This window comes from Thermobia domestica, chromosome 9, assembly GCF_964235325.1.
Source record: "Thermobia domestica chromosome 9, izTheDome1.hap1.1, whole genome shotgun sequence".
NCBI lineage: Eukaryota > Metazoa > Arthropoda > Insecta > Zygentoma > Lepismatidae > Thermobia > Thermobia domestica.
In genome coordinates this window covers 179,333,717-179,622,074 of record NC_137462.1, presented here as the reverse complement: position 1 = coordinate 179,622,074, position 288,358 = coordinate 179,333,717, and the positions used below count along the sequence as shown (strand labels likewise).

The 288,358-nt window shown below is 36.4% G+C and overlaps 5 protein-coding genes and 1 pseudogene across 9 annotated transcripts in view; 3 read left to right on the top strand and 3 right to left on the bottom strand.

The window, feature by feature from the left end:
- The window catches only part of d4 (double PHD fingers d4), a 131,870-nt gene extending 98,958 nt beyond the window's left edge, over positions 1-32,912 (bottom strand). For all 4 annotated transcript variants that reach the window (XR_014126811.1, XM_081725544.1, XM_081725545.1 and 1 more), the window contains exon 1: positions 32,618-32,912. Coding sequence is in view for 3 of the 4 variants with exons in the window: in XM_081725544.1 (XP_081581670.1) it covers positions 32,618-32,670 (53 nt within the window). In the remaining variant the exon portion in view is untranslated. The remainder of the gene's footprint in view (positions 1-32,617) is intronic.
- Positions 32,913-55,082: 22,170 nt separating this feature from the next.
- On the top strand, positions 55,083-92,513 carry Rpn12 (regulatory particle non-ATPase 12). The gene is made up of 6 exons (XM_081725543.1): positions 55,083-55,368; positions 62,753-62,825; positions 63,774-63,876; positions 67,262-67,451; positions 70,250-70,435; positions 92,251-92,513. The coding sequence occupies exons 1-6, from the start codon at positions 55,252-55,254 to the stop codon at positions 92,383-92,385; spliced, it is 804 nt and encodes a 267-aa protein (XP_081581669.1). The 5' UTR covers positions 55,083-55,251; the 3' UTR covers positions 92,386-92,513.
- Positions 92,514-97,425: 4,912 nt separating this feature from the next.
- LOC145661099 (uncharacterized) lies at positions 97,426-97,983 on the top strand. The gene has a single exon (XM_081726542.1). The coding sequence runs from the start codon at positions 97,426-97,428 to the stop codon at positions 97,981-97,983; it is 558 nt and encodes a 185-aa protein (XP_081582668.1).
- Positions 97,984-113,622: 15,639 nt separating this feature from the next.
- LOC145660474 (WD repeat-containing protein 43) lies at positions 113,623-181,314 on the bottom strand. The gene is made up of 10 exons (XM_081725542.1): positions 181,098-181,314; positions 174,688-174,932; positions 170,183-170,413; positions 163,512-163,676; positions 162,440-162,590; positions 161,622-161,702; positions 157,567-157,776; positions 153,893-154,044; positions 130,481-130,728; positions 113,623-113,791 (listed from the first exon to the last, which is right to left on the bottom strand). The coding sequence occupies exons 1-10, from the start codon at positions 181,269-181,271 to the stop codon at positions 113,670-113,672; spliced, it is 1,779 nt and encodes a 592-aa protein (XP_081581668.1). The 5' UTR covers positions 181,272-181,314; the 3' UTR covers positions 113,623-113,669.
- Positions 181,315-187,577: 6,263 nt separating this feature from the next.
- On the top strand, positions 187,578-280,518 carry GPHR (Golgi pH regulator). Of its 2 annotated transcripts, XM_081725540.1 has the most exons (9): positions 187,593-187,855; positions 205,281-205,444; positions 210,898-211,004; positions 223,736-223,961; positions 249,702-249,901; positions 252,012-252,193; positions 269,010-269,195; positions 271,729-271,794; positions 280,179-280,518. In XM_081725540.1, the coding sequence occupies exons 1-9, from the start codon at positions 187,814-187,816 to the stop codon at positions 280,386-280,388; spliced, it is 1,383 nt and encodes a 460-aa protein (XP_081581666.1). In that variant the 5' UTR covers positions 187,593-187,813; the 3' UTR covers positions 280,389-280,518. The 2 variants fall into 2 exon arrangements, with proteins under 2 accessions (XP_081581667.1, XP_081581666.1); XM_081725541.1 differs by lacking the exon at positions 223,736-223,961 and having other exon boundaries at positions 187,578-187,855; positions 249,713-249,901.
- Positions 280,519-287,768: 7,250 nt separating this feature from the next.
- Positions 287,769-288,212, bottom strand: LOC145661098 (protein GVQW3 pseudogene; annotated as a pseudogene).
- Between the last annotated feature and the right edge of the window lie 146 nt (positions 288,213-288,358).

Sequence of the window (288,358 nt, the reverse complement as noted above, 5' to 3'; positions counted from 1 at the left end):
ATTTCATTTCATTTCACTAACACTTAATTTGTATTCTCACTAACACTTAATTTGTATTCTTCAATTTCGCTTCAAATATCCAATATCTCATTCGAACTGTAACGTACACTTGTGTCCAAAATTGTTGTCGCATGTCTTTAGAAATTACATAAATAGAAATAACTCTCTTTCTTGTGATAGAAAATGTCACATTTCTTCTTTGAAATAAGCAGAAAAACAAAACACATATTTCCAAAAAATATTTCAATAAAAAATTAAGAAATAAGCAAGTTATAATTAAAAAAAGAAATCTCCGAAACTTTCATCGAAAAATTCTAAGTTCCATTTTCGTAAACGTGGCAAACGCGCAGCGAAATTTACAAAGAGGGAGGGAATTTTATGCTTTGTTAGAAATACAACGTAAATCTGTCATAAGGTTAGTTACTATACATGTGGCACAGCTCTAACAATCATTGCTATTAAGCATTTTACATTTAAACAAACGACTAAATAGAAATAAGCTACAAAATGTGCGAAGCGATCAGGCATTTTGTGTTAGTGGTTTCGGTACATACGTCTACCAAGGTGCCGTCCGTACCGTGCCTTTGTAGAGTAGTCGGTTAAAGCTTCTTCTTTACATACTTTATTTTTCCACGATCATCACTTCGAATCCCATACCCTATAGTAACTTTTTTTTTTTTTTTTTTTTTTTTTTTTTTTAGAAAAGATTGATTCTGTGAATTCCTTAAGGAACAATGTTTTGTTCTAATAATGTTCCTTAGTATTATTCTCTTCATTCTAGTTTATTTGAATATTTCCAAATAATTTAGAATTATGTCTTTAAAAACATTAAAACTCAAGAATTTTATAAAAAGCGGAATCTTCATTTATAATCATTTTCATAACCGAAATGAGAAACTTACAAATAGTGGAATTTTAATTAACATATGGCTAAGCTTTCATAAAACAGTAACTAATAAAAAAAAAAAACATTTACTCCGCATAGTTTCTGCAAGTAATATGCAGATAATAGGCAGAAAAATTAACGTAAACTGTTAGATGTCGATTAAGAATTAGTAGGGATAGTTCTAAAGCCAAGTAGAAAATTATCTCTGCTTCATGAAAATAATGAACATTTTCCAAAAATAATGGTATTTTTGCTATATCGGAAATTTGTTTAGTAAATAAATAAATAAATAAAATACAATTACACAATTCAATCACTCTTACTCGATAGCTTGAAGAGAAACTGTTCGGCCGGGATCCATCGGTTTTCTTCGTAGCACACGATGGGACACGAAGTTGATCCGAACCAAGGGAAAGGGTGTAGAAAGAAATAGTGTCACGCCACAGAACGGCATGATATGTGACAATGGCCACAGCAGTGCCACGGACGGATCATGGCAGGGGAATGACATGGGCATGATACACTATGTGTGAATTGATATTTAACTGAAAACTGGCACATTCAGTACACGAGGGAGTCAAGTTCACTTTTGAAATTTTAGACATGTTTTATCTTTAAGATCTCTACTTGAATCTCCTTTCAGAGCGCATAAGGTTCAAAGATTCATGTTCAGAAATTGTTAAAAATGCAAAGTATATCTGTCATAATGTTAGTTACTATACATATGGAATAACTCTAATAATGATATTAAGCATTTTACACGTAAACAAAGAAATAAATAGAAATAAGCTAGAAAATATGTTAAACGATCATGCATTTTGTGTTAGTGGTTTCCTTATATGCGTCTGCAAGTAGTTCGCTCTTAACTTACCTTTGTAGAGTAGTTACTTAGCACTTGCTCTTTATTCTTTATTTTTCCATAACCATCAGTACAAATCACATACCCGGTTGTTTTTTTTTTTTCTTTTTTTTAAGAAACGCTTGTTCTCTCTATTCGTTATAGTGTTTTTCAACAAGTAGTAGGGTGATTTGTTAAAGCATGATTTAGTGCCCTCTTTTTTTTTCGATGATCATTAGTTCCAGCTCCGTGCCTACAGTATTTTTAAAAGTTTGTTCGCGAGATTTTGTTATACACCTCTCTTCTATTAATAAAAGGTATTTGATATTATTCTTTTTATGTTAGTAATTTAAATATGGGCAAACAATTCAAATTTTTGCTTTTAGACGTGTTAAAATTATCAAGAGTTTTATCAAAAGTAGCAGCTTCATTGTCATAAAGTTTCATTGCGAAAATGAAACTTTAATAAAACTTAACCAACATATCATTAATTTTAATAAAACAATACTTCCGTTTTTATCACGAAGGGGCTAAACCATGGCTATACAAAGGATCGCCAAGAATTTCGCATGTGAGTCATACTCTTTATTGGGACAAGTGTCATCTTACTTTCCAAAAGGAGTTTATAAACAAAATTTAATCTGCCTATTTTAAGAGTTTCGGAAGATACTATATTTTTATCACAAATTTGAAGCCGATTTCTTCCTTAGGATACCGATTCTAATGAAAGCAATATGATAAAAAAAGAAAACTGATTCGACTATCTTCGAAGTTTAATTCCAAATGATTCAGTCATTATCTGTGATGAAAGTGATGAGTACAAACTATTTCTCCCGGGGGAGAATTTAATATACAGGGTTAAAGTAGCATTGCAAAAGTACTGGTTTCTTCGGAAGTTTGGACGGGAGTAGTAAGAATTTCATTGGTCCCAGGAGAAAATGTGCCCCTCTGCTACCCCCTGAAATCATCAGTACGTGGTGATGAGGTAATCAACATCAACTTAATTTTTACAAATTGCCCTTTCTCTTTTTAGAAGCCAAGCTATCCTAAACGCTGGAATAAGTCTTCACTTACTTCATTGACGAATTTATATAAGGAGTTTCAAGTCCCCAATGACGGACTTGCAGGATACACTATTTTATCATGTATTTTGAATCTCCTTCTGCTTTAGGATATATATTTTGGCGACAGTGAGGTGGTGAAATCACGACCCTAGCCAAATGATTTGGCGTGGTAGACCTGGGTTCGATTCCCGGAGGGAGCTCATGTGGTTCGGATTTCACATTAATCAGTAGGTCGCGTCTCATGTAGCCTCGCTGTTGAAAGGGACTTTAAACTCAAAATCAACTCAACTCTAGCCAAGTGATTCTGATTTTCAAAAATTCGTTTTACATAGTTCAGCGTTTACCTGTGATGAGGAGACAGAAAACTTCGATTCATATGTTGAGAAAGTATTATATAAATTACCTTTATACCTTTTCCTGTAGATGCTGAATATTCGAAAACTCGATTACACCGAACCATTTATTTTAGTGAGGAGTTTATATATCAAACTTCATCTATATAACATGAGGGACTTTTGAGATCCTTTATTTATAGGTTAAATTTTAAAATTCCATTTCCCCCTTAGGATGCAAATTTAGCAAAACATTGACAAGACGACAGTGCTAATTATGTTCAGAAAACCATTTAACTAGACTAAAAAATGAAGCAACCACCCCTTCTGTTTACATGTGTTATCAAGATGTATTTAATAAACTAGCAATCGTGGAGCAATCAATTAGTGTGCACTCACTAAATATTCACGTTTGGTGATGATCAGCAGTTCAAATCCTGCATCCTATTTTTTTTTAATTTATTATTATGTTCACATTTTGTTAGTGATATTTTTTAAACAACTCTCTTTTAATCCAGCGTGGGAGGCCCGGGTTCGATTCCCTTTGGGAGCTCATGTAGTTCGGATTTCACGTTAATCAGTAGGTCCACGTCTTATATAGTCTCGCTGCTGAACGGGACGTTAAACTCAACTCAACAATCTCTTTTAATCTAAAAAATATTTCTCAATATTACTAATTTAATGCTATTCAATTTGAATGTGTGCATAAAGTATAATTCAAACTTTTATATTTATCAAATATTACAATTAGCAAGATTTCAATAAAAAGAAGGAACTTAATTGTCACAACTTGAAAATGAAACTTTAATAAAAGTTTAGTCAACATGCCCGCAACTTTAATAAAACATTACTTTCCTATTTATTATGCATCATTTAGTGCTAACTATATTTGTTGTATAATTTTGCAAAACAAATTAATTTAAATATTCTAGAAAAAGTAACTACATTTGTTAATTCCTTTTGTACACAATACTGTGATAAATCGTTACATTACTACATAAACAAGTATGAAAGTATCAAAATTATTCTATCGAAAATTTCTTCTAATTGAATGCAGAATATTTTAAAATCATCATTCAATGTTTTGTTGCATAAAAGTGACCATAATAGGATTGCTTTTTTTGTTTACTCTACATATGCACTGCAAGTTATACGTAAATGTAGTTGTAATAATTAATATAATATAAAAAATATATATATCAATTGGCGATTAAAAAAAGTGTTGGTCAATATGAAGATCTGCAAGTATGATTTTATGCGAAGTTGTCTAATATATATGTGAAATTAAAATTAAATATTTTTTTAAAGACAGCACTCCAAGTTAATTTGTTTGATTGTAACTGTAATATTTTTTTTAAAAAAAGCGCTTAATACTCCTTGATGAGGGTGAAAAGGCGACGTAAATAAGTTTTCGGTTTGATGCTGATCTTGAGTTTGTCGTCTCTTTGATCACTGAGACTATATGAGACGTAGATCTACAGCTTAATGTGGGTTCCGATACACATGCGCTCTCACCTGGAATCCGAACTGGATCGTTTGCGTCGAAAAGGCGTACGTGAACCTTATAATCACGAAGGAACAGTTTTCACTTCAAGGAGAAATCCCAGTCGGAGGTGACTAGAAAGAGTTTATTTCGGAAGAAAGATTAAATATTTGCATGAACTTCAGAATGGTTAACTTTTTCAGGTCTAAAAAACCTATTTAGTTGCGTCTGAACTTTTGGAAATGTAATTTTGAAGGTAGATAGAGTCTTGAGTGTGTGTGTTTTATAATGTATTTTACAGTGACCTTATTGTTTCTCATAGTCATTCTCTGAAATGAAGTTTTTAAAGTGGCAATTTCAGTCGAAATCTTTTATTTTAAGGTATATGTATGAAATTAAGTTAGAAATCCCCCTTCAGTAGTGTTTGAAGGATTGATCTTAAACGCTTCATACTTAACACGTTATCTTTCACCCAGTGCTTCTTCCGGACAAGCTCTGACAGTGCCCCCCGTAATACTGACAAGGAGAAGGCATATGATGTTTAATTCATCGTATGTTTATAATGAATAAAACAATAGAAATTTTCAAATCTATTCCGTAAGTGAACTTCGGAGCCATTTTTTTTGGGGGGGGGGGAGGTTGTAGTGCACATTTAAAGAGTTAATATTACAAACTGAAGAGCGCCATGGCCAAAAATAACGAAGAAAAACCGTCTTAAAGTTTACTACTCGCGAATTGACAGTGTGGCAGAGTGAGTAAAATCTGTACCTCATGTGTAAAGTATCGCGGGTTCGATTCCTGTTCGAATCACACATCTCTTTTTTTTTTCAACCAATAAAGTAGGCATTTGTAACTATAAGTAAAATATTAATTCATCGTATGTTTATAATGAATAAAACAATAGAAATTTTCAAATAACTTGTAAAATCTTTCAATGTTCCATGTTAACTGGCAAACAAAATTTAATCTATTCCGTAAACATGCTGATATCATGAGTTATATTATGGTTACGACCAGTGGTGTATTTGCGATTTTATTTCGGGGGGGGGGGGAGCTTTGCCAACTTTGGTCCTGGAAATGTGAAAATTCTCGAAGATATTTCATTTACTTTAATATAGTAAATAATATTTCGGGGGGGGGGGCTTAAGCCCGGAAGCGCCCCCAATAAATACGCCACTGGTTACGACAGTCGTTGTGTATTAAATGTTGTTGACGCTTCGTGTCTACATCTGTTGACAATGTACGAATTACAAAGGAGTTGAGAGGGAAATCCCCTTTGCTAATACTGGATGTTGCTATAACCAAAGGAGATTTCCTCCTCATTTCCCTTGTAATTTGCACACTGTCTACAGATGTAAACATGAAGCGTCAAGAACATTTTTTACACAACGACTGCGGTAACAATAATATTTACGGAATAGATTCAATTTTGTTTCTACCGTAGTTAAAATGGAACATTGAAAGATTTTACAAGTGATTTGAAAATTTTTATTGTTTTATTCATTATAAACATATAATGAATTAATATTTTACTTATAGTTACAAATGGCTACTTTATTGGTTGAAGCAAAAAAAAAAAGTGTATGACTCGAACAGGAATTGAATCCGGAACCCTTTACGCATGAGTCAAAGATTTTTTTTCACTTTGCCACGCCGACACTTGGTAAATGTGTGTGTCGTACAATTCATGCATCGAGTAAAAAACTTGAAGACGGTTTTTCTCCGTTATTTTTGGCCATTGCGCTTTCCCAGTTTGCAATATTAATTCTTTAAATGTGCACTAACAACTCGCAAAAAGTAGCCCAAGGTTTACTTACCAAAGTCTGCCTTCTCCTTGTGAATGTGCCTTCCCCCCCCCCCCCCCGGAACATTAATTCTGAAAGAAACAGTGCTTTCACCGATTACTGATTTTTGTTTCTAATCTTGTAGACATATCTGCTGAGGTGGTAGTCATAATTTACGTTTTAGCGAAATATTTCTGAATAGAATTTCGTTCAGACAAAGGATGACTTCAAATCTATACTTCCTACACATTATGGATTACAGGGGATACCTAGTACTTTGCCGTACTATGTAAGGTATGCCGAACAAATTGTTCGTAAGGGGAATGCACAAGAAAGTAAAAAAGCAGTGTCATCTTTAGACTTTTATTCAAAACTTTCAATTGAAATATAATTCGTTGAGCATTGAGACAATTTTAAACAAATTCAAAATACTTTGATGGATTCCTAATTGCAATTATTAATTCAGAAATCTGAGGACATCTATATTCTAAGTGACGAAAATACCAAAGTCTCTTGTCTAACGAGTTAATTGGCTTCCTAGAGTAATTCTTTATTTCTTTTCTGTACACGAAAATACCTATGATATTAATCAAAGAAACTTTTTTTCTGACGTAACAAGCAATTATTATAATCACACTTATTTCTAATTTAATATGATGTATAACTCTTGTTATAGATGTTATATCAGCTTGAGAGTTTATACTGTAAAAGTTATAGGAAGAGAGCCCTTAGCTATCTAATGATTAGGCTGCTCTAGAGTGTATTAACTGCTAAGGGATGTGGGATTAAGCATTGTTCTATTCTTAAATTATTATTTATTATTTAACACTATTTTGAAGAGGGAACATAATTAAATTAACTCTCGCAGAAAATAATAAATATTTTACAAAAACAATTGTTTCAAAAACTTTATCACATGAATTGTAACTAATGAATGTAGGTGTGCAGTTAGCACTGGCGCTTCAAAATCAGGAGTCTCCGTGTTTCAATTACATATATGCCTTCTTGGCTAGAGATTCTCCATCCCATTACGCGGAGGCAGGGATACATATTTTTAATATATAGCCATGGCTGAATTGATAAATATTCTGTTCATTTTTGTTAATGTTTCAGTGCACCTGGATCTTTTGGTTTATCAACTTTATCTAAAATCTTTTAAATAAATAAAACACATAACGCAATCACCATAATTTATTCCCACACTGAATACAAGAGTGAAGTCAAAACATACTCTTACAAAACATTATACAGTTCAAAGAAGACAGTAAATATAAATTATTTATTCTAAATGAACGTTTAAAATAAATGTGAATACCATATTGTATGTATACTGATAATCAAATAATTTCCCTAATTTCAGAGATTCAGTTATTCAGGTAAGACTGAATATTAGCAAGTGCAATCCTTCTAGTTAGTGGTTTTATACAGGGTGTTTCAAAGCAACACCGACAAAATATTTGGGATGTGATTAATGACACAAAGATAGGACAAAAAGTATAGACCAGTCTGGGTGCACAAATCCTTCCTTTCGGAGTTATAGTATGCCAAAAATATGAAAAATGAACTTCAAAGGTCCATAGGTCCAAACCTATGGCACTCACCGTGGTCGGGTCAAGGCTTCACTTAGGAACTATATGTGCTCTCTACAAATATCCAACTTTCACAATCCTGCGGTACTTCCGCAACAAGTTTTAGAGAGGTGAGTACTTCAAATCATATGCCTTTAGCCAAACTCCCTCTATAGAAATTGTTGCGTGAGTACCTTAAGATTCTGAAACATGCATTTTTGGTTAACTCACGTATTAGTTTCTAAGTGAAGTCTTGACCCGACTACGGTAGGTCCCATAGTTTTGGACCTATGGACCTTTAAAATTCATTTTTGTTTTTTCATGTTTAAGGCAGCCTATAACTCCGAAAGGAAACATTTGTAAATCCAGGTTGGTCCATATTTTTTGTCTTGTTTTGGTTCAGGAATCACCTCCCAAACGTTATCGATGTTGTTTTGAAACATTCTGTATATTTGATACCAAATAATAGGTATGGTTCAGAAGTATAAAAAAGATAATAATCAAAATTCAGTAAGGTTTATCAAATTTGCTTTGGAAATACGCAAAAATCTAGTTAAGAATTTCAAAAGTACTTTAAGAAATTTATCCTAATTTAGAGATATGAGTCCACTTCATTTTAATGGCGTAGAGACTCGGATTCGATTCCCGGTGGGAGCTCATGTGGTTCGGATTCCACGTGAGTTAGTAGGTCCACGTCTAATATAGCCTCGCTGCTGAACGGGACGTTAAACTTAAAGTCAACTCAACCCAACTTCATTTCAAGTTTGGTTATGAATAATGAAGCCCTACGTTTCAATGCAAGAGACGTCTTCTTAATAATGCCAAACAATGGTAGTAATTAGGTATCTCTCTTGTATATGATTTTTAAGTACGAAGGAATGTTATGTATGAAATTTTGGCGGCTTGGCAGTAATTGTGCAAGGAATTGGTAGGCGTAACAGCTAGTGAGTGGCTAGAGTAGAGGTAGCGTTTCGGCTTTAGGTAGTGAGGGTTGCGAGATCGAATCCCACTCAAAGCACATTTTATTTTTTAAAAATATATTTCGATGATTGCATCACAATTTTTTCTGCATGCTTAATCACATATTCACATAACATTTTATGGATGAAATGTAGCCCTTAAAAGGGCTGTTTGAAACTAAACACGTTCTTAATATGATGTCCAGTGACCACCTGCTTCAACAACCGCTAACATTCGACGAGGCATTCTTTCTATCATTCGACGGACATAGCCCGTGCCATTCGTAGCAAGATCTTCCCAAGCATTAACGATCGAATCCCAGAGCTCATTGGAAGTTCTAGGAACTTCATTAGCCCATTTCTCCCTCAAACATCTCTTTACCTCTGCCCAGACATTTTCTATTGGGTTAAGATCTGCTCCGCGTGGAGGCCAATTGATTACCTCTACATCATTTTGCTCTGCCAGCCACTCTTGGACAACTCGTGACATATGGACAGGTGACCGGTCGTGTTGAAAGTGGATTGCTCCCTCAGGATAACGTTCGCGAACAGATGGCAGCATAATATTCTCCAAGATGAACTTATACTGCGCACCTGTAAGACGCCCATCAATCCTGTGAAGATACCCAAATCCATCTGCAGATATCCAGCCCCAGACAGCCACTGATATGCGTCCGCTGGAACGCTTGAGCCATATGTATCGAGGATCGAACCTGGAACCTCTCTCACGAAAGACGCAGACTGGTCCATCATTTGCAGAAGAAAATATACATTCATCGCTGAAAATGACATTTGTCCAGTTCCGATGCATATTTTCCTCTGCAAATTGACGTCGTCGTCTGATGTGTTCCGCAGAAAGAAATTCCTTAATGGCTGCACGCCGAGCGAATAGATTAGCCTCCCTGAGTCGCCTAATAGCTGTTTGACGTGATCCAGGAAAGTCAGTGGCTTGTCGCAGTTGACGCGAATTTGAATGGGGAGTTTCTTTGGCTTGTTCAACCAGACGACGGTCTTGCTCATTTGTGGTAACTCGGCGTCTCCCATTACCACGACGACGAATTGTTTCCCCGGTAACACGATATCTATGTGCCCACCGCTGACCAGTTCTAGGGTGAATGCCTACATGCTCCGCGGCTTGCTTAGCGCTGTAACCTTCGTCAAGAAGCGTTATGAAACGAATTCTTGCTTCCTCCATGACGTCTACCACTCAAATGTAAGGGAATGTCTATCTAAAAGAAATCCCATGTATTACGTGGCATTTACTAGACACGAACTCCCTTTTATCGAATTTTGATTGGTTGTCATATCAGATATTTGGTAGTGTGAATTGAGTCCTTACTTAATAGCCCTACAGTATCACACGAAACACAGCCAGAGGCGTTTTCTTTCAGCTTTACCTTTGAATGTGCATAATGTAACTTGTATTCTCCAGGCGTTTCAATAACCCAACACACTTAGCTTCAGAACTAGTAACAGTATATATGTATATACCTCAGTTTCATTCAATGTCATCTAGAATACTTCTTCCAGCACCGAGGTTATATAAGACGTAGACTTACAGACTAGCGTTTAATTTGAACAAATGCACATTCACCGATAATCGAATCAGGCCCGTATCCAGGGGGTCTAGGGGGGCCGGCACCCCTAAATTTTAGCTGCCCCCTAAAAGTTTCACGGTAGGCTTGCAAATGAACTATAATATGGTGATGAACTATAATATGGTTGGATCGGGCCTCACCTAACTTCAGCCGGACCCCCTTTACATTTTTGGGCTGGCTACTGGCCTGAATCGAATCCAAAGTGCCCCCATTCCTTTCACAAGAATACACCTTAGCCGCAAGTGAACGCAACATTCCTTTAAATTATATATACCAGAACCACTTTAAATCACATATAGACCGAATTTCATTCATTTTTAATTTTCTTCGTAACAATAAATCCTATTTAATGTATGTATACAATTTACCGGTAAAATAAGTACAACTGAAATAGGAAATAGCGATGGCCAATTCCAGAATTTTTACCTCCCGGAATCCGAAAAGTAAAATCGGAAACATTCTAGATTTCGGAAAATTCCGATTTTGGAAAAAATTCGGAATTCGGAAAAATCCGGATTTCAGTAAAATTCCGATGTCGGAAAAATTTCGTATTTTTTCCGAAGTCCGGAATATTTCTAGATTCCGGAATTGTTCCGATATCGAAATTTTTCCGAAATCTGGAAAGTAAACTTACCGATTCCGGAAAATAAATTTTCTGGATTCCGGATCGCGAAAAATTTTGGCCATCGCTAGGAAATAGTAGGCTGTAATCTATATATCAAGGGTGCATTTCGTGCTTGTGTTTTAACCTGCATCTGATTGCTTCAGAGAAAAACGTAAAATTTCTACATTTATTTCTTTAATAGCAAAGATGTCCGTTCATTGTACGGGAAGAGTAGTTTTATTTGAAAAATATTTTGAAGGTTGTTTGGACCTTCTTTCTCCTCTCAGAATGCGTATTTGAATTGAAGTGAACTGATGAAAACTAAGCTCGACTCAAGTGCTTGCTATGTGCACAAATTCATTTCAAATGGCTGAGTCGTTTTTCGTGGTGAAACAGAAAATATCGATGCAATTTTATACTGTTTATTGAGAAAACATAGATGAATAGTTGCGCTTCATCCTAAAAGCGAAATTTTCGGAAACTTTGGATCTTGTGTCCATCGAGTTTTAATAAGGAGTTTATTTACCGGATTCCATATTCCAAATCAGTCCATATTCGTGATATACTATATATATATATATATTTTGCATAATTTTTAAACCGACTATCCCCCCAGAGCATTTTAATGAAATGGACATGACAAAAGCAATGTAGAGTTAACTGTTTACAACTTCAATTTAAACACTTAAGAAATTTTCCTATCATGATGAGACTGTATTCTATTCGAATGCGAAAAAAGTCATGGTAGAAATTGCTCCTTCCTTACGTGAAAACGGAATTGTTCAAAATACTAGAACGAGTGCCTATATATTTTAAATTAGGAATATATACGGTGACTTTCATATTCTTAACTTAAAGATCTCGTAAGATACTCTATTTTTATGTATACTTTGGATCATGTTTCCCTCCTTAGTATATGTGTTCGTCCTTATTAAAGTAAAATAAATAAATAAATGAATAAAACATTGAAGTGGAAGACAGTGCTAACTATGCCTAGCTGTTATCATGTTACTTTCATTAAAATATGTTTGCTAAAAGATTAGAGATATTCAAAATGTACGCCAAAAATATATCTTGGAAATCACTCAAGTTTAACAGATGAAACTCAGTATATAAGTTCCTTATTAAATCTAAGCTGGTATGAGTCCCAGCGCTTTTTACATTTCGGTTTATAAGTATGAGGATATCAATTTCCATATTATTCTAGTTTCCCATAGTCTGTTCATAAAATAACCAAATTTTAAAAAGGTTACATCGTTTAAAATGAATTTGTGACTTGCGTCTACCTGAGTTTTTATCATCTCACTTTAATTCATAGGGGCGTCCTAAAGGGGGAAGAGTCCCCAAATATACCTTTCAAATATGTTCCATACATGTCATCTTCCCGTGACAAGAACCGGCATTTCAACTAGTATATTGCGTAAATGAAATCAATCTTGACTATCGAAATCGAAACGAAAAAAATAAAAGAAGAATTTTAGGAATGATCCAAAAAATGAATCAAAAGATTGCGATCTTGGCCAATAATTAGTTTCTTAATCAAGGGCACAAAATTTTTGAATGGTCCCTAAATCAAGTGTTCGTATTTTCGACAGAATAAGCATATTACACTGAGTTATGTGATAGTTTGGGTTTGGCTACACTATATGTAGAACTCCAGATAAAGGTGTAGAAGAGAAATTTTGATTGAATGAAATATATTAGATTTTTTTCAGGGGTCACAACATTTATGAGCGGCCCCTAAATCGACTTTCCTTTTTTTTTTTTTTTTTTTTTTTTTTGCGAAATAAGCAAATGATACTGAGTTGAATGATAGTATGAGTTTGGCTACACTATATGTAGTTCTCCAGGTATAAGGCGTACAAGAAAATTTTGCCTAAAATATATTGAATCTTTTGATCCAATAAAACAAAAATGTTAAGATAGGTAATTTTTAACAATGTTCTGTATTTTTTTTACTTTAATTAACGCGCGTATATTAAAGGTGATAAAGGATTAAAAAATTATGCCAATAATAAAATACCTCAGAGCCTCTCAAGTTACGGCCGTGAAACTCGATACAAATGTCTTATTATAAATAAATAGACATATATCCTAACATTTTCAAAAATTCCAACTTTAAGAAGTAGTAGAGGGGATTTCTTCAATTGTTTTATTCATATTATTTTGTTATCTATTGCATCATCACAAAAAACATTACAACCGTTTCAAATTAGTTTTTAAACATAATTATCAACCTTTTCAAACTAAGGCTTTATTATGTTACTTTCGTCTAAAGTCCATAGAGAAAGAGGGTGGAATAATTTATGCTTAAAAAACAGTATCTCACAAGACTAATAAGGGGAAAGCAGACTTTGGTAAATGAATTTCGGGTTCATCCTTCGCGAGGTAGGAGTGCATATTTAAGTGTATATATTACAAACTGGGAGAGCACAATAGCCAGAAATAGTGGAGAAAACGCGTCTTAAAGATTCCGACTCTCGCATATGATACCACGCGTAAAGTTATCAAGTGACGACGTGGCAGAGTTAGGAGCATCTACGACCCCGTGCAAATGGTTCCGGGTTGCATCCTCGCTCGATTCAACCTTTTTGTTTTTTGCTTTAACCAATAAAGTAGCCATAAAATATTAATTCACCATATGCTTATAATGCATAAAACAATAGAAATATTCAAATCAGTTGTAAAATATTTCAATGTTCTGTGTTAACTAGCAATTAATTGTACCCTATTCCGCGTTGTATATTGATATCACGCATTATATTATGGTTAGCACAGTCGTTGTGCAAAAAATGTTCTTGTCGCTTCGTGTCTATATTTGCGAACATTGTGCGAATTACAAGGGTAATGAGGGAGAAATTCCCTTTGGTAATACTGGATGTATGCTGTAATCAGCGGCGTCATTTCAGACTTCAATTGAGGGGGCAAGAGCACCACCGACATAAGGCTTTCACGTTTAGTTCTAGTGTATTAGTAGACAATCGATTAAAGGATATTTATTCCTCAAACTCTTGAGGGGTAATTGCCCCTCCTGCTCTCCCTAAATGACGCCCCTGGCTACAACTGTCATACTTTGCCATGCTATTGTCGTCTGAAGTACAATCCATCCTCCCTTGCAAATGTCCGGTCAATTCGCACACTGTTTACAGATACGACACGAAGCGTCAAGAACATTTTTTACACAACGACTCTGCTAACCATAATATAACTCCGGGCCGCGGTGACTCAATGGTTGAGCGTTCACCTCTGGTGCATGGGGTTTCGGGTTCAAACCCTGCTCCCGCCGAGTGAACTTTGTGCTGGACAAACACCATGTGCGTGGGTTTCGTCGGGGTTCTCCCGTTTCCTACCACTTTCTTCATTCCACCATTTCATTAATTTCTCATCTTCACCGTCTCCTTTAGCCTAGCCGGCATAAACGTGGGACGTAAAACTCAAAAATTTCATGTTTTTTCATAATACAACCCGTCGCATCAATATACTACGCGGAATAGGTTACATTCTATTGCTAGTTAACATAGAATATTCAAAGATTTTACAACTGATTTGAACAATTCTATTGTTTTATGGATTATAAACATATGATGAATTAATATTTTACTTGTAGTTAAAAATGGTTACTTTATTGATTAAAGCAAAAAACAAAAGAAATTCATTCGAGCAGGAATCGAACCCAGGACTCTTTGCACGGGAGCCGTGGATCATCCTAACTCTGCCACACCGTCACTTGAGAAATTTATACGTCGTGTCATACATGCGCTGAGTTAGAATCTTTAGGACGCCTTTCCTCCACTATTTCTGACTATTGCACTCCTCCAGTTTGTTATATTAACATTTTAAATGTGCACTACTGCCTCGCGAAGGATGGCCCCGAAGTTCATTTACCAAACTCTGGTTTTTTCATGTTAGTTAACTCTGGCCGGGCTTTTCTCATGTTACTTTCATACAATACATGTTCTAAGCGAGGAAAGGAAATATTAAAAATATACTCCAAAAAAGACTTTCTGATGAATGTCTCATCATAAGGAGATGAAACTCGGCATTTAAACTCCTCCTTACAAATCTGTGACCACTTGATCCATCGTTTTTGGAAATTCCAACTCTAGGAAAGAAAGTAAGGCAACTGCTACAATATTTTAATTTCCCATTTTGTGTTCATAAACTGGCCAAAGTGAGTAAGCATTTTAGCTGTTTAAATTAAATCTAGAAGATAGCAGTTGGATTCACTTGGATCTTTTTCATTTCACTTCGCTTGATATGCTATTCTATTGGGGAACAGGTTTGAATATTTCGCAAATAATATTTCCATAAACATATTCTTTTCGTTCGATAAATGGTTATTTCACTAGTTGGTACAGCGGGGGACACTTCTAAATGGTACACCTTAGCCGTAAATCTCCATATGTCTGTACCATTTAGAAGTGTCCCCCGCTGTACCTGACCTTTAAAGACTGCTCCAGCCTATATTTTTAAACGAATTGTAAATTCTATTTTTGAGTTTTAGAATACACTAGCATCAATTATCTGCTTCGCTGGGGTAAATCAAGAAAACATAGTTCCGCTAGTCAGTCACTTTTTACTATTACTAAAGCGCTCTTTTATATTGGTCATTTTCGATGGTTTTTATATATCCCCCTTCTCTCCCCATGTTACGGGACACTGGATCGGAAGTAACACCGTTCATCTCACCAACCTGGAAATCTATAGATTCGCCACTAATATCGGTCATTTTATATCGTATTTATATATCTCCCCCTCCTCCTCTCTCAAACTGTGGGGCTGAATTTGGATTTAAACAGCATCGGTAGTGTCACTGTTAATCTCAGATAGCTCAAAAGCTATAGATGACTAATATCGGTCATTTTCGATCATTTTAAATGTCTCCCCTCCTCCTCCCTAAAGTTACACCGTCAAAGTGATATGACAAAAACCATCTCAGGTTAGAACTTCATTTAGGTTGGAAACTTGATCGAGATCGGTCCTGTGGTTCAAGTGTTATTAAGTTCTATTTACTTTAGGTATCCCCTCCCCTCCCTTAAGTTCTACTGTCAAAGTGAAGTGATAAAAAAAATCTCTGACCCTAAGTTCATCTATGTTTAAAAATTCGACCTAGATTGATCGTTTGGTTCAAGAGTTAAGTTTCACTTACTTTTTAACTCCTTCCTTCCCCTCCCCTAATTTTTATCGTCAAACTAAATAGATACCGGTAAATACCATCCCAGGCGCAAATCGCATCTATGTTGAAAATTTGATCGATATTGGTTGGGTGGTTCAAGAGTAATAAAGTCACAAAGACAGTCAGTTTTATTTTTATTTTTTTACATATCTCCCCCTCCCCACCTTGCACCGTCAAAATTAGATTATAAAAATTATCGAAGGACCGAACGTCATATATCTTGAAAATTTGATAGAGATCAGTTGGGTGGTTCAAGAGTTGTTTTATTCATTTTCATACATCTCTCCCCTCCCATCCCCCTAACTCTTTGTTCTACCGTCAAATTGATATGATAAAACTACCCCAGGTCTGAACCTCGTCTATGTTGAAAAATTGATTAAAATCGGTAGGGTGTTTAAGCGTGATGAAGTCACAAAGACAGTCACTTTTATTTTCATTTTTTAACATATATCTACCCCTGCCCATCCCTTACGTTGCATCGTAAACGTGAAATGGCAATAACATCCCAGGCCCGAACCTAATCTATGTTGAAAGTTTGATCGAGATCTCTCGAGTAGTTCAAGAGTTACTAAGTTTTATTCATTTCCATATATTTCCCCTCCTGCTCTCCCCCTTCCCTAAAATCTACCGTCAAAGCAAAATGATAAAAAAAACTGACATGGGTGCAATTCTCAGATATGCTCTCAATCGAGTTTTCAGATATACGCTGATGTCAAGGAGGGTCCAAAGTAGGCAGAATATAAGCCTTAACAATAATGGACATCTATTGCTTCGGAGGGAAGTCGGAAGTGTTAAGAACCGGCAGCTCCATGTTTTTTGTGTTTGCAATAATGTGTGATTCGATGGATTTCCTCACTGTATATTTCACGTTATCTTCACTTATAAGCGTGAAAGAAAACATTACAACATGCGTTTTCCCGATACGAGAAACCGCGTTGCTGACGATCCTTAACACTTTCGACATCGCGCTAAAGGTTTCTGTGTTCACTGCTATCAGGGCTTATCTTTGCCTACGTTGGACAAATCATAAAGTCAGTCAAATCTCAAAATTCGGTTGATTGTATGTCTGGGAATTTTGACCTGTATGGAATACTTTGTACACCCACTGAAAATTAATGAAATATGCATTTCTGGATTGCGTATGTGTGACTTCTTTTACCTGATAAGGACCACCACCCACAATTTCTGGAATTCGAAAGAGGACATATTGAAGTTTTGCTTTTTCGCGATTTTGGACAGCCCTAGCCATGAAACTATGCACTTTTTCCCACAGGTCCATATGAACTTTTTCTCTTATTTTGATGTAAGGAATCACCTCTTAGAGTTTGTCGGTATACTTCATTAACACCCTGTATAAAACTCTAGTACTACAAGTAATGGCTGTTTCTTTGACGAAAAGAAAAAATGTAAATATTACAAGTAATGGCTGTTTCTTCGGCGAGAAAAAACAAAACACACTTGACCACTGGCGTCTCTGGCATGTAAAATTTGGGGGGGACATCAAAGAAAGTGATTTAAATGGTACTACCAAGCCCAACCTGTTTATTATCTTCGATTCCATTTGTTAGCTTTCTGATTACCTTCACGGACCCCTGAGGTATATCAAGTCTGTTATAATCCTTTCATAGCCAGAATATTATATTCCAAATAGTGTAATAATTATTTATATGTTATTCTGTCGTTAGTAAATAAATTAGAATAAAATATTGAATATTTTGTACTTCAAAATATTAAGGTGGACGCGCCCTTCTCAACCCCCCGCCAAAGACGCCCATGCACTTGACGAAGACTCGAACATGGATCAACTGATTGGTAGATTAGAACGTTATCTACTACGCCACATACTCAGTTGCTTTTTTTTTTTTTTTTTTTTTGCTATACACTTTAAATATCCAGTTTGTGATTTTTGTTTCTGTTGTCTTACCATATAACAGTTTCTCTGCTTTCCCTGCTTCTCACACTATTCGTGTTATTTGTTGTGTAAATTGCATCTGCAAACGTAATATATTTTGTTAATTTACCAGCATCCACAGCTTTTAAAAGTTTTAATGGTCAATTACATTAACTGAACCGATTTTCCCGTATTTTCCATCGCGTCAAGAAGCAACAGATACTATCCTACGGAGAACATGCATTTTCTTATGTGACAGGCAATACCTATCCCGCCCTGAGTGCCATTACACTCTTTCCCTTGGTTCGGATCAACTTCGTGTCCCTTCGTGTGATACGAAGAAAACCGAAGGGTCGCGGCCGACAGTTTCTCTTCAAGCTATCGAGTAAGAGTGATTGAATTATATAATTGTATTTTATTTATTAATTTACTAAACACATTTCCGATATAGCAAAAATACCATTATTTTTATAAAATGTTTATTATTTTCATGAAGCAGAGAGAACTTTTTACTTGGCTTTAGAACTATCCCTACTAATTTTTAATCAACATCTATTATTTTACGTTCATTATTTCTGTCTATTACCTGAATATTACTTGCAGAAACTATGTTTTATTTAGTTACTGTTTTATGAAAGTTTAGTCATATGTTAATTAAAATTCCACTATTTGTAAGTTTCTCATTTCGGTTATGAAAATGATTATAAATGAAGCTTCCACTTTTTATAAAATTCTTGACAGTTTTAATGTTTTAAGGACATAATTCTAAATTATTTGGAAATATTCAAATAAACTAGAATGAAGAGAATAATACTAAGGAGCATTATTAGAACAAAACATTGTTCCTTAAGGAATTCACAGAATCAAGCTTTTCTAAAAAAAAAAAAAAAAAAAAAAGTTACTATAGGGTATGGGATTCGAAGTGATGATCGTGGAAAAATAAAGTATGTAAAGAAGAAGCTTTAACCGACTACTCTACAAAGGCACGGTACGGACGGCACCTTGGTAGACGTATGTACCGAAACCACTAACACAAAATGCCTGATCGCTTCGCACATTTTGTAGCTTATTTCTATTTAGTCGTTTGTTTAAATGTAAAATGCTTAATAGCAATGATTGTTAGAGCTGTGCCACATGTATAGTAACTAACCTTATGACAGATTTACGTTGTATTTCTAACAAAGCATAAAATTCCCTCCCTCTTTGTAAATTTCGCTGCGCGTTTGCCACGTTTACGAAAATGGAACTTAGAATTTTTCGATGAAAGTTTCGGAGATTTCTTTTTTTAATTATAACTTGCTTATTTCTTAGTTTTTTATTGAAATATTTTTTGGAAATATGTGTTTTGTTTTTATGCTTATTTCAAAGAAGAAATGTGACATTTTCTATCACAAGAAAGAGAGTTATTTCTATTTATGTAATTTCTAAAGACATGCGACAACAATTTTGGACACAAGTGTACAATGGCGAATATTTGCTGTTTTTCTTGCGGCCTGCTCGATATTACCCCGGATGAATTTAAACCAGTAAACATAGTCCCATAAACCTCCCATTCTCCCTTGATAATTTGCAACAAACCGCATGAAAACCGGACTTTAGTTGGAAATTCTAGAGCCCAATGAATCCGGGAGTATCACTCTGCATATACATATGTAAGATGCAAAAATATATTGATCAAAAAAGTCTTAGTGGAAAGGGCAATATAAAGCAGGATGGTTTTATCATATAATATTTGTACAAATAGTTTAATTCTCCTCCAATCAGACACTTTAGTTTGTTTGCCTTAAGTTAAGGTAAACAAGTACTGCAACCCTATTGACTCCTTATTGACTTCTCCTCCAATCAGGCGTAGATACTTTAGTTGAGGCATTTATTTTTACACCTTTGAGTAACATAAATAAACTATGTCGTTTTTGAAGAATTTAAATTTAAATATTTATTTATAAAATATACATAAAATCGTCAGAACATTTTTGAAAAATCAACAATTTTCAACTTTACCCGTCTAGTAACCTTTTTTTTTTTTTTTTTTTTTTTTTTTTTTTTTTTTTTTTTTTTTTGAAATATAAAATTCTAGGAGACATCCTCCAAAACAGCATAAAAACTTAAGTTTTAAATGAAATGTCGATTGGTATCGATGATCGCTTCGCTAAATCACACAAACGGACATCAATAAACAAATTTCTCGTCATGTAAGGGCCATGAAATGCTAAAATCCGTCGAAATCTAGAATTCAAATTATTTCACGATCACAATTTTTCAAAATTTGGTATAGCAGACAGTAAAAGTACGTTCTACACAAAGTTTGAACTTAAAACTAATACGCTCATTTATGCTCAAAGTTAAGTTTTTAATAAATACTACTGTCTACTACAACGAATCTTTCTTTACACCGAACATTCCCCACACCGAGTTTTCCGTACACCGAATTTTCCTACACCGAGTTTTCTTACACCGAATTTTCCTACACCGAAATTTCCTACACCGAAATTTCCTACACCGAATTTTCCTGCTCCCGAAATAAAGCACTTACAAAAGATGTGCCTGCAGTTCAACTGTGTGTTGTTGCACAATGGGTTACAAGGTACATTTCCAAATGATCAGAAGTAGAATTTTGTCGGCGATCGGATAAAATATTCTTGTATGCAGAGAATGATCTCTCCACATCACATGAGGTAACAGGAGCGTATTTCAACAGAGGGATGTAGTTGGGGGAAATATCTTCATGGGGGGGGGGGGTCTCGTTTCACCACTGAGAATCTCACACACTGCCAATAGGCCTCTCGTAACCCGGGTTTCTTTCCAGCTCTGCATTTAGTTTCTTTCGAACTTTTTCTCTAAATCTCCACACACACCTTGCAGCAGTCTCTTTGCATCCTCTATGATTTCCATGGATTCCCGAAGAGGCCACCCAACAGCCTCTAGCGTTTTAATGCTTGTAGGTAGCAAACCCAAATTGCTGTCTATGTATGCGATATCACACGCTACTTTTGAGTCATTAAACAGTTTCTGAGCAATGCCAACTGACACAGCAGACTCCGATGGAAATAAATGAAACACAGGCTTAATTTTTTGAAAATGTTTATTGTAGAAATGTACTGCCTGTATCCAAGTGCCCCATCGCGTTAGCACAGGCTCCGGAGGAAGTGGCACGTCTGGCAGTTGATCTCTGTAAACTTGAACACGTTGTGGCGCCTTAACAAACATTCTTTTCGTGGAAGAAACTAGCTAATTTACTTCGCAAAAGTTGTCTCTCACCTCTTCAGCAACACGCTGAAGAGCATGGGCCATACAGGTGAAATGAATTAAGTGAGGGTGAAAAACTAAGTGCTCTAGCCGCTTTTAACATGTACGCTACACTGTCTGTATAGAGAACAAGGACTTTTTCTTCCTGAACTCCTCCCGGCCACAACACTTTAAGACCATCGTTTACAAAGCGAGCAATCGTGGAATGATTCGTGCGTTCCAGCAATTTATTCGCAATAAGATAGGATTTAGATGGAGCATCTTCACTTAACTTTCCAATCACTAAATTTGCTACATAACGTCCCAAAACGTCTGTTGTTTCGTCCACAGAAATCCAAATATATGAACTACCTATTTCTGCCCTAATGGTATCTATAGCTTCCCTATAACAAACTTGGAGATAACATTTTCGAAGAGTGGGTTCATCAGGAATTCGACGCCCGCAGCACTTCTCCAGAAAAGCACGGTATTTTGGCACTTGAACTTTGTTCCAAGGAATGTTTGCTGCTATCATTGCTTGGCACAAGTCTTTGAAAAACTTACTGAAGTATCTTCATGCATTTGTGTCTTTTTTTTTTTTTTTTTTTCAGTTCGCAAATGGAGTGCACTTCGTACATGTTGTTCTGAGATTTCATTGAACATCCAATTTTTTTTTTATCACACACTTGGCACAACATCACTTTACCGTCCGCAGTAAACACATCACCGATAGTTACCCACGTCCGCAATTTCGCGGATAAAGTTGAGGCAACCGGAGTCATTTCTAACTTCGACGTTCAATACAGAACACGTGCGTTTTGCAACTGAAATACTAGAGTACTGTCCTCCTGTCATTCAATTGAACAAGCGAAGTTCTTTGAAAGCTTAGCTGCTATGATATTGCCATTTCGCCAGCTTCGTGGAACGAACTCTTGCAGTAAATTCCTGGAAGCACACTAGCATACAGTTTTAACTTGAATTGCAGGATTTGCATTCATTTTTTTTCCCGTCCGACCTCCCATAATAATCAAATAGACTTCATTTTAGGAATTTCCTGACCAGTCCCCTGTCAGGCACGTAATCTGTCTTCCTCCAGATTTGAGAATAAAGGGTGCTTCTAATGTACCCCGGAGGGAGGATTTCAACTTGTTTCTTCTTATATTTCTTTTGTTATCGGCGAAAATTCTGCGAAACATGGTTTGACAAATAAAGAGAGAGAGAGAGAGAGAGATTTCACTTTTGGTAAAGAAACGAAAAGATAGATATGACAAAATTGAATCTATATGCAAGCCTTGCACAGTTGGAGAGTTTATATATATATATATTAAATAAAAATTTCAGTAAATGCAAAATTTTAAGACAGTTTTATGTCAAAACTATGCAGAAACCATAGAAATATGTAATATTGGTCAAAATATGTAATATGAAACTTGAGTTGAAGCACCCTACAGGTGTGAATCACAAACATTTAAAGATTTGACGAACCTACATATGAAGGAAAAAATATGTAATTATATACAAATCCGGACATTAATGATTATAGGGGGGCTATAGCCCCCCTTGACCCTCAGGTATACACTGGATAAAATTGACTTCAATCCTGTTTTACACTGGATAAAGCTGCAAACTATGGTTTAGCCTCTCCCTTGAGCATATTCTGGATCCGCCACTATATATAAATAGGGTGTTAATGAATTACATTGACAAACTGTGATTCCTGACGTCAATGGACCTGCGGGGGAAACTGCACAGTTTCAGAATTTGGGATGTCCAAAACCGTGGAAAAGCTAAATTTCAACAGCTCTATTTCGAATTTGAGAAATCGTGAAGAAGCGGTTTGTATTAGTGTAAAGCAAGTCGTACATACGCAATTCAAAAATGCGTATTTTATAAATGAACAATGGGTGTACAAGGGATTCTCTAAAGAGTATAATTCCCAGGCATCTCTCAATAGAATTTTCAGATATGCTCTGACTTCAAGGTATGTCCTGAGTAGCCAAAAATAAGCCTTAGACAGCGGCGAACACGCAATGTTTCGAAAGGAAGTCGAAAGTATTAGGAACCGCTAGCGCCACGGTCTCTTATATTCGGAATAACGCATACTGCGATGTTTTGTTTCACGCTTATATGCAGAACAAATGAGAAATACACCATGACAAATACATAGCAGCACGTGTTAGTCCGAACACGAGGAACTGTGGTGCTAGCGGTTCCCAAAAATTCTGATTGCCCACCGAAGCATTCCGTATTCACTATTGTCAAATCTTACCTGAAAATTCTATTGAGATCATATCTGAGAATTATACTCTGTAGTTAATCCCCTGCTTGAATTGCGTACATATGACTTTTCTTTTGCACTGATCTAGAACGTCACTCCACGGTTTCTTGAATTCGAAACAGCGCGTGTTGAAATCTAGATTTACCACGACTTCGAACGGGCCTAGCTCTGAAACTATGCTTTTTACTTCACAAGTCCATATGAACTTTTTCGGGTATTTTCGAGTTTTTTCGTGTCATAATATTTTAATGTCTTTGGGGTAAAAGTGTTAAAATGTGATTTATATTTCAAGACTGTCATTGTCACAACTTGCAACAAGTTTCTATTCACTGCTGTTTTGGAAAAATTACCATTTTAAAATTTTACACTGGATCACCGAGAAAATCTACAGCAAATTTAGAATGTCTCGTGCTTCTACTCTCAAAAATTCGACTTAAAAGTCCGAATATTGTACCTTGTAGCGTAGATACCCGCTATTTTGAAATTTTAGTTGGATCGCCGCCAAAATATATACAGCTAATTTAGTGTCTAGTGTTTCTAGTCTGAAAATTTAAACTTAAAAGACCGAAAATTGCGCTTTGTAGCATGGACACCCGCTATACTGAAAAAAGAATGGCCACCATTTTGAAATTTTACGTTGGTATGCCGCCAATGAAAATTTACACTGAAAAGATTAAAAGTTGCAACATGTAGTGTATGGTACAGGCAGACAAACAAACAAATATATAAAGGTAACCAAGAAAGTTCTATCGCTTTTTGAGGACGTTTGTGTTCAATTGGCCCTCATACTGTGAGTTGAATGCGAATGGAGATAAGGCGAAGGTCAGTTGTTTGTGTGGGTATATCCAACATACTACATGGTTGTGGTAGTTCAGTTGCACCGTGAACTTTCGTAAGGACAGAGTAAACACGGGACCTCCACAGTGTTATAATGTGATTTATATTTCAAGACTGTCACTATCACAACTTGCAATAACTTATTATAACTGCGTGTATGCTGTACGAGTTCACACTGGGATCAAACGCCGACGCAGCGGGACGGAAGATACCCCAGGCCTTTGGTGAAGGTGTCGTGACTACACGGAGAGTGCAGCGGTCGTTTAACAAGTTTAAGGACGGTGACGAACACTCGAAGACGTACCACGTGCCGGAAGACCAACGCATGTCCAAAATGAAGATCTTCAGGCACCAACTGAGGGGAACAGTGGCCAGATATGTGAGAAATTGGGACTAAAATTCAGTGTGAGTGGAGAAATCTTTCGGCAGCACCTCCATCAACTTAGGAAGCACTACAAGTTGGATCGATGGGTCCTACATGATTTAACTCCGGGCTAGAAGGCAATGCGAGCAGACACCTGTATTTCTTTGCCGTCTCGTCCGAGGAAGGAGTCATTTCTGAACAGGGTGTTGACATGTGATGAAAAGTGGGTCCTGTACGAAGCTCCAAGGCGCACAGTAGTCGGAAACTGGGAAAAAGCGGTCAAAAATCGATTTTGTCAACTTTGCCGCCTGTAAAATCAGTATTGATATTTGATTATAAATATCTCTCCTGCTTCCAAACCCGAAGTTTCAGGACATAGGGATATTTTCGCTGTCCATAAAATGCATGAAAACATGAACAAATAAAAGTGCTGAAATCAGTAAAAAATGAACCGAACAATATATGTTTTAACCATTTATATCGTTTCTGAGGTCGATGAAAGTTGTTGGATAGTACATTGGACTCAAATAGTGTGTGTATAATGAATAGTTTTATTTGTTATCCATTGTCATATCATTTATATGATATATTTGTTAGTGTTACCGAAAAGTTACATATACGCCGTACAACGATATATTCTTATTATAATGGTATTGTCAATCTGTACCTATTTTATCAATACATGATCAGAGGCGCAATAATCAAACATATATATATGTATAGTTAAAAGAGAAAACATTATTATTGACATGTTGTCATGGTAAACATTATTATCGACAGGATACACGAAATGGATGGATGTTGATCTATAATGTATGTATAAATGGAAGAATAAATCGACATTAGTTGGTACGTATAATGTTATAACTCATTGAGATAGATTTGGTATATCTGCGAATTAGGGCTAGAACGAAAAACACAGTTAAATTAAGTATTTTTCGTTTTATCTGATATTAGTAGCTCTGCAGTCTAAGCTTATCCTTGCTTATCCAGGGTGTCGACTAAAATTCCAAAATGAAATTTCGTGACTTTTCTTTACCAAACCATAAAATTTCGTATCATTTTCGAGAGCGAACTAAGCCGAATTTTCATGCAAGCGATAGAAGAGTGCTTTGCTCGCGATTTAGTGGTATCAAAAGCCGACCATACACATTTTTGGTGGTGAACTTTGATGTTTTATAGAACAAAATTTTCGTCTCTACTTATATTTGTACAGATTAAAAAAAAAAAAAAAAAAAAAAAAAAATCGTGACCCAAAAGCTAAATTTCGTGACTTTTTCTTGACATTCATGACCATTTTCTGATTTCGTGACTTTTTCGTGACCGATAGACACCCTGTTATCTGCAAAATAGGGTTTATTGAGTTGACCATGAATAATACAAAGGTTGATCATTAGAAATAGCTGCAGCCAAGTGCAGCTGAAGGACTCAGCCCTATCTAACTACAAAAGTGTGATGAGTAATGTTGTTGTGATAGCAATCGAGATCCGCTACCTCAGTCTTACAAAGGAAAAGCATATTGTATTGTACATAATTTGGATGGCCCTTCGTCCCTGAATCAAAGTTGTAGTGAAAGTCTCATACATAGTGCAGTGATAAACTATCAGTCATGTGGAGCTGCAGTATATTACTTGTCAGTGCAGTCGCATATAGGAAAATACTAGACTGAATCTTTTAATCTTACCAAAACAACGTTATCCTAAACCAAATTACATTCCAGTAAGTATTAGTGTTTCTTCGAAGATTGTATTAGTGCGAGAGCAAAACTGAGAACTTGCAGAAGTGTTAATTGCATCCAAAGTTCGTAGAGTAAAGGTTTTGGGGTACTATGTTTTATACCAAAGTTTAAATTGTTCGAAAAGTGGGAAGCAGCGTTGGGTTAGAGTTTAAAATAAACAGTACTGCCACAGTTCAGTAAAAAATGGACCAAATGTCATCGTGTAAAATTGAGATCTTTGAAGAACAATCAGTTGACTAAATGATTGCCATTTTGAATGGTCACCTCCACAAGAAGACATCCCTCCTTTTGTGAATGATAAAACAAGTTCAAGACATGCTCGGCCAGAAAAAGAGTTTGTGTCCCTTTCTGAACGTACCAAACGACGAAAAGCTCATTTGCGGCTGCTCTTCAATGGACTGCTTTTCCCCCAACTTGAATTGGTTTAAGAAGCGAAGCAAATGTTGTCCCTACCATGGGCAGCTATTGATGATCATGGAGTAGATGACGATTCAATGTATTTGGACTAATCATGACAAAGGATATGATGACATCAAGATAAGAATGACCACTTTATGTACTTATAATTTTTACTTTTATTGGCATTTATAGTTGCATATCTTTACTTGTTAGGTTACGTTAATATTGGTCATATAACTACTTTGTTGTTTTTTTATTCATTGTGTAAGTAGTACGCAACGCAATTACCATGATCATAACATGCGCTGGTTTATTTTCCCGTTTTACAGATAATACATTGGTTGGGTACATTAATTTTGTATTCTAAGGCCAAACTCACATTTATTTTACACCGTCTTTTTACTAGCTGCACATGCAATTAGATAAAGAGCACATTGAACCGCTTCTTGGATGCACATTAACACCTGTCATAACTTCGTACTCGCTAGCGATATCCAATTCACATAAGATGTCTACATGTTATGTCTTCAATTTACAAACTATATATATGATTCGCGATTGTGGATTTCAAGATGGCTGTTTTCATTTTTCTGTGTCCTCCCCAATTTCTCCTCACCTCTATTTCTTTCCTACATTGTTCCTTTGGTTATATTTTGCAGTATTTGACATTTATGCGATGGTTTCCTCACTTTTGGACTACTCTGTAATATAACTGCGCGTATTGCAGTAGAGTTCATCGAATCACTTTCTCAGTAGTTGAAACGGATTTAGAAAGGACAATTACGTATAGAACAGTAGACAGACGTCCGTTAACTTTCACTGTTTCGGAATAAACTACTTTTGACCGCTTTTTCAAAGTTTCCGACCACTGTGTGGTGCTGTCTTCAATGGTTAACATTCCATGAACCGGTTCCAAAGCAGCCGAAACCAGCACTGCACCAGAAGAAGGTTCTCCTGAGTGTCTGGTGGACGCCTCTAGGCATTGTTCATCGGGAACTGCTACCAGCTGGTCAGAGCATTAATGGAACTGTGTACTGTCAGCAGTTGAGCCGTGTTCAAGAAAAACACAAAACTAAGCCCCACGTTGCTAGGATGACCCGGGACACCATTCTACGGCTTGGATGGAAAACACATCCACCATACTTCCTGAACATTGCACCGTCCGATTATCAACTGTTCCATTCCTTGGACAATCACCTAAGAGGACGCCAGTTCAAATCCCTCGTAGAGGTGATAAATGCACTTGATACCTTCTTCGCTTCACGGCCCACCAAGTTCTGCTGCGATGGAATCCTGGCCTTCGAGAACGTTGGTAGAAGGTCGTCGATGCTGATGGGGACTATTTTTGATCTTCTAGGTACGTCTTAGGTGACATGTCGATGTTCGAAGGTGGCGAGTGAAAAAACGACAGAGCTTTCTTGGTTACCTTTATAGATAGAGTCATCCCAAGACCCTCAGTGATTTTCAACAAATATGAATACCAAATATATTAATTTAAATAAAGATAAAATTCATGTTTTATAAAATAAATGGTTTTATTGTCGAATTTCACTTCCGATACTTGGTGCGTTTAATTACGGGGATTTCCCGAGCACTTGTTGCAAGATGGTTCTTTCCCGATAATTAGTTTAAAACAATTAACAAAGATATAATTCATATTTTATAAAGTAAATGTTTTAAAATGTCTTAAATGAAATTAAAGATCTTCCAGCGTAAAATAAATAGTTTTATTGTTGAAGTATTCACCTCTGATGCTTTCTGTGTTCAATTGCGGGAATTTTCCGAGCATTTCTTTCATGACGGGTTTCTGCCAAAAATGCACCTTTCTTTACTGTACATCAAAATTTCTACTAGCACGGAAATTGGACTTCAGCATTTGAAATAGTAAGTGTTACGCAATCTTCAGAACTCCGATCATTAAGTTTTTTAAATTTTTACGCTATTGCTGGTGTTCATTCTACAGAATGCTTATTTGAATAGTAGCAACAAATGACTGAACTAAACAGTTGTTGTTGTTGGAAAACCAAATTTTGCTGAAGAATACTTGTGTTACTATCACAGCTAAGAAATAATACTACTAGTTTTACTAATGTATATACATCTTTACTGGTAGTTCCGGCACCTGTGGCCTTAAACCCGTCAAACGTGTGAGAGATAACGTCCCTCGGCGGCGTCGAGCACACCATTCACGAAAAGTATTTTCAAAAATATAAAATTGCATATTTTACTTCAAACAGGCTATAAGAGCAAGGTTCTAGATTACTGGTCCCCCTTCCCATTGAGCAGTAATAAAGACAGAAAACGTGCCCTGCGGGTCTCTAACCCGCTTTCACTCGCTAACGCTCATTCGGCAATACTGTATGAGTTAAATGTATAAACTTTAGTACAGAAAGAAACCTACCCAGCTACCCATGGGGGACCAGTAATCTAGAACCTTCCCGGCTATCAGCATAATCCATACATTAATTTGTTCTATAATTATCTCAAGCTAAGTTTCTTTATTCATTCAGTGCATTCAGAACTTTATACAGGTCTAATGTTGAATGTTGTTTTATACCTTAACGTAAAAGCATCTAATTCACCCAAGAAAAGTTCCAAATCTGATAAAACCACTTTCAATGTGATCACCTTAGATGTACCAATAATATGCTAACAAAAGCTGAAAAATCCACGTGGGTTTCAAGGTGAGTTTTTTCAGGAGGGTCCAACCCGGCTTGGGCAAATCCTGTACTTTCATGCTAGGAATCACCTCTTACAGTTGATCGGTATAGATCATTAACACCCTGTATATGTATTTAATATATTTGTAATAAACCTCTTCTTTTCATGGTAAGAACGGGCATTTCAGCAAGTCGTTAAGTTAAAAAGGTTATCCGTCCTAACGCTACGTCCTTTGTAACATTTCCATTCTCTCCATAGGTACATGTTCTACCTTCCTTCGTGTGGGAATTGTATCGTTCATACCTAAGTACAGATTTGCATTCACTTCATATTTAACTTCTGCATCGGCTAGTGCACAAAACTTAATGTGACATTTATCTGATTTGTTTCACATGAACTGAATGAATGAACATCTACATCTGGAGGGAAACAGCTGCTCATCAACGGTCAGATTTTCACTAGGTTACGTAGCAAGTAACACAGTTTCCAATAAACTTATTCTAGATATTAGATACTAAGCAAAAGTTGTGGCCTTGCTTCCTCTGTGCTCTGGTTACTTTGTCATTGAATCTCAGGATTTTCATAATTTATTTGAATCTATTTCTCGACAACGTTTGTCTAGCGAAAGGAGGACCCCCACTGAGTATTACACCACGAAGTCCTAATTCAGCACAAATGTGCAAAACAGAAATGCGTCGAGTTCCTAGAAGGAAACTGACCAAGTCATTTTGAAATACCCCCTTGGTGTCTATCTCTGTACATTTCTTTATATTACGCAGAAATGGCTCATTAGCAGAAGCCTGAGGGCAGTTATAAACGAGTTTTCATAAATACCTCGTTTAGTACACTCGATAGTTCTACTAGCTCACGTAAACTTCTTTGACTGTAAACTTCTGAAACTTGGAATTGTTTGAGTCTCAATATTAATAACCTTACCCATACCGGGCAAAGGAAATTAAATGTTCAACCATTGCGGACTACTACTTATTATTATTATTAATATAAATTGATGTAATAATGGTCTCGTGTAGTGAATAATTACAACCATATATATATATATATATATATATATATATATATATATATATATATATATAAAGTTAAAATGAGAAGTCAAATGACAGTAACCTTTAAAAAAAAAATTAAGAAACTCAAATTACATACAAACATACTACGCCATGAAACGCCAAATCACAGCTAAGAAAACAAAGATAGCAATAATTTGTTAAAATTCTTAAACCGTCAAATGATGGGTACCGGAGAAACCAGTGTCTGTGATCCCCGAAATGCCCTTTAGAGTAAAGCAGATAGATGATGGTAAAATTAAATTGTGCTCTCCCCTGAGAATCGAACCAGGGTCCACTGCATAAAATGCACACGCACTAGCCATTAGACCAATGGATACGGGTTGCGAGTCTAAAAATCCCAATGAGTTTGGTACCAAAAAAGACAGAACTTACGGGACATCGTAAGTTTTGCCCTAAAATGGGACATTTAGGCGTCCCGTTTGAGAATCAGGAAAAGAAAGGGACAAAGGCTACATAATCGATCATACTGCTATTGGTAGGAAGTGTTCTCATATTACTCAAGATTTTGGTTGCGATCCTAGAACTGCGAGGAAGTTGCTGAATCATCATGCGGATACAGAGAATGGTTTAGGTCCAAAGCCTGAAGTGGAAGACGGCAGGAAACATCAGCAGACCAAGATCAGTAGACACATCCCGCGCGGGCCTCAGCTTCGACCTGCCCTGACTCGGATAGATAGCATTCATAGTTTTGACCACCTAGCACAGGTTGGTTTGTATATTTCGCACTAGCTTTTATGCCACACACCCGGATTTATATGCAAATTGTAAAAAGATTGTAAATTTTCAACAAATACTTCTGGTAGCCCCCTTGAATTTTATCTATGCCAAGTGAGATATTTTCATGTCACCCAGGGAAACCTTTTAGGGGACAAGAAATAAATTAGTAAATGAATTATAATTTTTCAACAATTCTTTCTAGCGGTGCTCCAAAAGTAAACCATTAGATTTTTTCCGTTATAATTACATACTCTCGCGTTTTATAAATGTCATAGGTAAGACCAACATATGGTCTAATTTTTTGTAAGTTCTTCTTTTAAAATCAGAATTCATATTTCTTCCATAAATTTTACAGAACTGTGCCCCCATAAAAAGGGATGGGTTAAGTTTAGTTACCCCTCCGCTTTTTATAAAAATCAGGAAAATTTACAAGAGAAATGAGGTAAGAAATGATAATTTGAAGTTTTTATTTGATGTTTAGGAATGTAAGTTCGGCAGGATAGTTATGTTTAATACGAGAAAAGATATGTGGAAGTTAGTACTATTTGCCGGATGCGGAAGGTTTCAGCAGCATGGTGCTTGTAAAATATGGCGAACAGGTGTAACGGATGCGCAAGAATAATGAAGAAAACCTTTTAAATTTTTGTGAAGCCCACGGAGTAATGAAGTCAAGTGAAATGTAAAAAAGTTTAATACTTTGAGCACTGCTTTTTGTATGTTGCAAAGTCCAAGGGCACCTTTAGACTGGAGGGGCAACTCTAAACTTAAGCCAAAGGGATAAAACCTTTATCTTTTTTTTTTTAACGCTATTGCTGTATTTATGTAAAATCTTATACTCCCCAGGAATCTTATACTGTACACTTAGATTCTGCACCCAGGAATACAATTTTTCCCGTGAGACAATTTCTAAAAACAAGTAAATATGACATTGATTTTTGTACGGTTTTGGATTGTTAATTTGCACACAAAAATTTGTTCATATCACACTTAGAGATCTCGTATAGCTTAGATACAATACTTAAAGGATCAAGAATGTGCATTCATTACAATTTATTATTATAATCGTTTAAGTTGTTTTTATTCAGCTTATATCACTGCAAAATCCGTGATATAATTATGTTATTTACCTCTGTATTTTATTCAGAACGTTGACGTTCCCAACAACAACTCCTGACGTCATTTTCAGTTCCTTTATAATGCCGGTGAAAAAAGTCTGTTAACTGGAAAATGATGGAAAAATTACCCTATATGTTCCATATTTATATGTTTTCAGATATGGCGTTCGAAGAAACACAACTTCATTACATTTTCACCAGTTTCTACAAATTGACTAAGGTAGAATATCACTAAATAAATTACAATTGGAAACCGCACCAGAACTATAACATCTCCAATGCACTCACTGATGCCAACTTGCACGTTTCCACATGCCTGCCCAAATTTTCCCTCATTTCTGAAAAAATTCCCACGTTCCGAAAATCGATGAAAATCAGCTATAGCCTTGTACGAAATTTTACTATAAGTTCATTTTTTAAAAAAATACCGCAAGCGCAAATGCTAACTGCATGTCTATTTTAGGTGCGTCATTTAGGGCGGCAGGAGAGGGCAATTGCCCCCCCCAGGGGTTTGAGGAATAAATATACTTTAATCGATTGTCTACTAATACACTAGTACAAAACGCGAAATTCTTATGACGATGGTGCTCTTTCCCTTTCAAGTGAAGTCTGAAATGACGCCCCTGGTCTATTTACAACAATACAAATAACATTTCAACTTTCATTTTATGCGGATAGAGTTTACTAAGGAATAAAACTTCTTTAATAATCTTCAAACAGCTTGATACCGCACGATATGTATAAATCTTGTTTGTTGTAATATATATATATATATATATATATATATATATATATATATATATATATATATATATATATATAGGTGTCGTCCCGTGTTGTACAGTTAGTATTTTCTGCCTGAAATGAGATCTAACACACAGACAACATTTAGTGAGTCATGGCTTATATTTTACTTTGTTTGTATTTTAACGTCATTTCAAGCAGAAAATATTCTTTTAACTTTCGCAGTGGAATATGCAAGGCACAACACCAGTTTAGCGAGGTTTCTAAATTTAGTATTTGAACTTGCCATTGAATACACTAGCGTTAGGAATTGCTGAGTAAGTTATTCATGCAATATAGGCACCATGAATGGTATTGCTCAACCATTAATCTAAAATATTATGTCCTGAAACCACAGTATAGTTTTTTTTTTTTTTTTTCAGAATATTAAAAAAATCCCACGATTCCAGCTTTTTATGTGTATTTTCCCTTTCTCCCACATAATCAAAATTGTGGCCTGATTTTCCCCTCGACAAGTGAGCTTTCCCTAGAGTTGGCATAACTGAATGCATTAGTCGAGGCGTCCAGTTGACTCACGATTCGAGGCTCGAGCCAGGGTTGCCAAATATAGACCTGAATTATGCTGAATTTTTGTAAATTATGCCAGATTTTCAAATTATCTTTCCGCACTAATTTTAAAGACCAGGCCCAACTTATCTTCATTATTTTAATGAAATGATTTAACTGTATTCATGTACAAAAGAACTAATATGACGCTGTCACGTACTTAATGAAATAAATTGGTAAATAGCACACTAAGATATATATATATATATATATATATATATATATATATATATATATATATATATATATATATAGGGTGGTCCTTATTTATATTTTGAATTCTGCGAACAACAACTGCCGTACATGTTTTTCATATAGCTTAACAGGAAGCATAAGGATGGGAGTTACTGATACGTATTTTTATCATCGTTGTAGGAAATCAACATGATGGGGACAGGTGTCAAAATTTCGTACATCGTGGATGCATTTCTCAGTACTGGAAACTCCATTATCACAGCACAACGGCGTTTCAAACAATATTTTAGAAAACGGATAGCATCATCCGATAGATAATACTTCGTGCTGTTGGCAACTCTCGTGAAACCGTAAACGCGTACAAAAAACGGTCCCCTGGGAGACCTCGAAAATCGCGTACTGCAATAAACACTGAACGTTTGTCCAATGTTGTGAACCGAAATCCAAAGAAGTCAACCTGGCAATTCTATCATTAAGAAAATCTTCCACGTAACAGCGTGAGGCAAATCCTTGAAAATGATTTTCAACTATATTCATACAAGCTACAGGTGGTGCATAAATTGTTCGACCAAGAAGAGGTTCAATGAAACCACTTTCTATAATTGGCTAATCAGCAAAGGTGATCACTTTGTATAACACCTTATTACGTCCGACGAAGTTCATTTCCACCACAGTGGTTATGTCAATAAACAAAACTGTCAGAAGAAAAAAAAATCAGAATTGAAGATAAACAAAAAAAACTGTTGATTTTGGGCTAGACAAAATCCGCAACTGTCGTATGAAACTGTGTGGTGTGCACTGAGCATAGGCGGCGCCAAGATTTTGGTAAATGGGTGCAGGGTAGCATGGAACAACATATCCTAACATTGTTGCCATAACGCTCTGCACTATCGAGCCTTAAGGTCTCAAAAATAATCCCTATGTTTTACTTTAAAAAATAGAAAAACACGGTATGATAGCAAGTAACCTATGGGAGACTTAAGAAGTCAGTCAAATATGTCCAAAGATAGGAAACAAGAAATATACAAAATAGAAAGGACTATTGTAGAAAATCTGAAAATCGAAGTTAATGTTGGAGCAGTTGCACCCACTGCGCCCACTGTGGTGCCGCCTATGGCAGTGAATAATGCATGTATCACGCGTCACTATTTTTGAGAATGAACATAATGGGTGATATCAATAAAAATAAGTAACTACTCCTGAGAAGTCCTGCTCGAGAATCGGAGTAACTACACCTGGAGTAATCTCCTCCCTCAATTTCGTATCAATAAAACAAGCCACTACTCAGGTCTAGTCTGCTCCAGATTTATGAACGTTTACTCGCGCTTCCTCTGCACGTAGCACTGAGTCGTATCAATAAAAGAAGTGATTACTAATTTCTCCCATTCATCGCGCAGTCATTTCGTTGTTTTTAACCTATGGCGTGTATCTTAAAAGCCATGAAACGGGCAAGTAGCAACGATAGCTTCAATCAAAGTGCATTTGTGGATATTCTAAAAGAGTTTCCAGTGGTACTTTCAAAGTCACAACTACCAGAAAGTAAACGAAGGAAAGCCGAAAGTTTGAAGGTAATTACACTGAAATGCAACGAAATATCAAATACATCTACGACTGAGACACAAATTCAAAAGAGAATCTTTAATATTTGAGCGAGAATAAAACAAAAATAAAAAAGAAGAAAAAAAACGGGAAAGAAGAAAGTAATATTGAAACTATGCGAATGAACCTATTTGAGCTGACGGATGTTGATTGGAATCCAGCAATATTAAGATTAACACGACAAGCGCATATCACGTGTTGTCCAAGGTCTTTGTAGATTGTTTGGCTTTAAGAACGAAATCAGACACTTGGCTCCTTTGTTTTCTTTTTAATAAAGTCCAGCCACCCACGTCATAAATCACGTCCATCTGATTGCGTTTTCCACACCATACGTGTCCCATTCTCATGTATACACCCTTTCTATCAACGTTGAGTTGAGTTGATTATTAGTTTAACGTCCTTTTCAGTAGCGTGCCTATATGAGACAGAACCCACTGATTAACGTGGAATCCAAACCACATGAGCTCCTGCCGGGAATCGAACGCGGGTCTCCTATGCCAAAGGCATGTACGCTAACCGCTTAGCCACGAAATAGCTCTTCCTATTAACGTATTACTCTCCAAAATACTAGGTTTCTTTAATGCCACTTGTGTATAGTCAAGTGCTCCGGTAGCACCCGGAAATGTATATTGTTCTTGCCACTCTGCCTTTGCTGTTTGTATATTACGCACACTTCCGGAAACAATCCATTTTCAGGTAGTCATAGACAGTACTTTGAGCCACACCAGAATCCCCTGACATTCCGACCTTGAATCCCGGATCACTCACGTAACGCAAGAAAACCGATTTCTCTGTAAATTGGGGGGGGGGGACATTCAGATGTAGAAGGTATATATATCAGGATTTTAAGACAAATTGCACTCTAATTATGCCAAATATTGTATATTCATAAATACAATAGGGGGTCCACATGAGCTTTAGGGGGCCCGGGTCTCCTGGCCCCCACAGGATCGGCACCCTTGAAGAAAACCCGCATCTTTTCATCATTACGTAGTCCACCACCCCGAATTTCGGTTGATTCTCCTTATAAAATGTCGTGCTAATCACTACATTTTCTTTCATAAACTTATAATGCTTTTTGTAATCTCCATTTCCAACATTTCTATGCAGTTTATAAGTTTTTCTACGTAGTAAAACAATCATATACTCTGCCATATTTCGCACGGAGTCACCTATTTAGCTTGCTCCACAAATTTGGAGAAGTTACTAGCATCACAGAGGAGTCTTTGATTTTTATTGATAGCCTATCAAACGCGTAGTAGTTACTCGGCTCGAGAACAGAGGTGTGGTTACTTCAAAAGGGCGGGGCTTCTCCGAGGTCAGCCGAGACGACTAGTGCTCAGCTCTCTTTTTATTGATACCAATGCGATTAACTACTTCAAAATTGGGCGTAATGAGTAACTTCTCCGTTTTATTTATATCACTCAATGACACCGCCCCACTCACCGCTGAGCAGTACAACACAAAATGAGACTCCTTGGTCTAGAGATCTGGTGAACAGGTAAGAAAAATGCACGAACAACACTTCCCTTTTGAAGTCTAATTAAAAAAAAAAAAAAAAAAAAAAACATTATCCCCAGTTTAGCGTTTACGGAGAATATTTTTACAAAATGTTACGTTTGATGGTCAATCAGTGGACTTTTATATGCATTCACATTGTATCCCCTGAGTTGCAAAATGATATACCTCCAAACTCACTTCATTTGTCTACCATCCCCAGATTAATAGAACAGTTTATTATATCAGAATGTGACATTTCTACTTGTATCCATTCTTTTCAAACACGAAGATTATGAAGGAATGGATCTACTGTATGAAATAGAATTTTAAAAATCTCATTCGAATTTCTATCCTCCCGCAGTCCACACCAAGACTGTAGCACAAGAGATGGACTTCTTGTTTTCAAACAAGATAACGATCCTCATTATACTTCTGAGATTATAAATGTAAAAGTTATAAAAATTCAATTTTACAACTTAATATACATTTACTGAATATTGAACTCCCTCGTTGCTATATGAGTTTAGCGTATGCGTCTTCGGTACGGGAAAGCGCGGTTTGATTTTTGGTCAGGGGCGGACTGGCCCACCCTGCTATCCTGCAAATGCAGGGTGGACCCCCCAAACAGGTGGGCCCCCTCCACCAATTTTAAAAAGATGTGCTCAATTAAACCTACCAGCATCAAAAATATGGCAGGGTAACTCCCGCACACTTGTGTTTTGCATAAAAAAGACTTAAACTTTCATGAACAGACCTTATTCTTCTTCACGTTTATCGACTTGAAAAGGTTCCGTCTATGAGACAATCAGGCCCTAAAACATTGCGGGGTTTGTGATACAGCAGCTGTTAAAAACGAGCACGTTAACTAACGTCCGTGAACTTGGCCCCCCACTTTGAGCACTAACGATAAAATTAGTCTCAATCGTTAGTGCATCTTAGTGCACTAACCCCTAACGTTAGTGTTTAATTAGTGTAGGAGCTACAAGTAAAAAACCTTTGGGGGGCAAGTTCACGCTGCCCCCACTTCAAGCACTAACGAAATAACTACTGCCATTCATTAGTGCATCGTTAGTACTTCCTAGTGCACCAACCCGTGACGTTAGTGCTTCATTAGTGTAGGCTCTAGAGGCAAAACAATGGAACACACTGGCCCTTCTATTTCAAGCACTAAGGAAAGGAATAGTGCCGTTCGTTAGTGCATCGTTAGTGCATCGTTAGTGCTTCTATAAAATACTAAAAGTTTCGTTAGTGCTTCACTATTAGGGTGATATAGCCAATTATACGTCACAAACCTCCCATAAGAAATGCATGGGAAATTTTTCATTGCGTCAAATTACCACCAAATTCAAAAGCACTATTGACCTCTTCTAGTGCAATCGTTAGTGCATCGTTAGTGCTTCTTACTGCAAAAACCGCTAACGTTAGTGCCTCATTACTGTAGGAGTTATAAATAAAAAAACATTTGGGGGGCCAAGTTTACGCTGCCCTCCACTTCAAGCATTAACTATAAAATTAGTATCATTCGTTAGTGCATCGTTAGTGCTTCTAGAAAACACTTATAGTTTCGTTAGTGCTTTAATATTAGTGTGATTATGGCTAATTACATGTCACGAAACTCCCATAAGAAATGCATGGGAATTTTTCATTGCGTCGAATTACCACCGAATACAAAAGCACTAATGATCTATTTTAGTGCAATCCTTAGTGCATCGTTAGTGCTTCTTAGTGCACCAATCCTAACGTTAGTGTTTCATTAGTACAGATACTACAAGTAAAAAACTCTTTGGGCCTAGCGTTAACTTGCCCCCCCCCCACTGTGAGCACTAACGAAATGATTAGTACCATTCGTTAGTATATCGTTAGTACTTCTACAAAATACTAATAGTTTCGTTAGTGCTTCACTATTAGTGTAGATATAGCCAATTGTAAGTCACGAAACACCCATAAAAAATGCATGGGGAATTTTTCATTGCGTTAAATTACCGCCAAATTCAAAAGCACTAATGATCTATTTTAGTGCAATCTTTAGTGCATCGTTAGTACTTCTTAGTCCACCAACTCTAACATTAGTGCTTCATTAGTGTAGGAACTACAAGTAAAAAACCCTTTGAGTCTAACGTGAACTTGCCTCCCCCCACTTTGAGCACTAACGAAAAGATTAGTGCCATTCGTTAGTATATCGTTAGTGCTTTCAGAAAATACTAATAGTTTCGTTAGTGCTTCATTATTAGTGTTGATATAGCCAATCGTATGTCACGAAACTCCCATAAGAAATGCAAGGGGAATTATTCGTTACGTTAAATTACCGCCAAATTCAAAAGCACTAATGATCTCTTTTAGTGCAATCGTTAGTGCATCGTTAGTACTTCTTAGTGCACCAATCCTAACGTTAGTGCTTCATTAGTGTAGGAATTACAAGTAAAAAACCCTTTGAGCCTAGCGTGAACTTGGCCCCCTCACTTTGAGCACTAACGAAAAGATTTGTGTCATTCGTTAGTATATCGTTATTGCTTCCAGAAAATGCTTATAGTTTTGTTAGTGCTTCATTATTAGTGTAGATATAGCCAATTGTAAGTCACGAAACTTCCATAACAAATGCATGTGGAATTTTTCATTGCGTTAAATTACCGCGACATTCAAAAGCACTAATGGCTTCTTGTAGTGCAATTGTTAGTGTATCGTTAGTGCTTCTTAGTGCACCAACCCTAACGTTAGTGCTTAGTGTAGGAACTACAAGTAAAAAAAAATTGTGCCTAGCATGAACTTGGCCCCCCAATTTGAGCACTAACGATAAGATTAGTGTCATTCGTTAGTTTATCGTTTAGTGCTTCTAGAAAATACTAATAGTTTCGTTAGTGCTTCAGTATTAGGGAAGATATAGGCAATTATAAGTCACGATACTCCCATAAGAAAAACATGGGGATTTTTTCATTAGGTCAAATTCTCACGAAATTCAAATGCAGTAGTGGTCTTTTCTAATGGCATCGTTACTGTTTCGTTATTGCTTGCTAGTGCACCAAGACCGAACATTAATGCTTCTCATCGTGAATGCTTTTATTGGCTAGCGTGTAGTTAGCTTCCCCTATGTTTTATTTTCTACCGTCCATACTGTTGATGCACTAATGTTTGGAGTTCTGCAATAAGAGCTACTAACACTACACTATACTATAACCATTACACTATATATGGTTACTAGTACTTTTAAATATGTGGGAAGTTTACGAAATGAAAAATGCTGTGTCTAAATTTAGCCCCGCACGATTCTCAAGTGCTAGTAAAACTATTTACATGTTTAGTGCTTAGCAATTGCACATTAGTGCACTAAACACTAACGATAGTACTATCATACTTTAGAAGTTATTACTGAATAACTCGTTCGGGGCTAACTTTAGATTTTTCAACTTTTACACAAATTTTTTAGTAATTGTGTCACAAAAGTGGGACTGACACCAGTGGGTAGTGCATTAATAGAGCTCTATTAAACACTGATTGCTGTCATAGTTAGGGATGCGCACGAGTCGAGACATGTCTCGAATCTCGACTCGACTCGAATTCGAGTCGAGACACACTTTGTAAAATTTGAGACGAGTCGAGACAAACGTATTTCTCGAGTCGAATTTTCGGGTCGAGACTCGAGTCGAGTCGAGACAGCTGGTTAAAATCTCGACTCGACTCGAATGTCTCAAAAATCTTTCTATAATTTTTAATATTTTGAAGAAAGTACTCACTGAGAAACACTCGACACGAGAATTTCGGAAACTACAGGACTTGTCAGGTGTTCCAGGAGTGCTGTAGTGATTGTTTTCAACAAGTGGCGAAACCAAGGTGAAAAGACGTCAAAATGTCGAGGGATTGGGCGCCCCCACCTCACTATAGATGTCAGACGTCGTAGGCTGGGCAGACTAGTACAACAGAACAGGCAGCGAACTCCATCGGAACTAAGATCAGAGTATAATGCTGGGCAAAGTACAAGTGTATCTGAACTATTGTTGTCAAATTTCCGGAAATTTTCGACCTGTATTTTTTAAAAAACGTTTTTCTTTATTTTCCGGAAAACTGAAAAAAATTAAAAATGTTTGTATTAGGTTAATTTTACTAGTAATAATATCTCTTTTTTTTCTAACACGTGAAAAATGTAAGTTCAAAAATTTCAATATTGCAAATATTAAAAAAAATAACACTCGAAAATAAAACTATTCCAATTATTATCTATATATTAAAATAGTAGATTTACGCGTATATGTTTCTCCTCACAGAAAAGTTTACATGTTTGTCTCCAATCCTTTCAACAATGAGATCTCGAACCCACAAGTGCTAGAAACGTGCCGTTTTCATTTGTCGATTCCAAATTTTGTATAATTTGTCCAGTTCTAATTGAATATTTTTTTTAAAAACATGGCCATTAGTTATTTATTACATTTTTAGGGGTACACTAGAAGTACTGTGGGGGCGCGGGGGCTCAGTGGTAGAGCGTTCACCTCCGGTGTTTAGAGTCCCTGGTAGGGATGGCCAGACGGATCCGGATCTCGGATATCCGGATCCTACAAGATCCGGATCCGGATCCTATAAGATCCGGATCTCGGATCCGGATCCGAAATTTCGGATCTTGGATCCGGATCCGAAATTTCGGATCTTGGATCCGGATCCGAAGTTTCGGATCTTGGATCCGGATCCGTAATTTCGGATCTTGGATCCGGATCCGGAATTTCGGATCTTGGATCCGGATCCGGAATTTCGGATCTTGGACCCGGATCCGAAGTTTTGAATATTGGATCCGGATCCGGATATCCGGTTCCTGGATCCACACCCGAAATTTCGAAGTTCAGATTCATACTCCTGTTTTGAATATTTTAGGCTTTAGATTGAGACCCAGAACTAAAATATCCATATGTATAAAATTGACTAGGTGAATTTTATCTAACTCAGTGGGAAGACAATTCAATTTAAATGACAAAAGATTACATCAAAATCTCATTTTCACATTTTTCGGGTTAGACCATTGTTCCGCACACCCCATCATTTAGTCTTTAGTATATCTTTAAACGTACTACAAGTATGCCACTTTCATCTGAAGTCAGTAGTTGTATAGATCTGCTTTTTGTTATATATTAATCGAGTTAGGATTAAAATTCGATTGTTTGTGAGACCTATGATAATATTTTCCGAATGAGTTATAACGTTGAAAAACTGCATAGTAATGCTGCATATTTTCTTTGTGCCACATTGGAATTTAATGTAGTCTATCTTATACAATCGGCTCTTATGATTAATTCAATGATCTGAACTCCTGCAGCATTACGCTATCATGGATGTCTTTGAATTTTCGTCATCATTTCTATTTTTTTTTTTTTTTTTTTTTTTATTACGAGCAAAATAAATATCATAAGCGGTATTTTACATAATACATATAGACGCAGATCAGTCAGTTGATTGCTTAAAGTTTATAGCAAGGCTATTACATTTCTAAGACACTGGCGGCCTTAGGACAAAATCCATGGCTTTCCCATAAAATCTTAAATATCTCTATATAAAAAGGGCAAAGTCCTGAGTGACTGAGTGAGTGAGTGACAGATCACCGTACAGACCAAATCGCTTAAGCTACAAACTTGAAATTTGGACAGTTTATAGGGTTTGTGACGTAGGATACCACTAAGGAAGGACTTTGGGAAATTCGACGAGGAAGGGGGGAAATGGGGTGGAAAATATTGATGATTCTTGACGTTAGATACTTCAAATTTGGTATTTGGGTTTCTCACTGAAATAATTTGATACTTGTTAAAGTGCTTTTTGATATTTAAATTAGAAGGGGCAGGGAAGATGTAGAAAGTAAAAGAACGGGTGGTAATTGCAATTATTGCAATTAGTATAATAATATGCCTATATCTCGGAAACTTAAAGGGTTAGAAACATGGAATTTGGTATTTGGACTTCTCACTTAAAATAATTAGATACGTATTTCAACTTTTTTTTTTATGTGTGGCCCAGAAGGGAAGAAAAGGGTCGAGAAAAAAATTAAGTGGGGATTACAATTATTGTATTAATATGTTATATCCTTTAAGGTTAGAGACTTGAAATTTGGTACTTGCACTTCTCATTGAAAATAATTTGACATGTGTTTCAATGTTTTTTGACGTTTTAGTAAAAAGGAAAAGAAAAGAGATGGAAAGGAAAGAGGGTGGGGATTGTAATTATTATAATAACATGTCGATATCTGGGAACCTCTGAAGGTTAAGAGCATAGAATTTGGTATTTGGACTTTACATTTGAAATAATTAGGTATGTACTTAAGCGTTTTTTTTTTTTTATGTATGTCTTAGAGGGGAAGTAAAGGGGCGGGGAGAAAAGACTTTTATATCTCGGAATCCTGGAATGTTAGAGAAATGAAACTTGTTATTTGAACAAAAATTCGTTATCTTGTGAAATGAAATGCTTGTGTTTTACATCCCACGTTTATGCCGGTTAGGCTAAAGGAGACGGTGATTATGAGAAATAAATGAAATGAAGAAAGTAGGAGGAAACGGGAAACCCCCGAGAAAACCCACGAGCACGGTGTTTGTCCACCACAAAGTCCACACGGTGCAAGCTGGGATCGAAACAGGGACCCCAAGCACCGGAGGTGAACGCTCTACCACTGAGCCACTGCGGCCCCTTAAAAATTCGTTATGTTTGCAGGCGTATGATGTGCGAGGCCGTAGACCGAGCAAATGTGTGGGCTGGGGGGAAAGCCCCCATGTACTCGCACTGAAATTCGGATTGTCTCGGGATACCGGAATGTTATTACATACAATTTGATATTTGAACTGAGATTCGGTATGGTTGTAGGTTTACGAGGTACGAGGTCATAGGCCGATCAAATGAGATATCAGAGGGTCTAAGGACAAATCCCCAGACATTTCTTTTTAAATTGATTATGATTAGAGGCTTTTGTGGTGCGAGGCCCTAGTAACGGGGGTCTAGTGGCGAAGCCCCCAACTAGCCGAGGTCTATTAATTATATAAATGTATTTGCGTAATGACTGGAAATTGCATGTATGCCTGTGGACAAAATTGCATAAATAGCCACGAGAAATGACAATCCTTTAAGATAAAAATTTTAAAAAGCTACCAAAATGTACTCTTGAATGAGTTGTATAAAATTGTTTGCGCAGGGGCGAATCCAGAACGGACTCTTGGAGGGGGCGGATGGATTCTTAGGGGGCGGTTGGGGATATTAGCAGTGAAAAATTACTTAGATGATCTGAAATTGCCACAAATTACTACTAAAGTACACTGTTAATGGTGGCGCTGGGTAGGGACAAACGACTTTTCGCCCTCCCCCTGCATCCGCCTATGTGTTTACATAAATGATATAGCTCCTTATACAACCTATGCAGAGTTAATAGTAGTGGATTACTAATTACAAAGATACGTGTTACTGCTCGAGGCTCCATATGGTATTTTGTATACACATACAGTACATTAATACATTGATTTTGATACATTAATTGCCATTTAGAACTTCATCTCTACTACAATTCTTAATTCTAACTGGAGTGGTACGGTCACAGAGAAACGTATTTTTAAAGAAAGAAAAAAATGCTCATCAAGAGCAAGAAAAGGAAGTTGCTCCTTAATTTGATTTGATCTATATTTTATGGGCTGTTCTATTAGCAATGGCCTAGCCCATCACGACTAGGAAATGGCCTCATTCAGTGACCACAATAACTCAGAAAGAATTAGAAAAGTAAGCAGCCAGAGTCTAATGAAGAAGCTTGGGCTTGAGACTAAGGTTTCATCCCAGCATTTGACTAGTGTTACAGAAAACAAAGGACAAATTTCCACCAGGACGACAGCTTTAAAAAAGATTTACTACCTTTTCGGTCAAGTATTTCCACTAGAATCTAATCTGACAATGAGATTGCTCTCACCTAACTCGACAGTTTTACTCAATCAAATTTGGAGTAATTGTGACATATTAAGGCACGAAAACCAAATATCAACAGAATGAAGGGAACGCTAAGCTGTCACACGATCAGATACCAAAAGTGTCTTAAAATCTTATTTTAAGCATAGGAATGAAAATCACTTTGTCAATAATTTCAAAAATTTTGCTGATTCGGAACACCCGAATTTTCTGACACGGAGTTTCGAATCCGGATCCAAGATCCGGTTTTTCGGATCCGGATCTAAGATCCGAAATTTCGGATCCGGATCCAAGATCCGTTTTTTCGGATCCGGATCCAAGATCCGGATTTTCGGATCCGGATCCAAGATCCGAAATTTCGGATCCGGATCCGAGATCCGGTTTTTCGGATCCGGATCCGAGATCCGGTTTTTCGGATCCGGATCCAAGATCCGGATTTTCGGATCCGGATCCAGTGTCCGGATATCCGGATACCGGATATCCGGACCCAAGTGGATCCGGATATCCGGATCCAAAAATATCCGGATCTGGCCATCCCTAGTCCCTGGTTCGATCGCAGATCGCGCCGTGTGGACTTTGTGGTGGACAAACACCGTGCTCGTGGGTTTTCTCGGGGTTCTTCCGTTTCCTCCCACTTTCTTCATTCCTCCATTTCATTCATTTCTCATCATCACCGTCTCCTTCAGCCTAACCGGCATAATCGTGGGACGTAAAACTAAAGATTTTGATTCACTAGAAGTACTGAAATTTTTGAAAAAGTAAAGCATCATACCTTACGAGTTATATATTCCAACATCACATAGCTGTATATAGGTTTGTATATCAGTCAGGCGTTTGTTTCATGGCCATCTGATAATGAAAACAAAGGATAATCATTTCTCCAGTCTAAGATTAATCTTCATTGTTTGGAGAGTTTTTTTTCAATAAACACCATTTATCACTGACATAATTAATTGTGTGTGTAATATATTTACTTATTAAATAATGCATGCAAATGCATGCATACACGATATGGGCATTCAGTAAATGGATACTTGAAAATTTGAATTCAATTATCTATACGAGCCGGCTACGTGTCTTTTGTTTTGGCCACGGGTGCAGTCCAAACTACTCTTTCCCCATAGCTATTTTACAATTAGGATTGAGCTTCTTAACGGATGTGTAGCCTACCGAAGGACCACACAGATGTTATCAAAACTATAGTGCTATTGTTTCCTTGTATGCTTTGGCAGAAACTTCTGTAGATATCGAAGTCCGCCAGTGAAGCCATATCTAGCATCTTCGTGCTAGATCTAGCATAATTCACTCCCATTTAGCAGCTAGCATCTCGGCAATATCTCATTCTTCCCTCTCGAGAACAGAAAAAGAACGAAAATTTAGGTGGTTCACTGACCGTTGGGAATTATCCCTTTTAGTTGAAGCGATGGTTGGAGTAATAAAACCAGTTAGTATTTCCGCTGTTGTATTGTTGAATTCACAGAAATGTTCAAAAATAAGCAAAACGTGTCTCTGCACAAGATGTTTACTTAGCCATAGTTTTATAATTGTCAACTGAACCCTGAGTGTCTGGAATGTTGCTGTCCCTTCTCACTTTACAACTTGAGAGGGGAGAAGGTATGATCGTCAGGAGACCACCAGTAGTACACCACTAAAAGAAATGCTTCAGTGCTGCGTCGGAAGCGGCATGTTTTGTATATATTTCTTAAAATGTTATTCATTCATAAAGTATAAATTCCCCCTTCCTCCCCTGATTCTCTTTCCAATACAGAGAATCGACGCTTTAAATGAAGAAAGAACCCTGAACCCTCCCGAAAATGTTAAAATGAATGATGTGTACAAATAACAAATCTCTGGATGAATCAAATAATGCAGATACATGAGAAGATCTTGACGAAGATAACGATGCTTGATGCAGCACAGTCCACCACACGTAAATAGATTTGAAGTGTTCATATTTGTGTATGTGTACGTGTGTATGTGCTTGTTTCTGAGTATTTATATGCGCGTGTGTCTTGTAATTGTTATATTAATATCCACTGGATTAAGTGAAAGTATAAAATGGATTTGATGACTGCCAAATTGACGTCACCTTGGTAAGTCATTATTTTCTAATATTTAGTAATATTAAATTAGATTATAGTTTAGCGTCGTTTTCAGGAGCAAAGCTGTACAAGACGTGAACCTACAGTTTGACGTCGGATTTGAAACACATGAACTCGTATCATGAATCAAACCTCGTTCGAAAAAGGCGCATACGCTAAGCACATAGCGACGGGGAGCTCAACATTTAGTAATATGTATATTAAGTTGTAAAATTATATTCGTTTAATTTTCACTAATATAATCTTCACGATGTAAAGCCTTCGCTAGGCACGTTATCTTGTTTAAAAACAAAAAGCCTATCTCTTAGGCTTCCGTCTCGGGGTTGGACTGCGGGATGATAGAAATCCGAAAGAGATGTTTCTATTATATTTTCTACAGTAGATCTGCTCCTTCATAATCTCCGTGTTTGATAACAATGAACCTCCCTGGCTCAGGAAAATGTATACGTAATATAACAAACCATCCACATTAAATGACAGACTAATATATTAAACATTGAAGATACCCCCTTAGAAAATTTTCTTCGGCCGCCCATGTCTGGAGGTACACAATTTCGCAACTCAATGGATATGATGTGGATGTATTCAAAGTCCACTGATTTACCCATCAAATTTAAATTTTATAAAAATATTCTCAGTAATACTAACCTGCGGAGAACTTTTTTTAATTCGATCGCTAAAAGAGGCTTTTTTTTTGTTTACCAGGTCTCGATAATCGTCCGGCACGAAAACTGAAGTTTCTACGAGTTCTCGTACAAATGTTTCCCCAGCAAATTTTTTGAGAAAGGGGTCCTCCAGGAGCGTTATTTAGGGAATGATCTGCGTTTGTTATATACATATATAGATATAGATAGATATAAATATAGATATACTGTATATATATATAAAGATAAATAGGAGCGAGTCTTTAAAATTAGTTCGCAAAGATAATATGAAAATCTGGCATAATTTGCAAGAATCTATATAGTCTAATATAAATAAAATAAATTGTTTGTGTGTTTGTCTGTCTTTATGGGACCAGACGAGTGGAACGAGAGTTACCAAATTTTGGTCAGAGGTACCTTCGCCTAGGCCCCAGATCAAGACGAATGTTTTTTAAATTCGAACCAGGGGGTCTCAGGGGGTGCTTACAGGGACATGTAAAAGTGGTAGAAAATTAGTGTTGCCACGAGACGAGACAGAACCCTTTTTAGACGAAACACGAGACGAGACAGACTACTTGTCCCGTCTCGAAAACGAGACGAGACACGTGACGAGACGGGACGTCTCGTGAAATGTCTCGTCTCATCTCGTGTCTCGAAAACGAAAATGCTGGCGGGAATGGCCAAGATTGAATGATACTACCACCTCCATCTATTCAATTTGAAAACTGAGTAAGGTCTACACTCAGTACAGGCTGTAGTTGAACGTTCTGGCTGAGATGGCGGAAGAGAACAGAACAGACTACACTTGTCTTTATTCTCTTGTGGCGCGGCGGTATTCTTTTTGCTAAATGAACCGAAAACGGCAATTGAAGTATGTCATCTTGCAACTAAAATTTTGTCTTGTCTCTCTCTCTCTCTCTCACTCACACACACACACACACACACACACACATATATATATATATATATATATATATATATATATATATATATATATATATATATATATATAGACATAAAAACACACATTTACCATTTTACCAATCGCTCGCTTATTATACAGCAGTCATGTTGTAAAGTCACCTTTTCGTTTGGAAGGCGGGCGAAGGACAAAGAAAGCAAAGATATTATCGACGAACCCTTCAAATTGTTTGCTTTCAGCAAATTTATGATACTAATAATAACACTTTAGGTGAAGAGGTTTTACTGGGGCACCTTCGTTTGTCACGCGGAAATGTTTGATCTCACCAGAGTGCGAAATTGCCCTCTGCTTCCATATTGAGAGGAGGGGAATACTTCCCTTTTCTAGTGAATAATATTCATTAGGACCTGAATTACCTTCAGAAATGGTTTCTTGCAGAGTGTAAAGAACATTTGGTAGAACATTCATGGAACTCCTTTGAAAGCAGAAAATATGAGAATGATCAATAATCGAACATTGAAGAACATAATTAACAGAAAAGAAATAGGATACCCAGACCATATTTTTAAACCTGCTATAAAATGTATATTCTATATTTTTACTAATTCCTTACTCCCATGAAAGTATCCTGGGGAGGATATTCTCTCCAATTTTTTTCAGACTGATATTCTTTTATCCCGTGCGATTCCCCCCTGACACAATACGAAAAAACAAATGCTGTTAAAATCCATACACATGACCCTTCCGGGACTCAACCCGGGGCCTTCAAGCCGTTGGTCTATCGCCGCAGACCGCTCGGCTTGGTATGAAGATGTACGTTGTATGATTGCGAATAGATCCTCTTCTAGATAGAGCAGGACAAAATAAGAAACTTTAATCCAAAATGGCCACCCAAAAATCAACTTTTTTTTAGACCACTAGCTAATTTGGGTGTACTGTCATGAATTTGTTACACAAACGGGGCAACCACTACATAGTAGACCACACCCCGCGGTTATGGAAACAGATTTGAACCATGGAGGTGAAGACTGGCCCCAAGCATTCTTTCGTCCGATGTGTCGTTCAGCTTCCATTACTATGGCACTTTAAGTAGTGCTTACTGTGCAGTAACGTATAAAATTTCAATCAAATACTTTCCATTACTCAATAATATTATTTGGTTCCGAGCTTTTTTAAAAATAAAAACAATTGCAACCAATCTAAACATGCTAAAATGGAAAGTAGGTTTTGGATTGATATGGGTTAACACTGTGAAACCTAAAGGCTAGAATATATGAAATCAAAGTGTACACACATATGTATCTATCTATATATCTTTCCATCTCTCTCTCTCTCTCTCTCTCTCTCTCTCTATATATATATATATATATATATATATATATATATATATATATATATATATATATATATATATATATATATATATATACACTATAAAGCAAGTGGACTGATAGTATACGATAATGTCGGGGATGGTGACACCTTCACATCGAACTTTGCTTGTCGTGTAAACATTAATTGACATTAGTGTCTTCATTTTCGACGTACCTATGAGCAATTTACTGTATATTCGTGTATTGAAACTGGTGAAACAAATTTCAATGTTTCAGAATGAAAAAAAGCCAGGGTCGAGAAGCCTCAGACAACTAACAGCAGAGATATATTATCTTGAAAACTATTTGTCCTTGCCTTGTGAGCTTATTTGAATTTATTTTTAAGACCTTTAGGCAACTTTGACCGAATGGATTATGATGAGAAAATTAGTGGAATGAAGAAAGTGGTAGGATACTAGAAAACTTCGAGAAAACACACACATTCGAAAAATGAAATGAAATGAAGTCTTTGAGTTTTACGTCCCACGTTTATGCCGGTTAGCCTAAAGGAGACACATGATGAGTCATGAATGAAATGGTGGAATGAAGAAAGCGGGAGGAAACAGGAGAACCCCGAGAAAACCCACGCACACGGTGTTTGTCCACCACAAAGTTCACTTGGCGGGGCTGGGATTGAACCCGAGACCCCAAGCACCAGAGGTGAAAGCTCTACCACTGAGCCACCGCGGTTCCCACACACATTAAATGTTTGTCCACCACAAAGCTCACAAGACACTAACCGAGATCGAACCGACTACCACATACACTAGAGGTGAAGGCTTCACGGTGTAGCTACCGTGACATTTCTTGTCTTGTGTTCTGGGTAATACTTGTAACTTAGTTGTATCTTGGTTAGCATGGTGCTGCCTGCTACATTTTACTTTCGTTCCCATGGTATGCTGCTATATTCTTTACGAGACAAAACGAGACGAGACGAGACGGGACGGGACAGAACCTCTCGAGACGAGACAGGACGAGCGCATTTTTTCGAGAAGAAACACGAGACTAGACATGCTTTGCACGAGACGAGACGAGACAGTCTGAAGTCTCGTCTCGTGGCAACACTAAAGAAATTGGTCAATATTACTGTCGAATTTATAGTTTTCGCGGTCGCCGAAGTCAGTGGTGACAATTCCATTAGTGATGATTTGCAAATTCAGCTACCATTGTATGTGGGCCGAGAATCAGCGGGAGAGGGGGGGATACCGAGAGATGTAAAAGTAATCCAAAATGACCGATATTAGTCTCAGATCCATAGTTTTCGCGGTCGCCGAAATGAGGGTAATACTTCCACAGGCGGGATATTATTCCAACAATTAATAAAAGGAAAAAGTTAGAACATCTAGATCCAAGTCCAGGTGTCATTCACTTTCTAAGTGGGCACGGCCCCTATGAAACTTACCTGTATAGAATAAAGGCCAAAGAGTATACAATCAGTGAATGCGGCGAAATTGGAACACCAGAGCACCACATCTTTTGGTGCCCTCTGACAGAAGATGTAATACCAGAGAGGGAGAATATCAGACGTAAAAATCTAATACAAATAATCGAAAACGAAAATGATTTTAACATCTTAAAGCGAATAGCAAACAGCTATTCTGAAATAAGAAGAAGAACTTATTACAATGAAAACGAATAAGCATTGCATAAATGTAAATAGAATTAGAGTGGATGTGTCTTTGAGTGTTTTTGAATGAATGAAACCTTCCGGACCGAATAAAATCTTCAGGATGGCACTGGTATTCCGTGCTCCCCGGGGGAGAGGAGCGAGTGGATCATCGCATCCCCGGTTTACACCGGATGGATGCGTATTGTCTTGTGTGTGTGCGTCGCATGTTTGCTTTTGTGTTCGTGGTTTCTGGGTTTTCGGTTTTCGGGTTTTTGGGTGTACCTCATTGCGTCATGGGCGATAAGTGAAGAGGAGTGTCTCAGAGATAGTGAACTTAGTGACCGCTTCAGTCGATCTCGGCCGAAATGACGGTCCCAGCCTGGGTGTGTGGGCGGAAGGACACAACGGACCATTATCCACATTAAGTGATCTGAGTTTGTCCTGGACCTCAAGTCAGCACATACAGGACTGTGATATGGCATGGACACGAAACTGAGAACACTCACAGAATACTTCATGAATAACCATTAAATTTAGGTCACATAAGAGTGGAAGTTATTAGTGAAGTGAAATGTTAGTGTAAATGTGTTCCGTGACCACAGGAGAGAACCAATCATACAGTGAAAGACCATAGTGATCTGTTTTGTTGTGAAAAGTGAAGAGGAGTGCAGTTTAATAAATAACCATACAGCATACGGGAGAGGAACCATTCTCATACGGTGAAAACCGAAGAAAGAAGATGAAGCAACACATTATTAAATAAAACTTAACTAAATAATATAACAATTTAAATAATTAATAAAGAAATATAAAATTAGTAATCTAACTAATAAATGATTAATACATGATAATAAATAATATAATAAACCATTAAATAAGAATAGGAAACCATAATTATAATTTAAAAAAAATAAAAAATTAGAAACTAGGTAACTAAAAAACATAAGACTACGATCTTAAAAAAACATCTTAATAATTAAAAAAAGAAATCAATCAGTAGGAATTAAATGGTTAAGAACTACAGGGAAATAAAATATAAAAATAAACAAATAACAGCAAAATAGAAGAGTAGATTAGTTAGATAATATAGATAGATAAGTAGATAAGAACTAATAACAATAGAATGTATTATTTCAGTATTTTATATCGTATTCCATACTATTACAGTTGTTGGATCAGGAATTGAAATACTAAGTAGTATAGTTCAGGATAGGTGCAGATAGATTTAAGCTGACAAGGGGCATCACGCAATTGTCCGGCTCCGATTTCAATGAAATTTTTCTAGCTGATAGAGGACATATATGTATTATTTGTGATGACAGAAATTTTTGCCATGGTGCATGTTTTCAATTTTTTTAATAATTTTTAAGAGTTGTGATGTGGTTATTAGAGATTACTACAGAAGTCCCTTTGTAACCTTTCTAAGAAGAACCTTTGTAAACGGAGCGTTAATGAAAGAACAACCATGTAGATACATATAAGGCCTAGGGGGAAGTTGTATGGCAGGAATGAACTTGACGGCAGCTATCTTGAAATCCGCCACTTTGAATTAAGGTCAAGTTTTTTTTTTAAATAGGAATAGGGTAATATGATTCATAATTGGGCTAGAATTTAACCAGGAAGACAATGGTGAAGCTAGTTTTGAGATACACCCATTTGGGGAAAAGTTACAGGCATTTAATTGTTCACTTATTACGTGCGAAAGTCCCTTACCTTCGCTTCTAACGCGAGTATTAATGATAATAAGTGGATAAAAGCTTCGGTAATACATGTTATGCCTAGAGGGAAGTGATACGCTCAGGGTATCCTTGACGGCAGCCATCTTGAAATCCGCCATTTTGAATTAAAGTAAAGTTTGTAAAATGAAAACCATAGCATGTGACATCTCATTTTAATAGCAAATTTTCCCAAAAAGCCAATGGTATGCTTATTTTTGTTCTATAGTTAACAAGTATAAGTTTAGGACTGCTTCTAATGTGCACCAAACTTCCATTATTCGATCTTTCAAATTGGCAACACTCCTAATTTTCACAGCATGTTTTAAGATTCCAACTGGCACTTTGCAATTGTTACCATGGCTCATGTTTTCTAAATTTATTATATTTTTTAAGACTTGCTATTTGTCTGTTTGTGAATAGTGTTGGGATAAGCATCCAGCAATCTTTCTGAATTTTGAAAACTTGCAATGTAATTATTTCTTTTAAACGAGAATACATGAAATGAAGAACCAGTAAATGAAGTTTTTACACTTTGTTCAATGAGTCCTGTTCAGCACTTTCTGTTCTGCAGAAAGACGCAGTATTGCCGCCACTAACAATGAATAAAATGGAGTAAGTTTCATCATTACATCTCATAATCATTTTACTTGAAGATTCCAGATTCTGAACTTTTATAGTTATAAAATCAAGGAATTCTAAAATGTCAAAATCCGAAGTTATTCGCTTCTGCAATTTTGCGGACCAGGATTCCGACATTCCGATATGCTGCATCAATGTACTATTATTGGGCATTCCGAATTTCAAAGATTCAGAAGTGCTGAACCGAATTTTCATATTCTGGAATTCAGAAATTTCTAGCTGAAGTTCCGAGATTCCGAAGTTTCGAGTTTTCGAAATTCCGAAATTTTTAGTTGAAGGATTCCGGAATTCTGAATTTTAGAAATTCCGAAATATTGGACTGAAGTTCCAGAATTCCGATATTTCGGGGTGAACTTTCGGAATTCCGGAATTCTGAGATTTCGAAATTTCGGAGTCAACTTCCGGGATTCAGAGATTGCGAAATTACGGAATTCAGAGATTTCGGAATTATGGAATAACTAAATTTTTAATTCCGATTCCGAAATTAAGATTTTCATTCCTAAGTATTCCGGAATCCGGAACACTCCTAGAAAATGACATATAGTATATTAATAATTATGCCTTACATCTTATTATACATTACATTTTGCATGATATTATTAAAATCAGAGTAAGTAATTATTACTTCCAGTGCATTTAGAAATCCTTGAACATATATCAAATACTAAAAACAAGTAAAGACATTGGTTTACTGTAGATCATTTAGTTTTTTTTTTTTTTTTTTTCGTTAGCAATTCATGTAACACAAGACATGCAACACATTTGTGATAAATTATTCGGAATCAGGAAATTCGGTTCGTTCGTGCCAATGTTATTTTTTTCTTAATCAATTATTACACAAAACAGTTTTAGTGATTTTTTCGACATTTCTCTCAAGTTCAGATCGTACTTTTTATTGTTTTGAATTTTGAGTCTTGAAGAACGAAGAAAAGAAGAACACCGACAAATGTAGTCTGTGTGTAGCTTAGGTGAATGACAAATATATGGTGGTAAAGTGAACTCGAGAAGGAACCGTTCTGTATATAATTAAATTGCGCATAATTTGATGTATAACAGTTTGTGCTAGAGGATTAGGGAGTTTCCGACTATCAACATGAAAGATATGGGAGCTTTTAAGAACGTCAGAACATTATATGAGGAATTAAATACAGAATGGAAAAAGCGAAATTCAGACGTTTCTAAATGCTGGAAAATTCTATCAGAATTGAAGGTAAAATATAATTCATTCGTGCATGATATACGGTAACTCATTAAAAAAAATATGTTTATAACAATATTTTGTTTCTGTGTTCATGTTATAAATGATCCTTTGGGACATTCTGGACTTTCACCTTTTTGGTACATGCCTAAATAGTTTCGTGTAGATTAATAATATGCATACAAACTGGTGTGCCATTAAGTAGGGGGGACAGGTTCGATTCCCACATTATGTTGTAAATCTACTTCTCGTATAGCCCTGCTGCTGAATGAAACGCTAATCTACAAATCAAATCAAATTAAATGATATGCCATGAAGTGAATTATCAGTATTTGTACCTTAAACAGTACAAGGTTAGTGCAGGTTAAATTTATTCTTACCCAGTTTGCAGAAATCACAGGAAAATTCAGTACTCTGCATTAAGATAAATTTTTCTTTAAGAAAGAGATTGCCATGTAGATTTACAATACACTGTCAAATAAGAATAAAAAAAAAAAGTTTACCTTTTGCACTGTAGATTATTTCCTAAGACATTTCGTGCAGGTTTTCTTTTTGCACACTATTCGAAAAATTCATTGAAAAAATATAATTCTTTCATTAATTTCCTAAAAGATTTGCACTCGGTGACATGAAAATATCTCACTTTGCGTAGATGAACTTCAAAGATGCCACCAGAAGTAATTGTTCAAAAATTACAATTCTTTTAGGATTTGCGTATAAATACGGCTTCCGGATGCGTGGCATAAAAAGTATAGTGAAAAAATACATACTAACCTGTACTAGGTGGCCTCTATAAAGCATGAATGATTTCTAACCGAGTCAGGGTAGAGTTAAGCTGGTGAGCCCGCGCTATTGGGAATACGCACGAAGGAAACAGGCACGTCAGCGATATGAGTATACGCGTAAGCGAGAGTAGTAAAAAATAGATTTTGGCAATGATAAGAGTTTCAATAGCATTTGCCATGGTTTCATTCTAGTAATTTTCCGCATGGAGCCGCGGTGGCTCAGTGGTAAAGCCTTTACCTCTGGTGCATGGGGTCCCTGATTCGATCCCAGCTCGTGCCAAGTGAACTTTGTATGGACAAACCGTGTGTGTGGGTTTCCTTGACGTTCTGTTTCCTCCCACTTTCTTCATTCCACCATTTCATTCATTTCTCATTATCACCGTCTCCTTTAGCCTAGCCGGCATAGTCGTGGTTTCATAGTAATTCTTCGCGTGTAGATATATAATACAGATTCTGTATACTGTGCAGAAATACATCACCGGTGGAAAAAGCATTTAATAGAGTCATCTTTTATATCCATTCACTTATTTTATCCATCGTAAAGCACTTGTAATGATCTTACACTAATAACCAGGCCCATATTTATATATTGTGCACCCCCTATCCTCTAAATAATTTGCCGCCTCCCAAGAATATTAGAGTTAAATTCATAGTTTTTGGGATTGCTGAGATGAATAGCGACAGTTTTACTCCAATTCAAATTCAAGGTCATACTCCACTTCCCGGGGAGGGGGTGAGATTTTAAAAGTAGTCGAAAGCGACAAATATTAGTGTTGAATTCATTTTCGAGGTCACTGAGTTTAACGGTATCACTTTTCATGATGTTCAACTCATCTTCACCCCTTGTGGGAGTGGGAGAGGATGACTCTCTAAAACTGATAAGCTAGTTAATTAGTAATTATTGTATTTAGAGCGGATTAACACATTTTCTCGCGCTTGCGCAGGACTGTGTGTTGCTAGTTGTAAATATTATTTTATTGTAAATCTATAAAAAATCCAAAATTTTGCCGCCCTGTGCTCGAGCACAGAACAGCTCTTACCTAAATACGGGCATGCTAATAACCCTACACTTGTAAACCTAAAATATAGCTGTATTATTTTGTATTTAATTCTATCGCCTGTAGAAACTTGTTCCTTCTAAATATATCTTTTCATGCAAAGTATTGTATTTTACCAGTAAATCTTCCAAAATGTTGTGTTCCCAAACTACATCAGTACCAGACGTTCTTAATCCTTATTTCCTTGGTGTTTGCCCTAGTAATTGCGTACAGATTGATAATATGCGTGCGATCGGATTTGGCCCCTTACGGGAATAATTAAGCGTCCGGACGAATGCCATAAAAACTGTTGTACAAAATACTTGGGGAATGTTTAGTTGAAGAAGTCAGAAGTATTTATAAAATAAAAGATTTACAGAAGAAATTAGTTGAATTAAGGGAAAGATACGGTAATTGATTTGTTTCATTTAAGAATAGAACAAAAGTACATGTTGTAGAAGTGAAAAATGCGAAATGCTGTTGAGACTATATTTATGTACTTACCGGAAGCGCACATAAGGGAATATAAATACAATGATTCAGTAACCAGAATTTCTAATAATAACAGAAATTGACGATTTTTTTTTTTTTTTTTTTTTTGAAAGGCTGGCTTTTTTTTTACTAAACAGGCAAATACATAACCAACCTGTGCTTTATACTGGAAAATAGAGATGCAAAGGCTCGAAAAAAAACGGCTTTTTTGAAAAATAAACTCGATTTTTTGTTTCGGTTTTTTGCTTGGGAAATTTTGGGCTTTTTTGAAAATTTTGCTTATACTGATAAAGCGAACTTTATTTCGCTTCTCTACAACAAAAAAACTCATTTCATTAGTGGTTGATGCAGATAATAATATAAAACCTCGAAAATAAGCCATGAATTTCAATTTTTTTCTTAAATTGTTAACATATTTACATTATGAATTTCAAAGGATTAATCAATATATGTAATAATATTTTAACCTCTTATATACAATAAGTACTTTAAAAAATGATACACAAATAACTAGCAAAATTGTATGTAATATTTTTACTTCAAAATATCTCACACCCTCTTTTTGAAGCAAATTAAAGAAAAACATGAGAGAAATCTGCATATCAAGAGCTTCGTTTCGGGTGGTTCTGTACATTCTTAAAATTTTTCACTTATTAATCACATACATAATAATCTGTTACCACCTATCAGGTGCTTCGGATCTGCAAAATCGGTAAAGCTCCAAATTCTGTAATGCACTGACTGTTCCTTAAGCTTGTTCAGTATTGGGAAAGTATCGAATTTTCTGTTCATGGATCATATACGTAATAGAGGGTTCATCTGAGCGTATAGTTTCCTAGGCTGTGGAATATATAACCACCATCACGGTTTACCCAGTCCTGAAGATTTCTGAATTTTTAACAAGAAAACTCAACGTATTGTTACGATTTTTTTTTAAAAAGAAAAAAAAAAAGAAAACTATGGAATACATTTAAAAAGAGTGGAAGAATCAATCACTGTTCCAATTCACAAGAAAGACGACAAGGTTGATTGTAATAATTATCGAGACATTTCTCTAACATTCTATTAATAAGATTGATCCCATACGCAGAAGAAATTATTGGAGATTATCAGTGTGGATTTAGTCGAAATCGACCAGATATTTACCATTCGACAAATAATCGAAAAGAAATGGGAATATATTACCCAGTACATCAACTCGATTGATTTTAGAAAGGCTTACAACTCGGTTAGGAGGGAAACATTGTACAACATTCTTACAGAATTTGGAATACCGAAAAAGCTAGATTTATTAAGTGTTTAAATGAATCCCAGAATCAAGTCCGAGTAGAAAAATGCGAGCTTCCACGTCGAGATTGGTCTGAAACAAAGGATATGAGTTATCGCCGTTATTATTCAGCTTTGTTACGGAGTACGCTATAAGCAAAATCAAAGATAGGAACCAGGTCCTAGAGTTGAATGGTATTCACCAGGTGATGGTGTATGCTGATGATGTAAATCTGATAGGAGAACAATCGAAAGAAATGCAGAGGCCTTATTAAACGCTTGTAGGGACACGAGTAAATGCAGAGAAATCTAAATACAAGGAAGTTCACAAGGATCGTAATACGGCAAATTATGAATGCGTTAAAATGTTAATTAATACTTTCGACACAGTGGATACTTTCAAATATCTTGGATCAGTATTACCAGACCAAAATCATACCCACAAACAAATTAAATGTCGACTAAAATCAGGAAATTCTTGTTATTATTCAGTTCCAAATATTTTGTCGTCGCGAATTCTGTCAAGGAATTTAAAGCTTAAAATATATAAATTTATAATTATGCCTGTTATGCTTTATGGTTGTGAAACATGGTCGCTTACGCTGAGAGAAGAACGCAGACTGAAATTATTTTAGAATAAAATTCTGAGACAGATATTTGGACCCAAGAGGAACGGGAATGGGGAATGGCGGAAACTTCATAACGAGGAACTACATAATTTATACGGTTTACCAAACATCGTTAGAGTCATAAAGTCTAGGAGGCTCAGGTGGGCAGGTCATGTAGCCAGAATGGAAGAAAGTAGGAACGCTTTCAAAGTTTTAACTGGAAATCCAATCGGGAAACGTCCATTAGGAAAACTAGGGCCAGATCGGAGGACAATATTAAGATGGAATACAGAGTAGAAATAGGAATACAGAGTAGAAACTGGATTGAATTGGATAAGAACAGAAGTCAATGGCCATAGAGAAAGAGAGAATGCTTTTAAGTTAAGCACAACTGCACAATACGTAAAAAAATACGTGTCGATTATTTTTCCATGTTCTACAAATGTGTAAAGTATCATTCAAATCGGTGAGTGACACTTCCGTAAGTCTCCTTGTAAGTTACTTTAGATATGCACCACCTCGTTCATTTCAGTTGCTTTATTACTGTTTTAAAGCCCTCCGAAATTTGGATATTTGTGATAATATAGCACCTTCAGTTGGCAACACTAAATAAAAAGTGTGGTCTTCTAATGACTCGTTTTACATGTAGATTTAAAATATGTAATAACCTGTTGTAGTGCTGTTTGAAAAATGAAACTTTATATTGAAATGGCAACACTGTTAATCTGGTGATATTACCGAATATGGCAAACCTTTTCTCCCTTGTTGTATTTGCTTGGTACAAAATTTCATCTATTTCTGTCAATTAGTTCAGAAGTTACAAGGAGAAATAACTTCCAGTGGTTCAATCTGTATATATACCGGGTTAAGGGCGACTATGGAAATGACTGTCTTGTAGGAGATGTCGAAAGGAGCAAAAAAAGTCTAATGATGATATGGCAAAAATGCGTTCTTCCGAAGTTATAAGCTCCCGAAAATAGCGGAAGATAAATTTTAAAACTCCATAGTTCGAAAACAATGGGAGATACGTGATCGGTTGGGGAAAATGCTTAGGAACTACACTGAGTGCTCACTGAATTGCAACCACCTACCTAATACTTTGTTGGTCCACCTTTTGTCCAGAGGATAGCCTGGATACTGCATTACATGTACTCTGGTAGTTGCTGATATGTTTCCACGGAGACCTAACGCCATATATTTTTCATGGTATCCCGCAATGCGCCCACAGATGTTGGTGCAGGAGTCATGGTGCAAAGAGCTTGTTCCATAACATCCCTTAAATGTTCTATACGATTAAGATTCGAAGTATAACCCTCGTTTGGACTCCCTGCAGTCACCTTCCTGCCAGTTACTCAGTTCGACTTCGGCAGTACGTCTTGCCCATAGAAGCAAAAGTAGGCCTATGTCACTGCTGTTTTCACCCTCCGCTTATTGGTGAAACATTGTGATTTCAGAATGTGCGCTATGGACTGAAAATAGGGGGCGCGGTGGCTCAGTGGTTGAGCGTTCACCTCCGATGCTTGGGGTCTGGTTCGATCCCAGCTCGCGCCGTATAGATTTTGTGGTGGGTAAACACCGTGCTCGTGGGTTTTCTCGGGTTATTCCCGTTTCCTCCCACTTTCTTCATTCCACCGTTTCATTCATTTTTCATAATCACCGTCTCCTTTAGCCTAGCCGGCATAACGTGGAACGTAAAACTCAAAGATTTCATTTATTTTGGATTGAAACAGATTAGTAATCTAAAGGAATAAGGTCAGGACTATATGCCGGGTATGGCATCAGTTCGACGTTATGAAGTTTCTGAATTTTTTGTGGCGTTTTCGATCCAAGTGTGATCTTTCATTATCCTCTTTCAGCTGGGCGCGATTTCGGTTCACCAATGCAGAACGCTTTTGGCATGGTGCAGCATACAGCCACTCTAACTGTTCGGAATGAAGGTCGGCGTTGATGGTGCGACCGTTGGAAAAGAACTCGGAAGTGAATTACTTCCCATAGTTCCACCACACACAGAACCTGGTGTTGTGCTCAAACCGACCTGTTTGACGCCCGATTCTGGTAGTTAGCCCTTGGTCAGCCACTAGTTTTGCACATTCAGATTTCGGAAAGACATCAATTTTTACTCGGATATTATAGTCCGTTTCAGGAAACGCACATCACGCAGCTTTAACAGCAGTTTCGGCACACATCCAATCTCCTCGGGCTCTGAGCTGGGGCCAGCTCGTGTGGCACTACGTTTCTCTCGCTTGGTTCTCCTTTAATTTCTTTAAATTAAACCTCTCCGTTTTTAGATGTTGAATATCTCATATACTCAGCGATAATCTCTCTCTTGTTATCGCTGCAACCAGGTAGTGATCAGTATCACAGTCATCTTCTCTAAACGACCAAACATCAATTCTCAGGGTGTCTATCGGTCACGAATGTAACGAAATTTAGCTTCTGGGTCACGAGTTTTTTTTTTAAATTTATATATATATATATATATATATATATATATATATATATCTGTACACATAAATACTGACTGAAAAACTTGGTTCTATTAAACGTCACAATTCACCGCCAAAAATGTCTATGGTCGGCTTTAAACGCTAGTAAATCGCAAGCAAAGCACGCTTTTATCGCATGCATGAAAATTCGGCCTGATTCGTATCCCAAATTCGCTCTTGAGAGTGTTACGAAATTTTATGGTTTGGTAAAGAAAAGGTGACGAAAAAGTCATGATATTTCATTTTGGAATTTTAGTAGACACCCTGATTATGCTAAACTATCTCCCATCTACTAACACGTGATCAATTTGATTGTTTTTTTTTTTCCCAGCTGGTACATTATTCACATTACACGAACATAATGTAAAATACTACTATTATAACGAGAGTGAATCTATTCTTCCGACACTGTTTTACAATGCGTATGTAGGAAAAACTAGTATGGAAGAGGGCCATGGAATACACTTCCCAGGAACAGCTTAATTTAGCCATCATTTGATGACATTCACTCACCTACAACTTAACAGTAGACCTGTCATTTTAGCTTTATTTACGAGATGACAGTGTTGTTCCTAACTTGGTCTGATAAACTAAACAACTTTCTATAGAATGTTTGTTTGTTTCTTTTTTTTTTTTTTTCCTTTTTTTTTTCGTAAATTTGATCCTATGGTCTTAAAACATGTTGTATTTACTGAGCTTGTAATTTTCTTATTGATTTTCAGGTTGGATTGACAAATCTAATGTTTCTTCCTACATCTAATACTCAAGCGAGTCAAGAACATTTGTTGCTTGCAAGTAAGTAAATAGATCTCATGTATTGTACTATATATTAAATTTTTGTTTCCAGGAATGTTGCTCATTCACATATTGAAATACTTTGCTTCAAAGTCATGTGGAAAAACAACTTGTTCTCTGCGGTTGTAGGTAGGTTCAGGCAAAACTTCAATAATGTCATCGTTGTCTATCTCCTGATCAATAACATCATTTCTAGTAGAAAAGCGGAAGGAAATAAAAAAAAAAAAAAAAAAAAAATGGCCACAGCTTTTCACAGAAAGGAGGACAATGGAAATGTAAAACTAATCCGTCTCTTTAGGAAACTTCTGAAAGCAATGATATTTAGCTCAACCAAGTAAAAATCATTTTTGATTACAGAAACACAGGGACAATTTACAGAAAATAAAAAAAAAAAAAAAAAAAAAGTATAAATTGCTGTGAGAATTTTTAGACCAGTCTATAAATAAGACACAGCACTTATGACCAACCATATTGTTTCTTTCAGGTGCCTACTTTTCATTGGCCTAGAAGAAAACGACGTTATCTGTCATAGTTTTGTGATTATTATACCATATAACACAAAAAATGTCAGTTTTACAAGTAGCCCCAGTTTACGGTGTCTAAATTTAATGGAAAGCTGAGACTAGTTGGTGTCAATTGAAACCATTTCACTTACTGTACAGATCATATTGTATGGAATTTCATAGTGTTCCTTATTTGATTTTTGTAGTTGCATCAGGGTAAACATTTATACTTATTCTTAGGAATAGTAATTAAATAGAACCTCGTAGCAGTTAATTTGGCTGCAATAATTGATAAAATAAATCTTTTAGGCTAATATTGAATGCATGTATTAACATTCTAAATTAGTTGGAAATATCTCTTAATCTTTCGCGTTCTGAACTCATATTTTTGTATGTCGTATTAAACTAAAATGACTATATTAAGCCATCGACTTAATTTTTTCAGGGGATATATTAGAAATTGGTGCTCAGTGCAGTATTGCAAACAGTGATATTCCAGCTTTTGAACGGTATATGGCTCAACTGAAATGTTATTATTTGGATTACAAGTAAGTATGCAATTGACGTTTCTTATTATTTGGAATTTAAATATAAAGATGTCCCAACTTCTCTCACACCTGTCTGATTTTCCTCAAAGTGCACATGTTCATTTAAGTGATATATAGAAGGAATTTGATCAATGTCTAATAAGATAACGTTTCGCTTCAGAAGAAAGTTAGCAGTTAGTATGATTTGCAATAGGATCGAACCCCAACCTGGATTATGAGACTAGTTTATTCCGACGATTTTGGTACATATATATTGCTCTTTATATTTTTGGAGAAATATTTCATATTGTAAAGTTGACACATGTCGACTGGTATGTGTAATTTATTTAGTAGAATTAATCATTTTTTTTTTTTTTTTTTTTTTTTTTTTTCAAAAAGTTTCAGAATATTTAGTGTTTACTTTGGTGCCCAAATTAGGGTTCAGTTCTCAGTAGAGATCCTGTTATTCTTAGGAGATTAAAATGAGATGAAATAAATTAATTTTGTGGGAGGATAATTTATTCGAAGTGATAGTCATTCGGAGAATATAGAAAACCAAAAAAAAGTTACTATTAACCAGAGGGATCGTCGACATACTTACAACCTGTATACAGAACAAACAGTGAAGTTGCACCTGAACCAAGCAGAAACCAACGAAGATTGGGAGAGGAGTCAGACATTGTATGTCACTCCAATCATTCAACGTTTACAGTGAATGCTTAATGAAGGAGGTATTAATGGAAGTTAGAGATATCAAGATTTGGGAACAGATCATTAACAAGATAAAGTATGCTGACGATACAGTTGGTATAGCTAGAATCGAGGAAGTACTGCAGGATTTGATGGATACAAAAGCTGACACAAGGAAAAATATGGAACAGAAATCAACATCAAGAAGTGGAAAGTTATGAGAATATCCCCTGGATATACGCTCTTACACATCAAAGTAGAGCAAAGAGAACTTGAAGAGGGAAATAGTTTTTCAAATATCTGGGAAATATTTTGACGAGAGACGCTTACTGCACCAGAGAGAACAGGTCAAAAATTGCATTAGCAAAAGAGCCATTCAACAAGAAAAGATTACTTTTAACTAGCAGGCTTAACATTGGACTAAGGAAGAAGCTCGTCAAGTCCTATGTATAGGGCATGGGATTGTTCGGAGACTCGGACATTATGGAAGTCAGGGAAGAAATATTTAGAGAGCTTTGAAGTGTGGTGTTGCAGGAAGGCGAAAAAGATAAACTAAACGGATGAAGGTGGTTTAAAATGAGTAGGAGAGAAATGGATAGTCTTAAACATCATCCTTCGTAGGACATATCTTGCCAACTGGATTGGATACATCTTTCGGAAGAAATTGCCTCCTTCATATCGTCGTAGAAGGAAAGATGAAAGGAAGGCGAAGAGTAGGAAGAATAACACAACTTACCAGTGATTCGAAAAATACAAAAAAATATATATTGGGAGTTAAAGAAGGAAGCTAGAGAAACGTGGAAGAAACATTTACAGACAATAATGTAAGCGGGAGGGGGGAAGGATCTCCTGTTAGTTCCAGGATGCCAACAGGCAGAATACTTAATGATACTGTGAAACCTAGACTTACATCCGATTTGTCTGTGTGTTTGTTTATACGGAAATAAGGAAACCATGGCGTTTAAAATGCAGATTCATTGATACTTATGTAACCAACTAAATAACAGCCCACTGGATGACTAGTTCCTGGAATGGAGCTCAGAACATTCAAAGATTAGTGTTAGATCAGTAAAAAGTAGCTATTAATTTAGGAAATAGATGGAGTAAATCTCTCTGTTTCATTCATCAATAGTCATGCGTTACATTGAGGTTTTATTAATAATGCATTATAACCAAAAACCGGTTTCTGCAAAAAGTTAATGTCAGATGACAGAGCGTTAACAAAGTGGTAGAGCAGTTCGAACATTGGACATACTTGTCTGAAAGTCTGACAAGTGTAAAATTGATACAAGGTTATTACTTTTTAACTTGGCCATTTATGCTAATGAGTTTTATGCGGATTCAACTGGATCAACATTCATAAACATACCTACACTACAAGGTAACAAAAAAAAAAAAAAAAAAAAAAAAAATAATAATAATAATAAAATAAAATAAAATAAAACTCTTTTGACGTCCCATTAATCATGCGCTTACTGAAAGGATATGAAATGACACTTGCATGCCAAGCGTTCGAAAATTAGTCTGACCATCAACCATCAGTAATACAGACACGTTGCACACACACACACACACAATCACACACAGAGCAATCATAGGTCGTCCAATGCCGAAGAGAAATTGAGGTATCGAAGCAGCTTATTCGCATGTGTTTGTTATATGACTTTAAAGTGGACCTGTCAGCTGATGCATCAAGTCGCCGCATATGCCAGGCATTTGAGGAAAGTGCCGTGAACGAACCCACCGCCAGATATTGGTTTCAAAAATTCCGTTCGGGAGATGTGGGCCTTTCGGATGAACTTCGTAGTGGACGACCACATGTGTTGACGACGAGGCCATGAAAGCAGCCTTCGAGGACAGTAGTCTAACATGTGATAAACTTGCAGATAAGTTCCTTGTTTCCGCTGAAATAGTTTGCACCTGCATGGTATAGGAAAGTCATAGAAGTTAAGCAAGTGGATACCAGGCATATTGTCGACAACCAACAAGCAATAACGAGTAGCTCACTTGGCTTGGCATTAGTTGTCGCCACATGACCCTGTTCCTCACACTTCAAGACCACTTCTGCATCCACCAAAGGTTATGCTCTTTGTATGGCGGAATTGTCGGCAAGTGGTGCATAATGAGCTCCTTCCGCTTTGTTGCTGGACTCCACTCGAGTAGTTGCAAAGGGTGTATTGTGCATTGAGGCAGAAGGGGTAGGCATTGGTGAATCACAAGGGTGTGCTTCCTGCACGGCAATATCAAGTCACATGTGACAAAGAGGACCTGGGAGATCCTTCAGCAACTTGGCTGGAAGACACTGTGCCATGCACCATATTTACTGGACCTTGCGCCAATGATTACCACCTGTTTCATTCTCTCGATAGTTACCTCCATGGGAGATCCTTCGCAAATGAAGGAGACTTGCAGAACGTATTCACGGACTTCTTTGCAGCCACGACCACAGAGTTTTATCACCAGGGTATTTTGCAGGTGTAGAAACGTTGGCAAATAATGTTGGATGCAGATGGAGATTACTTTGAAACCTAAAGGTACATACTGTTTACTGTTACTGTTTGATTACACTGCTCTAGAACAGTAAAAACTTTTTTGGTTAACTTGTATTTGCTACGTATTGTATTTGTTGTGATTATGTGTGCATGTGAAGATAAATATTCCTACTAGTAACTGACTTAATTAAGAATCGTTGTTTTCGATTTTTATATTCCATCAGGGGTTTACCTGAATCAGCATATATGTACCAACTGTTGGGTCTCAACCTTCTCTTTTTATTATCACAAAACCGAGTGGCAGAATTTCACACAGAGTTGGAACTACTACCATCAGATCAAATTCAGACAAATGTATACATTCGCCATCCTCTATCGTTGGAACAGTACCTGATGGAAGGAAGCTATAATAAGGTTGGTATATTCAAATAATTAAAAGTTCTGATTTTGGAGATATTAATCTGATTGCAGTATGCAGTTGGTCTTTACTCTTAGAATCAGGTAGAAATGTCACAAATGGATTTCTTAAGTTTCACGTATAGTTGTTGTTTCTTATAGAATTCTTCTGAATTAGGAGATTCGAATATTATAGAAGAAAGGAGAACAAATAATATATTGATTACTTCCTAAGAGGTCAATATAGCATGTAGAGCTGAGTTTCCTTATTGCCAGATTTTTTTAAAATTGTTTTTTCAGTATTTCAGGGAAGTTTCGAATGGTGTTTTTGATATAAAACTGTAATATAAATGACTTGTTCAACATTGAGACAAATGCATGAATGGTGGTGGTGCTTATCTGTAGACTCAGCAGTACACTGTCGTGATATACTATATTTGTCCAGTACATATAGTGTAAGTTTCTAAACACCATTTTGTGTTTCAGTTGAACAACGCATGTTTTCTATTTTTTTTTTTTTCTGGACCTAGATGGCAGGAAGTATACCAAATTGTTATTGCACAAAATTTTGGTCCATGCTGCTGATAAACTAGGAAAAAAAAAATATTATTAAAATTTGCTAATTTCCGCTGCTGCCGCGGGCTAATTAATACCTGTACAAAATCACTCCAAACCAAATTGTAGAGTTAAAGCATGTAATATGTATAGAAAATGGTATTGGCTACGTTTCCAAGGTTCAGACCGTGCTAGTCAGTCGTAGCAGCTCTGAAGGACTTTTGAAACTGTTTTCAGAGCTGCTTTGGGAATCAATTTTTCCAATTTTTCTTCTTCCCTCGGAACTGTACACGATAGCTATATCTACTACTGTAGTAAATTTTCGTTCATTTAATTACATATTAACAAAAATCTTAACAATTGAATAATTATAAGCATATTAGTAAATAAATCTTTATAATGGCCAGTTTGTCAGGTAATTCTTCGGATTTGGCTGCATATATAAAATTTATTTTCTACAGTACAGGATTCAGTATTAGGCAATGACACTGAGAACTATCCAAGATTTTTTCGTTACCTTTAGAGGGATGGAAACAGATATCAAAAAGGGGAACATTGTCATAATATTCTAGTTGCGCTACCTCACTCATTGGTCACGAATTATAATTAACTGATCGATAATGAGTACTGAAATATGACAATACAACAAGCAGAGTATCAATTTATGTAAAAGGAAACTTTGCTCACAAATGTAATTGAAGCTGTAGTTTACTGAAATTACATCCGGTTCACCAGAGGGGGATAACGATGGGTCAGTAAGTAGACCTAGCAAACCGTTAATCTTTTGTACGGTGTATCTGGTTCGCTGTAGGCCATGTGAGTTTGTGATAGAAATACAAAAGTTAAAGTTCAGATTAACATGGCGTTGGACCATCTTTTGCCCTCAGAATAGCTCTGATGCAAGGTGAAATTGAGTCGTAGGGGTCGTGAATGGTGCAAATGGATATTACATCATTCCGCCTGGAGTGCATCACTCAGTTTCATAAGAGAGGATGAAGATGAAATCTGCGCCGGATTCGTCTTTCCAAAACGGAGCACATATGTTCAATTATGCTTAGGTCTGGGGATTGGGCGGGCCAGAGGAAAGATCCAGCTCATTTTACCCAAGAGCTCCATCTATGTGAATAGGTGCAATATCATTCTGGAATATGGCGTCACTGCCCAGCAGCATCTGTTCCATAGAATGAACATACCTCTAAAACGGCGACAAAATCACTGACAGTGTCAGGACCGATATGCTCAGCACAGGACCCATTCAAAACGAAAATATTGCAGTTCAAAACATCAAAGAGCGCTATCATGTTTCACGGTTGAGTGGAGACACTGCGGATCATACGCTTCTTTGAGTATTCGCCACAAATAAATACGGCCCGTATCTTGAAATGAGGCAAACGACGACTCATCTGTCCATATCACACGTTTTGAATCATCAGGTCCGTATTGTGTGATCACGGAAGCATTGGCACCGTGTTAAAGCGTTAGGGTCCCTTATGAGTAGTATTGCCCGGACAACCCAACCTCGAATGTTGATGTCATGTTACTCGCGGTGAACTATGGTTGTTGACAGGCTTTTGGACGTACTGCTCGGGTTCTTCATCACTTGCACCGCCAGTTGTAAGACGATTCTGAGTGACATTCCATTTCATTGCTCAAAAGAACCTGTCATTAACTCTTCTTCCAATCATTGTTGTTCTTCACTGATATGGTTCTAACGTGAATTTTGTAGGCTATCGTCATCTTAGGCATTGTCCCTCGCGATATATCCAACACACTTGCCACTTTCATCACGCTCGCATCATATAACCGAACGCCAACAATTAGTCCTCAGAAAATCAGAGAAGTCACCCATTTTACATTGTCACAGTCTGTTCGTTTCGCTGCATACAACGGTTTCTCACGTAGTATGAAGTTTGCCTTAATCACTACCAACAGCCTGACGCTGCGGTCGCCACCTGATTTGCCAATCCAGACGCCTGACGTGCTTCCATTAAATTGATAGTGATGTGTACCTGTCCTTGAGTTTTTGTGAAGTTTTTTCGTTTTCGTCCACCCTCGTCATTTCATTATTTTTATTTATTTATTTATTTATTTATTTATTTATTTATTATCTTTTGTTTATAATTACCAACTGTCTCCTTTAATTTAGAGGCATTTAGTATAGGATGTTAAAGTTCATTTAACAATACAAAAAATCACTATGCAACTCTCTTAAGTATAGATTTTATGCTACTGATTATTACATGCACTGTATTCTCTTTCAGATCTTTCTGGCTAAAGGAAATGTACCAGCACCTAGTTACAATTTCTTCATGGATATTTTACTAGACACCGTAAGAAATGAAATCGCAGCGTGTATGGAGAAAGCATATGAGAAGATATCTGTCAGAGAGGCTCAGCGTATGCTTAATTTACCATCACCACAGAAAATGGCTGAGTTTGGTACAAGAGTAAGTGTGCAATAGTTCAATTTTTTAGACTTTCAAATTATGGTATGCATAAGTTTTCGAAGTCTTACAGAACGGCTTTGTCGATCTGTTGACAGTTATCAGAGCAAAAACTGTAAGGAACATCGAGTCTTTCTTTTTTCAATCGATTCAGCATCCCAATAATAGGTTACATCTCAACCGTTAACCCTTTATTTGAACCGGAAGGGTGAAATTAACTTCTTCTTGTTTCAACGTTTATCGACACAACAAAAATGGTAACAGATAGCAACAAGCAGTTTTTTGCAGTCGATCAAGAGAACATATCATCACTACCCACAACACTACCGAAACTGGAAGTAGGCTAGTTGAAATTTACAACTATTCCGGCTTCAATACTGATTCCAATAGAGCAAAAACGGTAACATATATCGAGAAGCGATTTTTACAGTCCATTCAGCCAGGGCCGACCTTAAGCCGATTGGATCGATTGCTGGTTCCCGCGTATAAGAAGGCCCCGTGCTAGTGCTAGTGCCAGTCTAATCTACTCTCCAGTGCTGTTTTAACAGCATATGTGTATTAGACCCCAGAGGAAACAAGTGTGTTGTGGTCCGTATGACTAAATTTTGCTCCTAATATATGTAATTAATATATGCCACTCTGCTCGCGAGGCCCCCGGCCAAGTGGCTATGGTACTTTTAAGATGGCTTTGCTACTCTCGGTTGTCAAATACAAATATACACAAGAACATATTGCAATATAGGTACATCCATGGGCTCCACAAGAGAGGATATGACCTACAAGTAAAAAGTTGATATTAAATTTCCGAGCATAAGCAAACATTTTCTGAATATAATGCTGCAGTAGTTTTTTTACGTTTACAACTTCTGTTGTAAAAATATATATTATATTCAGGGAGTATTTTGTAAACCCCAACACCCTCAAGTCTTTCCCAAATTTCCTTACACACACCCCTGGGCGTAAAAATATTGTTTTTTTGAGTTTATGTAAAAATATATCATTATTCTGGATGCATGCCCTCTTTTATTGTGAACACCCCACTAACTAAAAGTTCCTGACGTTCTTACTGATTATGTCATGTGATACTACCGTGAATACCGAGGTGGTATCAAATAAATCAACCTACTTAAAGAAATTGAGCTAGATCAGGGCCGGTTCTAGATATTTCTTAAGTGTACGCAAACAATATTTAGACACCTCCACCCAAATGATTGTGTGTAAAAAAAAAAAAAAAAGTTGTAATGGACAAAAATTCTTCAAATAATTGTTACAACTGCAAATTTCTTCAATATCTTTAGTCTCCCTGAGAATGTTAACGAAAAATGGCGAAATTGTAACTAATTGACTGTGGATGAATACTGAATAAAATTTCAATTTTAATATTTAATAGCCTTTTTTATTAAATGAGCATACGTAACTACTAAGATATATACCTAAGATGTATTTTGACAAGTAAAATTGAAACATAAAGTCTAAACAGAATAAAACTATGAGCTTCAAGTCTAACATTAACATAGGTTTGATTTTGACAAAGAGGTATGTTCTTACGCTTCATTAAAAGTATGGTCCCCGCGTATCACATAGTATTTTGATACGATTATGGTAATTAGCTTAATTTCTGTTTTTGTTTTTGTTTTGTTATTGAAAAGTTCGTGATATAAATACACTTTTCTGGCTTTCAATTTAGCAAAATCTCTTATTACAACAACCATATCGTTTGCAATGGCCATGAAAGCTAGTTCATTTAATCGTTCTTAAGATATAGTTGATCTCAAATAATTCTTCATTAATTTTAGCTGAAGTTGTTTAATACACAACAAATGACAAAAGTGTGTCTTAATCGATATTTAATCCGTCTTCGATCCAGTGACGGAACTTCAAAATCAAGTCCCCCCAGTAAAACGTTCTTAACCTTCTGCCGCAAAAATTCTTTTTAGGGCCCCTTAGGTATAAAACAATTAAGTCCTTTCATGTCTCTTTCCATCATAGACATTCGAAATTAGACATAAATAACACAATGTAAACACAAAAAGTGGCGCACCCAAGTTACTATTTTGGGTCCGAAGAGTTTTCAGAGTAGCCTACAAAGTCCAATAATTTTATGTACTTCCACCCCCCATCCCCCCCGGAATTGTGCTAATTTTCTTAAAAAATTAACAGTTCTGCACTGTAAACAATTACAGTCACGTCTACTCAACGATTACCTTCAATTCTGGCTGCCAACCGATTATCCTAAAATTTACGGTATTACTGTAAAAGGTACGGTTATAGGCCATACAAAGGTCTTATTTATGCCCTATTACCATAACTTTAACACTAATACCGTAAATTTTAGGGTGATTGGTTGACATCCAGACTCTCGGACCACCTTCGTCGGTGCATCTCTGAACACAAGTAACTAATCAAAACTCTACTTTGCATTAGGACTATTACCAAATTTTTAAAAATATAGCTCCATCTAAAGTTAATACGACAGAATGGATTGATAATGATTGTTACAATGCAGGGGAACGCGGTGGCTCAGTGGTAGAGCGTTCACCTCCGGTGCTTGGGGTCCCTGGTTCGCGCCGTGTGGACTTTGTGGTGGACAAACACCGTGCTCATGGGTTTTCTCGGGGTTCTCCCGTTTCCTCCCACTTTCTTCATTCCACCGTTTCACTCATCTCTCATCATCATCGTCTCCTTTAGCCTAACCGGCATAACCGTGGGACGTAACACTTAAAGATTTCATTTCATTTTTACTGTTACAATGCAACGAGCATATGTATACGCTGCTGTGATTGTCAGTGAGAGTTCTGAAGAAAAAATATGTTGATCATGATCATAATCCTAATGACTTTCGATTACAGTTTAGATTTCGAATATAGTTACCTTTCGTGTTATATACGCATATACCGCGTGAAAATTAATTGTATTCAAACAAATTTTAAAATACATTAAATTTAACTCAGATCGTAACCGAAGAGGCCGTATCCATTTCACTTTAATTTTTAAAATTAAATTACTGTAATCAAGTAAAATAAACTTAGAGTTTCAAAAGTTTGTCGATTTGGAGATGCTTCGTTAAGAGCAACAGATATTGACAACTCCCCATCTCAACATTTGCATGGCTATCATTTTCGAAATTTTGTTCAGAAGTCAAAAGGCCTTCCCTGAGCGAGATACAAGATGGCCAACTTCAAGATGGTGGCCATGATAAGCATATCCTCAAATAGATGTCTACTTCCTCCCGTTGTCGGTTAATATGTTCTTGTTTTTCATCCCTTTATCCGTTTTACAAATAAAATGAAATATTCGAACTTGAAACACATTGTTGTAGCTTATTCTGATCAATCAGGTTTTTGCCACAGCAGAAGTCTTTATGGACGGAAGCACTTTAAATTTTGCTCGTTTCTTGATATTCCACAATTCTCTGCCAAGTTTGGTCAAGAGACTAGATTTCGACATCGATAGGTTTACTTGTAAGAGAAGAAAACTATTAAATACTGGTACAGAATCTTCTTGAAAATTGCAAGTCACAAGGATGACATATGTGTTTTAAAATTCATTATTGTGTGCATTTCCATTTGAGATATTTCTCTAAAAAATTAGCTGCTATAAGCAATGAACAGGGTGAGCGTTTTCTCCAGAATATTTTCCAGATGGAAAAACGTTATAAAGGAAAGTGGATATAACCACTAGACCAGAAGGGAGGGCGTAAATCTATATGTATATCTATCTCTATTTATTTATCTATATCTATCTATCTATCTATCTATCTATCTATATATATATATATATATATCTATCTATATATATATATATATATATATATATATATATATATATATATATATATATATATATATATATATATAGAGAGAGAGAGAGAGAGAGAGAGAGAGAGAGAGAGAGAGAGAGAGAGAGTCGGATCCAGGATTTTCTGAGGGGAATGCACCAATAACTACCAAAATAATCAATCACACTGAAAGTCTACAAAGTAACATGCGACGATATTGTTTATCCCTGACAACGCTGATACATAGAACAGGGGAGGAGGTAGTATTTTAAAGAGGGTTTCAAGTGATATGCAGGAAAAAATGTTCTTTTCTCCTGGCTTCTGTTTTCTTCCCCTATTTGACAAAAGTTATATTGTTTTGCTTGCTGAATCCTTTTCCTTCAACGTTAAGAAAAGTGACTTAAACTATTGCTTTTGCAAAGCTCTGCTTTCTCTTAAGCTCCAAATGGAAAAATAATGGCAGGAAGTTTGGAGAACTGTTGCTATTTTCAGTCCTAGCTTCTCATTTTAGATAGTGTATATATACACAACGAAGCACCGGTGCAACCCCCTAAATCCAGCCCTATTATATATATATATATATATATATATATATATATATATATATAGAGAGAGAGAGAGAGAGAGAGAGAGAGGGGGGGGGGGGACGTGAAGGGACGCCGTCCCCCACTTCCAGAAAAGACAACACGTAATTTGTTAGTCGAGAAAACTAAAAAGTTAGATTTTTCTTGTCACGTCTAGCCCTAGCCTCAGCACATTCAGCTTTTTATCTCCTTTGTACGTCGTTCTCCATACCAAGAATAATCTATTTTTTACGCTGTTCTACTTCATGGCGTGAAGTCGATTTACTAGAGAAGTTTGACACCGTTTTGAAATGTGGATTGGAATCGTTACTCAACTGTAACCTAATCGTCACTGTGCCTATGATCCTGAGCTGTTCCTTGGCTGTTCTCGATTGTCCTATGTGGATCATGTTCGTTTTCTGGGCTTGGAGTTTGACCGACGACTTACCTGGGCTGTTCACGTTCGAGACCTGAAGTACCTCTGTCTCCGCTCCATGAACTTACTACGTTTGGTGTCCCATCTTTCGTGGGGTGCTGACCGTGTGGTGATGTTGCGTCTATATCGTAGCCTCATCCGCTCCCAATTGGATTATGGCTGTGTTGCATATGGTTCTGCTCGACCTTCCATCCTACGTCATCTGGATTCTGTTCATCATCTCGGCCTTCGTTTGGCGCTTGGAGCTTTCCGAACTAGCCCTATTCCTAGTCTCTATGTCGAGGCTCATGAACCATCTCTTTCCCACCGTCGGGACTGCCTGCTCCTGCGCTATTGCATTCATATCCGTGCCGTACCTGACCATCCTTCGGCCTTTGCCCTTGAGGCTGGTGCTCGCTATGACAGATATTAAGCACGACCTACTGCTACCCGACCTTTTGGCATTCGTGCTATAGACCTTGGGGCTTCTCTTGGACTCGATGTCCCTGCCATCTATCCATTGGGCCTCCTGCCCATTCCTCCATGGACAGTTCTTCCACCAGTTGTCAGCTTTCATCTAACGCAATTTAAGAAGTCTGTTACCAGCAATCAACAATTTTGTCAGGAGTTCTTCTCTTTTCTGGATGCGTACCATACCTACGCTGTCTTCTACACGGATGGTTCGAAGCATGAAGATTCTGTTGGCTGTGCCTTCGTCACGGATGATCATAGCGCTGGCTTGAGGCTCCATCCTACTTCCACTGTGTTCACTGCTGAATTGGTTGCTATTCTGGAGATTCTGCATTATATTCGTCGACGCCATCTCCGACATGTTCTCCTCTGCTCTGACTCCAGCAGCGCTTTACATAGTCTCACGGATGTGTCAACTGTGCACCCTATAGTTCAGCAAATTCTACTCTCTTGCCATTCCTTACGACTTGCAGGTTGCGATGTCCAATTTTGTTGGGTGCCTGGCCATGCTGGTATTCCAGGGAACGAGCGTGCTGACCGTGTTGCCAAAGAAGCTGCCCTTACAGGACCTGAGTATCCGTCACCTCTCCCCAGCTCTGATATTCGCCCTGTAATCAACCGTCTTCTCCTTCAGCGCTGGCAGACAAACTGGGATGAGCACCTTCAGAATAAATTGCATGCTGTCAAGCCGCGACTTGGTGTTTGGGCCACGAGTTCTCGTCCTTCAAGACTGGAAGAACGACGATTGGCACGATTACGTATCGGGCACAGCCATCTGACCCATAGCTACCTGTTACGTCGTCAGAACCCGCCTTCCTGCACCCAGTGTGGTGCATTCCTGACCATCCGCCACCTTCTTGTGGAATGTGTTCCTCTTGCTCCTGAGCGAGCCCGCCTTGGCTTACCAGCTGATCTGTCTACCTTGCTTGGAGACGATGTCCAGATGATCCAGCAAGTTTTCACCTACTTGCAGCTTTTGCACGTCTTGCGTGATCTGTGAGTGCATTTCTCACATTTCTTTTAATTAATTTATTTCTGCTTTTATCTACCGTTTGTGTTTTTCATGGTGGTTTTATGCTTGTCATAGCATTTCCTTGCTTTTATCTTCTTTACTGCACTGTCATATTCATTATAGTCTGGTCTCTTAACAACTAAAATGGCTCGGATCGTGACAGACCGGACACAAGTATCAAACTTGACAGACTGAAAGCACTTCGTTATTCAATTTGTTTTAGGGTCGGGTGCCAAAATTTTCTGGCCACCATTTTGAAATATGCCGCCATATTGGATTTTTATGTAATGTTCTTTTAAAAGACCATTATCTCGGTAACTAATGGTCCGATTTTGATGATTCTTTTTCTAAATTATAAGTTAAGCCCGAATGCAATCGATTATAACAGTAATGAAGAGAAGGTAATATGATAAAAACGAGAAAATTAGAAATATTTAAGATTTTATAAAACATATTTACATATAAATGAATTTTTCTCCAAAATGGTTCATTTTATGAAAGCATGTACCCTATAACATTTCAAAGGGCATATAAAGAGCTTCAATTCGATGTATAATACGTTAAAATGCGATGAAAAATAACCGAAATATAGTTAAATTAAGAAATCAATACAATAGAATACAAGGAGTGTGCAGAGAGTCAACTAGACGAAACTTGGTGTTATGTGATCACAAGCATGCTCGGAACCTGGCAAATTAATATTTTTCTCCACTTTTGTGAATTGTTATTTAAATCAATATTATTTACATTATTACTATTGTTATTAAATGATCATTATACTGTTCATATAAATTATATTATGTAAGATACTAAAAAGTCACATCATAAATACGTTTTTGCATATATGTCAATTTTTAAATTTAACTCTTTCAAACATAATAAATAGCTACTGAAAAACTGAATATTCCAACTGCTAACAAAGTGACAAAAATTGATAACATCCAATCGCCTATTCCACAAAGAAAAAATACTTCTTAATCACATTGCTGTTCATCATAGGAGCTTCCACAGCAGCAAAGATCTGTATACTGAACACCATTCGTTGAACATACGCACTGTTTTGAGCAAAGAGGAAGAGCTTTGCAGCCATAGTTTAGCAATTCTCTTGAACTTTTAGAAACTTTTGGTTTGGTCATCCATAAGGGCTTCCACGATCCACCTTCTTTCACCCAGCCGAAGTTTTCTGGACTTGAAAATATTCAGTAGTTCAGACTTGTTTGAAGACAGTAAAAGTTTCTCGTGATCAATGATGATAGCCAACTACGATTTTCATGAGAAAAAGAGTTGCAGATCACCCTCACGCGGTTTGCATGACATATACAGTCCACTGAACAAACTGTAATCATTTCCCAATTCATCTATCTTCTGTTCAGATGATCTCCTACCCTTCTTTAAGTTTTCTCAAGAAAACAAAAAACTATTCCTTTCTATGGGAGACTAAATTGACTCGCTTTATTTTACTAACACCGAGTCAACAAAATCTTCATATTGGTTTTTACCAATCACTTTTATTACTGCAACATATTTTGAAGGTCCTGTAAGGCATATGCATGTGATGATAGATTCATTACCTGTTACGTATCTCAAATAGAATTTTCTGCAGCAGAAATTGCGTCATGCAATGTTTGACAAAGATTCTTAAAACTTACATCACTTCCAACATAATTTTCGTTATTTCCTCAATGTGTGCAGCATCTTCAAATTCTTTTGTGAGTCTGCATAACTCAGTGGCAGTGAGCATTCACCGTTGAAAAGCACGTGGATTTTTAGTTAACGGCTCCACTGGAGTCTCTAACACTTCTGTTATTTTGGTCGAACGGCATGAAACAAAACTTCTGGTTAGTCTTTGAAAACACCCAGTTCTTCTTAAATTCTGCCTTTCCTTTATTTAAACTCTTCATGTCCCTGAGATGCACAGATAGAGGCAGAAGACGCTCCAACACAGTTGCATATAATAGGAAGTTACTTTGTCGGTGAGCTCTAACAAATATCAACATTAGAAGTTCCAATTCCAGTACAAGATCCCAATACGAAAACATAGATCTTTTCTATATCATTCCTTCCCGCCACTGTTGGAATTCTTGTTTACAGTTTCTGGATTCTTGTTCTGTATGAAACCCTGCCATTTGAAGAAAACCTAGTACTACAGCTGGTTTCTGCTGTGCTCTTCTGGTTCTGGTTAGGTGTGAGCAGTCCAGGAATAAATCAGCTGACTCTGAACCTGCTACTCTGGCCTCAACTAAGAACGATGTCCATCCAGTACCATTTCGTATGTGGTCTAACACTCTTCAAAGGGTCATTTCTATGTGTATTCCACCAAACATAACGATAGAACTTCTCCACAGTATGAATCGGGCCATCTCCACTTTATTTGTTTTGTTATTGCAAAGAGAGGTTGGTCAAGGAAAATAACCTGTATTTTATTAGGATTACATCGATCAGTAATTTTCTTTATGATAGACATATCATGCTTCACCATTGAAAGAGACGCCGCTTTTCAGTAAAAATTGGCAACATGACGTTGGTGCCTTTAGTAGAACGTACACTTCCTTATTGAATCAAATTATACTCTGCCCACAAGCATTTATTTTCACCTAGCAGAGAATTTCTTTCAATCCACCGCCTCTCTGTCTAAACTGCTTCTTCGAGCCCTGACCGTATTGTTTCTTGAACAGTAATAGGAACTTGCAGTTTGTCAAAATCACATGATGATACTTGTAACGTACCCTTTTACCGGTACTTTACATTGTTATTGTTTTACCGGTATTTTACATTGTTATTTGTTGTGCTGTTGTTTTGCTAAATGGTCCCCATTTGGTATAGTCATGCCATTAGCTCGTATACATGTTTTATTTGTTTTCACGTGTTAGCTATTAATGTTAGTTGTTCAAATGTTTCTTTACTGTTAATACAAGTCACCGGATGGTGAGGTTATTCTATGACTGTCCACTATATTTACGTATAACTAATATCAATTACAAATGATTTAATAATATATCGGATTCTTCTAAATTTGCTAGGTAGATTCTATTAACACTGCAATAGTAAAATGCTTATTTACATAACACTCACCCATGACGTAACATAATTAGTCGTGTCGATCATCGGTCCTTTGCATTCAATTGTCTTATGCGTGTAGCATGCTGTGCAGCATGCTGGGAAACAGAGCCAAGATGGCGATAATCGGGTGAGAAGACATGAAAATGCACTGAATGCCGATTGGTGTTCTTCAAGTGAATGGACAGACACGACTAGGTGAGAATTATCAATATTCTGTTCTTAGTTTGATGAATTATGTGTCTCATTAAATATATTATATATATTAATACTTCACTAAGTTCTTAAATTTCAGGGAAGTAATAACATCAAAATATTAAGTTTTACAATATAAAAAAAATATGGTGTAGTTGAGTTATGTAGTCGCCAGGTATTGCATGTTGCTCAGCCATTTTTACTGTGCTACAAAATAGGCGACCCCCTTCGGTCATCCATGATAATTTAAAATTTTAAATACGTAAAACGTACTTTTAGGACTCAACCTCATCAAAATTTGTGTTTTGATCCAACCTAGAGATAATTGGAATAAAAGAATTGGATGCCGAAGGCTAAATTAATCTTTAACAATTTTGGTAAACGGTCGCCTGATGAAACCGCCTATGGATGCTGAAAATAGTAGGTGTCGGGTGGTTTAAAGTTGGATATATAATCGTCATTTCTTCGAAGTGTGCAGTTTCCATTCCGTAACGAAAAGGCAGAATCCGGAGAAGTGAGGAGGATACAACCTACGTGTCATAAGGTAAAAACTTTCCTTACTTATTTATCCTGAACCGGGAACCATTCAGATTGATGACAGCAAGGGTACCAGTGGTGATATAAAACCTAAACTATTTGCAACTTAATGACAGTTTGTGAAATTTTTATTCGGTACATCAATAGTACGACAAACATGTGTAAATAAAATCTCGTGTTGTGCCACGCATTTAACAGAATTATCGTAATACTTCCATTAATATAATTATTAAGACTAATATCATTATTGAATTTTTAGTATGCATGCATTCGGTAAAATAAACTTAGCTTTCGGTACAGATTTCGAACGTGATGTCCTTATGTAGTTTCAAGGTTAGGTTAGTTATGCTCGACTTGTCGTTTTTCTTCCTTTTTCCTTAAATATATTGATCCATAGAATAAAATGTCATGTTTACAGTATAATCAGGAAAGTGCTAAATATTGATGTATTTTTCTTTTCTTCATATTCATTTGTATATATATCATATTCATTTATATTGAAAGTCAATGTAGTTTTTGTTATGTTAGAAAATGTGACCCAATGTCATAGAAACAAATTTAAGATATGCTACGAATATATTTTATGAAATGATTCCTAAGGAGGAATAATAATTGTAATAATAATGTAGTATATAGAAGGGGAGATGACATAAATGGGCACATATGCAGTGCGTGACGGAAGTGCACGGAGCATATTTTTCTTCATAATTCTTTTATTCTTCACACTTTCCTGAGTCTTGAACGGGATCAATGAATAGTTGGAATTAATAGGATTGTTCCATTGAAACGTAATATTCTATGTAAACCTGCCTAAGGAGCTAATCATAATGTATCATCTATATGTTTAGAAGTTTTCTTTCTTCTTTCTTATTTGTACCGGTAAGTTACGAACATGTAAACTACGTACAATTGCAATAATGTTTAACCGAATGTAATACTAAACCAATGTAAAGAATCAAATTTATTTTGAAACAAGATTTCAAAATTTATAACCGTTCTTCTTAAGCTGTACTTAAAATTTTTTTTTATTTCAATAAATGATAACTTGAACTTCAATGTATGATTCCGTACCAGTAATTCATATTAAGTACTTAGATTATAGGATAATAGTAACATAAAGCGCGAGTTGATGTCGAACATGTGCTAGATAGCACAATCGCTAAGATCTCATTGACGGTCTACCACTTGACAAGAACCTGCTATTGCGTTAGAAATTCCGTTGCGTATGTAAATTAGATATCAATCCTCGTTCGTTGCTTTAACAGAAATTAGGTAATTACAAATTCGCTATCCTCATCATTTTTTTTTTTAATCCAATCTAAGATTGTGCTTGGTATCTTCTCATTTATTTTTATGACGTGAAAATTGAACGTTTCATACTAATGGCACAATAACATAAATATCTGGAAATAAGTAATCTTCTACTGATGAAGAAACTTCAATTCGCATTGGGGATAAACCAGGGTTGGAATCGGAAGGCAATTGGAATACGCTAATACTTGTTCCATGGAAAGATCCTGTCGAAGTAGTTGATGATGTGTCGTGGTCTAAATTGTCCAATGCACCAATGGTGTACACATTAGTCATTAATGGAAAGGGGCACACAAGACCCTCTAATTTGTAACGTCTGCATGACACTGCTATTATCTGATCTCCAATTTGGATCACACTATTATATGTTACAAAAATGTCTAAGTTATGTAAATTACTGACTCTTTTTCTAGCAAGTAAGTGTGTGTACTTGTAAACCTACATACAGTGGGAGCGGCGGTTCATGAGGTATGTTGTGCCTTTTTTTCGTGGTGCTAATCTTCTGTTCTTAAAATTAAAATATATTAATTGACTTATTGTTAGAGCAGTTTGAGAATATGTTATAGAAATTTCTTCTATGTTAAATCCATACAGTAGCAATTGAACGAAATTCTTTAGATTTCCTGGAACACTTTCATCTTGACAGTTTTCTGTAAAGTATCCTGAAAATGTTTGGCACTCCCAGTTTATCGTATTTCTTCTTAAAGACTTGAGAAGGCAAAAATCTCCTCTTCATTTGATCGTTTAGACATGAAATCCTCGAGTAATTTCTAGTGTCCTTTCTTTAAATACAAATAACATTTTGCCATCACTGTTTAGTACAATCAGAAATAAAATGAACGAGGATTTTGTTTTTTAGTCTTGTTTTATTCATTGCTTTTGATAAACCTACCGCTCTCAACTTATATAGACTGTGCAGCTCTGACAAATTGAAAATGAAACGAACATTTTCTATTTTACATTTCAAGTAATCTATGAGTTCATCAAATACACAAGACTAAAACATCATCATCTTGACTTTCGGTTTCATTTAAAGATCTGTTGCTCCCTTTCGCAACTTCTGTACCTATTTTTATACATCCATAAGCACTGTATGTGGTATGTAGCCTCCATTGCTACCAAGTCTCCTCCGGAAATCTTAGAAAGCAGAAATATATACTATAATTATAAAGCCATTTCCTTAAGATTTTTGTAAAATGTGACAGTTTCTTCTAACCCCTTTTCCAGAATTACCAAAAATATATGCCGGTGTAATTACGTTTCCTCTACTTTCATTTCTCCTCTTACGCTTTGGTTCATTATTTTCTGTTGATTTCTGTTTACTTTGTTTTCTATTATTTTGCGATTTCTCTTTTTAGTTTTGAGGAAACAAACTTCAATCTGCATTGTTTGCATTGTTTGTGCCACTTCGCTGCATTGTCAATTAGTGTGTTTACTAATTATTCTTTTCCAGTGACAAGTTTCATAGACATCTTCTAAGTTATCGAAATCTTTATAGATCCTCAGGAATTCTGAAAACGAATCGCGTAGAAAACACTTAATAAACACATCATTTCCAATACTGCAAGGAATGATATTTTTCAACTTAAAAGGCACACTACACTTTTAATGTGTTCACAGTTACATTTACAATAACCAATATTATATTTAAAAAAAAAAAGAACTAGCTGTTCTTGTCTACATAGAACTGCTGCAATGAAAACTCCCATAACAATACTAAGTAATGATTAAACGTAGTTATTATTAAGTAATCACTCCAAGAATAAAAACTAGATAATTTAATGATAAAAAATTTCTGCCAAACATCGCTAAATTTCACAAAGTTGACCGGTTACGCAGTCTTCCTATCTGCGCTGGGTTTGTTTTCAAAACTTATATTTCGACTATTTCTCATCGCACTTTAACGTATTATACATCAAATTAAAGCTCTTTTTATGCTCTTTCAAATGTTATAGGGTACATGCTTTCATAAAATGGGCCAATTTGGAGAAAAACTCATTCATATGTAAATATGTTTCAGAAAATCTTAAATATTTCTAATTTTCTCGTTTTTATCATATTTCCTTGTCTTCATTACTGTTATAATCGATTGCATTCGGGCTTAACTTATAATTTAGAAAAAGAATCATCAAAATCGGGCCATTAGTTACCGAGATAATGATCTTTTAAGAGAACATTACATAAAATCCAATATGGCGGCATATTTCAAAATGGTGGCCAGAAAATTTTGGCACCCGACCCTAAAACAAATTGAATACCGAAGTACTTTCAGTCTGCCAAGTTTCATACTTGTGTCCGGTCTGTCACGATCCTATCCTTAACAGACCAGACTATTACTAATTATGGGCTGCCCCACGTGTGTGCACCTATTGCCGAGCTGCCCCGGCAGAGATTAACATGCTGTTGTGTACTAACCCGTCCTTGTGTTTGTGTATCGAGTTTGCACATTTCTTGAATGCTATGACATTTTAATTCATAAATGACCGAACACCTTTTACGTACTCCAGACTTTGCTTTTACTTTATTATATCTGTGATCCTATGCTTTTTTGTTCTTGGGTACTTCATTTTTCCTGTTAGAGAAGGGTGCAAAAGACCTCGATGTCGACGCGCCCATATAAACCCTTTCAATCAATCAATCAATCAACTGTAACCTAAATAGCAACGCATGGATACAGGACTCCCTTCCAGTTGATTCTGGAGGTCTTGGTATTCGTCGGGCTGTCGATTTGGCGTATCCTTCATTTTTAGCATCGTTCTGTGGCTCCCGTCATACCATTGAGATACTCCTCAACCAACTGAATGAGCCTCACATAGAATCTGATGTCCAAGACTGCATATCTGACTGGTCTAACCTACATGTTCGTGCCCGTAGCCATTGAATCGAGCGGCATTTGGGGCCTCAAAGGGCTCAATTTCATCAAAGAAGTAGGCCAACATATTGCACACCTTACTGGTGACAAGCGGGTTACTACTTTTCTGATGCAACGTATCAGCATAGCAGTTCAGCGAGGAAATGTGGCTTCCATTTTAGGTACATTACCTCCTGGAAAATTATTAGAAGAAGTTTTCCTTTTATAACTAACTGTTCAGAATTTGCTGTTTATCTTTGTTTTAAAAAAAATGTTAAATATGTTCCAGTTTATAGATAGTTACTGTCCTTAACTAAACAATGATTTATATTCAAAAATGTATCCAAGTTGAGAAAGCTATTCAAACCATTTATCTGCCATTGTAACCTCGAACTAAGCCTCTGTTGTATTTTAACTAATAAAAGGTTCCAGAAAATATATGTGGCGTCCCCCACTTTCTAAAAAATTACAATGGGAAAAGATAGGCAAGGAGGACGAATTGACGTCATGCGTCCCCCTACGTTTTCATATCCACTTTTATCCCTATATATATATATATATTGGTTCTACAGACTTTGGTGCAAGTTAGTCGTAAACCTGGGGCCCCGCAAAATGTTCCCAATCAGGCCCCGCATCACCTAAGGCCGGCCCTGCATTCAGCGTCCCAAGGAGAGGTTCTATCGTTTCCGTTACCGTCTATTCAAATCAACTATTTTCGGTTTCAACGTTGATTCCATAGAGCAAAAACAGTAAAAGATATCGAGAAACGACTTTTTTGCTGTCGGTTTAGCGTCCCAAGAATCAGGGTTCATATTGTTCGTTAACTCTTCTTCTTATTTTTAAATCAGAAATGATAGAAATCAATCATTTCCGGTTTCAACATCGATCGCCATAGAACAAGAACGGTAATAGGTAGCGACAAGCAGTTTATAAACGATTGATTCAGCGTCTTAACAGAACATAATCATAACCACCTGCAACATACTGTTGAAGGCTAATGTGCTACATAAGGAAGCCTTGTGTTTATTTTAAAATTAAAGAACAGTACTTTAAAAATATTCCAAGAAGTATAAACTAAGTGAGCGGTTTTCAGAGTTCCTACAAACTGGAAAGTCAGGGAAATGAAAGATGGTCAGGGAAACCGATTGAAAATCAGGGAAAATTTGGAGTTTCAGACTATTTCTTTTGATAAATGGACAACACTTGAAGATGTCAGAAATATCTTTAATGTAAAATCATTATCAATCGTTGATGGCACGATAAATCAGTGTAGTATAATATTTGTATCCTATTACATCACTTGTAGTACTTATTGAGTGACTCTCCAGCTTATCGTGGAAAGTTCAGTAAAGTCACAAGTTTCACAAAATTTCCTATGAAGTTGTGCGGCGTTGGAAATTTAGGACTATAGTTAAATTTCTACAACAAGCAAAGCTGCCAAACTTGAGTCCTATAGAAACCCTAAAGAAGGTAGCAAGCAATCTATTTATAAAGTGAAAACTGACTTTCTGCAAGATGATAGCCATTGGATTTTTGCGTAGGTTTGAGACTTTAAGACCAAGATGCTGTAGGGAAACTTTCACAAGATCATATAATTCAATGTGACAGAAGCTGAAAATCTTATAGTGAGCAGAAATATTAACATGGACTTCCTGTTTGACGTGAGCAGAAATATTAACATGGACTTCCTGTCTAGCAATTTCTCTCACAAATACAGACAGAGACTACGGAACAACAGAAACTCGAATTTTTACGACCGCCGGTGGATCTTAACTTCTATGGTTACCAAACTTCAAGAGAGCAGTCCTTTAGAGTGCAGAGTAGTTAAAGATCTGCCTTCATTAGATGCTAAGACAATTCAACATTCACCTCATGTAGGTCAAAAAGATTTTTCCGTCTTCTAAGGTGTGATTCAGCATAAGTGTCGCGAAATTGTAATCAAGATAGAAAGCGCCATACTCACGATAAACTATTTATTCTTTCTTGCACGAACAGAAGCTACAAGACGCTGCAAGAAAATGTTACAACTTGATTGACATGGGTCCATGCCTGTAGGTCTCCACCAGCTTGCTTCGGAACCTCATGAACAGCCTTTTTCCGGACTTTTCTGCCACTCGCTTGGAAATGGTTGCCCACACGCGCTTGAAACCATTCAAATTCTTTGGAGGCGTCTTCCTTTTCTTGTATTCAGCCTTGCATAGCGCCCAATATCTTTCGATAGGTCGATTTTGGGGCTCATTTGGGGGGTTAATGTTTTTGGACGAAGTTGATGTTGTTGTCCTCTAAAAACTTGGTCACTGTACCCGCATAATGTGAAGTTGCCAGGTCTGGCCAAAATACTACATTACCCATGGTCCTCTTCTTCCCCAAAAATGGCAACAGCCGTTTCTTGATGCACTCTTCTCTCTATATATATCCTGGTTCATGGTACCGGCGGTAATGAATGGTTCGGACACCACCGTCTTCAGAAATGGTTTGCTAAACCAAGTATTTAGCTGGAAATTTCGTTTTTTGTTGCACTCGAGCTTCGTATGGGATAGCATGTTCTGGAACTAAGCTATAGTACTCAGTTCCAGCCGTTTCTTTGGGATCCGCGAACACGTATGTTTCGTCAACCATTACAAAAAAATGTTCTCCGCCACTAGGAACACTAATCTTGTAGAGTTTTCTTGTGCCCCTTTTGACTCGCTACACTTGATTTTTCACATACTTCGGTTTATGCTGCTTCTTCCTAGTGACAATTCCAAGTCTCTTTTTTGCTCGATTCACTGTAGATTGCGACGTTCCCACGCACTTTGCCAACTCACGTTCTGAGCATGATGGATTTTGGACCAATAGTCTCTTGAGCCTTGCATCTCGCTTGATGTTTGGTTTCGGTCGGTATGACGGATTTAGATCAGTGCTTCCAGTATCCACGAAACGTTTTATGACTCTCTGGGTTGTCCTATCAGACACACCTTGCTTCCGGAAATGCTCTAAAGTTGCTTTTCGATTGCCGTTTTGGCTCTGGAAAAACTTGCCTATCGCCTTGCTCAGGTATTTTGACTCTTCACATTTCATTCTGCACCCACTCTTACACCACAACAAGCTGGCTAGAAACTGTGATAAACACACTTTACAAGGACCTATAGATGGCGCTTCCCGTGCAATTTGTTCTGTGTTGGCATGACGTTACACCACACGACACTTATGCTGAATCATGGCTTAGACGAACTTCATATGTCCGACACCATAGATGATACGCTTGCTGAAAACTGGGAAAGAATGCGTCTCTTTCTGTACTCTAAACTCAGCAGAACTTCAAGTTGTCTTCCAAAGTTTTGATTTGACGTTACCGCTTACAGCAAGAGTACGTTACCACTAGCACTGAAGAATACAAACATTTATGAAAGATAGTAAAATTTGTACTGTCATTCTCGCATGGAAATGCAACGATCGAAAGAGGGTTTTCCGTCAATAAATCACTCCTAATGAAAATATGCATGACAAGACTATTGTAGCAGAAAGGCATATTCATAACCAGATACAAGACGCAGGATGTACTGAACACGTGCAAATCACCAGAAGATGATACTTTACATAAGACTCCAGAGACGCTACGAAGAGCACTTGCACCAGCAGAAGAGGTAAGTGAGGACAACAAAAAGGAAGCTGAGAAGAAAATGTTGGATACACAAGTGAGAGACTTGGAGGACCAGAGGATACGTTGAAAATAAAGAAAATGAGCTAGCCATTGATATCGAACTGAACGAGATGATGAAGAAAAGGGCTTCCTTGACGTGAAAATCAGTAACTGTCCGTGAAGGACGGTATTTAGGTCACGATTTTGCGCTAACTTTGTTTTTGTTATTCTTAATTCAAGGAAACTGTTTTTCCTTTTTCTGTTTGAAAGTTTTGGTCATATTTGTAGTATATTATATAAAGATACGTACTCTTTTCTGTAGGCAATTGTGGAATCCTTTCAAGAAACTAAAGAAAATAGTGACAGTACATACGAAAATAAAAACAAAACCAGGACCAAAAGAAAAAAAGAGCTGAAGAGAAGTCAAATTGGTGAAAGAGAGTCGGTTGTAGAAGAGGACGGCAACTTATAAGGATTTCATGTAGTAATGGAATTCTTACGAAGCATCATGGAAAGTCAGGGATTTTTAAAAATCGTAACCTGTAAGACACTAGTTTTTTTTTTTTTTTTTTTTCCAAAGAAAGAAAACGACAAAACAGAACTTTGTAGCATTGTTGAATTCTGTGTAATAGATTAAGCTTTGGGATACATAATTAACCATACAGTTTTGCTAGTGTCATCATAAAAAAAACTTGGCAAGTGTATGCTTCAATAACAGTTTCATCTAAAAAGATGGCGCGGATATTATACAGCGCCAATTTTTATGAGGAAAAAATATACGCATGATAATTTACTCTCATCGTTATCATTTTGTTCAGTGAGATATATCAATTCGTATTCTCATCCTTAATGCTCAGTTTAGCTTTAGAGGGTTGGTACACTTCTGACCACAAAAAGCTATACTGCCTTCCAGAGACTGAGTCCAAGCGTACAGGGAAGTTTATTTTCCCTCAGTGCAATCTAATATACAGTGATACGGGATGATTCAAGCCTATAAGGGACAAGATCACGAAGAAAGCTAGATACACAAAGACAGAACTTCCGAAGCCGTGGTTTGGTGGTTACCTTCACGGAACGCCGTATCTGCTAGAGTTGAATCTGCATTTTATTGCAAAGAACATTCATGTTTCATATATAATGTGTGGATGCAGGAACATTATAAATACATCACAGCTATGTAATATAGGAAATTAATCATCCATTTCCGTTAGTCTAAAGGGTATAACCGTGAGGCTAAAAAAAAATTCATTTCTTTTTTCCTTTTTCCCCTCCTCTAATGTATGTTCTTGAACGCAAAGCAATATGGAAACATATTAATCGAGGAAGTATTTATTCAGTATGTCGAACAGTAGTGCAGTATTGCATTATGTAAGAAAATAAATGGTCACTAAATTAGTTAATTTTTAAATATATATTTTAGTTAATTTTTTAAATATATTTTAGTTAATTTTAAAATATAAAACCTGTTATTTACGTTTGCTAATGAAACGTTGGCGTTATTTATTCTTTCTTAAATAATTGTAAAGGAAAAATAGACTTTGACCTAAAGTTCGGCATGGAGTAGTAACTTAGTCAAAACTTTCGCTCCAAATGAGAGAAGGGGGGCATTTATAAAATACTCAAGTCTTCCTTTGTTTAATCGGAAAGTGCCAAACGTGAGAATTTGCTTAAGTTGGAGATCTGAAATTCAGTATATAAACTTTTAATTAAAAATAAGGTAACACGCATTTCAGCGTCTCTGAATATCCATTTCTAAGGTAAAAAATAGGGCAAATTATGACCATATTGAAATTTCCCTTTATTTATTCATAAAGCGTCGAATGTGAGGATTTGCGTAACTTGAAGATGTAAAATTCGGTGTATAAACTCTAAAACAAAAATAAAAAAATACGGTTCCAGCGGTTTCGATAGTTCTGCTTCCAAGGGGGAAAAGTTTGGTTATTTTTATAATGTCCAAATTTTCCTTTCTTTATTGAGAAAGTCCCAATTTGAAGCTTTACTTAAGTTGAAGATGTAAATTCGGTATATAAACTCTAAGTGGAAATAAGAGAATACGTGTTTCAGTCTTTTCGCAAATTTCGCTTCTAAGGGTGATAAATGGCCAATTTTTATAATATTGCAATTTCCTTTATTTATTTAGAAAGTGCCGAATGCGGGTTTTTGCTTAAGTTGTAGATGAGAAATTCGTTTTATAAACTCATATAAAAATAAGGGAACACACATACCAGCGCTTTTCGAAAATACCGCTACTAAGAGGGAAAACTTGGCCCGACTTGATAACATCCAAATTTCCCGTTCTTTATTAAGGAAATGTTCACTGTGAGGGTTGACTTAAATTGAAGATACGAAATTCGATGTATAAACTCATATAAAAATGAGAAAAAGCATTTCAGCGCTTTCGAAAATTCTGTACTTAAGAAGAAAACTGGGGTAAATTCTATTAAGACCAAAATCTCCCTTTCTTTATAGAGAAAGTGTTCAATGTAAAATTAAGTTGAAAGTGTAATATTCAGTTTATAAACTCTTAATTAATAATAGGAGAATATGCTTTCCAGCATTTTTAAATTCCCCTCCTAAGGGGAAAAGAAAGGAATTTCGATCATATTGAAATTTTCCTTTTTTATTCACAAAGTGTCATATGTGGGGATTTGGCTAAATTAAAGAGTTGTGAAATTTGATATAGACTCTTAATAATGACATATGTGTTTCAGCATTTTGGAAAAGTTCCGCTCCTTTGCGGGGAAGAGGTGGTCGTTACTGTAATATCCATATTTCACTTTATTTTTATTGAGAAATTGGCCATTGTGAGGATTTGCTTAAATTGAATATATGGAAATCGGTGTATACATTCGTAAATAAAAATAAAACTTAAAATTCCGCTGTGAAAATTCCGCTCCTGAAAAGGGTGATAAGATTTCCCATTATTTATCAAAAAAATGTCTAATGCAAGAATTCACTTAAGTTGAAGGTAGAATTCGTTATAGAAACTCTTAATTAAAAATAAGGGAAACACGTATTTCAGCTTTTCTGAAAATTCCGCTTTTGGAAGGGGGGCAATACATACGATTATATGGAAGAGTGAAAGCGATTCACTGAAAATTGGGGCCATGTTAATATATGTAGAAACGTGAAACTTGGTCAGAAAGCTCCTTTTATTACGAGAGCAATGGATAAGAAAGGATTTTATTTAAATACGTACACTAAGGGAGGTAGAATTGAGATGGTGATTCAAATGTTTTGCCCAGAAAAGAGTACCCTATAAATAACTCCCAGCGTTTTTAAAAATTCCGTTTTAAGAAGAAAGAGTCATTCTCTCTTATTTTTTCCGCCGTATTGAAAGCAATAATGTCTGTTGTTTGTGTTTGCATTAGGGAGAAATAACTGAAAACTTCTAAACTAATTTTGGAACATACTTAGTATCTACCTCGAGCTAGGTTTCAGTCACCACTTTCATTAAAGGCGTATAGTAAAGAGATATGGGCTTTAGTAAATGAGTGGGGTAAATATAGCATTTCGTGAGTTCCTTCAATTACGAAAATGAAAGTCTAAGCGGACTCATAACAGAGGATTATCCAAAATTCCGGTTTTAAGGGAACAGAGTGACACGAATAGCAAATCGCGTGAGGTAGATGGTTAATCATTGTAGTATGTTTGTAGTTAAGACATTTCCCCTACTTCCATCGCTTATTTAATCGTTATTCATTAAAAATCGAAATAATGTATCAAATTTGCGACTTAGAATTACCGTAATTTTCTGTATTGTAGCTATTTTGCTCGGCTACAAACGAAATTATCATATGCATACTGCAACATTATCGTTCAGTTTCCACCCCTGACTGTGACAAAAATGTAGGGAAAAGAGCCAAACCTAAAGGTAATTTGTAAGGATCTAAGGTCATTTTTTCGAACTTAGTCTCTGGAAGACAGTCTAGCTTTCTGTGACCAGAAGTGTACCTATTATTTATTTATTCCTTATTGCAAATAATTGCATTTCTTCTTTTTTCAGAGAAACTGGGTGGCTAAACCCGACAACTTCTATCATTTTGGAGTAGAAGAGAAGAAACTTGATGACACTTTGCCGTCCAATGAGCTTGCAGAACAGGCTATTGAATATGCTAGGGAATTAGAAATGATAGTTTAAATGTTTTGTTGAAACCCCTATTTGCGCGATTACTAATAAATTGTATTGTGTATTGTGTAACATATTGAGATTGGATATTGAGTGTAATGGCCTGTGAAATTTTACATAATAAAATGGTATATAAGTTATTTGTGTTAATATATCTTTCAATAATATCCAGAGTATCATTTGGGTGATACTGACTTAGCTTCTAGGTAGTGGAATAACAGTATAATAATTTGATTTAAATTCGTAAAGGGGGAGAAAAATCCGACTGAAGAAAATAAATCAGAATACATCGTGGAAGCAAAAGTAAGTATATAATTTCATAGAGATTGAATTATGACATTTTATTTTTATTTACGAGTCGTGTATAAAAAAGGCCGATCTTTTTTCAAAAATAAATAAATAAATAAAAAACAGGAAAATGATAGAAGAAGTTGACTGTTACTGATATACAAGTATACATATCTCGGATATTTTTCGACGTACTCACCATGAACTTCCAGGCATTGCTGGTAGCATGACACAAGCTTTTGTATACCCTTTGTTTAAAGATTGGAAGTTCATATGTTGAGTTCTGAGTGCAGCCAGTCCAGAACTGATGTCTTGAGCACTTCACTATCGTTGAAACTCTTCAATGCAAGCCATTTTCTCAGGTGAAGAAAAAGAAAGAAATCGCTGGGGGCAAGGTCGGGGTTTTAAGAGAGATGATTGAAGTTCTCATCAAAATGTTTGAATTCTCTTCACACTACGAGCACTTCTGTGTGAGTGGGTGGGTGGTGTTAGGATCAGAATAATTCCAGAGCGTAGCATTCTTGTCTGCGGATTTTGGATGGCACGTCGCAGATTATTCAGTATTTGGCAATACATATCTGTGATTGTTCGTCCTGGTTCCAAGAATTCCACAAGAATCATACTACTTTGGTCCTATACCACGGTAGCCGTGATTCTGTGAACTGATGGTGTCCATATTTTTTCGTTTTAACGAGAACCAGAGTTTCACCATTGCATTGACCGCTGCTTCGACTCCCCAGTGGCGTACGATATCAAGGTTTCATAATTCATCACTGTGTGTTCAGACGAGGTCCTTCCCACCTTAGCGAGAGAAAAAAAAAAAAAAAAAAACGCAGCTATCATCCTTTGCTCTTTGTAAGCGCCTGTCTGTATTTTCCCACCCACCTCGCACACAGTTTGTGATAACCCAGCGTGTCAGTCACAATTCGATGCACTTGTTTTGCAGACAGTTGTAAAAACTCTTTCGCGAAATCAGTTATTGTGAACCTCGATTGGATCGCACTTTCTCGTTAACGTGTTACGGATCTCCGTCTGAACACTAGGCCTTCCGCTAAGCTCGTCATCATGAACATTTGAACGCCCCTTCTGACACTGTCTGCACCGTTGTCTGATAATCCCATCACTGGTTACTGTCAGTCTGTAAATGACACACAATTCCCCATGGATGTCAGATGCAATCGTATGACATCTCACTTAATATCTGGCGGGATTTTGTATTACGGCAATCATTTTACCTTAGTCCACGTACAGAAGGAACTCCACTCGGACGATTTTATCGCAGTAGTAAGCACAGAATACCAGGGCATCCCCCTGCGCATGAGTATTGCCAACCCTGCCTCCCCTTTTTTTTTTTTATGGCTTCGTATTTATTTTCCCCATATATTGATTTTAATTCCATTTTCTGTACACATACTGGTAATGACGTCAGAGAATTTATCAAGAACCAAGTACATATTAAAATAATTCTGGGAAACTGAAAATGCGGAAAATAAACAGAAAAAACATTTGGCGCACATCCACCAGCACGTCTTACTTATTTTTAATGTCCCAGGATTATGCACCGAGGTTGGACGGTGATAAGATGGATGATAATGGTGGAATGAAGAAAGTGGGAGAAACGAGAAAACCCCGAAAAAATAAGCACACAGTGTTTGTCTACCCCTAAAGTTACTTAGTGGGAGCCAGGATCAAACCAGATACCCCATGCTGCAGAAGTGAACGCTGTACCACTGATCCATAGCCTAAGCCTTTTAAATTGAAAGCAGTAAATTTATTTGGCCCCCTCGTCACAATTGTTTTTATTGTCATCACATTCTTGTTCCTTTTTAAAAATAATAATAATTAAGAAAAAACGAATAACTCTTGAACTTCATCATCAACACCACCATAGATATTTTGCCATTATTGGCAGGTTACTTACTGCAATTAGAATCTTCCATGCACCAAGGTCTTCGCAAAATCTTGTTTTTACATATGATTTTTCTGTTTAACCCTTCCGCTGACTGTGGCCTCTATCCAGTGAGCTAATAGGTGGCTAAGCGGTTAACGTACATGCCTTTGGCGTGAGATACCTGGGTTCGATTTCCGGCAGTAGTTCATGTAGTTCAGACCTCACGTCTCATATAGCCTCGCTGCTGAAAGGGATTCTAAACTAAATCAAACCCTTCCTCTAGCACGTCCCTCATGATACAATTCCTTCTCAGTCAGTATCTCAATCAGTTTCTCTTCCTCATGTTACCTATATCTAAAATTGTTCTTTTCTCCACCATTTTCAATTCCTCTTCGTTTTCCGTCCGATCCAGCTAATTCTCCATTCTTCTACACACCCACATTTTGAAAGCTTCCAGTCTTTTTTCACTGCTTTTGCATAATATCTATGTTCTTTCCTCATAGAGTGCAATACTCCACACGATACATTTGTCCTTTTCGTATCCTTGCTTTTATATCACGTTCGCATTTCATGTCACCTGTTCTTTTTTCTTCCTTCCTATACTAAAATTCAAGTTAGGATCAGAACGGAAATGACGTCAGCAGGGTTGCCAGTACGTCAGGTAGAAAATGTTGTTTATTCTAGTGTGTGAGCATGTTCAAATCTTTACAGCAGGAAGAACAAGCAAGGCGTATGCAGAAATAAAATGTGGCGGATGGCAAAGATATCCTATTCATATTTTTTTGTTTGTACAGTAGTATGATTTTACATTAGTTCCACAGAACATCCGCTTATTTTGCTTTTTTCAATTTCGTCACAATGATCTTTAGATGTGCAAAATTATGCGTAAATATTTGAAAGAAGAATAAACAAAACAACTGCTACGGTAGTTTTCTTTTTACCAAGTATGATAAGCAGTGTTACTTTAAGCTTTGAACGATATCAGTGGTTACAAGAAATAATCATTATTTTATATCTGGATTATGCTTTGTCGACATATCTACAACTTATTTAACATTAATATTTAATTTACGTAGAAGCGGATGTGCAGTTTTCTCAACCCCGTGTCATGTCATTTGCCAAAATGCCGTGCGACTCCGGAGGAACTTGATTCACATACGTCTACTATAGAAACAGTGATAATCTCTGCACCACTTTGACATTCAATTCTTAGACAATATACGAGTTATTAAGTTGAAAGGGATTCTCCACGATGTAACTGGAAAATGCACCACTTTGACATTCGATTCTTAGACAATATACGAGTTATTAAGTTGAAAGGGATTCTCCACGATGTAACTGGAAAATAATTATCACACAGAAGGGCTGGTCATGTGATAAACACTTCTTTCATTTTGTTCCAGATTAAATGGAATCGGTTTGAATTACAACTGAATTCCTTAGCCCTGAGTTAGCAGATCAAGATAATTTTCCTTCCTCCCAAATATATCAAACTAAAGTGTGAATTGCAACTGAAAAAAAAAAAAAATATATATACACTCAGAAACAGCCATGAGAGTTTCATCAATCTTATGGATATTATTATTATTATTATTATTATTATTATTATTATTATTATTATTGTAGAGCTTCAATAGCATTGGTTGCAGAGCAATTAAGATCGTACGGCACCAATACTTTTGCCAAATGTATAACGTTCCCGGTGTCAACGGACTTCAGATGGTACCATGGGCGCAAATATGTTTCGACATTGAGGGGATAAGCAAGGGCGTTCGCATAATTACTTAAAAAAAAAAAAAAAAAAAAAAAAAAAAGAAGAAGAAGAAGAAGAAGCGGTGGTTAAGATATTTATAAAGTTGAAAAACGATGTTGTGGAGGATTATGGCTGTCTTCAACATTTGTACTTTATTTTCAGAAATATGTGGAATAAAAAGAAATGTTTTAATGTTTTAGCTCTTAATAATTAAATAACATATACAAATACGCATATCTTTTTACTGGTGTGTATTTCACAAGCGAAAGATAAAGCAGCCCCTCCCCCAATACTGGACTATGCTAAGCACAAGTTCTCGAAACATATTAGTGCATGAACATGAGGTTTACAATTTTCACATTTCAAGGAATAAAGTTAGCAAAGGCTCCCGAAACACAACCTAAATACATCACTGTCCGAGTAAAGCTATCTCTGATTGAATCCCTTTTGGCCAAGTTCTAAGGACGTAACCGTTCATTGACTGAGGGGTAGACCCTGGTAGGGGTGGATGTCAATGTTGTCGGATTTCGCGTGTTGCTGTTTGATATATGGCTTTTGAACATTGACCTCAATGCATTCATGCAGTCTTTGCGGAAATCCGACAATAATGATTGGAGACGTTGCCACGGGTTGTCAATTCACTTTGACATTTTGGTGTCTGGAGGTATCGCGTGGTGGTGTGCCAAGTATTTTTACGTACATTGTTTTTACATTAGTTTGCGGCGGTTTTTAACATTTTGTTTTGTGGTTGTTGTTATTCTTGATTTTCAATTTGCGAATAAATCGCAATGGCTTCAAATTCTCCCCAGTGCTACAAACAACAGCGGAAATAAGGTAAACCTCTCACGACAGGAGAGAAAAGAATGTTGTTAAATGCGTATACATACTTTCGTAATCAGGGGAAAAAGGGGGAGATGAAAACTGTTAGAGAGACTTGGAGAAAAACATCTGAAGCGCACTCACTTCTCCCTCCACTATTATGAACGTGAAGCGGGAATTTATGAGTAATAATAGTCAAATGTCCACTACTAGGAAGAAGAGACCGAATGATAGGAAAGTGACTCGGCTACAGAAATACGATGCCTTTACATAAGCAGCAATACGGTGCAAAATTCATAACATGTATAGAAAAAACAAACTGCCTACTTTAGCCAAAATTCATCCCGTTATAAATGAAAATAGCGACCTACCGAAGTTTTCTATTTCTACTCATCGAAGATTCATCATTGATACGGGATTTAAATTTATAAAATGTGGCCGTAAATCGTTGTTGATTTATAGAGAAGACATAATAGCATGGAGGCATAGGTATCTGAGACAAATTAGAAGTTATAGAGCTGACGGCAGAACTATTGTTTATACAGACGAATCGTGGGCGAATGCCGGAATAACCAAATCAAAAGCTTGGGAAGACACATCAATTAAAACGGCCGAACAAGCGTGGAAGGAGGGGCTGGGGCTAACTCCAGGTCTAAAACCGCCGTCAGGGACGGAAAGAAGAGGCATCATAATGCATGCAATGTTCGAAAATGGCCTAATTGTTCCACGGCAACAAAAAATAAATAAAATAAAATCAGGTAACTACCACGGCGAATTGGACGCTGCTGCGTACGAGAAGTACTTCAAAGAAACCTTATTGCCTAATTTGCCCCAAATTCTGTTATTGTACACTCTGTAAAGAAAAAATAGCGACATGTCAATTCTCAAGGTAATTTGCACAGAAGACCATAGTTGCAGACGGCTAGAAGAGGAATAGAAGGAAATCATGAGTGTGATAGTTCATTTGCATTATTTATGATACCTATGGTGTAAAACGGTGCTTACTAATTATTTATGTGTCAGTAATATTCTCTCCAGGTGGCAGCTGAGAGCGTCTCGTAAGTTATTGGAGTGAGAATTCTGCATTGCATTTTCTGATGTGTATGCCCAGGTAATTTGCATTTTGTGATTGTTCTCTGCTTTGTCATTGTTTGAACAGTGTCAAGTGGCAATATTGTTGTTGTGCAGCATTATTTTGTATGAAATTGTTGCTATATGTGGACTGTAAACAAGTATGATGGATAAGAAATGTGACTTGTCGCCACGTGAACAAGATATAACTCTTGCTTCGCACAGCTAAGTTACATCTCTAAGGGAGACGGCTGGAATACTCGAAATCTACCATTCGACGGCAGAAAGAGTAATTCACAAGCAAAAATAGTATAAGAAATCATCCCTTCGTCAATAGTGTGATAGAAAAAAGAAGGCATCACCCAGAGCAGATCGCCATATAAAATCAATAGCATTGTAGAATTAACGAATGACTTCCCCAAAAATCGTTTCTACAATTTGAGATGATTTTGGAACTGCAGTTACTCGTACGACTGTATTGTCTTAACTGTTGAAGAGGATATTATGAAGAAAAACGGCCTGGAAAGTCGAAACTGACAAAAACACAGAAGACTTCAACACGTAGGTTTATGAGGCGATATGCTACTTGGACTTATGACAACTGGAAGCATGTTGTTTTCTCCGTTGAAGAAAGTTTAAAATAGTGGGAAACGATAGTGATGTGAAGTTGTGGATACGAATGAGGGAGGAACTTGATACGGATTTTGTTTAAGAGATGCAAATATTCAATTACTGAATGATGGTATGGGCTTGCTTCACCGCCAAAGACGTCAGAACAATGGATATATGTGAAGAGTCATTTGATGCACAAAAACATCTTCAAATTCTGGTATGTAAAATTCTTACAACAGTTAAAGATAACTTTCCTGAAGAAGTTATGGACTACTTCGTTTCCCAGGACGTTAATGCTTAGGACAAAAATCGCTAATACGTGGTGCAAGAATATAACTATTCAAAGACTCATGTGGCCTCCAAACACACCTGACGTGTATCTAATTGTAAAGTTTGGGTCAATGTGAGCAGAAGACTCAATAGATAACTATCGCGGATAGAATGGAACTCACGGAACAGATAATCCGGGAGTCATTCCATGAAATCAAGGTTGCATTTTGCAATAGCTTTGTCACCAAAAGGCCTCGACGATTCCCTGCACTTCCTAAAGCCCATGGTCCACATACGAAATCTAGTTTGATGTATTGTACCTCTCAATGTTCGTACACAATCTTACTCTTAAGAAATTACATTTTTTTTTTTTGTGCTGTTATTATTGATCTTTCATACTTTTTAATACACAAGATATTAACAAATCTCGAGATTGACACGTCTACTAGTTCTGAAGAGGAGGAGGATTGATAATGGAATGAACTAAGGAATGGAAGACGAAGAGGACCTCGGAGTTAGTGTTCTACAAGATTCATGGTAAGTTCTTCGACGAATTTATTTCTCTCATTTCATTTCCATGAATTTGCCTTACTTTTTCACAGTATGCAATTAAACTATGAAATTCACAGCTCACGTTAGATAACTTACTACGAAACTAATGTTATACTGTGAACATAATTAATGTTATTTGACCTCATAATATTTTTTTTATTTATTATCTAAAAACAAAATAATGGAACTATTTTTTTCTCTTCCTTCTATTTTCCTACCTGTTCTGCGCGCGATATTGGAACTGCTTGATCTGAAGCAGACGACACCATTCCCTCACGTTAAACAGCGACAACGCTGCACTTCACTTCCACTTTGTTCCGATCTAAAGGTGAATTTTAGTATAGTTCTATTTCTGACCGACCGTTTTGTTCCAGTTGCCATAGTTTTTGTTTTTTTTTAACATTTATACCATTATTATTCGCAGCCCTTCTTCAAGGTTTCTAACATCTTATCGATTTTCTTTTCAGATTGCGTAACAAGCGCCACATCATCTACCATATCACTGTACCGAAATTTTCGTATTCATTACGTAGGCTCTTCTTCACTCCCTCTTCTAGATATTAAATAACGTTGGCGAGAGACAACATCGCTGTCGTACTTTCCTTCCAATTGCACTCTCCTCTGTCATTTTACTCAATAAAGCTAGCAGCCAAGATATTGGACAGCTACATAATTTTGTGGTAACCCTGTTCGAGCGAATGGGCTCTTTAAGAGCACTAGAGACGAGAATGATTAAGTCATATTTTTTTATTAAAATCCGTATGAGACAGAACTAACTAAAACAATTTGCCTTTATATATATATATATATATATATATATATATATATATATATATATATATATATATATATATATACTCGTATAACACTATCAGGGTGAAAAGTTTAGTTCTACTACTACAAATACTCTTGAGGAAAATCAATAGTAATGTTTTGGATAGTTTTTCCGACCACTATTTGTCAGTCGCATCTATATCTCTTTGAAATTGTCTCCATTATGAGCATATGACTAATTTAGTTCAACGCGGACTAATTTTGTTACTAAGTAATTACACCGTATGCTAACATTGACATTGATTTTTGACCACCATTCCTTATGAATATACAACATACGTTGATTCTCTTGGGAGAGCAACCCATACATGATTACTATCAACGTGCACAATTTAATATTCTACACTCAATAGTATTTTTGAAATCAATATTATTATTAACACAGTCTCTCAGTTAGTGTTCCCAAAGAACATGAATCATAAGTATCTGCACGATGACCTCTATCAAAGTACACAATATGGCTAATCTACCTTAAACTATCTCGAACTACACAGTCCGACAATTATATAATGAGACTGATTTTTGAATGAAATAAACACGAGATAACTGAATTGTATCTATTTTATTTATTTGTTTATTCAAAGGATATTCCTCGTGAATCGACACAACAGGTGGCACGATTAAGAAATGACTGAAACGACCTCTGCATATCGGTTTCCAGTATGTCCTGAAGAGTTGACGTCACAGTCTTTTGGATGTCTTGAATATCGCTAGTGTCGCCCCTTTCAACGGTAATTTCAGTTTGGGAAACAGAAGATAGTTACAAAAGGATCGATCGGTCTACTAAAGAGGGTAATTGAGCACACGCGCTTTCAGTCCAAAAACTCCTATACGGCTATTGTTCGGTGAGTGGGTGCATTGTCATGAAGTAGAAACCAACTGCCTGATGTTGTGTACTCAAGTAGCACACATCGAATTTCTTTCCGTTAACGTTTCAAAACACACATACAATAATTTGCAGTGACGGCCTGCTTCTCTGGAAGAAATTCGTGGTGAATAATTCCTTTGCTGTCGTAAAAACAAAACAGCATTGTTTTCACTTCCGACTTTTGTAAACTAACTTCTTTCTTTTGGAGATGCTGGTGACTTCCATTCAACATTTTTTTGTTGTTGAATCAGCGAAAACACCATATTTAGTTCTCCGCAACAACGAATTTACAAAATTTCTTTCCCTTGAAACAGTTTGAAGGATGTCCCTTGCATACGAACGCGGTCATCTTTTTGTTGCCATGGTGACCATGGTCAGACAACGAATGCACAAACCGATGCGGCCTTTTTCTTGCCTAGATCTTGCACTAAGATGTGATGAAGTGGGAGGAAATTGAAGTACCCGAGAAAACCTATGAACATGATATTTACACAAACTTACGTGGCCGAGGATCGAACCAGGGACCCCATGCACCAGAGGTAATTGTTCTACCACTGAGCCACCGTGCCTCCTTTCAGGACTAATAAGTTATCCAATATTATGTTATTAATGAAGTATGAACAAAAGTCGTTTTTGAGAAAATCATTCGAAAAAATCGCCCCAGGAATAAATTACCCTTCGTACATTTTTCCAGGACAAATGAGTTTTGTCATATTGTCGTGTTATTAATGAAATATTTATTTATAAAATATGAAGAAAATCGCCTGCTTTATTGCTGTTACAAAAAAATCTTATACTTCTAAGAATAAACTTTCCTTTGTATATCCTTCAGGACAAATTAATTATATTGTCAGGTTATTGATGAAATGTGAAGGAATTCGTCTTTCTCGTGTTTGAGAAAGTCGTCCGAAAAAAAAAACCCCTCCAAGAATAAGCTACCCCTTGTACATTTTTTCATGCCACATTGTCAGGTTATTAATGAAATATGAACAAAATCGTTCCAGTTGTTTTTAAGAAAATCGTCCGAAAAATTACCCCTTCCCCCAGGAATAAACCAACTCTTCTCGATTTTTTCCAGAGAAATGACATACCATACAAAGTTTTTTTTTTTCAGTGATTTATGAAATATAAACAAAATAGAGCAGTTTGAGAAAATTGCAATATTTTGATCCTTATTTTTAGGGCTAGGAAGAAAATTCGAAAAACCTTCCTGGAAAATCACACCAAAACTTTAGTTGAGATAGATTAAACGGTATGGTCTCTAGGTGAGTACACCAGGATGGACCTATTTTGAAAAAAATACTTTTTCGGTATCTACGGGTCATGAAATGTGTAAATCGTTGAAATTTTGATTTTTTTCACGATCACCGAACTTTCCTTTCTTTTATCTGGGAGACCCGGGTTCGATTCCCGGCGGGAGCTCATGTGGTTCGGATTCCACGTTAATCAGTAGGTCCACGTCTCATATAGCCTCGCTGTTGAAAGGGACGCTAAACTAAACTCAACTCAACTCAACTCCTTTCTTTTATCGCTCGGAAGAAAAGGTGTAATATAAATACAGAGGTTGTTCAGCCTACGTTTGGCCGATTTCGTTCCTTCCCCCTCCCGGGCAGAATGGACTCACCCGACCTGGCTCGTGGCGTCCCGCAGTGTTGTGCAGTGGCTTTCTGGGAACGGAGTTGTTTTTCCACGCGGAAGACGACAACGCACAAAAGAGGACCAGTGTTTTGTGTTGTGTTAAATTTGTTTCCAAGTGTGGGTTTCCGCTCTATGACCAAAATGCCGCCCAAACTAAGTCGGTTTTGGGAAGATTATGTTGCGGCTCTTTATGACCCCACTTTATTGTTTCTGTCATTAGAAAACAGTGCAAGAAGAATGGTTGCAGCATCAGTTTAAGTGGGAAAAAAATGTTATTAAAAAGTACAAAGGCAACGAAGCTCCACCATTTGGATCACTAACGAAGTTGCCTAGGAAGCGGGAATGCACCAAGGCCACCTCCACCATGCAGAGGAAACTTCGCAAAATGGCAATGCAAGAAAATCCGCCAACACAAAGCTGTATGTCTAATCGTCTTGATGTGTCTTTGGGGACTGTGAACCGGACGTTATACCATCAACTCAAGCTGGAAAAAGTCAAGAAAGCTCGCGGCCATCTTCTCACGGATGCCCACCAAAAGGAACGAAAGTGTAACGCCCGGAAGCTGTACAAACGACATCTGGCAAAACAAAGATGGATGTACGTCGTAACGCTCGATGAAGCATGGATTTACCTTTCCGACTGCGCCAAACCAAGAGCTATCATGTACCGAGAGAAAGGCGCCAAGAACTTCAAAAGGTGGGTCCGTGTCTGTAAAGAATCCTTCCCAGAAGGGTTCATGGTCGTTACTGGCTACTGTTACCGAGGTAAACTGAAGATTAGTAGGGTGACGAAGAACTGCAAAATAAATTCGTACTACTTTCAGGAGCAGATCATGCGGCCGATCTACGAGCATGAGATTCCAACAATGTACGGAAATAACGCCAATCTGGTGCGCATTCACATGGACAAGGCCTCATCACATACCTCACGATCGTCCCTCACATTCTACAGGGTATACAGGCAAGTGGTATACAGGTGATACCTTTCAATGAGGTACCTGTTAAATCTCCAGATGCAAGTCCTATGGACTAATGTGGATTTGGATTGTTGAAGCGGGCTTTGGAAAAACGGCGTGTGACAACTGTGGAAGGACTTTGGATAGCTGTGCAAAGGGAATGGGACAAGATTCCACTCCCAGTTCTTCAGAGAAGCCTATTATAGTGGAAATTACGCTGTCGGGCTATTGTTAGGAACCAAGGGAAACACATCGAGCACTTACGGACCTGGCGCCATGGATTCTTCTAAATTTTTAGGTAAGTCGAAATTGGCCAAATGTAGACTGAACAACCTCTGTAATACGGTTAAAATGTTCAAGTTTACGAACGCAAGCAGGAATTAGAAATTTAATTCGATGGTAAGACAATTTCATGAGTTATGTACAACGTGGGCCATAAATCACTTGACACTAGCATTCATTTCATACCTATTTTTGTGAAGTAACTTACGGCCAATCAATTTAGATAATACAATATCCTTCACGCTGAGTTCACAAGATCATTAGATCTAGGATAATATAGGCAAAGCAGGTATTGTACATAAATGAGACTATTGATATGAAATGAGAAAGTGTTAGAAATGGTGGGTGAGAAAAGAACACTTTTATATATTATTAGGAAGAGGAAGAGACACTGGTTGGGACATTGCCTAAGAAGAGATTGTATCATGAGGGACGTCCTAGAGGGTATGGTGGCGGGAAAGAGAGGGAGGGGGCGAAGGAGACTACAATTAATCGATGATATAAAAACAGAAAGATCATACGCGAAGACAAAGAAGTTAGCGGAGGACCGTGGAGCATGGAAGCTTCTCAGCTGCGGCAAGTGACCTGCCAATAAAGGCAGAATACCTATGATGATGATGATATGAAATTTCGAAAAATATATCGACAGCAGGAAAAAAAATCATGAAGGGATTTTTTTTTTAATGGAGTACCTCAACATAGATAAGAAACGAGAGAAAAGACAAAACAGTGTAAGTGTCCATTTAACTAACATACCTCCTAGAAGGAAAAGCGATTGTGGAAAACCAGGAACGAAATGCCTAGGCAACAGAAAAGGACAATGATGTGAGTTGCCAATTCCAAAACGTCTCATGTTCACTTTACAGAACTTTCGGGAAACATTTTATTTTTTTAAACTCATCTTAAATTTTGCACCTGCGAATAAGTTTCCTAAAATGTGAAATAAATACCTGAACACATTAAATGGGATAAATGAGCTGAAATTATGTATTAACGTATTAACTTATCATTAGAGCAACCCACATTATGCTTTATTTTTTGTTTAATTATGCCTTATTTTTTCCAAATTATGTTTTATTGTTAATTTCAGTCATTGTTTTACATTAATCATGAATAATATTTACTACAATTAAATATTCTAAATATCTTGATCTATTTATTAATATTTTATGCAGTTTCTTTCATATTTAATGAACTTTCTACTTCGTGCACTGTAATGAGATATGCTTTACTCGAGTCAGTTTTTTCTATCACTTGTGTGCGGCTTAGAGGTGCATATATACAGAAAGGACAAGTAAAAGATGCCCCCAAAAAGTACAAAAAGTGCTCAACCTCATAACAATATACTGTGGAATTCTTGTGTACTATTCATTGTTGGCGGAAAGTTTTCTTCTTCTTTTCCTTTTTTTTTTTCTCCACATCAAAGGATTACACCAAAAAGTTTACAGAAATAAAAATAAGCTTTTCATTGTTGCATTGTTATGTTCTCACTGATTTTGCATTATAAATATTGGTTTTAAAAAATGTTAATACAATATGGTAAACTTGCAGTTAAACAAAATTTTCCAAGAATTGTGCTATATATTTTAAATTATGCTTTATTTTCGAAAATTATGCTGTATTATGCTTTTAAAATTAGTTTCTTCTGGACCTTTAGACAACCACAACCATGTTCAAGGTACCAACTATATGTGTAAAGTGTTGTTATGCTTTTGGTTTGCCCTACTAATCATTTTTAAAAAATAAAGGTGGACAAGAGAGTTTTGGAATTGAACGAATAACATATTATCAAACAATTTCCACTACGTGCCGAGAAATTTGATTTTTCACTATATTCATCCACATTTAACTGTGGAGATTTAGCTTCTGAACAGTTTTGAATAAGTAGGTAGATACAGGCCTCCCAGCAGGACATTGAAAAAATATAGGACAATTTGGTTTATAAAATACGGCAATTTGGTTCATACAATGGAATATTATGCTCTGAAGAACAGAAAAAAAAATATATGCATTGTAAGAAAAGGCCACCCTTCACCCCACTGGACAACTATTTGTTATTCAAAATAGTAAAAAAAATTAAAAAATGCAGCTCCAATATCTTTAGAATTCAGAACATATTCGCACTACCTCAGAAGAAAAAGAAATAGTTAACTCTTATTTATAGGATTACCATGACATTTAACACTTTTAACATGCCGTTATTCATATATAATTTTGAATACGTAAATTTAATTAATGCATGCAAAAATATTAACTATTTCTCTACCTTCCTACTATCCTTCTAGTTCTTTTATTTATAGATGAACTTTATTTTGGCATTATTTTTCATTACTTCATATCTTTCTAATAGAAAAAGACGATTGATAACTTATTTCTCTGTAATAAAATATTTGAATCTAATTAAACACTGAATTATTCGATCAAAGTATTTCCCTCTGAAAAAATAACGTAACAGCATTTCATTCATCATAGCTCTGCAAATTATATGTACACTTCTAACAACTGTTATATAAAAAGACGATTGATAACTTCTCTGTAATAAAATATTTGAATCTAATTAAACACTGAATTATTCGATCAAAGTATTTCCCTCTGAAAAAAGAACGTAACAGCATTTCATTCATCATAGCTCTGCAAATTATATGTACACTTCTAACAACTGTTATATAAAAAGACGATTGATAACTTATTTCTCTGTAATAAAATATTTGAATCTAATTAAACACTGAATTATTCGATCAAAGTATTTCCCTCTGAAAAAATAACGTAACAGCATTTCATTCATCATAGCTCTGCAAATTATATGTACACTTCTAACAACTGTTATATAACATAAATTTCAGGACATTCCCAGGATTTTCACCATTTGTCTGCTTTCCATAACTTTTCCAAAGCGTTTCCACGACACACTTTTATTTCCAGGTTTTTCAGGATGTATATTATGTACAGCAACATTGGAAGGCGTTGGAATATGTTGGTGAATACCAACACACCTTAATGCCTAGCCAATACTGCTGCACACACTGCTGAAAGAAAATGCTAACACAGCTTACGTTATAAGAAACTGGAGCATGGCAAGGTTCCTCAGCTAAGCTTCACTGGAGAAGAATAGGCATATAGGAAACAAAGATGGGAAAAAAGTGGTATTGGGATGATAGCGAGAAAAAGTAATAGTGAGGATTAGTGACTGTTCCTCAGAAAAATAATGCTAAGACACATTTAAGCATATTGCTAATATGTAGCAATTTAAATCATCACTAGAACTGCCCTTGGCATGCACTTTTAATAATTCAATCACTGAAAAATATAGGACAATATTAAAATATACGAAAAAATAGGAAAATAGGACAGCTGGGAGTCCAGTAGATATTTCAAGAGACATTTATTTACGCATGGTTAACACAGCTTTTATTAGCGACACATTTATTCTGACATCTAAAGCATTTTGTAGTTGCAACAGAGATTGTTAATTGTAGATTACATTTATCGTGAATTTCCTCAACGTAACTTCCATCATGAAGTATTACGGTCTAAAGTGTGGCTCAAGTGAAAATTGAATTGTAGATGCACGCGATCACTGAACCTTTGCTTACAGCCTGCGTTGAGCTACGCTCGTTTCAAGCGCGAGTGTCTACAATCGTGCTTGAATGTACCCATTTCATAACAGAAGAAAAAAGAAAAGAAAACTAGTTTTAATTGTAATTCCTTCTTACTAACTTAAATTCAGACACAAAGTCGACCTTCTAGATGTCACTAGCAAAGTTGAAGTACCATATGCGAAAGAACTGCCAGTTTCAAGAAGTTAAGTGATACTAACAAAATCATAAATAAGGCCCAGACACGTAGATGCCCAAAACACGGCGCTGGGGTAACTTGTGCCAAAGAGCTTCTAAAGGAGCGCTTTGTACTTCGAAGCCAAAACTGAGGAGAGGACGGGTGACCGTAGATGAAGGGGAAGTAATCGTAGGCATAGCACTGCTAGCCTTCAAAGAACTTTCAGTTACGAATCACCTGGCAATTGCCAGGCTGTTCGATGAATCTCTGCACATTTTGTGGCCTAATGGTGTGAAATACGACAATGTTTTGCTTTTTCTGACTGATGGTGCTCCTTATATGAGGAAAGCTGGTAAAGCTCTTTCCATATGCTACCCTAACATGCTCACGTGACATGTGTCGTACACGCCCTACATCGATTATGTGAAAAAATCCGAACCCTTTATTCCAGAGTGGACAAGTTAGTGTCAAATGGGAAAACATTTTCGTAAACCCGAAAACTAGAATTGAGCTTTTTAAAGAAACAAATCCTGATCTTTCACTTCCTCCAACACCTGCAATCACGTGGTGGATACCTGGCTTAATACAGTACTATATTATGCGCATCATTTTGAAGCATTTGTATCTAAAGTAACTAAAATAAACCCAGACAATGCTTCATCCTTTTAGTAAGTGACAGTACCTTGAAATGTGGCTTGGTTTTCATATCTCCCACTTTCGGTTTCTTGACTCACTCTAGAAACTAGAAACTGCGGGAGATTTATTGAGTACTTCGGATAAAGAAGTAGAGGGCGTTGAAAGAAAGCTGAATGTCCTTTCTGCTTCGAAAGCTGAAGTCGTAAGAAACAGAATTTAAGGATTTGTTTGAGAAAAACATTGGCTACAAAACCCTATGTATAATATCTGAAGTACGGGAAGCCCAGAACACGAGTGAAGTTGTTGGTGTGAATATTCGTGATATGTCCCTTTTTAAATACGCCAGATTAACATCGTGTGATGTAAAACGTTCCTTTTCTCAATATAAGGCATTATTCCGTGACAATAGGCATGACTTTACGATGGAAAATTTGGGAAAGACGTTAGTTATTCACTGCAATGCCCATTGAATTTCGACATCTAATGAATAGGAACTATTGGTGAGTACCAGTATTTATTTTTATGTTGGGCGTTTTCCCATACTTTTCCTTGTTATTTTTTGTAATATATTTTTTAATTTTTAGCACATAAAAATCCGGGCCCTAATCATAAGTATTCTCCCAGATATTCTGCCGTAAATTTAGTTTCCATGTACGATTCATCATAGCACATAATTTTTAACCATACTTTCTACTATATCAACACTTAAGCAGCCGCGTTGGAGTATAACATACTTCACTTAATCCTTACAACGTGGCAACACTGTTTAGGTTGTCCGACAGGTAAGCTAATGCAGAGAAATAGCTTTCATTCGCTTTTGGGTGGATAATATTCTTTGTATATTTCAAGTAGATGCGAATGGGGAACTGGTATATTGCGCCTCAGGTAATATGGAAAAATGAAGTGAAATATTTGTTTTACGTTCCGCGGTTACGCCGGTTAGGCCACAGGAGACGGTGATGACGAGAGATGAGTGAAATGGTGGAATGAAGAATGTGGAAGGAAACGAAAGAACCCCGAGGAAACCCACAAGCACGGTGTTTGTCCACCACAAAGTCCACACGGCGCGAGCTGGGATCGAACCAGGACCTCAAGCACCGGAGGTGAACGCTCTACCATTGAGCCACCGCGCCCCCTCTCTGGTAATATGGGTATATATATATATATATATATATATATATATATATATATATATATATATATATAGATAGATAGATAGATAGATAGATAGAGATATGCTTCGAACAAACTTTTACGTTCTGATTAACATTGGGTATTTTTTATTACACTATGTTGTTGACTTACGAAAATACATCTTGAAGGAATTTTAAACTTGCTGGGCGAAGTCGTAGACAGTGGGAAGTCCGGCAAGGAAACTGAGATAATGAAGAAAGTGACAGTAATACCAACCCTGAGCAAGATTATATTTTAAATGATAAAGAAGGGTGTGTAAATTTGGTCTCGAATGACTATTTTATTAGAAGAAACAATGCTGTATGCAAATAAAAGAAAACTAGTTTTTCTACAAGCTATAAGCCAAAATATGTCCTGTTCCAAAAGATACAGCTAAAAATTTGACAAATGAAACATCAGCCTTCTATTGTAACGTTAATTCTGGCATGATTCACGATATTGCGGAAAACATAAGTTCCTCCAGATTCAAAGGAACACACAAAATATATTCAATACAGAGATGGCAAAGAAACATCCAGGGAAGAAAGAAGTGCCACTTCTTGCGTGTTCATAGGAGTGAGGAAAGCTGGCAGCTGTTCTGGAATTATGGAATTCTGATTAAACAGAAGTGAAGACGGAAAGATATATGAGTTACAACCATTTCTTGTTCCTATTCGAGCGCTTCAACTGAACAAAAACATGCCTTTTTTCGGACCAATTTGTCAGTAGAATAAAATAAAGATATCAATTATCAATTTGGTTATGTAATGTGAAGTCTGTAATAGAAATGAAAGTAAATATTAATGTAATAAATAGCTGTGATACGAAAATGTCATTATTGAATCGAAAGTTATTAGAAATGCCATGTAACTGGCAATCACGAGTCGGTTAATATTAGTAAAAATCAATATTTAAGTAATATGCACAATAATTATGTTAAAGTACTACTGCTGGAGAAAAATTCCTCGTAATATATAAAACTAAAAAAATTCCATAACCCTGAGTATAAATATTAATTATCGTATTTCATACATAATACAACTGCATTAGTAGTTAATGAATAATTTTGTTCATGTGACTCCTAACATACACAAAAATAAACATGTAACGTATAATATTCCCCACGCGCCTGCTTGAGAGTTAAGACAATTTTTTCTGGGCTTATGATTACCCACTTTCTTTTTCTCTTTTCATGTCCATTATTGTTCTTAATTCCTGGCTTCTGCTGAACTCCTTCATTGGTTTATTCTTCGAGTTGGTTAACTTCATTGATTTTTTCTCCGCGCTCTCATTTCGATCTTACATTTTTCTTTTCGTAATGTTACTATTTCTGCTCCGTACTGTATAGTACTCCACACTAAACATTCGATTAGCCACTTTTAGTAAATATGTAATGACTAGGGCCCGGAAGTTGAGGAAAAATCCTCTTTTTTACGAGTGCCCGAAGACGAGGCTACACATAATATATGTTCATTGTAGGCCAGAAAATGGTGGATTTTGTCCTTTTTTTTTTTTGCCTTTTTCGGCAGTTATATATATATATATATATATATATATATATATATATATATATATATATTATTATTATTATTATTGGTCTTTTTTCAAGCTTTTTATAGGTCTTAACGTCTTTTTTGGCACTTTCTCTTTGACAATAAATTTACTGGCCATTAACTCGAATCACTACCACCTCTGAAGCAACTTTTCTTTAGTAAAGAAAATTCAAAAGATAACACATTCTTCAACGACTGGACTAATAAGCCCAGATCTACAACAATCACAAGTTAGATAAGGAGGCGTATCAATGTCCTCTAACAGGGAAGTGATGGTGGGGAAGTTTTCTTTAGTTTGGACTTCAGTTTGTGGAAGAAGGACAGACCGTTAACATGCGTAAAATTAAGCTTAGTAAAACAAACTTCCTTTTGGGGTAACTTGTATCTGAATTTATATAATGTCTTGTACGGAAATGCCAGGGCGGCCCAAGGGTGTGCGGTTGCCTAGGACGCCCTCGTCAGGGGGGTAGCAACAAAAAAATTAAAAAGTTTTGTACATTTTCTGAACAGTTGCTAATCTTTTTCCACCACGGAAAGAAAGGGAATTTCGTAGCACTACGGTATGTGTTGTATGTTTAGAGCTGAACGGCGAGAACTTCGTGCAGACCGTAACGGCTGTTTGGAGTGGCGTATTTAGGGAGACCATTGGGCTGAAGCCCTCCGCGAATTACTTAAAAAAAAAAAAAAAATCCTTTTCTCGCATTTGCAATGGAGATTTTGTGACCTGTGTAGTGCATTTGCTCCTGAAACAAAATTTTAAATACGCCACTGGCTGCTTGACTATTGCAACTCAGAATCGCATTAGAACCCGCTCTACCTTCTTCTGGAAAATGGCTTCTAAATTATTAAAATCATTGTAATAAAATCTAAACCATATGTTAGGACTAGGAAAGGAGCAACAAATCTCTTTACCGAGGTGAAAATTTTGCCTTGATTCCCTCCTGGAAAAGGCCTAATAAAAACTTATTTTCGTACGTCTTGTTGCTCAAGGCTGCCGAATTCACGTCCGGCGGGGAATTAATTTTGCTCTTTACCTACAATTTAAAGCATAAAATATTTAAATATATATTTTTTTTTATTACGTGTCAGCTGATACACAGATCAATAATAATTTCAGAGTGTTACGGGTCAATGTGGTATCCTCGCCTTCTCTAAAAGTGTCCGGCTTCCAGTTGTCCTCCAAAAGTGTTCAAAATGTAGGATTTAACTTGGACAGCACACACAATATAACAAAAATGCAAATTGAACGACAAAGCAAAGCATTGATAATATTTATTTCAACTGTATATTGTATACTACCAGAAACTTGTATTTCTTGAGCATTATATTCATTAAATATGGGATTCTAATTAAATTGGGTCTTATTATATTAAAGTCCCTTTCTTCCAATTTTTAAGTCCTTTTTGAGGTATTTTTAGGTAGTTTTTAGGTCTTCAACTTCCGAGCCCTAGTAATGACCAATGAAACTAGATTTTCTTCGTCCTAAAAGGTTCTTTCACTTTTCTTGTCTTTGCTTTTATTTTCTGTCCACATTTCAAATTGTTATTAATACTATTACTGGCACCGAAACTGTAATAATACTAATATTCTATTTTCTTCCCTTCTACTTGTCGAGTTGATTGTTTAACCCCCTCAAAATCCTACTTCTTACCAAAAGGAACGAATGCTAAGCCAATTGTTTATTGAAGTTTAGCGTCCTTTTTCAACACGGGGCCTATACAGGGTACGGAGAAAGTCCCGGAACGGTCCAATATCTCGCGAAGTATAAAGATCAGCAAAACAAAAATAACACGTGTTAAATAGTTTTGAAGAAACTATCCAGTGACACGTAACACAACTCCTATTCCCACCCCTTTCTGCGAAGACACCGTTTTTCAATTATGGTTCAAATTACTATCACTTTATTCTGGAGAATTCAAATATGCAATATGAAGTAGGTGTTCCCATTTAAAATTTTAAAATTACCGCCCGTACCCCCGAAGGGGATGGGGATAGGGGGTTTCGTTGGATAGATTATTAAAACCAATTTAACACGTGCTATTTTTGTTTTGCTGATCTTTATACTTCGCGAGATATTGGACCGTTCCGGGACTTTTTCCGCACCCTGTATAAGTCGTAAGCCTACACTTTTAATATAGAAATCGAACCACCGTAACGCACTCAAATTTCAAGTTCTCTCACGTGAATTCAAACCGGGGCCATGTGCACCAAAGGCGCGCGCATTATTTATTAAAGCGCGCATTATCATTTGGTAGGTACACGAAAACTAAAACAACATAATACAAACGTTAAGTCTTTTATTTAAACAGAACAAGTGGAAGCTTATTTCAGCTTGATACATCCATTTCCGCAGTTTCACTTTCCTCTTCTTCCTCCACATCCGACAGTTCATCCCAGTGGTCCTCAGACTCAGAATGTAAATCCTCACCACTTCCTTCGTCCGAAGATTCTGTGGAAGCAATTAGCATCAATTATTAACAGTTCAAAACTTACACGAACGGTAGCCACAATTTACCAGTCCAATGGTTCGATTATCTGCACTGATGTCTGTGCACGACGAGAGTGGCTAATCCGTAATACAACACACTTTGTATCTTGATATTCCACACAATACAGTTATGTCAAGGGTTTTTTATTATTATTTTTAAGCCCCACGACACCATAGCCCAAAATGTGATTTCGTGGATGCCACAAGATACCACGTCATGCCTTACACAAATGACAAACTGTAAATAAGTGAGCAACACAAGTGCCGTCTATGGGCGTGATTAACCGTAAGATGGATACATCCACGGCCAGTATTACACAACATATTGGTAGTAAAGTGTTATGTTATGGTATGTTTCGTTGGGTAGTAAGAAAGTAAATCCCCACTTTCAGTGGGTTTGTGCATTCCGTCTTTTTAACTTTGAAAACATTTACGACCACTTCAATCTCAATCATTCCATGGATTCAGTGTTGGGCAAATTTCAATTGAATTAACAATTAACAATTAATCTGTAAATTTTTATTGTTAATTGCAATTAACAATTGAAATAAGTAATGGTTAATTGTTAATTGCAGTTGGCCATTAATAATGGAGAATCAATTGCAATTAATCAATTGATTGAAAGTAATTGCAGTGGAAAGTAATTGCAATTGAATTCAGTCATTCAATTGCAATTGAAATTAATTGGCAATTAATTCAATTGCAATTGATTTCCACAGCAATTACTTTCAATTGATTGATCAATTGCAATTGATTTTCACTAATTAATTTTCAACACTGTAGTTCAGAGAGGGTGTGGGACAATGAAAACTTTAGCCACGACCAATTGACTCACCACCTAGTGACCCACGACCCACCGTAACCCACTCTGAGCCATCACCACCATGAACCACTTTCACCCACTGTGACCCACAGACCCACCGAAACCCATTGTCATCAACTCTGACCCATGATTCACGCCCTCTTCTCTACTGACTAAAGAGTTTAAACTTGTAATAAAACAAGCCTATGAAATTATCATTCATCGGAGTTTGAATTTCTACGATTAATCGCTCAAGCACCGCTCTATTACAATAACGGCGGATCTGACCTTTCTAATATAAATAAAATAGAGTTTATTCGTTTATCTGTCTGTCTATCTTTTTGCGGCCTGTGGACCAGACGAGTGGACGAAAACTTTTCAAAATTTGGTCACGGGTTGCTTGGTCTAGGCCCCAGATCAAGACGAAGAGATTTTTTTTTCTTTCTTTCAAATTTCGAACTAAGGAGGCCACAGGGGGACGTTTTCCGGGACCGGCCTGGGAACCAGACAAGTTGACCGAGAGTAATCAAATTTTGGTCACGGGTACCTTGGTCCAGGTCCCACACCAGAGAATAGCGTTTTTGACAAAATTCAAACCAGGGGGTCTCAGGGGAGCGTTTACCGGGACATGTAAAAGTAGTAGAAAATGACCGATATTAGTGTCGATTTCATAGTTTTCGCGGTCGCTGAGATCAATGGTGAAACTCCGATCGCATTAACTTCCAAATTCACCCTATTCGGCTGCGGGTCGGGGTCAACGGGGAGGGGGAGGGATACCGAAACGTAAAAGTAATCCAAAATGACCGATATTAGTGTCAAATCCATAGTTTTCGCGGTCGCTGAGATCAATGGTGACACTACCATTAGTGATGGCTTTCAAATTCATTCACCGTTGTATGCGGGCATTAGGTCACCAGAGGGGGGAATTCCGAGACATGTAAAACAATCGAAAATGACCGATATTAATGTCAAATTCATAGTTTTCGGGGTAGCTGAGCTCAATGGTGAAACTCAAGACCGCGTTTACTTTCACATTTAGCTCCCATTAGCTAAGGAACGGAGGCATTATAAAGGGGATCAAGAGACATGTAAAAATAATCCACAATGACCGATATTAGTGTCAAATCCGTAGTTTCCGCGGTCGCTGAGATCAATGGTGATACTTTCATTAGCGATGATTTTCAAATTTAGCCACCATTGTATGCGGGCCGGGAGTCACCAGGGGTGGAGAATTGCGAGACATGTAAAAATAATGGAAAATGACCGATATTAGTGTCAAATCCATAGTTTTCGCTGTCGCTGAGATGAATGGTAATACTTCCACAGGCGTTGACTTCTAAATCGGCTGCAGGCCAAAGGCGTTGTCTTTTGAAAATTGGAACCAGAGGATCATAGGGGCTTTTACCGGGATATGTAAAAAGTAGTAGAAAATTACCAATATTTGTGTCGAATCCATATTTATCGGGGTTGCTCAGATGTATAGTGACACCCCGTTAGTGTTTACGTTCAAATTCAGCCCCCATCGGCCTTCCCAATGAAAACACATGTACGTTGTTGGATATATATTCACACAAAATATATATCCAATTTTAGAAATGTTTCTTAGTTCTCCCGTTGTTCAGTTTGTTTACATTGATATTTTATCTGATCCGTGCGAAGAACGGGCATAACAGCTAGTACGAAATGGTAAAGTGTTTGTCATGGACCAAATTACAATGAATTCAATTATATAGATAAATATTATAATTATCATTGATAATTATTTCCTTGTTGAATTATAGATACTTTTCAGTTGAAAAAAAGAAAAAAAAATTGAAAGTCCCAAATCAAAGTAAAGCAGACCAACGTAAAGGAAAAATGTATAAAATTTTTCATATAATTAAGCGTACCGTACAAACTTAAAATGTCCATGTAATTAAGCTAAATTTCCATTTTTTGTCTTTTTTTGAGCTTATTTCCACGTTTTGGGCGTCACCGGAAATGGGTCAATGTTATCCTACAAATATGGCGGAACAAGTTAATGCTGTTCCGTCAGGAACGATTTCGAGGTCGTTTCCTTCACATCGTCTTGTGCTTTCTACCGTTTTCTAAGCCTATTTCCACGCTTTGTGAATCGATGGTAGTGGGTCAAAATGGGCATTCAATGTGGGAAGAAAAATGACCCACTCTCCCACCAGTATCGAATTTCGAGGTCACTTTTTGGCATTGTTTAGTGCATGTTTTGTACCGTTTCTGCGCATATTTTCACGTTTTGTGCGCCACCGAAAGTGGGTCAAAGAAGACCTACAAATATGGCAGAAAAAGACATATTCATCCCATATTCAAGAGGGGGCGCGGTGGCTCAGTGGTTGAGCGTTCACCTCTGGTGCTTGGGGTCCCTGGTTCGATCCCAGCTCACGCCGTGTGGAATTTGTGGTGGACAAACACTGTGCTCGTGGGTTTTCTCGCGGTTCTCCCGTTTCCTCCCACTTTCTTCATTCCACCCTTTCATTCATCTATCATCATCACCGTCTCCTTTAGCCTGACCGACATAACCGTGGGACGTAAAACTTAAAGATTTCATTTCATTTTTTCCATCACACATTCAAGGACCATTTTGACCCACTTCCACTGATGCACAAAGCTACACAAATCATGCATAAAAAAGTGAAGGAAATGACATCGACATTCGATGGTGACGGAACAGCATTAAGTTATTCCGCTATACTTGTAGGCCATTTTGACTCATTTTTGCTGTCGCACTAAAGTGAAAATAGGAGCACAAAACGGTACAAAACAGGCACTATACGATGCGAAAGAAACGACCTCCAAATTCGATAGTGGCGGAACAATGGCTCTTTTTCCTCACACCTTGATGGACCATTTTGACACATTTCTGGTGATGCTGAAAACGTGGAAGTAGGCGAAAAGAATGGTACAAAATACACACTAAACGATGTGAAGAAATCGTCCTCCAAATTCGTTAGTGGTGGAACAGCATTAACTTGTTTCGTTATATTCATAGGTCCATTTTGACTCACTTCCGGTGACGCACAAAACGTACAAAACAGGCACTAAACGATGCGAAAGAAACGACCCCGAAATTCGATAGTGGCGGAACAGTGAGCCATATAACTCCCACTTTAAAGGCCCGTTTAACTCACCTCGGGTGATGCAGAAGACGAGAAATAGATGCAGAAAACTTTTTTTTTTTTAATTTACTAAGCGATGCGAAAGAAACGATCTAGAAATTCGATAGTGTCGGAACAGTAGGTCATTTTTGTCACACCTTGGAGGCCCATTTTAACACACTTCTGGTTCTGGTGACGCAAAAAACATGGAAATGGGACACAAATGGCACAAAACAGGCATTAGTCAATGCGAAAGAAGGACCTCGAAATTCTGTAGTGGTGGAGCAGTGAGTCATTTAACTTCCACTTTGAAGGCCCGTTTGACTCACTTCCGGTGACGCACAAGACGAGGAAGTAGGCACAGAAAACTTTTTAAAAAATAATCACTAAACGATGCGAAAGAAACGACCTAGAAATTCGATAGTGGCGGAACAGTGGGTCATTTTCGTCACACTTTGGAGGTCCATTTTGACACACTTCTGGTGACGCACAAAACGTGGAAACAGGGGCACGAAACATTTACCAGTCGATGCGAAAAGAAGGACCTCGAAATTCGGTAGTGGCGAAGAAGTGGGACATTTTCGCCCTACCTTCGAGGCCCACTTTAACCCTCTTGCAGTGACGCACAAATCGTCGAAATAGGCGCATAAATGGGTACGCGGTATGAAATTAACGATCTAGAAATTCGATAGTGGCGGAACTCTTGGTCATTTTTGTCCCATCTTGGAAGCCCATTTTGACCCACTTTCGGCGACGCACAAAACGTGGAAATAGGGGCACGAAACATTCAGTAGTCGATGCGAAATGAAGGACCTCGAAATTCGCTAGTGGCGGAGCAGTGGGTCATTTTCGTCCTACCTTCCATGCCCATTTTGACTCTTCCAGTGAGGCACAAAACGTCGAAATAGGCGCACAAAAGGGTACGCGATGTGAAATTAACGATCTAGAAATTCGATAGTGGCGGAACTCTTGGTCATTTTCGTCCCATCTTGGAAGCCCATTTTGACTCACTTCCGGTGACGCAAAAAAACGTGGAAATAGGGGCACGAAAATTCACTAGTCGATGTGAAAGGAAGGACCTCGAAATTCGCTAGTGGCGGAGCAGTGGGTCATTTTCGTCCCACCTTCGAGGCCCATTTTAACCCTCTTCCAGTGACGCACAAATCGTGGAAATAGGCGCATAAATGGGTACGCGGTGTGAAATTAACGATCTAGAAATTCGATAGTGGCGGAACAGTAGGTCATTTTCGTCCCATCTTGGAAGCCCATTTTGACAAACTTCCGGTGACCCACAAAACGTTAAAATACGCGCTCAAAACGGCAAGAAACTGGTACTAAACGATGCGAAAGAAGCGACCTCGAAATTCGTTGGTGACGGAACAGTGATTCATTTTCGTCCCACCTTGGGGACTCATTTTAACCCACTTCCCATGACGCACAAAACGTGGAAGCAGACACACAGAACGACATACAACGATTGTGAAGGCAACGAGCTTGACATTCATTGGTGGCGGAACAGCAATAACTTGTTCCGCCATATTGGTAGGCCCATTTTGACCCACTTTCGGTGACGCACAAAATGTGGGAATAGGCTCACAAAGCGACACAGAACACGCACAAAAATGCAAAACGAAGTACCTCGAAATTCGTTGGTGCCGGAGAAAGTTAATGATGCCGTGAGCACCAATATAAGTATATACTGTAGTTCTTACCATCAAGGCTGAGAATTGCATGGTCTAATTTTTTTAGCCAAAGTAGAAGCCCAACCGGGATAGTGATGTCAACCGGCTCGGCTCGGTTCAACTGAGCGAACAGCTTGAGCTGGCTTGGTTAGGATGACCCATCGACTGGGCTCAACTGAGCCAATGGCTTGAGCCGGCTCGGTAGAAACGAGTCATCGTCTCGGCTCGATTGGAGCCAATGGCTCGAACCAGCTCCGTTGAAACGAGTCCATAGGCTGGGTTCGAGTCAGCTCAACTGAGCCGATGGCTCGAACCGGCTCGGTTGGGGTAAGCAATCAGCTCGGTTCGGTTCAGCTCGTGTGAGCCACCGGCTCGAGCTGGCTCGGTTGGATGAGCTGTTGGCTCGGCTCACTTCTCTGTTCGGGTCGATAAGTTAATGAGCTGTGAGAAAGCCGCTTGAGTCGTTAACAACCCTAAACCCGGGTCGAGCAGTTTTGAACATGTTTGGCTGGTGTCCTATAACTTTCAACGATTTTTGGCTCGAGCCCGAATACTTGCTCCTCCTGAACTCAAACCTAGAACCTCGTGACCGATGTCCTTGCTTCCTGAAGATTTCTGGACGACCGAAATCGAGAGTCAACTAATTTCTACTATTCAGATACAAACCACCTATATTCCATGTTTATACTCGGTGTTATAATAATTATTAGTTATAGAAGTAGTAGTAGTAGTAGTAGTATCATGGATAATTATATTGTCTATGTAGGATACTTGAAGAGAGTAGTACTTGGAACTACAGAAAGTATTTAGCTCGAATTGGCTCGTTTTGGCTCGACTCGACTGGAAACTCGATCCGAATTGAGTCGAGTTGGGGAAAATTTTTCGAGTCGAGTTCTCGAGTCGAGCTCAAAGATGTCTGCTTCGAGTCGAATCGAGTTTTAAAGAAAACTCGCTGGAACTCGCTCGTGTTCATCTGTATTGTATGCATGACGGGCATATAGAGTTCTTTCGAGGGGGATAGAATCATAAACATAATATATTTAAAAAAATGCTGTTTCACAGCTTTCTTCCCAGGAGGCGAAGGGATGGTAGTTATAAGTACCTTTTTTGAAATATGTAAAACAGTAACAAGTAGACAACACAATATACACGTATCTTATCATCTTCAGTTTTAATTGCTGATTTCAATTGTAATTAACAATTACAAGTTTCAATTGTCAATTGCAATTAACAATTAAATGTTTGAATTGCACTCTTTGCGATTGACAATTAACAATTAAAAGTTTCAATTGCCTGGTGACCAATTAACAATTGACGAAAAATTAATTGCAAATTTTATGATTGAATTCAATTGCAATTGAAATTAATTGTCATTTACAAATTGAAATCAATTGCAATTGATTTTCAGAGCAATTACTTTCAATTGATTGATCAATTGCAATTGATTTCAATTGATTCTGCCCAACACTGCATGGATTCAACCTGTTTCACGTAAGATATTATGACGTAAAATAAAATGTGACTTGTGCGAAAAATGCGTTTATATATTGCAAAAGATGTACCTGATGTAATAGAATTCAGCGCAAATTCTGTCGTATTTGACTTTAAACGAAAGCTAGTATGAAGCAGAAAAGTAGTTCATACAAACGTTAACAAGAGGTTGCAGAAAGCATAAGAAATAGTCATGCGGTTTCGGTGAATAAGTTATTAATGCGATGTTCAAATCCTGTAGAAGGTTATTTTTTTAATTTATCTCTAGCTCGCTACTAGCTTAACTCTTAAAAGTGTTCTTGTTTCTCTGGATACTTCTTTTGCAACTTCTATTAGGAAAGAACATTATACAAATTTAAAATGTTATATCTCAAAACAAAATACTAAGTGTGTTCGCTATTCTATTTTTCTCCTCTGAAAAAATGAAATGAAATCTTTGAGTTTTACGTCCCATGGTTATGCCGGTTAGGCTAAAGGAGACGGTGATGATGAGTAATGAATGAAATGGTGGAATGAAGAAAGTGGGAGAACCCCGAGAAAACCCACTCACACGGTGTTTGTCCACCACAAAGTTCATTTGGCGGAGGCTGGGATCGAACCCGGGACCCCTAGCACCAGGGGTGAACGCTCTACCACTGAGCCACCGCGGCCCCTTTTTCTCCTCTGATTTGTAACATTAAATCAAACACTAAGTCTTCTTAACAAATACAATATTTCATTTATTTGTTGTCATAGACTTACATTTTAAATGGCAAGCCATAACGTCGTGTAAATTAATGGAACAATTATATAATAGGAATAACGTAAATACAAGGGTGACTAGGAAAGTTCTGAGATACAGCCAAACGGGATACCACAAGCATAAAATTTTGCTTGCATGAGAAGTACCTCTCCTTTGTAATTGAATTCGCCTATGATCACAACGAGCCTAGCGTTTTATGTAGTGAGCGGTGTTGCCAAGTGGCCAGAGCTGCCATTTGCACCGCAGCCATGGAGTTGCAAAGAAGGGATTTGTGAGTCATGATTCTGTACAACTTTAAGTGTGGTTTACATAAATAGGAGTCACTGGAAAGATTGACACAAGCCTTTGAAGAGAGTTTATCATCGCGTGCAACAGTGTTTCGTTGCTTTTCAGAATTTAAATGGGGCTGGACCTCATCAGAAGACGAGAGGTGCAATAAAAGGCCATCAACAGGAGTGACAAAGGAAAACATTGATGCCGCGGAGCAGATGATTAGAGACGATCCGCAAGTAACATCAAGTGTGCCCTTGGGATTAGTACGCCAAGTGTTTCAACTATCCTGCATAAACACTTGCTATCTGAAAAGTTTCGTCTGAATAGATGCCATACAACTTGACCGAAAATCAAAAGCAGACAAAGAGTGGAATGGTGAGAAAACATGCTTTAGAGATTTCAAAGTGGAGACTCTAGGAGGATTCCAGACATTGTGACGAATGGTGAAACCTGGATTTACCAGTTTGACTTTTCTGTTCCCTATGTTTAAGGAGAAACTTCATGGATATTGGTTTTCCATCCTCAAGATGCTGTCAATGCCTACAAAGAACAGTTACGTAAAGTATTTCCGGGATTGTTTAGGAGAATGAGACTGTGTAGAATGTCGGTAAGAATACTTCGAAAAGTTATAATAGTTCAAATAATGATATGTGCTCCCAGAACTGTATGGTTCAAATTTTTTCTAGCGATTTGCGGTGGGGGTTCTTACTCCGATTAAAATTAGACTACTGTTTCGGATTGCACTGTAAAGTAAATCCTTACATAATCCTGGTGCTGGAAAGGGATATTCAACTCCAATCAATCAATTAATACAATGACAAATATAACACAAAATATCAAGTATGCGTAGTTAGGATTTGGTAATCTCTCTCTTTCTTGTATATATATATATATATATTCAACTCCAATCAATCAATTAATACAATGACAAATATAACACAAAATATCAAGTATGCGTAGTATATATATATAAAGAAAATTGATCCGTTTATATATGTCCGAATTTAAACCATCACTCTACTCACGGAATAGACCGCTCCCAATGATTCAACAGCAGAAGAAGCCAAAGGCGTCTAGTATCGCGCCAAGTTCGCATGTATATGGTGTGTGCATTATGTCTTCCAAAATGAATCAATTTTGGGAAAGCTACGTCGTAGCCAACTTTTCCGTGACAGATTCAAAAATAGTGCAGGGAAAATGGATGTGCATTGGGGTCAACGACCATCAGGAACATAAATAATCGACAAACACCACGACGTTCCAGCGCTTCATTCATTCAGCAAGGGGACTAGAAAGCAACTGTGTACTGCGGTTACTCCACTTGTAGCTCAGAAGATGCGCCGAATGGCCCTGCAGGAAAACCCTCCTACACAATGTGTGATGACAAGACGATTGCACGTGGCACAGTCAACTGTAAGCTGCAACCTACGTGGCAAAGTAAAGCTCTGGATGGTGTTTAAAAGTCGTAGACATGTTCTTACTGCTACCCATGGAAGGGAAGAAAGATCCACTGCAAGCGCCTCTACGAACGCATCTATCCGGGGAAAAGTGGAAGTTTGTTACCATGTTAGATGAAGCATGGATTTATCTATCAGATTATGGCGAATTCGAGCCGTATTGTACAACCTACGAGAGACAAAAAATCCGTCGGTGCAAAGCAAGTTTCTCGAACGGATTTCTGGTTGTTGCGGAATACTTGCATGAAGGCAAACTAACGATTCGATAGGTGCTTAAAAACCGCAAAATCGACACAGCAGTTTATCAGCAACATATTCTTACATCAATCTCTATACAGATCTGCCCCGTTTGTATGGAAATGCAACAGGTCAAGTCCGTGTGCATAAGGATAAGGCCTCATCACATACATCCCCGTTCTACGCAGATTTCTGCAAACGGATGGCGGCAGACACCGACACTCAGACAATTCTCTTCCATGACATACCAGCGAAAGCTCTGATGCTACTCGGATGGATTTTTACGATTTGACCGATTGGAAAGAGCACTTGCATCTCGTCGTGTCATCATTGTCCGTGGCCTCTCCGTATCTCGGAAATTAGACAGAGCACTTAGTAATTTTTTTATATCAATATTTCCCGTGTAGCCCAGACTAAGGAAATATAAAAGATTTACAGGTGACAAGGGGGCCTGGAATATTTTTATCGATTGTGACCGTAGCGCACCCTTTGTATTTCAACTTCCACCATACCGCCGAGATAAAAATCGCAGATGGCTAATGCAACACACACGAAAACACGTGCAACATTCAAACGCTTCCACTTCAAACCACGCTACTCGACACACTGGCTCAGAAGACACCACCGCAACACATCCTAGCGGGAAACTCGTGAACTGCAAGTGGTTTGCATGTTATGGCACTGTCCTGGATCTTTTGGATATATTCTTGCATATTATCAGGAATTTTCAGAATAAGGAAATGATCAACTTGTAATAGGGTATATTAGGCCAACATTTGACATACGAAGGTAAAAAGCATAATTTCATATTAGGTTCCACACAAAAAATTTATTTCCTCTAAATCAGCTCACATAAAATGAACTCAAAAGCAGCAAATACTTATATAGTGTAAACTAATCCGGGATGTACCTGAACCCACAAAGTAGGGATGATGTACATATTTCCTGAAAGCTTGGGTCAAAGGAAGGTCAGAACCGGTTACCAAAATTGGGGAGGTCACATGCATTCCTCTTTAGGGCAGCACTTTACTCATTTCTATAAAAATCTTTAAGCGTGTCCATAAAGTCCGTTGCAACCCCAAATAATCTGAAATGGTGAGACAGATATGAAAATAGAAAAACATGTCTTTCATCATTTCAAAAGTATAACATATCAATGTAAAATAAATTGTCCAAGGGTCCCAGACGGGGTCCAACTCAAAATTTTTAAATGGAAAGGTGGGGTCAACTTGCATATCGTAAGTTGGTGTTAAATGAAAGAAGATAAATCAAGTCTCGACTCTACGATAAACCTGTGCAAAATAGTAGTGGGTCAAAATACCAACACAATCTTGATTGCAAAGTCTATGGCCACTCGTATGAATCTGAAACTATGGAATAGGTGTAAAAACAAAAAACACGGATATGTCATTATTGCAACGATTCAAAGTAAAAAAAAAAAAAAAAAAAAAAAAAAAAAAAAAATCCAGGGTCCCAGACGGGGTTCAACTCAAAATGTTGAAATGGGAACGGGGCTGAAGTTAATTATCGTATGAAAGCTGATATTAAGTGAAATAACATGAAACAAATGGATTAATAGGAGTGGCAAAGACATTTCAATGACGCTTGTGTTGACATTTTGACCCACCGCCATTTTGCACAGGTTTATCTTCAAGAGTCGAGACTTGTTCCATCTTCATTCACTTAACATCAGCTTTCATACCACAATCAACTTCAACTCCTTTCCAATTTCAACATTTTGAGTTGGACCGTGTCTGGGACCCTGGAACACTTCTTTACTTTCAATCGTTATACTTTTGCAATAATGATATATCCGCGTTTTTGTTTTTACACCTATCTCCCCGTTTCAGATTCATACGAGTGACCATAGACTTTGCAATGAAGATTGTGTTGATACTTTGACCCACCACTATTTTGCTCAGGCTTATCGTAGAGAGTCGAGACTTGATTTATATTCTTTCATTTAACACCAACTTTCAAACGATATGCAAGTTCACCCCCCTTTCCATTTAAAAAAATTGAGTTGGACCCCATCTGGGACAATTTAGTTTACACTGATATGTTATACTTTTGAAATGATGAAAGACATGTTTTTCTATTTTCATATCTGTTTCACCGTTTCAGATTTTTCGGGTTGCAACGGACTTTATGGACACGCTTGAAGATTTTAATAGAAATGAGTAAAATGCTGCCCCCACGTGGAATGTATGGAAGCTCTCCAATTTTAATAACCTGTTTTGATTTTACCTTGATCCAAACTTTCAAAAAATATATACTTTGTGGGTTCAGGTTCAAGTACATCCCTAGTAAGAATCAGTGGTTCATATTTACAGTGATAATGTACTTTGACAGTTACATTGCATTTACTAGTCTCTATTACATACATACAGTGGCGGCGATTGGATGTTAAAAGTGGGGAGGAGCAAGACATGATCTGAGTATTTGTATATCAATGTTAGTTTTCCTGATTGTTTCTAACACTTTGTTTGACGAAAGGTTGTATAATTAATAAGGTACTGTTTTTTTCAGTTATAATACGTATATCGTATTCCATATTTTATTAAGTAAATTGACCAGAGCAACGCAAGTAAGTACTAGTCCTTTGTAGTTTTAAAATTCTGTCTGGAAATTGTGTGATTTGGCCAGTGACCACCGGTCACTATTTGGTACCAAAATGTTCACTATCCTCTTAGGTATTGATCAAGCCTATATCATCTCTCTATGACTTACGGTTCCCGAGATATAGCTTCTTGAATCTCCCGAAATCGGAACTCTTTGGCCAATATCTTGAGAACGGTAAGTCATAGAGAGATGATATTCGTGTTGATCAATACCTAAGAAGATGGTATCTAATACATTTTGGTATTAGATAGTAATCGATGGCCACTTGCTAACTGGCCACCGTTCCCCAGATATTGGCCAAAAAAGTTCTGATTTCGGGAGATTTAAGGAGCCATATCTCGGGAACCGTAAGTTATAGAGAGATAATATTGGTGTTGATCAATACCTAAGAGGACGGTGAATATTTTGTTAACATTAATACCCGATGGCCACTGGTTATATCTTCATTTTCAATATATATATGGTGATACAAGGTGACAGCTCAATATAGCTAATTCAACGATCCTCTAACATGCAGGTTCCAAATATGTAAATGATAAATGTATTATCTATTGAATTTAGTCAAATACATTTAATATACAATTTCATATAAATTTCGAAAACAATCACTTCTTTTTAAGTTCGTTCTAGCAATGCTCTTCGAGCATTCTCAACTGTTTCTTTCTTGTTTTCTGCTCAAAGAAAAAGCCAACGAAAAGGGCTTTACTGCGTGTGCGAAAAGGACATTGCTGTCTGCTAGTAAAAAAAGAAACTTTTTTTTCTTTCACCACCAATTTGTAACTGCGGAACATCATAAATGCTGTAAGCAAAACAATGAAGAAGGTAGAAGTTGATTCTTATTACTCTCTTTTTAATCAATATTCCTTCCCATAAGAAAGAAGAAAAGACATTTTAGGAACTGTCGATTTTTGTGCAATTAAAAAAATAACTTGTGAAAGAATTCTCTTGTTTTGTGAAATGTTCTCTCAATTAGTTTCAAAGACGCTGACTAACGTATCGAGCCCCTGCAAGAAGAAATGAAAGTACGCTGGAATTATTGCGCTCCAAAAGATTAATTTTTGGGCCATTTTCCGTGGCAATTAAAACGCAATTCATGTAGCTTTCTTAACTGCACGGGAAGAAAAATAACCAATACGTATTTACGCCACAGCAAATATTATATGGCACCATTTTTTTCTACGCACCAGTAATATGTACAAAAACTTTACATTTCCAAATTAAACTATATACATTAAGGGGTTACTTCAAAAAATTGGGGGGGGGCAACTTCCCACGCTAATCGCCACCCCTACATACATATAATGCAAACAGATACTACCGTTACAAATTTTTATTGTTTAAAAAATTGTGTGTGGTGAACCAGGTGTTGCTCTGTATACCATAAAAAAAAAAGGTTATTTAAGCAAAGTCGAAACCGATCAAAGCATTTTTTAACTTTAGAACTAATTGTTTTTAACCAGTAGGTAGCAGAAAATAATGACAAAGTGAGCATCTTGTGGGTTTTTTCCATATCATTTTCTTCTGAATCGAAACCTCTATCTCGTTTGGGATTCAAATTACGGGGGTCTGTTATCCTGACCAAGGGCGCCCGAAGGGGGAGGGCAGGGTGGGACCACCTGGCTCACGAAAATTTATACATAATATAGCAAACCATGTATGTTACATACCAGACGTAATATAGCAACCAAGGAATGGGCCTCCCCTAGAAAATTTTCTTCGAGCGCCTGTAATTCTGACTGAGGACCCTTTAGCTTTTCTTCACCACTATTTTGGCATCGAGGGACTAAAAATATCAGTTGAGTACGAGTAGTCAAAGCAAAGGCGTACACATGCATAAAGAAATCGGCTGTACAATTGACAATAATTTAGGTAAACCTTAAGTCTAAAAGAAATCGATGAAATATAAGTGTCACTGTTAATACTAAACAAACTGAAAATATATCGGAAAATGTATCGGTAAATATCGGTGTCCATTTGCCGATACCGATACTCAAAAAAATGACCGATATTACGATGCATCCCTACTTCTCTGCTTCATACTAGCTTTAAAAATACAACTGACTTTGCGTTGAACAATTGGAACTTACATCTCTTGCAAATGTATAAACGTATATTTCGCACAAGTCTCATCTTATTTTACATCATAATAACTACTGGTATGTAAAACACGTTGAATCCGTAAAATGATTGAGGTTGAAGTGATCTAATATTTTCATAGTTAGGAAACAGGATAAGCAAACCCGCTGAACGTGGGGATTTACTTTCTTGAAATTGTGTACATATCAAATGCATAGGAATTAGAAAGAAGGCATCTGGACGATATTACGCTTCGTTTGTCATCAGAGACTAGAAATGAGGCGAAATCAACGAGCTGTGGATGTGGAATTGAATATGGTTCATAGTCTATTCGCGACTGGAGAAAGATTTCAGTATGGCGTAAACATTTGCCAGTATTCACCCACTTACCACAACCGAGTACTGCATCTGCATTCGCTTGAGACGTTACGGCAGCCTATAGGACTTACGTCTTCTGACGAACGGTGTATCGACGGCTGTGTGAGGTGTCCCTTTATGGAAAACTACTCGCTACATGCGCTCTGGTCACACCACGGCACTGTTAGGACCACTTAACATGGTTGCTGCGTTCATTTCACTATTCAGTCCTGGTTCAATCTGGGGAGTGCTTCTTGACGTCTGTACATTTAGCGGATACCTGGGATACGTTATTGTTCGTTCATTATGATATCATATCAGGGGCATGGATATCCTGCATATGTTCCAGTAGGGTATTTGGCGGGTGCAACCTATGGAAAAGTTACTATGCGTATGGCCGTACGTTTCGTCTAATGGACGACAATGCCCGTTCACACAAGACGTAGGTAATGAAGGAATGCTTGGAACACGAAGATATCACTTGTTAGGTGTGGCTACCACACTCCCTGGCCATACTGAACATGTGAAACTCCCTTGGAAGTCGGATAGCAACCTGAAATCTATCAAGAATATATTACAACAGAAATTACTGGATGGCCTCATCCACAATATGGAAAACACGCTGTGCAACCTGTATAGCCGTTCGGAGTGATCACATCCCACAATGAACGTTTATGGCGATATCAATCGGGACTGGTGTGCAACCGATAAGATGTATCCAAACGAAGTAGGTGCTTTACAGTTGTCATTTGCTGTGTCCTAGGGTATCTCTCTCATACGTCCAATTCTACAATTCGGTATCGATCCCCGTTTTCATTCGTATATCACTTACTCATAGACATGAGTGTAAAAAACTTCCACAAACATCCAAAATATCAAACATTTTAAATCTCATACAAATAACCAGCACAAGTAAATATTGTTCCGTAAGTATGGAGTTCAAAAATTAGTTCAAAATTCCTATCAATATGTGAATTACCTAATAAATTCACTTTTTATACCAGAACATTGGATCTATGAAAATGTAACGACGATTGGCATCTGATGTATATCAAAATAGTTTTCACCATAACGTCATATTTTATTGAATTTTCTGCATGCTAATTGTCTTGATTTCCCCTTCCTTCTAATGGACAGCTAGTGCTTCACATGCAGTCTTCACTCGTCTCTACTTGAAATAATTCATACACTTATGAAATTCTTTTTCTAAGCACGCGAAGCTTTACATCAAATTGCCTCCACAGTACTTTTCAGCTACTACGTGAATAAGATGTAACTTTAGTATTGTTACTCATCTGGATATGAAGCAAGATTTTACTACCCAAGGATTATATACTGGCTTTTAAACAATAAATTAGAATAATGAATATGCTTACATGTATCTGAGTAATATGTATGACTATCTATGCATCATTCAAAAATGGGTAATTGTTACAGTAAGTACTCATTCCAAATAATTACTAATGGATGTTATAGGATACATAATGAGCAACTCAAATATGAAGGTTTATCTTGTATCACAAAGTAATTGTATTCTAACCAATCTGTTTCAGTGTGCACTTAAGCCTTCATCTGACTTCTAGTTGCTACACTGAATAAATACGCGAGATTTGGATACGGGAGTTTAGCGTCTCGTTCAGTAGGGAGGCTATATGCGTCGTGGACTTAGTTTAACGTGGGATTCGAACCACATGAGTTCCCATCTCATACGCGAGGATACTTGCTTACTTCATGATGAAAGATAAGACTGTTCATAACTGAGTTATCCAAAAGATCAGAAACACTGTTTGTAACTACTTACCGTCCTGGTACACAAGCATCGAGTTGACTTGTTCCGACGACGAAGCCGTTTGATCACCGCTTTTTTCTAGCTGATCTAACAACAAATCCAGTCGACCATGTAATCGAGATAGTGGAGCCAATATACTCAGTTGTGCTTCTACCAATCCAGCAATGGGGGAAAATATACGTAACATTTCAGGATTTGCAAGTAGCTGAGCTGCATGAATTCGTAGAATTGTTTGTAGCCACTTCACAGCTAGTTTCCTTCTATATAAATAAATATGTAAAATATAATTATGAGGGTAACGAAGTTATTTTCTTGCTTATTTTCAACTATCAGGTAATCTAAAAAGAACTGAACCTTTTGCACATGACATGACATTAGTGTTCCAAATATCAGGGTATAAGCCGCAGCGTGTCAGGCCTAAGCTGAAGCTAGTAGATGTGCGAAAAGTATTTGAATTCTTTCAATCCAACAGCTATGAAGATGAGGAACTTTCCGCAATACAATGCTTCATTTCACAAAAGTGTTTCGATAAGGGTGCAAATGCTGCGCACGCTCGTGAAGAAATTTGTCTTGTTTATGGCGAAGATACTTTATAAAAAGCAACAGCCAAAAGATGGTTCTGGAAATGTCGATGTTCAAGATACTTCTCGCAACGGGCGACCAATTACAGAAAAGTGGATGATATTCTGGAAAAAGTCAAGCAAGACCGAGATATAAGCAGTCATGATATCGGCAATGACTAACATCCATCACAGGTTAAACCATTTGGAAAAGCAGGCTCTAAAAAGAAGCTCGATTTTTGGGTGCCATATGATGTCTCAAGAACATCTCAATCTAATTTCTATCTGAGAATTTCTACTGAAACATAACGAACTCGAGCCACTTCGGAAGCGGTTGCTCACGTGTGTGGAAAAGTGGATAACCCACAACAACTATGTGCAAAAATATCGTGGTCGAAGCGAGAAGCTTTATTGTCTGTGGCAAAACCCACACTGACACCCAAGAAGGTTATACAGACGGTATTACGAGCTGCTGACACCGGGCAAAACGATAGACACGGACATGTATCTTTGACAATTAGTGAGAGTGCCCGTAGCAAGTCAAAAGAAATGGCTTTAACTGGTCAACAGAAAGATGTCGTATACCAAGCTGACAACGCTAGATCTCATATATATATTTAACGACACAGCAGAAACTTGAAAGAACTTGATTGGGAGATTTTAATGCATCCCCGTATAGCTCGGACCTGGGAACGTCACACTACCATTTGTTTCAATCTCTGTAGTACTCTGTTAACGGTGTTAAATTAGTTTCAAAAGATACCTGTGAAAACCACGTGTCATTTTTGGACAAGAAACCACAGCGATGGGGATTATGATGTTGCCGGACAAATGGTAGAAGGTAATTGAATAAACTGGTGCATATGTGGTTTCATAATGCTATTTTCAAACCACAATAAAAGTATTCTCTACTTTAATCTCCAAAGGTTGAATACTTTTTAGATAACCTGATATGCATATACACTAAAAAAGTTAACAGCTAGACAAGATCATATATATATATATACATATATATATATATACATATATATATATATACATATATATATATATATATATATATATTAGACTTTCCTTTTATAACAATGGAAACGGAACGTCCAGCAGAAATCGTTTTGTATCTAACAGATGATACTGTCATGCGTGAGGAAAGGAAGGTCAGTAATTGATTGAAGATTGATAACCAAATAAATTAATATGAATATTAAAATAAATAAATAAATAATTATATAGTCCTTGAAGTTGGAAGCAATTTTTGAATGACAGGATGGATCTTCATGATAAGAGTATCATCTATCTCGGTACGTGGAACAGTGGTATTATAGAAGTATAGGGTGCGAGCAAAGGAAAAGATATCAGCATAGCATCTGGCTCCGTTGATTGCGCAAGAAGATACAAAACAGGCATTTCTCTTTAGTTGGAAAGAAAGTGCGTTAGATGTCCATAATTAGCTACTGCATATGTGACAGAGTAAAATCACAAAGTTTTTCGTGATAATTTACGGTTACGCTCGTCAGTTATTTTATACTTGTCTTGGTTCAATAGTATTGCGCACGAAGAGTACAAAGAAAATGCTACTCTTTGGGTGCTGCTCACTCGATTATTCTTACAGCCTCCACTCCCTACAGACACTCATTACTTGCTTATCCGATATCCACCTTTTAATATGGAACACAGAAGGCTTTCCCTACCCGCCAGAAAATCATGTACTTACAACTCTCCCAATCTTCACATGAACCTGTCCCTTGAAACATCACGCACTTCCACTCATATCAGACAACCTTGACAATGAAATTTGCCTTACATGCGATATCATTTTGACTTTGCAACATATCACAAGAAAGACACCAGACACATTCCATTACTTCAATTTTGTGATTCTTCCAACCTCATTTACATATTTATGAGTACATCCACTACTCTGTCTTCCATGATGAAGCTTCTGAAGAACTAGTATTAGCTTAATTCTTCTTTCGACTCGTATCAATTATCACAGATATTCCTCCAATGCTCATCTTCTTCATCTACTCATCGGAGAACAACCCATCACAATTTTACATTCAATACCTGCTCCGTAAATACTCTCGAAATTCTTCCCCGATACTCTTCCACGTTCCTCAGAAACAAATAAGAGGCTCTTACTTTACCACCAGCACACACCGCTGGCCTGAGTTGCATATATCGTTCCCACCGTACACCGCTTCATACACAATCATTTTAGCTATTTATTATTTTTCATGTTATATATAACCTACAATCCTACTAACCGTCTTGCCCCGGAAATTTTTATCTTTCTCTTGTAAAATTTCCTCTTAGAGCCTCCCAACTATGACATAACTCAGAAATCCAATATGGCGATGTAACTGACATCTTTTAGTTAATGCTCTTTCAGTTATTTATTTATTTTTATTATTATTTCTATTTGTGTCTGCAGAGAAGTTACAAACAAGATCTTACGAAAACTAGAAATATGACTGCAAGCATCTACGTGCTGTATATCTTTTGAAGGTCACTAAATATTCTCAAACAGCAAATAATATTTTATTACATACGGTTAGTTTCTCTATGATGTATCGGGTAGTGTTTATAAAAAAAAATAAGCAATATATTAATACAAAAATTGTACAAGTGCTCCACCGTGGAATCAATATTTTACTAATTATCTTTTGTCATGGCATCATCACCGTATCCCTTTGCATAGACCACTAGATTTTGGAGCCCATACTTTTAATGAACTTCTATCAAATGAAGCCTTGTTCTTAAATGCTTCTCCTAATTTTGTTCCTTCAAAATGTTCACACTAGCTTAAGACCTAGTGAATTTTCATGCCAAGATAATGTTATTTTCTTCAATGTTTATGCAACGTTTTCACCACTTTAATTTATGACATGGAGCTAAATCATCCTGAAAAGAAATCTCAAACTTTATGAAACAAATCCCTCTCAGATCGTAACACTGTTTGTTTATATGTTACCGTGTGTATAGTGGAACTACAAAAATGAAGGTAGATGCTCCCGTCAAATGGGCTTTGTGGAGGACAAACACCGTGTGTGTGTTTTTTCAATGTGCTTCCATTTCCCCACACTTTCATCATTCCACCATCATCATCCATCTCATCACCAACATCTTCCTTAACTTCGATGAATAAACGTGAAACATTAACTGTAAAAAGTTCAACGCTACTTCATGAAGAGCATAATTAAACCATAACTTAGTCGGTGAGATCTAATGTTAGAAGTACACATAGAACTAAAACCATTTTGTTTTCCAAACATTCTTTAGCTACAAAAATACAAAGCATAAATAACACAAAGCATTGTTTGATTAGAGTAAATATTTCCTTATATATATCATAAAAATGCAACGGAGTTAATTTGTCTACATCATACCATGCTCTCTTACTTTCTACAATATTGTTGACAATTGACAATTGTATGTGTATAATTTGTTTATTTTTTCTTGCAACAAAACACTTCTGAACTGGAAAGCAATCATAATAGATATAACATATACACTACACTTTATAAAAAACATCGTAGAGTTTCTAAGCATATATCCGATAGTAAAAGACTCTTTTATGTTACTTGAAAAAAAGTCCATGTGCTTTCAAACGATGTACATTTCAATATGCAAACTAATTTCTAACTTTGGCTACAGTAAACTGTGAAATTGATGCAATTATGCGAGATGCTGCTATAAATTTCTAACACTTTATACATGCTCCAATAAAAAATAGTTTTGATTTTCATTCTGTTCCCTTTGGGACTTCTTCCTTATATTACATTATATTTTACTACGTTCACCACCATCTGGATTAATCAGTTTATTTTACTTACCTAATACGTATCAGAAAATCCATTACATTGTTATAATAATACAAATGAATGAAAAAACTATCTGAGAGCACTTCAGTATTTATATCAAAGGCATAGTTGACCGATTCCATTTCAAATCGTCGAGGCAAGACACAATTGGTCCCCATCATAGTCTCAGATTTCATTCATATTTTTTATATGGGATCTACATGCAATACAGATGGATCCATATTTTTTTCTTATTATTGAAAAAAAATTCTCCTTCGATATACAGCCTTCCAAAATGACGGCCCTCCTCTCGGATTGCTAGAAAAACTGAAAAACATGTCACATTAAAAGTTTTATTGTAGAGAAATGAGTATGTTTAGTAACATAAAAACAATAGTAGGAAGAATATAAAGTAGTGAGTTTCGGTGGAAGATAAAAATTCTTCTGTTAGTCCAATAGGAATTGCGCAATTCACTCGCAATATTGCCAACTTTGGTGAAAATTTTGCTAACTTCAAACATTTTTATTTCCGTCCTCACGAGCCATATCAATCTCTGCTTCTAGCATCGAAATCTACTCGATAAGCTCTCTTGAAAATGTAAAGGACTAACGTTTCTGATTATTACATTCTACGTTATACTATGATGAACAACTGAAAATTTCATTAAGACGCCATGTTTGGTCGCCATTTTCTCAAAAACCCAACCTTTTAAAAATCTGAATTTCTTACAACTATTGGAGAAGTACCTAAGTATTTAATATCCGTTAACCGTTCATGCGACTGCAATGCTTAACGTTCGCAATTAATTACTGAAATTTCGATTTTTGTACTTGGAAAGTAAATATTTCCTATGGGCATTTAGGTCCTGTACTCAAGGCGATGTGAAGGGGAGTATCAAAATTTTGAGAGTTGAATCCTGATATCAAATCAAGTAGAAAAGTTCCTATAAACATGAGTCGAATTCCACTTCGTTTTCGAGTTACAGGGTTTCCAACTCGAACCCAAAATCTTCTCGCGACAATGGAAAATAAAAAATATATATATTTCGCGTTAAACCAGAAACTATGCGTTAAAGTTATGAGAAATTCAGAAAGTTTATTTGTATCAATATTATTTTTTTTACGTGCGTTGCAATTCGGTTGGCAGTGTTGCAACTTGGTAGAACTTTTATTTGTTTCTAAATGAAACTACTTGGTTTTTATTTTATATTTGTTATTCACTAATGATTGTAAATATCAAATGAAGCACAATTTTTTCCATATCACCACAGTTTTCGAAAACTTACATATATTTCATTAAAAGGTTTTATCTCGTGCATTATTGATAGTTTGAAACATTGAGTGTGAATTTCACTTGATGTTTAGCATCATTAGTAAAACCAAAATGTTGAATGAAAACTACGTCTGTGTAATAATAATAATGATAAAAAGAAGAAGAAAATCTTTTTTATTATTATTATTGCAGAACCTCTCGTAACTCTGCACAAGTTCGAACTTGTTCAAGTTCTGCTGGAACCAGTAAAGAATTTGTTACGTGATACGGTGTTCTCTGGAAGCATGAAAATTGTTTTCACTGGTAACATGACATTGTAGTGCACTATTTACAGTGTTCGTGTGAATAACAATGGACAAGTCCTATTACAGTAAGGACCGTATTAAATACGTTGATTATTCTAAAAGGCATAAAAGGATTGTGTATAGAAAAAGTTCTCGACAAAAATTTTATCTTGCTGTAAAATATATGGATTGCTTATAGCGTGTCTGTCCGAACGTACTTATTAGGGGAGGATGATTATTTGTGTCTTGTACCCAAGGCGCTTTGAAACGCAGTATGAAAAATTTTGAGAGATGTATCCTTTGCCGCAGTCTAGGTTTCACCGATGACGACAGTTTTAATGGCGACACATTTATGTTTAGTACGTGAACTGTGTGGTTAAGTGTTTCCAAATCTACATTCAGAGGAACAAATTCTTCATCTTGCTGGTGCATAATTTCATCTTTACACTTTCTTCCGTAGTCACCAATATCTCTCACACACACACATATTCACGTTGTTCACGGTAAATATTCAAAGCACCCTTTACACAAATAATCATCCTCTCCTAAAACTACGTTTTGGCTGGCACGCTGTATGCAATACATATATTTTACCGCAAGATAAAATTTCTGTAGAAAATTATTTCTGTACATAATCCTCTTACGCTTTTAGGATAATAAACAAACACATTTAATATGGTCCTTACTGTGAAAGGACTTCTCCATTGTTATTCACACAAAGACTGTAATTAGAGCACTACAATGTCATGTTACCAGTGAAAACAATTTTCATGTTTCCAGAGGTTCTGCAATAATAAAAAAAGAAATTTTCTTCTTCTTCTTACCATTATTATTATTACACAGACGTAGTTTTCATTCAACATTTTGGTTTTACTAATGATGCTAAACATCAAGTGAAATTCACACTCAATGTTTCAAACTATCAATAATGCACGAGATAAAACCTTTTAATGAAATACACGTAAGTTTTCGAAAACTGTGATGATATGCGGAAAATTATGCTTCATTTGATGTTTACAATCATTAATGAATAATAAATATAAAATAAAAACCAAGTAGTGTCATTTGGAAACAAATAAAAGTTCTACCAAGTTGGCAACACTGCCAACTGAATTGCAACGCACGTAAAAATAATCATATTGATACAAATAAACTTTCTGAATTTCTCATAACTTTAACGTATAGTTTCCGATTTAACGCGAAATATATATTTTATTTTCCATTGTCGCGAGAAGATTTTGGGTTCCGAGTTGGAAACCCTGTAACTCGAAAACGAAGTGGTATTCGACTCATGTTTATAGGAACTTTTCTACTTGATTTGATATCAGGATTCAACTCTCAAAATTTTGATACTCCCCTTCACATCGCCTTGAGTACAGGACCTAAATGCCCATAGGAAATATTTACTTTCCAAGTACAAAAATCGAAATTTCAGTAATTAATTGCGAACGTTAAGCATTGCAGTCGCATGAACGGTTAACGGATATTAAATACTTAGGTACTTCTCCAATAGTTGTAAGAAATTCAGATTTTTAAAAGGTTGGGTTTTTGAGAAAATGGCGACCAAACATGGCGTCTTAATGAAATTTTCAGCTTTTCATCATAGTATAACGTAGAATGTAATAATCAGAAACGTTAGTCCTTTACATTTTCAAGAGAGCTTATCGAGTAGATTTCGATGCTAGAAGCAGAGGTTGATATGGCTCGTGAGGACGGAAATAAAAATGTTTGAAGTTAGCAAAATTCTCACCAAAGTTGGCAACATTGTGAGTGAATTGCGCAATTCCTATTGGACTAACACAAGAATTTTTATCTTCCACCGAAACTCACTACTTTATATTCTTCCTACTATTGTTTTAATGTTACTAAACATACTCGTTTCTCTACAATAAAACTTTTAATTTGACGTGTTTTTTCAGTTTTGAGCAATCCGAGAGGAGGGACGCCATTTTGGAAGGCTGTATATCAAAGGAGAATTTTTTTCAGGAAAAAGAAACAATACGGGTCTAATAATTTTGTATGTAGTTTCTTTTCTAATAATTTTGTAAAAAATAAACTAAATCTGAGACAGTCGTGTGGACCACCCTGGACGATTTGAAATGGAATCAATCAGCTACAGAATCCACCTTAAGAGTCATTTCATATCAAATCAACACAATTTTCAAACAAATTCAATCTTACCTTGCCACATTTGTTGAAATTTGGTACAGATTTTGGTACCACTGGAAAATGACAAATCGTGATATTTCAGGTTGATATGTGAACTGGTTTGAAAATTATAGGTTCGTAAAGTTCTCAATTTTATCACAAATTGAGTGACATTTTTCGATTGGCATTTCCGGTTGACCTAAAGGACCTAGAACGTTGGTTAATGTGGCATTTCAAAATTAATGAAAAGTGCTTTCAGACAGTATGTAACACAACAGAATTTGTTTAAATTTTTTTTCGAAAAAGCGAAAATTCTGAATTTGACTTTCTCAAAAAAAGACATTTGAAAATAAATAAATAAAAAAAAATGGGCTGTTATGAATATCCCTCCGAAGTTTTATATTAGGATTGTTTGTTAACAATAGTTTCCGGAGTTGAAAATCACTTTGATTTAGGTTCCAAAAACAACATATGTTTGGGTCTCATTCTGTGTTCCACAATTACTATGTCCGTTGTCCGATATAGTAATTTTGTGGCACAAAATGAGACTCAAAGATATCACTGGACTAGTGAGCACGACACTTTCATCGTTTTATAGCTAGTGACGACGACAGAGGAGGAGGCGGGCATGAGGGTGGAGAGATCCCTCGGTGACTACGTCTGTCCCCCATACATGCGTTATTGTAATGTAGGTCAAATAATGTAAAACTATCCTTTTCGGTATACAAAGCAGTTTCCCCACAAGTATTTTCTGTCCGCCCTTCTCTTCAAGAAATTAAAGCTGGCGTCGTCACTGTTTCTAGTGTATTATAAAGGGGAAACAAAACAGGGCAAGTCAGTTACGTTGTAATTTTGGAATGTCTCGAACACAGCACCACGGTTGTATACTGCTTCCAGTGGAAACTTACTGTGTTCTTTTTTTAAAAGAAAAAAAAAACAGTTTAGACCGAAAAAGATAACGAATATCACTATTCTGGTAGATCTAGTGCTCAATACAAAAACAAAAAGAACCTTATACACTTGCTTTTACATAAAGCTGATTTTGGCATAGAGCTCATCGCAAGGGGCCTTGTAATGAGGTTGCTAGCACAGTCAACAAATTGACAGTCCGAGCAAGTCTGCTGCATCCATAGGATAATACACTTCTTCACTCCGGCAGCTTTCTGGTTGGGCAGCGGAAAACTTTACCGAAGTGCATTTTACATTTGTCAGTCAAGAAGAGTTCACCGAGTCATCATCATTCCTTCAAGACTGCTTAGACAAAGCACAAACAATTCCTGGGACACAGAAATTTCATGCATTAGCAGAGAAGACTTTTAGCCAGCATCCTCGTAGGAAGGGCAACTTGATTAGATACATCTTGCGAAGAAATTGCCTTCTTCATGCTGCCATAGAGAGAAAAATGGAAGGAAAGTGAGGAGTAAGAAGAACACATCCCATCGACGGTTTGAAGAGAAGAAAATATTGGGAATTGAAGTAATAATAACTAACTCTATGACCTATGGAACCTGGAGGTTCAATGCCGCGTTCACAAAAGCTCCCCACTGACTCCTTAGCCAACTGGATCCAATTTCTACTTTATATTCCTATTTCAGCGAGATCCATCTTACTATTTTCCTCTCATCTGCGCCTAGGCTCCTAATGGTTGTTTTCTGATTGGTCCTCCAGTTAAGACTTTGAAAGCGTTTCTACTTTTTTTTTATCCTGTCTACATGACCTGCCCACCTGAGCCTCCTAGACTTGATGACTCTAACAATGTTTGGTAAAGCGTATAAATTTAATAATAATAATAATAATAATAATAATAATAATAATAATAATAATAATAATAATAATAATAATAATAATAATAATAATAATAATAATAATAATTTATGAAGTTTCAGATACGTCTGAACTTTTTGGCAAGGAATTGCCAAAGCTCATTGGATCAGATTTCCACCAAATTCGACAAGCTGGCAGTACAGGCATAAGTGGATACATAACTGCAATCTATATAACAAAAGGTGGTAGCTAGTGTGTGTGTTGGGAAAAGATAAGTGACGTTTCTACATTCAGCTGGCCCATCTCCACCTTTCGTATATTCAAGAAAACCAGATGTTTTCTGAATTCATACAGCAGATGTACTACGTACAGTGAATGCTATGACCCCACAGGCCATCTACACTTTGCATGACAAACATGTAGTGGCAACCGAAAAAACCTTTTAAGTTCATTCAAAACTAAGTTGTCAACAGTGTCCAGAGAAGATTTGAACTTCCAAGTATGGACAATAACACGATCATGTTCTTTTTTGACACTGTGGTATAGATTCATTTGATTTTAATATATATCCTTAGTTCTCTCGTGTGATATTATTATTATTATTATTATTATTATTATAAAGAAGAAAAATGTGAATTAACGCAATTTTCAACTTCATGTTTGGAAGTAGAAACTTTTGTAAAAAAAAAAAAAAAAAAAAAAAATTACAGGGATACATTCATAACAGTCTGAATATTGTTTTATAATCTTTTGAAGACTTTCAAAATATGGAATTCTGAGAAAATGAAATTCAAAATATTTAATTTTTTCGATAAAAAATATTGAAATGTCATACTGTTAAGCACCTTGGACAAAATATTAGGTGTAGATATTCTAGGTGTTCAAAGAAAAGTGGCCAGGCATAGCAATATGCTTGTAGATACCACGAATGTGAGTATTATATGCTATTTGTAAGTCTGTGGCTAGTAAGATGTGCATACTGAAGCGGTATCATTTCATTACATGCTGAATCATGGGCCGAAGAAACGAAGTGACCTAGTGGCAAAAGGGAGCCATTGTCTGTGAGTGAACATGGGCATACCATATAGAAGGTGGCGAAGTTCACTGGCGTGTTCAATTCCACGGTCAGTACTGTCCATGCAGACCAGAAGAAGTCTGGTAGAAACCAATTCTCTCGGATCAACAGTGGCAGGAAACCCATTATGTACGAGCAAGACCGTAGACGTCTGGGTAGATTAGCTACCTCTAAATAGTTCCAAATCCGGCAGGAATTGGTGCAGGAGTACAATTCAGGACCCAGTTGTCAAATCTCTGAGTGAACCCTGCGAGAAAAACTGCATGGTGTAGGCACAATCAGTCGCGTTGTCAGGGGTACGCCACACGCTGACTGCCATACAGAAGAAATATCACCTGTCGCGGGCGAACGAATACCACCACTGAACTAGACACTAGTGGCGACGCATCCTCTTGTCAGACGGTTCCCGGTTGTACTGCTATTCCATTCACGGCCGCTCCAGAGTGATGGGGTATCGGAGAAACGTACAAAACTGAGTGTATGCAAAAGGGTGTAGAGAAGGGGGTGGTAGTGCCATGTTGTGAGGTGTATTTCGAGTGCTGGTGTGGGTCTCTTGATAGAGGTGCCCAGCTGCATGAAGGTTATGGATTGCGTGCACATCCTGGATAATGAGGTGTTGCCATTTGGCCAGTTTTTACAAGATGGTTACATCCCAGAGTCCCAGTATCAAAACGATAACTGCACCTTTCACCGACCTAGGATTGTGCAGGAATGGTTTGCTGAATATGAGGTGGACATTCTACATCCATCTGGCCCACGAATTCCCCTGATCTTGCACCGTGCTCGTAGGTTTTCTCGGGGTTCTCCCGTTTCCTCCCACTTTCTTCATTCCACCATTTCACTCAAATCTCATTATCACAGTCTCCTTTAGCCTAACCGGCATAACCATGGGACGTTAAATTTAAAATTTTATTTTTCCCCTGATCTTGATGTTACTGAGAAAATTCGGGACATGTTGGAATGGGAGACATCACCATCTCCCCCCTGACCTCACGTTGGGACCAGTTATTCTGGGAACGGACCAAACTGAACTTGAACGTCATCCTCTCACACACTGACAGCATGCCACAGAAAATAAAAGCTATCTAATCCGTGCCCGTGGTGAAGTAACGCTTTAATGACAATAAAGTACACACTTTGTAATTTTTGTTCGGAATGCTTATACACCATCAGGAAATCCTTTTCATAAGCTTTAAAATGTACCTTAACCAACATCCCCGGTCCTTTATGTCAGCCGCAAATGCCAATTGAATAAAAGCCACTCACCGAATATTTGGTAAATTTTGAGAATTTTAGAGGTTTGTAATTTTGAAGCCGATTCACAAATAAACTTCAGCTTTTCGCTTGTTCCACACACTGATGATAGCGGTCAGAATATAAACAGACCTCCTAGCGGGACATTGAAAAAATATAAGACAGTTTGGTTTATACAATAGAATATTATGCTCTGAAGCACAGATAAAATAAAAAATAACAATAAATGTATTGTAAGAAAAGGCTATCCTTCCCCCAATTGGCAACTGGAAACAAGATTTAGATTAATACAGAATAAGAGTGTATATAATGTTTTACTTTTTAAAGTTAGTATACCTGCTGTATTGTTTTGGAAAGAAAAAAAACTGGTTGAAATAAATGACTCGATTTACTGATTAGAAGAAAAATTCTTGTAGTCTGAGTTGCCCATGCCTTTCCCTCGATCGACCACTTTATACTTAGGGAAGAGTAGCCAAAATCGCACCACTTTTTACACAAATGGTTTTAATTCGAAACTTTTGAAGAAATTAAAAATGATTTTTTGATCGTACTGAACTATATAGTTTTCCAATTCTTTTACAGTGAATCCATACCTATATCTTATCATTATCATGATAAAAATGATAATATTTTAGAAGTCTGCGATTGGTGCGATTTACGTAACAGGTTTCCCAAATCGCACTATGTGAAGCCAAAACCGCACCACCATTTGAATATATGCAAATTTTACAGTAATGCATATGGGTAAAACAAATTATCATTTCCATGGAATATCGCATTATTTTATTTATGTTATATTAAGATGAGGTATAATACATCTTTAAAGAGAAAAAATACTGCAATGTAAATAACCGAGCACAGAAATAACACCTTAGAAATACGCTAAGTAGAAATGTAACCTACAAGTAAAACAAATTAATATTTAATTAATATTTCTATGATATATCACATTCTTTTATCTCAGTGTTATTAATACGAGGAAGAACGTATCATTAAAGAAAAGAAATATCCATATTGTTGATCCAATGAGCAATATTGTTCATAATCCTATGAAATGTGAAGTATCTATAATTTATGAAAAACAGACAGCTACACCTTACGTGCACAAAAATCACATTCGAATGCACGTTCATCTCCTGAAACACCCGCACAAGACTTATGTATCCAGGGGTAAAAGTGGATATGAAAAGGTAGAGGGATGCATGACGTCACGCCATCCGCCGTGCCTTTTTTTTTTTTTATAGAAAGTGGGAGGATGCCATGAATATTTTCTGGAAGCGGGGGAACGGCGTCTCTCCGCCTTCCCGCTCACTTTTACCCCTGCATGTATCCAGACTTTACACAGAACACTCTGTACCCTATCATCGACTAAATTTTGTTGACAAAGGATGCAAAACCAATCTTGTTCATTGATTTCAATAGCCACATTTAAAACACTGCTAATATATAGTTCGGTGTATCGTGATTTGGATGTATTTACCTTCCGATTACACTTTTTGGTGTTAAGGATTCCTAAAGCACATGCAAACCTAGCTGACGGTTCAGAAAGATTAGGTTTCTCTACACGTTTGGATACTCTTGATTGCCTTCGCCGTTATTCTTAGATTTTTTTTTTTTTTTTTTTAAATAAAGAATTTGATGAGAGTACTTCTGTTCTTTGTGGTTACATGTTGGTAGTTATATTTCCTCCTGCTATTGGGCTGGGCACAGTCACTTTATTTTTTATATATTCTTTCAAAGCACGATTCATAGACTCCGGAGATCATTTTCCATATTGCCATGTACCCACATTGTGTGAATTTTAACAAGAAAGAAACAGGAAAAACAATTCATCACGAGAGCCAAAATCGCACTAGTGGCTCATTCCACGTCAAATCACCCAGGCCATGTCACCCACCAATTCAGATTTTAATGAACCTTCGTGTACTTGTTAACACTACTAAGGTATGAAGACCAGTAAAATTTTTCTTGAGAAATCCTAATAGTTTGTGAGAAATACGAGACCAAAGTTTCAGAATTTCAGGAATCCCGGTCGTTCTCGAGGCTATCTAATATTTCGTAGAACTTAATACAAAAATTCGTATCTCAGTATCTAAGCAATGTATCACTTGGAAATTTCTACTCGAGGCTTATATAAGTCTGTAGAGCTAATTTAAAAAACAGCATCAAGATTGCTGTACATTAAGGGTGAAAAATGCACCCTTGCACTTCAAAATAGTTAATTTTTGTGTAAATTTCTAATTTTACATAATGCGCATTATCGCTGTGAGGCGCACCAATTACCTTGCCGCTCTTTTTTTAAAAAATTGAACCTTAACGTATGTTCTAAGAGACTACAAAATAAAATTAGTGGTTTTTTGAATGCTTCGGTTAGTAATTCTCGTTTAACTCTTCAAGACCAACGCGCCAGCTTTTCGTGTCATCTGTTAAGTGGCATTGATGCAAGCAAGGTATTGGCACATTATTGCTCGATTCACTCACGCAGGTCTCAAATAATCACTAAGTATACGTGTTGTTTGTGTTGAAGTGAGTGGGGGTTCAGAGAAGCGGGATAACCAGGCTAGAAACATTTATTCTCGAAATTTTATATTTGTTTTTCTGTTTGCCGAACAATTAATGTAATGAAAGTGAATTTAATGTTAAAATTGAATTAATTTTCCGAATCTACAGTCCATTATCTTTCAAATAAAGTAAAAATGAAGGTTATATAACAGTCAAGGGGAAGCCAGTGCCAGATAAAAGTTCTGCCAACCAAACTTAACCTAACTGCACAAACTAAAGTACAAGCTTTTAGTCATAATGCAAATTTTTGTATGACTTGAAGAGTATACATTTATTTAATATATTTGTTAATATATGTATCTATAGTGTCAAAGATCTTACGTTCGTAGTTGTTAAATATACAGGGTGTCTCAAAAGGGTAACTGTTAATATCATAGTTACAACAAAATGTAAGAGGAAAAACAGTTTCCAAATATGATGTTTTTAATCTAAGGTGAAGGGTTTTCATTTTTTTTTTAATTGGACTAGCCGTTTGGGCTGTGCACTCTTTATGCGCCCAATGTTAAACGAAAATGCAACGTTGCTATTAACAGAGGGGCTGGGGAGATGGATCAATTTTGTAAAAGTATGGTGAATAGGGGTCATGTTTTAAATGGGGGCTGGCCATCGACACGTTAGCGTAAAAGACAGTAACTTCATTCACTTATGTTGTGGGTCCAAGTAAATGGCAATGTTGCATTTTCATTTAACATTGGGTACATAAAGAGTGTACAGCCCAAAGGGCTAGTTCGATTTAAAAAATTAGTTCACTTTAGATTGAAAACATCATATTTGGAGACTGTTGCGTTTAGTCGAAAAATAAAAATATGTAAAATGTTTGTTAATAAAATCTCCGTTTTAAAATAGCAATAGCTTCGTGAGATACGCGTAATCGAGAGACCTTGGCAATGCCTGTGGTGGAAGTGCGCGAGCTTTCCGCTCTGTGTCGCTAGTTGTCGCTGCAGCCAGCTGCTTGCTGCTTAACCAGCGGACGGCGTATTTTCACTTAGGTACTGCAAGAGTGAAGTTCGAAAACACGATAATGGGAATTTTGAAATGGAGGTGTTGATATTTGAAGTTACGAAGACAGGAACCAGTGGATTTTGGCTGTAAGAAGACTGAAGCAGAAATCTAACCACTAAATTGCTCTGGAAGGAAAACAGGTTTGGAGACAGAAAAAAAAAGAAAGAAAATGAATGAAATAGTTCCTGTTATGTATGGTAATTTGTCATATTTGCATTAGTAACTTCCATTTCACTTTCCTTATTGCCTTGTTTGAGGGAAAAAAAAAAGGAAATAAAGGAAAGGAACTTTGAATTTGGTCAACTTACGTAACCCTTATATGCCTTGGTTAGGCTATATGAATAAAACCCTTTTGGATGTTTGCTTTTAACTATAAATTAAAGTTTAAGTAGCTAACCCTGGTCATTCATATTGGGTAGAGAATTCTCCAATATCATTTAAAGTTTCGATAAGAAGTGCTTTATTGCGTTTAAAGTGGGGATTTTATATCTAAAGATTCGAGTGTCAAACAAATCTTGGAAAAAAAAAAAAAAGTCAATGGGTGTTACTTTTCTCACTGGAAGTTGTATTTGAGATTTGATTTAGCTCACTGCAAGACTTTCTTTATTACTTTTCATTCATGTTATTTGTTACTGAGTTTCACAAAATAAAGTTTGTTAGTTGTTATTTGAAATTGGGATTTGCAGTAATTTGAAACTGATACGAACCTATTCAACCCTTCTATGGTAACTATCGCGCTCACTCGATGTGTGGACGTTAATTGTCAGTGCTGGTTGTTTTATTTTCAGGAATTATTTTGCAGTAAAGAAATTTAATGCTATTTATATTCCTAGTGGGTAAAACAGCTAGAACTGGGAATTGGCGGATACATGGAATTATATATGTGTATTTCATTACGCAACAAGACGATTTTCCCTCTTACATTTTGTTGTAACTCTGATAATAACCGAGTTACCCTATGTCAGGGGACATTTGAGACATCCTGTACACAAGGAAAAATGTTCGTTTCATGAACACCCGAATAAAATACTTTCTCCATTTGAAGTTCTAAACTCAGTGTTATTTTTAGAGTTATTGTGTAGCTTTCAGTATTTGAGACGAAGTGAGATTGATCGAATTTGCAACTGTGGGAGGGGAGTAAATTTAATTTCTTCATCTCAGAACTTTTAGCTGTGAATGTACACGATGCATAATAAACTATCAAATCTAATGCAGGACTAGTTATGAATTGAAAATCGTTAAGTTAACGCGAACACGCAAGTTGTGTCTTGAACTACCAAGCTGACGTGAAAAATCTTGTCTGAGCAATGCGAGTAGGAACATGTCTAATCTTGCCTGATTCTGCATTGTGGCTGTACAGTAACTTGTTCATTTCGGTTTCAGCTGTGTTTCTGTGCAGATGTTTATGTCGTGTTGAGTGCTTAAGACTGAATACTTATTGGGATTGCTGCAAGACAGTGTTGTTCATCCTGTCAAGTGATAATTTGGCCTACAACGATGACGCGAAGTGAATTAGAACAGTGCAATGTAGGAAAGGAAACTAAAAGTGAATGCCACAAAAACAGCTATACACGGGTGGTCAAATTGAATTGTATTATCAGTGCATCAGAGAAAGAATTGTTATCCCAAAGGAGTGGAATCAGTTCTGATTTGTTAACTAGTGTTTGTGAACATCATAAAACATATTACTTGAAGAAGTATGAACATTATCAGACAAGTTGTTTTGATCCATTTAATTGCCAAAAAACTAAGGCTCTGCGAAAAGTAAGTGTTGATTTTGCTAATGAAATTAATAAAAACACTGACTCTGTAAAGGCTATTCCTGGACAAAAGATATGCGGTAATTGCAGAAACAAACTTGTGATTTCCTTTGAATGCAAAGACGTGGGCGGATTTAGTGAACATGATGTATCTGTTTTAGAAGAATTTGTCGCAAAAAACGAACGGTAGAGCATCTTAATGTTTCACTTACAGCATTAGGGGAATCACCTCTAAAATTCCAAGCCATTCCGTCACACAGCAAGCCTGCATATGCTAAAAGAAAGCTTGACTCAGAAGTTCTGCTCTGAAAAGTAAAATAAGCAAAGTTGTGGGAAAAGAGCTTGTCTCTAAACACGATTCTTGTAAAATTTCAAAAGATGTGAAACAAAAGGCTCATGATATGGTTAAACTTCTTGATTTAATAAAGGCCAAACTCTAAGGTAAAATCACTAAAAGGGTAAAAATACAACTGTTAACTTTAGTGCCCTCACCTTGGAGCAGGAAACAGATTGTCGATGAATTTAATGTGAGTGAATATGCCGTCCGGCACGCAAGGGAAGTTTTGAAGAATAAAGGAATTTTAGCTATTTCTGAGTTGAGAAAGGGAAAACAGCTGAGTGAAGATACAATTCAAATAGTAACGTAATACTACGTTGTTGATGAATATTCCAGAATTCTACCTCGAAAAACAGTGAGTATTTCAAAAAACGTACACATGGAGAAGCTATTATTACTTGGGAATTTAAAAGAATTATACTCCTAATTTAAACATCAACATCCCAACATTAAAATTGATTTTTTAAATTTTGTACGCTACGTCCTAAGTTGTGTGTATTAGCAGGTTCTGCTGGGACACATTCCGTGTGCGTGTGTACAATACGTCAAAACGTTATTCTCCTACTGCATGCATGTCATATAGAAGAGACATATCAAGACTTGATCCGTCATCTGATTTGTTCTGTGTACAATCGGGATTGCATGCTGAGGCATTGTTCCGAGTGTCCCTCCAGTGAAAATTTGAGGCAGCTTCTGATTGCAAAATTCGAGGCGTTTGATCCTGGGGAGGAAATAAATTGTACTTTTCACTATTTCTGTTCTGTTCGTTGATACCCACTGGTAATGTCACACTGGACGAGTGTGTGACAATTTTGATACGAATGCTTAAAAAGCTTGTGCCACGTTCATTTATTTCCAAAGCACAATCACATTTCTTAAAGGACAGAAAGAAAAATCTTGAGCTAGAAACAGCCGTCGTTCTGATGGACTTTAGTGAAAATTATTCCTACATAATTCAAGACGAAGTTCAAGTGTATCACTGGTCTACTGATTCCTGTACCCTACACCCAGCAGTACTATATACACGTTTTCCTGGATCTGCAGACCTGACTGTTTCTAGTTTGTGTGTGATATCAGAGGCTTGGAACACGATGTCGCATTTGTTTATGAGACTCAGAAACAAAACTTCTTTTCTGAAAGAGCAATTTCCATATGTCAAAAATGTAAATTACTTTAGTGATAGATGTGCTGCGCAGTACAAGAATTGTAAAAACTTCATGAACTTGTGTTACCATTATGAGGATTTCTTCTTAAGTGCATCATGGTCATTTTTTGCTACAATCCCCATGTGATGGTATTGGTGGGACAATTAAACGTCTGCTTACTAAAGAAAGCCTTCAAAGATGTTCTGATTTTTTAAATACGCCACAAAAAGTTTTTACCTTCTGTAGATCTCGCATTGAACATATCAATTTCAGATCGCTGAAAAAAAAACTCTCATAGATACAAGCAAAAAACTACAAAATCGTTTTTCTGGTGCAAAAACAATTCCTGGAACACGATCATATGATCAATTCACTCCTCTAAGCCAAACCTCGATTGGGACAAAGCGAATCAGTGCTGATCCAGATTTCAGTTCCATTTTTCATTTTACTGAAGAAAAGATATCTTCTCCAATGAACATCGCGGACATCATCACTAATTTGTATCTTTCATGTGTTTACGATAACCATTGGTTTTTTGGATTAGAGTTAGGTAAAGATGAAGAGGAAAATGATGTTGAAGTCACGTTTATGCACCCTTTTGGACCGGCTCCATCCTTTTACTGGCCTTCTGCAGGAAAAGACGACGTGTGCCATGTTCCGATATCCAATATTATTTGCTCTGTGTGCGCCCCCTTTACTAAAAGTACTGGAAGAGTATATTATTTCTCAGATAAGGAGGTTGTTTGTGGGTGAACAATACAGGCTGCGTTTTGCTTAAACGAAGTAGCAAGTTATTCAGTCTCAAATAGTGAAATCCAATCACTGTGATTGGCATATGCTGAGGTAAGAAACTGATTTCATGAACAAGGAGTGCTGCATATTTCTTTGGTTACAAACTTTCAATTTAATGTAGTGGAAAAGTTCAATCATTATTTTTATTTCATTTTGAAGACTAAAATGTAACTGTCGTAAATGTTGATAAAAAGAAGTATGAAATTGAGTTTTGAACTGTACTTTGCATTGGTCCTGTTGTTCCTATTTGTAAATTAGTTTATGAAAGTACGTCTTCCCAATCGAAAAATAATGCGGTACTGCCCCCTCCCCCGGACTGTCATATAGCCTTCATTTCTACGTTATTTGAAAGATAATGGACTGTAGCTTTGGAAAATTAATTCAATTTTAAAATTCACTTTGATTATATTAATAGTTCGGCAAAGTTTTATATATATATATATTTCGAAAGTTAATGTTTTTAGCCTGGTTAACCCGCTTCTCTGAGCCCCCACTCACTTCAACACAAACAACACGTATACTTAGTAATTACTTGAGACTTGTGTGAGTGAATCGAGCAATGATGTGCTAATACCTTGCTTACATCAATGGCAATAACACTTTACAGATGACACGAAAAGCTGGAGCGTTGGCCTTGAAGGGTTAAACGAGAATTACTAACCGAAGCATTCAAAAAACCACTAATTTTATTTTACGTCTCTTAGAACATACCTTAAAGTTTAATTTTAAAAAAAGAGCGGCAAAGTAATTGGTCCGCCTCACAGCGATAATGCGCATTATGTAAAATTAGAAATTTACACAAAAATTTAACTATTTTGAAGTGCAAGGGTGCATTTTTCACCCTTAATGTTCAGTAATCTTGGTGGTGTTTTTTTTAATTAGCTCTACAGACTTATATAAACTTCGGGTAGAAATTTCCAAGTGATACATTGCTTAGATATTGAGATATGAATTTTTGTATTAAGCTCTACGAAATATTAGATGGCCTCGAGAACGACCGGGATGCCTGAAATTCTGAAATTTAAGTCTCGTATTTCTCACAAACTATTAGGATTTCGGAAGAAAAACTTTACAGGTCTTCATACCATAGTAGTGTTAACAAATACACGAAGTTCCATTAAAATCTGAATCGGTGGGTGACATTTCGGATTTTTTCTGGGTGATTTGACGTGGAATGAGCCTAGTGCGATTTGGGACACACGGTAGTAGTGCGATTAGGGAAACGACACCATTTTTTAAACAATTATTCTTCACATACCTCACAAATTAAAGAAAGAATAACTTGAGTTTGTCACTATAATATTAATGGTATTTTGTTTATTACTACTTATTGAAACATAAGCTAATTCTCTTACCTTAATCCCTATTCTACTGTGAAATATCCAGAAAATTAGTAAGGAATACTCCAATTATATTGTATTGCAACTGCACACACACATAACTTACTCTGTAATTATGGAAATATACTTAATTTAACAACCAGATGGCTTGTTAGTGCTACGGTTCTTTTTAAACAAGGGGTGGTGCGATTTCAGGAACTTTCCCCTATACATTTTAAAGCCACAATAAAGTACTGTACAGCACTAGTACACGTGTTGGTTTTGCGACACCTTTATTGTGGTATTTTTAAGTCTTTTGGTTCCAGCCTCAATCAGGGTTTGTGCAGCCGACACATCATCCATGAGCCGGTGCATTATTGCTTTATGAAGTGGAATGTTTCCCTCTAAAATTAGTTTTTCAGGTGTTTTCCTCCATTCCATTTTTGCCACTCACTCCTGTCTTTTCTGTTGTGATCTTACGGTCATTTTCATTTTTTTCCCTGTCCATATCTTCACGATATTTCTTGTATGTTCCTTTGTAGTACATTAACATTTCTTTAGTGATAATAACTCCATTTACATTTTTACCCACTGCGTCTTTAATCATTCGTAACCCATTGATGGTTTCTTCATTGAGTCCTTGTCTCTCGGATGTCATCATGTTCTTAAATGTCGAGAAACCACGTTCAATAGATGTCTGCCCATGTGAAAGTTTTAACACTGCTTTCCCAAGTTTAATAATTATTGGATACTTTGGTTTCCTTGTGTTATTTCCCAGCAGCATTACTTTGTTCCAATACACGTCAACACTACAATCAACAAAAAAAAGTTTTCGTGTATACTCTGATCACTCATACAAATTCGCTACTCGTCTACAGTGTCAATTTCCTGACTGGTCAACACCTGAGGCACACAAGGCGCTAATCATTTCAAAAATGACAATATCTCTTTCTTTGCATGTCTAACAGCAGTATGCAAAATCTGGCTACGTTTCAAAATCTGACTGTTTTAGCGACAGCTTTTGTTGAAGGTAACTTGTTACTGTTATGAATTTCTTTGCATTTAATGTGAATAACCGTTATTACTTTATCGACTTCTTTCAATGCCAACCGTGCTCCTTCACCGACATCAATTTTGTTATCTGGCAGTAGATTTTTTCTTCTTTCACTTCTATATTCAGACGATCATATTCAGATTTTTCATTTCACAGATCAAATATTACAATTCTTGCTATTATTCTTTGAAATAGTTTAGCTAATTCATCATGCAAAATGTGATAAGTGGTTCCTGTTTTTGCATAATCACAAGGAATTTATCAAAGTGCCTACACTACTAAGAAAATGTAATACACAAACGTAACAGAAGATTTCAAGTTCTGACGGAATCTCTTGTAGCGTTCTGATTGTAATGAAATTTGATTTTGCTTGGGAAGTAAATTAAAGAAATATTCTGTCAGTGCTCGCCGAAAAGAGATTATTCTAGAGCAACCAGGATTTTAACCATTTTTCTGCTTTAGATGACTTTTCCAGTGCGTTTTCCAGGATGAGTGGGAACCCTGCATATTATGTACAGCAATTTGGAAGGCACTGAAATAAGTTGGTGAATATAAACACACCTCCATGCCTAATCAATACTGCTGAAAGAAACTGATAACACAGCTTGCGTTATAAAAACTATAGCATGGCAAGGTTCCTCAGCTAAGCTTCATTGGGGAAGAATAAGCACATAGGGGGGGGGGGGGAGAGTGGACATGAGAGGACAGGCAAAAGCAAATAAAAAAAAAAAACAGTGAGGATTAGTGACTAATCCCTCAGAAAAAAAATGCTAAGATATATATTGCTAATATGTAGTAATTTAAATCATCACTGGAATTGCTCTTGGCTTTTATTTTTACTAATTCAATCACTGAAAAATATAGGAAATAAAGGACAAGATTAAAATATAGGGCAAATATACAAAAAATTCCAAAACATAGGAAAAAAAAAAAAGGGAAATAGGACAGCTGGGAGCCCTGTATAAACTGTCACTGCAATCTGTAAGGATCAATCAGAAACCATGTGTTGATTTTACATGGAATGACTCCTTATAAAAAGTCCACGATGTGGATTTTTTAAAAGTTATTAAAGAGAATAGAACCACTTGATACTATTCCATGATATTGATAAGACATTTCGATAAGCAAAGAAAGAAAAAGACAATCCTATGTAACATTTTTAAAAAATGTAATACAGTTGGGATGGCACTAGTGTTCCATTTTAATTTCACTGGAATAACTATGATAAATCATGTACTATTACGGAATTAATTATAAGGAACTTGTTAAGATATGTGAATATATGAACTTACAGCAATGTTTTCCTATGAACCATAGCTTGTAACTCTTGCACCAACGGTAAAAGAAGATGGACAGGCAGGCGTAAAACGGTATTATGGATAAGCCTTTCATCTTTTACGAAAAGCACTCCATCTACTATCTTTCTATCTTTACTTTGCAAGCCCTGTAAAGTTCAATTTGGAGTACATTAAACAAATAATAACAGACTATTTGCTCTAATCTAGACACACAAAAAGGTCATTCTTTTGGAACTAACTTTCTGTAATATCATAAATTCCACTGAAAACTTGTTTCCTCTGATATAATATATTATAAAATAATTGATAATTTTATGGATAAACCAGCACGTTTGCATCTTCCATACATACAGGATAAATCTTAATAATATTACAAAATACAATTAACGGTTACAGGTAAGTGAAATATAAATTTATCACCTTGATGACAGTAGTTTCGGAAAATGATCTCTTAAAGTGTATTTCCTTCTACCGCTTTTATGTTCGTTATATTATCAATATAACAAACGACTTAAAGCTTTCGAAATGGAGGCGTGGAGAAGAATGGAGAGAATTAACTGGGTCGAGCGGAAAACGAACGAGTGTCTTAAAAATGGTGAGGGGAAAAATAACAATTTTAAATATTATTAAGAGGAAGGGAAACAAGTTGGGACATTGGCTAAGAAGGAACTGTATCTTGAGGTACATGATAGATGGTGTGGTGGCAGGAAATAGACGGAGGGAGCGAAGGAGACTAAACTTCATGGCAAATATCATAACAGACAAGAAGAAGAAGAAGACGAAGAAGAATAAGTAGTAGTAGTGGTGGTGGTGGTGGTGTAAAGCTCGAAATCCTCAAAAAATCACATGTGTAAAACTCGGCGAACGAGAAGGTAAAGGTGGTTCTTTGAATCTGTTGCAAGTCCGATCCCGAACTCGGAAAGAACACGACTGAGAAGCACCTGTACATAATCTGTGGAAAGAAAGAAAGAAAGAAAAAAAGACGAAAAAGTATGAGGGAGTCGGGAACGATCAGTTGTACATACAATGTAACTGGATTTCAGTTGAGGTAACATAATTATTTTTGGTATGTTCAATTCCCTGCTTGATCTGGCAGGTAATGTGATATTCTGTACAATCCGCGGCAAAAAACCTGCAACATCATAATGTAAGTTTATTGTGAAACTACGCCTAACAGCACAGGGAATGAACATAATGTCTAAGTGGAACGAATCACGCCAGGATAAACCTCGGCCTCCTCCCGTGCACACTTATTTTAGAGCAAAAGACTTCGTGATTTCACAATAAACTTATATGCTCATGTTGCAGGTTTTTTTGCCGCGGATTGTACAAGAGAAGAGGAATAATGACATTTTGAGAAATTACACGAGAATCCTAGAATAGAAAAGGAACAAACAAAAATTCGATGATTATTCATGTAATACGTTCAGTACCGAGACTGCATAAGACGACGCATTCTTTTAGTCACCGCAGAAAGACGGATAGACAGACAGCTTGAGACTGTAAACGACTAGAAAACCCTGAATGCTGATTCCGAATCTGAATTCTGTTTGTCAACATCACTAGAGATTTTTACATCACTAGGGTGCGGCACGTAAAACCGGCCCGTAAAGTGAACACATAAATGAAATATAATGTATTGAATATGACTACTCACCTTCACAGCAGCCTTCACAGCAGGTGCTGAAAGTGTCCTCCGCCCACTTCAACACACATGTGAGCACGATTGAGGAGGTTCATATATACCCTTGTCAGTTCTTGTGTTGTAATGCTATTGGTGACATCCTGGATCCTGGTCTTGAGTTCTTCAATTGTGTGTGGATTTGTTTCGTATACTCTTCCCTTTAACAGTCCCCATAAGTAAAAGTCACACGTGTACAAGTCTGGTGACCGAGGAGGCCACAAGTCTTTGCTGATTGTCCTCTCTGGTGTAAACATCTCATGCACAAGGGACAATGATGCAGCTGATGTGTGGCATGTTGCATCGTCCTGCTGAAAGTAACATAACTGACGCTCCTCTTCGGTCAAGTGTGTATAAAACTCCTCCAGGATTCCCATATACACGTCACTGTTCACTGTCGTCTCAAAGAATATGGGCCCAATAACGCGTGTGGCGGAAATGGCATACTAAACACCAATCTTCTCATCATGCAAGAAGATTGGTGGATTGCGTGTGGATTTTCTGTCGACCAATACCGGTTGTTTCGGGAATTTACGTCCCCAGACAGGTGGAACCACGCCTCGTCACTCATGATGAGCATTAGTGGATCCAAGAAACCACTGGCAAAATTGCTCAACAGCCATGAACAGAAATGCACCCTCTTCTGCAGGTCAGGCTCCTTCAGTCCTTGCACAACACTTATCCGGTACGGTTTTAACTTCAGTCCCCTTAAAACACGTCTGCAACTTCTCTCACTTGCATGAACCTGTTGACTCAATCTCCTGGTTGACTTTCGAGGACTTCTTGTCATTATCTCCTCCACCTGCATCTTTAATTCAGGTGTGCAGACAGATGGTCGTCTGTTCCTGGGAGCATTTTGAACCGATCCTGTACGCCGCCATTTTTCAATCAATTTCTGAATGGTGCTTTTTGCTGGCACAGAACGTCCTGGAAATTTCTCCCGAAACAAATTCTTTGTTTTCACAAAAGATCCAGTGAGAATGAACCCTTCAACAATGGCAACACGCTTGGGTATCGAATACGGCATTATCACACACTGACCCTCACCCGGCTTAACACAACGAGGCCTTTTTCTCAACTGGTTTCGACAAGTTTCACTGGCTGCGGCTGCACGTCACGTAAGTCGACCCGACCTCGATACGCCATCTCTTGGTAGGAAGGTAGATTATTTAAGTGTTGCCAAAAACACAATATACCAGAATATTACGACGGGCCGGTTTTACGTGCCGCACCCTGTATTTACGTAATAGACACACGAACAAACCCAATGCAATAGAAAACTAATCTTTTTATTTTTCACAAAATACAGTGGACACCAAATAATTGAGGGTACTTACTGACACTGGAAACAAACCTTTACTTTTGTACATGCCTTTTTTTTCACGTTCCGTGATTATTTCCAAAGCTTTAAGGGAAATGATGGCAATGAACGAAATGATGATATTAAGAAAATGGATGAAACGGGAGAACCCAGAGAAAACCCACGCACACGGTTTGTGTACCACAAAGGGCAATCTGGGATTGAACTAGAGACCCCACATTATGTATAAATAATGAAATACCTAGATTTCTAGATTATCAGCTTATAAATGGTAGTCCCAGGTAAGGTCTCTTGTTTGATTCCGACAGAGTTTCAGATGTGTACTTCAAATTTCCTCTCCTATTAGGCTGAAATGTCTTCGCTAACTCTGGATCATGTTCTACAGAAGCGAAAGATTTCTTGATGGTACGATGTTTTATTTCTACGAATTCAATCTTCTAAATGAAGGAAACTGAGAAAATACGCTAATACAAATATTTATTACCCAAAGGGAACAGCAAAAGGTACGAAAAAAAAAAAAACAGAATTGAAAGAAAAAGAATGCACCGAAAAAAAAAGCGTTACATGTTTTAGTTTTTGTGAAATGAACAGATTTCCAGGAACGTGTTTCTTCTGAACACTGACTCGTTAACAGTATTTGTGTGTAAAAATAAGGGAAAAACATACCTGTGCCAATAAATGTACCATATTATCTGCTTTTGGAGGACCTGCTGAGGCATCTGGCTTATTTAGAGTTAAGTTGTTAAGTCTTTCTTCCATTGGCAACTGATCCGGAGGTAAAGGATATGGCCGCTTTCCCTTTCTACTTCCATCTCTAGTCGCAAGCAGAGCCGGGGATAGATATTGCGTATCGTCTGTTGTTTCTGGAACTCGCACCTTAAACAGAAATTTCAATGACTTAATTTACAACAAGAATCAAATCCTTTACAATTTCCATTTCATGATTTAAGAACAGAAGTAAAAATAATAAATTAACCTTTCATAGGAGACAATATTTTATGGGCAAAGGCGAAGGGTTAATTTCGGAAAAGATGAAGTATATATATATAGTATTGTCCGTTTACTATAGCTTGGCGCTGTGTTTTGACACAAAACCTGGCTAGCGAATCTTAACAGTTCTTCTTCTTCTTTCCCCTTATCACAGTGGTAACAGTGGCACTAACTCATCAACTTTAGCACTAGTAGGGTTTGGTATTTGCAAGTTGCATAAATTTCGAAACAGTTTACTTCTCTAATCAGGGCCGTAACTTGTGGGAGCAGGAGAGGGGAGGTTCGCCCCCGTTCGAAGGGGGCCCATTTTGAGAGTTAAGTTTTCTTAATCCATATACAATACGAACATGAAATTATAAATGAAGCATCAAACAGGTTCACTACATTACATAAACAAAGCAGCACGCAAAAGGTAGATAACACAAAAGTAAGTCGTGGGCCCATTTCAGTAAAAAATGTCTATTATTAGGGGCCCTAGAAATAACATTTATTCGCATGACTTTGAGATTTGTCAATATTGTCCCCTTAATTAATTTGTCATGTATCGAACCGGCACAGGGGAGTAAGTAAATGCCCCGCAGACTTTGCCGTGACGGAGGGCCCATAGGCTCTGGGGGGGAGGGGGAAAAAGAGTAAGATAGAAAGAGGGGGCCCAAGAATTAAAAAAAAAAAAACTTTTTCCAGGAGGCCCAAATACATGCAGACCTATTAATGCTTGCCGCCCAGAAAAAAACTAAGTTACGGCGCTGTCTCTAAGTGAATTTATTGGTACAGTTATGCTAATAGTTAGCTATATCAGGTTGGTCTCTTTAAACCTTGGACCGTGGAGAGAAACACAGTCTTATAGGAGGATAGTATTCAGATTTTAAGAAGTTGGGGAAAAGAGAGCGAGGATGAGCAAGATGAGAAGAAAGAAAGAAAGAGAATGAAAGAAGCACTTCTACATTTACTTCATAACGAATTTAAGGAGCCATAAAATGAAAAAAGGATATCGGAACGCACCACCATAATATTTGCGAAAGTGTTGGCAACATAATATTCTGGCAGAATATATTTCCCGCCAATTCTGGGGCGTCAGTGTTTGGCCCAATTCTGGCCTTACAGAAGCCACTATCTAGGCATTCACCTCGTAGGACTGAGGAAAACCTTAGTAAGAAATACCAGCCAGAGCCGGGTTCATGCCCACGCTCGATCTACCTATTTTAATCCTTTTTGTGTTGGACACAGGGGCCGATCGCCCTCCCCCTCCTCCCTAGAAGAAGAAACTTTCTTATTTTATATATAAATAAAACCCATCCTAGAGTTTGGAGCTCTTAAAAGTAGCTCTAAGTGGCAGTATTGCAACCCACCGCCCTCCCAGAAGTCCGTCCTGAATTCGCCCCTGGTTGGACAGTGTCTGGTAAGGACACCCAAACAGGGCAAATGTGTACTGCTTTAAAATGTTTACATGTTAAAATTCGCTTTATACTGTACTTTGAACACGTAATTCAATGTGTATTTTATTCTTCTTTCAGCAGCATGCTTTATACTATTTCCTAATACTTTAAGTCTATGGTTGTCAGTAATTATAATTATTGCATCATACTAATCCTTCACAAAGCTCGTTCAATTAGTATGAAATTCTAGAGTTGGCAGTTTGCAACATTGCAAACCTTCACCAACAGGCAATATGTGTCGAGAATATTTCCACCTGTACTCGCATCAAAATTTCCAGCCCTTGTTTACAATCAGTACAACACGTTTCTGTCGCCTCATCATAAAAACAATGCTGTCCAGCGAACCTAACGGTCTTTGGTCTCTCTGTTTATTGTTTACAACACCAACTGCATCTCCACAATATTGCCAGGCGTACAAGGCTTTCGCACACTTTCGAACAAGAACACTTGTACAAAATTGAGTGGGCATTATATGTAACTGTTTTACGTAATAACTAACTCGATTTGTCATAACGTTAATGTCTGTCATCTCAAAAGCAGCAATTTATGTAGTAATAGTAACTGGATCATGACGGTGCAGAAGTAGGTACATTCGGTTCAACGCTTCAGTGCCTGTCAACCATGAATTAACCATGTAGGGGTGAGAAGCAAGGTTTTGACGCTTGCACTATAATTGTTGTTTGTAAATAATTTTCTATCCTAGAGTGAACAGACAATACTAAAAGGACCTTAAATTCTATATTCATATGTAAAAACATCTGTATATTTTATTTATTATTGTTTTATTACGTAGGGGTGGTGTTTTTTTTTTAAATTATCCTTCTATTTACCAATCTTCTATATTTGCAACAAAAGCAACATTTCGAACCACACGGAATTGTTTTTCAGTTTTTGAAGGATTAAAGAACAAAATCTACGTGAATTAAAATCAAAATTAAAAGGAAAATCTCCATGGACCCGTCCCACGTATAGGCAATTTCACAGAAACATATTCTCCTGGAGACTTCGTTTTTACATTCCTGTAAAGTATCGCCATATTACTTGGCTTCACAGCTGTCAGTTTCAGACATTCCGAGAATACATCAGATTGTGATTCAGACCTAGTCTAACTGGCCATGTCCTTGTTTGTGACAATTCTTGTGTGTCCAATAGATAGAAAAGGGAACGAACTACAGATATCTGTATCTTGTAACTCATAACACCAACAACTCATTGTTATACAGACACGTCACATATGTAGTCATCTGATTTTTTTTTCTGTACACTAGTTTTGTGTTCTTTCCTCCATTTTCATGCACAACTCCTCAAGGCACATTTTGGCACTATTTTCGTACCTTGATGCTAATATAAAGATTTAAGTTTCTATTTCAATTAATATTTCAAATATGATCAATGGTATATACTTCCGTTAGTACTGGATTCACAGTCTATCCTAGCAACGTGCAATGGTCATACAATAGGATTGCATGAGCCCGGGTTATCGTTCCACGAATTGCCGCTCGCATGGATCGTGACAAGTCAGTGATTCAGTGTGTGCAATATATTTCCATCGGGGGTCAAACCAAACGCACAGGCGACTGCCACTCACTAGACCAGTGATGATGAGGGCAGGTGTACATGATGCGTAATGTTCCCACCGCAGATGTGTCCTCTGCCCACTGTTCTCGCAACGATTGAATAGAAGGATCGTTAGGTTTCTCTAACTGAAGAGGTGGCAACTGCCAGCGAAATCAGGACCACTATACTTCCCTCCTCCCATCATGTGAATACACAAACAATAGGTTCTTGGAGGCTGGTCTACACGGATTCTTAACAACTCATCTACGGTGGTGTCAGGAGAGACAAGAGACAATGGAGTGCACGAGGATTAAAGTAGTTTCTGTCTAGGACATGTACGCGGTGTCTGCGACGACCACGGACGTGCTGTTGAACGGAAAAATCCAGCGTGTGTTTGTATTCGTTGTACCCATACCTGGAATATTGGATATGGGGTCAATAAGCTCTACATCTCATTCGCCTCATATTTTCATTCAAGAAAATATAACTAGGGTATCGTGCATTCTTCAAGTCGTCAATCTCGCTCTTCGACTTTATCTGTATAATTTACGGCACCCGATCTTACGCAGAATAACTTTCGCCTCCATACAGCCTGTGTGCTGTACTAGATATCCGCACTTTACTACATACAATACCACCACCAATCGTCTCATTATTCGATTTATGTGTACTTTTACTTTAGACTGCACACCCAGTAAAACAATACTTCTAAATATAAAATACGATATTTTAACTTACTTTCGTATCCTCCTTGGCACTTAATGAAAGTTTTGGATGTTGTCGAACAATGAAGATATCTCCTTCACCGGAATCTGGAGACTGAAAATAAAAATACAAGTGCATCTTCATGAATTAACTGTTCATATACGCCATAAGACCACTACGAGGCAACCATTTTAAATAAGAGAAATATTTAATCTGACTGAAAAAAAAAATTACCTCAATTAGTAATAGATAATTTTAGGAAGTATTTAAAGTATCTTCATTATTACTTTCTTGAGACATTATTTATTAGGGTTAAATATAGCTGTAAGCAAGGTACGGTACTATAAAAGGATTGCGCTCATTTCACATAATTGTGTTCATTAGGCAATTAGCTATACCACTGATTCTCAGATATGCTCACAGCGCAATTCATCGTGGATAATCTAAAAAGGTTACGCGAAATGACACTCGATGTCATAACTTTAATAGCTTATATCAATTCTCTAACATAGTGTGTAGTCTAAAGGCTTTAAAGACTAAAGGCACCATGAATTGAAAAAGTTCAGGAACTACTCAATTATACCTGTTCTGTTAATAAAGCACAACAACACTGATCAGTAATAAAAGCCACACAATGCCAGAATTTCCGAAATCTCTCTCCTTCAAAATGTAATAATAATAATAATAATAATAATAATAATAATAATAATAATAATACAGATTGTTCGACGCCGTATTAATGAGATACGTTGCACTTGATTAAGATTTTTACATTACTTTGAGGACAAAGACAGTTTTATAAACTGATTAACATAATAAGTTTTTATGACAATATAAAATAAATTACGTACCACTTTCTCAAATGACATATGAACAGAGTCGCCATAGGCTAGTAGAAGCTGGTTTTCCGTGAAGAAAGCTCCAATCACAGATATTGGTTCTGCTGTTCCATCTTTCACTATATGCACTGTTACTTTAGGTTTTAGCGGCTTCTTGCACCGTCTGAAACAAAAAAATATTATGCTTAACACATTTTATATTACTGATGTTTTCTTCAAGTACGAACTTTCTACGAATTACGGTACAGCATTAGAGTACAACTGAAGTCAAATGTCTAATTAGAAAAAATAGAATTGAATTGAACTGATTTTGAATTTGTCCTTTTCAGCAGCGAGGCTATATGAGACGGGACCTATTGGTTAACGTGGAATCCGAACCACATGAGCTCCCGCCGAGAATCGAACCCGGGTCTCCCACGCCAAAGGGGCGTACACTAACCACTTAGCCACGGAGGAGCTCTCTAACTAGAAAAAAAATAAAGAGTAAAGGATTAACGTCTGATGTCAACAATACAAGCTCTCTTACAGAAAGAAAGTTTCAATGCGTTTCTAAAGCAGCAGCAGTTGCAGGCTATATCGTATTTTACACTAATTACACAACAGCTGCATGAAATACAAAAGTAATGAAATATACTTTTCACTGCTGAATAAACAGTAATGAAGCAACACCTAAAAATCTTTTACTATAATACACAATGTAGTATACTGTAGTACTGCACTTGCTTTTAGTGTACGTGATCGCAAGTTCTGGAATTACAAAGCCCTGATTAAAAACCTAAATAATGGTTTGGATCTCGTTTTCTAAAAGTACGTCTAGTCTCTCATTTGCCGTGTTGCAAAGCACGTAAAACAAAATCACAAAAAAAAAAAAAAAACTTAACGCTACATTTTAATTACAACGGCAAATATGAAAAATAATATACCAATTCAAGTCCTTCAGAACTGAATCTGATTTTTAAAATTTTTTAAATTAACAAAATGTTACTACAAATGTCCTGAGAACATTACCTAATCTTTAACATATTAATTTCGTATTGAAATTCATTTCTCCTATATTCATAAAAGAAATAAATAAACAGCATACCCGTTCAACTGATGAGCAAAAACATGAAGAACACCACTCCTTGTAACTGCAGCCAATATAGTAGCTTGGCTTCCATGTATTGACCCAACTTGGAGAAATGACGGAGCATCTTGCATTAAAAATGAAACAACAGAGTTCGTATAGCTATTCGAGTTGTTTACTTGCCTAAAATAGAGATAAGAGAAAAAATGTGTGATCCGATTTACTTTGAGAAATGATAAATAACAAAGAATACTTGAAAATCTTTCAACGGTTTGAAGAGACTACTAAAATAATGAGTAATGTCATTTTTCTCCAGTTGTATTGTTAGCAAAATGTATTTTGTATTTGGTCACTGACTAATTATGAATGGCGATTTTTGAGTCAAACTACTATATATCACCACACAATATTAGGGTAGAAACATACCAAAGATGCCTCGTGATCCTCGATACTGGCACAAAAACATGGATTTAAATGGGTAAGCGCATGCTGAAGAAGTACGCTACATCGCGACCTAGAGGTCGACCGCGAGGGTGAATTAATGGTCACGATGATAAACAAACGAGTTCGTTTTTACATCGATGTTCAGCGGAAGCATCGTTGTAGCTCGTGTGTTCATTGGTTCTCCCTGAAGCGCTGCACGGAATAAAGTCATCATTTGTTTAGAATTTCGTCTGCAGAGGATTGTGTGTATCTATGCTCGAGAGGTTTTGCTGCACTATTAAACTTGATTATGAAAGATATGTTAATAGAACTAGTGAGGAATGTTCCAGCAATATGGATAAGAAAACACAAACATTATAATAGGCACGTTTTAAATAGAGAATGGAAGAAATTAGCAACTGAAATGGGAATGTCAGATATGTTATTCATATTTATTTGAGAATTATTATATAAGGTAGTGGCGGTTACACAGAGGGGACTTTCGGGCTGAAGTCCGTAAATTGTGAAATTTCTAAAGAAAAAAGAAGCTACTATTAATATCTATGCTTTAAAACTCCCCCCTAATTCCGAGTATATAAAAAGGTTTCTTGTAAATTCGTTACTGATATAAAGCAGAGATACCTGTAAAGACAGGCACGTATCCATAGGGAGGAAACGTCGAATAATGGAAATGCAGTGACGAAACTTCATTTGCTGAAGTTACTACCCCTCCTCCATCTCGAAACTTAAAGACACTTTTTTTATTTTTTCTACTGGGAAATGATTTCTCGCCTGAGTGCTGAAAGAGGGCATTTCATCACAGAAAATTGAGAAAATGTAAAAGTCTTTTATTTATTGACAGAAATGGACAAGAGATGGGACTTTAATATTTTTACGAAACAAGAAACGAGACTTTAGCATTTCTAATGTCTTGTCTCGCGTCCATTCCCTATTTATAAACCGTTTGGACCTTTCAATTTCAAAATCTATTTTCGCAGTGATTTTTATGCAATAATTTTACACACGTCACAGTAATGTTTCTCCTCAAACTGAGAATTTACAGCAAGGGTGCGACCTCCTCGCTATGTGCGCCTTTCATCAATGTAGACATAAACATCGAGGTAGCGACCGCAACCTCAACCTCAATCATCTTCGGTATGTCTTTACACTTACGGTATGGTATATGTTATACAGTATTACTTCTGTAGCAGTTATTTAACTCTTACATTACGTACTCGGCCAGAAATTCTGTCTCGCTCGCTTTTAAGAAACACATTTATATACAAAAAATTACGAAGTACGTACTTTATTGGTCAATAAGGTGTTACATCACCACGGGCGCAGACTACAGCTTTTATTTTCTGTGGCATGCTGTCAATGTGGACAGAATAACGTTCAAGTTCAGTCTGGTCCACTCCTGGAACACATGTTCTCGCAGAGCGGGCAATGTAGAGGAATGTTAATGTCTCCCGTTCCAAAATGTCCCAATTTTTCTCGATAATGTTGTGAGCAGGCGAATTTATGGAACAAGTGAGTTGTAGAATATCCACCTCATGTTCAGCAAACCACTCCCGAACAATCTTGAGTCGGCAAAAGATGCAGCTGTCGTCTTGATACTTGACCCTGGACCGAGACCATCTTGCACAAACTAGACAAATAGCAACAGAACATTATCCAGGATGACACGCAATCCATAACCTTCATGCGGTTGGGCATCTCTATCGAGACCCAGACCAACACTCGCAATACACTCCACAAAAGGACACTACCACCGCCTTCTGTACAGCCCTTTACACACTCAGTTTTGTAGGTTTCTCCGGCACCAGCATTACCCTGGAACGATCGTCATTAGAAGAGGCAGAACCGGAATTCGTCTGACCAGAGGATGCGTTGCTACTGGTTTCTAATCCAGTGGTGGTGTTCCTTCGCTCATGACAGGGGAAGTTTCTTCTGTATCACAGTCAGCGTGGGACATACCCTGACAACGCGGCTGAATATGCCTACACCATGCAATTTTTCTCGCAGGGTTCACTCAGAGATTTGACAACTGGGTCCTGAATTGTACTCCTGCATCAGTTCCTGCCGTTTAGAGGTCGCTAGTCTACCCAGACGTTTTCGGTCTTTCTCGTACATGATGGGTTTACTGTCAGTGTTGTTCCGAGAGAATTGCCTTATCCAGACGTTTTCTACGCCCGAAGACAATGGATTCTTTTAGCTCTTTTTGTGATTTGGTCACATCCCGTCTTCGGCCATGGTTCAACACAAAATAAAATGATACTGCATCAGTATGTACGTCTTACCATCTGCAAACTATCACAAATAACAAACAATGCTTACATTCGTGGTATCTATAAGTATATTGCTATGCCAGGTCACTTGTCACAAAGCCCCTAGAGTGCCTACACTTTGTAATATTTTCTCCGGGGTTCTACTATATATAAATGTATGTGTGTACAGGGAGTCTACTAAAATTCTAAAATGATATTTCGTGACCTTTTCTTTACTAAACCATAAGATTTCGTAACATTCAAAAACTAATGACAGTACCTATATTCTTTGTCTTTATCTTCTCTCTACTTTCAAAGGCTGTTCCCTGGAGTGATAAAAACTTGGTGTCTTCCCACAGTTGAATAAACTGGTTAGATGCGTAGGTGGTTTCGGCGATGCGGTGCGATTTGCATCACCACTGTTCAATGATGCCAGCTGAAGGAAAGTCTCAAGAGCAAATTTGAATGTAAATTAGGCCGAACTTTCATGCATGCGATAGAAGCGTGCTTTGCTTGCAATTTGGTAGCGTCTAAAGCCGACAATAACATTTTTGGCGGTGAATTTTGACGTTTTATACATTAAAATTTTCCAGTCTGTACTTATATTCGTACAGGTAAAAAAATATCGTGGACCCAAAGCTAAATTTCTTGACTTTCATGATCGTGTTCTGATTTCATGACTTTCGTGACCGATAGACACCCTGGTGTATGTATATTCCAGCATAACTCTGGAAAGCCTACATCAATTTTAACCAAATTTCGTAGAGATATTATTGACAGTCTGGTAAATAGTATTTAAATAAATAGTTACACTCCAGATCCCTTCAGAGGTCACTGAGGTGAATCGTCACTTAAGTGCAAGTTCAGCCTCCATCAGAACGCCGGAGTGGGGGAGGGATGAAATGTAAAATAATCGAAAAAGACTTAGTGTCGAATCAATCATTTTCGGGATTGCTAAGTTACTGGTGACAATCTCGATGCCGTTTAAATTCAAATTTAGCTCCCAGTGTAGGTAAGACCCTCTAGCGCCCACGGGTAGTATGAGAAGAAGGAACGTATAAAAACAATAAAAATGATCTATATCGATGTTTAATCCTTACTCTTCGGGGTCGTTGAAATGAATCGTGACACTTCCACTGCCGTGCAAGTTCACGTTCAGCCTCTATTCGCTCGTACATATACACAGTGGTCGAAGTGAGATGCTATGCGGTGGTATGCCATACCGTCTCTGGTTTGTCAGTAATAAGGACATACCGTCTCTGATTTTTCAGTAATGGGGACATACCGTCTCTGTTTTTTCAGTGATCGAGACAATATTTAAATAGCCGGTATGTTGAGTCAAAATCATAACAACACATACCGCCTCTGCTTTTTTCCACTTCGAACACTATATATATATATATATATATATATATATATATATATATATATATATATATACAGGGTGGTTCAGTAATGTTGGACAGCCCTGAATAAATCGGAAACCAGAAGAGATATTAGCAAGAGTGTGGTGGATCCAGATACTTGTGGAAGGGGGACGTCTTTTGAGGTACCACACAATGTTACCAGGTCAACAGTGTTGCCAGCTCAGTACAAAGTTGTATTTTTTTAAATGGAACATATAGAAGTTTATGCCATCAAAAGAATTAGTACAGAATGTGAATACCAACAAGCGAAAGCGCATCTGTCAGTGTTGCCAAATAAGGAAGTTATAAAGCTTCAAAGAACAAGAAATTAAAGTGTCCGTAGGGCAAAACTAGCAAAAAGGCAAGAAAAATAATACTACGGAATGAAAAGGAGTAACAGAAAGAGTAAACCAAAGAACGCACAGCATCCAGTGAGTAACAGGGTTGCCAAAGCAAAGGGGGAAAAAATTGAAAATTTTGCAGTTGCTATAGGAGGAAAAGTGCCCATATGACATAATGCTGGAAACACCATAGAAAGTCTATGTAAGAGTCAGGAATCCTAATCGCGTTTGTTCGAAAGCGATATCTCTAACCGTTTTCGAGATACACCAAAGATGTGCGGGGTTTGCAACACTGCATAATTGATTTGACAATTAGACCCGTGTAGTTCTTACATTTTGTTGGGCGTATCATTTTCATTACTCGTTCCTGTAGTTTGGAGGGCGAGGGAATTATTATGCAGTGTTGCAAACTCCGCACAGCTTTGGTGTATCTCGGAAACGGTTAGAGATATTGCTTTCGAACAAACGCTATTAGGATTCCTGAATCTTACATAGACTTTCTATGGTGTTTCCAGCATTATGTCATATGGGCACTTTTCCTCCTATAGCAACTGCAAAATTTTCAATTTTTTCCCCCTTTGTTGTGGCAACCCTGTTACTCACTGGATGCTGTGCGTTCTTTGGTTTACTCTTTCGGTTACTTCTTTTCATTCCGTAGTATTATTTTTCTTGCTTTTTTGCTAGTTTTGCTCTACGGACACTTTAATTTCTTGATCTTTGAAGCTTTATAACTTCCTTATTTGGCAACACTGACAGGTGCGGTTTCGCTTGTTGGTATTCACATTCTGTACTAATTCTTTTGATGGCATAAACTTCTATATGTTCCATTTAAAAAAATACAACTTTGTACTGAGCTGGCAACACTGTTGACATGGTAACATTGTGTGGTACCTCAAAGGACGTCCCCCTTCCACAAGTATCTGGATCCACCAAATTCTTGCTAATATCTCTTCTGGTTTCCGATTTATTCAGGGCTGTCCAACATTACTGAACCACCCTGTATATATATAGAGAGAGAGAGAGAGAGAGAGAGAGAATTTAATAGTGCATGCACGTTGTATATCAATTCATTACGTAATAGTGTAAAATTCGTTAGTTGGTTACAATAAACTCGTTAATAAATCGCTTCAAAATAAATAACATTTCGAATTTTATCTGAATAGTGAAACAAGGACGATTTGATTACATTTCTGACAGAAAACCACCGCAATTAGAAGTAGAAAGGAAAGAAGAAGAACCACTACTACTACTAGTACAATAATAATAATAATAATAATAAAGAAACGAACTACTTCCAAGTAGTGCAATGCAAAAGTTGTAAGACGGGAATGACGTAATCTTTCCTACTTCCATTTTCATTGATCTCCTTCCAAAAATACAATTCAGATACCACTATTTCAATATTCAAATAACTAACTCCAACTCATGTACTGTACATTGCGAATGAAAACATACGTTCAATATGATACAGAATATTATAACATCCACCTCGGACAGACACTAGAAGAAAAACACGTGCTAACCGTATCCCTTGACTGCATAGCTCTCTCAGCCACCATAGAGGCAACACGTCATATACATTGCACAACGTAATTACGATAACAATAACCAATCACAATGCTTAAAACCATGAATCATCATAGAAGTTTGCTAATAACTCACTTTCAACCAAGACAAACCACACTATCACGAAGTACGTATTAACTTAAGGTCGAAACATTGTCTGAGAAGTGACGGAAATAATACGAGTTCATGAATAAACACAAAACTAACTTTTATATTAAATTTCTTTTAACACAAGTTGACAAAAGGCGAACTAGTTAAAAGTTACTCCCGCGAAATGTGTATTCATGAACAAAATATTCTCACAAAATAGAAACAGCAAATTAAACAGCAGACATTTACCACACGGTAAGACAAGACTTGTAACATAATTTAAATAGTTCAGATATTGAGGGGGTAAGCACCACTAACCCTCATCACAGACTAAATAACAATAGAATTACTATTATAATAAATATTTGACTATGTTTCAAATGTTAAAATAATAAAGTAAAACACAAACGTCACCGAACTACTTTCATAACAACCCACCTCAAAATATCAACTAACGAAGTACACCCCTAAGATAATCAAACAATACCAATACTCGACAGATACATTCATATTAAAATACGTGTGAAGAACAGGAAATAACTCGAAGATAATCTATCGTATCATTATTCAGTTTCTTTTAAGGAGAAAAAACTTACCACGCATTTATCAGTCGATCTCCGCCGGCAGCACTCAAAAAATAATTTTCATTTTGGAGCCCACCTGACACTGGAATCAAGTAACTGATGTCTGAAGAGTGTCCAGTAAAAGTTCTTAAAACTTCTCTTCTTTCAATATCCCACAACTTGATACTTCTACACGCTGACAGAATGGATTTGCTATCAACAAGTGCTAAAGCGGTCACGCCTTCATTTCCAGCTTTCCACCTACTATATTAATAGAAAACACTTGTTAAATTTAATTCTTATATTATTTAACAAAATCTAGATTAAAGTATTTTTCTCTGTTTTCTATGTAGAAGACGTATTTATAAACACGCGATAAGACAAAGAAATTTCAGCTCGGAGATATGCAAAACAGAACGAAAATTGCATTTACATGCTAAAGAAACACATACTAGTGGCACTAACAAATATAAAACTTATACGCTATGGTTCCAATAACAATTTACATTTACTGATTACGTACGATTATTGTACATTTCGATGTAGAACGCTTCTCCAGAGTTTCGGGGTAGCACACACAAGTATACGGAGTCCAACATTCAATCATATACACGCATGTGCACAAACAGAACCCTTCTTCCTCACTCAGCCCCGCCCAGGTACCTTTGGGTAAGCCAATCTTGGTATGAAGTGTTGTTATCAGCATGCCGTGTTCCAATCACTGTAATTTCCTCCCACGCAGAGGAACTTTCCTCAGCTCGACTTTGACTCTAGTGTCGTGAGCAAATCAATCAACTTTCTTTTCAGATTGGCAACAACTATTTTTTGGTTCCTCCCTAGAGAACTTTTCGTATACTACGCATGACCAACCTTTGACCTTTCAAGCCGAGTGCAACGTTTGCACCCGTTACGCTTCTCCGCACGATACCTAAATTGGTGCCGAATGCATAGCCTTTTGAGCCCTTTAAAAACTCTAGTTTCAGGGTCCTTCGGCACCTTGTCCGTGGTTCTGAGGCCACTCAAGGTCGTACTATCCAGACGGAGTCCGCAATATTTTAGGTACGACCTAGCTCAGAACACCGAGTGATTCCTAGTAAACCCTGCCTTCTCTCTGCCTCACTCTGCCTGGCTTCCCCGGAAGCCTCCATACCTCTTCCTTTTGGCTAACTTGACATTGTTTCTGAAAGCTTAATGACAGCCAGGGGTCTGCTCATAATCGTTGGTCGGCTCAGGAAACTGAAGTCTGCCTCCTTCGAACTTGGCAATCTGGTTCTGCAAGCTTGACTACAGCCCGGCCACAGCGCCAGAAACTGCTGGTCAACTTAGGAAGCTGATGGTCGAAGTTTTGTTGCTCCCCTATTTGATATGGGTTCGGATAGACTCTAGGTTCATTGCCTAACTAGCCCGTAACTCACCGGTAGATCAAATAGTTACACCAGTATACCTGAACCTCGTATTAGGACTGATTCGTGCCCTACTAGTCTAGTGATGTTTTTGTTTTGCTTTGTTAGTGAGTTTCTTCTATTAAATTGATCGTAGACTGGGACAAGTTACGTATGTTACGAACTCTTTATATATACACTTTTCTACACAACACCCCCAGGCTCTTGGACTTGTATTATCAAGAGGACTAATAAACCGCAGGCATACTGCAAAGAATAAACTCTTTTGCTTTGCTGTTAAGATCCCAAAAGGTTGGTGGCTATCAAGCCTTAATCATGACAACGAACAACTATGTCTTGGAAGTTTAGTCTTCGCCGAGGCCAGCACTACCTTCTAAAAAACTAAGATCTTCAAATTGGTTGTTAGCTGAGTTTCTGTTTCAGTTTGTAACTGCCGCTCGAGTTATAATTGGTGTTTGCAAAAACGTTGTTGACCAATTCAGAAGTATTTTGGTTTGTTACTAAACTCTCTTGTATGGGTGCCGGTCTACGCAAACGCATACCGCCGGCCCGCCACAAAAGCAACTAAAATTATGCACTTATCCTACAACGAGGCTAGTCTCAAATCCCAAAACACACACAAATGTAAGGAGAATACAATAGCAGCAATAAACTTGGTACACTCCCAAATACGAACATAATTATAACCAGTGTTCAGAATTTTCGGATAAACGGGTAACCGCACGTTACCCCGACAGCCCACTCTTGGTATAAGACGGCGGAAGGGACAATCAACCACATTATTTCTCAATGCAAAATAACATCCAAACCCACAGAAGAAAGTGTCATTGAATCTGAATGAATCAGTGGGACAGGAACCATATTCAACCACAATGTTAGCATTAAATAATAAATAGAATGTCAAATCATGTTAACTAAATAAATGCATCCCTGATTAAAATAAACATAATTATGAAACATAAAGAAAAAAAAAAGACTGAAGGAATAAAATACGAAATTATCAGTATAAATGGTTTCTAACAGGGGTTTCGCGTTAAATGGCTTGCTGGAAACATCGTCGGGCAGGTACATACTGAAACATTTTGACTGCTCTGTTTTACATCCTGCAGGTTGCTTCTAGATTTCCAAGGGGGAAAAAATCCAATTTTCACCTTGGAATCACAACTAATATAAAGGAAAATAACTAAAATATCAGAGTACCTGAGGAAATAGACCCATTAGTCATCCACAATAGGCCTCATTTGAAAATAAAAATTTTCAGAATTTTTATTCTTCCTTCTTTGCGTGCTGAAATTAAGCATTTAAGTAGTGTTGACACATGTAGATTATGAACAGACATGATGATAACTAGAAATTTAGTTATATATGTCCTAGCTTTCTACAATTCTAATATTCCTACATTGAAAATTTATATTTGCAAACGACGACCTACTGTGGATAACTAATGATTCCTCCCTCAAGTATTCCAATATCCTATGGCTCTTGACCGGGTGCGACTCAAGGTGAAAAGTGGAAGTTTACGTTCTTTTAGAAATCTAGAAGCCTGCATTATGTAGAATATAGCAGCCAGAATGTTATTTTGTATACATATCTGTTCGACGATGATTTTAGCAAGGTAAAAATGAAACGAAATATAGCAGTGAATTACAAATAATATAACACTTCGATACGTAATCTACCTTATTACTTTAACATAGAAGACGTCATAATGTATTCTTTAACGTTTTAATTAATGTGTAATTATACAGTGTACAAAACAGGGTTGGCAAAAATCATATATATTTAAAAAGAAGTTTTCTTGGTTCAAACTTTTTTTGGGGGGGTGGGGGTAAATAATTTGCTCTATGTATTTATATTGCATATGGAACGAAATAAGTTTGCTTCACCTTTGTGTTATTATGCAACAACGGGATTATGCTGGAAGGGGTCACATAAGCTTAAAGCGGATTCCAAACATATACAGGGTGTTTCAGATAAAATGTCCAGTGCTTATAAATCCGAAACGGTTGAGAATAAAAAGAAACAAAAACTGAGATAGGAAAATGTCATAGGGCGCATCACATGGTGTTGTTGTGGTGACCCCCAGGGCCCTCCTTCAAGGGGGCCCAGGGGCCAACTTCTAATTTTCAAATAGGAACATGTATTGATTCATACCTCATTCAATAGTACTTGAAAAACGAAACAACTTTTGTAGGAAACAATTTTTGATTTGGGCCACCGTTTTTAAATGGCCGCAAAAAGTGGGTCCTATATCAGATAAAACGTCCAGTGCTTATAAATCCGAAATGGCTGAGAATAAAAAGATAAAACAAAAACTGAGATAGGAAAATGTCATAGGGCGCATCACATGGTGTTGTCGTGGTGACCCACAGGGCCCTCCTTCAAGGGAGCCCAGGGGCCAACTTCAAATTTTCAAATGGGAACATGTATTGATTCATACCTCATTTAATAGTCCTTGAAAAACGAAACAACTTTTGTAGGAAACAATTTTTGATTTGGGGCACCGTTTTCAAAATGCAAGCAAAAAGTCCTGTATCAGTTTGAAGTTGGCACCAAGGCCCCCTTCACTGAGTTTCCTGAGGGTCACCACATCAACATCACTTGATATGCTTTATCATCGTTTTTATCTCAGTTTTTGTTTCATCTTTTTATTCTCAGCCATTTCGGATTTATAAGCACTGGACGTTTTATCTGATTTAGGACTCACTTTTTGCGGCCATTTAAAAACGGTGGCCCAAATCGAAAATTGTTTCCTACAAAAGTTGTTTCGTTTTTCAAGTACTATTGAATGAGGTATGAATCAATACGTGTTCCTATTTGAAAATTAGAAGTTGGCCCCTGGGCCCCCTTGAAGGAGGGCCCTGGGGGTCAGCACAACACCATGTGATGCGCCCTATGACATTTCCCTATCTCAGTTTTTGTTTCATCTTTTTATTCTCAGCCGTTTCGGATTTTTAAGCACTGGACGTTTTATCTGAAACACCCTATATATATATATATATATATATATATATATATATATATATATATATATATATATATATATATATATATATATATATATATATATATATATATATATATAGAGAGAGAGAGAGAGAGAGAGAGAGAGAGAGAGAGAGAGAGAAAACTTACCTCTTAATTATTCGATTATCAACATCCCAATGAACAATATGTTTATCACTTCCACCACTAAATAAATCTTCCAAATAACCCCAAGTTAAGCACGTAACAGCTGTTGTGTGTCCATTTCCCAATTGGTTAGAAACATCGCCTGTGGAGGTATTGTACAATAATATGCTTCCAGCTTCTGTTCCCAAAGCAACAACATTATTTTCATTTTCAACTGATTTTCTCTTCTTTTTCTTTCCTGGAGTATGCTGAAATAAATAAATTATCTCTTCTCAAACAAGATTTTTTCCTACATTACTACTTTTATTTTCCACATAATGGCATTGAACATAGCACGTAACACAAACTGTCCAACAACCAACTGCAATACTTTACTAACAATTCATGACGTTAATGTGATATAAAACTTATGGGATTAACAACCTTATGACCATGAGAGAAGTCGGCTTCATATTCAGAATGTATCCAAGAAAACGAATTTCTGATTCAAAATCGTACAGAAAATGCAATCTTTGCTCTTGATATAGCATCTAAGTAATAACGAGGGAAAAATTATATAAAGTACTCGTGCACAAAGAAAATATCGTGGAACATCCCGTTCATCAACTGTAGAAACAGTCAACGAATAATAATATACGCGAAAGGAAGAATTTCAGAATAATAATAATACCGTTTGACACAAAAATTTCTTAAGTTAAATTACTCATCTAGCAATATTCTTTACACTTTTTCTTCTTCCCTATATTTCGAACGAATCACTCGATCATTCTTCCTCAAGGCACACAATGGCTTAGGTCCTTTTATAGCGTGTTCTTACATTGTCTTCCTATGTCTCAACAATGGTAATTCAATACTTCTCGTAAATTTCATTAATACCTATGGTAGCCGATCTTTCCCAATGTCACAGCTTTATTTGTTTTCAACACCTAACACTACACATATATAACCCTTAAGTTGGTAAATAATCAAACTCTTATTCTTATTTGTGTTTCAGGCGTCCTTTCTAATGGATTATTCTTGAACAGCAAGCCGCAATAACCACTATTCAGACAATTATTTAAATCACTATGTAGACATTGTAGGCAGGTCAAAATATTTTTTAATTTACTAACTAAAGGTAAATCTGAACTTTTATTCCTGTAAGTCGGAGCGTTTTTATGTACCTCTAACCAACAAATATGTAATTCAGTTTTTTCCTTTTCTATTTTTTTACTTTTTCTTGATATAATGTCATCCTAGTCCCTCTCAAGATTTCCTTTGTCGACGTATGCCATTCAAGACTGGATTTTTTGTTCGTGCGAAATATATTTCAAATACACTGCTTTCAATATTTGAGGTAGCACGGTATAAACACTGTAACTGAAAGAAATGTACTTGAGCATATTAAACCAATGAAACAACTCAACTCTAAACACCAATAAAGGAAATCTTGACAGAGATTATGATAGTATTGCGGTGTTAAGAAATACATTAACAAAATCAAATTTAAAGTCCAGCAAAAAATGTATTGCATATTTATTGGTTAGAGGCAAATAAAAAAGTTTTCATTTACATGAATAAAAACTGAGGTTTACATTTAGCGTGCAATTGGAGAAATGGTCCGACAAAGATGCAATATGTACACAGTGACTTAAATAACTCTCTGTGCAGCGGCTATGATGGTTCGTTATTTAATAACAATCCATCGGAAATGACACCGTTAACGTAAATAAAATAAGAAGGTATTAGTAAATTCTGATCGTGCATCAACTTTAGAGCTTTAGAATTACATATTAAAAACAAGTAGGCGACCATAATTATCGATAGAACTAACGAGAAATAAGAAGACAATGTAAGAACACGTTGTTAAAAGGACTGTAGCATCTGTCCACGAGGACAAATGACCGAGTAATTCATTCGAAATTTAGGAGAAAAAATTGGAACGGACACATGCTAGGTGAGTAATTTGGGTTATTAAGGTATGTTCCATATGGTCGGTCACATTTCTTAGTTCCATGTAAACGTTCCGAATCTGGATCAAAAATTGTCACTTTCCATTTTGAAAAATTGACTCCCGATCCACACATATCATTTGCAGTTGACTTTGGAGGTTCAAAATACCACCATTAAATTTGGCGTTCGAAATCCAAGTTTTTATTACAAAACTCTGTCCGGAATATGTACCAAACCAAACGGATAGTAGGAAGAGGTGTTTACTATCACGGCAAATTAAGAATTACTTTTTCCAACATTAGAAAGATTATGTATCGTCTATAAGTAGTCGGAAGAACATTGGTGTTTTACGTATCTCACACACTCTCACAGAAAGCTGACGAATAAATGACACACTCGAACTGCCATATATATATATATATTTCCTAAGTTACAACGTTAAATTTCTGCGAAAAAGTAATGTTGTGTCCTCAACAGTAACATCACCATGGCGGACGGACATTTGAACTCTGAACAGCGGAAGCAGATTATTAAGTGGTACTGGAAACTTGCTTCGTTTCGGAGACACTGGAGACGTGAGTACGGGACTGCTCAACCTTCAAGGATAATAAATACACGTCTAAAAAGACCGCTATGTGTGAGGTACAGAAAGACCGATCAGGGTGACCTCGCTCGCACGGCTACAGATGATGAATCCTCAGTTGCGGTGGTGGCATTTGTTTCAGTGTTCACCACAACAATCTGAAAGACAAGGTCACGTAAGAGCTCTGTTAAGTGTTAATAGTGTGCTATCCATTCCAAAGAAAGGTACGTTGCGTGTGTACATTCACAGGCCGGTCCCAAAGCCAAAGCTAAGTTACAACGACCCAGATTGCAGGATACAATTTTGTGAATGGGTTCGGGAGATGATTACATGTGAACAGAGATTTTTGGGTAGCACTGTCTGGTCGGATGAAGCAAAATTAGGACTTAACAGAATTGTCAGTAGGTATATTAGTCTGTACTGAGCTGAAGATATGCCCCATATTACTTTTTAAGAAGTTACGAATTTGCCCTTGTTAAATGTGTGATGTGCTTTGTTTCCTAGGAACTCATTGGGCCTTTCAGTTTTGACATCTTTCCCTTAACTCTACGGATTAATCCTGTCTTACCCCTTTCGATTGTACATTTCATTCCAACACATCAATACTACATTAAGTACTTACGTCATGAGACTTCTTTAATTTTTCTGTCAATTCTCTCAATGCATTCATAGTCTAAGGACTAAGTCCACCTCTAATTAAAGAACACCTCTCTAAATATAATCTATCGGCAGAATATTTTTAAATTGGAGATAATCTTGTGATTCAATTGAAAGTTGCTTAAAGACACGTGTAATAAGCATCTCAAAGAAATTTTACAAAGAGGGATATGGGGTTATTTAATGCTTACATTGTTATCACTGTATTAAAAAAATAACAATCTAGAACTCCATATTAAATTATAATAACAAGTTCTAATATTGTGAAAGGTGACTTCAAAAGAGTTTTCTACGCAATCGTTCAATTTCAACTTCCCGTCGACCAAAAATAATAAACCTTAAGAAAAACTCTAGTTTTTTTAATGGATATAGCTACTTTAAAATCCCCAGTGAATGTCCTGTTTTATCTAGTGAATGACCATAGCTCGGTCATTCCCGGATCAGTTGTCAGTACAAGGTAAATTTCAATGTTTTGTACGTGATAAATATTCGGTCTACGACTCTATGCCTATAGCATGGGAAAAACGCTCATTTTAACACCAGTAAGTGACCACAAAAGTCATTCACTAGTAACGTGGACTTATTTGTAGCTAATAATAACCACCATCCCTGTGTGTTGTTTCAGTGGCACAACCACCCAACGTATTTTATTACATTATTCTTTTAGCATGATAATGGAACCATTGTATGCATGAGAAGTTTTATTGCAGGCCTGGTATTTTAAAATATTCACCGTGTACGTTTCCTTATCTTATTCTGTTTTTCAACAATGGTCATGCTTTAGTGTCGATCACCTAATGGTGCAGGCACCCTAATTCATTATTGTCATGTCGAAAAGTTGGCAGGAGTTAGCGGATTAACGTGTAAATCGGAACTATTAGATGACTTCTGAAGCGAAACGGCGTAATTGCCAACACATGCAGGGGGTGAAGTGCCCTATCGCCGGACCAATTTTAGGAAAATTACCGGGTCAAGTGGAGAATTTATTTAAGTTTGTGAGGAGAAATGAGTGAAAGTGAAGCAAGTGAAATAGTAAAAGTGAAGAAAGTTGTTTTTGATGTAAGCGGCACAGTATGTGGAGGCGGAAGGACTATTTCGCGGAGAGGTACAGTTCTTATGATATAGTAGCCCGAAAGGCATGGCGTTGGGGAAGAAGGAAGAGCATTCCGGGGGCTATTTAGCGGAATATTTATTTAAGGAAAGGAGACCCCAGGAAACTGTTGTACACGATTTTCTTCTTGAAATTGGAAAAAGTTTACAAGCCTCAGATTTGAAGGTAAGTTATCTCTAACTGAACGGGAATTTCTGCACATTGTAGAGAAGCTGATGTTAGCAAGTGAAGCGTTGCAAGTATTAAACCATAACAGGTGACATTGAAATTTTTATTATTGCCAAAGCCACATGTTACTACCCTCCCTTACGCCTATACCCACCATCGCTGACACGCCTGCTCCCTTCGCACGCACCCTCTCGCTCCGCTCCTGCCGAATCGGTTAGATAGCATTCGTGCATCTAACGTAACTTAATGTAATCCAACATAATATAACAGAATGCAGTACGTTTTGGTGCTTTTTCTTTGGGGGGGGGGTTAAGTTCCAAAGCTGGACGTCCGTTTCCAGCAAAACTTTGAAAATGTACAGGGAAGAAATGGATAATTTGATCGTTTGTGTGCTTGATAATATATAAGGATCTCGAAAAATCTGTTTATTTGCTATATATAAGCGGTTATAAAGATGGGACTATTCGGCGAGCGGAGGGAACTACTTTGCGAAGATAACCGAATAACTGCATTGTGGGAAAGTAACGAGCATTTATATTATCAACATGGCGGCTAATATACAGAAACGTTGCACGGGATGTGAACTACCAGTCTTAAAATTTGTGAAGCAATATGTTGATAACAAGCAAAATCTTCTAAAACTTTGTGAAGACCCACAAAGTTAATGAACCTAATAACAAATTGTAGACGATTTACTGCTGGAGAGGGGAGCTGTAAAAACCGTAGTACTAAGGTAAGTGGGAACTAATACAACGGGACCGAATATATATAACTACATTAATTAGGTTTTAATGAAGACTGAAAACAACATGCCCTGCGGGGCTCTAACCCGCCTTCACTCGCTAACGCTCGTTCGGCAATACTCTGTGAATTAAATAGCAAACTTTAGAAAAAAAAAAAACCTAGCTACTAACCGACATGGGGTGCTTTTGTTCTAGATCATAACCTAACCTTTTCCCCACCTCGCGATAAACGGTTATAATTAAGGAGCCGTACTTCCCATTTAGGGAAGGACGAGAAACGCCATACTTTCAGGAATTATTCATTGACTATCTAGGATGTTAAAAAGTAGGTAATAGACTGAGTCCTTGCCCTTGTACTTAGGGTGGTTTTCTAGGAATATCTGTTTTTCATATCGTATGGGAATAATAATGTGCCCTTGTACTAAGTGTATGAATATGTGGGGGGATTTGAAAACACATATCGCATGTCCCGTGCACGTGGATACTTCTTACTGTTGCACTACGTAGAAAAATGATTCTATTTGGTATACAAGTAGTAATAGGGTAATAGTATACAACAGTGCCTCATGATCTGTGCGCGTGGATACTTCCTACTGTTGCACTACGTATAAAAATGATTTTATTACATTTAGAAGTAGTAAGAAGCATCCACGTGCACGTGACATGCGATATGTGTTTCAAATCCCCCACATATACTCATACACTACGTACAAGGGCACATTATTATTCTTCGCATACCATAAAACACAACGAAACGCAACGCAAACCGACGTACATTTTATTTTATATTACTCAGTAATTAAATGAAAGTCGCATTTTTACCTCATTTTCAAGTTCCTATATCCTCAATGAATAATCCTTAAAAGACTGCACTTCGTGAGTCCTCGCTAAATGATGAGACACTCTCGTATACTATATCCAAACTTCGGAATAAATGCCTATTTTTTCAATTTTCAAACTAGTACGGCAAAAGCGGCACTAATGCCCATGTTGGCACCTCTATTGATCACCTACGCTGCTATGGCGAACGGTACGTCAGAAAGAATACAAAAACTTTGTTTATTATGCGATGGCTAACAGATCGTCCACTGAACAGTAAACTACACCCTTGTACTCGTTTAAATGATTTTACTGTCGAACTCTCAATGATGACTATTACTTCATATGCTTAAAAAAGTGAAAACCAACGTGACTTGAATACCATTCACAATGTACTTACATGACGTCTCAAGCCTCTCCAAACAATGCATGTGCACCGTGTAGAAAGATGCAAATTTAATGTATAATCTTGTTGTAAAAGGCCGGTTTCTGTTTCCCAAATTTTAAATCTTCCATCCGTACCACATGCGGCAAAATAATTTCCACTTGCATTGAAAGCATACACACCATCCATGTTCTCAAGATGATTTCCAGCACAGTATATAGAGAAACAAAACACAAAAGGTAAAGTAGTAGTAAAAAAAAAAAAAAACTATTACAATTTTAGAAAAAAAAAAAAAGAAACTCTGCAAGCCGGCTCAATCCGAAAGAGTTAACGATAGAACAACGCAAATTTTGCGGTCAAAAGAGCGATAAATGACACGCAAATGATAATTACTTATCGCATTTTTTAAATGTAAAGCTGTCTGCAAATTTTGCGCAGACAGATATCACATGTGCTGTACGTTAAAAATCTTTACAAATATGTGAATCCCTACAGTAAATCTTCACCCAAAATGAAGCCCACGTACGGGGCAGCAGGCACGTAGTGAGGATTCCGTAATAGGGGGATCCGTGTACAAAAAAGCTGTGATTATCACACCAGAGGTTTGATCAGTCTAATCTATTTTACTGGCAACATATATTGGTTCGTTTAGCCAGGATTTCGTAATGGGCAGTACATTAACATTAAATACTGTAGTTACACACCAGGGTTTCGATTAATATAAATTATTTCACTGGCAACATACCAATATTGGTTTGTTGCGACAATAGTTTGTTAGTTTGTATTTTAATAACAAACTATGAAAAATCTGGAGTAGGGCTTTAAGCAGAGTCATTCTGACACGTGATTAGCATTTTTAACGTTGATTCTCCTTTTTCTCTCATCCTTCCTTAAGCTCTTTCATTTATGTTTCCGAAGGGCCCCCTCGGACCCACCACTTTGTTACGTACCTAGAGGCAGTACTGAATTTTATTTTTGAATTAAGTGATTTATTTAATAAAACATTAATACTTAGAGTTAACATATTAGGCTTTTCAAGAAAAAGTACATACAATCACCATGAAGTTTGATAAACGTTCGAAATAATCCGTGATTATCCCTTTGCAAATTTGTCTGATGAATTCATTTCTCAGTTGCTTTATGTACCAAATTAACTAATTGTTAAGTTGATTTTGAGATAAACGCCTCTTTTAGCAGCGAGACCATATGAGAAAGGAACTACTGATTAACGTCGAATCCGAACCACATGAGCTGAGGCCAGTGGCGTATTTAGGGGGTGGCTTCCGGGCTTAAGCCCCCCCTAAATCTTACTTAGTATAGTAAATTAAATGAAATATCTTGCAGAATTTTCACATTTCCAGGTAAAGCCCCCCCGAAACAAAACCGTAAATACGCCACTGGCTGAGGCCGAGGATCAAGCCCGGGTCTCCTACCACAAAGGAGCGTATGGTAACCGCTTAGCTACCAAGGAATTCCGTACCAAATTAAATCTATATAACGTCACGTAATATTTGCTGTTAACATTGTACATTTGTACCGTGTCATGCGAAAACGAACTAAGCGCCACTTTCGTACTTTTGAGAAAATTACGTTTAAAGGTTGATGTCCAGCATTAGTGTAGCCGTAATCAAAAGTGAAATTATGTTTCTTTTTTTGGAAAGGTGTTGATTTCCCTCTCTTTTCGATTGTGCAAAACATTCTAATGCTTATCAGGAACCAATTGTCGCATTTACGTGGATTTTCAAAATTTGGCGCTTAGTTCACTTTTGCATAACATGGTACATTTGGATTGTAATTGAAATAAAATTACATAGATAAAAAAAAATATGTTTCTTCAACATGAACGAAAACTTATAATTATTGTAGATGTTGTTTAATCGCACACATATTTATGCTCTGTTCTGTTCAAAATTAAGAGATTAATAATTTTGTTCCCGTACTACCCTAACAGCATAAGATGTGTTAGGCATGTGCCATTTAGTTGCCCCAGCTACTTTTTAGGTACCCAACACTTGCCACATATGATATTCATGTGCTAAGTATGTACTTCAGCTACCTACAGTTTCAGGACTTGTTACACCTAATTGATATTTGCAACTATGTACCACAAATATAGCATTTATAAACCTGACTCAGTTTCGAACTCTAACAGTCATTAGTTTTTATGTCATTCTGTCATGTTCTAGGTACGTCATTTAGGTACATACTGTTTCTGATACTCTAACACCACAAGATGTACTAGCATGCGCCATTTAGGTGTTCTAAATTCATTTCCCACATTTAATGCATTTGTTGCTTCTTTTTCTAAGCGATTGTGTACAAGAAGCAACGAACGCATCAACTTTATTAGATGGCAACTGACGCTGATCATTTGAAAGTTATCATGGAAGAACCATGAAATAAAGTAAATAGACACTCGTCATTTAGTTACAAAATTACATTGCGAGCAGATTTTTATCTGATCAGTTATCGTCGAATATACGCAGTTGAAGAAATATTCTGATTAACCAAATTCAAAAGATCTTAACAATTTATCCCTCTACAAGCGACAATTTCTTCATCGTCTCCGTGACCAGGTCCAAAGAGCACGCAAATAGTAAACCAAAAGTTGGTGGTTCGCGCCCACCCTGGGGTACATTTTTTTACTTGTTTAAGTGTATTTTAGACTCACCTTAATGTAAACACATTACACATATAGACGATTTAACATATTTTGAGGGAGTAATTTTGTGGTTCATTGACGCTTACGGCATGGGGAACATATCTAGAACATATTAGGAATATTCCCCAGGTATATGTCAGGCATGTGCCTAGGGGCGGACTTAGACTTTGACTATCACTTGATCACTATTATCCATGTGATTTTTCTCTCATAGGTACATAAGGAACGTACTGGACACATTCCCATGTACCTGACGGAACATGATAGCCATATGCCTGCTATGTAATTGTGCTGTTAAGTATGCCTTTATCTACTATATTACTAGATATTGTTATTAAGCAAAAGTTGTTTTAGTATATTCAATAGTCTCCACAAGTCGCACTTGTACTGCATCATACAGTGGCGCAGCCGAAGCTGAAATTGTCTTTTCTTGTATTGTTCTTTATTTATAAATAATTGTTAGTACACTAATATTAGGTACTAAATTTCACGTTATCAAAGCACACCAAAAATAAAATGGCTTCAAAAATAAAATCAGTTAAAAGAAAAATTTATTTTAAAAACGGAGTGTTTTTGATATGTTTTGACGCAGCATAATGTTACTTTTCATGAGACTTCTTAAAGCTTTATTCTATCGATGACAAAATACTGGCATGAAGCTTTATTCTATCGATGGCATGTTTTGTTTCTAAATCACTCTTCTTCCTTTTGCTTTGATCTGTTTCCATCTCATGTAGCATAGCACTCACTGGTATGCAAAGCTTCATGTTCCGAGTATATATACGTGACCAAAATCTTTCAATTCCTTTTAACACACCACGGCGCTGTAATCGGAGCAGAAATGCTGGGTAAAATGCTGCGAAATAGAGCAGGTTCTATCGACAAGAAATGCCATGGCGTGGGAAATGCTATAGCATTTGTTACTTTCCGCGGTAGAATAACGATGATACGATTTTTGCTACTAGAAATGCTGCAATAAATGCTTCCGTCTAAAACCATTGAGATAATATATAGATAATAATTGAGATAGTCTATATATTATCTCAATGTCTAAAACTAGTCTAACACTTTGAATTCTCAAAACTTTATTACATTTCATATAATATGCAACTGCAAAGTCTAGGATCAAGAGTATATGGCTGATATCTTTCTTACTATGTATGCTACAAAGCCCAAGGACAATCCCTCCATGAAAAATGAAATCTTTAAGTTTTACGTCCCACGGTTATGCCGGTTAGGCTAAAGGAGACGGTGATGATGAGTAATGAATGAAATGGTGGAATGAAGAAAGTGGGAGGAAACGGGAGAACCCCGAGAAAACCCACGCACACGGTGTTTGTCCACCACAAAGTTCACTTGGCGGGGGCTGGGATCGAATCCGGGACCCCAAGCACCAGAGGTGAACGCTCTACCACTGAGCCACCGCGGCCCCAATCCCTCCATGAATTTCTATACATGTACAGAACGGTACCCGTATCAATGACGATGGACTGCTGCAACACACTATCCTAGTAATAAATAGTATTGAGCGGTTTAATCATTGAGATTTAAGAACTATACATCACACACACCAAGTAAGCGAGAACATACACATCTACAATATAAACAATTGGCAATTCCTCAATTAAGAGGGAGAGATTTACCGTTCTTTTTACATCCAATAACATTATTAAATAAGCTCTCTCCTTCATTGTCGAATATGCAAAGCCTGTCCCCAGTTTTGATAAATCTGGAGCATGAGAATGCTCTTTTACTCGTCTTATGAAAATACCATGTAAGATGAATTCGAATTTGCATGAAACATTGTCTTCACACCGCCAATACACCTGAAATAAAAATGATATAATTGAAAAGTGAATTTAGAGTTTCGTTTAAAAGTTAGATTCATAAAATAAATAAAATAGCCTCACTATAGCTTAATACACAAACCATTATAATGAAACAACTTTGGTTATTCAACAAGTTGTATTATTATAATATTAATTCATTGAAAAATGTACACAAGCAATCATATCTGAATCAAATGTTTCTAGTGTAAACTGCAATAGGCTTTAAACTATGCAACAGTCACATACATCCTAAATATGTTATTGATGAAAACAATGTAAACAAACATACCTCTTCTTTGTAACGTCTTTCCTTCATGTTAACTCAGATACCTCATCAATGAATATCTCATCATATCGTTTGCTTTTCTGAAAATTATAATAGCTATGGGTCTAATAAGAAGAACGTTGACTCAGTTGAAAATTTATGCAATTGGAAGATAATCTGTCTAAACAACCAATCATAATGCACCATTTCCTCAAGACAGCCAGTCAACACGTAGCTAAAGATGTAAACAAAAGTTTCCTTCTGATTGGCCAAAACTGGAAAATGTCAACAAATTCATGCTTCTCATTAGACACTGAAATGATCACAAAAAAGAATTGCATCACGCAGAATTTGTATGGTAGCATTTATTTTTTATTTTATATATTTTTAATTTATATTTTCTTTTTCGTGAATTTATTTCTCCCTAACGAATAATTTTTATTTCGAAGAGCGTAGGTTTCGATGTAATCATTGGATTTTTTTTTAACCGAACCAGCCTCACACCGGGACGCCCGTACACCGAATCATCCTACACTGAAACAGCAGTATCTTGTATAATTTACGAATTTACATCTCTCTAGGAGAGCCCCCTAATTCTTTTGACACCTTTTCCTACTGCAATCAGAATCTTTTCCTTGCATCTCCTTTGATTTCTATTCAACGAATTTAAGAAGTTTATTACTGAATTCTCTATGTCCGTGTGTGTGCGCGTCTGTCTATTATTTCCGATTTTTCTTCAATTTTGAACCGTGCATTTGATAGAGCATCAAAAACTATCAGAGAAAGTTATAACATTTTTCGCGTCACTCTTACCGTTCCCGATATATTGGCCAAAAAATGGCCGATTTTCAGAGATTTAACTAGCCATATCTCATAAAGACATCATATTGGTGCTGATCAATATCTAAAAGGATGGTAAATATTTTGGTACCAAATAGTAACCGGTGACCACTGTCCAACTGGCCACTGGTTTGGCCAATGGCCACTTGGCTAGTGGCCACCAATTATTATCGGTACCAAAATGTTTATTATGCTCTTAAGTATTGATTAACACCAATATAATCTTTCTATGACTTAAAGTTCCCGTGATATTGGTGAAAACATGGCCAATTTCCAGATACTTAAGGAGCCATAGGTCGGGAACCATAAGTTGTAGAGAGATGATATTGAAGTTGATCAATACCTAAGAGGATGGTAAATATTTTGGTACCAAATAATATCCAATTGGCCACTGGCCAAAACAGTGGCCAATTGGATAGTGGCCATCAATTAATATCGGAACGAAAATGTTTAACATTCTATTAGGGAATAATTAACAGCAATATAATTTCTCTGTGCCTTATGTAGAATCGTTTTGTAAAGTGATTAGTGCCATACTAAAGAGTTCGACTAACGTATATTTCCTGCAGTAGTCAGACGTTTAGTATAATGCTAATCATGCGTCAAAACGACTCTGCATAAAGCGGTCTATGACTTACCGTTCCCGTGATATTGGCCTCGAGAACAGTAAGTCATAGTGAGATACTATTTTGCTCTTTTTTGCGAGAAAGAGAAGAAGGTGCGGATAAAAGAATTTTCTTTTACATTTAGGAACAATGACAGTTATCCTTCTCGCTCCATCACTCCATTCCTTTTAAGCTCATTCTGGCAATGCTCTTGCAGCATTCTCATTTGGTTTTATTATGATTTTTCGTATATCGTTTACATTACTATGGAATTACAACGCACTAGTAGCTGTACTCTTTTCGCTAGTTTAATACTGCTCAACGACAGTAAACATAGACAGAACAAATGTAGGGGGGATGCTAGAGGACACACAGAATATAGTCCAAAATATTTGTTTACATCATGGATGGATTTCGAATGGGTGATGTGGATTTTAGCATATGAAAGATAAGCCAAACTGTTAAGTAAATGACACAGTGATTAACAAATGTGCTGCCAAAAAGATAAATGAAAAATAGTTATTGTTAAAATGAGTTTCATTGAGGACACTCTCATTGTTCTTGTCACTCAGGTAAGTTGTCATATCTGTAGTGAATTTTACGACGTGTAAATGCAGTGGTTATAGATGGACTGATCGCTATAATCAAAATGCTTAAATTGCACAGAAGTCATCAATTTGGGGTTGGGATAACTTCCCGCATGTAGACTTCGTTCAGTTCAGTCGATCCGTCAGCCACGAAAAGTCTCGGATAACTATTCATATTTACTCTCAATTCTCTTTGAAAGCGGGACTGCCGGTGTAGTTTTGACACATTTTCTAAGATTTAAATATAAAATTGAATACTTTATACGAAATGACGTATTTATAAGGAACAAGTGGGTTCACTCGAGCAGACAGTTCTGCCAAATAGAAAATTTATAGGTAAAATACGACGTGAAACATTTTTCGTGAAGAAATAAGGGTGTGATTATAAGTAATTACTGTCAATCCCCAGAATATTAAAATGAACGTTGCGGTGGCTCAGTGGTAGGGTGTTTACCTCCGGTGCTTGGGGTCCCTGGTTCTTTCCCAGCTCGCGCCGTGTGGATTTTTGTGATGGACAAACACCGTGCTCGTGGGTTTTCTCCGGGTTCTCCCGTTTCCTCCCACTTTTTTCATTCATTTCTTATAATCACCGTCTCCTTTAGCCTAACCGGCATAATCGTAGGACGTAAAACTCAAAGATTTCATTTTTTGAAATGAACGTACAGGTTTACTATTGGCGCACCACTACAAAGAATTGTTGAAAATTTATACTGGGCGACATGAAAATATAATTCAAGGCATAGATATAACTCAAGGAAGCCACCAGAAGTAATTGATGAAAAATTATAATTTTACGATTTGCGTAGAAATACGGCTTCCAAATGTGTAGTATAAAACCTACATTGCAAAAAACGCAAACCAACATTTGCTAGGTGGCCACAAAGAACACGGATGTCATCTAACCGAGTTAGGGTACGACGAAGCTGGTGGCCCCGCGCAACACTCCGGGTTGCGTCCGAAAGGAGCGGGCACGTCAGCGAGTGTGGGTATCCGTGCAAGCAAGGGTAAAGGAAAAAAGTAGATTTTGGCAAAGATCTAGTTTCAATAGCACTTGTTACAGTTTCATACTATTAACACTCCTCTTATAAACAGAAAATACAGGTTCTATGCTCTGGGTAGAAATATACCACCGGTGGAAAATAGCATTTAGGTCATTCCATGTGAAATCAACCAAGCCCATGAATCTTGGTGTACATGTAGGCCTCTATGAGAGATGATCAAGCACCAAATATTACCGTGTACCCCCGTAGTTTCAGAGTAGAAGGTGGTAAAAAATTGACAAATTTGGTAGGTTTTGCAGAATCTCGTTAACTTCAATTGGCCATATCTCCGGTAGATATTGAGATAGGGAAAAAAATAATATACCATTTTGAAGAGGAAAGAATAGACTACAAGTTGTCAGGTGCATTTAATTGAAAATCAAATGTCATTTTCCGGGAAATCCCGGGAAAGTTTTAGATCAGTGATATCTCAGAAACTGCCCATTTGAGTTCATTGAGATTTGGTGCCAAGGTAACCCCATATGTTCTGCATAAGTGTAACAAATGTCAACTTAAGCCAAAAATGGGCCTGGAGTCTACAATGATTTTTGTGTGACCATGTCGGGAGGGACACCTGGGGTGCCAGTCTCTTCAGCTTCTTTTTTCTGAATTGGTGACGCACCAAGTACCTGAAAGCTCTGGTTGAATACGTCAATTGTTTATTGTTTATTGGTCACCTATTACAGGAAAAGAACATTCCCACTTATAAATACAATCGGCTTACATAATTTCAAGCTTTATAAATATTAAGACATAACGAAACAAAGGAAAAAAAAAGTTAATAATGAAAAAATTGGAATAAACATACAATTAATGGGTACAAACATGAGGAAACACAAATAAGAAATATTGCTGTGGTAATTCCACCAATAAAATATACAAATAGAGCTATATAAAGGTTACAAGCCCAGGCCATTACAACACAAATGAATGAAAACAAATATAACATAACCAGAATACAATTATTGAAAATTGGAATATTTAAATGAGATTTCGGGCAAAGCCGTAAATTACAGGAATAAATGATTTAGCCATGATAAAACTCTCTTTTATTCAAAAGGTGACAATCATTGTCGGATTGGAGTTAAAAATTTCTTATAATCAATGGTTATTTTTAAGTTTTTACATAAGTTGAGTAAGGCATAGCAAAATCTAAGTTTAAATTTTTTCTGTGCCAGCTTTTTATATAATCGACAAATTCTTACAATAGGTGAATTTAAATTTGCCATCGTTTTAGATCTGTTGCAAATAAAATGTAATCGATTTCTTAATTTTGTGTTAAAATTCAATAGCCCTAGACAGTCTGAATTTTCGACAATTTCATTCACTAATTTGTAAAGAAAAATTAACTGTGAGTGCTCGTGTCTAAACGACAATGAACTACAACTAAAATTACTCAAAAGAGTTTGATACGATACGTTTGCTTCATAAGAATGAACACTAAAGACTTTATAATATAGGTATCTCAAAAATTTATTTTGAATTCTTTCAAACTTATTGATATAGTGTTTATAACAAGGAGCCCAGACTATAGAGACATAGTCAAGTCTACTTCTAAGAAAGGAGTTAGATACAGTTACTAAAGCATGAAAGTTGTGAAATCCTTAAAGCTTAAAGACCTCATTACATACTTTTTCTACATGTGCATTAAAAGATAACTTACTATTAATAAGAATTCCCAACTCATTTACCTCTTGATATCTTTTAATACTTAAGTTATTGATCTCATAACCAAAATAAGTGTGATTATTTTTTCTTGGAAATGTAATTGTGATACATTTATTGATATTGAAATGCAGTTTATTTTTAAGACTCCAGTAATAACAACTATTTAAATCATCTTGTAGCTTCCTAAAATCATTGGCCTCTCTTATTTGTCCATATAGTTTCATATCATCAGCGTACAATAAACAATTGAAGGGTAAGGGGAAAAAACAAGGAATGTCCATGCATGTGCTTTGTCCTATCTGTTGGTGACTCTTGGTACTATTTGATTGTAGATGCCATGCACGCGTAGATGTAGAAATATCCATGTAAAAAGGGGCGAAAGATTTAATAACCCTATTCTTTGTACGTGATTTCCAATATTAAAATGCCGTTTTCTCAAAAATGTAACTTTGTGACATTCCTTCTTTTTTCCCCTTACCCTTCAATTTGAGTACTTGAGAACAGACAACAAATCATCGATAAAAAATAATACAAAAAAATAAATAATAATTAAATAAATAAATAAAAAATTAAGATCCTAGGTTAGATCCTTGCGGCACGCCTGAATAAACATCAAATAAAGCAGATCTCTCATTATTGAACATCACATATTGTTTTCTGTCTTTTAGGTAAGATGAAATCAAAAGAAGTAATTGTTTTGAAAGGCCGAAATCGACAATTTCATAATTAATATATCATGATCCAATTTGTCGAAAGCTTTCGAAAAATCTGTATAAATTGTATCAACTGAACTATTGTTATTGTGAGAATCGAATATATATTGAACAAAAGTAACAAGATAAGTAATTGTTGATCATCTGGGATAAAAAACATGTTGATATATTGATATGCACGGCTTAACATGATTGAAAATTTTACTATAAAGGATGTGTTCAAAAACTTGAGCTATTGTAGAATTAGTGAGATTGGTCTATAATTTTCTATTGCTGTAGGATTTCCCTTCTTAAATGTAGGACAAACCTTGCTAATTTTCCAAACATCTGGATAGTAAGTTTTTAATATGAGATTATAGGTATGACATAGAGGTATCTTCAAAACTTCCTCACATCCCTTGACAATGTATGTAGGAATTGAATCGGGACCAGAGAATTTAGATATTTTTCACTTTTTAATGGCATTTATATAATCCTGTTCAGAAATGGATTTGAGTACTAGACAGTTTGGCATGTTTAAAATGGGAGAATAATATCCATCATAATTTGGATGACATGAAGAGTAAACACTTTCCAAATATTGAGCAAAATTATTGGCAATAGCAGAATCAGAAGTAAGTATTTGATTATTATATATCATATGACTAACTTCTAAATTATTACTTCTTTTACTCTTAAAGTAATTCCAAAAACGTTTCTCTGTAAATTATTTCAGATTTCCTTATATGTAGTTTGTAAGTCCTATTAATAAGTGTTTTAGCTCGTTTATTACGTGACTTTTTAAATTTATTCCAGTTATAAACTGAAATATGCTTATGTTGTCTATAGTAATCTTTTTCTTTTAACATTCTAATAATTTCCGGCGTGAACCAGCAGGGTTGACGATGCTTTTTGAATATTTTCTTCTTAGGTATATTATCATCAATAATGATGACATTTAAAATATTATAAAAGTAATTCACTGCTAGACTAACATCCTTTGCAGCTAGTAACCCTGTCCATCTTTGTTGCCTTAAAGCACTATATAAATTAAAGAAATTAGCTTGACGAAAATTATATACAATATTTGTAGTATGTTTAATACGGGAAATGGTGTTACTAAGGTACGACTGACAATTTAATGACGGGTGATTTTATCTTCTAATAAGGTATACATATTCCTATACACATTAACTTCCAATTCAACACTAGGAAGAACTAAGTCAAGAGTTTTACCGTACTCATTCTTTACTGAGTTCAGTGATCTTAAATTATGAAGTGAAATAAAGTTTGCCAAGGATTTACAGATAACATTACCATGTAACAAATGCAACGAGAAGTCTATAATAGATGGAATATTAAAAATCACCAACCATAATAATATTATGAAATTGTATATCAGCTATTTCTTCAGTTTTTTTTTTAAATTCTAGATATTTCTCCACCTTGATATTCGGCGGAAAGTAAACAAGAATGACATAAAGGTATTTCGTTGCTAGTTTAACTTTTATACATAATGCTTCAATATAATTTACAGCTATTGGGATTTCGGTAACACTGAAGTCCTTTAGAATTGTTATAACTGCACGTCCTCCATCTTTATAAAGTCTATCATGTCTAAGTACGTTATACCTTTCATCAATAAATTCATTATTATATATACCCTGACATAACCAAGTTTCGGTCAAAAGTATTATGTCTAAATTAGCGGCTGCAATACCTGTGTACAGTTTCTGTAATTTAGTTTGAATACCTCTAACATTTTGATAATTTAAAAATAAAGATTGATCATTTCTATTCTATCATACCTCATCAATAGTAGTGAGAGTATATACAAAGGAATCATCAGCCTTTTTCCTTAATTCGATATTGCCTGCATAGTCAATCCAGAGGAAAGCAAAGTTTTTCTCTCTCTTAACTTTCCTTGCTTCGCTAAAAACTATTCTACGGTGTAATGTTAAACTCTAATTAATATAAATAGCCCCACCGACTGATAGACCCGTCGGCCGCCGTGAATTGTTGCGTCAGCTGGTGTGAAAGGCTGATCAGGATTTGCACTAAGAGACTGCCCATCAGACGATGCTTGGTCATCACTTGCCTGTATGTTAGCTGCTGTGAAACGGCGCCTACTTAGTTCCTTAGTTCCTTCCTGCACTTGTTGCACACCTTACTCAGACTCTGAGCTTTGAGTTGAGGAGCCAGTTCTCCCATCCACGCTTGCACGGGGCGAAGTCCGACCTTCACTTTACTGCTATGAATGCCAAATGGATCGGCACAGTAGAGGCGTGGCAATGCTGACATAGTGGAATCACCTAAGCAACAATGCAGCTTTTGAATGCAAACAGTTACAGGTAATCGCTGCACTTGGATCACGGGACTATACACTATTCACTCGGAAATGTGCTGTATAGTCACTGTGATCTCACTAGCTATGCCTGAACACTATATAGACACTTCCAGCTATACTTGTTCCCCAGTCTAAAGCTAAGAGCTTACTGACATGCAGTTTTCATGTCCTCTGCCTTTATACAAGTAACGAACGTGCCAGAATGTTCCAGACGGTTCTAGAACTTTCTAGGATGTTCCACATGATTCTAAAACTTTCTAGTATGTTCCAGACGGTTCTAGAACCTTCTGGAATGTTCCTGACGATTCGAGAATCTTCCAGTGTGTTCACATATTTAGGTCAATGCAATGTACTACGATTGATAATATAATGTTCCAAAGATCCCCACAGGATTACTGAGTTACAGATTGCACCAGGAAAATATTATTAAAACTTACTTCACCAGCACTGACAAATTGGCAAGTTGCTACATTTGCACTCCAGGTATCTCCCCCGACATGGACACACGAAAATCATTGTAGACTCCATTTTCTACCAGCAATCATTGTAAGTGCTGCGAAAGTACAGGGAGTACAGAGTTAAAATTTGCTGCATGATCATCTCTCATAAGGGCCAAAATGTACAACAAATTTCATCAAATTTTGAGACGACGAGGTTTTTTTCCCCGAAGCTTTAGTGATTTCACATGGAATGCCTTATCTAATAGAGCCATTTTTCATATGCACTCATTTATTTTATCCGTCATAAAGCCCTTACAATGATTTTACACTAGTAACTCAACACTTATCCTAAAATACAGCAGTATTGTTTTGTGTTTAATTCTGTCGCCTGCAATATATAACAATTATATTTTTTCAATAATTATTTCGAGTGGTGTACCAAAATAAAGCTGCACGAAAGTGGGTGTAATTGTGAAAGTGGTAAGAAGTCATATATTTGCTTCGTTCTTATTGTACCTGCAAAAATATTGGTGATATTTAACTACTACTTTTATACAATGTAAAAATATCCATGATAAGTAAAATATATTATTTGTGCTTCGGAAGGATTCACTATAAGCGTTGAAGTACTTGTCCGATTAAAGTGGCCTCTATTTTTTAAAATATTGAATGAAATTAATTTGAAAATGTTAATTCGATTCAGCTTTATCTCGACCTCGAGAAGTGATCGAACTCGGTTAAAGGCCAACTAACTGTTTTTTCTTATTGAGTGGGGCACTGCGTTCACTTCCATAGAGCTAAGGATTGCATTCGTTTGATTAAATCCAGATGGTGCCACCACCGTGTCCGATTGAATCCCTCGCTTGTGTTTTTACCTGCCTTTTCAAATATTCTAAACCCTTGAAATTAACTTTAGCCTTTCTTTTCAGCCTTGGTTTTGTTGAGACAAACTCAGATTCAGGGCTAGGGTTTTCAGACAGAGATGATGATGGCGGTGGTATGAGAGTACAGAAAGCATGTTTGGTGCTGATACCGTCTGGTTTCATGAAACGGATTAAATAAGTAATCAGGGTTCAGGCACCTTAGCATTAACTCGATGGGAATTAATATAACGCCTCACTCTGTAAGAGAAAAGAGCTGATTGACCTCGAGTTTGAATAGACTGGGATCACTTCTCGAGATCGAGACCGGGTTCAATCGAAATTCTCACAAGGTATACGCTGTTTTATGGACATCTATGATTGGTATAAAAACACATATGACAGTAGAGAAGACATTTTTAAAAATTAAGAATGTAAAACGCATGTATTAACTCCTTAAGTGTGTAATTACATAGTATGAGTCGAAAGCAAAATAAGCATTTTTCTCCCAAAAAATCATTTTTTTAAAGTTTCTTGCTTTCTGATATCTATAACGCACACATTTATGCAATTATATGGCATTTATTTTTAATTACAGGGGCCATGGTGGCTTAATGGTAGAGCGTTCATCCTTGGTTCGATCGCAGCTCGTGCCAAGTGAGGTTTGTGGTGGACAAACACCGTGTGCGTGGGTTTTCTCGGTGTTTTCCCGTTTCCTCCCACTTAGTTCATACCACCATTTCATCCATTTTTCATCGTCACCATCTCCTTTAGCCTGGCCGGCATAACTGTGGGACCTAAAACTTAAATATTTCGTTTCATTTCATTTTTATTTTCAATTACAGTGTTATTATTTTAATGTATATACTATAGCTTCAGTGCCAGTGCATACAAAATATACCTATTAATTTCTCATATTCTCAAAAGTATTCACTTTTGTTTAAAAGAAAATACAGTTTTACTCAATACTTGTACTTGGGGGGCGCGGTGGCTCAGTGGTAGAGCGTTCACCTCTGGTGCTTGGGGTCCCGGGTTCGATCCCAGCCCCCGCCAAGTGAACTTTGTGGTGGACAAACACCGTGCTCGTGGGTTTTCTCGGGGTTCTCCCGTTTCCTCCCACTTTCTTCATTCCACCATTTCACTCATTTCTCATTTATCACCGTCTCCTTTAGCCTAACCGGCATAACCGTGGGACGTAAAACTTAAAGATTTCATTTCATTTACTCAATACTTGTACTTGTTTTTAATTACAGTGCACTGCAGTGTTACTAATTTCACTGTGTTAACTATAATTTCAGTACCTGTGCATATTACTTAGTCCTATTAGTTACTCATATTCTCGAAAGCATTCACAATCGATCAAGACTAGTTATAGAAGTTGCGGGTTCATCAATTTGTAGAATTTGGTGTACAGTTTTTTCTCTGTATGATAAATTTTGAAACATGGGGCTGCGCATAAAGCCACATCACATATTGGACACATGTACACCTCTTGACTTTATCATCCTTCTACTTCACACAAACAGCACACTGTACGTGTCGCTTCATAGCCGAAGATGGGAAATGCCTCCTTGACAGTGAAATGGACACATTGCTGCAGATGGTCTGCCTACAGTTTCTCAGCTGCACTGGAATATAATGAAAGTAATCTGTAGCAAGTTCAATTCTGAATTGTAACTATGGCACAGATCCGTCTATTTTGTGTTTCTGTAAATCACAAAGGGATTGAAAATGGGGTAATCCAGAAACTGATGAAACCGTTTTTGGTAATTCTTTTTCATTCTCTTTCATGCAAAGAATAGTTCTCTAAACACTGATCCCTCCTCTCAACACGTCTCTTTCCTTTTGAATATTCAATGCAAACTTTTGGTTTTACTTGCTCCTTTCTTCTTAGAATGACCTCCATTGAATCATCACGACAGTGCTCATCATGCGTACATTTTTTTTTTTTTTCCCTCTAGTTTATCCACTTAACTTCTCTGTTTGTGCAGCCACAGTTTCTCTCTTTCAACTTCTTTGCTTTATTTTCTTTGGAAGACCTTTTCTTGAAGCACGAGCAGTTCCCACAGCGTCAGTTTCATGATCCACCAGAACTCAAACAATGGCAAAGATATGTAATTGTTAACTTAACAAAAAAATTGGTTACTTACCAATATATCCTCCTATAGGAAAACTAAATATTTTTCAGACTATTGGTACAACAACTAGTTCCTTCCGTCTTCGCTGATAAGGTAAGAAGGATAAAAACGGATAAGAGAGATACTGCATAGGATAAGGGATATATACCACCAAATGAACGTAACGTAAAAAATGGTTACTTAAAAAGAACGAGCAGAGCACAGTGGAAGAAAGAAAGAGTTGAGTTGAATTTGAAAGAAGCATATTGTCTACGCTACATCACTCTTGCCAGAACCAAAATACACATTAAAGATAGGTAGCCAGATTTTATCAATGTTGCCAGAATCCAGATTTAAAGCCGGTTTATATTTATGAATAAAGGTGATCTCCGGTTTTGCTTTTTTTTTTTTTTTTTTTCTGAGCCTATTACATTAATCTGTTTTATACTATGTGTATGTTGCTTTAGGTGAAGTGATAATCCCGACATACCCTCTTCTTGTGACTTATTGATTGTTTCACGTGTTCTTTAATTCGGGTGTGAATATTGCGCTTGGTTTGACCCGTATATGAAGAGTCACATTCACACTGAGCACGATAAATACCTGATGTATTTAGTGGATCAGCAAAACTTTTAAAGCCGCTGAGATGCTTTTCTAAAACTTTTTTTTTTTTGGGGGGGGGGGGGATGCTATGCTTTGCAAAATTATTTTTAACTTTTGAAAGTGGGGAATTCCTAACAAGTTTGTGCTTCTTTGGGAATAGCTTTCTTCGGAACTTGCACCTATGTACGAGTCTGATTAAACCTTTTTTTTTTTTTTTTTTTTTTTTTGTAAGATACGCAACTTACAGCTGTTCTTTTGTCCTATTTGCTGTAAAAATTGTATCACATCATTGGGATCATTTGGGCGATCACAAATGGAACTGCCGTACAAAAGATTTTTTTCCTGAGTCCTAATATTGGTCTTGTACAGTAGTGGAGGGCTGACTGTTGATGTATGTAAGGAGTGCCTGAATTAGGTTTTCGATATACTTTTGTTATAAGTATATTGCGCTATCAGGTAATCAGTAAATCTAAAAAAGGAAGACAGCTGTCAGGTTCACACTCGAGAGTAAACTTCAACCTAGGATGCTGATTATTGAATTGTTCCGATATTTCTAAAAGAGTACTATCATTACGGGCAATAGTTATTCATCATGTGTAATAGATATCTACATAGAGAAAGTACCCTTTATTCAATAAATCTTTCATCAAGAGGAGAGGAGCGTGTGCAGATTTATCCAAATGTTCAATGTTAGAGAGTTACCAATAATGTTATTCTTACTAATGCTTTCTCCTGTATACACAAGAATGTTCCATATGTACAACCTGACTTGAATTCACACGGTTCATACGATTTGATGCCAAATCGTGATCTCTTGATTGAAATGTATGTTTTCAATGATAGACGACCTTCCATAAAAGTAGAGATCCATCATCTACAATACATTCTTTCGGAACATAAAAGCTTTTGAACTTCCGAACAAGATCTGTTAATACAGGCAAGATTTTTCTAAGATGAGGATTAGAATCATTTTCAGTTTTTGCTGTATTATCACTAATGTGCAAGAACTCGGTCAACAAAAGAAAGCGTTTCTGTGATATAATATCACCAAGTACTGGCGTTTCAGAGACTCTTTCGTGAAAAATACATTTGATTTGTTGGTTCCCCGATTATACTTTGCAAAATAAGTAAATCAAGAAATGCTTTCATTTCATTAGCCGTTCTATCGATCGAAGGCTTATCACGAGATCACTTGTTCAGTTTTCCAGAGGAAAGTTTTCCGTCAATTTTCTGCGGAGCATGTAGATTTTGATTCCTTAACAAAGAGTTCACATAATTCATTGTCAAAAATAAATTAATAAATAAATAAAATAAAAAATAATAAAAAATCCTAAAAAGTGCACAATGGGCCACTGAAATCATCTGCTTGCACATTCAGACCAACATTCTCCTTCAACACAAAACGTTTCAGTTATCTTTCAGAAACAACTAGCGACCTTTTATCATTGTTACCATCATCATGGAAGGATTCTGTAGACTCCGTGGAAGTACTGATTGACAAGCTAAAGTTCTCCACTTCATCAAAAGACTCATTATAATAGCTACTCTCACTCGTAAGAAGAATCTCAGCTATTCCTTCATCAGGCAGACGTTCGGAATTTCTGCTATAGGATGACGTTTTACTCCAAATACTAATTCGGTTACAGGATGACGTGACGGTTACTCACTTACGTAGTTAATAATTCTGTAAAAATATAAAGATAACCAAGAAAGTTCTGTCGCTTATTGTGGAGGTCTGTCTTCCATTGGCCCTCACACCGTGAGTTGAATGCGAATGGAGATAAGGCGAAGGTCAGTTGTTGGTGTGGGTATATCCAACATACTACCTAGTTGTGGCAGTTCAGTTACACCGTGAACGTGGGTAAGGACAGAGTGAACATGCGATCTCCACAGAGCTTCATAAGGGCGTGTATGCTGTACGAATTCAAACTCGGGTCAAACGCCGCTGCAGCGGAGCGGAAGATATGCCAGACCTTTAGTGAAGGTGTCGTGACTACGAGGAGAGTGCAGTGGTGATATAATAAGTTTAAGGACGGTGACGAAACACTCAAAGACACAACACGTACCAGAAGACCAACACATGTACAAAATGAAGATCTTCAGGCATCAATTGAGGTAAACAGTGGCCAGACATATAGGAACTGGGACTACAATGCAGTGAATGGAGAAACCATTTGCCAGCACCCCATCAACTTGGGAAGCGCTGCAAGTTGGTTCGATGGGTTCCACATGATTTGACTCCGGGTCAGAAAGCAACGCGAGCAGACATCTATGTGTCTTTGCTATCTCGTCTGAGGAAGTAGCCATTTCTGGAAGGGTGTTGACATGTGATGAGAAGTGGATTCTGTACGAATCTCCACGGCGCCGTCATCATTGGTTAGCATCCCATGAACCGGTTTTAAAACAGATGAAACCAGCACTGCATCAGATGATCCTCCTGTGTGTTTGGTGGACTGCTCGCGGCATCGTGCATTGGGAACTGCTACCAGCTGGCCAGAGCATCAATGTAGCTGTGTACTGTCAGAAGTTAAGCCATGTTCAAGGAAAACTCAAAACTCTGGAGCCAGCACTTCTGAATCACAAAAAAATCCTCGTGTTGTGGACAACGCTAAGCTCTATGTGACTAAAATAACCCGGGACACCATTCTGCGCCTTGGATAGGAAACACTACTGCATTCGTCATACTCCCTGGACAATGCACCGTCCGATTATCAACTGTTCCATTCTTTGGACAATCACCTTAGAGGATGCCAGTTCAAATTCCTAGTAGAGGTGTGAAATTCACTTCATACCTTCTTCGCTTTACGACCCACCAAGTTTTACCGCGATGGAATCCATAGCCTTCCAGAACGTAGATATAAGGTCGTCGATGCTGATACGGGACTATTTTTGATCTTCCAGGTACGTCTTAGGTGACATATCGATGTTCGAAGGTAGTGGGTGAAAAGCGACATAACTTTCTTGGTTACCTTTATATAAAGGCTGAGATATTGTTTTATATTCAAATCAGTCATTTTATGCTATTTTCTTAATATACTCCTTAGGTAAATCACTCCATTGATAACATAAATAGGCTAGGTACGTAAAAGAGCCAACTCAACAGTGAAAAGGAATTAAGGAAATTATGATGAGTAGTAGTGTGGAAATACGAATATCATAGTTAAATGGAGTTTTCATATTTGTAGTCACTCATTAAAACATCACGAATGTGGATCGAGACAGAACTGACGTAATCTTTTTACTTTTCCGTTTTCTCCCTACCCATTCTCTCTCCTTTTTTGATCGTAGAATAGTAATTAAAAACATTTTTTTTCGCATGATCAGTATAACAGCGGCTAAGAATAGGATAAAAAAGAAAACGATATAGTCATTTTATCATTCAAGTTACGACTCGATTAAATAAATATAAACGAAACAGAAGTCCTAGTTTCTTTTTCTTGTTCTTCTAGTTCCTTTAAGATAAACATGATTCTTGTATGGCAATTGACTTTCATGCAGGTGCTTGTGACTTAAATTCCTTAGAGCGTGGGGATGAGAGTCTTCGGAATAAAATTCAAACCAAACGATATACCACAAAATTGCAGATTAAACACATTGGAACTGCGTACTTGATTTTGAACTTGGCTGAAAGTGCCAAGATTTATCCGCAGCAACTATACGCAAAAAGATGCCATTTCCCTCCAACTGACAGCGCTGCAAATTCTCAAGGGAACACTTCTTGGGCATCCTGGGGACCTCTTGCGCACACTTAGCGATAATCAAGATGTTTTACAATGTTCCGGACAGTACCATAAGTCACGTTGAATTGCATGCTTAGGTGTCTATTCGCACGTACTTTTTCGTAAATTTTGTCGCTACCCTATTCTCCTACTGTGCCTGCTCCATCAGTAAACGGAGTTCTCAGACACCGCACAGAAATACCTAACATGCTGGGCCGACACTTTCTTCTATTTTTGACTTACCTACTATTCTTTCGAGTTTAATCGCTTTTGCACTCGTATCAAGAACCCTTTCAATTTCCGTAGTACCAATTCTGATTATTATGTTCCCTACACGACTCAGGAATTCAACTCTGCCTTAAGTAAGTCGTCCAACTCTGCGCCAGAGATTGATCATATACAGTATCTTATGTTGCGCAACGTCCCGAGCGGTCCATAGCTTGCATTATTGCAGCTCTGTTTAATCGTATCCAGTTGAAGCATACGTTCCTACCTCGTTGGCTTAAGGCTCTGGTGCTTTCAATCTTGTATTGTTGTATTGTTTGTTCGTGTGCTTGCTCCTCTCTGATGAAACAAATTGACACTGTTCATCACCTGGGTAGTACGCTAGCTACTTGTGCATTCCATACTAGTCCTGTTGCAATTTATGCAGAAGTAAACAATCCACCTGTAGCCTATCGTCGTGAGAAACGACTTAGAAATTATACAGCCCTTGTGCGTTGTACTGTATTTCTAATTACCCTATGCAGCACGTCTTCGGGTTATACGCCCGTTGTCGTTGATGTTTGTAAGAATATCATCGAAGACTAGTTCGTATGTCCATCTCTTTCTTTGCTCATGTTTGTGCTCTTCCACCATGGCTGTTGACTCATCCGTGAAGGTCTTCAATATCCATCACACTTCAAACAGCACACAAGTAACCAGGAGTTCCAGCAAGGATTCGGATGGTTGCTGGAACAGTACCCCGATTTCAATTGTTTTATACGGACGGTTCAAAAAATGAGAATTTTGCTGATTGTGCTTTCGTCACGGCCGAGCACAGTTCGGAATATAGTTTGCGTGGACTGCATTCAATACTGAATTAACTGTAGTTAAGCTTGCTCTTGATCACGCGCTTCAGCTGTCGCTTCACTGCTTCAAAGCGTTATAATAAACCTACAAAATGTCTTTTATAAATACCCCATATTGCAAGACATTCTTGAGATATGCTATTAGCTACAGCAACACTGTCGTCGTTGTCTGCTGGGTGCCGAGACACGTCGGCATTCAAGGAAACAAGCGTACCGTCACAGCAGCCAAGAAAGTGGGTGTCGCACTGGAGCATTCACCCCATGCTCTGAACGGATGCGCTGTCACTGGCAAGCGATTGAAACTAGGAAAGCAAAAATAAACTGCATTCAGTAAAACCTCTTGTGCAATTGGCAGACTGTCGCGTACTAGTCGCCGCGATGAAGTGATATTGACACGCTTGCGTATTGGACATTCATATCTTACACTTTCGTATTTACTGCATGGCCCTAACCGTCTGTATTGCGAAGGCTGCATGTTCCACTGGACATTTGGCACATTCTGTAGAACGTCCAGAATAGTCATTCCTCAGAGAGCGTTTAGAGCTGTGTAATAAAGTTAATCACGTTTTTGGGGGACAATGCTATCTTAGTGACCGTATTCTCGCGCCTTTATTCGCTTGTCATTGGAATAGTTGACGCGCTCTGATGCATTTTCTTTTTAGAGTTTCAATATTATTAGTTTCTGTTACTGCTGTTTTTAAAGTTATTATCTTGTTATCTCGTATTATATAAAGGTAACCTAGAAAGTTCTGTCGCTTTTTCACTAACTACCTTCGTATATCGATATGTCACTTAAGACGTACGTGGAAGATCAAAAATAGTCCCCATTAGCATCAACATTCTTCTGCTAACGTTCAGGACGGCCATGGATTTCATCGCGGTAGAACTTGGTGGGCCGTGAAGCGAAGAAGGTATCAAGTACATTTTGCACCTCTACTAGGGATATGAACTGCTGTCCTCTAAGATGATTGTCCAAGGAATGGAACAAGTGATAATCGGACGGTGCAATTTCTAGAGAGTATGGCGGATGTAATAGTGTTTCCCATCCAAAGCGTAGAATGGTGTCCCGGGTCATCCTATCCACGTGCGGCTTAGCGTTGTCCTGTAACAGGAGGGCCCCTTTGCGATTCAGAAGTGCTGGCTCCAGAGTTTTAAGTTTTTCTTGAACACTGCTCAACTGCTGACAGTACACAGTTGCATTGATACTCTGACCAGCTGGTGGCAGTTCCCAATGCACGATGCCGCGAGAAGTCCACCAAACACACAGGAGGATCATCTGATGCAGTGCTGGTTTCATCTGTTTTAAAACCGGTTCATGGGATGCTAACCAATGATGATAGCGCCGTGGAGCTTCGTACAGGACCCACTTCTTATCACATATCAACACCCTGTTCAGAAATGGCTACTTCCTCAGACGTAGAGCGTACTTCCTCAACAAAGAAATGCAGGTGTCTGCTCGCGTTGCTTTCTGGCCCGGAATCAAATTCACCAACTTGTAGTGCTTCCCAAGTTGGTGAGGTGCTGCCGAATGGTTTCTCCACTCACACTGATTGTAGTCCCAGTTCCTCACATGTCTGGCCATTGTTCACCTCAATTGCTGCATGAAGATCTTCATTTTGTACATGTGTTGGTCTCTCAGCACGTGATGCGTCTTCGAGTGTTTCGTCACCGTCCTTAAACTTGTTAAACCACCGCTGCACTGTCCGCGTAGTCACGACACCCTCACCAAAGGTCTGACATATCTTCCGCCCCGCTGCAGTGGCGTTTGTCCCCTGTTTGAACTCATACAGCATACACGCCCTTATGAAGCTCTGTAGAGCTCCCATGTTCACTCTGTCCTTACGCAAGTTTACGGTGTAACTGAACTGCCACAATCAGGTGGTATGTTGGATATACCCACACCAACAACTGACCTTCGCCTTATCTCCATTCGCATTTAACTCACGATTCAGGGCTAATTGAACACAAACCTCTATAAAAAGCGATAGAACTTTGTTGGTTACCTTTATATTCTGGTATTTACTCTCTTAATTTGTACATCTCACTTTTTTTTAGATTTTTTGAAATTTTTAATGTGCAGATTGTTATGGCCATTGTCCTTATCGTGCAGGGGACAAGTAGCTTCGCTGCTGACGTTCGCATTAAACTCAAACTAATCAGTCAATCAGTCGACACTCTTAGATGTTAACAGTATACTATTTTTAATGGGGAATCTACCCCTTAGGCTGTGAATTTCGGTTTACCCTTAGAAAACGTGTTATCTTTCAGCAGCGATTTTCAAACGGTGTACCAGGACGAAACTGCTGGTGTGCTGAGAGAAAGTTAGAACATTAAAAGTACAGTGGTTAATGACAGACCCCATCACGAAATAATTATATATTTTTTGTTTTATTTTCTGAAACAGTATTTTCTGTTAAAGAATTGCGTTTTTTTCTACATAGTAATGTTTCTTTACAATCTATGAAAAAAAAAATTATAAGTGCGCCCTAAACTTTTCACAGTTAGTGTTCCAAAGACTGAAAAAGATTAGGAAACTTTTTCTTATATCGAGAATATCATTCTTACTCCACTTTACTTCCTGTAGCGCTAGTGCACGTACAATAGGTATTTATACCATTCTCTAATAATTGAAGCCTTTGGTTTAGTAGCTAGCACGTGCGTCTTTGGTACGTACTTTAAAAATGGGACTTTAAACTGAAATCAATACTCTGCACTATATTTTATCGCATATAACAAAATTTATTGAATTTATCATTGATGTATTTAATGATTAAGAGATTTGTTTGCTATTGCGTTGTATTTATATTTTATTATGTATCTTTATAGTTGAATAAAGTGTTCTTGTTTCTTCCAGGTATTTTTTTTCGTTGGAGGATGGGTCTTCTTTATGAAGAAGCTATTTCGAGACTACGAAGTGCATCATGTTTTAGTACAATTAATATTTTCAGCCACGTTTTCATTATCATGTACGATGTTTGAACTCATCATTTTTGAAATATTGGGTGTTTTGGATTCGAGGTATGTATGATTTAGTTCTTAGATGTACAATCATTTTACGTTTAGACAAAATGAGCGTGGAAATCTTGAAGTTAAGATTACTCATACTATAGCTATGTATGAAACAGATATTAAACATCTTTCCATAAAAATTGCTCAGGCCGAAAATATTTCCCGATACCTTTTCCTGATACATTGTTTTATAATCTTAAAGCATGGAAGTGTTCATAATTTATGATCCTTTTATTTGCCAGTAAAGACATAAGTTCTTCAGTGAAGCTTGTGATTCCGCCATATTATCCCTTTGCAGATTGCATTTTATTAACTCGAATCCAATGAGCACCTCCTATTTGAACCATCAGTATCATTACAAAAATAATGTGAGTTTCTAATTGATAAAATCGTTTTCTTTAGCTTTCTGTGTTGGAAACAGCTGAATTGTATTGTGTGACCTCTTTTAATTTATTGTAGTCAAATCATACCAATGAAGAGTTCGATTAAGTATTTCAATATTATTTTTACTGCCATGTTACTCATCAGTTGTTTGTTATTAAAAAAAAAAAAAAAAAAAAAAAAAATATGTGAACTTTTTCCTACAGTCTGTATATTTTATGTATTGCGACAGACATAAGAGTATAGAACTTCAGCAATATTCAGTAACACTTGAAAGTTAACTTCATGTATTATCGTTACTGGCTCTCGTCTCCAATTATTTCTGACTTTCTAGACATGAATTCACTTCATTTTAGTTTTAGTAGTTTTCCAGTTACTTACGAGCTCTGTCGTTTCTAGAGACTACTGTAAAGGTCTCCAAAATGTTGATGTTTGTAATATTGTATCGTCTTTAGCTTGCAACACTGAATAATAGATGCTGTATACAACCCTTCATCATATACGGAAGGGAAGGGGGATAAGCACATCCAAAAATTCTTCCCAGTTTATTCTAAGAACCTCTCAACGTCTAAAAACTATTCTCGGAAATATACGTGTCTTCCATTTTTAAATCGATTTATGACCTTCCTCTCCTCATTTGTCGAAGAAATTCACGTACACCACATTATCACACCTTCCGCACCCAAGTATGTCAATCTATGATTTTACACCTTACTCCTAAAACATCAAAAGCTTAATTTCTATCTTCTACCAAAAATCCACAGACCCTGCAAGCTACGAGAACGTATCCCTTCCGCTGTTGATATCCCACTCAACGCATCTTTTGCATTTTTTGACTACCACCTCCAACCCCGTATGAAGATGTTTCCACCATGCCTCAAACACAGAAACTTTTCTTATTTTTAATATACTCCTTTATAAAACCAATACCTCCAAATACCATCCTACCTTCCATAGATACTACTTCATTATACATCTATATTTACGATACTGCTATATTGCGTAGTATATCTTTTTCAGTCTAAACTGGTCTCAAGAACAAATAAGTTTCTGTTGGAAGCATTACACAGCCGTAGTATTGTGTTCGAGGCACTCCAAAATAATTGTCATGCTCTGTTTGTACTTTTCCTTTATAGTACACTACAAATGGATGAACAGCGACTTGCTCACTAGTCTAGTGATAGCTTTGCGTCTCATCCTGTACCACAAATGAGTTTTTCTGACAAGTCACATTCAACAACAAGCTCTGATTCTTGTATGTTTTCTCTAATTCTCTTCATAAATGGACTTTGTTGTTTCGCAATGAAGTCATAATGCACCAACAGAGACAGTTTATCACAGAAGAAGTCAATTAACTCCTGTTGATTTCTGAAACAAATGTGTCTAATAAGTTACAACTGTCCACGGAAATCGACAGTTGGAAAGTTACATTTTCCACTATGTTTCCCTCAAACGCCTGCTCAAGTATGGTCCTGATTTCCTGATTCCCCAAGTATAATATTAGTTTCCCATGTGACCGTCTATTGATGCTGGATTGCAAAGATCCTTTGCAAGACAGTGTTTATATCTCCTTAGTTTGCCATTTGTTCTAAAAGCGAATCTTGCACTCTTAATCATAAGATTCAGATTCTGGTGAATTATACATACACATACAGTGTGTGTACCACTCTGACCTGCCAGGTTACAATTTTTAGGGCAAACTCTGCAAATTAAAAAAAAAAAAAGTCATATTAGGATAGTTTTCTTTAAACAGTCTGTATGCCTTCATTAAAGTGTACAGCACAAGTCTCACGGAGACTTTAATTTTCTGTCCTTTCTACGTAAATACACAATCTTTTGTTTCAGACATGGCTCTGCTTACCTCATCACTGTATAAAATGACCTAATAGCGTAGGTTTTTTGTGAACACTTCACAGGTTTTTGCTGTGGACTACCCAAGATATCTTTGTTTCATAGTAACTTCTTTGTTTGACGAACCATATAGTTTGAAGCATTGAATTCACGCATTAGTTTTCGTACACTCCGTATGTTACATTATACTTAAATATAATGTATCATGGTCTGTAAAATTTTGGAACTCCCTGTATATTCCTGTTCATGCTTAGCTTCGGAAAGACAATTGAGAATTATTTTAAATTAATTATTATTCTGGGTTTAGCTTTCAAATTGTAATATTCTGTCAAAGTAATACCATACTTAAGTAGTGTTTATAAAATTACATATAACGTGGTATTTTATTAATATTCAATATTTTGTCCTTATTATCATGTTATGTGGGTTCAAAGGTGTATATTTTGTAATTTCTTGTAGGTTTTGTATTATTTTCAAGGGAATTTTAACGTAGGGAATCTTCGCAAGAAAACTTAAAAATTTTAATTCTGTAATTTCTTCAAAAATTTTATTTTGAAATTCGGTCATGATGTCTTTTGGCACATCCCTTTATTTAGGTAGTAATTATTTTCTCATTGGAGCAGGGAAAGCTCAGTTTCGTTTGAGGCTTATTCCAGATATTATCATTGTTCGGCTTCTTTTGATGTGTCGAGATTTAAAGTGTTATCCTTTTGTTGCGTCATCAGAGAACCAATTAGAGCTCTTCTTGTCATTCTTTGTCTTTCTACAAAAGCTGTGTTGAAGATCGGACAGGTATTTTAGTTCCTTGTCCAAAAATTGTGTAAAATTTGGAAAATTACCACCAAGATTATTAAGTTAATGGAAAATGTGTTTTAGTGACTGACTAAATTGGATGAAGTGTTGGGAATTCGGTTTTGAAATGCTCAAAGGACAGTGTAGGAGAGTACCAAAGCAAAATTTCGTGGGGAAGCTGATTGGTGGTAGCCATAATGCTGTAGAATGCCAGGACATTCAGTGTAAGGTAAAAATCTTCTTTTGAGAGTACCACGTCGATTTTTGGATAAAAATCGGTGGAGTTTACAAAACAAGTAAGTAAGCAATGATTATTACTATTCAGTGAGACTGACAGATACAACGAAATCAGTGGTTTAATGCTTTTAACCTCTAAATTTTGGTTTGGAACACAGTAATGGCTTGCTTGTGTGAAATGGTCGTGTATGATATCATCATGCAGTTTTAAATTACATTTATCTGTCATGTGAGACCGGATATTACGCGGATTTGTCGGGGGGGAGGGGGGGGAGAATCTCAAACAAAATGATTTGATTGTCGCAATAGATAGGTTTGCGCTCCTTATGAGTGCAAATCTCATCCCAACATTATGTATCAACTTTTCAATAATGTAATTCTATAAGGAAAATACTTCACTCGAAACTACAATTGATTTTGAGAACAGAGATACTGCTCCTAAAGTGTAAAATTTTAAATTTTAAGACCTCTTTTGTCTTGGTAGTTATAAATCCGAATGAAACATGTACGATTCCCATTTATGTATTATGTTTACTTCGATAACCTGGTACAGATATACTTTGAACGTGCATAATGGGAACTTCTGACAACAGATTTTCTTTCAATAACTCGCGGAAGTTATTCTATCCTGTGAATAGGAATACAACTTGAACATTTAATACTATATTTATTAATTTTGTCTGAAATTAAATTTTATTCTGTTTGGTTAGATTAGTAAAGTTGACATCCTTTACGTCTTTGGATTTCAGATGTGATGTGGGCTATGAATATAATGTGAGTGTTATATAAGTGATATATTTTCGTGTTATAGGTTAATTTAGATTAGATTAGTTTAGGTTTGAGTAGGTTTAGGCTAAGTTTATGTTGGGTTGATGTATGTTGGGATCAATTATCGTTTCTGAAGATGGAACATACACTGATCTATAATACTTTACAAAAGTATTGGCTATTTCCTCGTTACTACACAGATTATGTCCCTGAAACTTTAATGATTTCGACGGTAGATGTCTTTTCCTATTTTTAATAAAATTCCACAATTCACTTGAATTCTTAGTAATATTATTTTCAAAAGGCTTTTGGAGGTCAAAATTGAGAATATATTTATTGTGATTTGAAAATAACATTATGAAGCCACTTACGCACAATGTTGTTTGAGGACCTCCTTCAGTAATTTCCGACTACACTATAATTCTATCGCTATAGAAATTTTGTGGTTTCTGGTCAATAATTGTTTTTTACAGGTATTTCGTAAAACTAAGTAGACACCACTCTGGGGGTTCCGTAGAGACCGAACCATATGATAGTTTGACCGTGTCAAATCCAGGCTATACGATGGATGCATTAAAACCACCCTACCAAGTTCTCTTAATTTCTGACGGATCGTTAATAATGTATACGGTCTGGCCTTGTCAACGTGGTCGTGAATTGTGAGGTGCACTTGCTCATTATCGTTACTATAAATTTGAGTATATCGTTCTGCCTGGGAGCAACATGATATCTTTCCAATCACAGCAAACGTACAGTATCCGGGTATCAGTGCGAGCTTTGCCACAAACTGTGGAGCGTCTCTTCGCTTCGACCACAATCACTTTCGCACATCGTTGTCCTACGTTATACATTTTTCATCCCTTGTGATCAACCATCTTAGAAATGGCTCTAGTTCTTTACGTTTCAGTAGAGATTTTGTGATAAAAATTCGACCGAGTAAATGCTTTCGAATCAGATCTTGTGGCACCCAAATGTCGATATCGAAATTTCGAGAACGAAAGAGACTGTACCATCTTTTGGGTGTTGCTTTTGATAATGTATCTTGCCCATAAACAGCACAAATTTCTTCACAAGCCTGCTCAGCATTTCCTTCTTTATCAAAATAAAATTGTAAAATGTAGAGCAGTGTTGTGGAAAGTTCACTCATCTTTACTGCGCAATAACTTACGTCTATTTATAAGAATTTCAACACTTTTTGCACATGTCCTAGCTTCAACAGTAATTTGTCAAATGACATCATGCCTGACTGGCTGCTGCTCATATATGTTAAGATTTGAGACACTATCCCCACCTCGTGCGCAAGTGACTTAATACTTTTTAAACTATATATTATTTTATGTATTTTTATTAGTTAGTGTGTTTACTATTGATGTACAACAGTTTAAAAGCCACGCATATATATATATACTAATTTCTAATTTATTTATTTACAGTTCAAGATATTTTCACTGGAATTTTGGACTGTATCTAATATTATTCATGGTGATAGTTGTTATCCCATTCTATATTGGATATTTTATTTTAAGCAACTTGAGGTTTGGTGAGTGTTTATTTAAGAGATTTAATTGGTACTTACATTTCTTAGCTTCTAAGTAGTTACTTTATTTTGTTTCGTTTCATTAATAATATTGTTGTTGATGAAATGAAAGGTATTGGGTTGGTGCGATTCAAATCTTCGATTTCGCGTCTAGTGAGAAACACTTTTTGTAACGCATACAATGGGTAGACTGAAGTCACTCGTATTACACATAAGCTTCGTACATGTTCAGGTAACAAGTTGACTAGTCAAGGGCCTGCAGGTTGCTGAACGGGCTCGTGTGCACCATAGATAACATACAATTGCGGATGATTTTCCTTTACTAGTTCAAATTAGGACATTTTGCATTTATAGGCGTGGAGAACATTAACAAGTGCATATGGGCCTGGAATGTACCGTACACCGCCGTGGGTTTGTGAAGTTTCGTGCCACTGACACAATATTGAAAAATGAACCCCTTGGCCATCGACCAACAGATGTTTTGATGAGCTATTCAGGAACATCTTGAAAAGTGAAACGTTGGGAAGGCATTCGTCGAATTGTAGACGAGCTGTCGTTCGGCGGCTCTGCGCAATCGACAATATAAATAAGTTGGACTCATGGGTCCCAAATGAGTTGAAGCCGGCCAACAAGGGTCGTCGTATGGAGGTGTTCACTTCTCTGAGTTTACGGGATAACAGTGAAAGTTTCCTTCTTCAGATTGTTACTGTTGATTAAAAATGGATCTACTACAATAATCGATTAAGATTGGTTGGATCGTCGATCAGCATCCAGGCGATGTCCAAAACCACTCCTCCACCCGTAGCTATTGTTGCTAATATAGTAGTCTTTAGTAGGGTGATCCATCATATCTTTCTCCGTCGAAGTGAAACTCTCACTGCGGAACGTGAAAGTATTAAACCCCATAAAATACACTTATATCTTTTCCCCAAACATCCAGCAATGATCCACAGTCATAATGTCCTCATGTTTCGTGACAATGAACATCCATATGCCTCTCGAGAGACAGTGTAGGCTGACTATGAGTTTCAGCATTAAGCTCATCTTACCCACCATATCCCCTGACATCTCTTCCAACTCCTATCACATTTTTTGACATCTCGATCATTGCAGGGAAGAACTTCCCTGATAACGGGGCAGCGCAACATGTGGTTAAAAACGTCTTCGAATCACAGAATCCAGATAGCTTTCGACATGGAATCTAGGCGTTGGTTGAGTAATGATAGCTGGAACTGGAGATTATTTTGACTAACCAGGTGTTGTAGTTACTTTTTTTCCTTCAGAAATGACATGTCATGTGGACATTTCAATCGTACCAACCTAATATATTGGATAACAACGAAGGTATAATTAATTCAGAGAGCGCCAAGAATCAATAACTTATGCATAAATAGAAATAAAAGAAAATTAATGTGTCGACCTGTGAGTAGTTTGTCTTCCTGGTGGTTGTTTTGCATTGTTAGTTAGTTAAGAAGCAGAATGAAGTATCACATTGCAATCTGGATCGTGAGAAATGGCAATGATTGAACTCGATATACTAATTATATTTAATCCTTACACTGATTAGTGGGTGATTATATCGTGAAGTATTAGATTGCTGGTTAAGTAAAAGTTTTTATTGATTAGGCTGTTTAGATTTTTGTAAATATCTAATTTAATACATGCGAAGAATGAAGTTCGATGGGTTTTTTTAATTGATGAACTGATGGATAATTTTTTTAAATGCAACATGAATGGCAGGCATTCTGTTACTTGCTTCCTGTTTAAAATATGCACACAAAAAAGCAATACTAATTGTTTACGCAGGAGTTCTTTGCTCTTTTATTTCATCGAAATCATTTTTCACAATTCTTTACTACAATGGAATGAAGACAGTCGGACTTCGTTCCTTGCAATCGTTTGATTTAGGGTATTCTCTTAAAGGCCTGTACCTCAAGTTTACCTTTTAAGCCAATTAGTCGTGACTAGAACAAGATGCGAAATGATAATTAAATGAATTATCCTAACAGAGGAAAAAGAAGGCTAATCTTGAGATTGGTAATTGTATACAGTGCTGCAGTTAAGAAATGAGACTGGGTCTGTAAAAATATAATGAATAGCCCAGTAAATAAAGAACCGCGAGCTGAAATAATTTAGAAAAAGCTGAAAATTTCAGGATTTGTTTTTCATGTGATCTTAAATGAAATATCAAAAGTCCCCTAAAATCCCATGTGCGCTTCATCCTCAAAATGGCGGCCGTCCGGAATGCGCATGTCTCCCGATTTTAGCTTGTAACTCTGAGACTATTTAAGATATTCCAATTCTGTAAAAGCACTTTTGTTCTAGAAGCTCTAATCTATAACTTTTCTTAATACTTCTTTCTCGTAAAGTTTGACACAAAGCCACCATTATCCATTAAAGTATAAAGTGATACATTTTGAAAGTCCTGTTCTTGGATTGGTTGTAGAAAATCTCCAAAACCGTTAGGAATTCGTAAATAATGCTCGGAATAGTTTAGATTGAACATTTAATTAGCTTTGTTTTAAAAAAAGAATCATCCAAATCGGAATACAATTAGTCGAGAAATTGGACGTTTTTAAAAAATACAGGTGGACAGAGGTATTTTCTTGTCACCCAATTGTGCATACTGTGTTCCTTCAAATCTGCTTTTTTTTTTTTTTTTTTTTAGTAGCAGAAATAAAGTGTATATATATATATATATATATATATATATATATATATATATATATATATATGTGTGTGTGTGTGTGTGTGTGTATTCAGTAGACTCACCGTTAACATCACTGACGTAACAACGTTACTGGTAGTATATATTATTATATTCTAAACATACATAAATTTTAAGCTAGGGTGGTTCATAGTGGAATGAAAGTAAACAGAGCAAACCCCTGTCTTCTTATCTCAAAGAATGAAGCAAACAAGAAAAGAAAAGCAGATCATGTCTAAAAATAGAAGCATCAACAATGCATTCGTATCGCGTCTATCTAGAAAGAAGCAATTCCTTCATTGGAAAAAGTTACTCCCGAGAATCCACAATTATTGAAAATTTTTGTTGAAAATGTAACTAGAAGTAAGAAAGGTGATTCAAATATGTTATCTCGGATGCGTATCATGATCTGCCATTCAATTATTTCAATGTGTCGGCCTCGTATGTTTATATCACCAATCCATCTAGCATTTGGAGTTTACTGTTTGCGGTACTATGGATTTCGTCAATATATAAATAAATATACTTGCATAGTTTTGGAATATCAGCCAGCTACGCTGAAGTAAGAAGATAAGAATATTCTAGAATGTGTTTTATTTTTCCAATCTGAACCGATCATTCTCAAAATTTGATTAAGTTTGTTTTTGATAATGCAGCGACAACATTAGATAGTCACGGCACTTTCCCCAGTATGGGCGGGATTAAAATGTGCACACCTAAAATAAATAGACAAGATTTACGTGTAGAACGTGCTGTACCATTCTAAGCAGTTATGGTATCCGCTCTTGCTAGTAGGGATATTAAATTTTATAACAAACCAACAAACAATGAACTTTTAAATATTGAAATAAAGAGTTTGATACCGGCAGAAAATATGATAGTACAAAATCTCGGATATGCTCATTTTCACAGATGAAGTTTGATTTCTCATGCATCTAATAAAAGATTCATCTAAGCCAGGGTGGAATGGTTTCATGCACATTATCACTATGACCACCAGCAGTTTGAAATGAGCAGCATAACTGCAGTTCCTTTTCTCAACTGGAAATCATCAAATTTCTGTACAATTTACACTTCCTTCCTATTTACTTGTAACAAAAGCAAGAAGGCGGGATAGGATTCTTGTATCGTTAGTTTTGAACAGTTTTTGTATTGGAAGGCAGTGGAAATAAAACACTGTTAGTACGCGATTTAGCTAGATAATGATTTAGCTGAAGTAGTGGTCAGATTGGGGGGATTTCACCTTCTAATGTCATACTTGAGTGTCGTTGGACATATTATCTGGTAGTGTAATTGAAGAACTTTGGGGCTTGTTGTATGCGCAAAATACTGTGGTACACATGTTAAATGGAACTACATATGCAAGAGCACTGAAAGCACACTTTTTGACTTATGTAGCACTATCAACAGATTTGCAGTTTAGTTAGGGACCTTGAAGAGAGTAATATATGTTTCAGTATTCTTGAGTTGATCATAGGTACAAAAACCGTAAACGACTTAAAGGATAATCCAGACATTAAAATACTTATGAACTATCTAGCCGAGTCAAAGATGAACTGTGGCTTCAAAATTTGGAACAAGTTAGATTAATAATACTTTATATTCGAGCGGAGCGTCCTGAAGACTGGGACTTTCATATTTATACGGTGAAATGCATGATTGCAAACTTTTACGCAGCAGGACATTTGGACTATGCGAAATCTACACAGTTTTATCTGCAACAGGTGGAAGGATTGGGAAATAAATTGAAACCAGCAGAACTTGAAAGATACTTTGTTGTGCGAAGGAAAGATTGGTTTTGGAGTGGAAATGCAACAGATATGGTAATTGAACAGAGTTTGATGAGGACAATGAAAGTTTCCGGAAGCTTGAGCTATGGGCGAGGATATTGGCTGGCTCGGTCTTATCTTTTCCAATTACAATGGAAGTGAGTGAAGCCTTAGAAAGTTTCTGTGAAAAATGGTCCTCAATGTCTGAACAGCATGTAGAAACTAGACCTTTTCGTCAGGAGAGAAATGATCAAGACATCAGAAAACTTTCTGATTGGCTTAGTCTTCACAACCCGTTTGAATAGTCCTATCAAAAAGACCTTCTAGTCAACATTGCAACTGGCATTGTTCCAAATTTTCTTTCAATGGTCGGGGAAATATTTGTTCAAATATGCTAATTCCTGACGACTCTGAAGACCTTGAAATTTTTATGTATTAAAGAAGGTAGGTGTAATACATATTTTTAAAACTTTTTACTCCCTTTTTGACTATTTACAATGAAGAATCTACTGTACAAGGGAGTTCAAATGAGATGTAAAAACGGATACTTAATTTTCAACAATGGTAGCTTGTTGGTATGTACTCAGTGAGGCACACTACATAACTGTAAGTTGGGTGTGTACAAGTAGACTCAATGCAAATTGACCGTTGGGTATCCTTATGAATATACAACCGAACTTATTTACCGGTGCACCACCGGTTGCATAGCAACGAGCCGCCACAGTTTTCAATGTACTTAAAATTATATTACTCTTAACAAAATTTACAGAATAAAGATTTTATTTTTCTTAATAAAAGTGCTTTTTATAGAATTAAAATAATCCCTTTTCTAGCTGTTAGTTTTTCTTGGATGAGGGGGAACATGTCGGACAAGTGTCCTCTTTGGTCCCCATTTTGGTATGAAATTCACATAGGTTTTATGACAGTTTTGAAATTTCAGTTTGGAATTCAAGGCATGAATGCCATAAATCCAGCACAACTATGAATTTCTTAACTTTAGGTGCTAGACTAATAACGATTAATTTTTATCCAACTAGTTTTAATTAAAAACATCGAATTTCTCGACTAATTGTATTCCGATTTGGATGATTCTTTTTTTAAAACAAAGCTAATTAAATGTTCAATCTAAACTATTCCGAGCATTGTTTACGAATTCCTAACAGTTTTGGAGATTTTCTACAACCAATCCAAGAACAGGACTTTCAAAATGTATCACTTTATATTTTAATAGATAATGGTGGCTTTGTGTCAAACTTTACGAGAAAGAAGTATTAAGAAAAGTTATAGATTAGAGCTTCTAGAACAAAAGTGCTTTTACAGAATTGGAATATCTTAAATAGTCTCAGAGTTACAAGCTAAAATCGGGAGACATGCGCATTCCGGACGGCCGCCATTTTGAGGATGAAGCGCACATGGGATTTTAGGGGACTTTTGATATTTCATTTAAGACCACATGAAAAACAAATCCTGAAATTTTTAGCTTTTTCTAAATTATTTCAGCTCGACACCCTTTTTGGTCCTTTATTTACTGGGCTATGAACTACAACTGAAATCAACTTGTTGGTTTATTCAAAATAGGAAGCTTTTTGTCCACACACACTTTTTTATAATCCAGTAAGTCGTGGAATGACTGCTGGAAATCCTAGACTATATTGCTCAGGATCCTCGTCACTTTTTTTTGGATGATGGAAATGTCATGCAACACTTTAGCGATATTTTAGCTTAGGGAAAAGGAAATAACACTAGTCGACAAAAAAAAAAAAAAAAAAAAAAAAAAAAAAAAAAAAAAAAAAAAAAAAAAAAAAAACTTTTTCTGTGGCACACGGAAGAAAATACCTGATTCTAATAAAACTTTTCACGTAGAATTCGAATCTGCAATCAATTTTTCTCCATCACCCTCAGTTTTCCCGTGACAGAGGGATTTTCGGAAAATTTCCCCTCAAATTTTCTTTCTTTTTTTTAATATACAATTTTTGTACCTGTAGCTCGGGTACCCTTAGGTATATAAACACACATATTATATTGTATGTTAGCTTGATTTATACTTAGTAAGCCCTCTAAGTTTCATGAAAATCGCACTATTCTTTCTAGAGAAATAAACATATTTATATTAAAATCTACTATGTGTACTGTTCATTTTACCATATTCATTAGTGCAGATAAAATCACATATATTTCCACGAGAATTACAATATAAGCCGGTCCCGGGTTCGATTCCAGCCCCCGCCAAGTGAACTTTATGGTGGACAAACACCGTGCGCTTGGGTTTTCTCGGGGTTCTCCCGTTTCCTCCCACTTTCTTCATTCCATTCATTATTCATTATCACCGTCTCCTTTTAGCCTAACCGACATAATCGTGGGACGTAAAACTCAGAGATTTCATTTTTACAATATAAGCCACCAAATTTCCCGAAAATCCCTCTTGTCACGGGAAAACTGAGTGTTATGGAGGAAAACTGATTGCAGATTCGAATTCTACGTGAAAAGTTCTATTGGAATCAGGTATTTTCATTTCTGTGCCAAAATGTTATAGACTAGTGTAATTACTGGAAGACAGGTCTGGTGAGTGCGTGGAGTATTGTAACACACAAAAACTTTTTCATGCCAAAAACTTGAACAGTTTTTTCAATGTTTTCTCCTCCGTTAAAGAGTAGGGTACGAAGTGTACACAGCTTCCGACTCTGTAATTCTCCGTTGTTTGGTGAAAAATCTCCTTATTCATCACCATCAGGTCTGCGATTATCTTGAGACTTACGTTCCGGCCAATCAAAATGATATTATGAACTTCGTCTATCATTTCAGTAATTCTAACAATTGATTAGACTAGGCGCTCGCCATCTTCCACAGACTCTTTTCCTTTCCTATACCATTCACTGAACCTTGTATACCATTCAGAAACTTGGCGGCGAGAAATGCAACTGTCTCCATAAACCTTTTTCGACAACACAGATTTTTCCGTTGCTGATCTCCCTGTTTGCAGAACTTTATATTTATCTTTGTACAAACCAGTATACATTTAGTCGCATCACGCGCCACACTGGAAACCTGTCGATGCTCTCAAGCACACTATGCTGTAACTAACTTCGTAGCCAAAAAATCAGTCTCGTTTCCTAATTGCCCCTAATTCATTTTACATGAGAGAAGAAACTGATACGAGGTGTGATTGAAAAGTTTTAAGATTGGGCTTGTAATTGAAAAATGACAGTACTTACAGGCTATTGTGTTGAGGCTCCTTCAAAGTAGTCCCCTGCTGAATGAATACACCAACGGTGTTTCCATTTCTGGAAGCATTCCTGAAAATTATTTTCCGTGATGGTGTGAAGCACTCTCTCTCCGTATTTACTTGGATGTCCTCAATTGTGTCAAATCTCTTCGCTTTCAATGACAATTTTAATTTAGGAAAGAGGTAGAAGTTAGCCGGGGCCAAATCTGGGAAATACGGGGGTTGCGGAAGCACAGGAATGTTGAATTTGGTCGAAAATTCCTGGATCGAAAACGCACAATGCGCTGGTGCATTGTCATGGTGGAGAATCCAATTCTTTTCTTTCCAGAGGGCAGGCCTTATCCGCCGCACATTTTCGCGCAGACGCTGAGGGACACTTTTGTAGTATTCCTGGTTGACTGTCTGCCCCCTAGGGGCAAATTCATGATGCACGATACCCTTAGAATCGAAAAAAAAAAAAACACCATTGTCTTCACATTCGACCGACTTTGTCGCGCTTTCTTTGGTCTTGGTGAATCTGGGCTCTCCCACTGAGAAGATTGGGCCTTTGTTTCTGGGTCATACTCATAAACCCATGATTCATCACCTGTTATTACCCTATTCAAGAAATCTGAGTCAATTTCGGCTCGATTAAACAGTTCTTGAGACACTTCAAGTCTGTGTTGTTTCTGCTCGTGTGACAACACTTTTGAAATGAATTTCGCGGACACCCGACGCATGTTCAAATCATCAGTTAAAATTGGCTGAATCGCATAGAAACTTAAATTCAGGTCTTCAGCCGTCTCCCTAATTGTAAGTCTACGGTTCGAACGCACTAAATCGCCAACTTTCACAATGTTTTCGTTAGTTGTTGATATTGAAGGCCGGCCAGACTGGAGGTCATCCTCTACTGAATCGCGGCTATCTTTGAACTGTAAAACCAGATAAACACGTTTGATCGGCTTAGACATTTGTCTCCCAAAGCTGTTTTTAAGAGTTCGTAAGCCGTTTTTAAGAGTAGGCAGATTTCCCAGTTTTAAAACAAAATTTCACACAAACGCGTTGTTTCAATTTTTCATCCATTTTGCGCACTTAAAAATCCGCCAAGACACACACACACACGCCCGTACTCAACTGGTTACTACGCCGTACTGAATAAAGATACCTATCTCGGTGCATGTTTCAACATGTCTCAAGGACACACCAAGCCACCGCTTCCATGCTAACGGGCGATTATATTTACTTCTGAGCAGTGTTGCCAACTGTCATAAAACTTTCCTATCACACCACGTATTTAATATGCTTTTACTTCTTGTGATCCGTGAAAAACTAAGTTGTTTTCTGTACTAACTGTGTATATAATCCCACGGTTATGCCGGTTAGGCTAAAAGAGAAGGTGATGATGAGAGATGAGTGAAATGAAGAAAGTTGGAGGAAACGGGAGAACCCCGAGAAAACCCACGAGCATAGTGTTTGTCCAGCACAAAATCGACACAGCGCGAGCTGGGATCGAACCAGGAACCCCAAGCACCGGAGGTGAACGCTCTACCAGTGAGCCACCGCGCCCCCTTATATATAAATATAGGGAGAGAGAGAAAGAAAGAAGAAAGAGGCTGGACCATTTATCTTGGTACGTTCTTGTAACTTGTAAGCTAATAGGGAAAAAAACGTTGAAATCTTGTACCATAAAAATGTCGGCAGGAGGACAAAGTTTGTCATTCTCCATGATACAACTAGGTTAACAGTGTTGCCAACTCAGCATAAAGCTGTATTTTTTCAAATGGCACTACAATAGGTTATTACTCATTTCAAATTTACATGTCAAACGAAAACCTATAATACCAAATTTGTTATTCAGGGATTCAAACTAAGGACACTTCAGTATCATAAACATCCCAGATTGCATGACGTCTACAGCAGTAGTAATGCAAGGGAGACGGATAAGTCAACAAAAATCTAAAGTACTTTAGTGTCTGGTACAATGGCCATGATACAGATTTCGAATAAATACGTACAAAGTTACAAGGGATTGAACATTTAACTTTTTTTCACATCTCTGGAACAGTTTGATATATCAAATTACTGTAAACAGCATTTTGATCTTTATATCTATTCAAAACCATATACGTAATTGAATGTGATACTTTTCTAGTTCCTTTATCGGAATAAAGTTTTTGAAGAGGGTCAAAATTTCAGTTCCTGCAACTTTTGTCTACTTGTTCGAAATGTGCCATATGATGATTATATGATGATTGACTCTAAGGTACTTTGGATATGCATTGCTCCATCCGTTTCAATTCCTTTATTACTGTTGTAGAAGCCTCCAAAGTTCGGTTATTTTTCTGTTTCTGATACTGTAGCGTCCTTAATTTGCAACACTGTGTGGGAAGTATACTTTTGTAAATTTTCTTTTAATATGTAGATTTAAAATATATAATAACCTGACGTAGTACTATTTAAAAAAAATATAGCTTTATATTAGGTTGGCAACACTGTTAAAGTGGTTGTACTGCAGTGTACATCAGACCATGTCCTCCTGTCGATGTTTGCACGGTACGAAGTTTCAGTGTTTTGTAACTCGTAGTTTAAAAGTTATAAGGGCATATTAATGTAAATGCTTCACCCTTATATATATTTGAAGATAGTGCAACTCATTTTCAACAGCCGGATTGTGGTGGTACATAAGGCGGCTGCCAACTAACTGGACGGCTCGAATTCAATCGTTATTGGAGACGAAAGTTATTTCTCGTTCTATCCTCATTCTAATTCGGCTCACTGGCTCACCAGATCTCTGTTAAATAAGTACGTTGAGAATCTAGGAGGATGCAGGTAGCTGGAGCGTGGCACTGATTAATCCACCGCCTGTACGTGCCGAAATTGAAGAAGTATGGAGTCCAATCTCCATACCGGTCGTGGGACTTATTTGTCTTTCCCAATGAGAAGCTTACTTTTATAGCTCAGTTTTAGTGACTGTCAGTTGTTTTCAGTTACGTAATGAAGCAGTAATAGATCCCTCGTAGCTATGTACTTAGCTCGATTCCTACTGGAAGCTCATATGATTCGAATCTCACGTTCATCTGGAGGTTCATGTCTCGTAATAACCTTGAAGCTGAAAGAGGCGTTAAGTTCCAAACCAATCAATCATGAAGTAGTAAATCTTAAGACCAGCAACTTAGCAGTGGACTGTGCTCTCAGGTGAGCATTATTGTAAACTAACAATGACAATTCTTACGACTACCGTAAAAAGAGAATAATTTCTGAGAACAATGTCAGACATTTTCTCTTAAAGCTGCCTTTTTCTTTAGTAATACTTTTGTGTATAAACTAGTTACTTGGCCTTCCACACTACATAATTTCTTAGCTTTCCTTCGCTTTTATAAATATGAAATAAGAACAAACAAGAATTGTTGGAAAAATGAAATGAAGTCTTTCACTTGAACGTCTCACGATGATGCCCTTTAGACTAAGGAAGATTATGATTAAAGCAAGTGAATGGTAATGGAAGAATTGGTGGAATGGGAAAGTGGGAAGAAACGGAAGTACCCGAGAAAACCCATGAGCACGATGTTCTCCACCACAAACTTACTTGGCCGGGGAGCTCGCGCACGAGAGATAAGCGCTCGATTACTGAACAGTCGTGCCCCTTAAGAATTCTTGGATCATTTTCGTGGTGTTGTCACTGTAGTATCTTCCGGACTTAAACACACATTGAGACAGTTCTCAGTCATAGTGACTTCCGCTTAAAAATAGAGTTAAAGGAAAAAACAAGGATTCTGATGAGAGCATTTCGTACTAGTTGCGTTAGTGGAGAAAAGAAGAATATGTATGTAGTACAAAATAAAGCACAAGATCTTGGAATTATTTTATTGCATTACATAAGTGAACAATTGAATGATTTTTTTAAAAAAATATTTTTATTTATTTTTGCTTTTGAATGCTACTAATATAAGAGACTTCAAAACTGCACATTAATAGAAAATAATAATTTTATAAAAAAAACAAAAATAAAAAAGCATACATAGTTTAAGAGAAGAAAATTTCTAATTTGTATTCTTCTTTTTTCAGTGAAGTTTCAGTTTGTTAATTATTGTAGCCGTTACGAGATTTATCTACTGTTTCCATAACCTCATTGACGTTGATAACAGAATCAGTAGAAGAGAATGAAAGCATAGGTGAGGAGCTCGGGTTTGTGAATGTGTGCGTTTACGCTAAATGAAATGCAGCCGGCATTATTTTACAACAACTTGTTGACTTTGAATTCCATATCCCGGGATTGGTCAGCATGATAGGTGTTTTAATCAACCCCAGTATTTCTCGTTTCTTTTAATTTTCCCCGAAGAAAATCCAATCATTATATTCCCTTTACATATGTTCATATAATATTCCTTCTGAATTTACTTGTGCAGTGTGTATTGTAATTTTTGGAATGTCTTTTTCAAATATGAGTACTACGAAGAGGTGAAAATTGCTATTACATTTGACTCGGCTGGAAAACAAGCAGGGTATTCTTGTGTCTGCAGCGGAAAGAGAAATATCATTTAGTCTTTCAAGCGTGTTTGAAGTTGTGCATTTCCGGTGTCAGCTTTGATTTTTTAATCCATTGATTTATGTTTAGGCACTATTTTGTAAACATTCGGTTCGCTGATTTTTTCGAGTGTATCTTGTCTTGTTCAAATGAATTGACTTTGCATATAAAATTATGTACAAAATTAATTAATTTTTATTAAGCAAAGGTGATTCTAGTAATCAGCGAAATCAGAACATGAAAATATTCGCTCATTTCAGGTAAAAAGGAAAATATAAAATAATACTGGTATCGATGTTTAGCAGTGTTTAGTATGTTTTACATTGGAAATCAGGGAATATTTATTAGTCGGACGAAAGTCAGAGGTAATAATGGACAGAAGAAATGCAGTGGATGATGGCAAGTAAACTGTTTCTTCTTAAGTGAATTTTGTAATAGTGAACGAAATTAATTTAATTAAAAAAATTAAGCAAGATTAAAAATAAATTTATTAACATAAACTAAATTTGTAGTATATTATCTCTATTGCAGTAAAATATCAGCTTATTCGCCCATTGACTGTGATTATTTGGATCGTTTACATATATTTCTTTTGGAAACTTGGTGATCCTTTCCCGATTTTAAGTCCCAAACAAGGAATTCTGTCTATTGAACAAGGAATTAGTAGAATAGGAGTCATTGGAGTAACAGTAATGGCCCTTCTGTCTGGTTTTGGAGCTGTTAATTATCCATATACCTCGATGGCTTATTTTATGAGGTAGTATTTTTTAAAAATTCCTAATTCGTGTTAATAGTTATTGTATTAATATTCTTTTATTAAATGTTAGAGTTGAATATTGATAAGCATTCATTTCGGAGTTGTATCCCGCCGAAAATTTGTCGGAATAACACCAAGAGGCTCATACCGAGAACGATATGTTGAGTAAAAAATTATTAGTTACTTTGAGCCGTAGGCTCCTTTAATGTAAACTTTGTCTCAAAAAGGTTGAGCGCTGAGGTTCTTTATTGCTGTTTTGAGGCAAAAATTTTCTAAGTCCAACTTCAGGTATCTTCGGAAAAAAGTAAACCAGGTTCGAACCTCCAAGCCAACGTTTGCAATCGGGAAAAATTTTGCAGATGTGTTTTTCTTTTAAATATAATAAGACTTGTTACCAAGTGTAGAAAAAAGCAACATTGATTGAAATACTTAATACCGGTAACACAATATTTCGAAACCTCGTATGAATGTCACCACATGCTTGTTTGTCATTTAGCTCTCCATACATAATGGAACATTTACGTAAATCTTGCCACATGTGAAAGAATGCTCAAAGTTAAGACAGAACATAATTCTCGCCTGAGTACTAAAATAAAAGTCAAAGTAGAACAAAAACCGCGTTTTAAGTGGATGTGAATGTCATAATTATCTTGAGAGCCGCTATACATCGGTAGAAGCGTGTTCCGAAGAGTGCTAGTGTTAGCTCAGTGGTAAGCCGTTGCATTTGAAATGATAAGGTTGTGAGTTCGATTCCCATTTGGGTCAATGCTCTTTTTTTTATGGAATTCTATTTTCCGCAATACTTGAAAAATTATATAAAATAATTACATTAAAATACATCAGTTGTGTATATATATAACGTGTAATTATTGCAGAACATAGTAATTATTATGTTTAAAATATAACATCTGAGATCGGTGTTCACAGTACGTTGGTATTCTATATGTGAATGTTAAATACAAATTAAGAAAATAATATCAAAGTAATAAATAGGTTATATAGTGTATTTATTTGCAGCTATTTGTCATACGGAGGTTACTTCTTAATCTCATTACAGCAAGTGATTACGTTCTTGAAAGGTAAAGAAAATGTGCGGGTATAAACAGAAATTATTATACAAACTCGAATCTTGGTTAGAGACACAAAACTCACGAACCTCAAAACCATGTAAACAGGAAATCTACGAACACGAAGTCATGTCTAAGATATTTATCTATACTTTATAAAGAAGGCAGAATAAAATTTCTTTCCAAAGGATTTCAGTTCAACAATCTGCAATAGTTTTGTGTTTGGAAGTGGCCTCTTTCTCTCCGCCCCTTGTCTATCTATCTATCTATCTATCTATATATATATATATGTATATATTTATGTATATTTATTTAGTTACTAGCAGCGTTCACCCCGCTTCGCTGCGGTCACCCCGGAACGCAATAAACTTTGTTACTTAGATAATTTTTACTTTTTCGCTTTCAAGTGATATGATAAAAACCATAGAAGATTGCAGTAAATGTTAACATTATATCGCCTGTCATTTATGTTAACCCGCCCCGCTTCGCTGCGGTCACCCCCGAACGCAATAAACTTTGTTACTTAGATAATTTTTACTTTTTCGCTTTCAAGTGATATGATAAAAACCATTATAACGCCTGTCATTTATGTTAACCCGCCGAGTGACACGGTCATGCGGGTTGCATATAAATACGTTTATTTTTATACCTATGATGAACTAACAAAGGATTTGTACGTAATGGACACCTGAATGGTCAATTATCTCAAGACACTGGTAATTGAAAATTAAAGTGATATGATAAAAACCATCTAGGGTCCAAATCCTAATAACCCCCCTAAAATAAAAGAAATTGGTTCAGCCGTATTAGCGTGATGAGCGGACAAAGGATTTGTACGTTCTCTTTTATATTTATTTAGTTATTTATTGTTTGTATGTATGTTCCAGCATGTAAACAAACTTCCTACATATAGTACTTACCGTATATAAAAGAGTACTGTCGGGGTAAACTATTGGGAGTTGGAGGAGGATATATATAAAGTAAAAGCGATCGATATTAGTGTCGAATCCATAGTTCTCGTTGTTGCAGATATTAATAATTACAACTCTGATAGCGTTCAAGTCCAAATTCAACTCGCACCGTAAAGCTCCTTTGTGGCTAAGCGCATAGCGTACACGCTTTCAGCGTGGGAGACCCAGATTCGGCCCCCGGCGGGAGCTCATGTAGTTCGGATTCCACGTTAATTAGTAGGTCTACGTCTCATATAACCTTACTGCTGAACGGGACGTTAAACTCAAAATCAGCTCAATCGATTCAAACCCCATCGTCATGGCGGGCAATAAAGAATGAAAAATAAAATGTCTCAAGTGACTGAGATTAGTGTCAAATCCATAGTTTGGGTTCGTCAAGCTATTACAATCGCAATGGCATTTAATGCCACGTTTTGGCATGTCCGACCATGTCACCTGGATTTTGAATTTACAGGGGCAACATCGAAAGCGTTGCTCACACAGCTCCAAATATTTTAATATATGTATAAGTGTATATTCCAGCTAAACTCCGGAATGTCTGGAGTAGAGATGCAAAAAAGCCGGCTTTTTTGAATCGATGGTTTTTTTCACATAAAAAGCCGGCTTTTTTGGAAAAAAAACGAGAATTTTGGAAATTTTGGCTTTTTTCATTTTCATGATTTTTCTATCCAAATAGCTTTCTTATAGTATATTCTATAGTTAGATAAGATTTCCACGACCTGAATGCCATATTTAGCTATGTAATTCACCATCAAGATGGATGGAGCACATGTTTTACGAATTAAAGCTAACATGAAGAATGTAGTATTTGAGGGCAATTTTACAGGTTATTTAACTTTATTTTAACTTTTGAGTTATCAACATTTTTTTCCTTCTATAGATCATTTTAGTTTGTCATCCGTGTTTCATTTCTAAGAGCTTAGTACTCCAGCTTCTAGCACGAAAGTTAAACTTACGTTTTTCTATATATCCGTCAAAGCATACGTTTTTCAATATGTCCGTCAAACCGTATTTGCACATTTCTGTTATACTGTAGTTGTGCAATGATTTAGCAATAATTTTCCAGATACAACCTTGAATACCAATTTATACAAATAATCAATAGCGGATTTAGAAAAGTACTTTGGGAGGGGTTTCTCTGATTGTTTCGTTTTCTAAAAAGTCCTAATTTTATTTGGGAGGTGCTTGAAGTTTATGAGTACAGGCATAACGAATATTTCGTTCGTTTTAGACATTCCACAACTTTGGAGAACAGGCTTCAGTTCGAAAGACCGATCCTCTAACCTTCGCAAAACCGTCACTGCTGGTAATTAATAATAATAACGATTTAAAAACAATAAGAAAGGAAGTCGGCCAACTCCTACACTCCTAGTCGGCCAGTACACGCACTATTTCTACATTCTCAGATGGAATGAAGGAAGGCTTTGTCAGAATGGTCGAATGCTGGGTTGAATCCCGGACTTCCCGATAGAAGCGCAAAAGCCAACCACTCAGTCACGTTTGTTGTGCAGTTGTATTTAGCTTAACTTAAATATATTCCGTAGTCTTTTTTTTTTGGTTCCGTAATGATATGTTGAATTCCTCTTGTTAAAAATTCAGAAAACTTGAGGACTGGGTAAACCGTGATGGTGGTCAAGGGCGCCCATGTTGTGGTTTCCAAGGAGGGGAAGTATAAGCGACGTTTCAAAAATAGTTTCAAATTTTGCTGTAACTAATGTAAAAATCCTATTGGATTTTCAATATTCTGAAGTACATTTTCCTCTAGGGGGGGCAAGCGCCCCCTTAACCCCCCTGATGGGCGCCCTTGATGGTGGTTATAAAAAACTTGACTGTAGAATTTCAAGAATATACAGAACCATGTGCAGCCTTTAATTGTATCATACAAATCTAAGTATTTCTCTTATGTTTTATTTTAATTTTATTTTGTTTCAAAAAGAGGGTATGGAATATTTTGAAGTAAAAATACTACATACAATTTTGTTAGTTATTTGTGTATTTTTTGAAAGAAGTTTTTACTCTTAGGGTTGGCTCGTTTACACCAGCTGTTTTTTTTTTAATAACTGGTTTAAACTAAAAAAATTAAAAGAACAAAAATGCGAATCATGTGAACTTCATAGTGACGTTTCACATGTCAAACCATCTGCATTAGTCTTATTTCCTTTTCACCTTTTAATCAAGGTGTCCCATGTTCAATTGTCGGTCGAACCACAACCCTTCTTTCATGTGTAAACCAAGTACTCTTTCGGATATCACTTTAAGCGAGTCTTCTCCTTGATAACCTCGGTATTACGTAAGGATGTTAAGCCTAAACATACAAAACGAAACCAAATTATATATTTCTGCATGCCTGTTGTTTTATAAAGAAGCGAAGGTTGCTTAAATATATTGATTAAAATTGGTAAAATTTATCGATTGCCTACTTAGCTTCCAACATTAGCTTGGATTGGACTTTCAATGATACCTACATACTAAATTTGTAATTTAATACCTCAGTTTTAGAAAAATAAACACACTGCTGAACAAGACTGCACTTATTTAATATAAAAACACATTTACACGTGACGTTTCGATCTTCTATCCAAGATCCTCATCAGACGTACACTCACTCCTCCGTATTGAAAACTCCGTGACCACCTCTAGAAATATGAAACTGATAATAGAAAAGGTAAACACTTGTCTTACCATTGCAAAAGTATAATGCACCCAGGTAAAACAAGAAGTGCCCCCTTGTGGGGTTATTACATCACTAATATTAAATTCTACGCTCCACGATTGTGTCTTTAGGCTAAAGGACAGTGTGATTGTGAATTATGAAATTAATAGTAGAATACAGAAATGGAAGGAATGCTGGGTCTAGCTCTTACGTAGCCAAGTGCTTGAAAAAGGTAAAAGGAAAACAAACAAAAACAAACTGTGGATATTGTCAAAGTTTAAGACGAACTGTCAACTCTACTAGTAAATAAAACTAATCTTGCCCAGCATTCTTTCCATTTCTATGTTCTAGCATTAATTTCATAATTCATAATCACCTGTCCTTTAGCCTAAAGGACACAACCGTGGAACGTAGAATTTAACATTAGTAATATAATAAAACTACTTGGCAATGGGGCAATTTTTGTTCTACGTTGGTGCATTATACTTTGCAATGATAAGACAGATGTTTACATCTTCCGATATTGGTTTCAGTTTCACATTTCTAGAGGTGACCACGGAGTTTTCAATGAAGGATTTATTACTATCTTGAACACTCGCTATTTTGCATAAGTTTAGCATAGAGACTCGAGACTCTTAAAATTTTCCTCCTTCTGGCAATATTTTCAAATGATATACTACTTAATTCCCCTTGCCATGTTCAAATTTTGAGCTAGAGCCCTCCTGGGCACGTCCGAGGGGCCCTCGGGCAAATGTTTTTGCCTCGACACAGGGTACCTTTCAAAATATTAAATACATGTTTTCCAGTTTTGACATCTGTGTCACCGTTTCAGACTTTTAGGGGTGACAACGGACTTCACGGATACCATGCCGTAAGCGTCGGTGGACCACCGATAGGCAACTAACGACCTCTTGTCAAAAATTGACGGACCCGTAGCGACGATCTGCGATTGCTTCACTTCCGTTTTAAAAATTATAACGCCAGCGGCAAAGGCACGATGGAACGCCAACGAACCACAAATCTACATCCCAAAATGCGTTAAATCGCCTATATGCGTAATTTGTTTATATTTAGGTCAGTCAAAAAAACACTAAAACAAATACCCCGGGGTGGGCGCGAACTATTAACGTTATGATTACTAGGCACGTGTTCTTCTGACTTTCCCACGGAAACGATGATAAAAAGCTTGCTTGTTGAAGGATAAATCATTGAGGTCTTAATTTAGCCAATCAGACAAACCCCTATATCTCGAGTTGTAGGAGATGGTACCGTGAACCGTTTCAGATTTATTGCTTTCTGGTGGGGTACTATGTGCAAAATTTTAGCACATTCACCGACGTGCACCTTCGGTGCCTCTTCTCTTTAGTACAATTTTAACCAGAGATGGTGTGGGTCAATGAAAATTTGATCCACGACTCACCATGACCCACTATCACCCACCACCCAAATGACCCATTGACCCACTCTGACCCACCACTCATCGTGACCCACTCTGACCCACCACCAACTATGAACCACTCTGAACCATTGTGACCAACTCCGACCCACCAAAACCCATCGTCTTCATCTCTGACCCATGATTCACGTCCTCCTCTCCATTGACTAAAGAGGTTACACTTGCAATAAAACAAGATTGTGAAATTATTATTTATCGGAGTTCGAATTTCTACCATCAATCGCTCAAGCAACGCTCTGTTACAATACCGGTGGATCTGACCTTTACGATATACAATGGTAAAGTGTTTCTCGTCTTCCAAATTAAGATGAATTTAAATTTATCATATATAATTATTTCTTTGTTGGCTTACAGATACATATCAGTAGAAAATAGGACTAAATTTGAAAGTCTCAAATCAAGATAAAGTAGACCAACGTAAAAGAAGAAAAACTAGTTTTCCATATAATTAAGCATGCCGCATTAATTAAAAATGCCTATGTAATTAAGCTTGGAATACAAATTTTGTGGCCATTTTTCTCACTTTATGGCTTGATTGCATTATGCTTTGGCGCTCCATATATTAAAAACCAGCTTCAGCAATTATAATAGAAAGTAGTAGGTATTAAATGCGAAGAACTGTAGTTTTCATTTCTTAATTTGTTTCTCAACTAATATTAATCGTTTTCGCTTATTTTTTACAAATCAACCCACTACCAATTTCCAATATATAGAAAATGCCCCCCCCCCCCCCCCTCAGAAAAGAAAATTTAAACAAATGCCAGGACATGTTCTGTTTATTTTTAATAAAGAGTTATATACTGAATTTCATCTCTCTAAGTTAAACGGCTTCTGAGATTCTCAATTTTTCGCAAACATTTGGATTCCAACTCCCCCCTAAGGATATGTATTATAATGAAAGTGATACGCGTATTATATACCAAACGTCATTTTATTCGACTTTGCAATTTGACTGTGATGATCACGCAGACATAGTTACTTTCAATTTTTTATATAATAATTCATATATTACAGGTAATTCAAAAATATTTTTTCCAGCAGTTAACTCCTCTAGAAGCTCACAGGCTGCATCTCAAAATCAAACTCCTATTGCTATTGCCACTCTTACAATTGCAAATATCAAAATCCAAAAGTGACTGAACTTTTTTCATTAGAAACAAATGAAAAAAGAAAAATGGAGATCTTGAAAGTAAAAAGTACTGAAGCTCACCAGTGTTCAGAAGATGCTGTCTACAATGCACTGAACAGAATGGATCGGTGGGTTAATGTGAGTCACGGTGAGTGGTGTTTTACAGTAGGTCACGTCCTTTTTAGTCACGATCCACTGACCCACTCACAAATCTTGATCCATTACACCCACTTACCAACCGACCCATTGACCTACTCCATCTTTCATTTTAATGTGTCTTATTTCATTTAAAAGACGAAACATACATCTACACATTTTTTCCTCGATTGCGAAGGTTGGTTTGATATAATAGTTGAAATGGTCATTTCTTCTCACGGTGAGAAATTGATATGATTGAAGCCCATCCTAAAATGGGTACAAACTACCTTCCAAAGTTATTAGAAACGCTTTCTCAACCCCATAACTATGAATTCGACAAATATTTCAGTAATTTTTGAGATTTTATTTTTAGCTCTACCAGGCCATCATCCTGTAAAGATGGGGATGAATTTGGATGTAAATTCCAAATGGGGCATCACTATCCATCTCAACGACCGAGAAAATTATGGATAGAACACTGAGATCAGTCGTTTTACATTATTTTTACATGTCACACTTCCCAACTTCCATATCTTCATACCACCACAATATTTTCTTCTTAGATTGAAAATAATATGTCTCCCAAGTTTGGTAAAGGTTGCCCCAGACATTCTGGAGTTACGCTGGAATATACATTTATACAGAAACATTAAAATACTTAGAGCTGCTCCTGTAAATTCAAAATACAGCTAACACGTTCGTTCAGAAGCGTTGCTATTTATCTCGGTGATAACAAAACTATGGACTCTACACTAATATCGGTCGTTTTGAATTATTGTATATGTCACTCCCTTCGACTCTTCTTATTAGATGTGCTAGGGGATCTTACTTCTACTGAAAGTTGAACTTAAACTTAAAGGTCATCAGAGCTGCTCCCAATGAACTTGGGGCCCCGAAAGATATGGATTTGACAGTAACATTGGTCATTTTCAATTACTTCTACATGTCACAATTTCACACTCCCCTTCAGGGTGGTGATGGGGGCTTAACTTACATGGCATCTGGAGTGCCACACTTTATCTAAGCGACCCCCAAAATTATGGATTCGACACTAATGTCGGTCGTTTTTTTATAATTTTAATGTTAGCCCCTTTCATTCCCCCTAGAAGAGCAAACGGATACTGCCACCGCTAGGACTAAATTTGGTCTTAAATGGCATTAAAATTTCTAACAATTAATTTAGCGACCAGTGCTGCATTTAGAAGCTCGGCGTCCCTACGCACTTTTGCTCTCGGCGCCCCCAATAACTACATATTTCTTCACCCCTTCATCGCTAACTTAAAAATAAAACTTAATTCGAATATACTCAATTAGTGAATTTATTACAGTTAAATACCACTCACTGCATGCTACAGCTACAACTACGTAACAAAAAATAACAAATGAGAAACATGTTCTGAATTATTTTTACATTTCTTATGCTATCATTAAACATATTAGAATAGTAAAAGAGGATTGTTCATGAAATAGAATATTTGCTCTTGATTTTTTAACTTTTTCATACGAAAAAAATTAAAATATTATTTAATTTTTAAACTTTGCGCTCTTCAAATACGTTGCCCTCTAGGCACGAACCTAGTCGGACTAATGGGAAATGCGACACTGTTAGCGGCGCTGAAAACGTACGATTCGACTCTAATATGGTTCGATTTCGATATTTTTATGTCGCTACGTAACCCCCTGGGTGCTAATGAAAGCTTAATTGGACTTGAATTGAAAGTAGAACTATTTACCTAAGCGACCACGAAAGTATGTATTCGATACTAATATCGATCCTTTTCTAGCATTTTTGATGTGTCCCGACAGTACTCTTTCCCAGACTGTAAGAAATATGGTTAAAATTGCTCCAGACATATCATAATTATGTTGAAACACACACATACATCCACTTTTATATATAAATACAGATATAAATACAGAGTGAGCGAGCGAGCGAGAGAGAGAGAGAGAGAGAGAGCTACACAAGGCATCAACAATTGCACATTGTAAAAGCATATATCAGGGATTCGATTGAAAATCTATGTAAAGACTTTCTGCTGTGGCATGCTTCATAAGGACAATTCGAGTCTGCTCACGTGACCTTTGGGGTTCATGAATTTCTTTCAAGCGTTCTGACTTTGGATTCTTTGTTTATACCCTCTCTTTATGCCTCCGTTAACTTTTCAAGAACATAAATGACTTGCTGTAATACGAATGTTGAGAAGTAACCTCTATATGACAAATAGCTGCAAATAAATACACTACGTAATTTATTTATTGCTATTAAACGATTTTCTTAATTTGTATTTAACATTCTCATATATAATACCGACGTACTGTGAACACCAATCTCAGATGTTATATTTTAAACAAAATAATTACAGTGTTCTGCAATGACTATATGTTGTATATATAGAACTGATGTATTTAATGTAATTATTTTATATAATTTTTCATGCATTGCGGAAAATAGAATTTCATAAAAAAAAAGAGCATTTGACCCAAATGGGAATCGAACTCACAACCTTACCATCTAAAATCCAACGGCTTACCACTGAGCTAACACAAGCACTCTTCGAAACATGCTTCTAGCGATGTATAGCGGCTCTCAAGATAATTATGACATTCATATCCACTTAAAACGCTGTTTTTGTTCTACTTTGACTTTTATTTTAGTACTCAGGCGAGAATTATGTTCTATGTCTTAACTTTGAGCATTCTTTTACATGTGGAAAGATTCCTTTCCGTATCTAAATGTTCCATTACGTATGGAGAGCTAAATGACAAACAAGCATGTGGTGACATTCATACAAGGTTTCGAAATATTGTATTATTAAGTATTTCAGTCAATGTTGCTTTTTTTTTCTACACTTGGTAACAAGTCTTATTATATTTAAAAGAAGAAAAACACATCTGCAAAATTTTTCCCGACGTTGGCTTGGAGGTTCGAACCTGGTTTACTTTTTCCGAAGATACCCGAAGTTGGACTTAGAAAATTTTTGCCCCAAAACAGCAATAAAGAATGCGCTCAACCTTTTTGAGACAAGGTGTACATGTAGGTATTGAGTAAGAGCGGCGCAAGGGCTAAGCACAAAGGAAAAGTAATTCATGAGGTGTTTACAAAAATTTGATATTTACAAGCTGTAAACTGGTTTATAATATACGTCTACTGGTACATTAATGGAATCTAGGCGTAATATAACACTAAATATATCCGGCTGTGAGCCAACATTTTGTTCTTAAGTTATGACTCTTGTGTATCGTTCCCCTCAAATTTTCGATGGCGTGAAATTCTGAAATGACATATTTGTGCACTCAAGTTGATCTGTAATATTCTTAATGTTTTCATGTGAGGAATTATTCCCCAATATTTGTCTCAGTATATATATATATATATATATATATATATATATAGACTGCAGGAAAATAATACCACCAATCTTGAGGAGGGACTCCTTATATTAAACGAAAGAAAAAAAGTTCTAATAAACATGGATTGAAAAATGCCTCCTTTCACAATATTATAAACCGCCGAAAATGCGAAAAAGTTCTTTAGAATATCCTAACTTGAAAAGTATGAGGAAATGAATGCTTAATTAGAATTTTAAAGTATATTTGCTTATCCTAACTTCAGCTGTATAATTAGTTGCGCTAGTACCAAAGGATTCTGAAACATTAAGCTTTGCATAGAGCGCATACTACTTCCTGTGTAATTTCCTGACCTACTTACGATAGGCCCCATCGGTTTATAACTGAAAGGAAGTGTTATTCGACACATGTTTATTGGGACTTTTTTCTTTCATTTTATATAAAGAATCACTTTCCGGAGTTGGGTGGTGGTATTTTCCCTTAACCTTTATATATGAGCAGCTCGAGCGAACATAATTGTAAGCGGTACTTCCGAGGAAATTGAGTTATTAAGTGGAATGGACTGAGATCAAATCACAGAACAGTATGTAGGTAGTTTAATTTCGGAAATGTACCTGCTCATGGCAGGCAAGGTTGTTTGCTATGTGTCATTGCATTGAATTGCATATGATTGTTGAACCTTCTTTCCCAGTTTACTTGAAAGTTAGAAAATGTGGCATACCATTATGTTTCTCCGTGCCTCTCATATATATCAAACTTCGTGCAAGATTGAAGATCTAATGTTCATTTCATTAACTGGTAACTTTTTATCTATCTAGTAAATTGATTTTTTTAGAAAATTTGTAAAAGTATGTATTTTACTTTAAGCTATATATAAAAAGTGAGTATTACTAAACTCGTGTAAGGACTGCAACTATTACAGTTTACATGTTTTAGATATGAATTTTCATAAATAATCAAAGAAAATTAAATTACATTAAGATCTTTAGATTTACATAAGGAAAAAGTTTACGTTCATTTATCAAACTTCCATGACGAATATTTATCGAAATAAAACAATAGTTAATATTATCTGATGATAGTTTCACTGGCATTGTAAAACATGTGCAGTAAGACTTTATGTTGATACCGTCTATAACGAATGTGAGAACTTGGCATTGATTTTCTTACCGTATCGTGTTGTTAAATTTACGAGTTTTAGCTTCCAAGTTTATTTCTTTTCTTTTCTTTTTGTCATATTATTGATCAGTTCTTTGTAATTTTTTTTTTCTTTCTAATGGGTATGTTTACTTATCATTCAAATTAGAACTTCCCCTTTTTCTCTTTACTTTACTTGTGTTTTTTAATTTTTACCTCGATGGCTTCTATCAAGAGCCAGTCTTCATTTGTTCGCAGTAAATATTAGGGTCAGTGAGGGTAATTATGAGGCAGATTTCTCAACTTTTCCACGTTACTCAGGTTACATTAGTTTTAAAAGCAGTTAACAAGGCAGCAGTTTATGGTGCCAATAGAGTAAGAATTTGCTGCCAAGAAATTCCTGTCATTTCATAAGTTGATGTGAAAATGTCAAATTTCTGCTGTGTCATAATTTCCCTTCAAATGGGTAATTGTGAGACACCGGGTGGATAATTATGAGACACCTGTTGTTCCCAGCTTTCTGTATGTGATATTGAGATATGAAGGAGTCCGGTTATGAGTGAAATAAGTCTTAGAAGTCTTCGTTATTTTTGTGTTTATTACATAAAGGTATACAAATATTTTGCTGAGTTAAGAAAATAACTAAGAAAGAAAGTAAAAATAGCTACTATGTTATTCTAACATTTTTGTGAGTTGACTATAATAGGCCTACAGGCTAATAGCCTATATTAGGTAGTTTCAGGTTACAAAACAGGCTTATGAGAAAAATTTAGAACAAGTTTTAGACTGTTCACTGAAAAACAACTGAGGCTACTTCTATTTCATGTTTTAGTGTCATAGTGTCTTCACTCGCCAAATATAAAAAAGTACACGCCACTGGCGAGTGGATTTTTCAAGGCCTGGAAATGTAAGTCTACAATTTTGAAAGTTACTTATAAAAACAAGATTACAGGACCGCCTAAACTACAGAGTGCAGCATTTTCGAAACTTATACTAGGATACAGAGACGGATTCCAGTTATTTCTCAAATACATTAATCTAGCATGCGTCTCATAATTACCTTCCATATGAGCAAAATGAGAAATTTCTTGAAAAAAAAAAAAAAAAAATGTAACTCTGAAACAAAATTCAATGTAACCTATAACTGCTGACCTACCAGGCTTCCACCAACACCCATTGGTTTTACAACAGTGATATTACTGTACGAGTAAATATAAAAGTTAATGATAGGATTTCAAATTTCAAAACTTTTTTTTTTTTTTTTCAATGAGTTTGTTAAAGAAATTGGTACATCCTAACTTTTGTAAACTGAAACTTAAAAATGTACACAGAGCATTGTGAAGAATGTTACTAAATACCTGTGCTCTTAATTTGTATTTACCTACAGTAGATGAAGATCAGTGAGGGGTGTCTCATAATTACCCTCTATAGGCAGTGTCCCATAATTACACTCACTGACCGTATATTTTCGAAAAGGAAAGTTTATCCAATCTTTGCTGCATGTTTTAGTATTATTGTTTTTCTGTATAGATGTATTTCAGTGCTCTAATAACATCTCTCCCCTTAAAGTCTAATAACACCTCTCCTGTACAATTCTTCCTATTTGATCTATGTAATACTAGACATATTCATGCGGCTGTGGTGGCTCAGTGGTAGAGCACTACCCTTGGTGCATGAGGTCCTTGTTTCGATTTCAGCTTTTGGGTTTGTAAGGGGGAAACACCGTGTGCATGGGCTCTCCCGTCTCTTCCCATTTTCACTATTCCACCTTTGTCATCCATCTCTTCTTCACGGTTTCCCTTAGTCTCGGTTACACAATCGTGGGAGTAAGAAAAAAAAAAAAAAAGACACTCATAGTAATGATATTCATACAGTCTTAGTTTTCGGGATGAATATGTTCGTATTCATTTTTTTTTAAATCTCATGCTTTTTTATGTTCTTTATTTTGTCATTTGGTTGTTGTAGTAATGAACATATTATTGTATACATTTCACGCAAGAACTTAATCAAGATGGTTAGCTTCATCTTGTAAGCTATATTTATCTACTATGTAGTTTGCTGTAAAGATAAACTGGATGTAGAATGCCGAAAAGTGTAGAAAGTTCTTTATGAATATGGCTAATGCTACATAGGTCAGGCAAGGGTTAAGCCGAAAGCCATAGATAAACTAGATATTAATCAGATTCATGTAGGGGATGTAGCATTGTACTTCCCTGTTCATGTGTACATTTAAATAACGATTTTTTCTTATGATTTACTTATCGATTATGACGTTGCAGTAATTGAGAGAAATATGTATAGTGATATTAAAAGCTGTAAGTAAACGTTCTCCTCTATTCAAGGGTATCAACGTTACCATCAGTCAAGGATCAAATTAGTAATATAAAAATGTCAAATTAAACAGAGGGGAGATGATTTATACAAATAAAATCTTGGGTCACGAGAAACTTGACAAAAACTCGAAAATTTTAAAACATTAAATTGATTCGCTGAAAAGTATAATCACGTCATTGATAATTTTAAAAACTAAAGTATTTGATTACAGAAAAAATGTAATAAATTGAATGAATTTAAAAGGGGCCACGGTGGCTCAGTGGTAGAGCGTTTACCTCTTGTGCATGGAGTACTTGGTTCAATCCATCTCACGCCAAGTGAACTTTGTGGTGGACAAACATCGTGTGCGTGGGTTTTCCCGTTTCCTCCCACTATTTCACATCATCACCGTCTCCTTTAGCCTACACGGCATAACTACGGGACGTAAAACTTAAAGATTTCATTTCATTTCATTTGAATTGAAAAATAGACTAGGTAGGTCAATGGTAGAAAAAATAGCCTAGATTTTATGATATTCTAGGATTACCAAATGAAAATTTTCAGTCATCAGAAACGTACGGTTCGTATTGATTCTAAGGAATAATGTATGTCACAGATTAAGAAGATCAGTAAATCAGATAAATCTTATTAAGTTTGTTAAAAAAAAACTGTAGACTCCTTCAGAGAAGAAACATAAAAAATAATTTCAGCTTCAGTGATCTATATTACCCTAATGGACACCTATTTACATAAATCAGTCTTTCTGCAAATAGAATTATCTTCAGTATAGCTAAGAAAATATAATAATAGTAATTTTGATTTCACGTTGATAGATTGATCAGAAAATATTAACTTCAGATAAATGCTAGTGCAGATGTATATTCATTTTTAGAAAACAATGTAGAAAGGTCACAATAGCTGTATGAATATTAAAACTAAATGTAATAATGTTATCAAAATGTCAGAATTAGAAAGCAGATATGATTATTGAACTGCAAAAGAAATTACACCAAATGATAATATACTACAAGTAGAAAAGTTAATAATTGTAAATCAATACTGTGATGTATCTTAGTCAACTTACGTTGTATATTATTTTAAGTGTATAAACCTCGACACTTCCCGTCATACAACATATTCTATACACAACATAAGTGTAAATTCCTAATTGTTGTAATATTAACACAACGTATGAGAAGGACTCTATGGAATCAATGAATGCAGTTAGAATTAAAGAAAGCCAATGAACCTGATCAAAATATCTCAATATATGTGTAAAGTGTTTTGTGTTTGTACCCGCACCTTTCTGTTACACACATAAAGGAACAGAGCACCAAGAAGAACAGGAAACTTAAGAACGATAGACATATAGCATAAGGCACAAATGCGAGATAACAGTTACCGCTCTGTTCGATCTGAGAGAAGTGTGCGAGACCCAAGAGCAAAATGTTAAGAAGCCAATAGCATGTAGCTGATCATGGGCTTCCATAACGCCTACGAAACGACGACGTTTAGAGAACATAAGATTTTAGTTGTCTTATGTTAAATAAAAAAAAGAAAAAGTTATCGCAAGTTGCGAAATCGCGAAAGTTTTCCGACAAAGCCGAGAGTTGGTTTTTCAACGAACTACGTCAAATTGTGTAAAGAAATAGGTATTTTGAAGTCGCGACAAAATGCGATAACTGACATTTTGAGTGAAATATGCCGCAAAACGCGACAAATTGCGAAGTTTTTTTAAAAACGTTAATTTCCATTGTTAAAATACAGAAATAAAATGTATAATTTTTCCAAGCAACATTTCCTTTTTGCAACGCTGATTACTACTAATTTACGTTTCAAGTTCATAGCTGGTAGTAGTGTCGGATCCAGGGGGGGCAATCGTCCCCCCCTTCTTGTTCAGGAGAGGAAAGTTTCTTATTTTATATATATAAATAAAACCCATCCCAGAGTTTGAACCTCTTAAAGGTAGCTCTAAGTAGCAGTATTCCAACCCACCGCCCCCCTTCCCCCAGAAGTCCGTCCTGGATCCGCCCCTGGCTGTAGTTGTGAAATGTCGAACATTCAGCGTCGTGTTAGAACAGCAGACATTCTCACTTTGATGTTTTTCTGGAATACGTACGCTAAGAGTTTATAATTTTAAAAATGGTGAATAAAAAGCGTACGGTACAAGATCGCGCAAGTGAATTTGCCAGTGAAGGCTTGCACGTAAGTGATATCCAAACGTTAATAAGTAAATTTTGTAATTCACGCATTGAATGGAAAAAGAAAGACACTGTACAAAACATATAAAGTGAGCAAGACATAAATGTAACAGAGACAGAGTTGAATGTGGACCAAGCAGGGCGAAACAACAAATTACGTTGGAAGGTTTTGCAAATGCGCAGAAGACAAAAATAGAAAAGATTGAATTCGTAAATGAGACTACCGAGATATTGCTGAAGTGCAATATACCCATAGAAAAAAGTTGACCATCCTGTATTTCGTGCGTGGTTGATGAAGTACATGCCTGATGAAAGATTTGTAAAAGAAGAAAGAAGTTTTGTTGGTAGTAACTGCATAAAGAATGACTTCAATGTTCATGTGTTATTGCTTATTATTTATATTGGGCCTACTTATATTTTATTTTTTGTATATTAGAGCTTGCAAAATAATTTACTTAGCGACAAAATGAGAAATTTTATATCTAAAAATGCGACAAAATGCGAAACTTTTAATTCCAAATGCAAAATGTTTAATTTCAAATTGCGAAAAACTCCTGCCCCTAGTTATCAGTTTTCAAAGTATGATATGAAAGTAATTACAGAGTGTACTCAAATGGGTAGAAAAGAAATTACTACCCAACAATCAGTAATGAAGTTTATACAAAGTTACTAAAGGCAATGGAGTTACTCTGAAGACAGTGAAGTTTCTCAGTAGATGAGAATTTATACGTACCAAATGTACGTATCAATTTCCACCTAGAAACATTCATGAATATACTTGAACTTCTCCTTATAAGTGAACAAACAATCAAATTGATCTCATTTTGGTAGATAAATGGAAACAAATGAACATCATCGATATCTATTTGTTTAGGCAAAAGATCGTAACACGGACCACCACCTGCTGATTACGAATATAAAATAGAAAGACTTAGGTAAAATTCAGGCTAGAAGCAGTCATCAATTTGAAATTTTGTAGGATACAGTTCAAACGAAAGTAACAGAGCTAAGAAACTGACTCCGATGTTGACACGAGGTGGGAAAACATCTTTGGTAAAGGGGGGAGAAGCTCGATAAAGAATGCACAAGACGAATGAATAAAGGGTTCAGAATATGAATACTGTAAATAAGGGAAGAAACGAGAATAATACGCTTTTTCGTAGTTTGTGGTTCATGAAAACAAGTTTACAAAAATTTAAACAAAATACCAAAAACACAATGGATTTGTGCAAAATTATAAATGAACACAGGAAACAGCATCGATTATATTGAGTGTAGTAAGGATGAAAACAGAAAATCTAGTTGTTTCAAGAATCATTTTAGATCGATGAAAGTAATATTCCGATGACCTGTTATGTGCACATGTAGAAAGTGAGAACAAGGCTAATTAAATTCACATTGCAAAATCTCTAATTGAGCAACAAATGTCGTCTTTGGCGCGAGCGAGCCCGGGTTCAATTCCCGGTGAGGACACACGGTCGAAAAAGTGTAAAAGCTTTTTAGGTCTGCCATCCTGAGTGAGGTTTTCCTTGGGTTTACTCATTGACACCTGGCAAATGTCGGGATTGTACCAAATATACAGGTTCCAGGCCGCTTCCTTCCTTCCCCAATTCTTTCTTCTTTCCCTTTCCTCGGATAATGTGATCGCTGAGAGAAGTCATCTCATACGTGACGGGCTAACATGGCCATAGATTCCGAAAGCCCAGAAATCTAAATCCTAATTATAATCAACAAACGTTCCGAGATATTAAATCGCTCTTAGAAATCAAAGAATCACAAAGCTCCTGGACCTATTTCTGTGCGTGCTAAACTGTTCACAGAGAAAAGAATAATCTTATTTGACGGTATTCACAGATCAATCTGGTTAATAGAACAGGATAAAAGTCCTGATAAATAAATTTGGTAGTAGTATCTGTATGTAGCAAAGAGTATATAATGAACTGCAGTAGTTACCGAGGAGCATTGCTTCTGCTAACTTTCTACTAGAGATACATGGTCTAACATGGTTGTAGTATGGTTAACTCTGTATGTATCAAAGATTATTACGGTTTTCTTCATACATACTAGACAACAACAAACCACATATTTCACATCATACAGATATTAGAGAAAAACATGACCGGTTCACTATTTGTTATAGATATCAAGAAGGTTGTGAGTTAGTTACAGAAATATGTTTATACATGTAATGTCTTGGAGGATTCCTAAGCAAATTGTAAGAATGGTCATTTCGTGTCTCAGTAAAACATTTAATAAGGTGCAAATCATTATTTCGGTAGTCATTTGGATCTGAAATACAGGCACGTCTTATCCCGTTACTTTTTAACTTTTCTTTAGTAGTATAATTAGGAAAAATTAAACAGAGATTAATATTGAATTATTTGAATCAGGTACTTGGGTACGCGGATGGTGTCGACTTAATAGAAGACGATATAGGGTCAGTACAAAGAAACACGCTTCTTTTTCAGATGCTATGTAGCAAATCAGTGTGGAAGTAAATATAGATAAAATCAACCACATGGTGAAAGTCAAAATCTTATTCATAGAAACATCGTAATTAGCAGTAATAACGAACGGGAGGTGAATATGTTAGTTAAATGTAATGATAAGGAATAAGAACAAAATCAATGATAAACTGGAAAGTAAGTAAACTGCGAGAAATGAATTGTACTGCTTAATACGAAATCTGTTATTTTGCGACTGATATAATAATAATAAATTTAAAAGTCTATAAAAGCACAGTTCTTCTTATTGAATTGTATGGATGAAAGTTGGTCAACAAATAGCAAAAAAAAGACAAGTTTTCATAAGCAAAGTTTTAACGAAAGTATTTGGTGGAAAAGTAAATGATCGAGTGGTTACGTTGCTATTTATGGTAACGTTAATCTGATTAAAATGTATTATTGGCAACCTGAAAATGTTGTTAATCAGTTACCTGAGAATAAGGAGATAGTTATCTCCACCACCAGTAATCAAGTTGCTTCAAACATAAATAATTAACATTGCCCACAAGCTGTAAGTAAATGCCTGATAGTTGAATAGCGGATATAGCTCAAACTCAATTACCAAATTAATTAGCATATAATAACAAGACGCATTATAATGTAGTAGTGCAACAGAAGAATAGGAAATGTAGAATTTGATTTCAAACATTATATGGTTTGAATGTAAAATTTCTTAACGTGTCAGCGTGGTGCAAAGGTGAAGGTCCATAGTTAGTTCAGATTCGGTGGTTTTGTTTGGAGAGGGTTCAAACGGAACCATCTCCTTTGTCTCTGATTTCCATATTAGGCGAAAAATTGAGGTGTTCGGAAACGCCACATTCACATCAATCAAAAGATCTAGAAGAAACATATCATGTACCTCTAGGGATATAGACCTCAAAAGATTGTCCAAGAACGACCTCAGTTGGAGTGAAATCATACGACATGAAAATTCCATTTTAGCAGAAACAAAGTAGAAAATAAAATTCATGCATGAGGAAATGTTCAGGTGGATGGCATCAGGAGTAGATCTTCCTGGTAAAATCACGAACTGGAAGACAAACAATGACCTGGCAGTCGCTGATCTGCTGGCGCACGGCGGCCTGACACGTAGAGAATTACAAAGAGACGCGTAACGTTAGGTAAAATAGCAAAAGTTATGAGAGGTGCTTAACAAAGAATGCAGAGTAAACAATACCGAGAGAGGAAGGAACTCTGCTATTGCATTAAGTTAATGAATATCAAAAGAATTATACATAGTACTTCAAAATGAAGCTCAAAACTACGTTAATATGATTAAAAACAATAATAATTCGTGAATAATAAAACCGATAAAATCCATAAACGGTGATAGCGAGAATCGAACACACATTCACTGCAGGTAACATTTTATATCATACAACACAATGGCGAAAGTTTCACAGAGGGGAATTTACAATATATATACATGTCACCGAATGTCGTACATCTAGAATGGTAGGATACATTTCTTGAATATAAAAATATGTTCTGAGGGTATATGTTCTAATTGGGATACTTGTGGAAAGATCTTTAACATAAATTAAACATAACTTCCTTACAAGGCTGTCTATATTCTTTATTATAAACATAGATAACGTAACATAATTTGTTATCTCTACCAATCAAGAATCATTTTTTCATTTTTCATTAAAATTCAAAATATATGTCCATTGTTGTGACAATTTTAAACTCTAAACACAAAAAATACATTGTTATTTAATCTTTATATTTCTTTTAACATATATTAACTAAATTAAATACTAATTAACTATCTAAATATTGAAATTTTCTACCTAATATTGAATACTAAATTTTCTACCTGAACATTGATTACTACTTAACAACGTGAATATTAAAAAACATAAATAAAATTTAACCCTATATTGTCCTTATATTCTACTTTTCTTCTTTCTTCTTTCTTCCCTTTTCAAAATGTCCTCCCATTCTTCATTAATACTCAAACCACTATTCAAGTTCATAGCTTTAACGTACACTTCTTTTATCCTCTTCGCTTCTTTCCACTTCCTAACCAGTTGTCTCCCTTCATATTCCAATATTTTCGCTCCTTCCCAGTTTACTTCGTGGCCTGTTTCATCTGCGTGCTTGTAAATGGCATTCGTGTCTCTCTTCAATCTTACATCATTTATATGCTGTTTTAAACGTTCTTGCATTCTCTTCTTGGTTTCTCCTATATACACCTGATCACACATCCCACACGGTACTTCATATATCACTCCTTTCTTACATAATTCCGCTGACGTTCTCATCTTCTTTTTCTTGATGATATCTATTATCTTCATTCCTCCTTGCCTGTACGTCTTAATACCTTCTCTCTTAAGAATTCTTCTTATCTCCTCTGATATCACTCCTGCACTTTCAATACCATGCCATCTTTTCTCTTGTCCTCTTCTTTCTCTTCTTCTTTCTCTTTTTTTATTTAATTTAGTTAATATATGTTAAAAGAAATATAAAGATTAAATAACAATGTATTATTTCTGTTAAGAGTTTAAAATTGTCACAACAATGGACATATATTTTGAATTTTAATGAAAAATGAAAAAACGATTCTTGATTGGTAGAGATAACAAATTATGTTACGTTATCTATGATTTCAGTTGAAATAGTAGTCTGAAGAAGGAAGTGATATACTTCCGAAACTGTAACATTTCTCGTTAATTTATAATAAAGAATATAGACAGCCTTGTAAGAAAGTTACGTTTAATTTATGTTTAAGATGGACACAAGGCCTTTTTATTTAAAAAAAAAAAAAAAAAATCTTTGTGTAAACCAAGAAGGTAGTAGGATAGTACAGTGATTCCCAAGTGGTGTGTCGCGAAATTTTAGAACATAAGGCTCTTTTCATCTTTTATACTCCGCAGCTATTGTATCTCTGCCTCCTACAGTCAACAGTTTCACGGAGACAGGAGATACGGAACAGTTTTCTCGCCGTACGCTGTCACATTGGCGACAGCAACATAAAAATTACAGGACATTTAACATCACAGTTTGGCGGGACATTGGACACAGATGAGAAAGAAGTAAAATACCTGCTTGCTAGTACTGTGTGTTATAAAAATATACTTGAAGAGTACGGGAAGATGACCATGAAAATCACATTTTCATTCTTCAGAGATAACAGCGTTTTATAATTTGAAACGCTAGGTCTGTATCTTGTCTTTGTTTATCCTGGCGATGGCCAGAAAATTTCATTCGTATTACCCGGCTCCGGATTCAGTGAGAATCAAGTACCCGTTTGCAGAACCGAGAGTCGGATACCCAGTTCCAGAACTGAAAATGGGGTACCCGGTTCCAAAACAGACTGGGTCCATTATTATCTGAGGCCCTTGTATTTCAGGATCCGGTTCTAGTTGACCCTAGCTCGTTCCCAAATGCGTTATGATTGTATCATGGAACGTTGTGTGACAAGAAGTGCAGATATTGTTAATACATTTCCTGCACATATTGTTAATATATCAGAGCCTTATCACTGGAATCAAAACACAACTACGAAATCCAAATTGTTACCGTTCTTTTTCAGTAGGAAATTGGGTTTTCATCGTTTATTCAGCAGATAAGACATTCATCGTTCTTCCATCTACCGTGCTTTTCAAAAACATATTTTACATAGAACTCCAAACTTTTCTGTGATTACCCTTCATTCTTTAAAAGTAATAATGCTTATACTTTACCGTTAAGGTGTTTTTTTTTTTTTTTTTTCATTCATTTGGAATGGAAAGCTAATTGAAAATGAGATTTTTATTTCTTATTCCTTCTAGTTGTAAGAAATCAATCAATAAAAATAGTAGTGTAAAAGTATGACAGCGATGTGCAACTATCGAATAATGTATTCAGGAGGTAATTTCAGGTTTAGCCAGGAATATGGGATAAGAATATCCACCGACGTAAGAATTCCATGTTTTCCATTTGTATATTAGTATACAGTTTGTTAAAAAGCATGTGTTTCTCAAACTCAAGAGGAAAGGGACAGTAGTCCCCTGCCCCCTCCAAATTACGTTTCTGAATGTACGTACCTGTGTCATTTTTTTCTCTTGATTGTAAGGCTCATTCCAGTTTCCTACAACAGCTTTTTTAAGTGAGGAGAGAAATGGAAGCCTGATTCCAGATTCGTGCAATAACGAAACACACTTCCTCGAACAATTTCTTTTTCAAGTTTGCATCAGAATATTCTTGAACATTTTTCTATTTCTTCAATTAGCGTATCACTAACCGAAGACATCCTGGCTTCCATTACACACTCATTTTTGTTTCTCTCTCTCTTTGTTTACTTATTACACACCGGTTTTATCACTGGTGTCCGTCCTGTCTTTTACTTCTATGCATTTTGAGCTGTTGCGCAACTGTCTCAGCTATCGCCTACCTGTCTTTCTGCTTGGAGACATCTTGGCGACTTTTCTGTCGCCGCAGTGTGCGTGCTCCCGTAAGACTCAATGCATTTAGTCAAGGCGACAAAACAGTTGCTTCAGAAACTGTTTCCAGTTTGTGGTAGGCGCAAAGATCATGAAGCATTTAAAAATTACTTAAAATGAGTTTTGAGACATACTATGCCAATCACCGCTTCCAGTGAGAGCAACAATGCTCAATACTACGTAGATTCACTATTTCAGAGAAACTTACAGTCTTACATTAATATAATCTATATTATAAAATTGACAGTGATTATGTTTGTTACTCCTAATCTCTTAAACCACCCGACCGCTCTTCATCAAATTTGTAATATTCATGAGGTTCGGGCCTGGGAATGTTTTTATAATTTCATTTTGACGGTAAAACTTAGAGTTGGGGGAGGAGGGAGAATTATAAAAAAAAAATAAATAAAACTTAAGAACTCTTAAACCAAACGACCAATCTCGATCACAATTTCAACATATATATGAGATTCGTGCCTGGGATATATTTTATCATTTCACTTTGACGGAGCAACGTAGGAGAGGGGGAGATATACAAAAATCAATATATACAAAAATAGAAGTGACTGTGCTCGTGAGTTAGGAACTCTTGAACAACCCGATCGATCTCAAACTTTCAACATAGATCAGGTTCGAACTTGGGATTTTTTTTTATTATTTTACTTCGACGGTAGATCTTAGGAGAGGGGAGGAGGGGAAATATATGAAAATGAATAAAACTTAATAACTCTTGAACCACCCGACCCATCTCGATCAAACTTTCAACATAGATAAAATTCAGGCCTGGTGTATATTTTTGTCATTTCACTTTTACGGTACAACTTAGAGAAGGGGGAGAGGGAAGATGTATGTAAAAAAAACAAATATAAAAGTGACTCTTTGTGACTTCATCACGCTTAAACCACTCGACCGATTTTAATCAAATTTTCAACGTAGATGAGGTTCGGACCTGACGTGGCTTTTATCGTATCTCTTTGACAGTAGAACTTAGGGTGGGGAAGGGGAGGGGAGAAATGTATAAAAATAAATAAAACTCTTGAACTACCCGACCAATCTCGATGAAATTTTCATCATAGATGAGGTTCGGGACTGGAAAGTTTTTTATACTTTTACTTTGATGGTAGAACCTATGGAAGAGGGAGATTTGTATATAAAAATAAATAAAAATAACTCTTGAACCACCCGACCGATGTCTATATCAAATTTTCAACATAGATGAGGTTCGAGCCTCGGACGATTTTTATCATTCTACTTTGACGCTGCAACGTAGGGGTGGGGGAGAGGGATATATATATATATATATATATATATATATATATATATATATATATATATAAAAGAAGTGTCTTTGTGACCATCACTCTTGAAGCACCCGACCGACCTCGATCAAATTCTCAACATAGATGAAGTTCGGACCTGAGATGATCTTTGCCATATCACTTTGACGGTAATAGTTTTCGGAGTCGCTGAGAAAAACAGTAACACTTCTGATGCTGTTTAAATTCAAATTCAGCTCGAGGGATAATAATATATATATAAATGATCGAAAATGACGAATTGTGTCGAATCCATAGTTTTCATGATCGCAGACTTGAACAGTGAGTGACACTTCTGATCCCGTTTAGATCCAAATTTTGCACCGCAACTCAGAGGAGTTGGCGGAAGGAGTTAGGTAAAAATGATCGAAAATGAGCATTATCAGTGTCGAATGCATGGTTTTCGGGGCCACTGAGATGAACAGTAACACTTCCGATGCCGTGCCTCGCAACATGGGAAGACGAAGGGTGAGATTATATATATATATATATATAATCATCGAAAACGACCTATATTAGTGCCGAATCCATAGTTTTCGAGGTAGCTGAGATGAATAGTGACACTTCCGATGCCGTTTAAATATAAATGCAGTCACGCAGCATGGAGGAAGAGGAGTGAGGAGACATATAAAAATGATCGAAAATAGCCGATATCAGAGAGCACTTTAGTAATAGTAAAAAGTGACTGACTAATAGAACATATTACTAATTTTTTCTCTTAATTTAACCCAGTGAAGCGGGTAATTGATGCTAGTTTATACTATTATTAATTTAAAAAATAAGTAAGTGTATCGCGATGTTGTAGGCGTTCAATGAAGTGTGTCAACAGCCAAAAAAGATTAGGAATCATTGGCATAATATAATGCAGGATAATAGGGAGGTGAGTAGCTTGATTGATTAGCGTATTACAAGACAGGATCTAATTTGCGAGCTTTTGATTGTGGGATGATAAACTTTTGTATTACTGAAGTCAGTTATCTAGTTAATATAAAGTGTGTGTTTTCATGTGGAACACTATGTAAATATCATTATTGTAGTTTTCTTACGCATACTTTGAAGATAGCAACTCAACTTTCGTAGGCCTGTTACAGCGGCTGACATTCTCTCAATAGAGAAAAAATTGATGCAGACAATGGACATGATATTGATTAAAAAGAAGAGAATTGCATTAGCAGAAAAGGGCACAGTGGTTGACGGACATCAAAACAATCGGGAGAAAGGCAGCAGTATCTGGGGCATTTTGAAAACTGTAACGTCAGTGACGAAGACTGGAGGAGAAAGTATCCTTTTGAAACAAAAGTAATGCATAGTATAGGAATTAGGTGTTCAAATAAATACTTTGAGAAAGTTGTGCATATTTCTTCTAAGAGTTACTCTTATAATAGTGAGTAAGAACAGATCTCTACAATTTTTTATGTAGTTCTTAAGGTGTGTAAAAGTATTGTACTTGGAGAGTTAGTTGTGTCTGGTGTGATTTGTTATATATATATATATATATATATATATATATATATATATATATATATATATATATATATATATATACGTGATTTGATCATCTAGAGAAAACCCTTTGCCATTATTATTCGTACCTATTCAGGTGGTGGTAGTAAATACGAATGTATCTATAACTACCATCATTGATAAATATGAAACATAAAAGAAAATTGCTATTCTTGGAGGAGAGGCACTTACTTATCGGAAGCTGCTGTCGGTCGATTGGAGGTTAACCTCCTTTTTCAAGATCGAAGCTATATGATACTGTATTCACTTGTACTAATCTTGGTATATGTATGACATATACCAAGATTAGTCCAAGTGAACATTTGTAATCATGAGTAAGTTTAGTTCCTTTAATTGTTATATGATATTGTATCTACCGCTTAAAATGGAATCTCAACCATTATTCAGGTTTATCGTAGGCAAGTAGTTCCACGGGAGATCAAACCTGACACCACATGTACAAAACGAAGCGCGTGCATTAGTCTTTGATCTTCAGGAGACTTACGGTAGATGTGCCTTTCGAAGCAAAATAATCCGTTATTTTCTATCCACACCGTCGAATTTGTTGATAATGCCCTCTTGATTCAGGGTCTGACTCTTTGAGCAGAGGATGTTGTTTTGCCAAGAAGTTGATGACCCATTCGGCTACGCAAGCTGTTAGCGACGCATCCATGAAACCATGCGCTTTCTTGAAACTCAAGTCACCATAGGCCCATTTCATTTTCAGATCGTACAGGGGATGCCCGTTGATCACCTTCAATTTGTATGAAAAAAATGTATATGTTAAAAGTATGCGTGGCCGTTATGCCACAATAAAATACTTTTGATCTCGGGTGATTTGCAACAGTGTGACAGGCTCTTGAAGAATCACCAGATTGAGTTACTTTTGCAGAAAATTGAAGTTAAAATATCAAGATGTTATGAAAAAATATGAAAAAGTGATGGAAACCTTTTCTATTTTTTTATTGTATTCTGTGCTTTCCAAGCTTTCAAACCAAACAGTCATGAGAGGAGAAACATAAAATATTAAAAGAAATTTTAAACTTGGAAAGAAAATACGTTATGCATGTAATTTGGAAATTCCCTGTGTCCAAACGAAGAAACAAAAGATTTGTTTTTTGCACGGAGCAAATATTACGGAAACATGAGATTTCATGAAAAATATTAATTCTATTCTATCTATACACTGCAGGTGAGAATATGCCATAAAAAATTGACATTTACAGATATTGACGAGTTTCAAAGAGCAGTGTCTCAAAAGCTCCCACTTCGATTCGCATAAAAGTTACCCACAGCATACGTACAACATTGTTCTACAATCCTGTGAAGATAGGCTTCGCATTATTTTTATGTGGAAGAAGATATTACGTTTTACCTTACCATGTGTAAGGTGGTATGTAATAGTAAAGTGTAGTGAAGCAAGTGTATGATTGGCAACACTGTTTTTGATTTGAATTCCATATACAAGTTGTGTATATCATACAGCACATATATGAGTACATTTAGTGTCAACGAACAGGTTCAATAATTACGAAGACCATAAGAAATAGAATAACTAGCAAAGCGATACTCGGGAACAATTATAAATTAAATGCGTTTTTTTTTTAAAGTTATTTAATTGTAAATGGGAATAGACTTCTGAAATGCAGTCTTCAAGTTGACATTTGTATTTGTACTGTGTTGATTCAGAATCATTTGACATAACTCTCATTTGTACGTATCTAAGTAAAACACCATAATAAACATTAAGGAATTTGCAGTTTCAATTTCTTGTTGAATATTCCGTACTAACTTATTTTGATACAAACAGATGTGCATTTTTTCTTACAGCGATGTTAAGGCATATATTAGGTAATATTCTGTAGTTGTTCCTTAACTAGAAATCAGATATTCCTCAGTTAAAGCAAGATATTGCTGCATTAGAAGAGTTAAGTCGGCAATTGTTTCTGGAGTCGCATGATATGCACAATATGCAAGAGAGACTGGAATGGGCTAAAACTTGGCAGGGAAAGTACTTTAACTTTCTTGGATACTTCTTTTCTTTATATTGTCTGTGGAAGATATTTATAGTAAGTAGTATGGTATATGCAATAAAGATAATGTCTGGTATATTATTCTTAATAATAAAACTGAATTTATTATGCCTTTATATTTAGTTTGTGAAAATTTTAAAGAATTTTTCTGTTCCCTTAATCGGTGACGAAGTACGGAAGAAAAGTAACTCCAGAACAAAACTCACATCCCTAATAGTCAAAATTAAATGCATAGATTTTATCGTGGCCAACGAAGGAAACAGAAGGGTTCTTGAAAAGTTTCGTAGGATACATATACGGGCATGATAAAGCCAGTTTTATTAGTAGTGGTCTATATTCTAAATCGAATTCAGTTTATCTTCAACAAAATACGCATCAGCTTTTCCCTGTAATTGTGATGTTTTAGTAAATTAGGGTGTATATATATATTCTTTAAGATAGACTTTTTAAGATATATATATTCTTTAAGTTAGAGCTTTAAACATTAAGATAGCTTTAAAAAATGAGAACTTGGTAAAATAAATTAGTAGACTGAAGATGGAAAAAGGACTAATAATAGTATGCAAATTTATAAACACAAATAGATTAAATGCAAGTTTGTCAGCGATACACGATGTAATGTTATGTTGAGCATAATCATGCAGAAAGTGTAGAACGGTGCGGACATCCTTTAACACATTTCCTGTCGTAATCGGCCTTAGTCGATCCAAAGTTTTAGTGTGATCATTCTGCTGTTTCAGCTTAAATCATGGTAAGTTATTATTTCAATCCAGGTGAACTCTCTTCGATGAAGTTTGTGGTGAGATATTTGTTTCCATCTACTATTGTATTACATACAAGGGTAGGATTTTTAGTAATGGCAACACTGTTATACATATACTCGGGAACAAAGCGATTCATCATAATTCATACCAGCGGTTGGTTAGATGCCGATCACAGAACTCTCCTGCCTTTCCCTCTATACGCGCGCAGCGCCAACAGTTAGAAGGCAGTTCTGAGTAAGTGCTCGTGGACTACTGTCACGCTGCGTGAGTGCTCGCGGAATAGTCATGTTTACGAAGCAACGTCAGGAGCTGGTCGAAAATTGAATGCGCTTGAAGTGGGAATGAAAAACAGTTCTACGAAGTATTGCAAGATGTTTGCGGTGCAAGTGCGTTATCATACCGCACAGTAGCAAGGTAGGTCAAAGCCTTTAATGATGGATGACAAAATGTCACAGACATGCCTCGCTCCGGCCATCCTCCTGTAAGTGAAGATGTGCAGAATGTAAACGCGGTAGTGCTAGTGGATCGGAACACCACGATTCGTCAATTGGTCAACGATACAGGACTAGCGCATTCGACTGTGCTGAAAATTCTGAAGAAGAACCTGGGATTGCGTAAAATCGCCTCAAGGTGGGTTCCACATGATCTGACTGAACAACACAAGTGGCTGCGATGTGATGCCGCTCGAACACACTTGGAGCGGTATCAACGTGAAGGTGAGGCCTTTTTACGGCAAATCATTGCTATTGATGAGACCTGGGCCAAAGCATATGAACCACAACTGAAATAGCATCATCCTGGGTCACTGAGAAAAACAACAGTTCGGAATACCCCAACGAATGTGAAAGCTATGCTCATCATTGCATACGACTGGGATGGTGTAATCATAAACCATACCGTCCCCCAAGGGCACATCATTAGTGCAGAGTACTACTGCAATTTTTTTTTCCAAAACAATCTGCCAGCAGCTGTAAGACGAAAACGACGCCACTTCATGAAGAACCCATCCATCATTCTGCATGACAGCAGATGCGGACACTGATTTGTTACATCGTTGGGACTGGGAAGGGCTGTATCACCTCACCATATTCTCCAGATTTAAGTCCCTAAGACTATGACCTCTTCCCGAAGATGAAGGAACCACTTCGTGGGACACGCTTCCGTACAGTTAATGATCTCCTCCGGGCGACCGATCGTTCCATCCGCACTATCCAAAGATTAGGCACTGCCAACGGCTTTCAGCGGCTTCCACATTGCTGGGAACGCATGATTCATAATGCTGGTGATTACATCGAGGGCCTGTAAAACTTAGAACCTTGTAAGTACTCTACTTCTCAAGATATACCGTTGTTGCCATTACTAAAAATCCAACCCTTGTAATTATAGTGTTCTGTAGTGTGCATCATTCAATGAATGAAAGTAACTTACTTACTATCCCGCAAAAAATGAACTTCAACACACGCTGATAAGTAGCTTTCAAACAACAGTATCCATGTTTTATCCAAATTTACATAGTTAGGAATAATTTTGGATTATTTGTTTCAGCGAAAATTAGTTTGAAAAGTTCCTGATGTCCATATGTTTTTTGGAGGTTCTTCCGTTTCCTTGTACATTCTCATTCCACTAGTTCTTATTCACTTGTAGTAATCAGCGTATTCCTTTAGCCGAAAATATAAACATGGGACGTAACATATTAATTTCATTTTTAATCATGGGATGGTGTCATGCAATTAGGCTACATCTAAGCATATTATTCTTTCCTTTGTATTCTTAATTTTATTATTCATTTGAAACTATATTGAAAAAAAAAATGTGTATTTTGTTTATTTTATTAATCTCGTGTCAGAATAACATAGAATAAGCTCTCATTTTGTAACAAGCAATAATTTTCTGTTAGAAATAGCCTCTATATTAATAATTTTAATTTATGTCAGTTTTATCAGTTACTACAATCAAGTTTTATTAATGTAATACGGTTTCTCGCGGAAACATGAGACGTAAAATTGAATTTAATTTTCAAGCATAGGGTATTATTATTATTATTATTATTATTATTATTATTATTATTATTATTATTATTATTAAGTTTACGTGGCAACATAAAGGATACCACACTAGTGTACATCCATGCTCCTTGACACATGTTTCGATAATAGCTTTTTTCCCTCGTAGAACTGCGATTTTTATTTTTATTTTATTTTTTTAAAATCAGAAATTGAGTATTAGTATTATTTAGGCGAAAATATTTCATATGGAAAAAACTTATTAGTAAAATGATGTTCTGAAGTACATAACAACCAGCAGACATGTAATTACTCTCTCTCAAAACATCATATTTTATTTTAAAATGCCATTGGAATTCCATTTTATTTAAAAATAACTGGTAAATAAGAATCCGTCGTTGTAAAATACAGTATTAAAAGACCACTAACTCTCCTCTTGAAGTGAATAATGAAAAACTTCACTGGCTACGACGAAAATGTGCGTAAGAAAAAAATAGAAGTTAATAAAAAAATTACTCAGAACCGCTTGCTTTCAAACCAAACTATTGGTATCAATAAGGAATATTTCATTCAACAAAAATGTGATGGTAATATTCCTACATATGCATTAAAGAAGAAGAATAAAAGAAGTATTGGCACTGAAATTAATGAATGAGCATGTTACGTACTCCAAGAAAAGCAATGCAACTATATCAGAATTATCGAAACACCTTAACTCTTCGAAACACAATATTCAGGATTTCCAGGTACAACACAAGTCTTCATCATTAATTGAGAAAATGTTTGAAAAATTTTACAGAGATTTAAAGGATCTTAAAGCTGGATTCGGAAAAGAATCAATTTAGCCAGATTAGGATGTGATAACATGTTTTATTATTATTATTATATATAGAAGGATCACCATTATTAACAAATTGGCACTTGTGTTGTGTTTATAGAGAGATTGAAACATTATTACAAATTTCATTAACAAGAAGTCATTTACATTAATAATGACAAAAGTAAATTACCTGTGTAATGATTACAAGGTACGTTTTATTCATATTTACAACACTTATCAATCCTCTAATAGACAACACAAATGAAATACACAGTTACGTTCTTTAAGCCAAAGGAGACGGATAATTAATGAGAGTCACTATGAAAGAATTGCTGGAATGAAAATATATGAGGAAACAGAAGAACTCGGATACGATGTTATCCATCACAAATTTACATGACCTAGTATCAAACCGAACCCGTCGCACTGAGCCACTGTCCTTCCATTTACTCGTCAAGAATGTAAAAAAGAAATGGATTTGCAGTACAACAATGAGCGTAATACCTGGAAACAGTGACAGGGTTCTTACAAATCTGGAAATCAAGGAAAGAGAAATGGCATGAAAAAATCAGGGAAAATGGTACTTAATTTGAAAATCATGGAACATTGGGGAATTTGCATAGGACGTGATTTTTATTTCTTCGTTCGTTTTGCTTACTTGCTGAGATAAGCCGATAATTCAAACACGGGAGCAAAGAAGCAAGTATAAGTAATTACGTTTCTTAGTAGTATCATTTAACGATTGTTTTTACATTTTAATGTTTTGTACGAGATAACTTTTATTATTATTATTTATTTATTTTTACATTTAACAAATTTGTAAGAAAATTATTATAATAATTTTGAAATACTGAGTAGATAAACATAATTATTATTGTTAGTAGATTTTATATAGCGCTACGTAGCTGTTACCGGTATAATATGTTATTTATCTTTCTTTTTTACATTTCAACATTTAAATATTTTTTGTACATGTAGCGTAAATAATAAGTTTTAAAAAATTGAACAAAAAATGGAGGTAGAGAATTGGCATGGGCAGCTGTAATTATACCCTCCCCCAATTTTTTATTATACTATACCTTTAAATACTTCAATATCCTACCTTTATGAAATTTGAGGAAAAAAATAAATGTCTCATTAAAGTAATTAATTTTGTGTGTTTTTGTCTACGGCGTTGTTGAGGAGGTTTTTTTTTTTTTTTTCTTTTCTTTTTTAACTGACTGAAGTAATATCTTGAAACTTTTCGGAAAATCTGAGGTTACAGCTGCTCGTTAGGAAAAAGGGTGACCATTGAAAAAAAAATAAGTAAAAGCTATTCCATTTCATGTGTATTAACTTAAAGATGTCTTATAAAATTTGTTCAGGAGCTCAAATAGCAATTCATTGGTTAGATTACGTGTGTTGTTATATGAAATCGTTTTATTTCTAGGTTCTAATTTGGGGGTGTAGAGCGAGAGGTACAATAATTAAATCTCATATATCAAACTTAGAAAGAGCTTTAATAGAGTTAGTTTTTAATGTGAATTTATGTGTCTGTGAATGAATTATCTTATGCACTTGGTAAGCCTAGCACAAACAGATTTCTCTGACACATACCTGGTATGTTCTGATAAGGATGAAGCTTCCATTTCCATGCTATTGATTACTACTCAACTCCGACCCTGATGTGGTTCTAGTTGGTGGCGAATTATTACCTCGGAGACAGAGTATTGATGACTAGTAGTTCTTTCCTAGTCGAATAGTGGTTATGCCGAACACCCACTGTTTCGATGGTGTTAAACTTGAAAGAAGTAGAGAACTTTTCGTTATGTCGATGATGACGATAGCTAGAGATGCTGAACCAACTCCATGAACTACCTAAACTGCATGAACTCCCAAATCTGTCGGAACTCCCCTTTCTTGAAATTACCTAATCTTTTATATCAGTATCTTTGCTGAGGTTAATAATCTAATAGCTCGAGGACGTAACGTAAAGCCACGTGCAGTAATAATAAAGTATTCCGAGTCCGGGTTCCAGAAGTTCCAGGACAAGTTTCGGAATTTAGATAGAAAGAAGTACAGAATTTGTGCTAGCTTTTAGTAATGAGTTAAATTATGTAAGCAAAGCTGTTATAAGCGCATAAGACAAATTCACATACATTATTGTATAACAGTTACATCGTGGTCTAATTCTTCAGATACAATTGTTTATAAGTAAACTTATTTTCTTATTTCATGAACTAAAAATGAGAATCAGATTTAACTTGAAAATAAAATCTAAGATTGGTACTGCCACATCTCCGGGCTTAAAACCTGTGTTGCTACGCAGTGTTGGGCAAAATTAATTGAAATCAATTGCAATTGATCAATCAATTGAAAGTAATTGCTCTGAAAATTAATTGCAGTTGATTTCGATTTGTAATTGAGAATTAATTTCAGTTGCAATTGAATTCAATCATAAAATTTGCAATTAAATTTTCGTCAATTGTTAATTGGTCACGAGGCAATTGAAACTTTTAATTGTCAGTCGCAAAGGGTGCAATTGAAACTTGTAATTGTTAATTGTTATTGAAATCAGCAATCAAAACTGAAGATAAGAAGATGTGTTTATATTGTGTTGTCCACTTGTTACTGTTTTACATATTTCAAATAAGGTCGACTAATGAATATTATCATTATTAAATCGTGATTCTTCCGGTATCCTTTTTACGTTTTAATTTTCAAAATGGAGAGATTAGGATTTAGTCTAATCTCGATGGAGCTTTGGGAGTTTACCAGCGGCTCGGCTCGCTTTGTAAATTAAAACGGAAAGACATTTCATGTTCTTCATGAACCTTGGTATTACATTTCTCTCATTTTGTAAATTTATTGCTAATTATCCCAGTAATATATATATCCTATTCATTGTTTAATGAATTTAATTCTTATTCTTATTTATGTCTTAAAATTTATAAATTCACCTTCATGACCTAGTTTTTTTTATTCCTTTTCTTAAACTTTGCTCTGTGTTTAAAATCAAGTAAGTTTTCTTCTGCTGCTTATTGCATGTCATGCGGACATACAGAAGCATTTCAGCTGAGCTGTTATTTTTGCTTCCTTTTCCTATCGTTTCTTTGTTTTGTTAGAAGCTATGCCTTAATCATACATTCTTTGTCTGGTTGTTGATATCGAAATAAATGGATTCAACATAAAGCTGGTATATAGTCACTTGCAAGAAAATTACTGCTTGCTTAAAAGCAATTCTTAAAACTAAACCTAAATAGTAAATGAAAATGAAATGAAATAAAAATAACTAAATGTCCCTTACTCTATATGTACTATAAATATATACACACACGATGTAACGATCCTAAAGCAAACGCCAAAAATATAGGCGGGTTGCGCGCGCACCTTACAGCTCACTGTTAATTCTTCCTTGTCATGTGCCACCTCCTTCCCCTCAACACGCGCGCGAAACATGAAACCTCGACAGTGACTGAGCAAGACAAATGTAAACGTGGCAAGTGTGTAGGTTGCTACTTGGCTGTTGCTCTCTCCACCCACTTTTTGTTGCGCGCGCAACCCGCCTATATTTTTGGCGTTTGCTTTAGGTATTTTAGTTTCCTCTTTGATTTTATTTTAAGGAAACGTCTGAGAATGATCTTTTTTCTTCTAACAATTGGGTAATGTAATTTTTTTCATTGTTTTGATCGAGTTTACTAATAGTTACCAATTAAAAATTACAATTCATCTAATATGTAATGTCTCCGGGCTTAAATTCTAGATCACCATACAATTACTTAGCCACCACACAAGGGTGGGCGTTTTTTTTTTTTATTTTTTTATTTTTTTAACATCTGTCTGCATGTTGAACTGGGAACAAAATATGCTTAAATGGTATTGTTTTTCTATAATTTTGGAAACAAGAACCAAAGCTCTGCAACATGTCGATCTGTCTGGAGCTATTGAATTAGTATGTTTAAGCACTATAAACTGTTTCCCTGGGATCGAACAGTGGATGTAAGCCACACAGAACAAACACTCCACCATCTTGTTATATGAGATTGTTTTATTTCTAGGTTCTAATTTGGGGGTGTATAGCGAGAGGTACAATAATTAAATCTCACATATCAAACTGTTTTATTTCTAGGTTCTAATTTGCGGGTGTATAACGAGAGGGACAATAATGAAATCTCACATATCAAACTTAAAAAGATCTTTAATAAGAGTTAATTTTTAATGTGAATTTATGTGTCTGTGAATGAATTATCTTAAGCACTTAGTAAGTCTAGCACAAACAGATTTCTCTGACACATACCTGGTATGTTCTGATAAGGATGAAGCTTACATTTCCATGCTGTTGATTACTACGCAGCTCCGACCCTGATGTGGTTCTAGTTGGTGGCGAATTATTACCTCGAAGACAGAGTATTGATGACTAGTAGTTCTTTCCTAGTCGAATAGTGGTTATGCCGAACACCCACTGTTTCGGCGGTGTTAAACTTAAAACAAGTAGAGAACTTTTCGTTATGTCCATGATAACGATAGCTAGAGATGCTGAACCAACTCCATGAACTACCTAAACTGCATGAACTCCCAGATCTGTCGGAACTCACCTTTCTTGAAATTACCTAATCTTTTATATCAGGATCTTTGCTGAGGTTGATAATCTAACAGCTCGTGGATGTAAAGCCACGTGCAGTGATAAAAGTATTCCGAGTCCGGGTTCCAGAAGTTCCAGGACAAATTTCGGAATTTAGATAGAAAGAAGTATGTGTGTGCTAGCTTTTCGTAATGAGTTTAGGTAAGTAAGTAAAGCTGTCATAAGCGCATAAGACAAATTCACAGACATTATTGTATAACAGTTACATCGTGGTCTAATTCTTCAGATACAATTGTTTACAAGTAAACTCATTTTCTTATTTCATGAACTAAAAATGAGAATCAGATTTAACTTGAAAATAAAATCTACGATTGATAGTGCCACACGTAGTGCCTACTCAGTGTTGTTACCCAAGCCTTTATCCAGCTCTTAAGGTATTCTTCATTAGTAGATCTTATCTTTTTAGATGTCGCGGGTGAGGGAAAAATAGTTGTTCTAACTAACTAACTAACTCTATGACCTAGACCGCTTTCACAGAAGCTCTCCACTGACTTCTATCCTTAGCCAATTGGATCCAGTTTCTACTTTGTATTCCTATCTCTGCGAGATCCATCTTAATATTGTCCTCCCATCTGCGCCTAGGTCTTCCTAATGGTCGTTTTCCGATTGGTCTTCCAGTCAAGACTTTGAAAGCATTTCTACTTTCTTCCATTCTAGCTACATGACCTGCCCACCTCAGCCTCCTAGACTTGACGACCCTAACAATGTTGGGTAAACCGTATAAATTATGTAGTTCCTCGTTATGAAGTTTCCGCAATTCCCCATTCCCGTTCCTCTTGGGTCCGAATATTCGTCTCAGGATCTTGTTCTCAAATACTTTCAGTCTATGTTCTTCCCTCAGAGTAAGCGACCATGTTTCGCAACCATACAGAACAACAGGCATGATTATCGTTTTATATATTTTAAGCTTCAAATTCCTCGACAGAATTCGCGACAACAAGAGATTTTGAACCGAATAGTAACACGAATTGCCTGCTTTTAGTCGACATTTAATTTCTTCGTGAAGATGATTTTCGTCTGTTAATATTGATCCTAAATATTTGAAAGTATCCACTTTGTCAAAAATAATATTTTAACGCATCCACAATTTGCCGTATTACGGTCCCGACCCACTTCCATGTAGTTAGTTTTCTCTGCATTTACTTCTAAACCCATGTCCCTGCAAGCGTTTAATAGGATCTCTGCATTTCTTTCTAAACCCATGTCCCTGCGAGCGTTTAATAGGATCTCTGCATTTCTTTCTATTGTTCTCCTATCATCCCCTATTAAATTTACATCATTAGCATATGCCATAACCTGGTGAATACCGTTCAACTCTAGGCCGTGGTTGCTATCTTCGATTTTCCTTATAGCGTATTCCAGCACAAAGTTAAATAATAATGGCGACAATGCATCTCCTTGTTTCGGGCAATTTACGACGTGAAAGCCCGTGGACAAAAATTTTCCTACCCGGACTTTACTTTGGGATTCATTTAAACATATCTTAATTAATCTAATTAGCTTTCTCGGTATTCCAAGTTCTTTAAGAACGTTGTATAATGTTTCTCTCCTAACGTCGTACGCCTTTCTAAAATCAATAAATAGTTGATGTACCAGGGTATTGTATTCCCACTTCTTTTCTAGTATTTGGTCGATAGTTGATCGATTTCGTCTAAATCCGCACTGATAATCTCCAATAATTTCATCTGCGTATGGGGTCAATCTTGCTAATAGAATATTTGAAAGGATTTTATAGGATGCTGACAGAAGAGAAATGTCTCGATAATTATTACAATCAGTTTTGTCGCCTTTCATGTGAATTGGAACAGTGATTGATTCTTTCCACTCTTGTGGCAATTCTTCCTTGTTCCAGATAAGGAGAATGAGTTTGTGTATCTTGTTCCACAATTTTTCGCCTCCAGCTAAAATTAACTCAGCCGGAATTTCATCTACACCCGGATTATTTTGCTTTGCATCGTCAATGCATATAACCAAGTCATAATTCTTTTGACTTTAGTTATCAAACTTACAATTTCAGCATATTGCGTTTTGGACTTCAATACAAGCAAAACTTTAGTTGACACTAACTGATGTGTTTTTGAAATATTAATGAAAACCGTAGTCAATTGAGGCAGTCCTCAGATCTTCTTGTGTCAGACTTTACAAGTAGTAGGCGCTTCATTGTTAGGATTGTATGCGACACTGTTAGAAGTATGTGTGTGTCACTGTTAGGAGAAATCAAACATGAATAGATACAAATTCCTCCCGTACATTAATAACTATAGAAGAAAATTACATATGTAGAGATCACTGCTTAGTATTGTGTATTTTTCATATACTGTACATAAATAAATAGATAATCTACCCCAGCAAATAAAAACGTATCAAATGCAACAGATTGGCAACGAACGGGATATTTTTTTAAAGTCATTGAAATTCGTTATTCTGGAAAACTGCGTGAGAATTGAACCAGAAGCACCTCATTTTGTTCAGCTAAATATGATCTGTCTATCGATATATGTTTCATCTTTGGATAATATTACAGTTAAACAAGAACTGAAGTTTAAACATCATAATTTTTAGCTATATCTCATTAACCATGTTACGTATTGTTCTCTTGCTAGCATCACAATGAAAAGCTTGATGTTGTTTCAGTATTAGTTTCATCTTAGTATGTTGTGTGCTTATCATGCAGCATCGATTTTTAGCTTTAAAATTTTTTCATTATTTTTTTCGAAAAGTACGCATGAGGATTTACACTCAGATCATTTTAAGATATATCGATTGGCATATATATCGTCTTCGGACATTTTTTCCCTTAGCTTGATGACAAATTTATTTGAAAAAGTCACACACATGAATAACTATGGAAGTGAGTATATATATATATATATATATATATATATATATATATATATATATATATATATATACAGACTGCCCCATAATTCGTGTGTAAACTTTAATTTCATAGTACTCAGAACTCGTAAAAGCTAGAACTGTGAAATTTTCAGGCAATTTAGAGGAAGGTCAGAAGATTTGTTTGATAGCAAAACGAAATCACGAGTGTTACTGTTTGCGGAGTTACAGGGTCAAAGGTCAAAATATGATTTTTTCCTTATAGGATTTCAATGTTAAATAATAGTCTCACATGCAACTTTTTGAATATTCATCTCCGGCAGCAAAAATTGGTATATCGACATAAATTCTGATCCGAAACAATGTGATAACGAGAAATGTGAGCAATCGTGACCCGGTAATCTCTAGCAGGTCATCTGTGACTCTTGAGGAAAAAGCTCCCTTTTCAACAGCTTATTGTACACAACGAATTCAGTTGAAGATAATGTTAAAAAAAAAAAAAAAAAAAAAAAAAAAAAAAAAAAAAAAACATATGCACAGCGGATCTACCGAACATCCTTTTTAGCAAAACGAAGAGGTCAGCAATATCATCAGAAGTCGAAGGTCACGTAGTTAAAATGTCATGTTTGATGTGTTAACAAATAAGAAACTGTGACATTGGAAATAATGCTTTGAAGTGCCATAGAACACATGCATAATGATCCTTCCAAGGAGTGTGTATGGGCATAGGGAAAAGGTCATCATAAGAGGTCAAAGGTCACGCAGTTAAAATTTCATGTTTGATGTGTTAGCAACTATGTACTGCGACGTTTGAAAAATGATTTGAGCTACCATGGAACACATGCATAAAGGTCCTTCGAATTGGTGTATATGGACATAGCAAAAAGATCAAAAATGTCATAAAAGGTCAAAGGTCACGCAGTTAAAATGTCATGTTTGTTGTGTTAACAAGTATGAAAATGTGACGTTAGAAAGATTGATTTGAGCTCGCACAGGACACATGCATAGTGCTGCACAGGACTCAGGTCCTTCCAATTGGTGTGTATGGGGATAGGAAAAAGGTCAACAATGTCATAAAAGTTCAAAGGTCACGTAGTTAAAATATCACGTTTGATGTGTTAGAAAATATGGAACGGCGACATTTGAAAAATGATTTGACGTGCCATAGAATACATGCACAAAGGTCCTTCCAACGGATGTGTATGGGTACAGGAGAAAGATCAAGGATGTCCTTAAAGGTCAAAGGTCATGCAAGTAAAATTTCATGTTTGATGTATTAGCAAGTACGAAACTGTGATGTTGGAAATAAGGATTTGAGCTGCCATGGAAAATATGCATAAAAGTCTTTCCAATTGGTGTGTATGGGCATAGCAAAACGGTCAACAATGTCATAAAAGGTCAAATGTCACGCAGTTAAGACATCATAGTTGATGTGTTAGCAAATATGAAAGTGTGACGTTTGAAAAATGATTTGACTTGCCGTAGAATACATGCAGAAAGGTGGCCATGGGATACATTAATGGTCAACAATGTCATAAAAGGTCAAAGGTCACGAAATAAAAAGTTCATAGTTCGTATATTGGCAAGTATGAGACGGCAATGTTTGAGAACTAATTTAGTTGGTATGGTATATAAAATTAAGAATGTTTATTTGGGCTCTCGGAAATCTTTTTTTTTTTAAATAACAAGAATACTTTATTTTAGGAAGTCATTACAGAATGCGCACTATTATGTGCAGAACATTCTAGGGCGTAGTGGGTGCACGATTTTCTTTCGTCTGATAGATTCTAAAAAACATTATTTTGGTAGCATTTTCCAATGAAAATATCACATATAAATGCAAATCACTCAGAAGTTCTAAAAAAAAAAAAAAAAAATGTATCCATATCAAATAGGATAATGCATTGAAAATAAACTGTTTCCAAGCAATACATTGTGTTGAGAAGTTTGAGGAGACAACAAAGATGTCCCGTATTCTCATGAAAAATAAATATGGCAGCCTTAATATTGGCTTGATGCTTACCCAGGAAATTTAGAAGAAAATAAAAATAATTCCACTGGAAATAAATTGCTTCCCCATGTGCAGGAAGAGACACACTCTTATCGTTTGTTTAAACCCTTTCGTGACTGAAGCATAAACACGATGGGCCTTATGCAGAGTTGTTTTGACGTCTGATTAAGGCGATACTACGGGGTTGACTAACGGATGGTTTTCAAAATTGTATTCAGTCTCTCTGATTAGGACGTAGTATTTGACGTAGTTAATCGCATGTGACTAATTAATCTAGAGCAGAGGCTAATCTTTTACCCACGGTTTAGCGTGCGGCACATTTCGTATTTCTTATTTCATGTATTTTCACTTTTACAGACTACGCATGCGCTCATCTACTTTTCCGTAGTTGCCACATTTATTTTTCTCGCCCGATGCATTGGGGTTATATAAGTTAATCATACCCAAATCAACTTTTTAGTCGTACTCAAAGTTGACTCCGAATACCAAAAAGTGCACCTTCCTTAGTAAAGAGCTAGTATGCCAGTAACTAGTCTGTAACTAACCCTCGATTAACGAATTCTCTTTGAATACCGCCCGATCTGTTTATGTTTTGGGCTCACGTCAAATAATCAGTCTGTTTCGTTCACAAGGGTGGTTTGGTGTTACTAGAATAATTTAGTTGGACAGAGGCAGTGTGGCAGTAGAGTGGAGTTGAGCTTAAAATTAAACGAGTTTGTGAATCTTGTGTGTCTTGTGAGTGTGTAAGAAAATAAAAACTGTTGTATTTCTTATTTTCTTTATACTCATAGGCCTACGTGTTTGGAAGTGTGTGTGTGTGTGTGTATGTGTAATTGTGTAAGTCACAATGGATACTCTAACAAAGAAACAACGTGCCAATTTACGTACAGTTCTTAGTAGGAAGTAGGTTACAAAAACGCGGGCGAAGAAGGCGTTTGCACAGCGGGGTGTGAAATTAAGCAATACCCAAATTCTTCATCTTTGCAAACACTTTCGGAATAACTGTTTTAGCAAGAAACAACTTTCTCAGGGACAACGAAAGGCAGGACCACCTGTAAGGATCTCTACCGAGGATACTAATCGCAGTGGTTCGTTCTGTGCTTAGTTCACCAAGAAAATCAATCCGTCGCCGGAGTATTGCACCCATCGTTAAAAGAAGTTCGCTGAGTAGGATATTGCGTGTGTTCGAGGTTAAGGCATACAGTATGAAGATTGTACATAAATTACATGATGATGATTTCGATGCCAGAATTTTAATTTGTAACTGGTTGATAGACAAATTAAATGAAAATCCCATGTTTTTATTTCAAATTATAATGTCAAATGAAGCTTTTTTTAAAAAATGGAACGTTGTCTTCGTCACATGAACGGTTCTTGGGAACCAGTCTACCGGCGGAAAGAATTGAACGCTGTGCAGATCAAAGGGGTATTATGGTGTGAATGGGACTACAGCAACTGGTGTAATAGGGCCGTTTTTCTTTGAAGGAAACGTTAATCAACTTACATACCAAAATATGTTGCGAGAATGTATTTTCCCTGAACTTGATCGCTTAAATTTTGATTCACACAATGATATGTGGTTTCAGCAGGATGGTGCTCGAGCACATCGTGCTAGGGCAGCATTACAAATTTTAAGGGGAAGGTTTGGAAACTGTTTAATAAATATGGTTTCTGATGTTGAGTGGCCAGCTAGAAGTCCTGATCTAACCCCATGCGACTTCTTTCTATGGGGCATTCTAAAGCAACGAGTTTATAAAACTCCTTCAACAACACTTGAAGAACTTCGACAATCGATACAGCGTACCGTTGAACAGATAACTCCAGACACTCTTGAAAAAAAACCTTCACAAAGTCCCTTATACACAGAGTGAACTTATGTTTAGCACATCACGGAGGTCACGTGGAATAAATTGCAATATACTAAAAATATTTACAGTCTAGAAGGAGGTCAATGTTTGTTATACAGGTAAGACAATATATTTCAAATATTTCTTTCTAGTAAATAGCTATTGATATGTTTCAATAAGAAAAAGACATTTTGAATGCAGTTTTGCAAAGCTAAGTAATTAACAAAAGGTGGAACTCACACTATTTTCTATTCATTGTTTTAAACATCACAAAAACAGATACATACCATTGCCTGCAGTACCTGAATTACAAAATTAGGCTTCTTCACCTTATGGCAATATTGACCTTTTCATTATGGTCATGTGCACCCCTTGGAAGGACCTTTCTGCATGTGTTCTATAGACGCTCAAATCCTCATTTAAAACGTCACAGTTTCATACTTGCTAAGACACCAACTATAATGTTCTAACTGCGTGACCTTTGACCTTTTATGACATTGTTGACCTTTTTCCTATTCCCATACACACCAATTCGAAGGAGCTTTATGCATGTGTTCTGTAGTAGCTCAAATCATTTTTCAAACGTCTCACTTTCATACTTGCTAACACATCAAACATGAAATTTTACTTGCGTGACCTTTGACCTTTTACGATATTGTTGACCTCACACACACCAATTCACACCAATTGGAAGATCCTTTCTGCATGTGTCCAGTGGCACCTCAAATCCTTATTTGCAACATCGCAGTTTCATACTTGTTAACACTTCAAAATTGGCCTTTTAACTGCGAGACTTTGAACCTCTGATGATATTGCTGACCTCTTCGTTTTGCTAAAAAGGATGTTCGGTAGATCTGTTGCACATATGTTTTTTAAACATTATTTTCAACTGAATTCGTTGTGTACAATAAGCTGTTGAAAAGGGAGCTTTTTTCTCAAGGGTCACAGATGATCTGCTAGAGGTTACCGGGTCACGATTGCCCACATTTCTCGTTATCACATTGTTTCGGATCAGAATTTATGTCGATATACCAATTTTTGCTGCCGGAGATGAATATTCAAAAAGTGGCATGTGAGACTATTATTTAACATTGAAATCCTATAAGAAAAAAATCGCATTTTGACCTTTGACCCTGTAACTCCGCAAACAATAATACTCGTGATTTCATTTTGCTATCAAACAAATCTTCTGACCTTCCTCTAAATTGCCTGCAAATTTCACAGTTCTAGCTTTTACGAGTTCTGAGTACTATGAAATTAAAGTTTACACACGAATGGTCACTGATTAGTATAATTTCAGTGGTAGCAGCTTCGGGGCAGCACTTCTTCCACAAGCAAATCAACGTACGCCGTGCGGTTCAGTAGTTGGTCACTGAAAGCAACTGTTTTATCGTCGTGAACCGCTGATCGTAAACATGCACAGTAACTTCGTAAGGAATTTCCCGAAAGTCTCTAAAGTAAAGGTCGAAATACGCGTAGAGGGAGGGCCATATCACGAGGAAAGAACAACTCTTCGGTAAGTCGATATTGCAGTCGGATTCAGCATGGCGAAAGAGTTTTGTGTGTCTGTAGTATACTAAGAATATAATAAGTGTCCGAAGGTGAGGAAATTATAAAAGACCAGTGAGAATCAGTCACTTTGTATTACAATCATTTCAGTCGTCTTACTATCACTTACGGCGATTGTAAAATCGTTCTTACAGCAGTCATATTTTCGTTCTTTTTGCCAATCGCCGAAATATTACAAAATACAATGTATTTTCTCTATACATCGACGCCTCTGAATGAATGGATACGGAGAAGAGGTCCAGCATAATCCACTTATCATAAAAAATTGATTTAACCGAAGCTGCAAATATTCAAGTGTTCGTATAGTTTGAAGAATGGTTAGTACAGAAACTTAAAAATTGCTATATTTATAGTAATGTAACTCATTTTCTATTTTTAGTCCACAGTGAACATTGTGTTTGACAGAGTTGGTAAAGTCGATCCTGTTACGAGAGGAATTGAAATAGCAGTGCACTGGGTTGGAATCAACATTGATGTTACGTTTTGGTCCCAACATATTTCATTTTTCCTAGTTGGATGCATTGTAGTAACATCAATTAGAGGATTGTTGCTCACTTTGACAAAGGTATGTGTGCTACTTGTCTCACTTAAAAATTATTGGTTTATTAATTGTTTGTAATGATTGCAATTGTTGAAACTGTAGTCTTCTTCAGGCGATGAGGTAAGAACGGATTAAGGAGGCCAGGTACTACAGTATTCCATGTACGAAAAGAGTACGCTCCATAGAAGAAACAATTAAACTTCCTTATTTCCTCCATTCATTAGTATTAAGCGCGAATCCACTCACATTATTTTTCAAATAAGCCAAGGACTTGTAAAATTAAACGTACCGTTTCTACTCATATCTATTCAAATTCTTAATACTGATGAATGGAAGATGAAATAAAGAATTTATGGATAAATGGAAGATATTGTATTGCTTTTATGAAGGTATCTTTTTTGTGCAGATAATATTTGTAGTTCTTCTAAACCCATTCATAGTCTATTGCCTAATTATGATTATAGTAATTATCAGGCTTACCATATCAGAAAATTGCGGCCTACAGCATCACAAAACATATTTCACGATAGAGAAGGGACAATCCGGAGCTTAAAGTTTTCTGGGCGTCTACCGTACATAGCATGGCCAGTTACGAGTTGAGTTCGTATTGCAAATAAGGTGAAAGGGGCCCTATTGGACAGTATTACGCGTTCTCAATCATCAGCAACCCAGTTTGCATACTATCGGCACAATTTCTTCTTGTTAACGGTGATCAGCAGTTTGAAGATTGCAACTTAACCGCAGATGTTCAAGCTATGCAAACCATGTCAGACTATGATTGTCACAGTAGCCTGTTCCAGGTGCTGATTTCAGTCTACAGTCCTTGGTGGAGGCTTCTCTCTCACCCACCGTAACACTTTGACTACCTAAATACACGCGCATCAACTAACCGTACTCGAACAATTTTGGCATTTTCAATATGTCACATTTTACATCACTACAGTCTACCCTTTTTAACACACATCTTTGTCCTACTAGTCTCACGACACATTACAGATTATCACCAGACAAATGATGCACCCACATCGTCGGTGTTTCCATGTAAACAACAGATGTTCCCATTATTTTGATAACCATCTCCACATATGGTATTACATTGAGATTTTGTCGAATCTTTGCATTAGTAAGAAATTTATCACACAGTTTTTACGATAGCCATCAACACAGAATTACAGATAATTCTTCATATATTCAAAGTAATATATTTCTTGTTTATTGTTACAAATATGGATAATTGAGTATCTCTGCTAGTTTGTGTATTTTATTGCATTTTCGTAACTTCAATAAACACATTTTATCATTCTAAATTGCAGGTAAGTCCTCATCCTAGTAATTCACGAAGTTTGTAATAGTATTAATTGCGGTGATCAAATTGGAGCATATAAACTCCAATACAATTTCCAGAGCAAGGTGTTCACATATCTGAGGTCCATTGGTAGGGTGGGAATTTGTTCACATAAGTTTTTCTTCTTGTTTTACTCTCAACACGAAGTTGAATTGGCTACGATATTGGGCGCACAAAAAAGATTTTCGTATTAAGTGTGCTGTTAGCAGCATACCCTTCAGGTAATCGTACAGTATAGGATAAAATGGAGATAAACCTGCTTTAGTGTAATGAAAAGTGGAATGTTTTGTGACACTTTCCGTTGTTCGCTACAAAACCTTAAAAAATAGTAGTGATTTGTTTTCTTATTCACGTTTCAGATACGTTTATTAGGCATATCTTTTGTATATGTTAATACTTGAAAGTGGAGTCTTCACGTTAGCACTATTTCGCGTTTAATGTATCTTGTTAAAAAGCTAATGCAAATGTATAGTGAAGGAACGAATTTTATTTCCGAACTAGTTTTAGAGCTATATGTAAACTCCAATACAATTTGAGGATAAACTCCAGATTATGTATAGTACCCGGAAGGAATAGGCTGTATCTAAAGAGCAGCTAGATTTGAGGATAAATCAATTGGAAAACCTATCTCAGCCCTCGACATCATTTGCTATCTCAGCAACAGGAAATTAAAGTTTAGTTTAATGTCCTGTGGTTATTCTCTGTGTGTTAAGGTGAGCTCTCATGGCTAAACAGTGTTCTCGGATTGGATTTCCTGAGGGATTACATGTAGTTGAATTTAAAACGAACTAATACATTATAGTGGCAAACGAGTGAGGTTGAAAGAATTGGTGAAACTAAAGTACTGAGAAAAGGAAGAACTGAAGAAACGCACAAACACGATGTGGTCACATATTTGTATTATGTTGAGTAGAACCAGAGACCCTTCGCATCATAGCTGACTTTAATTGAATAAGTGGTCAGATTGGCGTCCATTTCTGTCATTAGGAAATGATTTGTAGTTTCTTAATTAAGATAAAATTTCCAGTAGTCATCGTGTACTCTGTCAGTACTAAAGGTGTGTTCCTTTCGGATTTCAAAACAATATTTTGCCTAAAGTGAGTGTGAAATACTCAATGACTTACATTTTTATAGTAATGAGTAAGTATTTATTATTGAATGAATATCTGTTCTTGCACTGCTCTTAATTACTATTTTTCTTATCTTTTTCAGTTCTTTTATGCTATATCTAGCAGTAAGTCGTCCAACGTAATTGTTTTGATATTGGCTCAGATCATGGTAAGTGACTACATATTGCTTCAGAAATTTATGTTTGATATTTTGGCAGTAGCAAAAAAAATGCGTTTTTAAAATAAGTACCGATATTATTAGCTCGACTGTTGTTTGATTCCCAAGAGGGCACGAAATTTTCCGAAAATGATGTAAATGAAATGAGTTTGAATGCGCAGCTGAGTGCTAACATTTTGCGTTTGCATAAAATCAGTGTTTATAACTGCTGAGGAGTGTAAAGACAATCCACAGCAAGCAGGTAATATTATTTTAATTACAAATAATGAACTCCAATGTCAGAAGTTGTCTTGGATGCTATTTGCACGAAGAACCTGTTTTCATTGACGAGTTATTTTTGAATAACCTGAATCTAATAAAGCTCTAGACGATTCATCTTCAATATATGTGTTTTTGAGAGAGTTGCGTTAATCATGTTTTTCTATGGGTAATTAACTAATTTCTTTTCGTCACATACATTCGAACAAACTATGAAGGGAGTGTGTCCTAACTTGTTTCGTGCTACCCTTGTTAGGCTTATTAATGCAATTTCCAAATTATAAATAAAATAGTATAGTACCTTGTTTGTCTTGATCACTGACGTATTGGAACTTAATTGAATTAAGAAAATGACTGATTATTGCAGGAAAATGGGAAATGAGACCAATGTGCATTGAGTCTTATAGTTAGCATGAAAAGATTTATACGTATTAGTCATTGCATAAATCATCTGCGGTAACTACTGAAACTCTAATAGGATATTCAAATTCATTGAAGGAAGCTAAAATTGGTGATAAATTGACCTTAATAATCTATAAATAAATTATACAGGATATAAGACTAGTATAGGAAACATCTTATTTGCTGCCTTGAAAGTAAGACATCCAGTCTGGACAATGTGTATGCATTAATTTAAAAATATAATAACAAATCGATGGGTCTTCGCCTATCAGGGTGTCTACTAATCAGGGAAAGTCAGAGAATTTGTAGGGTCAGGGAAAGTTAAGGAATGTCATTGTGTGTCAAGGAAAATCTTGCCCAGGACCTCTATAATGGAAACTAGCCTAAGGCTAGCTGGGGCTTCGCCCCAAGACCCTCACGCTAGCTCGAGCTACGGTCTCGCACGTCATAAACTTAAAAGCATGCCAGATTTCGTCATTATTGTGTTACCGGAAGTACCAACATTTTGGGGTGCAGAATATGCGCCACTTCAATAACATGGAAAAGATTTTTCAGTTTCCCATAAAACCCATCTAAAATTGATTTTTGTTACTTAAATAGTGCTATCAGAAACCCAGGCTTCCCATCTGTCCTGTTTTCCTATTTTTCCTATATTTTGGGAATGTGTGTATATTTGTCCTATATATGTCCTATATTTTAATTTTGTCCTTTATTTCCTGTATTTTTCAGTCATTGAATTATTAAAAATATTAGCCAAGGGCAGTTCCAGTGATTATTTAAATTGCTACATATTAGCAATATGTTAAATGTGTTTTATCATTTTTTTTCTGAGGACTAGTCACTAATTCTCACTATTATTTTTTTAATTTGCTTTTTCCTATCCTCCCATGTCCACTCTTTTTTTCTTTGTTTCCTGTGTGCTTGTTCTTCCCCAGCAAAGCTTAACTGAGGAACCTTGCCATGCTCCAGTTTCTTATAACGCAAGCTGTATCAGCGTTTTCGTTCAACAGTGTTTGCAGCAGTATTGGCTGGTCATTGAGGTGTGCTGGTATTCACCAACTTTCCCAGCGCCTTCCAATATTGCTGTGCATAATTACAGCAATTACAGCAGACAAAGTAACGAGGCAATACACATCTTTCCCCAACCTTGAAAGTTAATTTGGAGTCCTTTTCAAGAAAACCATCTGTGTAAACAAGAAAGTTATTGTATAGGAAAACCCATTTCCAAAAGTTTTTGCATTTAAATTCTATTACGGTGTGATGACTAAATAATAAAAATAAATAAAGTGGAAAGGGTGGTTGTGAGAGATGAAGGGAGGCCACTAAAATAGTCATAAATTACAGATAAATGAATTGGTTCGTTTGTACGTTTGTAGAATATTGTATAAGCATATAAACAATGATGAAAACTTAAAATTTACTTTAAATATAAGTTATTTTTCATGAGTTATACTAAGAAAAAAGATAGCGACAGAGTCAGGGAAATTATAATTTTGTCAGGGAATTTGATTATGCTTGCTTGGTAGACACCCTATCTATTGTGATAATATGTACAACAGATATCGCTGAGAAAATGTATTTCAGTAATGTCAGTAATTGCATCAGCAGCAGTATTTATATTAATGAGATGAGCAACATGATTAGGTTAGATTAGTTAGGGTAGATAGGATAGGGCAGTTTAGGTTAAGGATATTAGTAATTGCTTATTTATTACTTTCATGTATGTATGTAATGTATTGATTTTGAGTCCACATGAATATTATTATTACTATTATTGTATGAATTGTGGTAATTGAGTGAGTAATAACAATTAATATATGGAGAACTACTTTCCATTGAAAATGGAATATGAATATGAATATGAATGCATTTGTCCCACATTATAATATTGAATCATTATTTTGAAAATAATATGGAATTATTGATTTCGAAGAAATATAGTAATGTGTTTTATGATGTGCATATAAGCAAATGTTGCTTTGGCTTATTGCTGAAAAAAAAAAAAAAAAAAAAAAACTAGTTTATAACAGTAGTAGATTTGTATTACAATTGCATTGCTTTAAATATTATTATTATTGATTAAACGAGATATTGTCAACTTATCAAGAAAGCTAGGACCAAGCATAGATCTTAATACTGAGAAAAATATCCAGACTGAGCTTTCATTTCGTATTAGTAAATGGAATAAAAAATGAAGAATTGATAAAATTTGAATGCAAACTTTATTAAATTTATAATACAACTGAGAATTTAACAAAATAAATTGTTATGCTTTATGACCCATCAGCTTACAAAAGTATCGTACCTATACCAATTATTCACAAAAAGTATAGCATTTTCATAATATAAAGTATAGCATTTTTTGTATATAATCTCTTATGGAAGTTAATTACACTGAAATTTGTTAATGAGATTCTGCATTTGAATTTAATAAAATTGTTTGGTGCTGAAAAGAACATCTATTTATTTGTATTGAAACAGATAGTAAAAAATGGGAGACGGTTTTATGAAATGTCTCTCATATTGTTCAATTACACAGAAGGGATTATTTGTTCAGTATCGTTTTAGAATGGATGTAATAATGTGATTATACGAATTGAGAAAAAATTGTGAACACTTTGATAAAGACATATTACGGTCTCCAACCAGGCCCGTGCTGGCCCACCGGGGACACCGGGACGTGTCCCGGTGCGCCCTCCGAAACATCATAATATAAATTAAGGTACTAGTTTTTAGTAATAAATTCTTATAGTTTTATTGGTAAAGAACCCGTGAAAGGTGCAGTGCGCCCTTTACATTAGGCGCCCTTGTGAAACCACATCAAAGATGAACGATTTTATTTCACTCTTCTGTATACCATGTTTCTGTACAATAAATACACACAGTTACTGTCGGTAAAGAACCCGTGAAAGGTACAGTGCGCCCTACGAAACATCACATTATAGGTAAGTGGTATTAGTTATCCTGTATACCAGCTTTGTATAACAAATTTAAATAGTGACTGTTAATAAAGAACCTGTGAAGGATACAAGGCGCCCTTTACATAAGATACCCTGCGAAATATCACACTACATTTTTTTTAAAAAAATATTTTTCTATATTTCAGTTTTGTATTATAAATTCATACAGTTACTATTGGCAGAGAACAGAGTATAATCACTTACAAAAATGTAGGTATAAAAGTTAATGTAGCTATAAAACGAAACAATGTGATACATCAAGAATAGTTCGGATAATCAAACGTACGATGCATTAATGAAATACTTCATTGACACTATTCTCTAATTTACGATTTTTAAGGCATCGAAGCTTTCACAGTCTTAATATGCATCTATATATCCGAGCATATCGATTGTTCCTGTGGGTTTTAAAGCAGTGTTCAGATTATCAGTACCTATCGTATTTCTAAAATATAGCTATATTAATTTCCGTGAAATGTGGTCCTCCTGTCACCTCAGGTTGTGGATCGAGGAGAAGGCCTCTAGATATAGAGCTTAGCTGCGAATATACTGAATAAGCAGTCGCACACAGACAAGTGGCCATCCTCCAGCTTGGGGATTTGGTGTGAGGCTAATAATCTCATCCTGTATATATATATATAAAAAAAGTATTGTTCAGATATATTCGCCGAATTCTCAGATCAGAACTGATAACTTGGCACGAACTCAGCAAAGTAAAATCAACATGATATTTGAAACATGGAATATAAGAAGTCTCTATAGGGCAGGCGCGTTAACATTTGTAACGAATCTGTTTAGAAATAGAGGATGGACTTAATGGGATATCAGAAAGTTAGATGAGAAGGAAATGGAGGAGTCAAGTTGGGAAATTTTACGTTCCTTTACAGGGAACGAATTAAAAATTACCAACTAGGAACTGAGCTTTTCGTTCACGAACGAATAATATCAACAATTACATGGGTTGAATTTGTTAATGATAGATTCTCTTTTTACTTCTTTTAAGGGTCGGTGGTGTAATATTATTGTTTTATATGCGCAGGCTCCAATAGAAAATAACGATGACGATAAAAAAGACAGATTTTATAAAAGAATAGAACGGGTGTTTGATCATCTTTCTCAATACCATATGAAAATTCTGTTAGGCTGTTTCAATGCGAAGGTAGGACGAGAGGGTACTTTCAAACCGATTATATGGAATACATGTCTGCATAAGGAAGGTTGTGACAATGGCGTTAGACTCGTGAACTTTGCAACATCCAGAAACCTTATCGTGAAAATTCTAAAATTCCCTCATCACGACATTCATAAATATACTTGGACTTCATCACATGGAAAAACACATAATCAAACTGATCACGTTTTAGTAGACAGAAGAAAACAGTCTAGCAGAACTGATTTTCGGTCATTCAGAGGAGCTGATTGTGATACTGATTACCACCTGGAACCAGCGATAGTAAGAGAGAGACTATCGTTGAATAAAGGAAATATTCAATATCTGAAAACGGAGCGGTTTAATTTAAAGAAATTAGAGGAGAGTCAAGTGAGAGGAGAGCCAGATTGAAATGTCGAATATATTCTCGGTTTTAGAAGATTCGGAGTGCACTAGTGTTCAGGATACTTGATTGAAATTAGAGATAACATTAAAATTTCAGGAAAAGAAATATTGGGGCACGCAGAAATACATAGAAACAAACCACGGTTCAACCAGGAATGCACTAAAGTAGCAGAGAAAGGAAAACAGAAGAAACAGGGTTGGCTACAAAATCCGAACGAAGTAACTACATAAAATTTCATTGTCATCAGGCGGAAAACTTCCAAAACTTTTAGAACAAAGAAATGCGATTTTTGAAAGCTAAAATTAATTAACTTGAAGATAATACTAAAAACAAAAACATTCGGGACATATATAAACGCAACGACGAACTTAAGAAAGGCTATTAATCTCGAGCTTATATATTAAAGAAAGCCAACGGAAGAGTTCTCACTGTTCAGGATAGCATCTTAAATAGATGGAAATAGAAAGATATCTTTGACAATTTGCTTAACACATAGCCAAATACTTATGTTCGTGTAGAAAGTGAAATGCATACAGCATAACTATATATTCCAGAACCTAACCAGACAGAGATAGAAATCGCTATTCCTCCCGGTGTAGACAAAATTCTGACTGACTTAATTTTAGCTGGAGGGGAAAAATTGTAGAGCAAGATACACAAACTCATTCTCCTTATCTGGAACAAGGAGGAATTACCAAATGTTAAAAGAATCAATCATTGTTCCAGTTCAGAAGAAAAGCAACAAAACTGATTTAATAATTATTGATTCACTTCTCTTCTGTCAACATCTAATAAATCTTCTTAAATATTCTATTAGAAAGATTAACTCCATATACAGATGAAATTATTGGAGATTATCAGAGCGGATTTAAGGAAAATCGATCAACTATTTTACAGATATTTACCATTTTACTAATACTTGAAAGGAAATGGGAATACAATGTCCTGGTACATCAATTATTGACTTTAGACTCGTGTAGGAGGGAAACATTGTACAAGATCCTTACAGAATTTGGAATATCGAAAAAGGTAGTTTAATTATGTTTAAATGAATATTAGAGTAAGGTTCTAGTACAGAAATTCTTGTTCATGAGCTTTCACTTTGGGAATCTTCTGAAACAAGGAGATGCGTTGTCGCCATTATTATTTAACTTTGTTCTGGAGAACACTATAAGGAAAATCAAAAACAGTAATCAGGTCCTAGAGCTGAATTGTATTTACCAGGTTATGGCGTATGCTGATGATGTAAATTTAATAGGGGATGATAAAAGAGTAGAAAGGAATGAAGAAATCTTAATTAACGCTTGCAGGGATATGGGCTTAGAAATAAATGCAGAGAAAACTAAATACATGGAAGTTTGTCGAGATCGTAATACTGCATTTTATGGATGCGTTAAAATACCAAATATTATTTACTTTCGACAAAGTGGATACTTTCAAATATCTAGGATCATTATTAACAGACCAAAACCATAATCACTTAGAAATTTGATGTCAACTGAAAGCAGGGATTTCGTGTTATTTAGTTAAAAATCTTTTGTTGCCGCGAATTTTTTTGAGGAATTTGTAGGTTAAAATATAAAAATAAAAATCATGCCTGTTGTTCTGTATGGTTGCGAAACATAGTCATTGACTCTGAGGGAAAATCGCAGATGAAAGTATTTGAAAACAAGATTCTTAGATCAATATTCAGACTCCAAGAGGAACGGGAATGGGGAATGGCGGAAACTTCATAACGAGGAACTGCATAATTTATACGTTTACCGAACATTGTTAGGGTCATCATGTTTAGGAGGCTCAAATGGGCAGGTCATGTAGCCAGAATGGAAGAAATTAGAAACACTTTCAAAGTTATAACTGAAAATTCAAATAGGAAAACGACCAGTAGGAAGACTGAGACGCAAATGGGAGGACAATATTAAAATGGTTTTCGCAGAGATTGGAATAAAAAGTAGAAACTGGGTCCAGTTGGCTAAGGACAGAAATCAATGGAGAGCTTTTGTAAACGCGGCACTGAACCTCCTGTGTCCATAGCCCATAGAAGTATATTAAGTTGTTGATATATTTAGCTTCTTCTTTTCACTTGACATAAATGTTATTACATGAACTAAAAAAGCTTTCATCTAGTAAAAGAGGATTTCGATTCGAGGTTTCCACCAATTAGCTATTTACGTTAATACTAAAACAAATTTGGTGTTGATTTTGATATAAAATGTCACCCATACTTTCTTTCAAAGTCTGGATATACTGTATATATATATCCGTTTGTATGGGCGCCCTTTTAGTAGACTTGTTCACCGCCCTCATTAGTATCCCAGCACGGGCCTGTCTCCAACTCAGACTAAGTGCAAGCAAATATTGTAGCCTCGAAAGGTATTTGTTCGTTTAGAAACAAAACTACTAAGTTATGTCTTACTGTCTACTTACGAATTAACATTTGCAGCTGTAGCTGTAGCCATAGAATAATAAATAATTCTATTCCATAGTTTAAAATTTTAATTTATATGCCATTAAAGTTTGTAATTTAAGTGTAAATAACTGCAATACCGATAGTCAAATTTTAAGCAAAAAATCATTAAAGCATTATTTAAGATGTTTGGTTCTTTCCTATACTATTTTAAATTACATTTTACACTCTGAGAACATAACGTAAAGAGGTTTAAGTTATTTTTCTAACATTTTGATATTCCACTTAAAAAATTACTAATTTGTATATTTATCAAAGTAATTATCATAACATACTTACAAAAATAAATATTCACCTCAACAAAAATATTCACAATTTGCTTTTTAAAATTTTATTTAGAAGTCATTTTGAGAGTAATGATGTTCTTACTACGAGTAACAGCCATATTAAGTACACAAGTACACTAACGTATCCTATATCTTTGTGCACTACGTATTATGCACTTGCAGACTTATAAACTTGAACCTTTTGTCACACACAAGGTGACGTCAGTTCCAGAAATAAATGTACTTTGAATGCACACACATAGTTTTTGGACATGACCTGAGATTCAGGGCAATAGCTAACAAACAGGTCTTGCACATTGACCATAAGTGCAGGTTGCGTCGCGGTATTTCTTAAAATGGTAAGAATGCTAAATTCGTAACATAAACCTAAAACGACTCTCGGTAGTTTCTTTTGAATGTATTATATACTAGAGTAAACTTAATATACTTTTTTCTTTCTTACCAGGGTATGTATTTCGTATCTTCAGTGCTATTGATGAGAATGAATATGCCACCCGAATATAGAATAATCATCACCCAAGTTCTAGGTGAACTTCAGTTTAGCTTCTACCATCGATGGTTTGATGTGATCTTTTTAGTTAGTGCATTATCATCTATTGGATTTTTGTATTTAGCCCACAAACAAGGACCAAGTGACAGAAGTATGGGTCACTGAATGACATGTGTATTAGAAACTGAAATGTGTATGTGTATAATACGAACATGGATTATATTTGTATATCTGTCAACATGTATATACAGAAATACATGATTTTTTTAATTACATCTTTTCAAAAACTAAATAAGTTTCAAAGTGTTTTGCTTATAGAACTTATTCATAAAGAAATAACCAGTGGCTCTACCTTGTGACTGAACTTAAATTTTTATGTAAATTTTTATTTGAATTTAATTGTTTCTTTATAGGATAATGTTATTATTCAGCTTTTCAGCACCAAGACTGTTTGACACAAAAGAAACTAAAGATGGGATATTACGTGTATATCGAAATTCTAAATGTGATAAGACTTGAAAAGGTGTAAAATAACTACACCTGGGCTATTTACAGAGTCAGGTCCGTGTGAGACTAACTGACTATATCTCATGTAAACTGCCAAAATTTCCGCAAGAGGTTACTGAAGTTGCCGCTGCGTGTGCCACAACTGGATTGTCGTTGCCCACGAATAATTTGTTTGATTGTTTCTGATCATTTCCTTTTACCGGCTATTCCAATCTAGATTTAAATGTTCATTATTTTAAACCCTCTTCTCAATGCAAAAAGAACCACGGCAGCGTTATCAGTGAAACGTTTACGTACCAACTGGACGTTCGGATTCAATGCACTTACAAGTACCAGCTACCGGTTTGACATGACATCATGCTTCATGTGGTTGTTCTATGTGTAAATAATGAACGATTTTGTTACAGTTGCGCATAATACTCAAACATTATAATATGTTTTATGCAAACCATTTAATCATTGCATGGATAATACTCAAGTAATACAATTATCAAAATAATGGATATACCTTAACTAAATGAAACTACCTAATTATATAACGTTTGAAAACCTTTAGCATGTAGAATTCATGAATATTATTCGTGAACCTCCAGAGATATAGTTTGTAACGTTTTTTATACAGTACGGCATCCAGTTGCATTAACGACGATGGAGAAGCAAATCTGCTCTAATTTGTTTTAAACAAAGTTGCAGAGGTTAGATTATTGCAAAAAGGCAAGATTTTCTCCTCTGACGTAATATCGCAAAACCATAAATTCAGTATGTAGCACCTAATATCGCGGAAGTAAAATACAAATTTTGCGTTATATTGACGCAAACAGATATATAATGGAGCTTCTGTCACTTACTAAAATGTCCAGAATATCACTAGCAATAAGTCGTCCTTTTAGAGTAATGCTAGGACCAACGGAATACCATAAAATTACACTGTTCTACAAAAAAATAAAAAAAGTTCTATTTCTGGGTAACAAAGTAGTGATTCTGAAAGGATTTTCACTCCTGAATTCAAATCTGATTTTAGTTTTTCTGCATCAGGGATAGTTTTGGAGTAATCAGCACGTAATGTTTATGTTTGTAAAGCATTACTATATATTGTTGACACTATATATTACATAGAATTATAGGTATGCGAAACAGCTGTCGACCGTACAAAATGGTTTACTATTTCTTTTGTACTGAGTGTCTCTCTTGTCTCTAATGATACACCAGCAATAGTCTGCCAGCATGGTGGGCATCCACTTCCCTTCATAACGTTTTTCAGTGGTGGATATATCTTTATGAAATCTTTCTCCGTGTTCATCGGAAATGTCACAGCAATTACTGGGGAAGTAATCCAGATGTAAGTCCATGATATGCACCTTCAAGGACATTTTGCACCCTAAATCCTGATAAGCTGCAAGCATTTCATCCACCATCTCCTTGTATTTAGGGTCCCGTCTTCTCCCAAGGAAGTTTTTGGTTACTTTCGTAAAACTCATCCGTGCGCGCTTTTCTTTCTCTGTGAGACATGCCTCAAAACCTCTATTTTTGTGCAGTTCTCGTATCTGCGGACCTACAAACACGCCCTCTCTTATTTTTGCAGCTGACAGTCGAGGAAATTTGTCAGCAAGATATGCAAAAGCTGGCCCACTGAGATCCATTGCCTTCACAAGCTGTTTAATAAGTCCAAGTTTTATATGTAAGGATGGAACAAGAACATTTCTAGGATCTACAAGACTGCCCCTTTGCACATTCTTTTCATCAACTGTCCAATTGCGTTTAGGCCACTCATTTTTCACATAGTGGGAAGTTCTTTCCCGACTATCCCATTCACACAAAAAGCATGCATACTTCGTGTAACCTTGTTGCATCCCTAATAATAATGCTTACCTTGAAGTCACAACACAACTTCCACTTATGTTCACTGTACTTAATTAAGGTCAATATCTTTCTGAAAATTTCATAACTCATCTTTGGTAAAAGTGGCATATGCAACTGGGATTGAAGGCAGTTTATTCCCGATATGCAGCAATACACCTTTTAAGCTATTCTTCGAAGCATCCAAAAATAATCTCCATTCACCAGGTTCGTATGTTATGTGCAAGGCTGTCATTAATCCATGAACATCATTGCAGAATGTCACGGAAGTATCAGTGGCAAAATAAGACAAAAGCACGTTCTCTGTTCCTGAAGGTTATGTTGGTTGTTTCGTGGAGAAGGTTATATTGCTGTAACCTGGAGCCTAACAATTCTGCTGTCTGTTTACTGAGTTCTAAGTCTGGCACTAAATCATTTAAATCATCCTGCTGTAATACACGTGGCGTGGGCGTACTCGTTGCCTTGATACGGGGGATCCCTTCTTTTTTTCCGGAGATGTAAGTTCTGTAGTGCTACTTTCTTCACTATCACTCATCTCTTTTATATCTGTGGACCTTGAAGAAACTTGTAAAGCTTCAGAATGTGCCACAGGTCGTCTTGCTGACGGCAGATCCGGATAAACAATATGTTTCTTTGATTTGCTGTTCGTGAATCCCTGAATTTCGGTTAAGCAGAAATAATAGTCTGTCAAATGGTCTCTTGGTTCCCTCCAAACCATCGGTACAGCAAATAATGAAACATTTTTTCCTTGCCATCACGTAGCACAACACATATTAGGTGACCACTTCTTATCAAAATCACCAGCTCCGACGCCAAAGTACTGCTTATATGCCCTCTTGATGAGGGTGTGATTTTCTTCCTGTTCCTCACGAAGGTGAACTCGCGACAAACATAACAAAAGTTGTTAGCTGCGTACGTACAACCACGAGTGCGAGGCATTTTTTACTTCACTTAAACACAAACAAAATGAATCCACAGCATTCAGTTTACATACAGTAAGTAGTACTAACGCCCGATAAAGTACCAGATTCACACGTTCAGTTTAACTTACAAACTACTCCCAACATCACATTGCAACAGCAAAACACTGTCGGGCAAGTTTTGCCAACCTCTGAAAAATGAAAGCTGTCAATGTTGCAAGGTCTTACTTTCCAAATTCCCTTTTGTTACCATATACTGTGTTTGGCATGTATATGAATATATGTAGTACATGAATGCTTGAATTACTCGTAAACTATCCCTGACGGACAGGGATGTAATGGAGGGTATACGCGGGTATACGGCGTATACTCACCTCTAATTTTTGGAAACTATCGTATGGCCACCTAAAATTTAGGAAGTACGAGGGTATACGCTACATTCGATTCATAGTATACTTACTTAATTAGAACAAACAACAACTGCTGTTCATGTACTGTATTTCAAAGTAAAAACATTCACTAAACAGCTGGTCGTCCTTCTCTTGCCGCGAATGATGTCTAAATTCTTTTTAAATGTTTGCGTTTTCGGGGTGTGGGAATCGAGTTTTCCGAGAATCCCTTCTATAATGGAAAACAGCATTCTGAACCTGCATTTTCCTCAAGATGTCAGATGCGCTGTCTTTACCTTCTGAAAGCTGATCTCTGGTATTATAATAAAATGAAGCCAAGCTGTTTCCATATGTTTCTCTTAAAAATTTGTTTATAAAGATCAGTGGTAGATAGAGTTGAGTGGTGAGAAAGAAGGAGGGTGAGGAGTAGGGCGTATATCCGTGTGGTGACATTGAAGTTGTTCTCTTTTGGCATAGCAATGACCATAGTTTTCACGCCCTCTTTGATCCAAATTCAAAGTCTATGAATTGCCGTATTGCCGACGCAGTAGAATACCATTTACTATTATACATGTGTCCTACTTTTTGCTTGTCAGAATCTGATCACCCTTTGGATACAATTTGAACTTGGCAGTACGGAATGGAACCAGTTCCTTTCCAATCGCGGAAGTAAGTTCCGTAAAAACTTGTCTTTCCTTTGGTTCAAGGTTTAAGAGGAAATTAAATGAATATGTTTGCGCTAAGAAATCGTTAGCCTCCACAAAAATAATAAAAAACGTGACCTATCGTCGGCCTAGTTTGAAGCATTCACCGTCGTTCCTAATAACATCAAATACAATAGTGAATCTCGGATTAGTACTGCTCATTTGCAGCCGAAATTAAGTCAACTTGGAGCCTATAAGTTAGGTACTATTCCGATATTTGCGTGATGCGAATGAAGAAAAACCTCTCTTAGGATAGCTGATCTGCAAAGGGTTTTTTCCACATCTTCTGCACCGATTTATTATTATTATTATTATTATTATTATTATTATTATTATTATTATTATTATTATTATTATTATTATTATTACTGGAGTTTGCACCTGTGTGAACGGCCCTGGTTTAAATTTAGCTGGAAACAGCTGTGCGAGTAATTATATTTAAAAAAAGAAATCTATAGCCGGCCATCCTCACTGGTCATTCCAAGCTTTCCTTTGACGGATTAAGTGAATGCTGGAATAGTACATCAGCTTATAAGTCTAGGCAGCGTCCTTTGCAAATCCTTTTGTCTGATAGTGTGCTTAAGGTTAAATTTAATAAGCAGTGATGAAACACCTGCCAATATCGGAGAAAATGTTGATCACGGAAATTGTAATCTACCTAGAAGAGCTAGACTTGTGGGGTTTCTTATTTACTTCCTCGGTTTTAATTAAAAAAAAAAAAAAAAAAAAAAACGGTCTTAAAAATTCAATTTTGAATTTAAAAAGTGGAAAAGCTCCCATTTTTTAGTTTGGAACATTTTTTAGAAGGAGAACATTATTTGTCGTTTTTTCCCAGGGTCCGTATTTGTTTCATTTTATTTCATTTCATTTATTTACCAATCACCAAATACATCTAAGAGGCCATTTTATACTGGATACCTAACAACAATAATAACAATAAAAAGGATTTGGGAAAGTATCGGCGAAGGCCTGTTTAGTACGTACTATCCCGGCATTTTCCTTGTAGGACTTAGGAAAACACGTCAGGATGCTCCGCAGTGGGATTCGAACCTACGTTCTCCCGAAAACGAGGCGAATGCTCTAGTAATTGAGTTACTTGTCACGGTAAGATTGTCGTTTGTGATTTTTTCTTTATGAATCCCTTCTAACGGGAAACTTAAGCCTCGACTGGAAAGAATTTATTTTACTAAAGTTCTAGATGGGTACACCGATATTACCGGCTCTTATCTTCGAAGCTGGCATCAGGGCTTAATTCAGCCATAAATTGGCCTCCAATTCGAAGTACAACCGTTTCTACAGCCTGGCCTACTTAACAAAGAGAGTTAAATGTCTTAATCTATGATACTGTAGTTAATCGTTTGCTTAGTTTCTGGTTGATAAGTTAATTGGTTTGGTAAATATTTTCCAATATGTAGCTCTCCATCCAGATTTTTCTTTTTGTTACTTCATGTAAATATCCTGCTCTTTTAAACCTTAGTAGCGCAAAGCAATAGTATTAGAGGAAGTGTTGTGGTGAACTTTGGAAGAAACCCATCGATGTTGTTAGGAAATACAAAGTTCAGGAGTATGGAGAAACTAGATACAGAATTTCACAAAATAAACCCAGTTCTCATGGATAATTGTGGATTAAATGGAGCAAGGTTTAAAAAAATGCTTAATTTCCCGAACATCTTGAATGTGGCATTTGTCAAAAATACAAGTATGGTTTCCTCCAAAGTTCACCATACTGCTAACACTATTAACCTTTGAGTTATTAATGCTCCAAGTTCAATTTTCTGCACTTTCCTGAGCTCATAACTCGAAAAAGACATATAATGAACTTCTTTTTTGCTTGTTTTCGTGCCTACTTTCAGCCTCCAAGTGCTGTAATAGGAATTATGAAACACCATATCTGTATCTATCTATCTATATCTATATATGTAACACCCTCCATATATATACTATATATATGGGGGTGTTACAAGGAATGGAGCGTATACCCACCTCAAAAATTAGCATTACATCACTGCTGACGGATCAAATCGGATGTCTCATTTGAACTTCAATGTCACATTCCTTTCATAGTACAAAATTTCATAACCCTTGTAAAACAGTGTTACCGTACCATGCTTTACGGTAGGGAATAGACATCCGGTGCATACGCCTCTTTCAAATGTCCTCCATACATAAAACTGGACTATTGTTGGAAACAATGATGATAATTCATCGGATCATATTACTTCTTTCCATTCATCGGCTGTTCATGTCTTACATCTCGCAACCATCTTCTCCTGTATCGCGGTCAGGAGTTGACATCGGTAATTAGAGATATCAAAGTTGCAATCTGACCGCGGATATTGTGGTTATGAATTTCTTGGTCATAAAATCTTGCTTTTCAGTTGCTGATTGAATTTTGTTGTTAGTTTTACCACATTAGATCTGATTCTCCTCTGATTATTTCTTGCCATGTGTTTTGTATGCCGTTATATCTTGGGCATTGTTCTTCTCGATATACGAGGTGTGTTAAAAAAGTAATGAGACTGATTTTGTACCAACTAAAGTTTTTATGTTTTTCAAACAACAATGTTATCTCCTTCAAAGTAGTTCCCTTGGGCAGCTATACACCGGCGGAATCGTCGTTCCCACTCTTGGTAGCAGCGCTGGAAGCCTTCAGCTGGTATGGCTTTTAACTGGTCGGTCACATTTTTTTTAATGTTCTCCAGAGTTCCAAAATGACATCCTTTTAGGACATGTTTGATTTTCGGGAAAAGGAAAAAGCCACAAGGACTCAAATCAGGTGAATAGGGGGGTTGAGAAACAACAGTAATGCGTTTTGAGGTCAAAAATTCACGGCCGTCAATGGCCGTGTGACACGGAGCATTGTCATGATGAAGCATCCACGTGTCTGCAATGTCTGGTCTTACACGAATCACTTTTCCTGAGCCTGTCAAGGACACTTTTATAAAACACTTAGTTGGCAGTTTGTCCTGGTGGAACAAATTCTTTATGCACGATACCCTTACTGTCAAAAAAACGAATCAGGATCGTCTTGATATTTCATTTGCTCATTTCACATTTCTTCGGCCGAAGAGATGACGGAGTGTGCCACCCTTCTCTTTGCTGCCTTGTTTCAGGATCGTACTCAAATATCCAGGATTCATCAACTGTGATCACACAATCGAAGAATTCTTAGTCATTGGCAATCCTCTCAAGATTAATGCACATGTTTTTTCGATTGTCCTTCTGTTCAGTTGTGAGGTTTTTCGGCACCATTTTGGCAAAAATCTTTCGCATGTTCAAACCGTCTCTCAAAATTTGATGTACGATGAAAGTGTTTAAATTTAACTGTTCACTCATCATCCTTATTGTTAAACGACGGTCTGATCTCATAAGAGCCCTCACACGTTCAACGTTTTCGTCAGTTTTTGAAGTTGAAGGTCTCCCTGAGCGAGGTTCATCTTTAACGCGTTCTCGGCCTTCCAAAAATGATTTGTGCCAGCGGAAAACTTGTGCTCTTGATAAGCAATGTTCCCCATAGACCTCTTTCAGGTTTTCAAAAGTCACAGTAGTGGATTCACTAAGTTTAACACAAAACTTTATTGCACAACGTTGCTCTAAATTCCGATGCTCCATTTTCTGTAACACACAACTTCACTGATGGCGCTGTCAAAAATAATGTGTTAGCTGTACGGAGTTGTAACTCGGACTGAGGAAGTGGAAGAAATAAACAAGCCGGTCTAGCACAGGCCGGTAGAGAACGTTTCCAGATCGCCCGCAGT

Bases quoted from the DNA above. Each gene is read 5' to 3' on its own strand.
- Rpn12 (XM_081725543.1), top strand. From the start codon at position 55,252: ATGAAAGATATGGGAGCTTTTAAGAACGTCAGAACATTATATGAGGAA. The intron at 63,877-67,261 runs GTAAGTATGCAA...ATATTCCATCAG, and splicing joins TGTTATTATTTGGATTACAA to GGGTTTACCTGAATCAGCAT. The intron at 67,452-70,249 runs GTTGGTATATTC...ATTCTCTTTCAG, and splicing joins TGGAAGGAAGCTATAATAAG to ATCTTTCTGGCTAAAGGAAA.
- LOC145661099 (XM_081726542.1), top strand. From the start codon at position 97,426: ATGTATAGAAAAAACAAACTGCCTACTTTAGCCAAAATTCATCCCGTT.
- LOC145660474 (XM_081725542.1), bottom strand. From the start codon at position 181,271: ATGGATGGTGTGTATGCTTTCAATGCAAGTGGAAATTATTTTGCCGCA. The intron at 174,933-181,097 runs GTAAGTACATTG...TATTTATTTCAG, and splicing joins GGAGAGGCTTGAGACGTCAT to CATACTCCAGGAAAGAAAAA. The intron at 170,414-174,687 runs GTAAGTTTTCTC...CTATTAATATAG, and splicing joins GATAATCGAATAATTAAGAG to TAGGTGGAAAGCTGGAAATG.
- GPHR (XM_081725540.1), top strand. From the start codon at position 187,814: ATGAGTTTCATTGAGGACACTCTCATTGTTCTTGTCACTCAG. The intron at 187,856-205,280 runs GTAAGTTGTCAT...TGTTTCTTCCAG, and splicing joins TCATTGTTCTTGTCACTCAG to GTATTTTTTTTCGTTGGAGG. The intron at 205,445-210,897 runs GTATGTATGATT...ATTTATTTACAG, and splicing joins TTGGGTGTTTTGGATTCGAG to TTCAAGATATTTTCACTGGA.